The 256,130-nt window shown below is 47.5% G+C and overlaps 8 protein-coding genes, 2 long non-coding RNA genes and 1 other non-coding gene across 16 annotated transcripts; 7 read left to right on the top strand and 4 right to left on the bottom strand.

The window, feature by feature from the left end:
- The first annotated feature begins 78,321 nt into the window (after positions 1-78,321).
- CALHM3 (calcium homeostasis modulator 3) lies at positions 78,322-82,571 on the top strand. Its single transcript, XM_026110338.2, has 3 exons — positions 78,322-79,196; positions 80,209-80,464; positions 81,123-82,571. Exons 1-3 carry the CDS (start codon positions 78,910-78,912, stop codon positions 81,558-81,560), a joined length of 981 nt encoding a protein of 326 aa, XP_025966123.2. The 5' UTR covers positions 78,322-78,909; the 3' UTR covers positions 81,561-82,571.
- On the bottom strand, positions 79,542-91,775 carry LOC135328736 (uncharacterized). Its single transcript, XR_010389753.1, has 2 exons — positions 91,640-91,775; positions 79,542-80,388 (listed from the first exon to the last, which is right to left on the bottom strand). It is a non-coding gene; the product is annotated as an uncharacterized LOC135328736 (long non-coding RNA).
- Positions 87,989-90,060, top strand: CALHM1 (calcium homeostasis modulator 1). Its single transcript, XM_026110340.2, has 2 exons — positions 87,989-88,537; positions 89,617-90,060. Exons 1-2 carry the CDS (start codon positions 87,989-87,991, stop codon positions 90,058-90,060), a joined length of 993 nt encoding a protein of 330 aa, XP_025966125.2.
- A 234-nt stretch (positions 91,776-92,009) lies between the features above and the next one.
- Positions 92,010-97,134, top strand: CALHM2 (calcium homeostasis modulator family member 2). Of its 2 annotated transcripts, none has more exons than XM_026110342.2 (3): positions 92,010-92,148; positions 93,994-94,757; positions 95,178-97,134. In XM_026110342.2, the coding sequence occupies exons 2-3, from the start codon at positions 94,215-94,217 to the stop codon at positions 95,592-95,594; spliced, it is 960 nt and encodes a 319-aa protein (XP_025966127.1). In that variant the 5' UTR covers positions 92,010-92,148; positions 93,994-94,214; the 3' UTR covers positions 95,595-97,134. The 2 variants fall into 2 exon arrangements, with proteins under 2 accessions (XP_025966127.1, XP_025966126.1); XM_026110341.2 differs by having other exon boundaries at positions 92,013-92,148; positions 93,761-94,757.
- Positions 97,135-99,872: 2,738 nt separating this feature from the next.
- Positions 99,873-127,922, bottom strand: PDCD11 (programmed cell death 11). Of its 2 annotated transcripts, none has more exons than XM_026110337.2 (36): positions 127,735-127,922; positions 127,012-127,123; positions 126,180-126,314; positions 124,957-125,124; positions 123,891-124,052; positions 123,385-123,508; positions 122,831-123,012; positions 122,200-122,307; positions 121,487-121,693; positions 121,024-121,148; positions 120,357-120,417; positions 119,540-119,686; positions 119,158-119,409; positions 118,139-118,282; positions 117,243-117,443; positions 116,509-116,679; positions 115,896-116,115; positions 113,341-113,493; positions 112,502-112,617; positions 111,806-112,329; positions 111,229-111,291; positions 110,661-110,769; positions 110,059-110,148; positions 109,604-109,706; positions 108,899-109,076; positions 108,046-108,102; positions 107,071-107,193; positions 106,630-106,752; positions 106,242-106,440; positions 105,686-105,811; positions 105,164-105,310; positions 103,815-104,065; positions 103,021-103,189; positions 102,359-102,512; positions 101,633-101,798; positions 99,873-100,718 (listed from the first exon to the last, which is right to left on the bottom strand). In XM_026110337.2, exons 2-36 carry the CDS (start codon positions 127,111-127,113, stop codon positions 100,547-100,549), a joined length of 5,532 nt encoding a protein of 1,843 aa, XP_025966122.2. In that variant the 5' UTR covers positions 127,114-127,123; positions 127,735-127,922; the 3' UTR covers positions 99,873-100,546. The 2 variants fall into 2 exon arrangements, with proteins under 2 accessions (XP_025966122.2, XP_025966121.2); XM_026110336.2 differs by having other exon boundaries at positions 105,164-105,307.
- A 160-nt stretch (positions 127,923-128,082) lies between these two features.
- ATP5MK (ATP synthase membrane subunit k) lies at positions 128,083-129,361 on the top strand. Its single transcript, XR_010389754.1, has 2 exons — positions 128,083-128,138; positions 128,580-129,361. It is a non-coding gene; the product is annotated as an ATP synthase membrane subunit k (transcript).
- A 3,699-nt stretch (positions 129,362-133,060) lies between these two features.
- Positions 133,061-145,728, bottom strand: TAF5 (TATA-box binding protein associated factor 5). Its single transcript, XM_064514177.1, has 11 exons — positions 145,145-145,728; positions 144,024-144,264; positions 142,508-142,823; positions 141,654-141,817; positions 141,072-141,207; positions 139,871-139,991; positions 138,351-138,480; positions 137,216-137,380; positions 136,616-136,793; positions 136,300-136,477; positions 133,061-134,974 (listed from the first exon to the last, which is right to left on the bottom strand). The coding sequence occupies exons 1-11, from the start codon at positions 145,665-145,667 to the stop codon at positions 134,757-134,759; spliced, it is 2,370 nt and encodes a 789-aa protein (XP_064370247.1). The 5' UTR covers positions 145,668-145,728; the 3' UTR covers positions 133,061-134,756.
- Positions 145,729-146,726: 998 nt separating this feature from the next.
- On the top strand, positions 146,727-182,150 carry PCGF6 (polycomb group ring finger 6). 3 transcript variants are annotated; one of them, XM_026110343.2, is made up of 10 exons: positions 146,727-147,158; positions 148,460-148,559; positions 149,956-150,052; positions 150,744-150,799; positions 151,879-151,938; positions 152,536-152,644; positions 157,077-157,104; positions 160,396-160,494; positions 166,994-167,080; positions 181,857-182,150. In XM_026110343.2, the coding sequence occupies exons 1-10, from the start codon at positions 146,856-146,858 to the stop codon at positions 182,064-182,066; spliced, it is 1,149 nt and encodes a 382-aa protein (XP_025966128.2). In that variant the 5' UTR covers positions 146,727-146,855; the 3' UTR covers positions 182,067-182,150. The 3 variants fall into 3 exon arrangements, with proteins under 3 accessions (XP_025966128.2, XP_025966130.1, XP_025966129.1); XM_026110344.2 differs by lacking the exon at positions 181,857-182,150 and adding an exon at positions 174,758-176,457 and having other exon boundaries at positions 146,729-147,158; XM_026110345.2 differs by lacking the exons at positions 157,077-157,104; positions 181,857-182,150.
- Positions 182,151-183,730: 1,580 nt separating this feature from the next.
- On the bottom strand, positions 183,731-188,782 carry INA (internexin neuronal intermediate filament protein alpha). Its single transcript, XM_064514178.1, has 3 exons — positions 187,790-188,782; positions 185,497-185,621; positions 183,731-184,797 (listed from the first exon to the last, which is right to left on the bottom strand). The coding sequence occupies exons 1-3, from the start codon at positions 188,714-188,716 to the stop codon at positions 184,497-184,499; spliced, it is 1,353 nt and encodes a 450-aa protein (XP_064370248.1). The 5' UTR covers positions 188,717-188,782; the 3' UTR covers positions 183,731-184,496.
- Positions 185,612-190,217, top strand: LOC135328737 (uncharacterized). The gene is made up of 2 exons (XR_010389755.1): positions 185,612-185,749; positions 189,367-190,217. It is a non-coding gene; the product is annotated as an uncharacterized LOC135328737 (long non-coding RNA).
- A 401-nt stretch (positions 190,218-190,618) lies between these two features.
- NT5C2 (5'-nucleotidase, cytosolic II) lies at positions 190,619-255,680 on the top strand. Of its 2 annotated transcripts, XM_026110358.2 has the most exons (18): positions 190,619-190,748; positions 212,151-212,271; positions 223,635-223,708; positions 240,958-241,075; positions 242,535-242,630; positions 243,963-244,054; positions 244,257-244,314; positions 245,803-245,896; positions 246,919-246,972; positions 248,175-248,258; positions 248,995-249,036; positions 250,189-250,296; positions 250,667-250,733; positions 251,434-251,604; positions 252,491-252,542; positions 252,800-252,860; positions 253,437-253,613; positions 253,846-255,680. In XM_026110358.2, the coding sequence occupies exons 2-18, from the start codon at positions 212,171-212,173 to the stop codon at positions 254,110-254,112; spliced, it is 1,716 nt and encodes a 571-aa protein (XP_025966143.1). In that variant the 5' UTR covers positions 190,619-190,748; positions 212,151-212,170; the 3' UTR covers positions 254,113-255,680. The 2 variants fall into 2 exon arrangements, with proteins under 2 accessions (XP_025966143.1, XP_064370245.1); XM_064514175.1 differs by lacking the exons at positions 190,619-190,748; positions 212,151-212,271 and adding an exon at positions 222,107-222,135.
- Positions 255,681-256,130: the final 450 nt, after the last annotated feature.

Raw genomic sequence — 256,130 nt, 5'->3', positions numbered from 1 at the left:
GAGGTGGCAAGGTTCCCCTAGTCCTTACCCCAACAGCACCATGCTCATCCAGGGATTTTTGCTGTCATGACCATGACCCAAGACCTGAAGGAGTTCAAGAGGTACCTCATTAAAATAAATCAGGTATACTACATACTTACTTTTTTTTTTTTTTTTTTAAGAAGACTTGTAGGTTCTGGAGATCTCTCTTTCCTTTTTACCCCCTCACCTTCCTTTCCCGTCTCCTCCTATGAGCACACGGAGAGAGAGAAAGTTGTCAGGGGAATGGCAAACAAGGCCAGCAGGTTGCCACTGTCACTACAGTGACCAAGTTCAGAGCACACGAATCCGGGACTGGAAGGAACCTTTGGGGTCAGTGACTACCTCCCCTGCTACTGCAACAACCAGGTCACAGCGTGTCGTTCATTCAAACGCGCAGGCTTCACCTTGCATTTCAGGGAGTGCTGAGGGCTCAGAACAGTTTCAGTTCAACTGCATGGGGGCTGTAAAAGGCCTGATCCCTTCTTCCTATTGAATGAAATTCTTAACGTTCAGCTTCCTTCCAAAAGGTAATATTGTCCATCCATCCACTCACCTTCCACTCCCACCCCTTCCTCTTCCTGGTAAACTTAAGAAAATCCTTTCCTAGTCAGGTGGAACACATACATGAACATTTTCATCATGTTTTTGCCACACTTTTGCCAGCCAGAGGTCTAAAAGGCCCGCTGTTCCCTGAAACTGGTCAAGTAAATAACTCTTACAAGAGAAGGGGAAGCCCCCCTTCTGAGGTTAAATAATATGACTTAACAAAAAGTTTTCAAAACCTATGACCAAAATCTGATGCTGAAATCAAGATGAGTATTTTTCGGGCTCCATGAGATGCAGAAGGTTAGGCTGAGGAATCATAATGGTCCTACGCAGTCTTGGATATGGATGTGAACCAGCATGCATAAGAGGTGCAAGACGCTTGTGCATTCTTTCTCATTTTCTAACAAGCTAAAAGGGATGGCCAGGCAGGCCAGAGGGCTACCCCGACAGCTCAGGGCTTGAGTTCCTGCTCAGACACATGCATCTCGGTGTGGAGTGCTGCCTGTGTATCGGGTCCTGCTCTGGCCCCACGCTGAGTGAGCCAGCTGCCTCTGCAGGCAGAAAGCTCATGAGCAGAGGTGGGACAGAGACTAAGACTGAGTCACGTCTTTATTTATATCCTTTACAAACATTTTATTTCCAGCCAGCTCATTACAGTGAGCTCACAAAGAAACACAGGACTGGAATGGCCCTTGGGTGGCCTTCAGCTCCTGACTGCTGCAGACACCTCATCATACAATACTTTCCCTCCTGCTGAACCTAATTGTCAGCAACTAACAAGAAAATCCCCATTTTTTTCCCCTGTTTCCTTTTGTCTAATCTCTGTGTCTGTCCTTGAATTGTAAGAAGTCTTGAGTAAGGACTGACCCTTTTCGTATTTCTGGGAAGCTCTGCATTTATGTGGTGGGAGGGGGTGTTACTGTAAGGCAAATAGCAATGGAAAGATGCTCCTTTCCATTGGATAAATGAGGTCATGAAAAAGGAAAGGTACCATGGTTTTGGACTGGAGGCACGGGGAAAATCCATATAATAGCACACGGAACATTTCTGTGCAGTCATCCATTAAATGACAGGCACTCACGCATGCATTATGCACGCTGCTAACTGTGCTTTCTGCATGCTATCCCACTGCATGGTGGGCCCACTCCCAGAAGGTACTGAGGGCCTTCCACTTCAAATTCAATCCGAGTTTAAGACATCGGGCACCAAAAAGTTTAATCTTTGTACCAGCTGATAGTGTGCATATTAAATTATACCACACATGGCTGATAGATTATGTCCTCAGCCAGGTCCCTTTTTGCATTGGAGATCCAAGGTAAAGCACAGTTATATCAGTAAAAATAGGAAACTATATGGATCTGCCTTAGCAACATGTTCAGCTTCTGTGAGAGATGGGCTTCACTTTGCCCCACACTACTGTCAGCACTGTGGGGAGGAATGCAAAAAAGCACCAGGGTTTTGCTGTGATCGTATCTTGATTCACTTTATAAAAGTCTTTGAAATTGTTCATGACAGTGGTTAGATAAGGAACGAAGAGGAGGGTTTTTTTGCTGTTCTTGCCAACTTATGTCAGCTCTTTCCACAGAAAATGTTGAGCAAGGTGAGAAATATGCTCTGTGATCACAGAGACCCTTGATAGACCAAATAGGATCCTACTGATCCTCCTTTACTGCCTTTACTTGTGCTTGAGCAACAGGGAGTATTGAAACAGCTTGCCAAATCTGCAGGACTTTCATGCCAGTAATTCAGGAAATTAACTGTTTCTTAGTATAAGTGATACCATTTGAATTGGCTAATTAGGAACATGCAGTTTCTTGGTACCAGTCCTCTCAGGTGGTGGGCATCTGGGGGAGAGAGGCTGCTGCATGGTAGAGCAGGATATGCTTATCCTGAATTATAATTCCCCTCCACCTTCCATATTTGCAGCTGGACACCTTTTTGTAACTCATGCTGAAGAGTCAATCCAGACGACGCAATCGGTCCACTGCACTGTATTCAAAATAAGCATCAGCAGTAGGAAAGGTGCAAACATCCCCATTATCACTATGAACGAGCGCAAGGACAAAGTTGGTACGCAGTCACGCCTGGCTGGTGGAACAACATCTGGTGCCTTGAGCCACGAGGACATCCATGAACTCTGCCCAAAAGCTCGCTGTATGGATGGGCTCCAGTTTTTCAGCTCTGGCATGTGTCAAAGAGAAGAGAGACTGGGTATGGGGGAGGATTTCTGAGATGGCCTGAGGGTAACAGCTACTGTCACATGCAAGAAGATCTCACTAGAGAAGGATGACGAGACAGACTGCTGGATTAGGTACACTGAGGCATACTCTCAAACTATGAAGGGGGCCAGATCAGATGAGAGCATTTCTGTCTAAGGACTCTAGGTATTTTGCAGAGATCTCTAACTCCCAAGTGTTATGCAGCAATGAAGCAAGCGTAGTTTAAAATTCCCTTTGCAAAGCCTATGTTTGTGCCTTCTAGGTACATCATTCGTCAGAGGATTACACAAGAAACCAAGCAAGCACAAACAAGGTGTAATTACAAGGAATGATAAGAACATGAGTGCTCAGGAGGCCTGAACCATCATTGCCAGGCACTTGGGCAGACACATATCAGAGTTCATGCCCCAAGAGGATGCACAGGGTAGGAGACCTGACCAGAGGAATAAGCATCACAGAATAAAATTTAGGAGCAGTGAGTGGACTCTGCCCAGGTCCTGTTGGCTTAGAAGTGCATGGGATCCAGGAGCACAGACCACTCACTAGCACACATGTACCTACACAAGGGAAGTGCTAAAAAATTGGACCTATCATGGCCTGACCACCTTTCACACGCACTGGAAACATTGATTCCAACAACAATCCAAAGGAATGAATGTTTTCTTCATCTTGCAGATAGAGAAGCTGAGGCAACAAGCTATTCAACTGACTTGGCAGATGTGGCAATGGGGCCACAGCTGGAGATAAGCTATACCTCCCTTCACGACCAGGGCTTGTTCCACTGGGCCCTGCTGATTTCACACACCCCTTAATTAAATTCCTTCCCTTATACACGAGAGAAGAATCCACAGAAGAAATCAGCTACTGCTTAATTGGCCCTAATTAAATGCCTGGAATCAGAATTTCCACAGAAGTGGGAGAAAAAGCCACACATAGCCATGAAATGTACAGATCTGCACACCACAGGGAGAAAAAGATCATTTGGGAGATGTTCAGTGCACCTAATTCCTGAGCTAATCTCCACTTTTTTTCTTTTAAATTGCCTGAATGATAACTTGGGACTGACATGCTTGATGTGGTCCAGAATTCATACCATTGCTCCCTTTTTGTCTTTGCCCAAAAAGACAGTATCATGAATAATCAGGTTTGATACCTAGGTATACTTTGTTCATCTTTTGACAATGGTTGACTTCACTTGGAAAAAGAGCATTCCAGTAGTTTTCCTGGAGTTGTACAACTGTAGACACTGGGTAAGCCATTTATCATCTTGCTTCATGCAATAAACATACTTTGACACTATTCTTCCTGCATTTACTGCCCTAGGCTGCAAATCTCCCTGCAGTGAAACCAGGACTCTTTGCTCATTGCCAGATCAGGGCATGCATCACCCTAAAACAAAATGCACTGCAGCCTTTATGTCAAACAAGTTTCCTCCTGTTGCTGTCACCTCTGAAACTGGTGCAGGGTTGGATGTCAGAGTATGATGGGACAGAAGCAAATTCCAGCATTATGAATTAAGATAAGACAGAATGACAGGAGGCTACTCTCAGTCACAGGTGAATACCTCCTTGCCTACAGATTTTTCTGTCAGACAACAGATATCACATCAGCAGCCAGCACTTCTCAGAACTGAGTCTTAGAAGATATGTCTACAAATATCAGCTTAATATGAAGAGGAGGAACAGACTTGAAGATGCAAAGAAATCAACATTTCTAAAACACTCAGCTTCAGCCAGCAGTCAACAAAAGGTCATCATGACAGGCAATCTTCTAATTCAGTGTTCCTTCCCTGAAAAAGCTAAATCCTAGGTCAGTTCCGCTGTAAGAAATATAGATACTTGTTTTGTATGAGTGGGATAGCAAGAGCTTTCCGTATTTTATAAGTCACAGGTTTCACTGTGCACAAACTTGGAAAACATGCTTTGTACAGCCGGCTTGATGCTTTAGATCAATTCTGTTTATTTTCTGACCTTTACATTAGCAGTTCTCCCATTCATCACCACAAGACCTGCATGAGAGCAGAAGCTGCTGCCCGACCTTGAAGGCAGGATGCAGAACCACATGTACCACTTATATGACATTTTGTTGCCTCATATATACACAGACATTCATCCTGGAGGTGGCGAGAAAAATTGCTCACCTGGATTGATGCTTCAGCCATGTTTCCACTGCTTTGTGCAGCCCCTCAGGCTCCTTTTCCTGATGGCACCAAGACCTGCTTTTCAAGGCTTTTCAGAGTCCTAGCTCCATCCTCCAGAACCATGAGGTCGCCTCCTGCCTTTAGCTGTGGATGCCAGCATCCATCAACCTGCCACCGTGCCCCCTCCTCGTTTTCTGTAGAAGTTAGCCCAAATTTGTATGCATACTCCATCCAGCCCACTCCTATACCCTGAATCTTAGGCTGTTTCAGATTCTGCACCCCATACAATGCAATTCATATGGTTTCTTGCCCCACAAGCCCTGATAAAGCATGTCCTAGCCCTGCTTGGCTGTCATCCGCATCGGTTCGAAGTCAACAACGAAGTCTGCCAGAGTGGAAGAACTTGCAGAAGAGGGAGAGAGGCACAAAGAGGTGGAATAACGCTGTGCCTCCTTCTTTACCCTGGGGGATATCTTCTTAAAGCGGCTGCTTACTCATAGCTTTAAGATCTCAATTTAAATCTTATGCCATGGAGGTAAAACATTGTTTAAAAGGCAAGAGCCTAGCAAGTCCATGTTCTCACCCATTGCACCAGGGATCCTACACCTTGCCAAGGACAACGAATACTGAATTTTCATGAGATGGGCTGGTCGGTTTTCTGGAGTTTAGCAGCTGTGTTAGCCATATTTAGTAAACAGCTAGAGCAACCATACAAGAGACATCTCAGCTGATGCCTTCCTTTGGGCAAATGAAGTTCCATTTTGTGAACAATGTCAGTCTGTTGATGGGACAGAAGTAGCAGTAACGGTCTGACTGCTGTACTGACAAGCAGAGGCTGACAATCTTTTATGTTTTTTAACAATCATTTTTTTCAAAGCATTGTTTATAGCTTTGTTATGAACTGTGCCAAAAGTTAATAACAACAAGGAAGAATAAGTTTGATGGTTAGAAAATGTGAATTTCTCCCACACACGTGGGTTACATTTTTCAGGCTCTGGCATGCAAATCTGAGATATGCTCTTTGCAATATTTAGGTAAGGAGTGTTTAAGTCCTTTTTAATTCAGCAGGGCCTGCTGAGCTCCAAGCATATGTTAGAGCAACCCCAAGGCTGCTTTCTTGCACATCAGAAAGCTCCAAGAAGCAGTGAATGCTGGTATTGCAGCACACTTGTGCCATATCCCGAAGGCCCAGATCTTACCACGATGCTGGGGCTTACATGAAAAGCCAATATGAGCAGAGGATATTTCCAGGAGAATCAGCTCCTCCCTCTTTAAAAAGTCCTTTGATCTGCAAGAGAAATCTAACAGGATTTTAGCACAACTAATAATCAAGCTTTTGATCTTCCTTTGGGAGTTTCACTGCCTGTCAGCCAGACCGAACCCCTACTTCCAGCAATGCAAACCACAGATTCCTCCCTAGCACCATCTTTTTATCAATCAGCTCCGTAGATTTATGAGCCTCATGGGGTTTTTTTTGCTCCCATTCACTTTACTTTTGGTTAATTTCTCCATGGAAACATTTCCATGGACAGCGGAGCTTCCCTTCAGTGTCATTTTGACATCTGAGTCAAGATGGTGAATATTTCTACTGAAAAGGCAGACAGATCATTGTGGCAGAACATGACAGTTTGAGTGATATTTCCCTTTTAAAGGGGATCCTACATTCTTTATAAATCTAAATGGGCTTCTATTAAGACAGGAACAATGAATGAATCAAGATTTTGGTGGCAGATGCCAGTGCCAACCACATATCCCATTCCTATTTCTCCATCAAATATTTGCTTTTAATTAGAGTTGCTGCTGAAATTAACAGTGGAGGTGCCCAGATTTCTAATTGGGTCATCGCAAGCCAACTTTACATCATGCTGAGAAGTCAGCTTCCTCAGGGGATATTGCAAAAAGCAAATGTTTAATAAATGCGGTCAGTTGCAGAAGAGGAGGTGTGTTAAGGGCCACTAGTCTGTACCTCTAAATGTGCTTGACACCTTGTTTCTAAAACTGTGGCTTAGACTCTCAAAGAAAAGGCACCCAACAGCTTTGGCACACCCCTCAACAGTCAACTGTCACAGGGCAGTGATTTCAAGGTATTAAGCATGTCTTGATCCTACATGTTGTTTTGCCCACAATGGACTTCTTCTATGGTTGTGCTTCCCAAGCATATTGCACTTGAGGGCTAACAATGTTGCAGCAACTTTTTGTGTCCAGATCCTCCCCCAGCACATTCCTCGCTCGAGTGGCTGCTGACACCTCCTTGCCCGGCAGCTCCCATCCAAGCTGGCCACCCCTGTGCGTTCCTGGCACTAAGTGCCACCTCCAGAGGTCCTGGAGAGGGCCAACTGGGCTGCTCATTAATTCCCTCCTGGCCTCAGTGGCGATTCCCCGGCAGGTCGCGCTGGCCTGGGCTGGAGCAGAAAGGGGTAACCCAGATATAGCAGCAGTCACCTTCTTGTCCCAGTCCACAGCATCACATGGGTGGCATTGGACATGCAGCCTGCTCGGTGCCTCCAGTGTCATGGTTTCTCTTTCTTGTGCTTTGACTCAAATGGTGGTAGTGAGCCAGAAACACAGAAATGTCAAGTTTGGTCACACAAAACCCCTTTGATTCCCAAAGACAGTTTGGCATGCATTCATGATGGGAAGCACTTTTTACCAGGAGACTATCAGGCACTGCTGAAGTGAGCAAAGCAGGTGCAATCTTTCTTTTTGCAGGGGTACGATCCTGTCCCAGTGTTGAAGACCGGCCCCCACAGGCAAATGTCAGCCTTAATTCTGGTTCGATAGCCAAGGACAGCTAGTATGCATTTCAAAACTGTAATCTTGAAATGCACAACTAAACCAGGGAGGAACAGAGGAGAGCACAAGTCCCCAAAAGGGCTTATTTGAATAATCTTGCTGACAGATCTGTTCTTTTCTCAAAATTTCTCGTCTGCACAACAGATCACAATATGAAATCAGATACTGTCACTGGGTTGGTTCTGATAAATGTGAACATAAGGACTAAACATTCCCTTTCAGTATGAATAAATACTCAATTCTAACTGCACAATTCGTATTGTTCATGCTGTCGCTAAAATCCTGCAGGCAGCATTATAGCCTAGTAACTGAGCATCACCCATCATTACTCATTTCACGAATAAATTTAGATTTTCTGCTCTCATTTACTGATGAACATATTTCTGACATTATCATCTCTTCTATATGCCTCAGCATCAGTTGTATCTACTGAATTCAAAGGCAATTTTTTTTTCTGCCTAAGAATTATTGCTGAGATTTTCAATGTCTCTAAGACATTTAGAAAACAAATTCCCCTTTAATTTTAAGTCTGCAAGTAAAGGAGAAGCTACCACACTATTAAGTTAATTTTTGCAAATTTTAAATGACTCTCTGTTAAAAACTTGCAACTCACTTCCAGCCTGAATTTGCTGAGTTGCAAGTTCCAGGTCAGTGGAGCTCATTATATGTTTTTCTGTTCGAACCAGCACCCAAAATAGATATTTATAAATTGTGGTTCCATCGTTCGACCTTCTTTTCCACAGATTGAACAGGTTAAAGCCCTAGGCTCTTACTGCAAAGACAAGGGTCTTGTCTTTGTATATTTTTGGCAGTTCTTACCTTCACCTTCTCTATCTTTGCAGTAGTCAAAACCCTTTAGGGTGGAATCCAGCCTGAGTTTGGTAAGGAAATCAAGAGCAATAGCCGGGTTTGAAATGGTTCTCTCTGTCCAGAACATACTTGCAGCTAAAAGAGGACACAGGCAGTAAAACAACAGTTATGCCAGATGCAGAGATTGGGAGTTTGATAACCTGAAATAATCCAAAATAAAACCAATGTCTTGGACTTATATGGCTAATTGTTCTGCTCAGCTGTGCAGATCAGGAAACAGCAGCCAAAAGCCAGCAAACAGCGCAGCGGAGTCAGCTCAGGGCACTGCCTGTGACTAGCAGCAGGGAAGCCGGTTTGTGGTTGCTTTGTGGCCACTGCTTGCTGGCTTGGTTCCCCCCCACATCAACTTAAGTCGCACAGAGATGATTTACTCCTAATGAGCAAGGGTAGTTCTTGCCAGTGAATGCTGGAGACCAGCCGGAAAGAGCAAGCGAGGAAAGGGGAGGCAAACACCAGAGACCGTACCGCAGCACTGAGCAGCCTACGCTGAAGGTGCTGCTTCGGGGCTGTGAAATCAGCTGCAAGAAATTTGTCCAGCCATGAGCACCCCAGCTGGTACCAAAACCGCTGTCTTGACTTCCCAGTCGCTTCTGCTGATCACCCAATTATACCACTCCAGATACCGGCCACTCTTGGTAGTGCCACTGCTTGGTTGAATAAAGGGACAGAAGTATCTTTGCCTACTTTCAAAACCTGTCGGAGTCAGTTTCTGGTGGGAGAAGGCCGATCATGGGGCAGCCAGGCCCCCAAGATGGCTCAGCCTGCAGACGTACTCAGCCCTGGACACATATCTAACCTCCGAAACTCAGCCTGGGTGGGCAGGGAGGGATTCCTCACAGCCCCCCCACCACACCAGGCTACTCAGCTAAAGTTAGAATTTACCCCTTAGGCATCGAAACAGATTTTTTTGACTCGGACTTCAAGTATTTTCTGTAGTGCCCCTCACAGTTCCTGTGGCATGATATTTTGCAGAGGGGAACTGCTAAAGAAAAAGGCAAATTTAATGGGGTTTAAAGACAAGAAGTGGCTCAAAGCGACACATTCCCTCTAAAAAGAATGGGGAGGAAGGCCCTACCTGTGAAAGGTCTTGGTGAAGGGACAGGGAATAGCTTCCAATAGCACATTTAATGCCACATATGGTACCAAAGTCAAGACACCAAGTTCCCCAGGAGGTTTAACACAGACTGAACAATTCAGGTACATTCAGAGCTCTCAAAAGAGGCCCATACTCAGACCACTATTGTGGCAGATAAAACCTGAAGGAGCAGAGAGGTGGCTATTACAAAGCCACAGGATCCTCTTAGCCCACAGGAGGTGATTCTAGCTATTTGCTTAAAAGCAGGAGTGGCTTGTCAGAGACTGGGATGTTACCAAAGGCAGAGGTGATGAGATTATAACCCCCTGTGGGACACAGGACACAGCAGGTAATTACTGCCTCTGGGACCGCAAGGGTTTAGCTTGGAACAGAGAACATGGAAAATTGCAGTGTGCCCTAAAAGGCCTTTTCTCTGCTAAGTCCATGATCACTAGCATTCAGTAGCGTTACAAATTGTAGTCCATAATCTTGTCTTCCAAAGCTATTTTGTGGTCTGAGGACCAGGACCAGGAGGGCAGAGTATGCTTTGTGGAGAACCATCTGTCCCTGATGGTGGCGTGTTTTTGTCCTTGAAAGTCTGTGAGAGCTTGTTGAGGGGGTGGATTTGGTTGTTTGGTTTTACTATACAGTTTCCATTAGATTACCTGATGGTTTGGATGAAGTTTATTACTTTCTTGGGATTGCCTTTTCTAAAAACATGCATGAATTAGTCCTCCTAATTACATACCTGGGCACAGCATACAGGAATATGCCAGAGGCCAGCAATTCAGCAGTCTCACAGTCATCACTTTTTCCTCCTATCCTCCCTCTGATACGACTTCAGACCTCGGGCCCTGAAGCTTTTAAGTGCAGAGACAAGCTCCAAGGCTCCAGAAGTGTGTGAGAGAGAAGAAATAAGAGTTGGGCAGAGTGAGAGAAGCTGTGCCTTCAATTATGAACACCTTAAACTTTCTAGGACTCATTGGTTTCTCATTTACCATGGCCAAGCACAGATGAAATTTGCCAGAATGATCATTCACAAGTTACTTGTCATCACAGAGAATATCTGCTGCTTGTGAACGGAGGAGACTCCCTAGAGAAGGTTAAGACAGGCTGTTATTTTCCTGGGAGAAAGACAGAATTGCTATAATCAGATAACTGCATTTGTGTTCACAGCGTTCTGGAGACACCCAGCACTATATAAATACCATAAAAATATGCAGAGAAGAAGATTAACGATGTGAGAATGTGCATTATATACACAGATAAAATCAAGAACCATATGACAAGACAACCTGGTGAAACAGGACACTAATTTTGCCAGAAGATGAATTGCAGCTACTGTGAAGCAACAGTTCTGAGTGATTCAGAGCTATGAGGTTCAGCTTAGATGACCTTAGCTTCAGTAGATGAATGAAATGGTATTTATTTATTGGAACATGGATTTTACTGAAAAACAGAAGTCTTCTGCTAGTACTCTGCAGAGGAACTGATGACCAGACAGCACTTTGTGTGTGTGTGTGTGTGTGTGTGTGTGTGTGTGTGTGTACATACCCTGGGTATCAGATCTCACAAGTCCCATGACATTTAAGCTGTTACCTGAGCCCCAGATACTTGGAAAGGCTCCTTATTTTCAACAGGTGAGGAGAAGAGCTAGGAGAGAAAATTATATTTACTTAGATGACTAAGATGTTCCCTTCAGTTTCTAAACAACCCTGTTTTTTTCTACTTCTAAACAAAATGACAAAAAGATAGCTGTTCTTCCATAGAGCTAGTCCTAAACAAAGGCATCTATCTGTGAGACGAGACGAATTTTTATCTGGAAGAAAAGGCTTTTTAAAAAAGAAGTAGCAGTTAGGGGTAGAAAGGAGCCAGAGCTGCTTAGCCCTTCCCATGGTGCCCTCCCTCCAGGGACAACCACCACTGCTTCTCCGCAAGTGGAGGAGCTTCCTCCATGCGACAGCTCTGCCGGGGACTTGACGAAGGGTGTTGTCAAAGGCTGTGACCAAGGTTTCTGATAAGAAAGAGCCACTGCTCCTCTCCACCGAGAAATGCCCTAAATAACTGGGTTCCTCTCTCTGACGTGCTCCAAGACAAGGGTGTAGTCAGCGCTGGGGCCTGAAACCTGAGACATGCGGGGGATCCCAACCTCAGCCAGATTTACTGCTGCTTTATGTGGTGGTTTGCACCTTCGCAATGCACACATCAAACCTCATTGCATGCAAATCCTCCTCCCGCAAAGGCAGATTTATATAATCATCCCTCCACACAAGAATGAATAACTGCACAGCACGCTGGAGGAATAAATCTCCCACTACACAGGACTGAAGAACATGGAGGAAAGATGAATTTTAACTCCTCTGGAGAAGAATCAGGTTTTCTCATAACAAGAAAACATCTGTAGTGTTTCAGTCATGATGTCTTAATGCACACCTAGCCGTTCTTGGGAAACTCTGCTTCCAGCATCACAGTTCACAGAGGAGTGGAGAACACAACCCTCATAACCTGTTCCTTCCAGTGGTGTCGCTGCACTTTCAACTACCAGCACAACCACCACAGCTTGTTTGCGGTGCATAATAAATAGTCAGCATTGCCCTATCACACTCCTAGCCCAGAAAATGCCTGATGTCTTCTATAAGCTTAATAAATATTTGTACTTGAGATATATACACGAGACAAGCCCCAGGTTTACCAGGCTGCCCTCAAAGCTCAAGTGTCCTGAATGAGAACCATGCTTGTGCTTTAACCGCCAATATCTGCAACACCAAACTGCAGCAGTACACGGACAACACCTCCTGCCTGGCATCGCTTTGCAGAGGCACCGAATGCTGCTTGCCTCAAGGGATGCTTTGCACTGCTAAAAAATCCCCCTTTCGCCTCTGAGTACGGTCTGACAAGCGGACGGACAGACCTTGCAGCACGCAGTGGCTGCGATGGGAAGCGCAGGGCCTGCAGCACCGCTCCGTGGCGAAGGGCTCGCCTGCACGGCCAGCAGGATGACCCACAGCACTTTTCCCTCCCAAACGCGCTCTGTAAGGCCGGTGCTGCCTGCCTCCGTGTCCTTGCTCTGTAAGCGCCCGGATGGCACTCTGTGTCGCACCCAGGAAAGGTATTTGCACACTGTTCAGAGGCTTTGCGCTGCCCCCTCCCCTGCTCTAGTCCCTGCACATTTTCCTGTGCAAGTGGCCGGAGCTCCCCATTAACCCTGCTCCCATTTAAAGTCCCTGCTCTTCTGTGCCTGAGTGCACAGTGGTGACACCAGGGTGTATCTTCATAGTGCTATATCTGACTCAAAAACAAAGTAGGTTTTCCTAAAAGCTGCCAATAAAAAAAATTGTGAAAAAAAATCTGTGAAATTTCCTAACAATTTTTCCTTTTTATCCTTACAACCTCCTTCTGTTCCTGTCAGATAAATTATGGAAATCTAAGATTACTCCTTTCAAAAGATCTATGAGATTATTTGGTTTGTCTCTAGGGAACTCACACATTCTTGTTTGTGGGTCCCAGAAATAAAAAATTCAATCCTAATCCCTGTATAGGTAGATCCATGTTATAGCAACCTGTCTGTAGCCAAGGGAGAGTTTTAAGAAATCTGTGCTATGGATTATATGTGGAAAATTCAAGAGTCCTCATCTAGTAACCCAAATGTCTACTACCTGAATTGCTGGTGATATATGATAAAAAGCAGTAGCTCTTATATGACATGTTATTTTGATTGCCAATATGGAACATGATCAAGAGTTTATTTTGCAAAGCAGTATTCTCTATGGTTAAACAAAGCAAGCTTTTACTATCTGACGCTCATGTAAAGCTGCGCTTTTAACATAACTGCCCAGAGAAGAATGTCAGTAATCCAACACATGCATTGTATTTGAGCATTGGCAGCCAAAATCTGCCCATATAGAGATCTAGCACCTGCTAACCAAGAGTTGCTCTGGCTGGTAGAAGAGAATATAGGGGCAGAATCAGCTTTTAGCTGTGACTTACCTGAGGGTCTCTGGTGAAATAATTACACAGTACAGGCATAAATTCTGGCTTGAACAGCTCCAGCTACAGAAGGACTTCTCCTGCCTCTCGAAGCAGTGAAGCAGGACTAGGACACTCTGTGCCAGCCCCAAACCTGCCGTTGATGCTCAGGCCTGGAGTCACTGCACAGAGACATAATCCGTCACCAGAGGTCTATTTCTTTTTAAACACCCAGATAGTTTCTACGACATCTCAGCAAACCAAAGACCAACTGATCTTTCAAGAAAAGTTTGTTATCAGTGGTTTTCAGCCTGCGGACTCCCCAGAGATGAAGTCTGATTTTAAGAGAGTGGGAAAAATAACGAGAAAAGCTAGCTAAATGTCAGCAGCCTTAAATCTGCTATCCAGAGCCTGCACCTCCGCTGGAAGATGCATGACTATTAGCACATCAGAGAAGACTGAAAATCACTGAGCCAAGATATTAAGAGATCAGCCTGATTTCCTAATTCTCTGCCTTACTCCCTAATTCGCTCTCAAGATGAGAAGAGACCCCAGCTAGGACCATCTTGCTGCAGCATCAGTTTGAAGACATGCAGATAAATGGCCTTGCAGAAAACTCCCTCAGCCAGAAATCGCATGAATTAGGTCAAGGCTGGGATAATGCAGAGATCAGGAAAAAGGGCTTCCACATAGGACAGAAAAATAAGCTCTAACGGCCAGGAGAATAGTATATAATGAGCTCTTAAGAAGACCAAAATACAACGAAGTGAAGTATTTCCCAACTGGCAGTCAGCTCAATATTGGTGCTTTAATGAAGTTAAGAGGCAGCACACAGGACTACATCATGTCCTGGGAGCCCTATTAGTAAAGACAAACACCATTTGATGATGCTGCTATTATTCCTCCAGCATCTCATTAATCATTCAGTGGTCATTGCTGATTATTTGCTTAGCCTGAGCAGCGTGCTCAACTATGTAAAAACATGCAGATTGAGCTAGGAAAGGGCTAGGATTAATGCTGGGGCTCAAGCTGGGATTCGGATTAGGAGAGCGGGAAAGAAACCAAGAATGACCCCATGCCCACCTTTTCAGGAGGGCCACCAATGGGGCTGGTGGGCTCTGCTCCAGACTCCGGCCAACCTTAGGGCTAGGGCTAGGGTTAGAGTTAGGAGAGAGAGAAAGCGTAGAGCCCCATGTGGAGTGCAGCTGCCAAAGCAAATGGGGGGGGCGGAACCAAGACTGCTCCCAGGGCAACTTTTTCGTTAGGGCAAACAATGGGGCTGGTGGGCTCTGCTCCTGGCACCGGCTGATCTTAGGGATAGGGCTAGGGCTAGGGATAGGGTTAGGGCTAGGGTTAGGGTTAGGGCTAGGAGAGAGAGAAAGCACATAGCCCCATGTGGAGTGCGGCTGCAAAGCGCATGCCAAAGGAAATGTGGCGCTGCACCAAGATTGCACCCACGGAAACTTCTTTGTTACGGACACCAATGGGCCTGGGGGGCTCTGCTCCAGACTCCGGCCAAACTTAGAACTACGGCTAGGGTTAGGGTTAGGGTTAGGGCTAGGTTTAGGGTTAGGGTTAGGGGAGAGAGAGAGCGTAGAGCCCCAGGTGGAGTGCAGCTGCAAAGCGCATGCCAAAGGAAATGCGGGGCTGCACCAAGACTGCTCCCATGGCGACTCTTTTGGTGGAGGCAGAAAATGGACTGGTGGGCTCTGCTTCGATGCCTGGCTGACCTTAGGGCTAGGGCTAGGGTTAGGCTTAGGGCTAGGGTTAGGGTTAGGGTTAGGGTTAGGGGAGAGAGAAAGCGTAGAGCTCCATGTGGAATGCGGCTGCAAAGCGCATGCCAAAGCAAATGTGGGGGGGCGGAACCAAGACTGCTCCCAGGGCAACTTCTTTGTTAGGGTCAGCAATGGGGCTGGTGGGCTCTCCTCCAGGCTCCGGACAACCTTAGGGCTAGGGCTAGCGTTAGGGTTAGGAGAGAGAGAAAGCGTAGAGCCCCATGTGGAGTGCGGCTGCAAAGCGCATGCCAAAGGAAATGCGGGGGCTGCACCAAGATTGCTCCCACGGCAACTTTTTTGGTGGAGGCAGACACTGGACTGGTGGACTCTGCTACAGGCTCCAGCCAACCTTAGGACTAGGGCTAGGGCTAAGGTTAGGGCTACGGTTAGGGTTAGGGTTAGGAGAGAGAGAAAGCGTAGAGCCACATGTGGAGTGCGGCTGCAAAGGGAATGCCAAAGGAAATGCGGGGCTGCACCAAGACTGCTCTCAGGGCAACTTTTTCGTTAGGGCCAACAATGGGGCTGGTGAGATCTGCTCCTGGCACCGGCTGAACTTAGGCATAGGGCTAGGGATTGGGTTAGGGATAGGGCTAGGGTTAGGGTTAGGGCTAGGAGAGAGAGAAAGCACAGAGCCCCATGTGGAGTGGGGCTGCAAAGGGCATGCCAAAGGAAATGTGGCGCTGCACAAAGACTGCTCCCACGGCAACTTTTCGTTACAGCCACCAATGGGGCTGGTGGGCTATGCTATGGGCTCCCGCCAACCTTAGGACTAGGGCTAGGGTTAGGGTTAGGGCAAGGGTTAGGGTTAGGGGAGAGAGAAAGCGCAGAGCCCCATGTGGAGTGGGGCTGCAAAGGGCATGCCAAAGGAAATGCGGGGCTGCACCAAGACTGTTCTCAGGGGAACTTCTTTGTTAGGGCCACCAATGGGGCTGGTGGGCTATCCTCTGGGATCCAGATGAACTTAGGGCTAATGCAAGGGTTAGGGTTAGGAGAGAGCGAAAGCTTAAAGCCCCATGTGGAGTGGGGCTGCAAAGGGCATGCCAAAGGAAATGTGGCGCTGCACAAAGACTGCTCCCACGGCAACTTTTTCGTGAGAGCCACCAATAGGGCTGGTGGGCTCTGCTCCAGACTCCGGCCAACCTTAGGACTAGGGCTAGGGTTAGGGTTAGGGCTAGGCTTAGGGTTAGGAGAGAGAGAAAGCGTAGAGCCCCATGTGGAGTGCAGCTGCAAAGGGCATGCCAAAGGAAATGCGGGGCTGCACCAAGACTGCTCCCACGGCAACTTTTTCGTTACACCCACCAATGGGGCTGGTGGGCTCTGCTCAGGGCACTGGCAAACCTTAGGACTAGGGCTAGGGTTAGGCTTAGGGCTAGGCTTAGGGTTAGGGTTAGGGGAGAGACAAAGCGTAGAGCTCCATGTGCAGTGCGGCTGCAAAGGGCATGCCAAAGGAAATGTCAGGGCTGAACCAAGACTGCTCCCACGGCAACTTTTTTGGTCGAGGCAGCAACTGGACTGGTGGGCTCTGCTCCAGGCTCCAGACAACCTTAGGACCAGGGCTAGGGCTAGGGTTAGGGGAGAGACAAAGCGTAGAGCTCCATGTGGAGTGCGGCTGCAAAGGGAATGCCAAAGGAAATGCGGGGCTGCACCAAGACTGCTCCCACAGCAACTTCTTTGTTACGGCCACCAATGGGCCTGGGGCGCTCTGCTCTGGGCTCCGGATGAACTTAGGGCTAATGCTAGTGTTAGGGTTAGGAGAGAGAGAAAGCGTAGAGCCCCATGTGGAGTGGGGCTGCAAAGGGCATACCAAACGAAATGTCAGGGCTGAACCAAAACAGCTCCCACGGCGACTTTTTTGGTGGAGGCAGCAACTGGACTGGTGGGCTCTGCTGCAGGCTCCAGCCAACCTTAGGACTAGGGCTAGGGTTAGGGTTAGGGTTAGGGTTAGCGTTAGCGTTAGCATTAGGGTTAGGGTTAGGGTTAGGGTTAGGGGAGAGAGAGAGCGTAGAGCCACATGTGGAGTGCGGCTGCAAAGGGCATGCCAAAGGAAATGTGGTGCTGCACCAAGACTGCTCCCACGGCAACTTTTTCGTTACAGCCACCAATGGGGCTGGTGGGCTCTGCTCCAGACTCCGGCCAACCTTAGGACTAGGGCTAGGGTTAGGCTTAGGGCTAGGGTTACGGCTAGGGGAGAGAGAAAGCGTAGAGCCCCATGTGGAGTGCAGCTGCAAAGGGCATGCCAAAGGAAATGGGGGGCTGCACCAACATTGCTCCCACAGCAACTTTTTTGGTCGAGGCAGCAACTGGACTGGTGGGCTCTGCTACAGGCTCCAGACAACCTTAGGACCAGGGCTAGGGTTAGGGTTAGGGTTAGGGTTAGGGCTAGGGTTAGGGTTAGGGGAGAGACAAAGCGTAGAGCCCCATGTGGAGTGCGGCTGCAAAGGGAATGCCAAAGGAAATGAGGGGATGCACCAAGACTGCTCCCACAGCAACTTCTTTGTTACGGCCACCAGTGGGCCTGGGGCGCTCTGCTCTGGGCTCCGGATGAACTTAGGGCTAATGCTAGTGTTAGGGTTAGGGGAGAGACAAAGCGTAGAGCCCCATGTGGAGTGGGGCTGCAAAGGGCATGCCAAAGGAAATGCGGGGCTGCACCAAGACTGCTCCCACGGCAACTTTTTCGTTACAGCCACCAATGGGGCTGGTGGGCTCTGCTCCGGGCTCCGGCCAACCTTAGGACTAGGGCTAGGGTTAGGCTTAGGGCTAGGCTTACGGTTAGGGTTAGGAGAGAGAGAAAGCGTAGAGCTCCATGTGGAGTGGGGCTGCAAAGGGCATGCCAAAGGAAATGCGGGGCTGCACCAAGACTGCTCCCACGGCAACTTTTTTGGTCGAGGCAGCAACTGGACTGGTGGGCTCTGCTACAGGCTCCAGACAACCTTAGGACTAGGGCTAGGGTTAGGGTTAGGGTTAGGGCTAGGGTTAGGGTTAGGGGAGAGACAAAGAGTAGAGCCCCATGTGGAGTGGGGCTGCAAAGGGCATGCCAAACGAAATGTCAGGACTGAACCAAAACAGCTCCCATGGTGACTTTTCTGGTCGAGGCAGCAACTGGTCTGGTGGGCTCTGCTCCAGGCTGTAGACAACCTTAGGACTAGGGCTAGGATTAGGGTTAGGGCTAGGGTTAGGGTTCGGGGAGAGAGAAAGGGCAGAGCCCCATGTGCAGTGGGGCTGCAAAGGGCATGCCAAAGGAAATGTGGCGCTGCACCAAGACTGCTCCCACGGCAACTTCTTTGTTACGGACACCAATGGGCCTGGGGGGCTCTGCTCTGGGCTCCGGATGAACTTAGGGCTAATGCTAGTGTTAGGGTTAGGAGAGAGAGAAAGCGTAGAGCCCCATGTGGAGTGGGGCTGCAAAGGGCATGCCAAACGAAATGTCAGGGCTGAACCAAAACAGCTCCCACGGCGACTTTTTTGGTGGAGGCAGCAACTGGACTGGTGGGCTCTGCTCCAGGCTGAAGACAACCTTAGGACCAGGGCTAGGGTTAGGCTTAGGGCTACGGTTAGGGTTAGGGGAGAGAGAAAGGGCACAGCCCCATGTGGAGTGGGGCTGCAAAGGGCATGCCAAAGGAAATGTGGTGCTGCACCAACATTGCTCCCACGGCAACTTTTTCGTCAGAGCCACCAATGGGGCTGGTGGGCTCTGCTCCGGGCTCCGGCCAACCTTAGGACTAGGGCTAGGTCTAAGGTTAGGGCTACGGTTAGGGTGAGGGTTAGGAGAGAGAGAAAGCGTAGAGCCACATATGGAGTGCGGCTGCAAAGCGCAGGCCAAAGGAAATGCAGGGCTGCACCAAGACTGCTCCCACGGCAACTTTTTTGGTCGAGGCAGCAACTGGACTGGTGGGCTCTGCTGCAGGCTCCGGCCAACCTTAGGACTAGGGCTAGGGTTAGGGTTAGGGTTAGGGTTAGGGTTAGGGCTAGGGGAGAGACAAAGCGTAGAGCCCCATGTGGAGTGGGGCTGCAAAGGGAATGCCAAAGGAAATGCGGGGCTGCACCAACATTGCTCCCACAGCAACTTTTTTGCTCGAGGCAGCAACTGGACTGGTGGGCTCTGCTGCAGGCTCCGGCCAACCTTAGGACTAGGGCTAGGGTTAGGGTTAGGGCTAGAGATAGGGTTAGGGGAGAGACAAAGCGTAGAGCCCCATGTGGAGTGCAGCTGCAAAGGGCATGCCAAAGGAAATGCGGGGCTGCACCAAGATTGCTCCAACGGCAACTTTTTCAGTAGGGCCAGCAATGGGGCTGGTGGGCTCTGCTCAGGGCTCCGGCCAACCTTAGGACTAGGGCTAGGGTTAGGCTTAGGGCTAGGCTTAGGTTTAGGGTTAGGGGAGAGACAAAGCGTAGAGCTCCATGTGGAGTGCGGCTGCAAAGGGCATGCCAAAGCAAATGGGGGGCGTGGAACCAAGACTGCTCCCAGGGCAACTTCTTTGTTAGGGTCAGCAATGGGGCTGGTGGGCTCTGCACCAGGCTCCGGCCAACCTTAGGGCTAGGGCTAGCGTTAGGGTTAGGAGAGAGAGAAAGCGTAGAGCCCCATGTGCAGTGCGGCTGCAAAGGACATGCCAAAGGAAATCGGGGGCTGCACCAAGATTGCTCCCACAGCGACTTTTTTGGTGGAGGCAGACACTGGACTGGTGGGCTCTGCTACAGGCTCCAGACAACCTTAGGACTAGGGCTAGGGCTAAGGTTAGGGCTAGGCTTAGGTTTAGGGTTAGGGGAGAGACAAAGCGTAGAGCTCCGTGTGGAGTGCGGCTGCAAAGCGCATGCCAAAGCAAATGTGGGGGGGCGGAACCAAGACTGCTCCCAGGGCAACTTCTTTGTTAGGGTCAGCAATGGGGCTGGTGGGCTCTGCTGCAGGCTCCGGCCAACCTTAGGGCTAGGGCTAGCGTTAGGGTTAGGAGAGAGAGAAAGTGTAGAGCCCCATGTGGAGTGTGGCTGCAAAGGGCATGCCAAAGGAAATGCGGGGGCTGCACCAAGATTGCTCCCACGGCGACTTTTTTGGTGGAGGCAGACACTGGACTGGTGGGCTCTGCTACAGGCTCCAGCCAACCTTAGGACTAGGGCTAGGTCTAAGGTTAGGGCTACGGTTAGGGTTAGGGTTAGGAGAGAGAGAAAGCGTAGAGCCACATGTGGAGTGCGGCTGCAAAGCGCAGGCCAAAGGAAATGCGGGGCTGCACCAAGACTGCTCTCAGGGCAACTTTTTCGTTAGGGCCAACAATGGGGCTGGTGGGATCTGCTCCTGGCACCGGCTGAACTAAGGGATAGGGCTAGGGATTGGGTCAGGGTTAGGGCTAGGGTTAGGGTTAGGGCTAGGGGAGAGAGAAAGCACAGAGCCCCATGTGGAGTGGGGCTGCAAAGGGCATGCCAAAGGAAATGTGGCGCTGCACAAAGACTGCTCCCACGGCAACTTTTTCGTTACAGCCACCAATGGGGCTGGTGGGCTATGCTATGGGCTCCCGCCAACCTTAGGACTAGGGCTAGGGTTAGGGTTAGGGCTAGGGTTACGGCTAGGGGAGAGAGAAAGCGTAGAGCCCCATGTGGAGTGCAGCTGCAAAGGGCATGCCGAAGAAAATGGGGGGCTGCACCAACATTGCTCCCACAGCAACTTTTTTGGTCGAGGCAGCAACTGGACTGGTGGGCTCTGCTACAGGCTCCAGACAACCTTAGGACCAGGGCTAGGGTTAGGGTTAGGGTTAGGGTTAGGGCTAGGGTTAGGGTTAGGGGAGAGACAAAGCGTAGAGCCCCATGTGGAGTGCGGCTGCAAAGGGAATGCCAAAGGAAATGCGGGGATGCACCAAGACTGCTCCCACAGCAACTTCTTTGTTACGGCCACCAGTGGGCCTGGGGCGCTCTGCTCTGGGCTCCGGATGAACTTAGGGCTAATGCTAGTGTTAGGGTTAGGAGAGAGAGAAAGCGTAGAGCCCCATGTGGAGTGGCGCTGCAAAGGGCATGCCAAACGAAATGTCAGGGCTGAACCAAAACAGCTCCCACGGCGACTTTTTTGGTGGAGGCAGCCACTGGACTGGTGGGCTCTGCTCCAGGCTGAAGACAACCTTAGGACTAGGGCTAGAGTTAGGGTTAGGGCTAGAGTTAGGGCTAGGGGAGAGACAAAGCGTAGAGCCCCATGTGGAGTGGGGCTGCAAAGGGCATGCCAAAGGAAATGCGGGGCTGCACCAAGACTGCTCCCACGGCAACTTTTTCGTTACAGCCACCAATGGGGCTGGTGGGCTCTGCTCCGGGCTCCGGCCAACCTTAGGACTAGGGCTAGGGTTAGGGTTAGGGTTAGGGTTAGGGTTAGGGCTAGGGGAGAGACAAAGCGTAGAGCCCCATGTGGAGTGGGGCTGCAAAGGGAATGCCAAAGGAAATGCGGGGCTGCACCAACATTGCTCCCACAGCAACTTTTTTGCTCGAGGCAGCAACTGGACTGGTGGGCTCTGCTGCAGGCTCCGGCCAACCTTAGGACTAGGGCTAGGGTTAGGCTTAGGGCTAGAGTTAGGGTTAGGGGAGAGACAAAGCGTAGAGCCCCATGTGGAGTGCAGCTGCAAAGGGCATGCCAAAGGAAATGCGGGGCTGCACCAAGATTGCTCCAACGGCAACTTTTTCAGTAGGGCCAGCAATGGGGCTGGTGGGCTCTGCTCAGGGCTCCGGCCAACCTTAGGACTAGGGCTAGGGTTAGGCTTAGGGCTAGGCTTAGGTTTAGGGTTAGGGGAGAGACAAAGCGTAGAGCTCCATGTGGAGTGGGGCTGCAAAGGGCATGCCAAAGCAAATGGGGGGCGTGGAACCAAGACTGCTCCCAGGGCAACTTCTTTGTTAGGGTCAGCAATGGGGCTGGTGGGCTCTGCACCAGGCTCCGGCCAACCTTAGGGCTAGGGCTAGCGTTAGGGTTAGGAGAGAGAGAAAGCGTAGAGCCCCATGTGCAGTGCGGCTGCAAAGGACATGCCAAAGGAAATCGGGGGCTGCACCAAGATTGCTCCCACGGCGACTTTTTTGGTGGAGGCAGCAACTGGACTGGTGGGCTCTGCTGCAGGCTCCGGCCAACCTTAGGACTAGGGCTAGGGTTAGGGTTAGGGTTAGGGTTAGGGCTAGGGGAGAGACAAAGCGTAGAGCCCCATGTGGAGTGGGGCTGCAAAGGGCATGCCAAAGGAAATGCGGGGCTGCACCAACATTGCTCCCACAGCAACTTTTTTGCTCGAGGCAGCAACTGGACTGGTGGGCTCTGCTGCAGGCTCCGGCCAACCTTAGGACTAGGGCTAGGGTTAGGCTTAGGGCTAGGGCTAGGGGAGAGACAAAGCGTAGAGCTCCATGTGGCGTGCGGCTGCAAAGGGCATGCCAAACGAAATGTCAGGGCTGAACCAAGACTGCTCCCACGGCAACTTTTTTGGTCGAGGCAGCAACTGGACTGGTGGGCTCTGCTACAGGCTCCAGACAACCTTAGGACCAGGGCTAGGGTTAGGGTTAGGGTTAGGGCTAGGGTTAGGGTTAGGGGAGAGACAAAGCGTAGAGCCCCATGTGGAGTGGGGCTGCAAAGGGCATGCCAAACGAAATGTCAGGACTGAACCAAAACAGCTCCCATGGTGACTTTTCTGGTCGAGGCAGCAACTGGTCTGGTGGGCTCTGCTCCAGGCTGTAGACAACCTTAGGACTAGGGCTAGGGTTAGGGTTAGGGCTAGGGTTAGGGTTAGGGGAGAGAGAAAGGGCAGAGCCCCATGTGCAGTGGGGCTGCAAAGGGCATGCCAAAGGAAATGTGGCGCTGCACCAAGACTGCTCCCACGGCAACTTCTTTGTTACGGACACCAATGGGCCTGGGGGGCTCTGCTCTGGGCTCCGGATGAACTTAGGGCTAATGCTAGTGTTAGGGTTAGGAGAGAGAGAAAGCGTAGAGCCCCATGTGGAGTGGGGCTGCAAAGGGCATGCCAAACGAAATGTCAGGGCTGAACCAAAACAGCTCCCACGGCGACTTTTTTGGTGGAGGCAGCAACTGGACTGGTGGGCTCTGCTGCAGGCTCCGGCCAACCTTAGGACTAGGGCTAGGGTTAGGCTTAGGGCTAGGCTTAGGGTTAGGGGAGAGAGAAAGAGCACAGCCTCATGTGGAGTGGGGCTGCAAAGGGCATGCCAAAGGAAATGCGGGGCTGCACCAACATTGCTCCCACAGCAACTTTTTTGGTCGAGGCAGCAACTGGACTGGTGGGCTCTGCTGCAGGCTCCGGCCAACCTTAGGACTAGGGCTAGGGTTAGGCTTAGGGCTAGGGTTAGGGTTAGGGTTAGGCTTAGGGCTAGGGGAGAGACAAAGCGTAGAGCCCCATGTGGAGTGCAGCTGCAAAGGGCATGCCAAAGGAAATGCGGGGCTGCACCAACATTGCTCCCACAGCAACTTTTTTGGTCGAGGCAGCAACTGGACTGGTGGGGTCTGCTACAGGCTCCAGACAACCTTAGGACCAGGGCTAGGGTTAGGGTTAGGGTTAGGGTTAGGGCTAGGGTTAGGGTTAGGGGAGAGACAAAGCGTAGAGCCCCATGTGGAGTGCGGCTGCAAAGGGAATGCCAAAGGAAATGCGGGGCTGCACCAAGACTGCTCCCACAGCAACTTCTTTGTTACGGACACCAATGGGCCTGGGGGGCTCTGCTCTGGGCTCCAGATGAACTTAGGGCTAATGCTAGTGTTAGGGTTAGGAGAGAGAGAAATCGTAGAGCCCCATGTGGAGTGGCGCTGCAAAGGGCATACCAAACGAAATGTCAGGGCTGAAGCAAAACAGCTCCCACGGCGACTTTTTTGGTGGAGGCAGCAACTGGACTGGTGGGCTCTGCTCCAGGCTGAAGACAACCTTAGGACTAGGGCTAGGGTTAGGGTTAGGGCTAGGATTAGGGTTAGGAGAGAGAGAAAGCGTAGAGCCCCATGTGCAGTGTGGCTGCAAAGGGCATGCCAAAGGAAATCGGGGGCTGCACCAAGATTGATCCCACGGCGACTTTTTTGGTGGAGGCAGAAACTGGACTGGTGGGCTCTGCTACAGGCTCCAGCCAACCTTAGGACTAGGGCTAGGGCTAAGGTTAGGGCTAGGGTTAGGGTTAGGGTTAGGAGACAGAGAAAGCACAGAGCCCCATGTGGAGTGCAGCTGCAAAGGGCATGCCAAAGGAAATGTGGCGCTGCACAAAGACTGCTCCCACGGCAACTTTTTCGTTACAGCCACCAATGGGGCTGGTGGGCTATGCTATGGGCTCCCGCCAACCTTAGGACTAGGGCGAGGGTTAGGGTTAGGGTTAGGGTTAGGGGAGAGACAAAGCGTAGAGCCCCATGTAGAGTGGGACTGAAAAGGGAATGCCAAAGGAAATGCGGGGCTGCACCAAGACTGCTCCCACAGCAACTTCTTTGTTACGGACACCAATGGGCCTGGGGGGCTCTGCTCTGGGCTCCGGATGAACTTAGGGCTAATGCTAGTGTTAGGGTTAGGAGAGAGAGAAAGCGTAGAGCCCCATGTGGAGTGGTGCTGCAAAGGGCATACCAAATGAAATGTCAGGGCTGAAGCAAAACAGCTCCCACGGCGACTTTCTTGGTGGAGGCAGAAACTGGACTGGTGGGCTCTGCTCCAGGCTGAAGACAACCTTAGGACTAGGGCTAGGGTTAGGCTTACGGCTAGGCTTAGGGATAGGGGAGAGACAAAGCGTAGAGCCCCATGTAGAGTGGGACTGCAAAGGGCATGCCAAAGGAAATGCGGGGCTGCACCAAGACTGCTCCCACGGCAACTTTTTTGGTCGAGGCAGCAACTGGACTGGTGGGCTCTGCTACAGGCTCCAGACAACCTTAGGACTAGGGCTAGGGTTAGGCTTACGGTTAGGGTTAGGGCTAGGGTTAGGGTTAGGGGAGAGACAAAGCGTAGAGCCCCATGTGGAGTGGGACTGCAAAGGGAATGCCAAAGGAAATGCGGGGCTGCACCAAGACTGCTCCCACAGCAACTTCTTTGTTACGGCCACCAATGGGCCTGGGGGGCTCTGCTCTGGGCTCCAGATGAACTTAGGGCTAATGCTAGTGTTAGGGTTAGGAGAGAGAGAAAGCGTAGAGCCCCATGTGGAGTGGCGCTGCAAAGGGCATACCAAACGAAATGTCAGGGCTGAACCAAGACTGCTCCCATGGCGACTTTCTTGGTGGAGGCAGCAACTGGACTGGTGGGCTATGCTATGGGCTCCCGCCAACCTTAGGACTAGGGCGAGGGTTAGGGTTAGGGCTAGGGTTAGGGGAGAGACAAAGCGTAGAGCCCCATGTAGAGTGGGACTGAAAAGGGAATGCCAAAGGAAATGCGGGGCTGCACCAAGACTGCTCCCACAGCAACTTCTTTGTTACGGACACCAATGGGCCTGGGGGGCTCTGCTCCGGGCTCCGGATGAACTTAGGGCTAATGCTAGTGTTAGGGTTAGGAGAGAGAGAAAGCGTAGAGCCCCATGTGGAGTGGTGCTGCAAAGGGCATACCAAATGAAATGTCAGGGCTGAAGCAAAACAGCTCCCACGGCGACTTTCTTGGTGGAGGCAGAAACTGGACTGGTGGGCTCTGCTCCAGGCTGAAGACAACCTTAGGACTAGGGCTAGGGTTAGGCTTACGGCTAGGCTTAGGGATAGGGGAGAGACAAAGCGTAGAGCCCCATGTAGAGTGGGACTGCAAAGGGCATGCCAAAGGAAATGCGGGGCTGCACCAAGACTGCTCCCACGGCAACTTTTTTGGTCGAGGCAGCAACTGGACTGGTGGGCTCTGCTACAGGCTCCAGACAACCTTAGGACTAGGGCTAGGGTTAGGCTTACGGTTAGGGTTAGGGCTAGGGTTAGGGTTAGGGGAGAGACAAAGCGTAGAGCCCCATGTGGAGTGGGACTGCAAAGGGAATGCCAAAGGAAATGCGGGGCTGCACCAAGACTGCTCCCACAGCAACTTCTTTGTTACGGACACCAATGGGCCTGGGGGGCTCTGCTCTGGGCTCCAGATGAACTTAGGGCTAATGCTAGTGTTAGGGTTAGGAGAGAGAGAAAGCGTAGAGCCCCATGTGGAGTGGCGCTGCAAAGGGCATACCAAACGAAATGTCAGGGCTGAACCAAGACTGCTCCCATGGCGACTTTCTTGGTGGAGGCAGCAACTGGACTGGTGGGCTATGCTATGGGCTCCCGCCAACCTTAGGACTAGGGCGAGGGTTAGGGTTAGGGCTAGGGTTAGGGGAGAGACAAAGCGCAGAGCCCCATGTAGAGTGGGACTGAAAAGGGAATGCCAAAGGAAATGCGGGGCTGCACCAAGACTGCTCCCACAGCAACTTCTTTGTTACGGACACCAATGGGCCTGGGGGCCTCTGCTCCGGGCTCCGGATGAACTTAGGGCTAATGCTAGTGTTAGGGTTAGGAGAGAGAGAAAGCGTAGAGCCCCATGTGGAGTGGTGCTGCAAAGGGCATACCAAATGAAATGTCAGGGCTGAAGCAAAACAGCTCCCACGGCGACTTTCTTGGTGGAGGCAGAAACTGGACTGGTGGGCTCTGCTCCAGGCTGAAGACAACCTTAGGACTAGGGCTAGGGTTAGGCTTACGGCTAGGCTTAGGGATAGGGGAGAGACAAAGCGTAGAGCCCCATGTAGAGTGGGACTGCAAAGGGCATGCCAAAGGAAATGCGGGGCTGCACCAAGACTGCTCCCACGGCAACTTTTTGGTCGAGGCAGCAACTGGACTGGTGGGCTCTGCTACAGGCTCCAGACAACCTTAGGACTAGGGCTAGGGTTAGGCTTACGGTTAGGGTTAGGGCTAGGGTTAGGGTTAGGGGAGAGACAAAGCGTAGAGCCCCATGTGGAGTGGGACTGCAAAGGGAATGCCAAAGGAAATGCGGGGCTGCACCAAGACTGCTCCCACAGCAACTTCTTTGTTACGGACACCAATGGGCCTGGGGGGCTCTGCTCTGGGCTCCAGATGAACTTAGGGCTAATGCTAGTGTTAGGGTTAGGAGAGAGAGAAAGCGTAGAGCCCCATGTGGAGTGGCGCTGCAAAAGGCATACCAAACGAAATGTCAGGGCTGAACCAAGACTGCTCCCATGGCGACTTTCTTGGTGGAGGCAGCAACTGGACTGGTGGGCTATGCTATGGGCTCCCGCCAACCTTAGGACTAGGGCTAGGGTTAGGGTTAGGGGAGAGACAAAGCGTAGAGCCCCATGTGGAGTGCGGCTGCAAAGGGAATGCCAAAGGAAATGCGGGGCTGCACCAAGACTGCTCCCACAGCAACTTCTTTGTTACGGACACCAATGGGCCTGGGGGGCTCTGCTCTGGGCTCCAGATGAACTTAGGGCTAATGCTAGTGTTAGGGTTAGGAGAGAGAGAAATCGTAGAGTCCCATGTGGAGTGGGGCTGCAAAGGGCATACCAAATGAAATGTCAGGGCTGAACCAAAACAGCTCCCACGGCGACTTTTTTGGTGGAGGCAGCCACTGGACTGGTGGGCTCTGCTCCAGGCTGAAGACAACCTTAGGACTAGGGCTAGAGTTAGGGTTAGGGCTAGAGTTAGGGCTAGGGGAGAGACAAAGCGTAGAGCCCCATGTGGAGTGGGGCTGCAAAGGGCATGCCAAAGGAAATGCGGGGCTGCACCAAGACTGCTCCCACGGCAACTTTTTCGTTACAGCCACCAATGGGGCTGGTGGGCTCTGCTCCGGGCTCCGGCCAACCTTAGGACTAGGGCTAGGGTTAGGGTTAGGGTTAGGGTTAGGGTTAGGGCTAGGGGAGAGACAAAGCGTAGAGCCCCATGTGGAGTGGGGCTGCAAAGGGAATGCCAAAGGAAATGCGGGGCTGCACCAACATTGCTCCCACAGCAACTTTTTTGCTCGAGGCAGCAACTGGACTGGTGGGCTCTGCTGCAGGCTCCGGCCAACCTTAGGACTAGGGCTAGGGTTAGGCTTAGGGCTAGAGTTAGGGTTAGGGGAGAGACAAAGCGTAGAGCCCCATGTGGAGTGCAGCTGCAAAGGGCATGCCAAAGGAAATGCGGGGCTGCACCAAGATTGCTCCAACGGCAACTTTTTCAGTAGGGCCAGCAATGGGGCTGGTGGGCTCTGCTCAGGGCTCCGGCCAACCTTAGGACTAGGGCTAGGGTTAGGCTTAGGGCTAGGCTTAGGTTTAGGGTTAGGGGAGAGACAAAGCGTAGAGCTCCATGTGGAGTGGGGCTGCAAAGGGCATGCCAAAGCAAATGGGGGGCGTGGAACCAAGACTGCTCCCAGGGCAACTTCTTTGTTAGGGTCAGCAATGGGGCTGGTGGGCTCTGCACCAGGCTCCGGCCAACCTTAGGGCTAGGGCTAGCGTTAGGGTTAGGAGAGAGAGAAAGCGTAGAGCCCCATGTGCAGTGCGGCTGCAAAGGACATGCCAAAGGAAATCGGGGGCTGCACCAAGATTGCTCCCACGGCGACTTTTTTGGTGGAGGCAGCAACTGGACTGGTGGGCTCTGCTGCAGGCTCCGGCCAACCTTAGGACTAGGGCTAGGGTTAGGGTTAGGGTTAGGGTTAGGGCTAGGGGAGAGACAAAGCGTAGAGCCCCATGTGGAGTGGGGCTGCAAAGGGCATGCCAAAGGAAATGCGGGGCTGCACCAACATTGCTCCCACAGCAACTTTTTTGCTCGAGGCAGCAACTGGACTGGTGGGCTCTGCTGCAGGCTCCGGCCAACCTTAGGACTAGGGCTAGGGTTAGGCTTAGGGCTAGGGCTAGGGGAGAGACAAAGCGTAGAGCTCCATGTGGCGTGCGGCTGCAAAGGGCATGCCAAACGAAATGTCAGGGCTGAACCAAGACTGCTCCCACGGCAACTTTTTTGGTCGAGGCAGCAACTGGACTGGTGGGCTCTGCTACAGGCTCCAGACAACCTTAGGACCAGGGCTAGGGTTAGGGTTAGGGTTAGGGCTAGGGTTAGGGTTAGGGGAGAGACAAAGCGTAGAGCCCCATGTGGAGTGGGGCTGCAAAGGGCATGCCAAACGAAATGTCAGGACTGAACCAAAACAGCTCCCATGGTGACTTTTCTGGTCGAGGCAGCAACTGGTCTGGTGGGCTCTGCTCCAGGCTGTAGACAACCTTAGGACTAGGGCTAGGGTTAGGGTTAGGGCTAGGGTTAGGGTTAGGGGAGAGAGAAAGGGCAGAGCCCCATGTGCAGTGGGGCTGCAAAGGGCATGCCAAAGGAAATGTGGCGCTGCACCAAGACTGCTCCCACGGCAACTTCTTTGTTACGGACACCAATGGGCCTGGGGGGCTCTGCTCTGGGCTCCGGATGAACTTAGGGCTAATGCTAGTGTTAGGGTTAGGAGAGAGAGAAAGCGTAGAGCCCCATGTGGAGTGGGGCTGCAAAGGGCATGCCAAACGAAATGTCAGGGCTGAACCAAAACAGCTCCCACGGCGACTTTTTTGGTGGAGGCAGCAACTGGACTGGTGGGCTCTGCTGCAGGCTCCGGCCAACCTTAGGACTAGGGCTAGGGTTAGGCTTAGGGCTAGGCTTAGGGTTAGGGGAGAGAGAAAGAGCACAGCCTCATGTGGAGTGGGGCTGCAAAGGGCATGCCAAAGGAAATGCGGGGCTGCACCAACATTGCTCCCACAGCAACTTTTTTGGTCGAGGCAGCAACTGGACTGGTGGGCTCTGCTGCAGGCTCCGGCCAACCTTAGGACTAGGGCTAGGGTTAGGCTTAGGGCTAGGGTTAGGGTTAGGGTTAGGCTTAGGGCTAGGGGAGAGACAAAGCGTAGAGCCCCATGTGGAGTGCAGCTGCAAAGGGCATGCCAAAGGAAATGCGGGGCTGCACCAACATTGCTCCCACAGCAACTTTTTTGGTCGAGGCAGCAACTGGACTGGTGGGGTCTGCTACAGGCTCCAGACAACCTTAGGACCAGGGCTAGGGTTAGGGTTAGGGTTAGGGTTAGGGCTAGGGTTAGGGTTAGGGGAGAGACAAAGCGTAGAGCCCCATGTGGAGTGCGGCTGCAAAGGGAATGCCAAAGGAAATGCGGGGCTGCACCAAGACTGCTCCCACAGCAACTTCTTTGTTACGGACACCAATGGGCCTGGGGGGCTCTGCTCTGGGCTCCAGATGAACTTAGGGCTAATGCTAGTGTTAGGGTTAGGAGAGAGAGAAATCGTAGAGCCCCATGTGGAGTGGCGCTGCAAAGGGCATACCAAACGAAATGTCAGGGCTGAAGCAAAACAGCTCCCACGGCGACTTTTTTGGTGGAGGCAGCAACTGGACTGGTGGGCTCTGCTCCAGGCTGAAGACAACCTTAGGACTAGGGCTAGGGTTAGGGTTAGGGCTAGGATTAGGGTTAGGAGAGAGAGAAAGCGTAGAGCCCCATGTGCAGTGTGGCTGCAAAGGGCATGCCAAAGGAAATCGGGGGCTGCACCAAGATTGATCCCACGGCGACTTTTTTGGTGGAGGCAGAAACTGGACTGGTGGGCTCTGCTACAGGCTCCAGCCAACCTTAGGACTAGGGCTAGGGCTAAGGTTAGGGCTAGGGTTAGGGTTAGGGTTAGGAGACAGAGAAAGCACAGAGCCCCATGTGGAGTGCAGCTGCAAAGGGCATGCCAAAGGAAATGTCAGGGCTGAACCAAAACAGCTCCCACAGCAACTTTTTTGGTCGAGGCAGCAACTGGACTGGTGGGCTCTGCTACAGGCTCCAGACAACCTTAGGACTAGGGCTAGGGTTAGGGCTAGAGTTAGGGCTAGGGGAGAGACAAAGCGTAGAGCCCCATGTAGAGTGGGACTGAAAAGGGAATGCCAAAGGAAATGCGGGGCTGCACCAAGACTGCTCCCACAGCAACTTCTTTGTTACGGACACCAATGGGCCTGGGGGGCTCTGCTCTGGGCTCCGGATGAACTTAGGGCTAATGCTAGTGTTAGGGTTAGGAGAGAGAGAAAGCGTAGAGCCCCATGTGGAGTGGCGCTGCAAAGGGCATACCAAACGAAATGTCAGGGCTGAAGCAAAACAGCTCCCACGGCGACTTTTTTGGTGGAGGCAGCAACTGGACTGGTGGGCTCTGCTCCAGGCTGAAGACAACCTTAGGACTAGGGCTAGGGTTAGGGTTAGGGCTAGGATTAGGGTTAGGAGAGAGAGAAAGCGTAGAGCCCCATGTGCAGTGTGGCTGCAAAGGGCATGCCAAAGGAAATCGGGGGCTGCACCAAGATTGATCCCACGGCGACTTTTTTGGTGGAGGCAGAAACTGGACTGGTGGGCTCTGCTACAGGCTCCAGCCAACCTTAGGACTAGGGCTAGGGCTAAGGTTAGGGCTAGGGTTAGGGTTAGGGTTAGGAGACAGAGAAAGCACAGAGCCCCATGTGGAGTGCAGCTGCAAAGGGCATGCCAAAGGAAATGTGGCGCTGCACAAAGACTGCTCCCACGGCAACTTTTTCGTTACAGCCACCAATGGGGCTGGTGGGCTATGCTATGGGCTCCCGCCAACCTTAGGACTAGGGCGAGGGTTAGGGTTAGGGTTAGGGTTAGGGGAGAGACAAAGCGTAGAGCCCCATGTAGAGTGGGACTGAAAAGGGAATGCCAAAGGAAATGCGGGGCTGCACCAAGACTGCTCCCACAGCAACTTCTTTGTTACGGACACCAATGGGCCTGGGGGGCTCTGCTCTGGGCTCCGGATGAACTTAGGGCTAATGCTAGTGTTAGGGTTAGGAGAGAGAGAAAGCGTAGAGCCCCATGTGGAGTGGTGCTGCAAAGGGCATACCAAATGAAATGTCAGGGCTGAAGCAAAACAGCTCCCACGGCGACTTTCTTGGTGGAGGCAGAAACTGGACTGGTGGGCTCTGCTCCAGGCTGAAGACAACCTTAGGACTAGGGCTAGGGTTAGGCTTACGGCTAGGCTTAGGGATAGGGGAGAGACAAAGCGTAGAGCCCCATGTAGAGTGGGACTGCAAAGGGCATGCCAAAGGAAATGCGGGGCTGCACCAAGACTGCTCCCACGGCAACTTTTTTGGTCGAGGCAGCAACTGGACTGGTGGGCTCTGCTACAGGCTCCAGACAACCTTAGGACTAGGGCTAGGGTTAGGCTTACGGTTAGGGTTAGGGCTAGGGTTAGGGTTAGGGGAGAGACAAAGCGTAGAGCCCCATGTGGAGTGGGACTGCAAAGGGAATGCCAAAGGAAATGCGGGGCTGCACCAAGACTGCTCCCACAGCAACTTCTTTGTTACGGCCACCAATGGGCCTGGGGGGCTCTGCTCTGGGCTCCAGATGAACTTAGGGCTAATACTAGTGTTAGGGTTAGGAGAGAGAGAAAGCGTAGAGCCCCATGTGGAGTGGCGCTGCAAAGGGCATACCAAACGAAATGTCAGGGCTGAACCAAGACTGCTCCCATGGCGACTTTCTTGGTGGAGGCAGCAACTGGACTGGTGGGCTATGCTATGGGCTCCCGCCAACCTTAGGACTAGGGCGAGGGTTAGGGTTAGGGCTAGGGTTAGGGGAGAGACAAAGCGTAGAGCCCCATGTAGAGTGGGACTGAAAAGGGAATGCCAAAGGAAATGCGGGGCTGCACCAAGACTGCTCCCACAGCAACTTCTTTGTTACGGACACCAATGGGCCTGGGGGGCTCTGCTCCGGGCTCCGGATGAACTTAGGGCTAATGCTAGTGTTAGGGTTAGGAGAGAGAGAAAGCGTAGAGCCCCATGTGGAGTGGCGCTGCAAAGGGCATACCAAATGAAATGTCAGGGCTGAAGCAAAACAGCTCCCACGGCGACTTTCTTGGTGGAGGCAGAAACTGGACTGGTGGGCTCTGCTCCAGGCTGAAGACAACCTTAGGACTAGGGCTAGGGTTAGGCTTACGGCTAGGCTTAGGGATAGGGGAGAGACAAAGCGTAGAGCCCCATGTAGAGTGGGACTGCAAAGGGCATGCCAAAGGAAATGCGGGGCTGCACCAAGACTGCTCCCACGGCAACTTTTTTGGTCGAGGCAGCAACTGGACTGGTGGGCTCTGCTACAGGCTCCAGACAACCTTAGGACTAGGGCTAGGGTTAGGCTTACGGTTAGGGTTAGGGCTAGGGTTAGGGTTAGGGGAGAGACAAAGCGTAGAGCCCCATGTGGAGTGGGACTGCAAAGGGAATGCCAAAGGAAATGCGGGGCTGCACCAAGACTGCTCCCACAGCAACTTCTTTGTTACGGACACCAATGGGCCTGGGGGGCTCTGCTCTGGGCTCCAGATGAACTTAGGGCTAATGCTAGTGTTAGGGTTAGGAGAGAGAGAAAGCGTAGAGCCCCATGTGGAGTGGCGCTGCAAAGGGCATACCAAACGAAATGTCAGGGCTGAACCAAGACTGCTCCCATGGCGACTTTCTTGGTGGAGGCAGCAACTGGACTGGTGGGCTATGCTATGGGCTCCCGCCAACCTTAGGACTAGGGCGAGGGTTAGGGTTAGGGCTAGGGTTAGGGGAGAGACAAAGCGTAGAGCCCCATGTAGAGTGGGACTGAAAAGGGAATGCCAAAGGAAATGCGGGGCTGCACCAAGACTGCTCCCACAGCAACTTCTTTGTTACGGACACCAATGGGCCTGGGGGCCTCTGCTCCGGGCTCCGGATGAACTTAGGGCTAATGCTAGTGTTAGGGTTAGGAGAGAGAGAAAGCGTAGAGCCCCATGTGGAGTGGTGCTGCAAAGGGCATACCAAATGAAATGTCAGGGCTGAAGCAAAACAGCTCCCACGGCGACTTTCTTGGTGGAGGCAGAAACTGGACTGGTGGGCTCTGCTCCAGGCTGAAGACAACCTTAGGACTAGGGCTAGGGTTAGGCTTACGGCTAGGCTTAGGGATAGGGGAGAGACAAAGCGTAGAGCCCCATGTAGAGTGGGACTGCAAAGGGCATGCCAAAGGAAATGCGGGGCTGCACCAAGACTGCTCCCACGGCAACTTTTTGGTCGAGGCAGCAACTGGACTGGTGGGCTCTGCTACAGGCTCCAGACAACCTTAGGACTAGGGCTAGGGTTAGGCTTACGGTTAGGGTTAGGGCTAGGGTTAGGGTTAGGGGAGAGACAAAGCGTAGAGCCCCATGTGGAGTGGGACTGCAAAGGGAATGCCAAAGGAAATGCGGGGCTGCACCAAGACTGCTCCCACAGCAACTTCTTTGTTACGGACACCAATGGGCCTGGGGGGCTCTGCTCTGGGCTCCAGATGAACTTAGGGCTAATGCTAGTGTTAGGGTTAGGAGAGAGAGAAAGCGTAGAGCCCCATGTGGAGTGGCGCTGCAAAAGGCATACCAAACGAAATGTCAGGGCTGAACCAAGACTGCTCCCATGGCGACTTTCTTGGTGGAGGCAGCAACTGGACTGGTGGGCTATGCTATGGGCTCCCGCCAACCTTAGGACTAGGGCTAGGGTTAGGGTTAGGGGAGAGACAAAGCGTAGAGCCCCATGTGGAGTGCGGCTGCAAAGGGAATGCCAAAGGAAATGCGGGGCTGCACCAAGACTGCTCCCACAGCAACTTCTTTGTTACGGACACCAATGGGCCTGGGGGGCTCTGCTCTGGGCTCCAGATGAACTTAGGGCTAATGCTAGTGTTAGGGTTAGGAGAGAGAGAAATCGTAGAGTCCCATGTGGAGTGGGGCTGCAAAGGGCATGCCAAACGAAATGTCAGGGCTGAACCAAAACAGCTCCCACAGCAACTTTTTTGGTCGAGGCAGCAACTGGACTGGTGGGCTCTGCTACAGGCTCCAGACAACCTTAGGACTAGGGCTAGGGTTAGGGCTAGAGTTAGGGCTAGGGGAGAGACAAAGCGTAGAGCCCCATGTAGAGTGGGACTGAAAAGGGAATGCCAAAGGAAATGCGGGGCTGCACCAAGACTGCTCCCACAGCAACTTCTTTGTTACGGACACCAATGGGCCTGGGGGGCTCTGCTCTGGGCTCCGGATGAACTTAGGGCTAATGCTAGTGTTAGGGTTAGGAGAGAGAGAAAGCGTAGAGCCCCATGTGGAGTGGCGCTGCAAAGGGCATACCAAACGAAATGTCAGGGCTGAAGCAAAACAGCTCCCACGGCGACTTTTTTGGTGGAGGCAGCAACTGGACTGGTGGGCTCTGCTCCAGGCTGAAGACAACCTTAGGACTAGGGCTAGGGTTAGGGTTAGGGCTAGGATTAGGGTTAGGAGAGAGAGAAAGCGTAGAGCCCCATGTGCAGTGTGGCTGCAAAGGGCATGCCAAAGGAAATCGGGGGCTGCACCAAGATTGATCCCACGGCGACTTTTTTGGTGGAGGCAGAAACTGGACTGGTGGGCTCTGCTACAGGCTCCAGCCAACCTTAGGACTAGGGCTAGGGCTAAGGTTAGGGCTAGGGTTAGGGTTAGGGTTAGGAGACAGAGAAAGCACAGAGCCCCATGTGGAGTGCAGCTGCAAAGGGCATGCCAAAGGAAATGTGGCGCTGCACAAAGACTGCTCCCATGGCAACTTTTTCGTTACAGCCACCAATGGGGCTGGTGGGCTATGCTATGGGCTCCCGCCAACCTTAGGACTAGGGCGAGGGTTAGGGTTAGGGTTAGGGTTAGGGGAGAGACAAAGCGTAGAGCCCCATGTAGAGTGGGACTGAAAAGGGAATGCCAAAGGAAATGCGGGGCTGCACCAAGACTGCTCCCACAGCAACTTCTTTGTTACGGACACCAATGGGCCTGGGGGGCTCTGCTCTGGGCTCCGGATGAACTTAGGGCTAATGCTAGTGTTAGGGTTAGGAGAGAGAGAAAGCGTAGAGCCCCATGTGGAGTGGTGCTGCAAAGGGCATACCAAATGAAATGTCAGGGCTGAAGCAAAACAGCTCCCACGGCGACTTTCTTGGTGGAGGCAGAAACTGGACTGGTGGGCTCTGCTCCAGGCTGAAGACAACCTTAGGACTAGGGCTAGGGTTAGGCTTACGGCTAGGCTTAGGGATAGGGGAGAGACAAAGCGTAGAGCCCCATGTGGAGTGGGACTGCAAAGGGCATGCCAAAGGAAATGCGGGGCTGCACCAAGACTGCTCCCACGGCAACTTTTTTGGTCGAGGCAGCAACTGGACTGGTGGGCTCTGCTACAGGCTCCAGACAACCTTAGGACTAGGGCTAGGGTTAGGCTTACGGTTAGGGTTAGGGCTAGGGTTAGGGTTAGGGGAGAGACAAAGCGTAGAGCCCCATGTGGAGTGGGACTGCAAAGGGAATGCCAAAGGAAATGCGGGGCTGCACCAAGACTGCTCCCACAGCAACTTCTTTGTTACGGCCACCAATGGGCCTGGGGGGCTCTGCTCTGGGCTCCAGATGAACTTAGGGCTAATGCTAGTGTTAGGGTTAGGAGAGAGAGAAAGCGTAGAGCCCCATGTGGAGTGGCGCTGCAAAGGGCATACCAAACGAAATGTCAGGGCTGAACCAAGACTGCTCCCATGGCGACTTTCTTGGTGGAGGCAGCAACTGGACTGGTGGGCTATGCTATGGGCTCCAGACAACCTTAGGACCAGGGCTAGGGTTAGGGTTAGGGCTAGGGTTAGGGGAGAGACAAAGCGTAGAGCCCCATGTAGAGTGGGACTGAAAAGGGAATGCCAAAGGAAATGCGGGGCTGCACCAAGACTGCTCCCACAGCAACTTCTTTGTTACGGACACCAATGGGCCTGGGGGGCTCTGCTCCGGGCTCCGGATGAACTTAGGGCTAATGCTAGTGTTAGGGTTAGGAGAGAGAGAAAGCGTAGAGCCCCATGTGGAGTGGTGCTGCAAAGGGCATACCAAATGAAATGTCAGGGCTGAAGCAAAACAGCTCCCACGGCGACTTTCTTGGTGGAGGCAGAAACTGGACTGGTGGGCTCTGCTCCAGGCTGAAGACAACCTTAGGACTAGGGCTAGGGTTAGGCTTACGGCTAGGCTTAGGGATAGGGGAGAGACAAAGCGTAGAGCCCCATGTAGAGTGGGACTGCAAAGGGCATGCCAAAGGAAATGCGGGGCTGCACCAAGACTGCTCCCACGGCAACTTTTTTGGTCGAGGCAGCAACTGGACTGGTGGGCTCTGCTACAGGCTCCAGACAACCTTAGGACTAGGGCTAGGGTTAGGCTTACGGTTAGGGTTAGGGCTAGGGTTAGGGTTAGGGGAGAGACAAAGCGTAGAGCCCCATGTGGAGTGGGACTGCAAAGGGAATGCCAAAGGAAATGCGGGGCTGCACCAAGACTGCTCCCACAGCAACTTCTTTGTTACGGACACCAATGGGCCTGGGGGGCTCTGCTCTGGGCTCCAGATGAACTTAGGGCTAATGCTAGTGTTAGGGTTAGGAGAGAGAGAAAGCGTAGAGCCCCATGTGGAGTGGCGCTGCAAAGGGCATACCAAACGAAATGTCAGGGCTGAACCAAGACTGCTCCCATGGCGACTTTCTTGGTGGAGGCAGCAACTGGACTGGTGGGCTATGCTATGGGCTCCCGCCAACCTTAGGACTAGGGCGAGGGTTAGGGTTAGGGCTAGGGTTAGGGGAGAGACAAAGCGTAGAGCCCCATGTAGAGTGGGACTGAAAAGGGAATGCCAAAGGAAATGCGGGGCTGCACCAAGACTGCTCCCACAGCAACTTCTTTGTTACGGACACCAATGGGCCTGGGGGGCTCTGCTCCGGGCTCCGGATGAACTTAGGGCTAATGCTAGTGTTAGGGTTAGGAGAGAGAGAAAGCGTAGAGCCCCATGTGGAGTGGTGCTGCAAAGGGCATACCAAATGAAATGTCAGGGCTGAAGCAAAACAGCTCCCACGGCGACTTTCTTGGTGGAGGCAGAAACTGGACTGGTGGGCTCTGCTCCAGGCTGAAGACAACCTTAGGACTAGGGCTAGGGTTAGGCTTACGGCTAGGCTTAGGGATAGGGGAGAGACAAAGCGTAGAGCCCCATGTAGAGTGGGACTGCAAAGGGCATGCCAAAGGAAATGCGGGGCTGCACCAAGACTGCTCCCACGGCAACTTTTTGGTCGAGGCAGCAACTGGACTGGTGGGCTCTGCTACAGGCTCCAGACAACCTTAGGACTAGGGCTAGGGTTAGGCTTACGGTTAGGGTTAGGGCTAGGGTTAGGGTTAGGGGAGAGACAAAGCGTAGAGCCCCATGTGGAGTGGGACTGCAAAGGGAATGCCAAAGGAAATGCGGGGCTGCACCAAGACTGCTCCCACAGCAACTTCTTTGTTACGGCCACCAATGGGCCTGGGGGGCTCTGCTCTGGGCTCCAGATGAACTTAGGGCTAATGCTAGTGTTAGGGTTAGGAGAGAGAGAAAGCGTAGAGCCCCATGTGGAGTGGCGCTGCAAAAGGCATACCAAACGAAATGTCAGGGCTGAACCAAGACTGCTCCCATGGCGACTTTCTTGGTGGAGGCAGCAACTGGACTGGTGGGCTATGCTATGGGCTCCCGCCAACCTTAGGACTAGGGCTAGGGTTAGGGTTAGGGGAGAGACAAAGCGTAGAGCCCCATGTGGAGTGCAGCTGCAAAGGGCATGCCAAAGGAAATGTGGCGCTGCACAAAGACTGCTCCCACGGCAACTTTTTCGTTACAGCCACCAATGGGGCTGGTGGGCTATGCTATGGGCTCCCACCAACCTTAGGACTAGGGCGAGGGTTAGGGTTAGGGCTAGGGTTAGGGGAGAGACAAAGCGTAGAGCCCCATGTAGAGTGGGACTGAAAAGGGAATGCCAAAGGAAATGCGGGGCTGCACCAAGACTGCTCCCACAGCAACTTCTTTGTTACGGACACCAATGGGCCTGGGGGGCTCTGCTCTGGGCTCCGGATGAACTTAGGGCTAATGCTAGTGTTAGGGTTAGGAGAGAGAGAAAGCGTAGAGCCCCATGTGGAGTGGTGCTGCAAAGGGCATACCAAACGAAATGTCAGGGCTGAAGCAAAACAGCTCCCACGGCGACTTTTTTGGTGGAAGCAGAAACTGGACTGGTGGGCTCTGCTCCAGGCTGAAGACAACCTTAGGACCAGGGCTAGGGTTAGGCTTAGGGCTAGGGTTAGGCTTAGGGGAGAGAGAAAGCGCAGAGCCCCATGTGGAGTGCAGCTGCAAAGGGCATGCCAAAGGAAATGCGGGGCTGCACCAAGACTGTTCTCAGGGGAACTTCTTTGTTAGGGCCACCAATGGGGCTGGTGGGCTATCCTCTGGGATCCGGATGAACTTAGGGCTAATGCTAGGGTTAGGGTTAGGAGAGAGCGAAAGCTTAAAGCCCCATGTGGAGTGGGGCTGCAAAGGGCATCCCAAAGGAAATGTGGCGCTGCACCAAGACTGCTCCCACGGCAACTTTTTCGTTACAGCCACCAATAGGGCTGGTGGGCTCTGCTCCAGACTCTGGCCAACCTTAGGACTAGGGCTAGGGCTAAGGTTAGGGCTAGGGTTAGGGGTAGGGTTAGGAGAGAGACAAAGCGTAGAGCCACATGTGGAGTGCGGCTGCAAAGGGAATGCCAAAGGAAATGCGGGGCTGCACCAAGACTGCTCCCACAGTAACTTCTTTGTTACGGACACCAATGGGCCTGGGGGGCTCTGCTCCTGGCACCGGCTGAACTAAGGGATAGGGCTAGGGTTAGGGTTAGGGCTAGGGTTAGGGTTAGGGGAGAGAGAAAGCGTAGAGCCCCATGTGGAGTGGGGCTGCAAAGGGCATGCCTAAGAAAATGGGGGGCTGCACCAACATTGCTCCCACAGCAACTTTTTTGGTCGAGGCAGCACCTGGACTGGTGGGCTCTGCTCCAGGCTGAAGACAACCTTAGGACTAGGGCTAGGGTTAGGCTTAGGGCTAGGGCTAGGGGAGAGACAAAGCGTAGAGCCCCATGTGGAGTGGGGCTGCAAAGGGCATGCCAAACGAAATGTCAGGGCTGCACCAAGACTGCTCCCACGGCGACTTTTCTGGTCGAGGCAGCAACTGGACTGGTGGGCTCTGCTACAGGCTCCAGACAACCTTAGGACCAGGGCTAGGGTTAGGGTTAGGGTTAGGGTTAGGGCCAGGGTTAGGGTTAGGGGAGAGACAAAGCGCAGAGCCCCATGTGGAGTGGGGCTGCAAAGGGCATGCCAAAGGAAATGCGGGGCTGCACCAAGACTGCTCCCACAGCAACTTCTTTGTTACGGACACCAATGGGCCTGGGGGGCTCTGCTCTGGGCTCCAGATGAACTTAGGGCTAATGCTAGTGTTAGGGTTAGGAGAGAGAGAAAGCACAGAGCCCCATGTGGAGTGCAGCTGCAAAGGGCATGCCAAACGAAATGTCAGGGCTGAACCAAAACAGCTCTCACAGCGACTTTTCTGGTCGAGGCAGCAACTGGACTGGTGGGCTCTGCTACAGGCTCCAGACAACCTGAGGACCAGGGCTAGGGGTAGGGTTAGGGTTAGGGTTAGGGCTAGGGTTAGGGTTAGGGGAGAGAGAGAGTGTAGAGACCCATGTGGAGTGGGGCTGCAAAGGGCATACCAAACGAAATGTCAGGGCTGAACCAAAACAGCTCCCACGGTGACTTTTCTGGTCGAGGCAGCAACTGGACTGGTGGGCTCTGCTCCAGGCTGTAGACAACCTTAGGACTAGGGCTAGGGTTAGAGTTAGGGCTAGGGTTAGGGTTCGGGGAAAGAGAAAGGGCAGAGCCCCATGTGCAGTGGGGCTGCAAAGGGCATGCCAAAGGAAATGTGGCGCTGCAGCAAGACTGCTCCCACGGCAACTTTTTCGTTACAGCCACCAATGGGGCTGGTGGGCTCTGCTCCAGACTCCGGCCAACCTTAGGACTAGGGCTGGGGTTAGGCTTAGGGCTAGGCTTAGGGTTAGGGGAGAGAGAAAGCGTAGAGCCCCATGTGGAGTGCAGCTGCAAAGGGCATGCCAAAGAAAATGGGGGGCTGCACCAATATTGCTCCCACAGCAACTTCTTTGGTCGAGGCAGCAACTGGACTGGTGGGCTCTGCTACAGGCTCCGGCCAACCTTAGGACTAGGGCTAGGGTTAGGGTTAGGGCTAGGGTTAGGGTTAGGGGAGAGACAAAGCGTAGAGCCCCATGTAGAGTGGGACTGCAAAGGGCATGCCAAAGGAAATGCGGGGCTGCACCAAGACTGCTCCCACGGCAACTTTTTTGGTCGAGGCAGCAACTGGACTGGTGGGCTCTGCTACAGGCTCCAGACAACCTTAGGACTAGGGCTAGGGTTAGGCTTACGGTTAGGGTTAGGGCTAGGGTTAGGGTTAGGGGAGAGACAAAGCGTAGAGCCCCATGTGGAGTGGGACTGCAAAGGGAATGCCAAAGGAAATGCGGGGCTGCACCAAGACTGCTCCCACAGCAACTTCTTTGTTACGGACACCAATGGGCCTGGGGGGCTCTGCTCTGGGCTCCAGATGAACTTAGGGCTAATGCTAGTGTTAGGGTTAGGAGAGAGAGAAAGCGTAGAGCCCCATGTGGAGTGGCGCTGCAAAAGGCATACCAAACGAAATGTCAGGGCTGAACCAAGACTGCTCCCATGGCGACTTTCTTGGTGGAGGCAGCAACTGGACTGGTGGGCTCTGCTCCAGGCTGAAGACAACCTTAGGACTAGGGCTAGGGTTAGGCTTAGGGCTAGGGTTAGGGTTAGGGCTAGGGGTAGGGTTAGGGGAGAGAGAAAGGGCAGAGCCCCATGTGGAGTGGGGCTGCAAAGGGCATGCCAAAGGAAATGTGGTGCTGCACACAGACTGCTCCCACAGCAACTTTTTTGTTACAGCCACAAATGGGGCTGCTGGGCTCTGCTCCAGACTCCAGCCAACCTTAGGACTAGGGCTAGGGTTAGGCTTAGGGTTAGGGTTAGGGTTAGGGGAGAGAGAAAGCGTAGAGCCCCATGTGGAGTGCAGCTGCAAAGGGCTTGCCAAAGGAAATGCGGGGCTGCACCAACATTGCTCCCACGGCAACTTTTTCGGTAGGACCAGCAATGGGGCTGATGGGCTCTGCTCAGGGCTCCGGCCAACCTTAGGACTAGGGCTAGGGTTAGGCTTAGGGCTAGGCTTAGGGTTAGGGTTAGGGGAGAGACAAAGAGTAGAGCTCCATGTGGAATGAAGCTGCAAAGCGCATGCCAAAGCAAACGGCGGGGGCGGAACCAAGACTGCTCCCAGGGCAACTTCTTTGTTAGGGTCAGCAATGGGGCTGGTGGGCTCTGCACCAGGCTCCAGCCAACCTTAGGGCTAGGGCTAGGGTTAGGGTTAGGAGAGAGAGAAAGCGTAGAGCCCCATGTGGAGTGCGGCTGCAAAGGGCATGCCAAAGGAAATCGGGGGCTGCACCAAGATTGCTCCCACGGCGACTTTTTTGGTGCAGGCAGAAACTGGACTGGTGGGCTCTGCTACAGGCTCCAGCCAACCTTAGGACTAGAGCTAGGTCTAAGGTTAGGGCTAGGGTTAGGGCTAGGGCTAGGAGAGAGAGAAAGCGTAGAGCCCCATGTGGAGTGGGACTGCAAAGGGCATGCCAAAGGAAATGTGGGGCTGCACCAAGACTGCTCCCACGGCAACTTTTTCGGTAGGGCCAGCAATGTGGCTGGTGGGCTCTGCCCCGGGCACCAGCCAACCTTAGGACTAGGGCTAGGGTTAGGCTTAGGGCTAGGCTTAGGGTTAGGGTTAGGGGAGAGAGAAAGCGTAGAGCCACATGTGGAGTGGGGCTGCAAAGGGCATACCAAAGGAAATGTCAGGGCTGAACCAAAACAGCTCCCACGGCGACTTTTCTGGTCGAGGCAGCAACTGGACTGGTGGGCTCTGCTACAGGCTCCAGACAACCTTAGGACCAGGGCTAGGGTTAGGGTTAGGGTTAGGGTTAGGGCTAGGGTTAGGGTTAGGGGAGAGAGAAAGCGTAGAGCCCCATGTGGAGTGCGGCTGCAAAGGGCATGCCAAAGGAAATGTGGCGCTGCACCAAGACTGCTCCCACGGCAACTTTTTCGTTACAGCCACCAATGGGGCTGGTGGGCTCTGCTCCAGGCTCCAGCCAACCTTAGGACTAGGGCTAGGGTTAGGCTTCGGGCTAGGGTTAGGGTTAGGGGAGAGAGAAAGCGTAGAGCCCCATGTGGAGTGCAGCTGCAAAGGGCATGCCAAAGAAAATGCGGGGCTGCACCAACATTGCTCCCACAGCAACTTTTTTGGTCGAGGCAGCAACTGGACTGGTGGGCTCTGCTACAGGCTCCAGCCAACCTTAGGACTAGGGCTAGGGCTAAGGTTAGGGCTACGGTTAGGGTTAGGGTTAGGAGAGAGAGAAAGCGTAGAGCCACATGTGGAGTGCGGCTGCAAAGCGCAGGCCAAAGGAAATGCGGGGCTGCACCAAGACTGCTCTCAGGGCAACTTTTTCGGTAGGGCCAACAATGGGGCTGGTGGGATCTGCTCCTGGCACTGGCTGAACTAAGGGATAGGGCTAGGGATTGGGTCAGGGTTAGGGCTAGGGTTAGGGTTAGGGCTAGGAGAGAGAGAAAGCACAGAGCCCCATGTGGAGTGCAGCTGCAAAGGGCATGCCAAAGGAAATGTGGCGCTGCACCAAGACTGCTCCCACGGCAACTTTTTCGTTAGGGCCAACAATGGGGCTGGTGGGATCTGCTCCTGGCACTGGCTGAACTAAGGGATAGGGCTAGGGTTAGGGTTAGGGCTAGGGTTAGGGTTAGGGGAGAGAGAAAGCGTAGAGCCCCATGTGGAGTGCAGCTGCAAAGGGCATGCCAAAGAAAATGGGGGGCTGCACCAACATTGCTCCCACAGCAACTTTTTTCGTCGAGGCAGCAACTGGACTGGTGGGCTCTGCTCCAGGCTCCGGCCAACCTTAGGACTAGGGCTAGGGTTAGGCTTAGGGCTAGAGCTAGGGGAGAGACAAAGCGTAGAGCCCCATGTGGAGTGGGGCTGCAAAGGGCATCCCAAAGGAAATGTGGCGCTGCACCAAGACTGCTCCCACGGCAACTTTTTCGGTAGGGCCAGCAATGGGGCTGGTGGGCTCTGCTCCGGGCTCCAGACAACCTTAGGACCAGGGCTAGGGTTAGGCTTAGGGTTAGGGTTAGGGCTAGGGTTAGGGTTAGGGGAGAGACAAAGCGTAGAGCCCCATGTGGAGTGCAGCTGCAAAGGGCATGCCAAAGGAAATGGGGCGCTGCACCAACATTGCTCCCACAGCAACTTTTTTGGTCGAGGCAGCAACTGGACTGGTGGGCTCTGCTGCAGGCTCCGGCCAACCTTAGGACTAAGGCTAGGGTTAGGCTTAGGGCTAGGGCTAGGGGAGAGACAAAGCGTAGAGCCCCATGTGGAGTGGGGCTGCAAAGGGCATGCCAAAGGAAATGCGGGGCTGCACCAAGACTGTTCTCAGGGGAACTTCTTTGTTAGGGCCACCAGTGGGGCTGGTGGGCTATCCTCTGGGATCCAGATGAACTTAGGGCTAATGCTAGGGTTAGGGTTAGGAGAGAGCGAAAGCTTAAAGCCCCATGTGGAGTGGGGCTGCAAAGGGCATGCCAAAGGAAATGTGGCGCTGCACCAAGACTGCTCCCACGGCAACTTTTTCGTTACAGCCACCAATAGGGCTGGTGGGCTCTGCTCCAGACTCCGGCCAACCTTAGGACTAGGGCTAGGGTTAGGCTTAGGGCTAGGCTTAGGGTTAGGGGAGAGAGAAAGCGTAGAGCCCCATTCTGGAGTGGGGCTGCAAAGGGCATGCCAAAGGAAATGGGGCGCTGCACCAACATTGCTCCCACAGCAACTTTTTTGGTCGAGGCAGCAACTGGACTGGTGGGCTCTGCTGCAGGCTCCGGCCAACCTTAGGACTAGTGCTAGGGTTAGGGTTAGGGCTAGGGCTAGGGGAGAGACTAAGCGTACAGTCCCATGTAGAGTGGGGCTGCAAAGGGCATGCCAAAGGAAATGCGGGTCTGCACCAAGACTGCTCCCACGGCAACTTTTTCGTTACAGCCACCAATGGGGCTGATGGGCTATGCTATGGGCTCCCGCCAACCTTAGGACTAGGGCGAGGGTTAGGGTTAGGGCTAGGGTGAGGCTTAGGGGAGAGAGAAAGCGCAGAGCCCCATGTGGAGTGGGACTGCAAAGGGCATGCCAAAGGAAATGCGGGGCTACACCAAGACTGTTCTCAGGGAAACTTCTTTGTTAGGGCCACCAGTGGGGCTGGTGGGCTATCCTCTGGGATCCAGATGAACTTAGGGCTAATGCTAGGGTTAGGGTTAGGAGAGAGCAAAAGCTTAAAGCCCCATGTGGAGTGGGGCTGCAAAGGGCATGCCAAAGGAAATGTGGCGCTGCACAAAGACTGCTCCCACGGCAACTTTTTCGGTAGGGCCAGCAATGGGGCTGGTGGGCTCTGCTACAGGCTCCAGACAACCTGAGGACCAGGGCTAGGGTTAGGGTTAGGGTTAGGGTTAGGGCTAGGGTTAGGGTTAGGGGAGAGAGAGAGCGTAGAGCCCCATGTGGAGTGGGGCTGCAAAGGGCATCCCAAAGGAAATGTGGCGCTGCACCAAGACTGCTCCCACGGCAACTTTTTCGTTACAGCCACCAATGGGGCTGGTGGGCTCTGCTCCAGACTCCGGCCAACCTTAGGACTAGGGCTGGGGTTAGGCTTAGGGCTAGGCTTAGGGTTAGGGGAGAGAGAAAGCGTAGAGCCCCATGTGGAGTGCAGCTGCAAAGGGCATGCCAAAGAAAATGGGGGGCTGCACCAACATTGCTCCCACAGCAACTTTTTTGGTCGAGGCAGCAACTGGACTGGTGGGCTCTGCTGCAGGCTCCGGCCAACCTTAGGACTAGGGCTAGGGTTAGGCTTACGGCTAGGCTTAGGGATAGGGGAGAGACAAAGCGTAGAGCCCCATGTAGAGTGGGACTGCAAAGGGCATGCCAAAGGAAATGCGGGGCTGCACCAAGACTGCTCCCACGGCAACTTTTTTGGTCGAGGCAGCAACTGGACTGGTGGGCTCTGCTACAGGCTCCAGACAACCTTAGGACCAGGGCTAGGGTTAGGGTTAGGGTTAGGGCTAGGGTTAGGGTTAGGGGAGAGACAAAGCGTAGAGCCCCATGTGGAGTGCAGCTGCAAAGGGAATGCCAAAGGAAATGCGGGGCTGCACCAAGACTGCTCCCACAGCAACTTCTTTGTTACGGACACCAATGGGCCTGGGGGGCTCTGCTCTGGGCTCCAGATGAACTTAGGGCTAATGCTAGTGTTAGGGTTAGGAGAGAGAGAAAGCGTAGAGCCCCATGTGGAGTGGCGCTGCAAAGGGCATACCAAACGAAATGTCAGGGCTGAACCAAAACAGCTCCCACGGCGACTTTTCTGGTCGAGGCAGCAACTGGTCTGGTGGGCTCTGCTCCAGGCTGAAGACAACCTTAGGACTAGGGCTAGGGTTAGGCTTAGGGCTAGGGTTAGGGTTAGGGGAGAGAGAAAGGGCACAGCCCCATGTGCAGTGGGGCTGCAAAGGGCATGCCAAAGGAAATGTGGTGCTGCACACAGACTGCTCCCACGGCAACTTTTTCCTTACAGCCGCAAATGGGGCTGCTGGGCTCTGCTCCAGACTCCGGCCAACCTTAGGACTAGGGCTAGGGTTAGGCTTAGGCTTAGGGTTAGGGTTAGGGGAGAGAGAAAGCGTAGAGCCCCATGTGGAGTGCAGCTGCAAAGGGCTTGCCAAAGGAAATCGGGGGCTGCACCAACATTGCTCCCACGGCAACTTTTTCGGTAGGACCAGCAATGGGGCTGATGGGCTCTGCTCAGGGCTCCGGCCAACCTTAGGACTAGGGCTAGGGTTAGGCTTAGGGCTAGGCTTAGTGTTAGGGTTAGGGAAGAGACAAAGAGTAGACCTCCATGTGGAATGAAGCTGCAAAGCGCATGCCAAAGCAAATGGTGGGGGGCGGAACCAAGACTGCTCCCAGGGCAACTTCTTTGTTACGGACACCAATGGGGCTGGTGGGCTCTGCACCAGGCTCCAGCCAACCTTAGGGCTAGGGCAAGGGTTAGGGTTAGGAGAGAGAGAAAGCGTAGAGCCCCATGTGGAGTGGGACTGCAAAGGGCATGCCAAAGGAAATCGGGGGCTGCACCAAGATTGCTCCCACAGCAACTTTTTTGGTCGAGGCAGCAACTGGACTGGTGGGCTCTGCTACAGGCTCCAGACAACCTTAGGACCAGGGCTAGGGTTAGGGTTAGGGTTAGGGTTAGGGCTAGGGTTAGGGGAGAGACAAAGCGTAGAGCCCCATGTGGAGTGGGGCTGCAAAGGGCATGCCAAAGGAAATGCGGGGCTGCACCAAGACTGCTCCCACAGCAACTTCTTTGTTACGGACACCAAGGGGCCTGGGGGGCTCTGCTCTGGGCTCCAGATGAACTCAGGGCTAATGCTAGTGTTAGGGTTAGGGGAGAGACAAAGCGTAGAGCCCCATGTGGAGTGGCGCTGCAAAGGGCATACCAAACAAAATGTCAGGGCTGAACCAAAACAGCTCCCACGGCGACTTTTCTGGTGGAGGCAGCAACTGGACTGGTGGGCTCTGCTCCAGGCTGAAGACAACCTTAGGACTAGGGCTAGGGTTAGGCTTAGGGCTAGGGTTAGGGTTAGGGGAGAGAGAAAGGGCACAGCCCCATGTGGAGTGGGGCTGCAAAGGGCATGCCAAAGGAAATGTGGTGCTGCACACAGACTGTTCCCACGGCAACTTTTTCGTTACAGCCACCAATGGGGCTGCTGGGCTCTGCTCCAGACTCCGGCCAACCTTAGGACTAGGGCTAGGGTTAGGCTTAGGGTTAGGGTTAGGGTTAGGGGAGAGAGAAAGCGTAGAGCCCCATGTGGAGTGCAGCTGCAAAGGACTTGCCAAAGGAAATCGGGGGCTGCACCAACATTGCTCCCACGGCAACTTTTTCGGTAGGACCAGCAATGGGGCTGATGGGCTCTTCTCAGGGCTCCGGCCAACCTTAGGACTAGGGCTAGGGTTAGGCTTAGGGCTAGGCTTAGGGTTAGGGTTAGGGGAGAGACAAAGAGTAGAGCTCCATGTGGAATGAAGCTGCAAAGCGCATGCCAAAGCAAATGGGGGGGGGGGCGGAACCAAGACTGCTCCCAGGGCAACTTCTTTGTTAGGGTCAGCAATGGGGCTGGTGGGCTCTGCACCAGGCTCCAGCCAACCTTAGGACTAGGGCTAGGGTTAGGGTTAGGAGAGAGAGAAAGCGTAGAGCCCCATGTGGAGTGCGGCTGCAAAGCGCATGCCAAAGGAAATGCGGGGGCTGCACCAAGATTGCTCCCACGGCGACTTTTTTGGTGCAGGCAGAAACTGGACTGGTGGGCTCTGCTACAGGCTCCAGCCAACCTTAGGACTAGGGCTAGGTCTAAGGTTAGGGCTAGGGTTAGGGCTAGGGCTAGGAGAGAGAGAAAGCGTAGAGCCCCATGTGGAGTGGGACTGCAAAGGGCATGCCAAAGGAAATGCGGGGCTGCACCAAGACTGCTCCCACGGCAACTTTTTCGGTAGGGCCAGCAATGGGGCTGGTGGGCTCTGCTCCGGGCACCGGCCAACCTTAGGACTAGGGCTAGGGTTAGGCTTAGGGCTAGGCTTAGGGTTAGGGTTAGGGGAGAGAGAAAGCGCAGAGCCCCATGTGGAGTGGGGCTGCAAAGGGCATACCAAACGAAATGTCAGGGCTGAACCAAAACAGCTCCCACGGTGACTTTTGTGGTCGAGGCAGCAACTGGACTGGTGGGCTCTGCTCCAGGCTGTAGACAACCTTAGGACTAGGGCTAGGGTTAGAGTTAGGGCTAGGGTTAGGGTTCGGGGAGAGAGAAAGGGCAGAGCCCCATGTGCAGTGGGGCTGCAAAGGGCATCCCAAAGGAAATGTGGCGCTGCACCAAGACTGCTCCCACGGCAACTTTTTCGTTACAGCCACCAATGGGGCTGGTGGGCTCTGCTCCAGACTCCGGCCAACCTTAGGACTAGGGCTGGGGTTAGACTTAGGGCTAGGCTTAGGGTTAGGGGAGAGAGAAAGCGTAGAGCCCCATGTGGAGTGGGGCTGCAAAGGGCATGCCAAAGGAAATGGGGGGCTGCACCAAGACTGCTCCCACGGCAACTTTTTCGGTAGGGCCAGCAATGGGGCTGGTGGGCTCTGCTCCGTGCACCGGCCAACCTTAGGACTAGGGCTAGGGTTAGGGTTAGGAGAGAGAGAAAGCGTAGAGCCCCATGTGCAGTGCGGCTGCAAAGGGCATGCCAAAGGAAATCGGGGGCTGCACCAAGATTGCTCCCACGGCAACTTTTTTGGTGCAGGCAGAAACTGGACTGGTGGGCTCTGCTACAGGCTCCAGACAACCTTAGGACTAGGGCTAGGGCTAAGGTTAGGGCTACGGTTAGGGTTAGGGTTAGGAGAGAGACAAAGCGTAGAGCCACATGTGGAGTGCGGCTGCAAAGTGCAGGCCAAAGGAAATGCGGGGCTGCACCAAGACTGCTCTCAGGGCAACTTTTTCGTTAGGGCCAACAATGGGGCTGGTGGGATCTGCTCCTGGCACCGGCTGAACTAAGGGATAGGGCTAGGGTTTGGGTCAGGGTTAGGGCTAGGGTTACGGATAGGGCTAGGAGAGAGAGAAAGCACAGAGCCCCATGTGGAGTGCAGTTGCAAAGGGCATGCCAAAGGAAATGTGGCGCTGCACACAGACTGCTCCCACGGCAACTTTTTCGTTACAGCCACCAATGGGGCTGGTGGGCTATGCTATGGGCTCCCGCCAACCTTAGGACTAGGGCTAGGGTTAGGCTTAGGGCTAGGGTTAGGGTTAGGGAAGAGAGAAAGCGCAGAGCCCCATGTGGAGTGGGGCTGCAAAGGGCATGCCAAAGGAAATGCGGGGCTGCACCAAGACTGCTCCCACGGCAACTTTTTCGTGAGAGCCACCAATAGGGCTGGTGGGCTCTGCTCCAGACTCCGGCCAACCTTAGGACTAGGGCTAGGGTTAGGCTTCGGGCTAGGGTTACGGCTAGGGGAGAGAGAAAGGGCAGAGCCCCATGTGGAGTGCAGCTGCAAAGGGCATGCCAAACGAAATGTCAGGGCTGAACCAAGACTACTCCCACGGCAACTTTTTTGGTCGAGGCAGCAACTGGACTGGTGGGCTCTGCTACAGGCTCCAGACAACCTTAGGACCAGGGCTAGGGTTAGGGTTAGGGTTAGGGTTAGGGCTAGGGTTAGGGTTAGGGGAGAGACAAAGCATAGAGCCCCATGTGGAGTGCGGCTGCAAAGGGCATGCCAAAGGAAATGCGGGGATGCAGCAAGACTGCTCCCACAGCAACTTCTTTGTTACGGACACCAATGGGCCTGGGGGGCTCTGCTCTGGGCTCCGGATGAACTTAGGGCTAATGCTAGTGTTAGGGTTAGGAGAGAGAGAAAGCGTAGAGCCCCATGTGGAGTGGCGCTGCAAAGGGCATGCCAAACGAAATGTCAGGGCTGAACCAAAACAGCTCCCACGGCGACTTTTCTGGTCGAGGCAGTAACTGGACTGGTGGGCTCTGCTACAGGCTCCAGACAACCTTAGGACCAGGGCAAGGGTTAGGGTTACGGTTAGGGTTAGGGCTAGGGTTAGGGTTAGGGGAGAGAGAAAGCGTAGAGCCCCATGTGGAGTGCGGCTGCAAAGGGCATGCCAAAGGAAATGGGGCGCTGCACCAACATTGCTCCCACAGCAACTTTTTTGGTCGAGGCAGCAACTGGACTGGTGGGCTCTGCTGCAGGCTCCGGCCAACCTTAGGACTAGAGCTAGGGTTAGGCGTAGGGCTAGGGCTAGGGGAGAGACAAAGCGTAGAGCCCCATGTAGAGTGGGACTGCAAAGGGCATGCCAAAGGAAATGCGGGGCTGCACCAAGACTGCTCCCACGGCAACTTTTTTGGTCGAGGCAGCAACTGGACTGGTGGGCTCTGCTACAGGCTCCAGACAACCTTAGGACCAGGGCTAGGGTTAGGGTTAGGGTTAGGGTTAGGGTTAGGAGAGAGAGAAAGCGTAGAGCCCCATGTGCAGTGCGGCTGCAAAGGGCATGCCAAAGGAAATCGGGGGCTGCACCAAGATTGCTCCCACGTCGACTTTTTTGGTGCAGGCAGAAACTGGACTGGTGGGCTCTGCTACAGGCTCCAGCCAACCTTAGGACTAGGGCTAGGTCTAAGGTTAGGGCTACGGTTAGGGTTAGGGTTAGGAGAGAGAGAAAGCGTAGAGCCACATGTGGAGTGCGGCTGCAAAGTGCAGGCCAAAGGAAATGCGGGGCTGCACCAAGACTGCTCTCAGGGCAACTTTTTCGTTAGGGCCAACAATGGGGCTGGTGGGATCTGCTCCTGGCACCGGCTGAACTAAGGCATAGGGCTAGGGATTGGGTCAGGGTTAGGGCTAGGGTTAGGGTTAGGGCTAGGAGAGAGAGAAAGCACAGAGCCCCATGTGGAGTGCAGCTGCAAAGGGCATGCCAAAGGAAATGTGGCGCTGCACCAAGACTGCTCCCACGGCAACTTTTTCGTTACAGCCACCAATGGGGCTGGTGGGCTATGCTATGGGGTCCCGCCAACCTTAGGACTAGGGCTAGGGTTAGGCTTAGGGCTAGGGTTAGGCTTAGGGGAGAGAGAAAGGGCACAGCCCCATGTGGAGTGGGGCTGCAAAGGGCATGCCAAAGGATATGCGGGGCTGCACCAAGACTGTTCTCAGGGGAACTTCTTTGTTAGGGCCACCAGTGGGGCTGGTGGGCTATCCTCTGGGATCCAGATGAACTTAGGGCTAATGCTAGGGTTAGGGTTAGGACAGAGAGAAAGCTTAAAGCCCCATGTGGAGTGCGGCTGCAAAGGGCATGCCAAAGGAAATGTGGCGCTGCACCAAGACTGCTCCCACGGCAACTTTTTCGTTACAGCCACCAATAGGGCTGGTGCGCTCTGCTCCAGACTCCGGCCAACCTTAGGACTAGGGCTAGGGTTAGGCTTAGGGCTAGACTTAGGATTAAGGTTAGGGGAGAGACAAGGCGTAGAGCTCCAGGTGGAATGCGGCTGCAAAGCGCATGCCAAAGCAAATGGGGGGAGGGGGCGGAACCAAGACTGCTCCCAGGGCAACTTCTTTGTTAGGGTCAGCAATGGGGCTGGTGGGCTCTGCACCAGGCTCCGGCCAACCTTAGGACTAGGGCTAGGGTTAGGGTTAGGAGAGAGAGAAAGCGTAGAGCCCCATGTGCAGTGCGGCTGCAAAGGGCATGCCAAAGGAAATCGGGGGCTGCACCAAGATTGCTCCCACGGCAACTTTTTTGGTGCAGGCAGAAACTGGACTGGTGGGCTCTGCTACAGGCTCCAGACAACCTTAGGACTAGGGCTAGGGCTAAGGTTAGGGCTAGGGTTAGGGGTAGGGTTAGGAGAGAGACAAAGCGTAGAGCCACATGTGGAGTGCGGCTGCAAAGTGCAGGCCAAAGGAAATGCGGGGCTGCACCAAGACTGCTCTCAGGGCAACTTTTTCGTTAGGGCCAACAATGGGGCTGGTGGGATCTGCTCCTGGCACCGGCTGAACTAAGGGATAGGGCTAGGGTTTGGGTCAGGGTTAGGGCTAGGGTTACGGATAGGGCTAGGAGAGAGAGAAAGCACAGAGCCCCATGTGGAGTGCAGCTGCAAAGGGCATGCCAAAGGAAATGTGGCGCTGCACACAGACTGCTCCCATGGCAACTTTTTCGTTACAGCCACCAATGGGTCTGGTGGGCTATGCTATGGGCTCCCGCCAACCTTAGGACTAGGGCTAGGGTTAGGGTTAGGGCTAGGGTTAGGGTTAGGGAAGAGAGAAAGCGCAGAGCCCCATGTGGAGTGGGGCTGCAAAGGGCATGCCAAAGGAAATGCGGGGCTGCACCAAGACTGCTCCCACGGCAACTTTTTCGTGAGAGCCACCAATAGGGCTGGTGGGCTCTGCTCCAGACTCCGGCCAACCTTAGGACTAGGGCTAGGGTTAGGCTTCGGGCTAGGGTTACGGCTAGGGGAGAGAGAAAGGGCAGAGCCCCATGTGGAGTGCAGCTGCAAAGGGCATGCCAAACGAAATGTCAGGGCTGAACCAAGACTACTCCCACGGCAACTTTTTTGGTCGAGGCAGCAACTGGACTGGTGGGCTCTGCTACAGGCTCCAGACAACCTTAGGACCAGGGCTAGGGTTAGGGTTAGGGTTAGGGTTAGGGCTAGGGTTAGGGTTAGGGGAGAGACAAAGCATAGAGCCCCATGTGGAGTGCGGCTGCAAAGGGCATGCCAAAGGAAATGCGGGGATGCAGCAAGACTGCTCCCACAGCAACTTCTTTGTTACGGACACCAATGGGCCTGGGGGGCTCTGCTCTGGGCTCCGGATGAACTTAGGGCTAATGCTAGTGTTAGGGTTAGGAGAGAGAGAAAGCGTAGAGCCCCATGTGGAGTGGCGCTGCAAAGGGCATGCCAAACGAAATGTCAGGGCTGAACCAAAACAGCTCCCATGGCGACTTTTTTGGTAGAGGCAGCAACTGGACTGGTGGGCTCTGCTACAGGCTCCAGACAACCTTAGGACCAGGGCAAGGGTTAGGGTTACGGTTAGGGTTAGGGCTAGGGTTAGGGTTAGGGGAGAGAGAAAGCGTAGAGCCCCATGTGGAGTGCGGCTGCAAAGGGCATGCCAAAGGAAATGGGGCGCTGCACCAACATTGCTCCCACAGCAACTTTTTTGGTCGAGGCAGCAACTGGACTGGTGGGCTCTGCTGCAGGCTCCGGCCAACCTTAGGACTAGAGCTAGGGTTAGGCGTAGGGCTAGGGCTAGGGGAGAGACAAAGCGTAGAGCCCCATGTAGAGTGGGACTGCAAAGGGCATGCCAAAGGAAATGCGGGGCTGCACCAAGACTGCTCCCACGGCAACTTTTTTGGTCGAGGCAGCAACTGGACTGGTGGGCTCTGCTACAGGCTCCAGACAACCTTAGGACCAGGGCTAGGGTTAGGGTTAGGGTTAGGGTTAGGGTTAGGAGAGAGACAAAGCGTAGAGCCCCATGTGGAGTGGCGCTGCAAAGGGCATGCCAAACGAAATGTCAGGGCTGAACCAAAACAGCTCCCATGGCGACTTTTTTGGTGGAGGCAGCAACTGGACTGGTGGGCTCTGCTGCAGGCTCCGGCCAACCTTAGGACTAGGGCTAGGTTTAGGGTTAGGGCTAGGGTTAGGGTTCGGGGAGAGAGAAAGCGCAGAGCCCCATGTGGAGTGGGGCTGCAAAGGGCATGCCAAAGGAAATGTGGCGCTGCACCAAGACTGCTCCCACGGCAACTTTTTCGTGAGAGCCACCAATAGGGCTGGTGGGCTCTGCTACAGGCTCCAGGCAACCTTAGGACTAGGGTTAGGGTTAGGGTTAGGGTTAGGGTTAGGGGAGAGAGAAAGCGTAGAGCCCCATTCTGGAGTGCAGCTGCAAAGGGCATGCCAAAGAAAATGGGGGGCTGCACCAACATTGCTCCCACAGCAACTTTTTTGGTCGAGGCAGCAACTGGACTGGTGGGCTCTGCTGCAGGCTCCGGCCAACCTTAGGACTAGGGCTAGGGTTAGGGTTAGGGCAAGGGCTAGGGGAGAGACAAAGCGTAGAGCCCCATGTAGAGTGGGACTGCAAAGAGCATGCCAAAGGAAATGCGGGGCTGCACCAAGACTGCTCCCACGGCAACTTTTTCGTTACAGCCACCAATAGGGCTGGTGGGCTCTGCTCCAGGCTCCGGCCAACCTTAGGACTAGGGCTAGGGCTAGGGTTAGGGCTAGACTTAGGGTTAGGGGAGAGAGAAAGCGTAGAGCCCCATGTGGAGTGGGGCTGCAAAGGGCATGCCAAACGAAATGTCAGGGCTGCACCAACATTGCTCCCACGGCGACTTTTTTGGTCGAGGCAGCAACTGGCCTGGTGGGCTCTGCTGCAGGCTCCGGCCAACCTTAGGACTAGGGCTAGGGTTAGGGTTAGGGCCAGGGCTAGGGGAGAGACAAAGCGTAGAGCCCCATGTGGAGTGGGACTGCAAAGGGCATGCCAAAGGAAATGCGGGGCTGCACCAAGACTGCTCCCACGGCAACTTTTTCGTTACACCCACCAATGGGGCTGGTGGGCTCTGTTCAGGGCTGCAGACAACCTTAGGACTAGGGCTAGGGTTAGGCTTAGGGCTAGGCTTAGGGTTAGGGTTAGGGGAGAGAGAAAGCGTAGAGCTCCATGTGGAGTGGGGCTGCAAAGGGCATGCCAAACGAAATGTCAGGGCTGAACCAGGACTGCTCCCACGGCAACTTTTTTGGTCGAGGCAGCAACTGGACTGGTGGGCTCTGCTACAGGCTCCAGACAACCTTAGGACCAGGGCGAGGGTAAGGGTTAGGGTTAGGGTTAGGGCTAGGGTTAGGGTTAGGGGAGAGACAAACCGCAGAGCCCCATGTGGAGTGGGTCTGCAAAGGGAATGCCAAAGGTAATCGGGGGCTGCACACAGACTGCTCCCACGGCAACTTTTTTGTGAGAGCCACCAATGGGGCTGGTGGGCTCTGCTCCAGACTCCGGCCAACCTTAGGACTAGGGCTAGGGTTAGGCTTAGGGCTAGGCTTAGGGTTAGGGGAGAGAGAGAGCGTAGAGCCCCATATGGAGTGGCGCTGCAAAGTGCATGCCAAAGGAAATGGGGGGCTGCACCAACATTGCTCCCACAGCAACTTTTTTGGTCGAGGCAGCAACTGGACTGGTGGGCTCTGCTACCGGCTCCGGCCAACCTTAGGACTAGGGCTAGGGTTAGGCTTAGGGCTAGGGTTAGGGTTAGGGGAGAGACAAAGCGTAGAGCCCCATGTGGAGTGGGACTGCAAAGGGCATGCCAAAGGAAATGCGGGTCTGCACCAAGACTGCTCCCACAGCAACGTCTTTGTTACGCACACCAATGGGCCTGGGGGGCTCTGCTCTGGGCTCCGGATGAACTTAGGGCTAATGCTAGTGTTAGGGTTAGGAGAGAGAGAAAGCGTAGAGCCCCATGTGGAGTGGGGCTGCAAAGGGCATGCCAAAGGAAATGTCAGGGCTGAACCAAAACAGCTCCCACGGCAACTTTTTCGGTAGGGCCAGCAATGGGGCTGGTGGGATCTGCTCCGGGCTCCGGCCAACCTTAGGACTAGGGTTAGGGTTAGGCTTAGGGCTAGGCTTAGGGTTAGGGTTAGGGGAGAGACAAAGCGTAGAGCTCCATGTGGAGTGCGGCTGCAAAGCGCAGGCCAAAGGAAATGCGGGGCTGCACCAAGACTGCTCTCAGGGCAACTTTTTCGTTAGGGCCAACAATGGGGCTGGTGGGATCTGCTCCTGGCACCGGCTGATCTTAGGGATAGGGCTAGGGATTGGGTTAGGGTTAGGGCTAGGGTTAGGGTTAGGGCTAGGAGAGAGAGAAAGCACAGAGCCCCATGTGGAGTGCAGCTGCAAAGGGTATGACAAAGGAAATACGGCGCTGCACAAAGACTGCTCCCACGGCAACTTTTTCGTTACAGCCACCAATGGGGCTGGTGGGCTATGCTATGGGCTCCCGCCAACCTTAGGACTAGGGCTAGGGTTAGGCTTAGGGTTAGGGTTAGGGCTAGGGTTAGGGTTAGGGGAGAGAGAAAGCGCAGAGCCCAATGTGGAGTTCGGCTGCAAAGCGCATGCCAAAGCAAATGCGGGGGGCGGAACCAAGACTGCTCCCAGGGCAACTTCTTTGTTAGGGTCAGCAATGGGGCTGGTGGGCTCTGCTCCACGCTCCGGCCAACCTTAGGGCTAGGGCTAGGGTTAGGGTTAGGAGAGAGAGAAAGCGTAGAGCCCCATGTGGAGTGCGGCTGCAAAGGGCATGCCAAAGGAAATCGGGGGCTGCACCAAGATTGCTCCCACGGCGACTTTTTTGGTGGAGGCAGAAACTGGACTGGTGGGCTCTGCTACAGGCTTCAGACAACCTTGGGACTAGGGTTAGGGTTAAGGTTAGGGCTAGGGTTAGGGTTAGGGTTAGGAGAGAGAGAAAGCGTAGAGCCCCATGTGGAGTGCGGCTGCAAAGGGCATGCCAAAGCAAATCGGGGGCTGCACCAAGATTGCTCCCACGGCAACTTTTTTGGTGGAGGCAGAACCTGGACTGGTGGGCTCTGCTACAGGCTCCCGCCAACCTTTGGACTAGGGCTAGGGCTAAGGTTAGGGCTAGGGTTAGGGTTAGGGGAGAGAGAAAGCGTAGAGCCCCATGTGGAGTGCAGCTGCAAAGGGCATGCCAAAGGAAATGGGGGGCTGCACCAACATTGCTCCCACAGCAACTTTTTTGGTCGAGGCAGCAACTGGACTGGTGGGCTCTGCTACAGGCTCCGGCCAACCTTAGGACTAGGGCTAGGGTTAGGCTTAGGGCTAGGGTTAGGGTTAGGGGAGAGACAAAGCGTAGAGCCCCATGTGGAGTGCAGCTGCAAAGGGCATGCCAAAGGAAATGGGGCGCTGCACCAACATTGCTCCCACAGCAACTTTTTTGGTCGAGGCAGCAACTGGACTGGTGGGCTCTGCTGCAGGCTCCGGCCAACCTTAGGACTAAGGCTAGGGTTAGGCTTAGGGCTAGGGCTAGGGGAGAGACAAAGCGTAGAGCCCCATGTGGAGTGGGGCTGCAAAGGGCATGCCAAAGGAAATGCGGGGCTGCACCAAGACTGTTCTCAGGGGAACTTCTTTGTTAGGGCCACCAGTGGGGCTGGTGGGCTATCCTCTGGGATCCAGATGAACTTAGGGCTAATGCTAGGGTTAGGGTTAGGAGAGAGCGAAAGCTTAAAGCCCCATGTGGAGTGGGGCTGCAAAGGGCATGCCAAAGGAAATGTGGCGCTGCACCAAGACTGCTCCCACGGCAACTTTTTCGTTACAGCCACCAATAGGGCTGGTGGGCTCTGCTCCAGACTCCGGCCAACCTTAGGACTAGGGCTAGGGTTAGGCTTAGGGCTAGGCTTAGGGTTAGGGGAGAGAGAAAGCGTAGAGCCCCATTCTGGAGTGGGGCTGCAAAGGGCATGCCAAAGGAAATGGGGCGCTGCACCAACATTGCTCCCACAGCAACTTTTTTGGTCGAGGCAGCAACTGGACTGGTGGGCTCTGCTGCAGGCTCCGGCCAACCTTAGGACTAGTGCTAGGGTTAGGGTTAGGGCTAGGGCTAGGGGAGAGACTAAGCGTACAGTCCCATGTAGAGTGGGGCTGCAAAGGGCATGCCAAAGGAAATGCGGGTCTGCACCAAGACTGCTCCCACGGCAACTTTTTCGTTACAGCCACCAATGGGGCTGATGGGCTATGCTATGGGCTCCCGCCAACCTTAGGACTAGGGCGAGGGTTAGGGTTAGGGCTAGGGTGAGGCTTAGGGGAGAGAGAAAGCGCAGAGCCCCATGTGGAGTGGGACTGCAAAGGGCATGCCAAAGGAAATGCGGGGCTACACCAAGACTGTTCTCAGGGAAACTTCTTTGTTAGGGCCACCAGTGGGGCTGGTGGGCTATCCTCTGGGATCCAGATGAACTTAGGGCTAATGCTAGGGTTAGGGTTAGGAGAGAGCAAAAGCTTAAAGCCCCATGTGGAGTGGGGCTGCAAAGGGCATGCCAAAGGAAATGTGGCGCTGCACAAAGACTGCTCCCACGGCAACTTTTTCGGTAGGGCCAGCAATGGGGCTGGTGGGCTCTGCTACAGGCTCCAGACAACCTGAGGACCAGGGCTAGGGTTAGGGTTAGGGTTAGGGTTAGGGCTAGGGTTAGGGTTAGGGGAGAGAGAGAGCGTAGAGCCCCATGTGGAGTGGGGCTGCAAAGGGCATACCAAACGAAATGTCAGGGCTGAACCAAAACAGCTCCCATGGTGACTTTTCTGGTCGAGGCAGCAACTGGTCTGGTTGGCTCTGCTTCAGGCTGTAGACAACCTTAGGACTAGGGCTAGGATTAGGCTTAGGGCTAGGGTTAGGGTTCGGGGAGAGAGAAAGGGCAGAGCCCCATGTGCAGTGGGGCTGCAAAGGGCATGCCAAAGGAAATGTGGCGCTGCACCAAGACTGCTCCCACGGCAACTTTTTCGTTACAGCCACCAATGGGGCTGGTGGGCTCTGCTCCAGACTCCGGCCAACCTTAGGACTAGGGCTGGGGTTAGGCTTAGGGCTAGGCTTAGGGTTAGGGGAGAGAGAAAGCGTAGAGCCCCATGTGGAGTGCAGCTGCAAAGGGCATGCCAAAGAAAATGGGGGGCTGCACCAACATTGCTCCCACAGCAACTTTTTTGGTCGAGGCAGCAACTGGACTGGTGGGCTCTGCTGCAGGCTCCGGCCAACCTTAGGACTAGGGCTAGGGTTAGGCTTACGGCTAGGCTTAGGGATAGGGGAGAGACAAAGCGTAGAGCCCCATGTAGAGTGGGACTGCAAAGGGCATGCCAAAGGAAATGCGGGGCTGCACCAAGACTGCTCCCACGGCAACTTTTTTGGTCGAGGCAGCAACTGGACTGGTGGGCTCTGCTACAGGCTCCAGACAACCTTAGGACCAGGGCTAGGGTTAGGGTTAGGGTTAGGGCTAGGGTTAGGGTTAGGGGAGAGACAAAGCGTAGAGCCCCATGTGGAGTGGGACTGCAAAGGGAATGCCAAAGGAAATGCGGGGCTGCACCAAGACTGCTCCCACAGCAACTTCTTTGTTACGGACACCAATGGGCCTGGGGGGCTCTGCTCTGGGCTCCAGATGAACTTAGGGCTAATGCTAGTGTTAGGGTTAGGAGAGAGAGAAAGCGTAGAGCCCCATGTGGAGTGGCGCTGCAAAGGGCATACCAAACGAAATGTCAGGGCTGAACCAAAACAGCTCCCACGGCGACTTTTCTGGTCGAGGCAGCAACTGGTCTGGTGGGCTCTGCTCCAGGCTGAAGACAACCTTAGGACTAGGGCTAGGGTTAGGCTTAGGGCTAGGGTTAGGGTTAGGGGAGAGAGAAAGGGCACAGCCCCATGTGCAGTGGGGCTGCAAAGGGCATGCCAAAGGAAATGTGGTGCTGCACACAGACTGCTCCCACGGCAACTTTTTCGTTACAGCCGCAAATGGGGCTGCTGGGCTCTGCTCCAGACTCCGGCCAACCTTAGGACTAGGGCTAGGGTTAGGCTTAGGCTTAGGGTTAGGGTTAGGGGAGAGAGAAAGCGTAGAGCCCCATGTGGAGTGCAGCTGCAAAGGGCTTGCCAAAGGAAATCGGGGGCTGCACCAACATTGCTCCCACGGCAACTTTTTCGGTAGGACCAGCAATGGGGCTGATGGGCTCTGCTCAGGGCTCCGGCCAACCTTAGGACTAGGGCTAGGGTTAGGCTTAGGGCTAGGCTTAGTGTTAGGGTTAGGGAAGAGACAAAGAGTAGACCTCCATGTGGAATGAAGCTGCAAAGCGCATGCCAAAGCAAATGGTGGGGGGCGGAACCAAGACTGCTCCCAGGGCAACTTCTTTGTTACGGACACCAATGGGGCTGGTGGGCTCTGCACCAGGCTCCAGCCAACCTTAGGGCTAGGGCAAGGGTTAGGGTTAGGAGAGAGAGAAAGCGTAGAGCCCCATGTGGAGTGGGACTGCAAAGGGCATGCCAAAGGAAATCGGGGGCTGCACCAAGATTGCTCCCACAGCAACTTTTTTGGTCGAGGCAGCAACTGGACTGGTGGGCTCTGCTACAGGCTCCAGACAACCTTAGGACCAGGGCTAGGGTTAGGGTTAGGGTTAGGGTTAGGGCTAGGGTTAGGGGAGAGACAAAGCGTAGAGCCCCATGTGGAGTGGGGCTGCAAAGGGCATGCCAAAGGAAATGCGGGGCTGCACCAAGACTGCTCCCACAGCAACTTCTTTGTTACGGACACCAAGGGGCCTGGGGGGCTCTGCTCTGGGCTCCAGATGAACTCAGGGCTAATGCTAGTGTTAGGGTTAGGGGAGAGACAAAGCGTAGAGCCCCATGTGGAGTGGCGCTGCAAAGGGCATACCAAACAAAATGTCAGGGCTGAACCAAAACAGCTCCCACGGCGACTTTTCTGGTGGAGGCAGCAACTGGACTGGTGGGCTCTGCTCCAGGCTGAAGACAACCTTAGGACTAGGGCTAGGGTTAGGCTTAGGGCTAGGGTTAGGGTTAGGGGAGAGACAAACCGCAGAGCCCCATGTGGAGTGGGGCTGCAAAGGGCATGCCAAAGGAAATGTGGTGCTGCACACAGACTGTTCCCACGGCAACTTTTTCGTTACAGCCACCAATGGGGCTGCTGGGCTCTGCTCCAGACTCCGGCCAACCTTAGGACTAGGGCTAGGGTTAGGCTTAGGGTTAGGGTTAGGGTTAGGGGAGAGAGAAAGCGTAGAGCCCCATGTGGAGTGCAGCTGCAAAGGACTTGCCAAAGGAAATCGGGGGCTGCACCAACATTGCTCCCACGGCAACTTTTTCGGTAGGACCAGCAATGGGGCTGATGGGCTCTTCTCAGGGCTCCGGCCAACCTTAGGACTAGGGCTAGGGTTAGGCTTAGGGCTAGGCTTAGGGTTAGGGTTAGGGGAGAGACAAAGAGTAGAGCTCCATGTGGAATGAAGCTGCAAAGCGCATGCCAAAGCAAATGGGGGGGGGGGCGGAACCAAGACTGCTCCCAGGGCAACTTCTTTGTTAGGGTCAGCAATGGGGCTGGTGGGCTCTGCACCAGGCTCCAGCCAACCTTAGGACTAGGGCTAGGGTTAGGGTTAGGAGAGAGAGAAAGCGTAGAGCCCCATGTGGAGTGCGGCTGCAAAGCGCATGCCAAAGGAAATGCGGGGGCTGCACCAAGATTGCTCCCACGGCGACTTTTTTGGTGCAGGCAGAAACTGGACTGGTGGGCTCTGCTACAGGCTCCAGCCAACCTTAGGACTAGGGCTAGGTCTAAGGTTAGGGCTAGGGTTAGGGCTAGGGCTAGGAGAGAGAGAAAGCGTAGAGCCCCATGTGGAGTGGGACTGCAAAGGGCATGCCAAAGGAAATGCGGGGCTGCACCAAGACTGCTCCCACGGCAACTTTTTCGGTAGGGCCAGCAATGGGGCTGGTGGGCTCTGCTCCGGGCACCGGCCAACCTTAGGACTAGGGCTAGGGTTAGGCTTAGGGCTAGGCTTAGGGTTAGGGTTAGGGGAGAGAGAAAGCGCAGAGCCCCATGTGGAGTGGGGCTGCAAAGGGCATACCAAACGAAATGTCAGGGCTGAACCAAAACAGCTCCCACGGTGACTTTTGTGGTCGAGGCAGCAACTGGACTGGTGGGCTCTGCTCCAGGCTGTAGACAACCTTAGGACTAGGGCTAGGGTTAGAGTTAGGGCTAGGGTTAGGGTTCGGGGAGAGAGAAAGGGCAGAGCCCCATGTGCAGTGGGGCTGCAAAGGGCATCCCAAAGGAAATGTGGCGCTGCACCAAGACTGCTCCCACGGCAACTTTTTCGTTACAGCCACCAATGGGGCTGGTGGGCTCTGCTCCAGACTCCGGCCAACCTTAGGACTAGGGCTGGGGTTAGACTTAGGGCTAGGCTTAGGGTTAGGGGAGAGAGAAAGCGTAGAGCCCCATGTGGAGTGGGGCTGCAAAGGGCATGCCAAAGGAAATGGGGGGCTGCACCAAGACTGCTCCCACGGCAACTTTTTCGGTAGGGCCAGCAATGGGGCTGGTGGGCTCTGCTCCGTGCACCGGCCAACCTTAGGACTAGGGCTAGGGTTAGGGTTAGGAGAGAGAGAAAGCGTAGAGCCCCATGTGCAGTGCGGCTGCAAAGGGCATGCCAAAGGAAATCGGGGGCTGCACCAAGATTGCTCCCACGGCAACTTTTTTGGTGCAGGCAGAAACTGGACTGGTGGGCTCTGCTACAGGCTCCAGACAACCTTAGGACTAGGGCTAGGGCTAAGGTTAGGGCTACGGTTAGGGTTAGGGTTAGGAGAGAGACAAAGCGTAGAGCCACATGTGGAGTGCGGCTGCAAAGTGCAGGCCAAAGGAAATGCGGGGCTGCACCAAGACTGCTCTCAGGGCAACTTTTTCGTTAGGGCCAACAATGGGGCTGGTGGGATCTGCTCCTGGCACCGGCTGAACTAAGGGATAGGGCTAGGGTTTGGGTCAGGGTTAGGGCTAGGGTTACGGATAGGGCTAGGAGAGAGAGAAAGCACAGAGCCCCATGTGGAGTGCAGTTGCAAAGGGCATGCCAAAGGAAATGTGGCGCTGCACACAGACTGCTCCCACGGCAACTTTTTCGTTACAGCCACCAATGGGGCTGGTGGGCTATGCTATGGGCTCCCGCCAACCTTAGGACTAGGGCTAGGGTTAGGCTTAGGGCTAGGGTTAGGGTTAGGGAAGAGAGAAAGCGCAGAGCCCCATGTGGAGTGGGGCTGCAAAGGGCATGCCAAAGGAAATGCGGGGCTGCACCAAGACTGCTCCCACGGCAACTTTTTCGTGAGAGCCACCAATAGGGCTGGTGGGCTCTGCTCCAGACTCCGGCCAACCTTAGGACTAGGGCTAGGGTTAGGCTTCGGGCTAGGGTTACGGCTAGGGGAGAGAGAAAGGGCAGAGCCCCATGTGGAGTGCAGCTGCAAAGGGCATGCCAAACGAAATGTCAGGGCTGAACCAAGACTACTCCCACGGCAACTTTTTTGGTCGAGGCAGCAACTGGACTGGTGGGCTCTGCTACAGGCTCCAGACAACCTTAGGACCAGGGCTAGGGTTAGGGTTAGGGTTAGGGTTAGGGCTAGGGTTAGGGTTAGGGGAGAGACAAAGCATAGAGCCCCATGTGGAGTGCGGCTGCAAAGGGCATGCCAAAGGAAATGCGGGGATGCAGCAAGACTGCTCCCACAGCAACTTCTTTGTTACGGACACCAATGGGCCTGGGGGGCTCTGCTCTGGGCTCCGGATGAACTTAGGGCTAATGCTAGTGTTAGGGTTAGGAGAGAGAGAAAGCGTAGAGCCCCATGTGGAGTGGCGCTGCAAAGGGCATGCCAAACGAAATGTCAGGGCTGAACCAAAACAGCTCCCACGGCGACTTTTCTGGTCGAGGCAGTAACTGGACTGGTGGGCTCTGCTACAGGCTCCAGACAACCTTAGGACCAGGGCAAGGGTTAGGGTTACGGTTAGGGTTAGGGCTAGGGTTAGGGTTAGGGGAGAGAGAAAGCGTAGAGCCCCATGTGGAGTGCGGCTGCAAAGGGCATGCCAAAGGAAATGGGGCGCTGCACCAACATTGCTCCCACAGCAACTTTTTTGGTCGAGGCAGCAACTGGACTGGTGGGCTCTGCTGCAGGCTCCGGCCAACCTTAGGACTAGAGCTAGGGTTAGGCGTAGGGCTAGGGCTAGGGGAGAGACAAAGCGTAGAGCCCCATGTAGAGTGGGACTGCAAAGGGCATGCCAAAGGAAATGCGGGGCTGCACCAAGACTGCTCCCACGGCAACTTTTTTGGTCGAGGCAGCAACTGGACTGGTGGGCTCTGCTACAGGCTCCAGACAACCTTAGGACCAGGGCTAGGGTTAGGGTTAGGGTTAGGGTTAGGGTTAGGAGAGAGAGAAAGCGTAGAGCCCCATGTGCAGTGCGGCTGCAAAGGGCATGCCAAAGGAAATCGGGGGCTGCACCAAGATTGCTCCCACGTCGACTTTTTTGGTGCAGGCAGAAACTGGACTGGTGGGCTCTGCTACAGGCTCCAGCCAACCTTAGGACTAGGGCTAGGTCTAAGGTTAGGGCTACGGTTAGGGTTAGGGTTAGGAGAGAGAGAAAGCGTAGAGCCACATGTGGAGTGCGGCTGCAAAGTGCAGGCCAAAGGAAATGCGGGGCTGCACCAAGACTGCTCTCAGGGCAACTTTTTCGTTAGGGCCAACAATGGGGCTGGTGGGATCTGCTCCTGGCACCGGCTGAACTAAGGCATAGGGCTAGGGATTGGGTCAGGGTTAGGGCTAGGGTTAGGGTTAGGGCTAGGAGAGAGAGAAAGCACAGAGCCCCATGTGGAGTGCAGCTGCAAAGGGCATGCCAAAGGAAATGTGGCGCTGCACCAAGACTGCTCCCACGGCAACTTTTTCGTTACAGCCACCAATGGGGCTGGTGGGCTATGCTATGGGCTCCCGCCAACCTTAGGACTAGGGCTAGGGTTAGGCTTAGGGCTAGGGTTAGGCTTAGGGGAGAGAGAAAGGGCACAGCCCCATGTGGAGTGGGGCTGCAAAGGGCATGCCAAAGGATATGCGGGGCTGCACCAAGACTGTTCTCAGGGGAACTTCTTTGTTAGGGCCACCAGTGGGGCTGGTGGGCTATCCTCTGGGATCCAGATGAACTTAGGGCTAATGCTAGGGTTAGGGTTAGGACAGAGAGAAAGCTTAAAGCCCCATGTGGAGTGCGGCTGCAAAGGGCATGCCAAAGGAAATGTGGCGCTGCACCAAGACTGCTCCCACGGCAACTTTTTCGTTACAGCCACCAATAGGGCTGGTGCGCTCTGCTCCAGACTCCGGCCAACCTTAGGACTAGGGCTAGGGTTAGGCTTAGGGCTAGACTTAGGATTAAGGTTAGGGGAGAGACAAGGCGTAGAGCTCCAGGTGGAATGCGGCTGCAAAGCGCATGCCAAAGCAAATGGGGGGAGGGGGCGGAACCAAGACTGCTCCCAGGGCAACTTCTTTGTTAGGGTCAGCAATGGGGCTGGTGGGCTCTGCACCAGGCTCCGGCCAACCTTAGGACTAGGGCTAGGGTTAGGGTTAGGAGAGAGAGAAAGCGTAGAGCCCCATGTGCAGTGCGGCTGCAAAGGGCATGCCAAAGGAAATCGGGGGCTGCACCAAGATTGCTCCCACGGCAACTTTTTTGGTGCAGGCAGAAACTGGACTGGTGGGCTCTGCTACAGGCTCCAGACAACCTTAGGACTAGGGCTAGGGCTAAGGTTAGGGCTAGGGTTAGGGGTAGGGTTAGGAGAGAGACAAAGCGTAGAGCCACATGTGGAGTGCGGCTGCAAAGTGCAGGCCAAAGGAAATGCGGGGCTGCACCAAGACTGCTCTCAGGGCAACTTTTTCGTTAGGGCCAACAATGGGGCTGGTGGGATCTGCTCCTGGCACCGGCTGAACTAAGGGATAGGGCTAGGGTTTGGGTCAGGGTTAGGGCTAGGGTTACGGATAGGGCTAGGAGAGAGAGAAAGCACAGAGCCCCATGTGGAGTGCAGCTGCAAAGGGCATGCCAAAGGAAATGTGGCGCTGCACACAGACTGCTCCCATGGCAACTTTTTCGTTACAGCCACCAATGGGTCTGGTGGGCTATGCTATGGGCTCCCGCCAACCTTAGGACTAGGGCTAGGGTTAGGGTTAGGGCTAGGGTTAGGGTTAGGGAAGAGAGAAAGCGCAGAGCCCCATGTGGAGTGGGGCTGCAAAGGGCATGCCAAAGGAAATGCGGGGCTGCACCAAGACTGCTCCCACGGCAACTTTTTCGTGAGAGCCACCAATAGGGCTGGTGGGCTCTGCTCCAGACTCCGGCCAACCTTAGGACTAGGGCTAGGGTTAGGCTTCGGGCTAGGGTTACGGCTAGGGGAGAGAGAAAGGGCAGAGCCCCATGTGGAGTGCAGCTGCAAAGGGCATGCCAAACGAAATGTCAGGGCTGAACCAAGACTACTCCCACGGCAACTTTTTTGGTCGAGGCAGCAACTGGACTGGTGGGCTCTGCTACAGGCTCCAGACAACCTTAGGACCAGGGCTAGGGTTAGGGTTAGGGTTAGGGTTAGGGCTAGGGTTAGGGTTAGGGGAGAGACAAAGCATAGAGCCCCATGTGGAGTGCGGCTGCAAAGGGCATGCCAAAGGAAATGCGGGGATGCAGCAAGACTGCTCCCACAGCAACTTCTTTGTTACGGACACCAATGGGCCTGGGGGGCTCTGCTCTGGGCTCCGGATGAACTTAGGGCTAATGCTAGTGTTAGGGTTAGGAGAGAGAGAAAGCGTAGAGCCCCATGTGGAGTGGCGCTGCAAAGGGCATGCCAAACGAAATGTCAGGGCTGAACCAAAACAGCTCCCATGGCGACTTTTTTGGTAGAGGCAGCAACTGGACTGGTGGGCTCTGCTACAGGCTCCAGACAACCTTAGGACCAGGGCAAGGGTTAGGGTTACGGTTAGGGTTAGGGCTAGGGTTAGGGTTAGGGGAGAGAGAAAGCGTAGAGCCCCATGTGGAGTGCGGCTGCAAAGGGCATGCCAAAGGAAATGGGGCGCTGCACCAACATTGCTCCCACAGCAACTTTTTTGGTCGAGGCAGCAACTGGACTGGTGGGCTCTGCTGCAGGCTCCGGCCAACCTTAGGACTAGAGCTAGGGTTAGGCGTAGGGCTAGGGCTAGGGGAGAGACAAAGCGTAGAGCCCCATGTAGAGTGGGACTGCAAAGGGCATGCCAAAGGAAATGCGGGGCTGCACCAAGACTGCTCCCACGGCAACTTTTTTGGTCGAGGCAGCAACTGGACTGGTGGGCTCTGCTACAGGCTCCAGACAACCTTAGGACCAGGGCTAGGGTTAGGGTTAGGGTTAGGGTTAGGGTTAGGAGAGAGACAAAGCGTAGAGCCCCATGTGGAGTGGCGCTGCAAAGGGCATGCCAAACGAAATGTCAGGGCTGAACCAAAACAGCTCCCATGGCGACTTTTTTGGTGGAGGCAGCAACTGGACTGGTGGGCTCTGCTGCAGGCTCCGGCCAACCTTAGGACTAGGGCTAGGTTTAGGGTTAGGGCTAGGGTTAGGGTTCGGGGAGAGAGAAAGCGCAGAGCCCCATGTGGAGTGGGGCTGCAAAGGGCATGCCAAAGGAAATGTGGCGCTGCACCAAGACTGCTCCCACGGCAACTTTTTCGTGAGAGCCACCAATAGGGCTGGTGGGCTCTGCTACAGGCTCCAGGCAACCTTAGGACTAGGGTTAGGGTTAGGGTTAGGGTTAGGGTTAGGGGAGAGAGAAAGCGTAGAGCCCCATTCTGGAGTGCAGCTGCAAAGGGCATGCCAAAGAAAATGGGGGGCTGCACCAACATTGCTCCCACAGCAACTTTTTTGGTCGAGGCAGCAACTGGACTGGTGGGCTCTGCTGCAGGCTCCGGCCAACCTTAGGACTAGGGCTAGGGTTAGGGTTAGGGCAAGGGCTAGGGGAGAGACAAAGCGTAGAGCCCCATGTAGAGTGGGACTGCAAAGAGCATGCCAAAGGAAATGCGGGGCTGCACCAAGACTGCTCCCACGGCAACTTTTTCGTTACAGCCACCAATAGGGCTGGTGGGCTCTGCTCCAGGCTCCGGCCAACCTTAGGACTAGGGCTAGGGCTAGGGTTAGGGCTAGACTTAGGGTTAGGGGAGAGAGAAAGCGTAGAGCCCCATGTGGAGTGGGGCTGCAAAGGGCATGCCAAACGAAATGTCAGGGCTGCACCAACATTGCTCCCACGGCGACTTTTTTGGTCGAGGCAGCAACTGGACTGGTGGGCTCTGCTGCAGGCTCCGGCCAACCTTAGGACTAGGGCTAGGGTTAGGGTTAGGGCCAGGGCTAGGGGAGAGACAAAGCGTAGAGCCCCATGTGGAGTGGGACTGCAAAGGGCATGCCAAAGGAAATGCGGGGCTGCACCAAGACTGCTCCCACGGCAACTTTTTCGTTACACCCACCAATGGGGCTGGTGGGCTCTGTTCAGGGCTGCAGACAACCTTAGGACTAGGGCTAGGGTTAGGCTTAGGGCTAGGCTTAGGGTTAGGGTTAGGGGAGAGAGAAAGCGTAGAGCTCCATGTGGAGTGGGGCTGCAAAGGGCATGCCAAACGAAATGTCAGGGCTGAACCAGGACTGCTCCCACGGCAACTTTTTTGGTCGAGGCAGCAACTGGACTGGTGGGCTCTGCTACAGGCTCCAGACAACCTTAGGACCAGGGCGAGGGTAAGGGTTAGGGTTAGGGTTAGGGCTAGGGTTAGGGTTAGGGGAGAGACAAACCGCAGAGCCCCATGTGGAGTGGGTCTGCAAAGGGAATGCCAAAGGTAATCGGGGGCTGCACACAGACTGCTCCCACGGCAACTTTTTTGTGAGAGCCACCAATGGGGCTGGTGGGCTCTGCTCCAGACTCCGGCCAACCTTAGGACTAGGGCTAGGGTTAGGCTTAGGGCTAGGCTTAGGGTTAGGGGAGAGAGAGAGCGTAGAGCCCCATATGGAGTGGCGCTGCAAAGTGCATGCCAAAGGAAATGGGGGGCTGCACCAACATTGCTCCCACAGCAACTTTTTTGGTCGAGGCAGCAACTGGACTGGTGGGCTCTGCTACCGGCTCCGGCCAACCTTAGGACTAGGGCTAGGGTTAGGCTTAGGGCTAGGGTTAGGGTTAGGGGAGAGACAAAGCGTAGAGCCCCATGTGGAGTGGGACTGCAAAGGGCATGCCAAAGGAAATGCGGGTCTGCACCAAGACTGCTCCCACAGCAACGTCTTTGTTACGCACACCAATGGGCCTGGGGGGCTCTGCTCTGGGCTCCGGATGAACTTAGGGCTAATGCTAGTGTTAGGGTTAGGAGAGAGAGAAAGCGTAGAGCCCCATGTGGAGTGGGGCTGCAAAGGGCATGCCAAAGGAAATGTCAGGGCTGAACCAAAACAGCTCCCACGGCAACTTTTTCGGTAGGGCCAGCAATGGGGCTGGTGGGATCTGCTCCGGGCTCCGGCCAACCTTAGGACTAGGGTTAGGGTTAGGCTTAGGGCTAGGCTTAGGGTTAGGGTTAGGGGAGAGACAAAGCGTAGAGCTCCATGTGGAGTGCGGCTGCAAAGCGCAGGCCAAAGGAAATGCGGGGCTGCACCAAGACTGCTCTCAGGGCAACTTTTTCGTTAGGGCCAACAATGGGGCTGGTGGGATCTGCTCCTGGCACCGGCTGAACTAAGGCATAGGGCTAGGGATTGGGTTAGGGTTAGGGCTAGGGTTAGGGTTAGGGCTAGGAGAGAGAGAAAGCACAGAGCCCCATGTGGAGTGCAGCTGCAAAGGGTATGACAAAGGAAATACGGCGCTGCACAAAGACTGCTCCCACGGCAACTTTTTCGTTACAGCCACCAATGGGGCTGGTGGGCTATGCTATGGGCTCCCGCCAACCTTAGGACTAGGGCTAGGGTTAGGCTTAGGGTTAGGGTTAGGGCTAGGGTTAGGGTTAGGGGAGAGAGAAAGCGCAGAGCCCAATGTGGAGTTCGGCTGCAAAGCGCATGCCAAAGCAAATGCGGGGGGCGGAACCAAGACTGCTCCCAGGGCAACTTCTTTGTTAGGGTCAGCAATGGGGCTGGTGGGCTCTGCTCCACGCTCCGGCCAACCTTAGGGCTAGGGCTAGGGTTAGGGTTAGGAGAGAGAGAAAGCGTAGAGCCCCATGTGGAGTGCGGCTGCAAAGGGCATGCCAAAGGAAATCGGGGGCTGCACCAAGATTGCTCCCACGGCGACTTTTTTGGTGGAGGCAGAAACTGGACTGGTGGGCTCTGCTACAGGCTTCAGACAACCTTGGGACTAGGGTTAGGGTTAAGGTTAGGGCTAGGGTTAGGGTTAGGGTTAGGAGAGAGAGAAAGCGTAGAGCCCCATGTGGAGTGCGGCTGCAAAGGGCATGCCAAAGCAAATCGGGGGCTGCACCAAGATTGCTCCCACGGCAACTTTTTTGGTGGAGGCAGAACCTGGACTGGTGGGCTCTGCTACAGGCTCCCGCCAACCTTTGGACTAGGGCTAGGGCTAAGGTTAGGGCTAGGGTTAGGGTTAGGGTTAGGAGAGAGAGAAAGCGTAGAGCCCCATGTGCAGTGCGGCAGCAAAGCGCATGCCAAAGGAAATCGGGGGCTGCACCAAGATTGCTCCCACGGCGACTTTTTTGGTGGAGGCAGAAACTGGACTGGTGGGCTCTGCTACAGGCTCCAGACAACCTTAGGACTAGGGCTAGGGCTAAGGTTAGGGCTACGGTTAGGGTTAGGGTTAGGAGAGAGACAAAGCGTAGAGCCACATGTGAAGTGCGGCTGCAAAGCGCAGGCCAAAGGAAATGCGGGGCTGCACCAAGACTGCTCTCAGGGCAATTTTTTCGTTAGGGCCAACAATGGGGCTGGTGGGATCTGCTCCTGGCACCGGCTGAACTTGGGATAGGGCTAGGGATTGGGTTAGGGTTAGGGCTAGGGTTAGGGTTAGGGCTAGGAGAGAGAGAAAGCACAGAGCCCCATGTGGAGTGCAGCTGCAAAGGGCATGCCAAAGGAAATGTGGCACTGCACAAAGACTGCTCCCACGGCAACTTCTTTGTTAGGGCCACCAATGGGGCTGGTGGGCTATGCTATGGGCTCCCGCCAACCTTAGGACTAGGGCTAGGGCTAGGGTTAGGGTTAGGGCTGGGGTTAGGGTTAGGGGAGAGAGAAAGCGTAGAGCCCCATGTGGAGTGAGACTGCAAAGGGCATGCCAAAGGAAATGCGGGGTTGCACCAAGACTGCTCCCACGGCAACTTTTTCGTTTCAGCCACCAATGGGGCTGGTGGGCTCTGCTGCAGGCTCCGGCCAACCTTAAGACTAGGGCTAGGGTTAGGCTTAGGGCTAGGGTTAGGGCTAGGTTTAGGGGAGAGACAAAGCGTAGAGCCCCATGTGGAGTGGGGCTGCAAAGGGCATGCCAAAGCAAATGTCAGGGCTGCACCAAGACTGCTCCCACAGCAACTTCTTTGTTACGGACACCAATGGGCCTGGGGGGCTCTGCTCTGGGCTCCAGATGAACTTAGGGCTAATGCTAGTGTTAGGGTTAGGAGAGAGGGAAAGCGTAGAGCCCCATGTGGAGGGGGACTGCAAAGGGCATACCAAACGAAATGTCAGGGCTGAACCAAGACTGCTCCCATGGCGACTTTCTTGGTGGAGGCAGCAACTGGACTGGTGGGCTCTGCTACAGGCTCCAGACAACCTTAGGACTAGGGCTAGGGTTAGAGTTAGGGCTAGGATTAGGGTTCGGGGAGAGAGAAAGGGCAGAGCCCCATGTGGAGTGCGGCTGCAAAGGGCATGCCAAAGGAAATGTGGCGCTGCATCAAGACTGCTCCCACGGCAACTTTTTCGTGAGAGCCACCAAGGGGGCTGGTGGGCTCTGCTCCAGACTCCAGCCAACCTTAGGACTACGGCTATGGTTAGGGTTAGGGTTAGGGTTAGGGTTAGGGTTAGGAGAGAGAGAAAGCACAGAGCCCCATGTGGAGTGCAGCTGCAAAGAGCATGCCAAAGGAAATGTGGCGCTGCACCAAGACTGCTCCCACAGCAACTTTTTCGGTAGGGCCAGCAATGGGGCTGGTGGGCTCTGCTCCGGGCTCCAGCTGACCTCAGGGCTAGGGCTAGGCTTAGGACTAGGGCTAGGGTTAGGGTTAGGAGAGAGAGAAAGCATAGAGCCCCATGTGGAGTGCGGCTGCAAAGGGCATGCCAACGGAAATGGGAGGCTGCACCAAGACTGCTCCCACGGCAACTTTTTCGGTAGGGCAACCAATGGGGCTCGTGGGCTCTGCTATAGGCTCCAGCTGACCTTAGGGCTAGGGCTAGGGTTAGGGTTAGGAGAGAGAGAAAGCGTAGAGCCCCAAGCGGAGTGGGGCTGCAAAGGGCATGCCAAAGGAAATGGGGGGCTGCACCAAGACCGCTCACAGGTTTTTACAACCCAGGGTCGTGGAGATCGAGCTTCCATTTTTTCTTAGGCTATAGTAAGGTCAAATGACACCAACAGATTTGTTACCTGCTTTGATCATTACCATGAATTTATAAACAGCATTAGCTTGGAGGGAGCCTGAACCCATAAAGCATAAGTGGTCGGCAATGGTTTATGCAGAAATTTTTAGAAGAAACAGAGAAAAGTAGTCAAAGATAGAAAAAGAGGTACTCACCACTCTTGGTCCCACAGTGCCAGTCACACATGTCACTGTCCCCCCGTTGGTGAGCACACACGTGCTTTACAGCTTCTGCCATTTTTATAGGCTCCTGCCCCACCCCTGGGAGGGTGCTGCCTCGCTTTTCATGCAAATTATCTCCCACGAGCAGCCCCCGCTCCCTCCTCCTGGAACCTTCCAGAAACTATCTAGGGGCTTCTCCAGGTCTCTGGTGGTCTCTGCCCCTGCCGTTGCCATGTCAGGGCCAATCAGAAAGCAGGACGGTGCATTCTCAGGGGCAACTCCCCCCCCCACTCCGTCCTGCGTTGCTCAGCTGCGCTGGGCTGCCAGGGTCCAGAAGCTTCTCCTTGGCGGATGCAGCGCTGTGCCATGCTTTCTTTCTTTCTTTTTTTTTTTTTTTAACATGCCTCCTTCATGGCCTGCCATGGCCATGCAGAACTTGCTTACAAAAACTTGTCTTGCAACAATTTTTGAGGCATTAATGACTGACACGTCCCTAATAGTCTCTTACACCAGGGCGACTTTTTTGTTAGGGCCAGCAATGGGGTTGGTGGGATCTGCTCCGGGCTCCAGCTGACCTTAGGGCTAGGGCTAGGGCTAGGGTTAGGAGAGAGAGAAAGCGCAGAGCCCCATGTGGAGTGGGGCTGCAAAGGGCATGCCAAAGGAAATGGGGGGCTGCACCAAGACTGCTCCCACGTGTTACAGCCCAGGGTTGTGGAGATCCAGGTTCCGTGATTCTCTTGGGCTAAATTAAGGTGAAATGACACCAAAGGATCTGTTACCTGCTTTCACCATTACCATGAACTTAGAAACAACATTAACTTGGAGGCAACCTGAACCCGTAAAGCGTAAATGGTCCATGATGGGTTCTATGGAAATTTTTAGAAGAAGAAACAGAGAATAGAAGTGAAAAATAAAGAGATACTCACTACCCTTGGATCCCACGGTGCCAATCGCAGGTGTGGCAATCCTCATGTGGCGGCACACAGGTGCTTCATGGAGTCTGAGGTTTTTATATGCTCTCGCCGCATCCCAGGAGGGCGCTGCCTTGCTTCCCATGCAAGTTAGCTCTGACGCACCCCCCCCAGAACCTTCCAGAAACCCCCTAGGGCCTTCTCAGGGTGTCTGGCGGTCTCCGCCCCCGCCGTTGCCATGTCAGGGCCAATCAGAAAGCGGGGCTGCGCGCCCCCTGGCGCACTACCCCCCCCCCCCCCGGCGTTGCCCAGCTGCGCTGCCGGGTTCCAGAAGCTTCTCCCGGGCAGGCGCAGCGCTGTGCCATGCTTTTTCTTTCTTTCTTTCTTTTTTTTACATGCCTCCTTCATGGCCTGCCATGGCCATGCAGAACCTGCTTACAAAAACTTCTCTTGTGACAATTTTTGAGGCATTAATGACTGGCATGTCCCTAATAGTCTCTTACACCAGGGTGACTTTTTTGTTAGGGCCAGCAGTGGGGCTGGTGGGCTCTGGTTCGGGCTCTGGCTGACATTAGGAGTAGGGTTAGGGTTAGCCCCAAGGAGCTAACAGGGCTCCAGTTTGTCTCTGCTGCCAGTGACCATTCGGGGTCTGCACAGTATCAAGGGAGGAACTACTGCCCATGTCTTCCTTCGTGGGCAGTGGGAATGGAAGGTGATTTCCACTGCAATGTATCTAAGATGCTGAAGGTTTCCAGTCACTGAGGGGTAAAATCCTCTGCCAGCTTTGCAGCTGTTTTCTTCCACCAGAGGAAGGCAAAGATGCCTGCTCCATTTTCCTCAGACACCGCTGGGATGTCGCTCCCCAAGCGGTCTGGAGTAATGGTAATAAAATCAATGCTCAGGCTGTCCAGGGTGTTTACCTGTGCGCTTCAGGGGTGAGCAGGAGTCCCCTCCGAATTACAGAGAAACAAAGAGACACTGGTCTGCAGGCATTTCTGCTAGTAAAGGTGATTTACGCTTTCAACGCCCTTCACTTAAATAGAAGGTGACAGATTTTCTTTAAGCCTTGCAGGAACATTCACCCTCGCCAGGAGGAGACAGAGCAGCCCCTACCCCAGGGACACGCAGCACTTACAAGCGAATTAGTTAATCCTCCCAGTGTCCCAACGTGGCGGATAAGTGTGGATACACACGTCCCCCATATCGTGGAGGGAAACTGAGGCAAGGAATGCAAGTCGCAGGTGGCCCAATGTTCGTCTTTAAACCCTTAGCCCAGACCCTGCAGCTGCTTCTGGACTGAAACCCTCCCGCCTGGGCAGGCTCCTGCGCTGCAGCACACTCAGCTCCCCGCTCTTGTACGGCACACATTTTAACCCAGCGCCATACGGAGCTGCCATTCCCGTTGGGGCTGGTAATGAGCCAAGACATTGGGAAGGAAGAGACATTCAAAGCTGCGTTAATTTAATAGCCCTCTTTGCAATCAGAAAATGTGCTGAGCCTGGTTGTGAATTCCTGAGCTCTCCTGGGTGACTGCTGGCCAGCAGCAGTATCGCAAGGGGGAGCGAGGCGAGAAGTCACTGCCGGCCACGCTGGTGGGAAGGGGCCTCCCAAGGTCTCCGCTCTGGCCACCCACTGAAACAGGAGGGTCACTAGCTGCAGACAGGGCCAGCTGTGGCTTTGGGTGGTCGAGCTTTGGGTTATTAAAAGGATATTGCCAGTGGCGTGTTTTCATTTGTTGGCTCCCGGTGCCAACATAGTTCCCCTATTCCACTTGTAGTCTCTTCCAGAGCTGACTGTCTCCTAAATTAAATTGCCAGAGCTGATTAAAACTCCTGCTGCTGCTCTTGCCAGACATGTGGCACAGTAAGAGATGCACAGACTTTGCCAAGACTGGTGCAGAAGCTCCCCATGCTGCTGTCTACCTTGAGGTGGTTCTGGTCATTCATGTATTTAGTTATTTAGCTTTGTCTGAAAGGAAGGCAATAATCCGGGAGAAAAATCTCGCACAAGACATGGGGAAATATTTGAGCTGTAATGGGAGAAATCTGTCTTACCAGAACTCTACACAGATCATGCAAGCAAATTCCTCATTTCAGTACCTTTCTCCAGGACAGGAAAGCCACAAGCTGACACAACCCCCCATTTTTAACAGGGGAAGAGAAGTCCCTTTTTTGCCCTTACATCGTTCTCAGGAGCAGCTGAGCAATCTGTGTAGCAGTTTCCTAAAAATATTTAGCCAGAGGCAGATGTTGAGGACAGCAAATTCCAGCCTGGATAATTAAATAATGTGTCAAAGTTATAAACAACTGCAAACAGGCTCCTAATGAGGTAACTCAGCATGCCCCATACCATAGCCCAGGAGGTTTCAGCTGGTGGGCCACCGCGTGCTGCTCGCGGTCCTGGCGGCGGCCTGCTCTCGTGGGTGCAAGCTCTGGACAGGGTAAATCGCCGGTTCCCAGCGCGTGCAGCACACACGGAATCAGTGTGACAGACCCCGGCGTCCTCAGCCTTGCTACAGGCACAGGCTGCAAGCAAAGCTTGCAGACAGTGCTGGGCAGATGTGCTTGCACCCTCCTTCCTGTCAAGACACGGGCAGCATCACTGCAGGTCTGGGTGGCAAGGATGCTGCTGGCGATGCAGCACCAGTTCGCCTTGCTGGAAGAGAGGGGATGGATAATTTCAGTCATGTTTTTTTCCCTTTTGCTTTCACTCTAAAGAAGAACAAGCTGCATAAAAAAAATGTGCTTATCTTTGCAGCTCATTTTGAACATTTGCTGGTGTCTAACAATTTGCATACCTCAGGGGCCCTTCCTCTCTCACCCCACTGAGCTCCCTATGGCTTTTGCCACAAATTAAGGAACATTTTCTTCTTTCTGTAACTCACTAGCTCCACAGCTCAGCTCTGAGTTACAGTAAGACCTCAGCTCATGACGGCTGGCAATAATTACCACAAAGCAACCTTTAAAGATCCCAAATGTCCAGTCCAGGCGGCTGTGTTTTGGAGAACCGAAATCCCCTTGTAGCTTGTACTGTACAGAGGGTACTTCCCACTTTTTTTACACCTTATTTTGCTGAGTTGTGAGGAACTATTTAGCCTTTACTATGTTTTTCCCAGGAGAGCTGGAAGGCAAATGATTTGTCTGGAGTAACTGCTCCACTGAGAGCTCACAAAACTTTCTGAACCCAAGTCAGCATAGAAATTCAAGAACTTAAATGAGAAACCCAACTGGCGTTATAGCAGTTTGGGAACTGGCAGGCCTGCAGAGTTCAGCGAGGCGTCCTGACACCACCACGTAACAGCAAAGTGGAGAGGGTGGCTGATTAGCTGCGGGCTTTTACTGCTGATGGGTGCACTTTTAACAGTCATTTCCATTCACCAGCAAAAAACAATACAAACCTCATGGCTGGTGCAATTGCATTTCATTAAAGCAATTGTGCGTGTTGCTGTATAGATTGGAGGAGACGACTTTGTCAGCGCGGGTCACATACCCAGTGCATGTATATGTATGTACATGTGCCTGCGAGCAGCGATACAGACCCTCCCCCGCCCCCATCCATATGATCCTGGCAAACCAGTCAGGCCAGTAAAAGGAGCACGCGCCTGCCTGTAGCAGGCAGTGTATGTCTGCTGCGGTGGGCTGAGAAACCTTAGCACTGAAAGCAAGTGGACTTTGGTGGAGGTGGTTCCTCTCTTTTTTTTAACAAAACAAGTAAATGAAACACTTTTTTTTTCCTGAACACACATGGAAATCTGAGTTGTGAAGAAGTGTGCAAATGCTTTCAAATGAAAGTAGGGAATGGGAATGGATGATGGGAATGGTGAGAATGAATGATTCAACAGGGATGTTGAATACGTCGGAAAAAAATCTGAGATCTCCTGTGTGTCAATGAGCTGTATTTATCCATAAAATAAGCTTTTGAGAGGAAAGGTGAGATTGCTTTTGGGATATTTAAAATGACAACAATGACCAGAGATTATAATGCAGTCCCACAGGAGAGAAACTCGCTCACTTGGAGCTTTCTAAGTGTTTTTTCTGTGCAAGTGACTGTGATTGCACTGTGGTCTCTGATGGGGAGCAAGAAGGAGCCTTCCCGTGCACAGCCTGCCACGTGCAGCTCTGACGGGTCGCGGCAGCACGCACCGAGCCACAATATGTGCCCAGTATTAGAAGCAAGCACACATGAATTTTCCCGCTATAACATCCTCTGCTACACCAAATGGCAGCTTTTAACATTCACCAGCCTCATGAAAGGCATCACGTGCGGATAATATGAGCTGCCCCTGTGCAAAGGTCTCGGGCGCAGGCGCAGGTGGGTTGCAGACGCCTGCCGTGGGGGTCGTGGCACACGCAGGCTCTGTATCGACAGCGACATTTGCTGCGAAGCCGCACCGCAGGCTTTCACAGCTACTAATTCTCCCAGCCAGAGGGCTGGGTCTTTCGGCCCACTTTTATAGGGAAATCTGAGCTAGAGGTGACCTGATATGCCAAAGCCGTGTGCGTGTGCTCCTCCTGGCCCTGCCCGCTCCAGCTGGGGACCGGCGACGCCGGAGCCAGGAGCCAGGAGCCAGGAGCCAGCCCTCGGCTGGGAAGGAGCCGGGAGGCAGCAGGGATGCAAATGAGCTCATTTGCCTGGCCCGGCTTCTCGCAGCCGCTCGGCAGCCTGTGCTCGCGGAGGGGGAGGCAGCTCCCGCAGCGGCCATGCAGCGGCCCCTGGGAAAGGGGGCAGCCGGTCACTGGCACCTGGCACCCAAATCCATCCGCTTGCCTGGAAAAGCCACCGAGCGCTGAGTCCTCGTCCTGAAAGAGAGGCGTCTGGCTGGAGACGGAGCTGCAGAAACGGCGCACTCCGGGGCTGGGCTGGTGGGAAGCTCGAGGAGGCGGAGGAGCTGCTTTGCTTCCAAGCCGGTGGCCGCAGGAAGGTTTGCACGCGGCCGCCGCAGCCCTGCTTCCCTCTGCTCCTGCGCCAGGCTGAACTGCTGCACCGCCCACCCTGAGGCTGCGGCAAGGGCTGCGAAGCTCGGCTGCTTCCCAGGAACAGCAGCCCTCACCCAAAACACACCATGGACCGTTTCCGGATGATCTTCCAGTACTTCCAGTCCAACTCAGAGTCTGTGACGAACGGCGTCTGCGGGCTGCTCGCCCTGGCTAGCGTGAAGATGTACGCTTGCTTTGACTTCAGCTGTCCCTGCCTGCCGCGGTACAATGAGGCGTACGGCTTGGGGGTCCTGCTCATCCCCCCCATCGCCCTCCTGCTCTGCAGCTTGCTGCTCACCCGGCAGCCCGTGGCGGTGCTGGAGGAGTGGAGGAGGCCACGGGGGCGCAGGAGGAAGGACCCAGCTGTTATCAGGTGGGGATCACCTTGCGCTCTCCGTCACTTCATTTTCGTCTAAACTCATCTCTAGAGATCTGGCCCTTGCAAGCAGCTGGTCCCCGTCCCTGGCGAGGCGGGCGGGAGCGTGTATGTGTGCTGCACTGCCGGGAAGCCACGCCACTGCCCTGTAGCACACACAGAGGTTTTGCCCAGTCGCTTAAATGCACGAAAAGATGCAGCGAGGGGCATTTTTGTCCCTGTTGTTCCTTATCGGCAGCACCGTGACTCCTCTTCCTTCGGCGGAGTTACAACCCCTTTACACTGGTCAAAGAGAGGAGACTCAGATCCACTGTATTACATACAAACTCCTACTGCACGCACAGGACAGAAGCCGTTCAAAGTCAGCTCAGACACACAGAGCAGCGCTCACCTGCCTGGCCCAGGTTTGGGCTCGGCAGGGTCTGCAAGTCTTTGGGGATTTCCAGCAGCCAGAGGCTGTCTCTGGGAAATCAGTTCCCGGAAAGGCATCTTGCCTTCCCTGCTTCCCAGGAGGATGCTCACAATACACCACGCTGCCAGGGGGGAACAGCAGCAGTCTGATGTGGCTTCAATGCAGCCCTGTAAAGACACGCGGTACTTTCATGTCCTACAAAGTACATGGATCGTGCATGGGAGAGCTTTTTATTTTGAGGGCCTGAGAGAGCAATCTCTCAGAGACCAGCCCAGTCCTGCCAGCAATTAATTTTCTTTTTCAGATATAAGCAGGATTAAGCAGATTAAGCATGTTTTCTTTTCCAGCTGAAATGACAGGACCATGCACTGCACTAGGTTTAGACAGTATGCAAAGTGCTACCGTGCACTGGTAGCACCAGCAAAGAGACCTAGAGCAGAGAAGACATTAGCTGGAGCAAGGCTGGGGAAAGTCCTGTGAATCAGTTAGCTCAGGGAGGGGCTGTTGAGCGCCAGGGCAGTCCATGTCCATCCAGCCCCACAGACAGGGAGAAAGCTTGCAGCGCATACCTGTTCACAGGTCTCTCTTCTGCCCCAGGTACATGTGTTCCTCCGTCCTGCAGCGAGCCATGATTGCCCCTGTCGTCTGGATCATAGTCACCCTCCTGGATGGGAAATGCTTTATCTGTGCTTTCAGCGGCTCTGTGGATCCCGAGAAGTTTGCGGGCTTTGCCAATGCCACCCCGGCGCAAGTGCAGCAGCTTCTCGCCAAAGTGCCCTGCAAAGATGACGAGTTCATGAGGAACAACACGTCCCGAAAGGCAGTGTCGAGGTACCTGCGGTGTTGGTCCCAGGTGAGTTCCTGCCGCGGCTCCCTGGTGCCACTGGAGACACTCAGGGGAGTCTCAGCTGCTCCTACTCATCCTTGAGTCAGCAAGAGCTTTGCCAGGGCCAGACAGGGAGAAAGACTGCTCTTTGCTTCTTTGTGCCCCTAAGGGTGACCCCCTCAGTGATAATCTCCAGGGGAGTCACTCAGGTAGGAAAAGGGAAGGAAATAAAACATAGTTTAATTAACAGAACTTTGTTTCTAGAAAAAAAGCAGTAACTTCTAAACCCAGAGTAAAAACTAAGTTGTGAGGAATATCTGGGTGTCCTAAGGCCCTTTCCATTCAGAATGAGAAGACTTTTCCATCTGCAGACCTCCCAGCTCTCCTAGGAGGTAGGGCCTGCTGCTTTAACGACAGTGAAAGCTGAGAGACCAGAAGCAGCTTGCGCAAGACTGACATGGGAGCAGGACATGGCTGGCAGCGAAATGCTGGCCCACCATTCCCTGCTCCCATTCCAGGATCATGCCAGGTCAGGGATCAGGCTGGTGGGAGGGCACTGAAAATAGGTGCTACTTCCTACTAAAGGGAGTTGTGTATAGTCTAGACAGCCTTCACCTCACTGCTGAAGCCCATGTAGGTGGCAGAGGAACGTTTCTGGTGTAACTGTTTATTTCTTATCACCCAGGCACTTGGCTGGAGCATTTTGTTGATCCTGATCATAGCAGCTTTCCTTGCCCGTTGGCTGAGACCTTGCTTCAGCCCGGCCGCCCTCCTGCAGACACGTTACTGGAGCAACTACATTGACATTGAGCAGAAGATTTTTGAGGAAACCTGCTGCGAGCACAGCCAGCACTTTGCTCACCAGTGCATCCTCCACTTCTTTGAAAGCATGCGGAAAGAGATCAAATTGCATAGCTTCAACCTGCACAGGGAGGAGGAGGCTGAAGGAGAGGAAGACCTTCTCCGGGGCATCACAGACCAGGATCAGGTGAACGAGCTTCTGCAAACATGGTACTACGAGAAACCGCCCTTGGATGTGAGCCAGGTGACCCAACGGCATCCTCTGGAGGGAGAGCGATCGCCGGCACCCTGGCCCCAACCCCCCCAGCACACTGATGTCTAGAGGGGGCTCTGCACCCAAGGGGCACCGTCGTGCCCAGCCTTGCCAGCAAAATCTCCAGCCTGAACTAGTGAGGTCCTTACGATCCAAGGGACACAGCTGCCATTAATGACATTTCTTGTCCGAGGGCTCTGCATAGCTTCTTTGTCATAATAAAGAGTTGGCAGCTTTTAAAGCTGTGCTAAAACCCTTCTGGCTCCAGGAGGAATTTAACCTACGCAGCAACATCTGGCTGTGTGTGCAAACACATTGAAACAGCAGCTTAAAGGAGGTGTGAGTAGCTCCTGCCCATTTCAGTGAAATCTGATTAGGACAGTTAGCATTGCTGACACTGAAATGATTTAATTGGCAACTCTTTTAATACCGCGCCAACATGTTTACTCAAAACGCAAACGCACCTCCTACATCTTCCCATCTGCTGAGAGCTCTGGCTGCCCCCAGCCCAGCTGCCAAACTATTCAGCCTCTCTCTAAGAACCCATCAATACATCTATGCATTTTCAAAACAAAATATGGCAACACACTGGAATTTATAGAGGGGCGTAAAATTAATTGAAGGTACTCTCAGGTCAGCACCAGGTGACCCTGGTTTGGGTTGGGTTTGCAGAATGACAAGGATATGGAGGCTTTTCTTAACGTACCCAAAGCCATGGGACTGTGCTCAGGTTCAGCTGGCTGCTGTAAGAGTGGGCATTTGGCCACGGAAAGGACAGCAGACACATGGACTCTACCAGAAAAGTCTGAATCCAGATTTTAAACAATACCCTGCAAGATTTTAGTTCAAAACCCTCTGTCTGGAGGATCATCCTTGGATCACTTAGTTGGGCATTTCCATCCTTAGTTTCAATATTGTTTAAATATAACCTTATCTCTGGGCTTGTAACACTAGTTATTTTCTTACTTGCCTTTTTCCAGCCCCCGTTGTAGATATTTAGTCTCAGCCATCCTGCCAGTTTGACTAATGTTTATGTTGGCAATTGCTACTTGGATATATTAAACTTTTTTTACCCCAAGTAATCCAGTGCAGGCTAATGTATCCCTCCAGGCTGAGGCTCACATGGACACTCGGCTGGTCCCTGGAAGCGAGGGCCACAAGAAGGGTGGACGGGTGGCAAAGAAGAAAAGTCTCCTCAGCTCTGCAAAGTTGGATGAGGGCAAGCCGGGCCTCCAGGAGGAAACTGGAGGGTGGGAGAAGGGACAAAGAAACCTGCCACCACCTTGTGACTAAATACAAAACAAGGGGTCGAACTGAAAACAGACATTACGGCCCTGAATTAGCTCCTAGGGCTGCTAAAAGGGGGCGGTGGGCCACCTCCTCCCTCAGGAAGGATGTTTCTGAGGGTGGGGAACGGGGAGACGCTTGGCAAAACACAGGGAAGCCCAATAACTGCCACCTACCCATGAGCGAATGCACTTCCACGGCACCCTCCCCGCTCACCCCGCAGCCCTGAGGAGCCTGGCTGGGCCAGCGTCACCCCTCGTGCCCTGGCCCCCGTCCTCCCCGTGCGGGGGCCAGAGGCAGTGCGAGGCCAGCCGTGGAGAAGGAGCCAGGGCTTGGCGGGGAGGACACATTGCACATGTCCAAGCTTCTGCTCTGCAGAGAAGGCAGCTAGAAATCAATGTTGGAAATGAGTAGATGAATGAAATTGCTGACTGCTTTTCTGACCCACATCTGGGGCTTTAACCATGGCCTGCTTTGTGGGCAGTCCTCTCCTTTCTGCACCCATCCCAGTTTGCAGGCTGGTCCTGCAGTGCTCGCCGTGCACCCAAACAGGAGCTTGCACACGGGCTGAGGCTGAGGTCCCTCAGGGCTCGCGCCCCAAGGAGGTGCCGAATGCAACAGCCACTCTCCATCCCACCATGCACAACGTGGTTGCTCTTGCCTGGCCCTGCTCCATTCCTCATCAGTCCACCCCATTTTGAGCTTTTCTTATTTTCATAGCAAAACCACCCAACTGCAGTGACCTGGCTGAATCCCTGAGCTCCCCTAGATGTGCTCAGAGAGAGCACAGAGCTCTCATCACAAAATCTGTCATCATTCCCTTTCATCGCTGCCTATTCCAGGTCCCCCAAAATGCACTTTTTTGCATTCGCTCCCTCACATCAGCTTGTCACAAGCCCATTTTTCCTGGACCACCCTAGAGATGCACTGAGTTGTGTACAGAGGTCTGCACCTGACAGCTCACACTCCTGGTATCAGTTCTGACCCACGCTGGTTGGGAAAAATACTGCAGTCTTCACACTCTCTTTAGCCCAAGGGAACATTTTCTGTGCTCTCTTCTGAAATAGACATTTCACTTTGAATTTCAACTTGAAACAGGATCCAAAGTTTCCTGGCCTGCTTTCCTGAAAAAATGAGGTAGATGACTTTGCCTGGGCTGTCTGTCCTTGCTCCTAATCGTGTTGAATTCACTGGCTGGTTTCAACCAAATTTAGGTAAAAAATTCCAAGGTAATTATGTTTCAACACATTCTGTGCAAGTGGCTTAAGAAGAGGAGCAGAAATCTGCGCCTACGCGGGGAGCGATAGGTGCTGGTTGGCAGCAGCCTGCTGGCTAGTGAGCACTCGCCCTCCTAGTGCCTCCTCAAAGCGTGCACAGGATGAACATGCTGCAGGGAGCAGGGGACTGTCCTGGTTTGCTTTTATCAGACGTGACACTGCAAATCTCAGACTGAGACTCTGCTCAGCTTCACCACTCTGCGCTAGTCAAATCAGTTATTTTCCTAACCCAGCTCAGAGCAGAAGTCCACAGCTCCCTTTTGCATACTGCTTTTCATGTTCTCAGGTTTTAAGTCTTTCCAGTGACCACAAAATACAATATGCAAAAAGGGGGAGAGGAGCTTGGTCATTTGTCTCGGAAGGGAGAAAAACAGAGGCTTTAAGGGTGCTGCCATAGGCCTTTCTGCAGACTCGCAAAGGCTCGCTGGTGGGAGAGTCACATCACGGAGCCTTAGGATTATCGGGTAATTCTGGTTGCAAGGGACCTCAGGAGGTTGCCTAGCCCAGCCCCATGTCGTGAACCCTTTTGATGCCAGGCCTTCCCCCATGCGTCTGCAGCACAACACTGTGCCATGCTGCGGCCAGCAGCTCCGGGGAAGTTATGATGGTGCTGTGGAGGCTGTGCCCAGAGCCATGTCCAGGCCTGGGCCTCACACAACAAGAAGGATCCTGGGCAACCTGCTCCAGCTGACCCTGCTTTGAGCAGCGGGGTTGGACTAGAGCCTTCCAGAGGCGCCTTCCCACCAGCTCCAATGGGAGTCTGTGTTCTCCTATAGAAGTGGGAAGGGAGGGGGGGGTGTTCATAAACTTTTTTTCATCTCACAGGGCTGTTCTGATGCTTAATTTACGGATGTGTTTGAAGTGCTCAGGGATCCTCATCTGCCAAGAGCAAGTGAAACGGCAGGGCTGACTGCAAAGGCAATGTTCCCAGTCTTCAGCTGTCCTGGTTATATTGGAACCATGACATGCTGGGATGGACTCGAGCACATGCCATGTGTCCCAGGGCCTGTTTCCAAAGTGTGAGCAGATGGGATCCTGGGGAGAAGTACTGGCTCTGCCTTCCCTTGCAAACTGTTTGGAGTTGGCTTTCTGTGGGCAGGATCACCAAGACAAGGTCTTAGCTAACAGAACAGCAAGGGAAGAAAAGACCAAGACATTGGCTTTGATGGGCTCTGTTTTGAATCCCACTGACATTGCTGACTTCAATGAGAGCTGCCAGCGCTGTACATCATACAGACTCAGGCTCCAAATTCATGTTTAATGAAAGGCAGAGTTTTCCTGGAGATCAAAAAACCTCTTTGTTTTTCAGGGGTTGATTCATTCAGGCTTTGATGTGAACTGCCCTTCAAAAAGTCACTTGTCAGGTGAATGGGGAAGCCAGTTTGAGCTCTTAGCTGGCAATACAATAAGCCTCATCTATATTCATGCAGTCAAATCTCCTCCCGTTTGATGAGACCATGCAATTAACCTCTTCACAGCAGGCAGCGCTAAGTCTGCCCAGGTAATACCAATGTGCTTTGGAGTCAGCGTTCACTGAAAAGCCCCACAGAGGTGACATCTCAGGGAGGACGTTGCATTATCCACAGTGCCTTGCTGGGGGGGTTGACTAGTGGTCAAAAGGCCTGGCTTAGCTTCCTACCTCTGTTACTGGCCCACTGCAAAACCTTGGGGAAAACCTGTATCTTCTCCCCGCTGCCCACGTGCTCAGGGCTCACATGAGGAAGGTGCCTCATGCTTCACCGGAAGCCCAGATGGATCTCGGTGCCACATCAGCAACGCAGGGGGTGCCGGGGTTGGAGTGACTGAACGCCTTGCCGGGGTTCACACCGAGAGTGCACTGACACGGTCTTTTTTACCGCCACTTGTAGCCCAAATATCCCCCCATCTTCTGGGCAGCTTGAGGGAGCATCCTAGTGCTTCGAAGCTGCTTTGTAAGCTGGCAATATAGATGCAGGACAAAACCAGCAACAACAAATCCCCTTCTTTTTGATTTGTGCTATGGAAGCTAAATTTGGCCCAACCACAACTATCACATATCATTAATGTTTTTATCTCATTTCTGGGCAGCTTGGGAGGGATCTGTCTAGTTGGCTCTGTGCTAACAAATGCATACAAGATCTCTTCATTTGCTCTGCACTGGAAAGCCCCCAGGTCTGAAAAGCTGGCAGTGATGAGACAAACTGAGCCATGCCTGTACGAAAGGAGAGAGGGATGAAAGTGACGGGGAAGCTTTGCACCCCAGAGCTGACACCAAAGGGACATGGGACGTGTCCACTGGCAACTGGAGCTGGCTCTGCCCGTGCTGCTCCTGGTACACGGAGAGCAGGGAGAGCAACGCAGGCGTTCAGGTCTGCCGGGTCTGCATTACTCAGCATTGCTACTGAATTAATAAGCCCTGTTAAAATGGCATGGCTGGATTGCCAGTAAATCCGTGCCGTAGGGACCTACCAACCTGGAGCCCAGCTAGCTCAGGGTCCCCTGCAACGCACTCTGTTTGCGTGGGAAATGTGGCCTCAGCCAAGGCATATGGCCAAATCCCAGCCCCAGCCCCTCCCGTTCAATCAAGCACATTGCTGCCTCCGGTGGTCCTTGCTCTGCACTTCATCACTGGACCTGAGCGATTTTTAAAAGAGCAGCAGCTCCACTGCACCCTCAGACACCCAGGCCAGGGTGCATCGGATGCCTGACAGGCAGGCAGGGGGGTAAAGAGTCTGTGCCTGCGGGTGGCCTGGTATCACGGTGCAGCACGGGCCCTCGGGGCACAGCAGCTGCCTGTCAGGCCAGGGAGGCCACTGACAGCATTTACCCGTCCTGTCATATTCAAAATCCCCAAACATCCCAAATTTATGGGGGGACCAAGATTACGCCCATAAGAGGCAGCTGCAAGAAAATCATTCAACCTCCATTGCTCAGGAGCATCTTGCTCAGAGCAAATTGTACTCAGACACTTCAGAAATGCTTATTGAAAGCAGGTGAAAGGAACAAATCTCAGGGGAAAAAAATGAATCTCAAAGCTCTGCGGAGCAGGGAGCACCCCCTGAGATAGCGGAGGTGCCCGGGGAGCCAATGCTTTCGGGAGACCAGTCTGCGGACTGGGGCACGCTGGGGCTGGAGCGTGGAGCGCTCAGCGCCTCTGCACTATTTCCTTTCTCCACCTGCTTTTCTCCAGCCCTAAAACCAGGAAAAGCATGGCGTTTGCCGTTGCATTTGTGGCTGTTGCAAGACTGTGTGATCCAGGGTTTGAAAGGTACTTTAGCAAGCCCTGAGGGCACAGGGCTGTGAAAACCAAGGTGCTGCAAGTGTGTCGTGTTGCAAGTCTGGCTGAAATGTGCATCTTTGGCCAGACGGAGGGGAGGCGATAAGAAACCTTGGCTGCACCGACACAAATACCCCCGAGCACCGGGAACGGATTTTCCCCTTCTCCCTGTGCTGAATAAAACTAGAAAAAAAGCCGTTTCCCAGCAAGGCAGAAGCAGCAGGTCAGGGGGCTGGGAGGCCTCTGAGGGTGCTCGGAGCAGCCGGTCCCCGGGACAGGGGAGGCTCCGGCCCCGCGCCGCAGGGCGGCCCTTGCTGCCCGGGGAGGAGCCCCCAGCGCCAGCACCCGCTGCCCCAACGCATTTGCAAACAGGCTCACAGTGGCCGAGCAGCCGGCTCCTGCTGGTGGCACCCAGCGCGCCGCGGGAAGCACTGCCGCGGGGACACCTGTGCTCGCCGGCCGGCGCTGAACTTCTGCAAGTGGCAGGATGAGCTCAAAAAAAATAGCTCAGTCCCCTGCTTTAAATACTGGGGTGTGAGACTGCACAAGTGAAGCAGTCACCTGCAGAGAGACCTGCTGGTGTCCGTCTTTGCAGAGGGAGCCTGAACTAATGAAGTAAACCGAGGTCTCGGTGTGGATCGCGGCAAGGGTGGGGGGCGTGAGGGGCCGAGGTGAAGATGGACAAATTCCGGATGATCTTCCAGTTCCTCCAGTCCAACCAGGAGTCGTTCATGAACGGCATCTGCGGGATCATGGCCCTCGCCAGTGCCCAGATGTACTCAGCCTTTGACTTCAGCTGCCCCTGCCTGCCATGGTACAACCTGGCCTACGGGCTGGGCGTCCTGCTGGTGCCCCCCCTCATCCTCTTCCTGCTGGGCTTCGTGATGAACAACAACGTGTCCGTGCTGGCGGAGGAGTGGACGCGGCCGCGGGGCCGAAGGGGGAAGGACCCGGCTGTCCTGCGCTACATGCTCTGCTCCATGGCGCAGCGGGCCCTCGTCGCCCCGGCGGTCTGGGTCTCGGTGACGCTGCTGGACGGCAAGTGCGTGCTGTGCGCCTTCTGCACCATGCTGCCCGTGGAAGCGCTGGGCAATAGCAGCCGCTCCGGCCTCTCCGACAAGGAGATCAGGCGCATGCTGGCCCGGATCCCCTGCCGGGAGCTCTACGACGGGCAGGAGCTCATCACCGGCGAAGTGGCGGTCAGGTACCTGCGCTGCATCTCGCAGGTAAGAGGCAAGCGGCCCCTGCGGCCGCGGTGAGAGGCCGGACACTGCCAGCTGCATCTCTTCCCTTGGGGGGAAATCCACTCTCCTAACTCGTCGGTCACTGGTGGTTGCTCCAGCTGCTTGCTACACCGCGCACAAGCGATGTGCTGGTGACCCTCTCTACCGCCAGCACTTGTCTATTACCCCTAGCAGTTACTTAGCCACAGATGAAGCAGGGTCACCAGCTGCCTGGCCCATGCTGAGTCCTTCTCGTGCTTTCCGCATTTGGTCACCGTTGGTGACAGGATGGTCTGACCCAAGGCACTCGCTCATATACAATTACTATTTAAATGCCCAGCCTAGGTATTAAATATCTTCACATGGAGATGGGATATTCAGCACTTCATCCTCACCCCCTCCCTGTGCTCTTTAGGGCAGATAGGAGTTATTATCCCCAATTTAAAAAGAGAAACTGAGGCACGGTGACTCCCCCATGGATACCCAGCAGATCCTCCCATGCAGACAGAGCCGGGAAGAGCTCGCGGGGAGCCGCGGTGCCACAGTGCAGCCTCCACCCAGGCGCTCCATAGGGCCACATTTGCACCGCCGCCTCCTCGCGCGAGCTCTGCCGCACGACCCGGGCTCTGCCGGCGGCTCAGGTCCCAGTTGGGGCCACGGCTCTCTCCTCCTGTCAGATTTCATTAATGTGGGGGGAGCCTGCTGCTGCCGCTCACCGAAGATGCATGTTACCGAGGCCAACATCTTGGCAAAAGATGTTAGACAGCTGCCTGCATGAGGAGCGTATCCGCAGTGATGTTTGCTAGGGAGTCGAAGGCACGCTGCCTCCTGGCTCCCTAGGGAAACGTGTCTGGACTCAGGGCCCCACGAGGCAGGGCCGCGGGCCGGGTGCCCCACGGGGGCTGATGCAATGCACGGCCCGAAAGCAGAGGGGTGCTGCAACCGGGTGCGCATCCAACAAAATTTCAGTGCCCGCACTCACACAGGGCACCTGCGTTTGCAATGTAAACATAGCCAAATGTGCCAAGCGGAGTCACGCGCTCCTGCCGCCCTGACGCCCCGGTCCCCCCTCGCCCCTGCAGGCGCTGGGCTGGTGCTTCGTGCTGCTGGTGACCCTGCTGGCTTTCCTGGTCAGATCGCTGCGGCCCTGCTTCACCCAGGCGGCCTTCCTGAAGAGCAAGTACTGGTCCCACTACGGCGACATCGAGCGCCGGCTCTTCGACGAGACCTGCCGGGAGCACGCCCGGACCTTCGCCCGCGTCTGCATCCAGCAGTTCTTCGCGGGCGTCAGCGAGGAGCTGGTGGCTGGGGGCTGCTCGCCACCCGCCGTGAAAGCCCCCGCCAGCACCGCCGAGGCAGCTGAGAAGCTCTTCGGCATCACCGACCGGGGTGCTGTGGACACAGCCCTGCGGAGCTGGCACGAGCGCAAGCCGCCGCTGTGCCTGCACCTGGACGCCGAGCCGCGTGCCGACGGCCTGGCCAGGGCGCCCCGGAGGGAGACGGCCGCCTACTGCAGCCACGTGTGACGCCTGCCCGAAGGGCGCCCGCCGGGCTCGTCCCACACCAAAGCCCATCCGCTCCCAAAAGGCGCCCGGTCTCCCCAGTACCCTCTCCACGCAACATCCCCCCATGCACATGCAGTTTCCAGGCCATAAGAAGCTTTAAAATCAGCCCAGCCCCAGCAGCAGGGTGGCTGGGGGGTCCCAGCCGTGCTACGGGCGACAGGAACGGCGGCAGGGGGTGTTGCAGGCAGCGTTTCGCCAGGTGCCCCAGGAGGCAGGGCCCGGACGTGGCGCTGCACTGCATCTGCTGCGGGACGCCCCACTCAGCCCGGCTTCCTCCCCGGCATGCGGCCCATCTTACAAAACCGCCCGGCTGTTTGTTTAAGGAGCCGGATAAATAATTCAGGCTTGCCGTTCCAGCACCGCACTTAGGCACACGAGTTCACAAAAGCTGTCTATAAAAAGCCTCTGGGGTTTCTTTACCGAATACAGCGGCAGGAGCGGCGGGGGCTTAGCAGCTCTTCCCGGTGTGAGCCGGGCGCTCTGCTCGCGTGAGGTGGCCGGGGTCAGCTGGCCTCGCAGCATGCTTTTCCAAACCAACCGAGTAACCATGAAGCCCTGCGAGCTGTGCGGAGCAGACCCGGGCGAGCGCCTCGGCAAGGGCAGGGTGAATGCGGCTGACTCCCGGGAGACAGGAGCATGACGTGGACGGAGCATCAATCTTCACACCCCAAACTTTAATTAAGGCACCTGCCCAGAAATTAATAGGCACAAAACTTGATTTACAAAGCAAAGGAGATTAAAAGATAGAGGCGGTTTCCACTCCTATTATTTTGGGCTCCGCAGTGTCAGTGGTTCGCTGAGAAAGGCACATGCTCAGCCCCGCCGCCGTGACTATCCACACGCCGGGCTGGCCGGCTCCGGAGCAGAGCCCTTGAGATCCCAAGAAGCCAGCACGCCTTTGCAAAGAGGCGCTTTGCCACATCTTAATTTAGATTTTTAGGCTCAGAGGTTCCCCCCTGCCCATGCAGCGATGTTGGCAGAAGCGAGGAGGCCGGGCAGAGCTCCCTGCCTTCGCAAGCAGCAGCCCCCGACTCGCTCCTCCCAGCTGAGCTGCAGACAGCACACTTCGCTTAATCTTGCCCCAAGCAAAAGGCAACATGGGTGTCGCCGAAAATTTGCCTCCTGCGAAGATGCCCTCCAGGGAGGGCTGAGTTTGACCCCAGGGCCACAGCAGGGAGGGAGCCAGGGAGGAGGACCAGCTCCCACCTGGCAGCCGGCTGAGCAGGCGCTGCGAGCCCACTGCGGCTGTGGGACAGGAGAGACGCAGGCAGCGAGGGAGGCCACTGCCACCACTGCCTCGCAGGCATGCGTCTGCAGAGGAAGCGGAGAAGCTGAGTCGGGCAGGAAGGTGCTCTTGCCAAAGCGCTGGCTGCACCTCGCTCCCCCGGGCCCTGGGCACTGCAGGCACAGGCTCCCGTCCCGTCCAGCCTACCCATCGCCACGGCCCGTCGCAGGGAGGCACGAAACCCAGCCTAATCGACTCCAAAAGCCCCCCAGAGCCTCGTCCCTCCCCCCTGGAGCCGGCGTCGGCAGCTCTCACCACCTCGTCCGGGACAGCGGGTTTTTCCTGTGCCGCCTCCTCCCGCATTTTGCAGCCCGGGAGCTGCAGCTGCAGGCCGCGCTGGCCCCCTCGGCTGGCCTCCGCACAGCTGCGTCGCAGATTGGAGAAGGGACCATGTGGCTTTTCCACTGACTCACTCTCAGCCTTCCTTTTTTCTTTTTTTTTTTTGGTTAAAGGCGCAGCCGTGGACTGGCGCCCAGCAAAGCGGGGTGCCTGCTCTCCGCCCCACGCAGGCACGGCCCAGAGCAATCCCCTCCCTCCGCCAAAAAGCTGGCAGCCGAGGACGCGCCACAAGCTGAAAAAGGAAGCTGCCAAACCCTACCGCTGCTTTTATCAGCTTTCGCTTCGCCCAGCAGCCGGGTCTCGGGGGGGGCCCCCACATCTGAGCCGCCCGTTTGCTCTAGGGAAACCCGCCGCCCCTGGAGCCCCCCCGGAAACCACATGAGACGCTGAGAAGGCTCCAGCGCTGGTTTAAAGCAACCTTTCAAGTAAGTGACTTCATTTTTTATTGCTTTTAGGTTTGTTTCAGGGAAGGCGTTTAGCAGAGGCTGCTAAAAGTTGACTGTTGCAAACATCCTTTCGCCAGCCCTCTGAACCCCCCAAACAGGCCACATAGCCCACAAGCGGAGGAAGAGTAAAACTCCCCAAAATGGCATGCTGCTGTTTTCCGGCCCCTCTGATTTTTGATTGCTCTGTGGCCAGCTCTTGTAGGGCTGTGTTTTAGCAGTAGCATTTGCTGCTCCCTCTAATAACAGGGTTTTGAACCGCACGCGCTGGAGCAAGCTTGCAGGTTTAGTGTCTGCTGCGAGCAGCGGCGGCCCAGGCTCTAGGCCTGACTCGCCGTCGTGTGGCTCCAGTTTGAGGCTGATCTGTCTCCTTTGCCAAGTGAATTTTGCATACGGAAAACTGGGGAGATGCAGGAAGACATTACAGGCCTCGGCTGCTTGCGTCTGAAACTCGGTGCTATGACTCACTATTAACTGTAATTCAAGGACCCTGGCTTGGGAATGCAGGGAACAGTCTCTGCCCCCCAACCATCCCGCAGAGCAGCAGAGTACAGGAGAGTTCAGGGGGGCAGAGGATGAGCCAAAGCGCAACAGTGATTTAAAGCAGGAAGGTCAGGCCACTTTCACAAGGTCCTTCCTGTATCCTGCAAACCAAGGAAACAGCAGTTCCCCTGAGGCCAGCGGGTTTCGACACACGAGCGAGGTTTCTGCCCTTCAAAAAAAATGAGCGGATATACTTTCCCATGCCTGATCCTGCGTGCCTACCGTCAGCAGACACTTTTGCGTTAGGTGCGTTATCGCCAGGGCACAGCACGATGCTCTGCACAGTGCTAGCAAAAACTCTGATGTAATTGCTGGCCCAGCTCTGTCGGCACAATCATCATTTTTGGTGTTCATATCTTGTGTCATCAAGGGAGACAGCTTCATTTTTCCAGAAAATAATTTCTCTTGCTGGTATCAACAGCTCCACGGGTATCCCCTTGCCTTCTGTTGCAACTTGCATCGTAAGGAGATGGGCACAGGCGCCAATGGGATCTGAGGCTGCACTAGCACAGGGTCCCTGGTAGGTGACTCGTGCTGGCTGGCTGCAGGACAGAGGAACACACACACACACACACACACACACACACACACACACACACACACACACACAAACACACAGTCCAGCTCTGCCCCATCCCATGGCAAGAGTGACCCCTTGGCCAGCCTGGCCTCAGCTTCTCATGACTCGATGCACTGGAAATGTGGCCAGCCAGCACCAGCCTCATGCTCAGCGAGTGCAGCTTGGCTGAACAAAATGCGTCCCACCAGCTGGGAAACATTCCTGCACCCAAACCTCCTGGGCAAACTCAAGCCACGCAGTAGGCCCACTCTCTTGCTATTTCCTCCACATACCTGTACCTATTACTAAATATTAACTCATCAGGTCTAAAGAGGGAGGTAAATCCCACAGCGCCTGTAAGCTGGTCACCAGCGAGCAAGTGCCATTTGCGTCAGGGCTGGAGAGTGAGTCAGTGGCAGAGTTAGGGACACATCTCAAACCCCAGTGCTCTGGCCCAGGTGTTCAATAACACGGCGTCGTTCTTTGTTGCAGGTTTGGGAGATGGCAATGCTCATGGTAATTGCCTGTGTGGTAGGTGACTAAAGACAAAGAGAAGGAAAGAAGAGCATGCAGATGACAGGGGCAGAAACAACTCCTTCAACTGTCCTGTTAGTGACCTCTGCTGCAGATACTCTTCTGGAGAGTTTAGTGGGAAACTGAAAAGACTGAGCTTTTCCTTGTCACTTAGGCTGAATCCCTCTTTGGTCTCTCTTCAAATATCCCAGGCATTAGCAATCAGCACTGTTCGCCCTCCAAAGGGGCACATGGGACGCAAGGCAGGAGGAGGTGGCAGAAGAGGTGTTGCACTCCCAGAGCGGATCCTTGGACACTAGCAGACCCGAGGATATTTCATCCCCGGCAGCGTTACCCTAGGTGCTACGAGGTGGGCCAGCACGGCCTCTGACCGCAGCACGCACCTTCTCTCCCCTGCCGCCCCAGGGACGAGATGGCTGCCTTCGTTACTGAAAACTTCCGTTTCCTTTCCCTATTCTTCAAGAGTAAAGATGTGATGATTTTTAACGGCCTGGTGGCCCTGGGCACAGTGGGCAGCGAGGAACTTTTCTCAGTTGTGGCCTTCCACTGCCCCTGCTCCCCAGCCCGCAATTACATCTACGGCCTAGCTGCCATCGGTGTCCCAGCCCTGGCGCTCTTCCTCATCGGCGTCATCTGGAACAACCACACCTGGAACGTGGTGGCCGAGTGCCACAAGCGAGGCACTAAGAACTTCTCTGCTGCGGCCACCTTCCTCCTCTTCGGCTCCATCATGGGCCGGGCTGCCGTGGCGCCCGTCACCTGGTCGGTCATCTCGCTGCTCCGCGGGGAGGCCTACATCTGCGCCCTCAGCGAGTTCGTCAAGCCCGCCTCCCTGGATAAGTTTCCAGCTGAGTATGGGGCCGAGGCCCTGGCCAGGTTCCCCTGTAAAGACATCCCAGCAAACCTGACCAGGTTTAGGGATGAAGTGACCAGGAGGCTGAGATACGAGTCCCAGGTAAGTACGCTGGGGCAAAGGCTATAGGCAGCACTGACGACCAGTGGAGGCTCGTTAGCAGCCATTGAGGTCCTGTCCCTGGCTGAAGGGGGTGGGTTCGCAGCTGGGGGCAAAAGCACAGAGAGGAGAGAGAGGACCAGCAGCCACAAGGCTCTTGCTGCTCCGGAGATGAGGCTGCGTTACAGCCTCTCACGTCCCCCCCTAGCAGGGCTGATGGATGGGGGAGGACACCTAGGGTTTACCCCACCGCCTTGCTGTGTCCTGGGCAGCCCCAGTGGCCAATCACCCTCCTCTCTCCAAAGCAGCTAGTGATTCCCACTGCCGGTGAAGGCACAACACCCATGGGGTCACCCAAGCTAGGAAGGTGTGGGGAAGGGGAAGGCCATCTCACCATGTTGTAACGCAGCCTCTCTCTCTCAGCTCTTCGGCTGGCTGCTCATCGGGATAGTTGCAGTCCTGATTTTCCTCACCAAGTGCCTGAAGCATTGCTGCTCCCCGCTGAGCTACCGGCAGGAGGCCTACTGGGACCAGTACCGCTCCAACGAGGACAAGCTCTTCCGCCGCACAGCAGAGGTCCACTCCAGGGTCCTGGCGGCCGAGAACGTGAAGCACTTCTTTGGCTTCGTGGCGCTGGACAAGGAAGAGAAGGAGCTGGTGCAGGAGTTTCCCGTGGAGGGCGTCCAGCCAAGCCCCCAGTGGAACGCCATCACTGGAGTCTACATCTATAGGGAAAACAAGGGCTTCCCTCTCTACAGCCGGCTCCATAAATGGGCCAAAGGGGTGGAAGGCAATGGGCCAGCCCCCGAAGGCCACGAAATGCTCTTTTTGGCTTCCTAAGACAGGCAGGCGCTGGGACCAGTTCCCTAAACCACCTGATTAGCCTATCAGTATCGGTGTGTGGCTGACTGTTTCATTAGGAATATTCTTCCCAGCAGGATTATTTCCATCTGCGGCTGAAAAGCGATTAACAGCCTCAAGGTGGAGAGTGATAAGCAATTCACTAAGCTGGGGAACCCCTCCCTTGGAGACAACCATCTTGCTGCTTCTCTCGGAGAGATGATTGGAGCAAAGAGCAGACGTGCACCTTACCTTCGGGCTGCCGGTGCGCCCTGCTGTCTACTGCACCAGCAGAAACCTCAGGGGAGTGAAAGGTGGGCACAATTCATTTTTAACTATGACTGCTGCAAGTCCCACTTGTCTCCTCCAAAGCAGAGTTAGCATCAGCTCATCCCACACACCTGCTTGTTTTTCTGACACCAGTATCTTATTACATGGTTTTGCAGTGCCTGTTATGCAGAGCACTTTGTACAGACTGCACAGTGCAGGGAGAGAGGGAAGCAGTAGATAAATTCCTGTGGCAACTGGGATGCAATTGCATCTGGGAAGGAATGGGTCAGTAACACACCAACACACCGAATATCTGAGAGACTAAGGCAGGAGGAACCACTGAAATTCCCAGTATTTAGAGAGACACTCTGTAATTGCCAAGCTGGAATTTGGGTAGGACACCAAACTCCCTTTGTTCTTACTGGAAGTGCCTTAGAATTTTAAAAGAGTCCAAACGGTGACAACTATGAGTTTACAAACCTGGAAGTCAGCACCATCAGCAGAACAGCTCTCAGCCGAGCTAGCTGGTGGAGGCTCAGAGGGAACAGCACTTGGAGTGAACCACACCGTTGTCTGTAGCTCACTGAATTTCTCATCCAACCACTGACGAGGTCCCAGTTGGGTTGCGAGTTGTAGCAAGATCCCAACTGGATTCAGTTATATACATGTAACTATACCATATAAGCATGGTTCTTTGGCCATAAGAATGAAGCATCTTTCTCCCAAGGAACGAGATCAGAAACTTGCTAGCCAAAAGACGACATTACGTGCACCTCTCTGCTATGCAGACACTGCAACCCTGCAGTGACAAGGATCAGTGGGAATGGGATGGGGGGAGCAGCCCTCTCCCTAGCCCTCCACCACTGAACTTCCTTAAACTCCTTCCATTGCCTTAAGTGGTCCCTGCAGCAGACAGTCTGTTTTAGGGACTCAGCTGTACTCTGAAAGTGAGGCTAGAGAGGTATAAAACTACGGCTCTCACTGTGCCGTTGTGCTGACTGAGACTTCAAGGCTGTTCCTGTGGCACTGCAGTCTCCTGCCCCTAAAGGTCAACCTTGTTTTACCAATACCCTTTTTCAGAGCTGGCAGAACAATGCAGTTTGGTTTTCCTCTTCGTACTGTTTCTTTATAGATAAAGCTTCCTTTAGTTTTATACTGTGCCTTCTGCTGAAAAGCCTTAAATTGTTCAAAAAGCATGACTCAACCCCACTGAACTCAGATGGGCTTAAACACGGGGAGATTTGAAATAAATTCTTAAATGAGAATCCTTTTTCATTGCCTTTCAGGTTTTTTTTTGGGGGGGGGGGCACAGAAGGCATATATTAATGAACACAAGGATAGGAACTTACTTTTTCTTTCTATTAAACATTCAGATCCTCTCTTATTCAGATGACTTCAGGACCTGAAATTTGAAAGCATTACCAGATATTACAAGTTAGTAACACTGTTTTTTAGTCATTCTTGCAATAAGGAGTGTAGAGTCAAGGTACGTGTTTGCAGCAAAGGAAGGAAAATGTATTTATAAACCTATTAACAAATATGTCCCTTTGCAAGAAAGAGTTGGAGGGCACTCCATCTCTGTAAACAGGTGCGTACGCTACTTAATGGGCAAGAAATCCCAGGATCCCTGTTAGGCTTCTTCACAGATTTGCCTGGCATTTGTGGGGAAGCCTGGCTCCCATCAACACCATCAACTAATCTGCAGAAATCATCAGATGTGAGTTAGAGTTGCATTAACTTGAGATGAGAGAGAGTTAATTTGCATTTCTTCTACCTGGCCCTCAGGTACAAACATGCATACCACCCCCGCATGCAGGTCAGCAGATGCAAAGTAACTTGCTGACACACAGTAGCATGAAGATATGCCTGTGCCTCTTATTTCCTTTATTTCTCCTGTCTCCCTCCTCGATACTCCTAGTTGTTCCTTTGAACCACTTCCATAGCCAGTTCCTTCTCTCCTCTTCCCTCCTTTGAAGGAAAGGGGCATGACACGTAATGCTTGGGAAAGACTTTATCTTAAGAATAAACCATGAGGATAACCCAGCCTTTGCTCTGTTTAGCTTTCTTGCGTGCAGACACCACCCGAACTAAGGAGGCAGACTAGTGCTTTTATGAACTTGTCCTTAGTGTCAGGGTCACTTACTCTCTCATTTCTCTGCTGCACTCTGCTCTCACCCCGGTTGTTCATTTCTCTCTTCTGCATTAACTCCAGCAGCTTTCTCTTTGCTGAGGTGGGCCAGAGATTTGTCCTGTTTGTCCATTTTCCCTCCTCATTTGTGAGGCACGTTTCAGTGGACAGCTGACAGGAGTGGAGCAAACTACTGCAGTCAGAAATGTTTGCAACTGTTGGGAATTTTTTCTCCCCTCCTCTGCAGCCCTGGGCTTCCGACTCCCCTAGCCCATCAACACGCTCCCAAATACCCCTGCTGACACAGTCACTCATCCTTCCCCAGCAATGGCAGCACAAGGGAGAAAGTATTGAGACAGGAAAGGAGTCAGAGCAAGGGCTACAGAGGTGTGGGAAAGGCTGGAGGCAAAGAGGAAAACAAGGGAGGGAGGGAAGGAGTCAAGATTTGATTAACTTCTGCAAAAATACTGAAAGTAGGATGTTAAGCCACATGGCTTTTTACCCCAGTGTAAGCAAATGGACTAGATCTCCCGCTGAAGCGCCAAGAGGGAAGTTCAGCTGTTCATTAGGGCACTCTTCCCAGCAGCAAGATGGATTTAAACCAGGCTCCTCCAGCAGAGAGAATTACACACAGCTCTTTCATTTGCCTTGCTGACTATTGTAGAGGCTAAAATAACGCCAGTAGCTGTAAAAAAAATAATACCTCAAAGGGATTTCGGTTTCTATTGCAATGCTTATGTATTACATTCTGCAACAAATTCATCTAAAAAAAACAACAAAAACCAAAAAAAATCTCTCCAGCTACGTTTTAAAAGAAAGCAGCAGCTGCTACTGGGTGTCGCAAGCAACCTCCTCCCGTAGGAGAGCATTAGGCAAACTCTGCGAATATGCACAGTACCCAGCTGTCCCCCGGGGTAAGCAGTGAAATGACTTGTTTCTAAATCCCAACGGATGTGGGAGTGAATTAAATGCTGAATCATTCAGCCGTACGAACACTGGGTATCCACAGAGGCAGAGCAGTTGGGTCCTTAGGAGCTCTGGTTTTGAGGTCAGAGGCCCTACAGTGAGACTTTAAGTTTGATATTTTGAAGCGAGGCACAACCTAGATTCCTCACTGGATAACCACATGGGTTTGCTTACTCAGCTTTTTCCCTCTCCTTCAGTTCCTCATCTGTAAAACGGATGATCACATCCGCATCATAGCAGAAAGTTACAAGAATAAGGATCATAAGGCACTGACACCAGTGATAAAGCCTACATAAATGCGCAAGATGCTTAGCTATTTCCAAGTGGAAGGTTAGATCGGAATCAGTTTATTTTTCAGCACAGGAAAAAGCTTTCTTGTCTGACTTTATTGATCTCTCTCAAGAGACAATCGCTACTGAAAAAAATCACTATTTTTTGTCAGCCATCACTGGCAATTTGTTATCGGAGATGTCTGACCTCATGAGACCCATCATAATTGGATGCTGTGGGCTTTAAAGATATGTGCCCTTGTGGCTAAAAAGGCCAACAGCCCCTCCGAGCTGCATTAGGAAGAACATTGCCAGCAAGTTAAGGAAGGTGATCCTTCCCCTCTAACTCAGCACAGCTGAGGCCACACCTGGTCTGCTGGTTCCAGTGCTGGGGTCCCCAGTACAAGACAGACATGGACATACTGGGGTAGGTCCAGCAAAGGGCCACACAGATGACTGAATGATTGGAATATCTGACATACACAGAGAGGGACTGTTTAGGCTCAAGAAGAGAAGGCTCAGGGGGATCCTATCAACATGTATAAATACCAGATGGGAGGGTGTAAAGATGACAGAGCCAGGCTCTTTTCAGTGGTGTCCAGTCAAAGGACAAGAAGCAACGGGCACAAACTGAAACACAGGAAGTTCTGTTTAAGCATAAGAAAAAGCTTTACTGTAAGGGTGACTGAACACTGGAGCAGGTTGCCCAAAGAGGCTGTGGCATCTCCATCCTTAGAGATACTCAAAACTCAACAGGACATGGTGTTGGGCAACCCGCTGTAGTTGACCCTGCTTTGAGCAGGGGGGTGAGACTAGATCTCCAGAGGTACCTTCCAACCTCAACCATTCTGTGATTCCATGTTCTTCTGCCAACTGCTGGCAGCACAAAGGCACTTCAGACAAACCTTTTGAAACATCAATTTCATGCAAAAGGCAAGAATCTTCTCTGCCATTTGACAGAGAGAGAAATTAATTTATAGGATACCATTGTACTTAAAAATAAGGGGCCATAACTGCACCATTTCCACAGGAAAGCAGAACAGGCAGGGCTGATGCTCAAACTGATTATAAAATAGTCTATATTTAAATAACTGGCTTCAAAGTCATCAACAGACTAGGCTAACTTGTAACAGCTGGAGAAAGCTGCAAGCATTTTTCGGATCTCTCCTTTAGATGATTCCTTTTTCCAGTTTGGTTTGGTCCTACACCGATACTCTCAGGAAACTTGCTGTCCATAGACACCCACAGTTGAACTCCACACCTCTTGATTCCCACACCGCATGGAGAACTGAGTCTCTCTGGTTTTACTTGCTCAGTATTTAGCTCTCAGCAAGGGAACTCTTCGCCTCCACATACTCTAGTGCTGCTGTTTTCACAGCCAGGACGGTTTCTGTTGTACCATATTTCTTCTCATAATCCAGGTAGCGTTTAAAGAAGAATTTCATCCTCTTGGGTGCCAAGCTCAGGTGTATGACCCTCTCAAAGATGTCCCTGCAAGAAACCAAAGGCCATTCAGATCACTGTGTTGGCGACAGCACTCAACACAAGCTCTATATCCTGCCTCTGAATAAAGAGCAAATTCAGGAGAGACATTTGACCTGCTGCAAAGTGCTGGTGCTTGAAGCAAGAGATTCCTAAGAACTGGCCAATACCTCAAAGCAGAGGGCTTCTATCTGCCTGCAGAGCTCAAAGGTTGCTGGTCAACTTGTGTGAAGATCCAGCCACTTCATTTGACACTCTGTTCATGAAGAGCCAAAGCTAGATCCACAGTGTGGGAAGCTAGACTTCCTTTTGTCAGCTCTCAGCGAAAAGAGAGTGATTGATCTCTCCATTTTTATATTACAAGATATGCCAGAAAGCAATGCTTAATTTCACTCCTAAGATACAACAGGGGAATGTTGTGTCTCTGTGGGGACAGTTCAGCCTGGGAGATCAGTATGCTCACAGACTATCTGTGCAGAGTTAGTAACAGCAGAATTAAACAAACAGCATGACAAGCAGCTATGACAGCACTGCAGTTGCCAAGGTACCTGAACTTCAGAGCAGCTTGGCAGAACCACATCACAGATCCTGACAAACCAAGGAGAGACCACCACCAACCTAGCAGTCCCACTAAGTGCAGTACTGGCCTCACTGATGCCCTCAATGCAAGTCACCTTGTTTTCGTCATGCAGGTCACCCCTTACGAATCAGCCCCCCTCTGCCCTGTGGAGCTCCTTGGAGTCTCCTCTGTCCTGGCAGGGATAAGCCCTTCCACACACCCTGGCTTTCCTTCTCCAGGTGATACAAGTTCTCCTTTGCTCTAGAAGGCCCTCGACAACCACATGCTGCAGGGTGTCTGCTCTTTGCAAGTGTTACTCCAAGCACTGGACTTGCTGCTCCCCACCTGCTCCGGCAGGACTCACCGTACTTCCTTCTGGCTGCCATGTTTGATCATGATGTCCATGTAGATGGACCAGATGTCTGTACGCTTGGGGTAGCTGCTGAGGGTGCTCTCAAAAAGGGCCTTAGCATGTTCCGGGTCCCCGAAGCGGAACTCGAGCTGTGCAAACTTTGAAATGACATCCACATCTGGAACAAGTAACGACACACTAAGGTATCATAGCAGCGCTCTCCCCTATGAACAAATACAGGTGAGCAGCAATTACACAGAACAGAGGCAGGGACAGGGAGAGCACCATCCCTACCCAGAGACAAAAGACCCTGCTGTTAAGAGGTTTGGGACCAAAGTGGGGGAGGGAAGGTGTCATGGTTCACTTTCCATCTCAGCTCTCTGCAGGAGAGGGGTTCGTTCTCACACTCAAACGGCACCACACATGGGCCAGGCCCAGCCCCACAAACCTGGAACCAAAACAACTGAGCTTTTACAGAGAGCTTGAAGACCCAAAGTCATCTTCGCTTCAGGTGCTTTGCTTTTGCCCATCACAGCAAATTTTATTGCAAGAGGGTTTAAAATTGATACCAGGCTGAAATTTCCCCTTCCCTTATAGACAAGTGCAGTAGGCTCAGCTGATTGCATTTTGCATCTCCTACAAACGCTGTCACAGGAAGATAGAGATATCAGAGAGCAGCTAATCTACCAGACCTGTCAACAGACAGACTGCATCACAGGTGGGGAGGAGAGCACTTACGTTCTTTGGTGGGCAAAGCCTTGAGAGCACGCTCCAAAAGTCTGTGTGTAGCCTCAGTTTGGCCTTGTTTCAGGAGGAAGGAGGCATACTTCAGCCACACAGATTTCTCCTGACGGAAACGCTTCAACATGGTGTGGTACAGTTCTTCTGCTTGCTGGAAAGGCAGAGGGAGACTGGATTAGATCACACGGATTCATGAGAAAGCCTTGTAACTCTAAGAAACTCTTTGTCTTGCCCAGGTATCTTCAAACATTTGTGAGAGAAGAAAGTATCAACAGTGCCTTGCCTGCTGCCCATCATAACTGTTAGTCCCAGTTAGGGATAGGATAGATATAATGTCTGACAAATGGAAGCTTACAAAGCCAGGAGTGGTGGTTTACTGGCAGGACTGGATAGGATACTTGCCTGGGACCTGCCTGCACTACCTGTAATCAGTGCTCCTCATTCCAAATCTTTTCAAGAGCAAACATACAGAAGGAATCATACCCATTACAGAGATTCTCCAAGGACACAACTAGCGTAGCAAGCCATGGCATGGGGGAACACAAATAGACCCAGGCAGAAAATGAGTTCTCTTCCTCCCCTTTCCCCAAGGTCTTTCAGGCCTATCCTGGAGCACTCAAGCCCCTGCTGCTTGAAACACAAAACCGGGGATACCTCACCTTGTACTTCTCAGAATTGGCATAGATGTCACACAGATGCTGGAAGACTTTCAGAGGCTCATTGTATTGAACAGCTCTCTCAAAAACCTTCATCAGTGTCTCCTCAGTGCCATACATGTTCTCCAGGTTCAGCAGAGCTACCCAGACATTTAGTTTCTCCTGCTCTTCCCTTAAAGCAGATGCAAACAAGAACGTTTAGCTTTTTACCAGCCGTCATCAGGTTTTTGCAAAGCACCCTACAAAGATTCACTGATGCATAGCATGTCTCTGAGACATAGGAAGGGGGCATACCCCACCACTGAAACACCACTCCTGGGATAGAGCACAATAGCTGTTTCACACTGCAAGTTTTAACCACTGTTTGTAATTTAAAAACACAGGGATGATTCAAGAAAACGTAACACATTTAATCATGCTGTGGAGATGTTTCAGTACCCAAGGCCCTGTAGAAACGGCGACAGGAGTTTCAGTTTGTTTTGATCTAAGGAGGACATCACTGACAGTGCTATGCCCTCCAAACCCTTCTGACTGCTCAGAGGTATGACTGCATGCTCAGTGGTACCTTGGGGAGTCAGTGTGCTCACAGGCTGCAGCAGGCCAAGCGTGGTGACTCAGGTTAGACCTTCACAAGGCCAGCTGGCAACTGCAGCCACGTAGTCCCTTTGCGCTCACTGAAACAGCCCTTCCCAGCCTACACACGAGCACTGATGGCGCTCCCAATGCTCCTTTTCCATCACCACCCCCCAGCATCACTTACTATTTGGGATAAAGAAAAGGCAAAACCCTGCAATCACCTGAAAGAGATGGTTTTAAGCGCTCTCTCTGCTACAGCTCTGGCCTTCTCTATCTCGGTGGCCTGGAGGTGGAAGGCCATGTACTGCAGCCAGAGGATGGAGCTGTTGGGACTGCTCAGCACAAGGCGGTCAAAATCATCTGCTGTCTGGGGCTGTCGACTGGGGTCCATCAGGGCAGCCTCTAATTTGCAGAGCTCCTTCTCCATCTTCTCCTTCTCCAGCTCCTTCTCCTTCTTTGTTTGTTTCTTCGGCTGAAAGAGCAAAGAGGAGGATTGGTGAAAAGCAGGCGCTTAACGTGTGAACAGACAGGCGCAGTTATAGCAGAGCCAGACCCCAGTATGTTCAAAGCGGGGCAGCTTCCATAAGACAAAATGGTGCCAATTATTTTAGAGAGGAGGAAAACAAACCCCTTGCCCCTCCCCTCCGCCACACACACAAAGATAGTTCAGACCTCTGAGAAAAGCAGTTGAAAGAAATCTGGTTTCCTTTAATGAAATACTTTGATGGACTAAAAGTACTTTGCTAGTCCTGCACACCAATGGCATATTCACGCTTCCCTCCTCTCTCTCATTCCTTCCTCTCTACCTTCCAGGCCAGTGCTCACCACTACCACCCAACTCCATAAAAAAAATTCAGGCTGTATGGGGAGAAATGCTGTAAGGCTGGGCATGTCGCTGGATCACTAGGGTGACTCAGGACTAAATGGGGAATACAGGGCAGTACAGTTCTCTGCACCAAGGAGCCGTGCAATGGCATCCAGACGACCTAAGGCCCCCTTTACAGAGGTAAGTTATGGGGGCAGGGAAAAACCCAATGAGCATATATCAGTGTTTCATGAGCTTGTTTCTGATTTTGCTGGATTGCTCACATTGGGAAACCTCTCCAAAAATCTCAGAATAAAAGAATTATTTTATTTTGGTATTTTTCTAAATAAAACTGCTTTTATGTGAAAAGGCTTTTCATCTCCAGGATTTCCTTTACATTTACAAAAACACTCAGCAGCCAAAACAGGGCTGAAATCAAATAGAAAATTTTAGTTTCATTTAAAAAAGTTTCACCCTAAATAACCTGGGGTTTTTTTTGGATGCCAATATGAGAAGCCCCCATTCTTCATGCGTCCACGCTAGAATGGAGGCCTTCTCTCCCCTGTTTCAGAGATACCTGCTGATAATCCTAATACTCAAAGTAGTTAAAGAAAGTTCCATATTAGCTGGCAAAGATGGTCCCTTGGGTTAAAAGGCTTTGATATGTGGCAAATGTTGCCACACAGACATATGTGCAAGTATCAAGACAACACATTAGAGCCCCCATGTGGTGTCTCCTATGCAGGCAGCGCTAGTACACAGTACCTTAGACCGCAGATCCTCCTCCTCCTCTTCGCTCTCTGAACTCTCCTTCTGACTCAGCACCGGCACATCCACTGTGTTCATGTCCTCATCCCAGGTGAAACCAGTGGAAACCTGCAGCCTGGGAGCCTCACTGCGTTTCTTTACCTGCTTGGAGAAAGACAGGGAATGCCACAGGTTTTAATCTGAAAGTTTTTCACTGAGACTGGACACAGCTGCTGCCTGCTTGTGGCTTCTCTCTGGCCAGTACTATCGACTTCTCATGCTCACAAACAGCCCACCAGCCAAAATATCTAACTTGGGTCACCATTACTGCAATTTAAAGCCAATGTCTCTCATATCATTCATAACAGACATGAAGACCAATCTGTGTTGCTGCAATCTTGTCATCCAAGTCAAAATTGATGTATCTCAATAGGGCTGGAAAGTCATTTCTCATACCCTGATAAGCAACCTTGGTAACCCTTGACTAAATATGAGTATATTCTCCATCCCCATGCTCAGGTTCTCCATCAAACTTCTCACCTTAGATTTCTTTTTAGCTGCCTCCTCTTCTTCCTGGTCATCCTCCTCCTCCTCCCGGCAATATACCTCAATTCCACTGTCATTTTCATCTGCTGGACGGATCTTCCTTTTTTTTGGCTTTACCTCCTGCAACAAAGGGGAAAAAATGTGCATGTTAGAAGGGAATCACTGGGATGAATCTTACCAGCAATTCTGACAGCAAAGAAATGATCCTGAGTGCAGAGAGAGGGAAGTGCCCCAGCACAGCATCCCCCACTCTTCTCCCACATAATGGAAACAACAGATAATAAGCCTTGCTTACCAACACACTGTCAAGACCAGCAGGATGGGCCACTCAGGCAACACAATCAGGCTGTTAATTCAGTTAACTTTTACTCAAATGGAGCAGAGTTTCTGATCTTTGCTTGTCTCCAACATGGTTTAGTTCCCCTCTTCCCTTCCCACGTGGTATAATTTCTCACTTCTTTCCCAGCCTGATGCCAGTGGATCTTCCTAGTCCCTTGTGGCATCTGGGCCAGCCATCCCCTGAGCAAGTCCTGTACAATCACATCCATACCTGCTCACTTGCAGAGTTCCCTCTTGTCCGTTTTGTCTTCAGCTTCTTTATCTCTTCTCTCTTCTCACTCTCTTCTCCCTCTTTTCTCTCTTCCTCTGCATCATAGCGTGGTAGGCCTAGGGACTCAGGCAAGATGCTTGGCATCCCAGTGTCCTCAGGCAGGAGAGAAAGTTCAACATGGTTTTCTTCTCTATTTACACTGTAGTGCATTGCCAGGAGCAGGGAAGGGACAATAGGAGAGAAAAATAAAAATAGAAAACATTTACAATGCCTGCAAGGACCGGAACTTGTTCCAAAATCTTCCTACCTTTTACTCTCCCTCTTTCCACCCCTTTTCTTATCTCCTTTCTGCTAATTCATGGTCCCTTTTCAAGAACTTGGAACCTACCCAAGGACCTTGGCAGTAAGAAGCTTTCCTTCAGGTAGGTATCTCTCATATAAGGAGTGTTTCTGTACAAAGTAAGGGGAAACGTTCTGGAACAGGATTCGACCCAGAAGAGAAGTGGACAGGCTGAGGAGAGGAGAAAAAAAGAAAAGTTAACAATCCATGGCAAAACAAAACAAAACACAATCAGAAAAACTGCTCTGCATTTCTCTGTGGCACAGCAAGTCCTATATAGTGTCACATAAACATTCTTTACTTCAATTTCATGAGCTCAAGAAAACTAGCAATGAAATTTTGACTTCCAGGAGGAAATTCATTCTGCAGCATCGTATTACACCAACAGAGACTCCACCAAACAGAATTCCAGATTCACAAATCCAAAAGACGACAGTTCACCAAGACCCATCACATCCCAATGCAGTCTTCTCATCTTATGCTACTCACCCAAAGAATACACCTGATGGAGTGACTGATTTGATGTAGCCCCTCACTAGTTGGCCTTTTTTAACATCCTTAATGCATGTTATTTCAGCATCTTCCACTTTGTTGCTGCTCTTTGGATTTAGCCTAAAAGAAAAGAGGAAGAAGGTAAAAAAAAAAAAATCATTCATCTGAATAATCCATATTCTGCTCTGGATACCAAAAAAGAGATTAGCTAGCACTTTCTGGAAAACATCCTGTATCTGAGACACTCTTCACTTTATTCAACTGTACTAATGGACTATCTGCATCTTTGCCCAGCCATACATATGTACACAGCTTTAGAGGACACACATGTTGCCACAAAGCCAAACAAAACAGATTGGTCTGGTTTCCTCTGACACTAAGAAAATGAGAGCTAAATGAAATGATGTCTGAAATTGAGAAACATTGGCCTGTTTTTTTCCGCTTGTTTCTAAGATACCTCATTCCACAGAATTTATATACATTTGTTACACAACAAAGACAAAGCAAGAGGCTTGGTTTTAACACACATTTAAGACTAGGTCTGCTCTTTACTCCAAGGAGTTGAAAATACAGCCTGAAAATTAAAAGCAACTTGCTTATACTGCAAATGCAACAGAGGAACCTTTCTTTATTCCCAAATTAAAAAGTTAAGTCAGGTCTAGAATGATGATAAAAGTGTTGAAATCTGCACCCATTTGTTCAGCTCTACACTAAATGCCAGACATCCCATGTTTGCTGATACACAACAAAACCTTCATGCAGTAGGAACAAATTTCATGCCTTAAAAAAAAAAAAAAAACAAAAAAAACACATCATCATCAACAACAAAAACACCTAGTCTTTGTCCTTTGAATGCTTTGCATTGATATATCCAAACCAACAGGTTTCAGGGCAGACTAGTTGTTAGCTACTGGATTTTCACAAATTTTTATCACTGGCAGGAGATCCACGGTCCGGAAGGAAGATGCCTACCTGGACTGCCGGAGAGATAACTGGATTTTGCCATTCTCATTGGAAAGGATGTAACACCTGCATGGCAGAGTAAGGGGAGAGAACAGAAAGCTTTACCCGATTTAAAAAAAATTAAGAAAAAAGCTATAGGCAGAAAATAGATAATATTTACACTAACAGAATGAAGCTCTGAAGAGACAAACTGCTGTCGCTTGGAACACTTACAGTCTAACACAAATCAGCATGACAGAAGGATTCATGAAACCAGCTGAAGGTTGGCTTTTTGAAACAAAGCTACTTGCTTTACCCAGTCTCTATTACTGGTACAAAGAACTTGAAGATCATTACATCTGAATCACTTGGCTTGTTGCAACCTCCAGCATTCCCAACAAGCCTGTGTAGCAGGGAAATGAAATCACTCGTATGTTACAGATATGGTGTAAAGACACCTGACTTGCCGAACAGCCCTCAAAACCATGGCAAAGCTGGGATAACTGAGCTCCCTCAGTCCTGTTCAGTACCTTAGCTATGAGAGTATCTTCTCCCAAAACAGAGTCCAAAAACGCAGCTAAAGAGAGGCACCTTGATACATTGAAAGTACAATACCATTTCAGGCACACACGTATATAAGGTTATAATCTTCTCTTCTACACAGGCCTAGCAACCATATAAATTAGTGTTCATAAGCCCCAGTGTCTTCTAAAGTGCTGTTAAAAAAGCTGAGATGGAAATACGCCTGACGCAAGAAGTCAGCATCACTTCTTATTTGAAGACTGAACCCTATGTGTCTGTTGCCATCTTACAGCAGAGAAAAGCCTGTCACCAAAGGGGGATATTTCTAAACCTATTTGAAGGAACAAAAAGAATTACTGACCTGACAATCTTGCCAATTCTGAAGTCACCCAGAGGCTTCTCTGTGTACGTATCACTCAGGTGAAAGATACTGACTTTGCCAGTCTTCCCTCCAGGCAGTGTAATGGTCAAGCCGACATGTGGAGTCACCTTTGCTACCGTGCCTACAGTGATGATGCCCTGCTCCAGAGACTGGATTCCTGGGAAGAGCAAAGGAAGGAGGGGGTTTCATAATACTCCAAATGTGCACAACCAAAATAATAGGACTAACGAGTTAGCGAGGCTGATATCAGTTTCCTAGTCACATATCAAACCTATCAACTTTTGGCAAGGTGCAGTCTGTACACTCTGTCAGTTCACAGCAACGTGTTTGCCTTGATACCCCAGACATGGTCCCCTAATCGCATAATTCCAGGGCCCAGAAAAACTGAGAAATGGTTTCTCTGCCATCTCATGTCTGAGATCTGAAGGAAACATTTTCACAAGAGGTCAGAGAAAGGCTTCAGAGACGCATCTGAGAGCAATTCTTTAGACTAAAGGTCTGATCCCTTCTCACCTTGCATGCTGCTACAACAACTGGGTCAGGGACCCAGGTATTAATTCTTCCCTACAGGGAGGTACAGTTTGGCTTGGGAGCATAACATCTTCACCTGGGGGGTCAGTGCAAGCCCACCTCTGAGAAGAGCATCATAGGCAGTGGGGTCCTGCTGCTAAGACTCCACTATACCTGTAAGCGACAAGCAGAGGTTGGTTTCGGTGACATCTGTTCCAGTCACTGTAGCAGATAATGCCTGGCCATTCTTGAAGTTCTTTTCTGGATGCTTTAAAACCTGAAAGAAAAAACAGACTTCTACTTATTACCAGACAAGGACCTTTGCAACTCCAGCTCTGACTGCTGTATTCTCCTATGGAGCTTTATACTTTCAAAACGCACCTTTGACACATACAGTTGACAAAGAGCTCAGTGTTGCTTCAAGGTAAGTTAAGCTCCAAGCTGTTACCTTGGGCTAAACTAACAACAGACATAGTACTTGCTTGTCATTGAGAGGCAGCAACATGTAATGGGCAGACCACCGGACATCCACGTGAGTTCACACGGATGACTGAAAAGTGTCTGTGGCTGTTACTTGCAGCCACGAGCACAGAAAATTTTTGCTTAGCTTATCTGTAATAGTCTCTTACCTTGGTGTTGAGAGATAGCAGCAGATGAGGAACTCTTCCTCGAATGTCAGGTGTGACTTCTACCTCCAGCCAATTTTTGAGGGTGTTATACTGAGAAGACACCAAACAGCAGGAGAAGAGAGCATGAGACCTTGAAAAAAACCCTTTGCCAGTGGATTCCTTGATTTTTAAGGCCAGAAAGGACCACTCTGGCCTGGGCTCTTGCATCACACAAAAACAGTAATTTAACTTCTACTCATATTACAGGCATAACGCTGCTGTGATTCACATATAAGCGTACAGAGGCATTCGGCATTGTGTGTATTTTGTGCAGGTGGCATAGGCAGTTTCTCAAAAGGTCTTCTTGCTAGAGTACAGGGTGGAAAACATGAGCTGGCAACAGACAGACCTGTCAGTGAGGATCAGTTAGCTCTACTCTTGCAGGTATAGAAAATGCTGTTTCTTTCTCCTACTGGCACCACAAGATACTGCACTTTACATGGGCCACCTTCACGACTAATGAAGAACATAGTAGTGTCAGTCTACAGGTTTGAGCCGAGACCCCTGAGGTCACCTTACTTGCTGCTTGCCCAGTACATCTCTCAGAAAGCCTCTGACCTTACCTTCTTAACAAAGCAGGTCACTGTCTGCCCAACTTTGTAGAGTCCGAGTTTCTTGAGGGCACTGTCCCCTTTAAGGTTCAGCATTGTTGCGACTTGCCCTTCTATTTCACTGTTTGAGCACAAACAAAAAGGACGTCAGTTACAGAGTTTTGAATCCTGGTGATGAAGATCAGACTTAGAAACCCGAGAGATTATGTTGAGCCAGTACTACTGTAACATTCACGCCCATCCTCTCCCTTACTGCATCCTTCTGCAGGCAATTAGTACTTCCCAGCGCTTGAGAGGGTATCCTTCCAACATGCAGGAATCTTAGAGTCCAAGCTGGCAACACCTGATGCCAAAGGACACTCCAAGGAAACTGTGCGCTAGAAGAGCGCCAGGAGCTTTAACAAAGCTCCCAGATCTGAGATGGGGTGAAAGTGGGAGTAATAGGCCTTGCCACACCGCATTCACATAGAACTCCTTGTTCATGTCCAGACCCTGCACAAGTGGGAGGAACAAGAGAGGGAAGCCATACAGATACAAGGCTTGTGAATTATCCGCAGAGAGCACAAAAAACAATACTTACCTTGGTCGAATGCTGAGCTCCGGGACAGACTGTGTGAAGTGTGGATGGGTGATGGGTAGGTACCTGAAGAACAGGAAAAGGATCAAACAATTTCTCGCCACCTCCCCAGGCTCCAGTCACCTGTATTCCCTCTGCATTGACAAAAGAAACAGGTGTTAAGCCCTCTTCTAAAACTACCAAAGCCTTCCAGTTCCAGCTCTTCCCAGGACTATTTCAGTGGCAACTTAGGTACCCAAAAGTACTTTCACAAATCTAGCCCCTGGAGACAAACCTGTTTGCAGATTTGCAGAGACATTGCATTTAAGGCTTCTGCTGGACCTTAACAAGAGTTTAGACATCTTTTTTCTTGCAATCTATACCCAAGATAGATCTGGTAACACAGGTAAAAAGAACTAATTCATTGAAACCTTGATCCAGGATGGAACATGGTAACAGATTCCCTCAGCACCTCAACAACTCCAGCAAGGGTAGCTGTAAGTGTCTGGTGACAGAGGGAAGAGCCTAGATCATCTGAATTAAGTAAATGTCCCATCCCTAGCGCTCCCCAAGAAGTAGTATTAGGTGCACGTTTTCCTACCTGTGAGTATTCACATCTCTGCCTCCAATGACTCGGGCAGTCACCTTCTGTCCAGCTTTCAGAGTATATGTTGGAAAAGAGTCTATAGGCACTTCATCCAAGATCCGGGACGCGTGGATTGAACCCGTCAGCTTGTCATCAATAGCGACTGTGACGTGGGTAGGTTTGACGGACTTAACAGTACCAGTAACAATATCCCCCAGGGAAAGCGAGTGTTTCACAGCAGTAAGCGTCTCTTCTAATGCAGACTCAGACTCTTTCCGGATCCTTACAAAGACAACATTCTTCTTCGCTGGGTCTTGTACTGCTAACAAGACTCCATGGTCATTCCCCTTCACTGTTTTTAAGGTCACAGAGACTGTCTGTCCTACCTTCAGTTTTTCTGAGTCAAAACGGAAGGTATCATTGAAGTGAGAGGCTATGGGGATAGCAGCCAGCTGGCCGGTTTCCAACAAAGAGACAACAGCAAACTCTTCTGCTATGTGCTGCACGATGGCAGAGTGCTGGGAGTTCTCTGTGAGCCGCTAGACAAAAATAGAGATAATGACTTTCCCTACCGGGATTTTGATTCCCTTCACTCTACTCCCCACAGCTCTGAAGGATTAAACAGCCCCTCACCCCCAAGCCCCAATTAATTAACCAGCTAGACTTTGGTAGAAAGACAGAAACACAGAAGCCTAAAAATTGAACACATACTTGCTTGGCTCTTTGTTTTAACAGTTCTTCTCGAAGGGAAACATACACCACGGATGTGAGGGCATCCACATGAAGAACCAATCCTTTTGCTTTCTCACCAGGAACAATACTTTTGTCTACAAATGAGAACAGAGAGATTATCTCTTGACAGAATGAAGAATTTCGACCAACTGTGTCAGTGGCCCATGACAGATTGGAAAAGCTGCCTGTGGTTCAGTTGAATTCCTAAAGGCTGTAATGCTAAGAAGACTGCTCTAGCGATTAAATAAAGCTGCTGGCTTGGGGAAATTCATAATGATAATACAGTTAGAGCTAGTACCAGATGTACAACATGTCTCTGACAGGACAGATTCCTCTAACGTTAATGGCAAGGAAAAAAAATGGGCTTCCTTTATCTGAAAAAAGAATCTGATACTTTCATGGAAGAACTAAATTGATTTTATTAGACAGTGCAGACAAGACTAAACACAGATTTAAGGTAATGTAGATTTTGAATAAGATCATGCTAACTTAGTACAGAAAGGTCATCAGTCTATCTATTGCTGATTCATCTGAGGACCTCAAAGCACTAACTAAACCTCACAAGATGGCTAAGAGATGAGGCAGAATTAGATCTGTTTTACAGATGGGATAACAGAGGCACAGGTAGGCTTAAGTGATATGTTCTGAATCATGCAAACAGATCAGCAACACATCAGCAAATTAAACTACTCTCCAAGCCCATCCCTGCTCTGATCAGACTCATCCCACTTTGGTTCCTCAGCAATAGAATTCATTTAAATATAGAGGTTTGAAAGTATCAGAGTGAAAATGAAAGCAGTCCAAGAAAAGACCCTCACCTCCCAAATGGTAGCGAGTGGCTGTTACAGTCAAGCCTGTGGCACCGCTGCTGCTGAACAGCGCTGAGCCATCCTCCTTCACATCCTGCACAACCAGCTGCAGCTCCTTCCCAGGCACCAATTCACATAGGCTTCGGGCAACGCTGGACTCCCCTAAATAAAGGGAGAAGAAAGTGGGGAGTTAATTTTACCTATGCTGTATCTTTGCAAAAGGAAGACAGTTTTCACATTTCCTCAAGAGAGCATGAACAAGCATTTATGGCCACCTTTATAAAGAAAAACAATCAGCTGTTTAGGCTCCTGACTCTCTAAAAATGCAGAAGTAAATTCTAAGATTAATCAAAGTAGAAACTTCTGTAATGTTACAGATCTGACCATTGCTTATTTGCAGAGAACATTCTCCAGTTCCATAGAAACACTGGCACATGGCACTGCATGTAGGAAAAAGTAAAGGGACTAATGGAGTTGCACAACTACAGGAAACAAAACATTACAAATTACTGAATATAAAAAGAACCAAAAAAGGTAGAGCTAGAATTTGATAAAAATAAACTGCAAGACCTCCAATATTCCTAATATTAGTAAAACAACATGTGTGAACTACTTTGCTGCAGGATTCCTTCAAGGAACACGTCATACTAGGAGGCAAATAACTTGCACAAACTCATCCACATATGAGTACTAGGTCTGGGTCCTCACAAGCACTTGAGTGCCAGCCTAATGATCCTTGCACTGAAGCTAGGAGAGGCACTGATATAGATTCTACTAGAGCAGATCCTGGCCAAGGCAGAGCAGTTGAAAAATCCCTCTGTGAAAAATGAGGCATCCCATAACAAACAAACTGATGATTATAGCATGCACAAATGTGGATTTCTATACCATAAGAATAGTAGAAGCAGTTAAGAACATCTAATAAAAAACCTTGCTAGGGCTCTTCACTGTAAAGCCCAGTTAAAAAGCACTGTTAGATGAAGGTAGATATGATATCTTCAGATTAGTTATAAGTTACCAGCAAATAAAGTATGTGTAGGAATAATATATTGTTATTGTTGTCAACGATTCCTTCATATTTTGAGGGACAAAGCTAGCTCTATTTGCTTAAATGCAATAAAGGACACTACAGGCAGCAGGTAGAGGCAATAAAGGAAACTATTCTCAAACTGAAGTCTTGCCCTTTACTGTTCTAACTCTCCAAAAGCATCGTTCATTTTAAACAGATACACAGTTTGTCACTGGAAAAGAATCAGGGCTTTACCACCACAGGTGGTTAACTTGCCCAGCCTTTCTAGAGGCACAGCACACGATATCAACGCACTCAGGCTACCTCCAGTTACCTCCTGCCCTTGCACCACTTGTGATTACAGGGCAGAACTCACATGATGTCTACTCTGATTTTTAAGTGCCTATCACCCTCGTATCCAGACATCAGTGCTGCTTTTCCTAAATCAAGGAATTAGCAGTGCCTGTTTCTAATGCTCGAGTCTGCATGCAGCACGAGCCTGACTTACTGCTGTTCAGTTCTCGGGCATTTGAGGAATTCGGGTCTGGGCAGCAGGCAGCCTGTTCTGCTCCACTGGTGCTCTGTGGCAATTCACTCAGGCACACAGAAATAAACTTCTTCCAGGCTTCCAAGAATGACTTTTCCATTGAAAATGAACAACCCAGGTAATCATACCTCTATTTGCACATTGGATAGGCCAAGCTGCAAAACCTCATATTCCTTACACACTTAAGCTCTATGGAACTTAACATCTGTTTACTGAACAGAGAAATCAGGCCTGCAGACTACGGTTCTTATAATGCTAGAACCATGGAGTATTAAACAAAAAGTTATCCAGTGCCAGACTGAAAATTAAACAAACAGGCAATTCTTCATGGGGCACATAATTAACCTGTGAAACTACCATCACAACATGTCTTGGTTGCCTAAATTTCACAGTGGTTCAAAAAGCATGCAGACAAATTCAGACAAAAAAAGAAAAAACACCCCACTGAAGGTTTTTAAATACAAAACCTGCCACCTTCGGCTCAGCAGGTCCCTGAGCCAGAAGTTGCTGGAGGCCAAGCAGGTATAAAAGGGAAGTATCATTAAATGTCTGGCCAATGCTGGAGACAGGCATTGATTCGAAGAGCATCCAATCTCATGCTGGCCTCTCTCATTTCCACCATTACAGATACTTCAAGAAATCTAGTTTTTCTGTCCCATTCTATCTCCCTTCCTCTTTTGATATGATGACTTCACGGCTCATTTCTCTTTATCTTCTTACTCTTAATCCCTAAGTTTCAACCAGTTCTCACTGAAATCAGTGCCAGAAGCCTAGCAGACCTCAGTGAGAACAGCAGAATCTTTGGCTTGTTCCAGCAGAAATTCCAAAAAGCTCTCTTGTCAGTGCTAGACACTACGCATCTTTCTTCTAAAATGCTTCCCCTAGAAGCCATGTCTTTACCTGAACTGAGCTTTCTTTTGTTTAAAATAAAGTGGTTTTGCTTTACTATTCCTCTAGAGCCACTTTTTGTGACCTGATCCCCTTTAGGAGAACATGTACAATCTTTACCTCTTCTTCTCAACAAGTTCCTGATTTCTTTCACCTCCTTGAAGTATTGGCTCAGCAGAGCAAAGCTCTCCACAGCAGAATTGCCTGAGCTGCACTCTGACACCTTCAGATTGAGGAGCACACGCTGCTTCTCCTCATCGATGCTCATCACCTTCGCGATCACAGTCTGTCCCACCACAAAGTGGTCCTTGGTGTCCGTCACAAACTTGTCACTCATGCTCTGTGCAGAGAAAGCAAAGGAGCAAGGGTTACTGAGCGCAACTGCTAAACTGCAGGCACCTGCAATGCTGTTCAGGAGAAGGGTTTTAGAGTTAGACTTCATGAAAAATGACAAAAAAGGCTAGCCAAGACCAAGGAAAAGCTGTCAATTTAAATGGGTAAATGAAATCACATTAAATCCCCACTTGACCCTTAAGCTCATCTGAATGGAGTCCTTTTCCTCATTTTGGAAGGGAATTAAAACACAAACCTAACAGCAGCTTTTAACCTATTGGGGGAGACAGCGTGAACGCAGGACCTACAGCCCTACTGTTCCCTCCAGCTCTGCTCAAAGCCATGTTTCAAGCTTGCCTGCTGATTACACGCACACTGTTTTTGAAGTCAAGTGACTCACCATTTTGGGGGCCAATCCTGTCAGGCCAAAAGGGAACTCCACAAACACTCCAAAAGGCATCACATTCCTCACATAACCAGTCAAAAGCATCCCAGGTTGGATTTCAGAGAAGCTTCTCACCACTTGCTCCTCCTGTACAGCAGAAATCACTGCAGACTTTCTGCTCAAGATCTGAAAAACCAGTTAGGGAAAATGGGAAAAGAGGAATGAAAGGAGCCAAGCAAATCGCCTGGTGTTACTAACCACTGGGCTGTAACAGTCTTTGCTGGCAAAGCAGTAAAAGAGCCCAAAAATCACAGTTTTACTGTCTTGATTTCTCTACACTAAATTTTAACAATCAATGTCTCAAAAGCTGCTCAGCATTAAAGATGCATACTTTACATTAGCTGAAATGTAAACTTCCTAACATTACCAAAAAGACAGAACTGGAAAAAAAATGCAGAATTTTTGCTAAAGTTGTGATCTTATTAACACTGATGCCCAGAAGCTGGTTGGAAAAGTTAGTCAATTCACAACCAAGTCCTGGTTCTGATGGGATTCTAGCAGCAGCTGAGCCTTACTTCTAGAATAAGCAAATTATAACAGCTCTTTGAAGCATCACTAGCTTGACAGGCAATTCCACTTCAACAAACTAGCTAGCTTATCTTCTGTTTCTTGCAGATATCCTGGATACATCCTTACAGATGTGTCCATGTTTTTTTCTTCATTCAACTGGCTGAGATGTCAAAGGATACAATATGCTCTCCCTTGTCATTTAGGCACATAACTCTGGGCAGGACATCTCCCTCTTGAAGGCAATGCCACAGGAGTTTGCAGTTAACAACAAAGTCGGAGAGGTACACCGTGGGAAGCGAGGCAATCACTTTGCCTTCGTCTTCCAAGATGGAAACCTCTAGCCCATTCTCTTTCTTCTTCAAGACTTTCACATCAACCATCTACAGAAAGAACAAATACAGTGATAAGTGCCTTTGAAGTCATCTCTTTTGATGCACAGGGTACCAAATGCTGTGCTGGAGGGGCTCTGACATGACTTCCCAGCTATACATGAGAAACAGTCACACCAACAGAGCTGAGCTCCAAAAGCATGTCAACATTAATAATAAATCTCAGCTCCCAGAGAAATCAAGGGCCAGAAACATCGTCTTAGTTTTGACTTTCTATTTGAAAGATGGCAGGAACCATATAAAGAAAATTAGAACCGCCCCTTGCCTGCACCAGTAACATCTGCGGAGTGTTGGAAGTATTTTTCAATCCAAAGACAACAGTGAAGCATTTCAAACCAGTTCATTGAAGTCAGTTTTTTTCCCCCCCGAGAGAGAAAAAGCAGCTGCTTCTGGAGTGAGAACATCAGCAGCATCCAGGAGAGGACTTCAGGAGTAGGAGCACTAACTTTTGCACCTCCTGGAAGAGTGCCCCGGGAATTCTTTATCCTGTCCTCCAATATCAGATCAAATCCTTCTTGCCTTTGACCAGTAGGCAAACCACACAATAAGAGATACACATTTAATGCTATTTCTTGACCTCTAACAGCTTTTCTTGAAGCAAAGTTGTTTAAGTGATATCAAGTTGTTTCCCTGCAATAACGGGTTGGGAAGACAGCAAAAAAGGGAGCAGTCATTGAATTCAATACCTCTCCTATTCCATATTTCACTTGCTGGTTCTTCTTTGGAGTATGTTCCCTTTTACCCTCAGGGACAGGCTTGGTTGTTAACTTGAAGGACAGCAGCAGTCTTTCCTGCTGGGGTTCACATTTTAAGACCATTACTTTGACAACCTGTGGTAAAAAAAGATAAAACAAGATTTAACTGGGTTAATCTTCCTCCTCAGTGTACTACCACCTATATATGAGACAGGGAAATAAATACACAATAATTTTTTCTGCCATACCTAAGTTAAAACCAGTGGCCTGCTAGCCATAAGATCCACCAGAGACAAACATTCTCCTGATCTCACAGATGGAAAATATATTAAATGACTTTCATTCAGTCATGAAATGACTCTGACAGGTCTGTAGCAGAGCTGAGAATAAAATTCAGATCTCCACACCTGCAGTTATAAATCCTGACCAGAAAATTATTGCTCTCCTTAGCCAACCAACAAACAGCAGGATTAAAGACAAGAAAGAGCACCAGAAAAACAGCAAAAAAGGTTGAGCCTGCCCACAACACCATTTCCAGAGCACCTGGTTGGGGATGCACAAGACTTGAAACAAACAAGAAAACAAGAACAATACAGGGGCAGGAAACGTCTTTCTCTTGATTCTTTAAGAGCTTTAATTTCCTTAAAAGAAGCTGCAGCCCAGAACCCCAGACTGCTGCTAAGATCTCCACGGTCCCTATATCACACAGCATGGTGCCTGCTGCACTCCAGAAGAGAGTCTAGAAACAAATTTAAAAAAAAAACAAACAAAAAACCCCCACAAAAACACAGCTCTGAAGTACTCAAGAAGGAGCTGTCTCCCATACAACCTAATCTGTTTAAATGGACCACCGCTATTAAATGGACCACTGCTATTACCTAATGTGAAAGGACATGAACATCTCTTGGTGTAGTTGCTTCCTCCGGGGAAACCTCATGCCAGAGCCAACTACACTGCAGCATTCTCTTCAGCATTCATTCACAAGGCATAGGGTTAGGTGCGTGAATTACCTGGCCTTCATGAAAGACTTCCTCTGGACAAGATATGGGCTCTGAGCTCAGCTCATTCTTGGGTACCAGACCTTTGACATCATTGTAGAACTTCACAATGCAGCCGAACTCCCTTGCGCACACCACAAAGCCGTGTGTGATCAGACCTGGTTTTGCCTCTTCATAATTAGAAAGGACTGGAAGCTTTGACTGGACAAGAGTTTTCTTCAGAGTAAGGATTAGCTTCCTTTCTGCAGGTCTGCACTCTAGCACCTAGAAAAGCGGAGCAGGAAAAGATTCAAAAAGCATGTCTGCCATTGTCTGATCAATCCAGCTGCTCAAAGTACTCAAAGTGAAAGAGTCCAGTTTAAAGCAGCTGAAGAATCTGTCTGGCAGCTCTCACCCGACACCTGACTTCATCTCCCATGTTGTACTTCTTCTCAGCCTGCTTCAGGATCATGTCAGCAAGATGCATGGAGGGCACAAGCCCTTTAATCCCGTCAGTCACTTTCACCTGCATCCCAATGGGTTTCAGAGCTAATACTTTACCCTAGAGCCCAAAAGAGGGAGAAGGATCTGTAAATTCAGCATGGTTAGCAGAGTGTGCACAGATAGGAAACAGCTGACACATCACACTACCTATAGCTACCAAATCTAACCACCCTCCAAAAAAGTACACTCCACTCCACTCACCCAATCTGACCCATTAGCTTTTATGTTAAACAAGGCTGTTTTACTACCTCATTTTTGAGCATAGGCTACTTCTGCAAAAGTACTGACTCTGTCAGACTGCAAATGTTTCCAGAGACATATCCAACAGTCACACATGGGTCAGACACATAACTGAGTAACTGTTTCTGTCCATCAGTTGATTGTGATGGTCCACATGCGCACTTCTAGTTCACCAAGTACACAATGAGTTTTAGAAAGGCTAAGTGAAAGAAGCTAAGAATTCGGGGCCTTAAACACAGGACTGGATGTGGCTGAAACGTGACTGTCTTAGAGGCATCATGAAAAAAACCTGAACAATATTTTGGGAAAGAAAAGTATCAGATTCCATTAAGCAAGTCCTGCAAGGAGAGATTTTTTCTTCCCTTTTGTCTCACTAGTCTGGATCAGAAGTTGAAAACAAGCATTAGGCAAAAGAAATGCAAATTAGCTAGATCACTTTAACAAGTACAACTGTTCCACAGTACTATGTCAACCCTTCAGGATCTCACCTTCACCACATCCCCAGTGTGCACATCTTGATATTGCAGAAACTGAGCTTCGATAATTTGACTAGGAAAGAGACACAGCAAGAGATGACCAATCAGTCAACTTGAGGAAATCCAGGATAAGAGAAACAATCCCCTCTTTGTCTTGTCCTAAAATCTTCCAAAATCCCCGCCCCCCTTCCCCTGTGCTGCACAACTCTGGGGTTGTATTTTACTCCAGCTGACCCACCTCCCACCACTCTCTGGACATCAAGTTCAGACAGGTTCACCAGGCTCCATTCCAGGTGACAGCTACAAAGTGATGGCCACCAGCCAGGGCCCCACAAAAGGGGAAACCACAACCTGCACTGCTTAAAGCCACACAGACAGAAATATAAGGAGGGAGGAGGAAAATGGCCTGGGACTTGGAAGACCAAGATCCAACTCCCTGTTCAACCACAGGCTTCCAACATGATTTTGGCAAAAGATATTTAGCCTCCCTGTGACCCACCTCCCCATAGTTTTGGGAAGAAACATGAGATGCTCAGACACCCTGATTTGAGACAAGACAGATACAAGCCAGAAACTCCTAACAGCAGGTTCCAGTTCAACAAAGCAATGTAGTATCTTCCATGCTCAACCAAACCCTTCTAACCCTTCAACCAATTTTCTGGAAGTCTGTGAAACTTACTACTTTAGAGATAAAATACACATCTCATCCATCAGGCTGTAGTCAATTATCCGGCATTTGTGTTTGCATCCTGTCTTAAATGCTGCAGGTTTAAAGGACTTTCTGGTTTTTGAAAGGTGTTTCAGCTAGAAAAAATAAAGGATGATTTAGTGTTTGGAAAGAGGAAGCACCGACTTGAAGCTTAGGCTGAAGTGGCAGCATCTCACAAAACCCTTCCTTTAATATACTCCCTTTGTGCCGCAGGTTGCACCAGTTCTTTCAGTGTAACTCTCCTACATTCCAAACCTGGACAGTGGGGAACGTGATTTAGCAAACATCTTCCACTTTGTCCTAATTTTGTTGCATTTTTCTCACAAAGAACATAAAAAACAGAAAACAAAACTTCCTCCTAAAGTTATTCCTCAAGAAGCTAAGAGAGCTACGGAGGAGTTCTCTCATTGCTCATTCAGTCCCTGGTACTGACCCGTGCAAACGCAAGGCTGCCATCATCAAGCTCAAAGATGGCACCAAACTGCTTGAAGAAAGCCTTCACCGTCGACTCCTCCACCACTGCCCCCATGCGATCACCGGAAAGCTGGTTTGGGGATCCTCCAGCGTGGAGGAAGGCCTGCCGTAGAGTAAGCCGCACCACCTTGGAGGTGGGGTGAACGGAGAGGATGCAAGCTTTCACCTGGAATGGGGAGAAGACAAAAATGCTTGTTAAACACGAACTCATAAACAGAAGCAGAGAAAGCAGTCTCACTCATTATTTTAGATGTTATCTTTGGTACCTGAACTCTTTGCCCATGTACAAGCACTTTCCAGTATTGCCACTAAGACATCGTTTCAGTTCTAACAGCTTCACAGATCTGAGATTTTTGCTTTTATCCATTGTTCAAGTTGCACGGGCTAATCTGGTACCACTGTGGTGAGAGGAACATGACTGCTAAAGTCATTTCCCACCCTTTACAAGTCTCTTGGACCTCCCACCCAAGTCTTCCATTACCCCAAGAACAGCTTTGCTCTTTACAGCTCTAAAGCAGCCACGATCAGAATTCAAATACGAGAGGCCATCGTCAGTAAGATTTCACAGATGATTCCGTTGAAAAAAAATTCTTCACCAAAATGCTGCTGGTGAAGATAAGAGATGCTCTAAGTAACATTACCAACTCCAGCTGTGCTTCACCCTCTCCTTACCACTTGATTTGGAGAATAGTTCATGGATTTCTTTGGGTCCATGTGCATGAAATCCACAATGCCAGTGAAGGAAGACAAAAAACTCAGAGTGATCCCCAATGGGGCCACCTAGAAAGGGAAAGGAAATTACGCAAGATACCAAATAAAATTTGTGCTTAGTTTCTCAGTTTCAGAGAACAAGGGACACATTTCACAAAAAGTCACTCCTGGTACTAAACAACAAGGACCTCAAAAGAGACAGGCAAACTGCTAACAATTCCGCTTTTTACATCTTCTTACATTGCTTTGTAAAAATGGTCTTTCAGGTTTTTTTCTAACACTGTGTTTACTTTGAAGTCTACTGCTAAACTGTTGAATACTTTTCCTAGGCAATGGCCAGAGAAGTATAAACTGGATTCTGTTCTGTTTCAAGGTTCATCACCATCTCCAGGCCAAAACCTTTATACTCGCAACATCACAATCAGGGCAGAGATTGGACCTTAGGTGAATGTGATGGGAGTACCTAACTGAAAGTTGCATTTATTCTTCTAAAGTAATTGAGCACAAACACAAAATTTTCCAGGGCATAAATTTCCATCTCCATTTCACCTGCACCCCCACTTTCAGGGACACTCAAAAAAACAGTGCTAACCTTCTGCACTCGAGCTTTTACCACCAGCCCCGGCAGTAAGTTAGAAAGCGTCCAGTTCTGTCGTTCTGTTGCAAGGGATGCAGCTACTTCTGACCGATCAATGGACAAACGGACAATTCTTCCCTCATTCTTTACTTCCTCAATGAGACAGTTCAGATTCTGGCCTACCTTCAAATCAGGCCCTACAAAGGCAAGACACACAGCATAAAATCCCCATCAGGAACACTCAGGGGTTCCCTTCAGCCTGTAGCACTATCCCAAGCCTTTTCAGAGTTCCCTCTCCAAGTGTGAACTTCTTCCCATCAAACTGAAGTCTACTGCAAGCATGGATGGAAGGTCTTGGAAGGAGAACATGGTCTGTCAGAAAACAGGCTGAAACCTAGCAGCCTGTTTCACGCCAGTCACAGAGCCACTGCTTTCAGCAGCTCACAAGGACTCCACTTTGACTCAATCTCACTGAGGTGTACTAGTACCACAGATAGAAAACGCTCTAATCATTGCCATTTTCCACCTCCATTTCAACCCCAGTGGTTTTCTCTCTGATTACTTCTTACCTTTCTTGACTGATTTGATGTAACTTTGGGCTTTCTGACGAGGCAGGAATGCGTTAGTCCCACTGACTCCAATATCAATGAGGTAGCCATGGTCTTCCACACTAGATACTAAGCCAGAGAGCAGCTGTTGGGAGAAAAACACTGCAATTCAGTAATGTGAAGAAATGGCTGAGTCTGCAGAGAGAGCAAGAGTCTGCTGTTTCATGAGAACACAGTACTGAGTTTTTCAGAGCAGCAGAAATAACACTATGTTCGTTCCTAATACAGAGCTCATCTGGCAGTGGGGTCTCAACTCTCCCCTTGTCCAGCCATGTATGTACGGAGTCCACAAATCAGTAGGGGAAAAAAATTGGGATGCTCAGAAATAGCAGATGCTCTAATTGCACATGCCTGCAACCATAAAGCTGGAAACACAAAAACTAAACAAATAAGCACCTCTGCAAGGCAGGCTGTGCAAGGGGCACCTCCAAAGCCCAGGGAGGCTGCGGCAGACCCAGAATACATACCATGCCTGATGCTAGTGCTGAAGTGTTCAGACCCTTATTGACCTTTTTGGGGTTGATCGACAATTTGACACTCTGACGTCCATCAGCACTTTTCTCAACACTGATCACGATGCATCTGACCAATGTCCCTGGAGAATACATGTTCGACAGAGAGTTCAAGTCCTGCCCAACAAGATGATCGGGAGAGTAAGGAAACAACATTAAATAATTCAAGAGGATCAGAGTTTGTTACTGAAGCAGCTTTTGAAACCAAAGCCCCCTAAGAAAGCTCTGTTTCTCTGTCAACAGCACAACAAAAGGCAAGAAATACCGCAAACATCAGTATAGAGGCAAGGATGAAATTACATCATGTCAGCAAGTCTGGCAGGTTTTGCTCAAAAAGGAACACTGTGGGGACTGGCGTCAGGAGCTCGTCGCTGAGGATCAAAGCACAACTACAGAGCCAAGAGTGACTCTGATCTCAGCTCCCTCTTCAGCAGAGGGAAGCACCATCAACAAAAGATTAGTACCTTGCACAGATCACACATCCAACATCACCTTTTTTGGCAAAATTTATGGATTGCTGACACTGGAGAGATGGGCTAACATATTACTCCCTCCTCTTTTTTCCAGCAATCAACATTGTCATGAAATTATAAAGGCTGCTTGGAAAAGCATGGTCCAAACCAAGGTCAGTCTACAACAGCACTACCTAACAGCACGTTGCACAGAACATCGTACAATGAAATTTCAAGGACTGTACTACTCCCTAAGCCCCACTGAGAGACCTTTGCATCCTCACATCTTCTTCCACACACTTCCTTCACTTCCTTCCTTCATTGCACACAGCCAGGGATCAGTATTTAGCTACAGCAGCGAACAGAGAGCAGAAATTTCCCCATGTTCAACAGGCGGTCTATGAAGTTCATGGACCATTTAGCTAAGGTGAGCCACTGCAGGCAAACTGAAATCTGCTGTGAGACACCAGAAACCAGTTTCTTCAGCAAGACCTTTGGGTTCATTCCGAGATCTTATTAATACTCCCCAGCTCCCTGGCACAAATCACAGCCCAGATCCAAGGTCTCACCTCCACGAGTTCTCCTTCGGCCACCTGTTCACTCAGCATCTTGCTGTAGGCATCGCTGATTTGCGTCACTGGGACAAACCCAGAAAGTCCATTGGGCAAGCTGATGACTAATTCAAAGTCACTGACCTCTTTTATACAACCAAGAAGCAGCATCCCTTCACAGAGTGCCTGGGAAAGCAAAAAAGAGCAGCATTTGGTGGATATTTTGGCAAGTCAGTGATAACAGTGTGATAGATAAACTCTCCTCTTGAATCACTGCTCTATTTACAGGTTTAATGAGAAAGAACATGCAATATCTACCAAGCCCAAAAAAGAAAATGGCTGAAATAATACTTGTACCTGGTATTTTATAATGCATTCTGTACAGATCAGAACTATTCCTCCCCATTTTGCTAGGGGAAAACAGATAAAGTAACCTATCCAGCAGGTGAATGACAGGGCTGGGAACAGACTCATGTCTCCAAAGTTCCAGTCCCATGCTCCATTTTTGATGTCATACCAAAAGCAAAAAGGAGATCATCAGCATTTACCACTTTAACCCACACCATAATCAAAATGGATCCACCAATTACATAAGTACTTAACAATCAGAAGTGACAGGAGTCAACAGAAAAGGCCTTATTCCAGAACCTCTATAAATACTGAGAAGAAAGCCACAAAACAGCCTTGAAGACATCTTGGACATCTTGTTAGTACATGGGAAGAGATAGAAAAAGATCTCTATCTTGTCATGGGGACAGGAATGACTGGTGGGCTCACTATGCTCAAGAGAAACAGCTACAGGTGTAGAAACCATGCAACAGTCCTCAGTCCACAGCACCTGACTCAGAGAATTCATGGAGCACTTCTGAAATAAGATTTTCTTTTCAAACCAGACACAGAGTTCTCACACCAGCACATATGCCAGGTCCTTCCACGCCAGAATCCCACCTGGGATTGACCAGAAGTTTTTGTTCCTTTGAAAGATTTAAGAATCACCAGAAACTCCAACTGATGCATTACAACACATCCATCACATATATCTCACTCTGGGCTCTAGCACACACTTACCTAGATCCTGAAAACACAAAGACTAGTACCTCTTCCAAGCTATCATTAATTAACTACCAAGGTTGCTATTACAAAAAAATATCTACTCTTTTTTTTAAGCCTCATGTAGATTCTGGCTCACCATCTTCTCACAAATGACAGATGCACACAAAAGCAAATGTTTATCCACAAACCTCAACTGTGAGTGGTTCAAAATTCGTAACATTGTCTTTAGAAGTGGCTGTTTTGTCCGGCTTGAACTTCTTCTTCTGCTTTCCTTGATCTCCTCGACTCCTTTTTCTTTTCTGTGTTTGTTCTTCATGATGGACCTAAAGCAGATTAAAATCAGTCAGGAAAATAATAAAAATAAGTGAAGAGATGACCACTGTGCTAAGGAAGAACTCTACTACTAGGAATAAAATTAGAAGAAAAGAATAGGATTGTAGAGAAAAGGGAATGCCCTTGCTAATCACTGTGTGTCTACATGCAAGTCTTTCAAGATATCTCCTTCTGGGCCGAGGCTGATCATTTGTAAAACTGTAAAACTTGGAGCGGGGAAAAAAAAACACGATTCCTGTTCAAAAGTATTTGGCAAAAGTGATTTGCAACATCTACTACTAAATAGAAAGACTAAGAAACTTGGTCTATGTCCACTGGCTCTAGTATCACTAGATATATTATCTATATATCTGTATATATAGCATAACTATACTGTATTGGTCCAATCCTGCTACATAGAAGCAAGTAACTCAGGATCTGATGCTTGTGGAATGTTAAAATGTTGAAGCCTCATCAGCAATTTTGACTGAACTTTTTGTCATCACATTCATCATGTATCAGATATCCAAAACCTTTAAAAGGTCACAAGACAGGTGGATGTCAGCAGACATCTCTTTCCCGAAGTCTCGATAATGCAACCTATATCAGACAAATCCAGAGAACTCAGAGATAGGAAGGCTTTCAGGCCATATCCTGACAGTGAAAGAGCTCTGAGAAGAGTTAATTAAGAACATGTAACCAACATACATCAAACAAGTTGTCTTGCTCTATCTTTGGCTTGGCCTTTTTTCCCTCCGTGGGTTTTTTCTGGGTGCCACCTCGAGGAAAGTTTTCTTCCATGGATGCCATGTTTGCACTTCTATGAGGCAAACAACAAAACAGATTAAATATACAGTTATTACGACTGTTCCTCATGAACACTGAAAAAAGTCCAACGAGTGAACTAACCAAAAACTAAAGAAGAATTCAGATCGCTACTTCAGATGCTACTTTACACACTTACTTTTATTATTTTCCTACATTTTCCTTACATGGAAAATTAGCATTAATGTGCTAGTTTGAGAGCTTTTAAAGTGGTTTATTAGTCATTTAAAACAGGATTTTAAATAGGAGAGCACATAATAAAATTAAAGTTCATCAAAACATGCTTAATCAAAGACCCATTCAAAAGTAAGACATTTTCCCCGGCTGGTAACCGAACCGGCTGCATCGGACTATCCAGACCGAGGTTTCAGGAGTGAGGCCGGGTCCCACCTTGTTGCACCTCTCTTCTCAGAGCGGGGAGGGACAGAAGCTGCTCCCTGCTCCCAAGAAAGCCTCGAATTTGGATTAAACACCCTTAAAAAAATTAAATTATCAGCAAGAAGAGATTCCCCGCGCTCTCTGACTACAGCGCGATAACCCGGGGCCGCCCGGGCCCTCCCGCAGCGACCCGCTGCCGCGCAACCCGCTGCCCCGGGTGCTCCTCACCTCCCGGGGCTCCCGCCGCTCCGAGGCCGCTTGCTTGCTTCCCTCCCTCCCTCGCTCGCTGCTGCCGGGCCGGGAGCGGAGCTGGGGCCGACCGCGCCGCCCTCCCTCGGCTGCACGTGCGGCCGCTGCGCCGCCCGGAAGCAGCGCGCGCGGGGCAAAGGGCAAGAGGAAGTAGCGGGCGTGCCCGGCGGCCAACCAGAGGGGAAGGGGGCGAGGAGGACCGCCCCCTGGGCGGCGCAGCCAATCCGCGCCTCCCGCGGCAGGGGCGTACGGCGCGCAGGGCCCAGTGGATGCCGGCGGGCGGGGCGCTGGCGGCCGCCATTTTGTGGGAGGGCGCTGGCAAAGGGCAGAGCGCAGCAGCGGCAGTTGGAGAGCGGCTGAGGCCTTGGTACCTGGGGGTGTCGGTAGGGCGGAGGCTGCCCTGTCCCGAGGGAGCGCTGGGGCTGCGGCCTCCTGTGCTGGGGGCCGGGGGCCGGGCCCGGCCCTCAGTGCTGGGCTGGGCTGGGCTGGGCTGGGGCGGCGGGCGGGTGTTGGCGGCGCGGTCAAGGGCACGGCCTGAGGCGATGCCCCTGCCTTCCCGCGTCGCTTGCTGCCGATATCTAGGCGGTTATTTGCCTGATGCGGGGGGCTGGCGCGATGGCGCGATGGGGCTACGCGATGGGGTCAGGCTGCCCTAGCGGCTGCCTCGGTGGGGGAGGAACCTGCTGAGCAGTCTGGCAGCCCTCTTCCCTGAGCGTGCTGACCTCTGCCCGGTTCTGGTCCGGGGGGTAGCCCTGCAGCACCCGTGCCGCTTCTGTGCCGGGTTACCAAATAACCAATATTTATCCTAAATATATACCTTGGAGGTAGTCAAAACTGCTCTGGCACAGTCCTGGGAATCCTGCTGTAGGTGACCCTGCTGCGAGCAGGTTGGACTCGACAATTTCCAGAGGTGCCTTCCAGCCTCAGCTGTTGTGTGGTTCTAAGTGTACATTAGTGCCGTGCCAGTCTGCATGCTTTCATGTTAACTAACTTCTTACAATATATCCAAAACTTTGGTCTAGACACAGATAGAACTTAAAAGTGCATTACTGTGTACTTGGTGTTTTTGTTGTACCTGTGAAAGCATGTCACAGTGCTGTATAATGCTGCAAGGCTGGGTAGCCAGCTTAGTCAACTCACTGATCTAGCTGAAAACTAACTAGGAGAAAAAATATATATGTATTTTTAGCCAGGTCTGTGAGTTCATACAGTGGGCACATAAGATGCCGTGGATGTGGAATCACAAAATATAGCAGTGGTCTAGTCCCAAGCCTGCCAACCAGTTTTTGATATGGGATTGAGAAAATGTCATAGCTGAACTAGTGAAGTTTTATCTTGACTAGGTATTGCAAATTCTTGAACAACTGGTAGAAGGTTGCCTCTTTTGAATGGTTGTAGGCAGGACTGGTAGTTTTCTTTTGTAAGTATTTTAAAGAATTTTCCCTTGCATCTTCATCATACTGATTTTTTTTTTCATGTTTAAACTCAGTCAAATGAATTCTGAAAATCATGAATGTTCTTCCTGTCCAGAACCCCTAATTTCCTTATCTCCATTCATGTCACTTGTGTGGCATCATATTTTAAGATAAAGTGCTCTGAATATGCCTATCCCTCATGTATATTCAGTGTCTATTGAATGTCCCGAGGCAGACTTAATATTTAACAATGGAAGCATTAAGTTCAGTGTAGAGTTTAATATGATTATGTATTCATCCTGTCCCAACTTACTGTAAAACTCATTAACTTTATTGCTTGTTAGGACAAGTGACCATGGCAGGCCATGACTCAGGATCTCAACACCAATTCACTGGATTTCAGAAATACTTCAATTCCTATACCATCACAGGCAGGAGGAATGTATGTATTATGTAAATTAACGTTTGTGATGTAGCATAATGGTGTTTTTTGGGTTTTAGACTGAAACTAAACTTTTATATTTTTCAGTATGTAATAGCGACGTATACAAGCATTGCAATGCTCATCTTGTACTTCAAGCTTAGGCCTAAAAAGAAAACTCCTGCCGTGGCAGAGAAGTAAATGGTAAGTGGCTGGTGTTCTTCCAGGACCAAAATGATTCGATGCTAGTCCAAGAAGAAAGAGTGATGAAGGATAAGTTGCTAACAAAATATGATTAGAGATAGAAGCGTAGGCACATGAACTTCATAGTTCAGTTGAGGTTTAAAATGGTAAGTACAAAGTCCATTTGCTTTGGGGTATTTTGAAAGAAATAGGTTGCTAATGGGGGATGTAGTAACAATCCTGGTAACCCATAATTTCTCTTCTGGAATGGTGGAGAGGGCTGGAGACCTTATAGAGGGGAGGAAGAGCAAGCAAGAAAGGGGGAATTAAAGGGTGTTGCAGCTAGGTGTGTCAAGTTTTGCCTAAAATTGTTTGGTACCTCTAGCCTGATGTTTTGCTGTAAAATGTGGCTAACCTGTCACTTCATAGGGTATAGAAGTAATAAAGTAACATTTCAAGACCCATTTATTAGTAGTATTAGAGAATTCCAAGAAGAAATTAATGCATCCTCTTCAAACCTTGCTTTAAACAGTCTTTGTATGGTGCTCCTTTACTCTATCTACTCTGCACACCTGATTATGGAAGGGTCCTATAGAAGAGTGCTTAGACTAATATAGTGAATCCCTGCAAGGGTGAACTAAGCCTGTATGGGTGGCTATCTTTTTTTATTTTGTAGCATAAGCATTTGACATGTGAATTAGAGCATGTTAAAAAGAAGGTCCATGTGGCCAAATCTGATAAAGCTTAGTAGACTTTTATATTCTGGTATAGCAACAAACAAGTACTGGAGTCTGCTTTCAAATACAAAATTCCCACTGAAATGGCATTTGAAGAAAAAAAAACCTGTGGGCTGTCCTTATCTGCAGTAATTGGAGAACAATAAGCTTAGCATGTTAAAAGAATATCTGTCACTTTTTGTCTTGGGTATGGTCAAGTTTGCTTGCTCTTAACTAAAATTGTTTGGGCTAAAGGGAGAGGGATGCTTGGTTACTAGTATCACTGTGCAAGACTTGCTATGGTTGATCTCTCTTCTGTTGGCAGGTTGCTGGCATGACTGAACTTCCCATCTGTGTCACTGTAACAGAAGTTGATGTTGTGTTATGGCTGGAGTAATAAAACATATACAATGACTTGTTTTATCTAAAATATGAAATGGTTCAACAGAGCAGAATTGTGACACTTAAGTATTTTTGATAGAAGGGAAAGAAGTTATCTGTAGTGCAGTAGCTGATTCTTGTCATAACTAGCCTAACTTAACTCTTTTGCTGTTATGACATATCATCCTAAAATGTCTTGAGCACCAGTACCAACTTGGCTGTAGAAGACCTCAGCAGCATGAATGTCCTACCAAGCACAGAGCTTACAGCTGATCGAAGCATCTCCATGCTTCCAAATGACTTACTGGATGACAATAAGCTTACATGGTTTGAAGTTAACTGATTGTCCTGGTTGCTCTTGTTTTTTGGATTCTTAATATTTTAAAAGCTTAAATGGAAACTATGGCTCTTTCACTCATAGCAATTTGAGGCAGATTAATAGGATTTGCTTCTGCCTCAGTTGTCTGCATTGTGCAACTTATCATTACAAAAGCTGTTTGCTTTGGATGGAGAACTTCCCAACATAGACTGATCAGATCTTTTCCCATGGAGGGAATGCCCTCTTTTCCCAAGGAGGACAAAAGATTGATTATATGGAGATGCTTGTTTTCTTTTCTTATCATTTGGATAGCTTCCTCATCTCAGTGTTATCTAGTGCAGTGTCTCCTGAGCATTCAGCTGAGAGTCTCTTGCCTTGTGCTACTTTAGTCACCTAATTTGAGAGATTGGGGATGGGGGAGTTAGTTAGAGGGCCAAAACAATGAACTCCAGAGCTTGGTGCTGGTGCCCAACTATTAAAGAGGGTATTTAAGGTTTTTTTTTTTTTTTTTTTTTTTTTTTCCCCTGTTACAAGCCTCTCTTGCAGAGGTAACTGTCAAAGAAAATGGCTTACTTCTTGCTGATATTAAACCTTTGTAATGGATTGTGTTACCTGTTCAGTCTGGAACATCCTGTGCTGCATCAGGGCTAAGTGTTTTGCACCTTTCTGGAGACTCTGAAAGATAAATACTATTGAAGTTGGATGACTCTCACAAGAATAAGGTGGGGGGAAGCTTCCTGGCTGAGATCAAAACAAGTACCAAACAGCCAACTTGTAGCCAACAGGAGCAAAGTTGAGTCTTTCCCTTCAGTGCAAACACCGGCAAATGGGTATGAGTGTTCCACTTAGTGTTTAAAGGCCCTTGTTCCTATTCAGCCCTGACTATCTTACGGGGTGAAGGGATATGGCTGAATTCATTAAAAGATTCATATGTTGTACATAGCAGTCAGAAGCTGTGGAATCACTAGAGATGGGAAAAAAAGTAGGCTACTATCACCTTAGAGATTTAATGGAGGCTTAAGTTGCTGTAACAAGACTCAGAGTCCTGAGCACTAACCAGTTTTCTGCAGGACCTAGCTGTTATTGCCCGCTTAAAACGATGCAGAAAGTCACTGTGCATTGGACTTGTTACATCTCTAGAACTTGCTAGAAAATAGTACAGGGAGAGATCTGTGGCTAGTTACCTGGCCCTCACCCTGTGAATACACACAGACTTTAGTAGACCAGTGATTTTTTTTTTCCTCAACCCAGCCGCTTGCTAGATGAGGTATTCTTACCACCATTAGATGCAGATAACTGCTCCCTGCCCACCACTGAAGTAAAACTTGTAGTTTGTCTCCCATGTTTTCCACCCACTGCCTTTCTACTTCTCAATTACAATCTACTATTTTCCTTAGATTGCATGTTAGAGCTGACATGTCAATGTGATTAAACAACACTATGTTTCTTGGAAGGCTGCCAGCAACAGGGTTGAACCTGGGACTTTTGATGCTGAAGCATACAAACATACTTCCCGAGCTGAGGGCAGCAGCAGGTGCACAGAAACTGTTACAGGTTACTGGAAAAAGAGTGCAGTTCAAAGAAATTCCTCCCCTCCTATCAGTTTGTTTGCAGAGCAGGTCTCCACTGTATACAGTCTTTCAGATGAATGGTTGCTCTAACAATGTAATGCGCCTAATTAACTAGAACCCATCACCCACTGTTAGAACTAAATCGCATTAAATAGTTAAATATAAGTTACCAATTACCCTTTTCTACATTATTGTTTCCCTTAGCAGAGTGCTCACACTTACCAGCAGGGTCTTGCTTCCATTGCAACTATCAAGGGAAGAAAATGTCTTCCTGTAACGCATAGTCTGTAGACACAAACTAAGTGGTTTTAGTATTTATTATAATATCAAAAGTATAAAACTGTACAAAATACAAAGGCAGAATGTGGCAGTGTTTTTTTTTTTTCTTTAGCTGTCAAAACTGTACATGTTTTGTTTTAGGTAACTTGTTTGATTCACCATAACTGTACTAAAATGCAACTGCTCATATTGAGTGCTAGGAAGTTTTGTTGAGGTACCAGTACTAACAACTCAGCCATAACACACAAAAAAACCCCTCCATAATAATTTAACCTTTTTTTTCCTTAAAGAGAGGATTTCAAGGTGAGCTTCCTAATAGATTTTCCACCCTTTATTTTGACATGTAATGCACCTTTACTCCAAGGGTTAGAGGCAGAGAAAGGGTGAGATGGGAGGTAGTTCTCTGTTCACTTTACCTTAGAAATGTCAAGTCTCACTTATTTTCTCTAGAGAGCCAACAGATTGTACAGGTGTCCAAGCTCTTACTGGAAGTAGTGAGGAATGCAAAACGTTTCCCCCTGTATAGCTTGTAAAAGATTTGAAAGAAATGGGGCCTGTCCTTTGGTGCTGTTGCTTCTATTAAGAGACACAGAAAGAAGTTAAACCTCCCAGTGTTTTGCAAGTTTTGCTTTTTCTTGGAAGTCGAGTTCTGAGCTTTACTGATTTTCCAGGAAGACTTACTGGGGAACTGGGATAGCATGTTTTGGTGGGTGGAAATTGTCACCTCAGCAGACAAGCTGACCTTTGAAAAGCTTCAAAAGCAAACTGATTCTACACTTGGGACTGATTAATCTTTTTGCTCTACAGTGTTTCATTTTCTTGGCTCTTCACTATATGTTTACAGTTTGATATATTAAATCTTCTACAGAAAGGAAGCAGATTTTTAAAGCTCTTTAGATCTAATATACTGCAAAAGGGTTCAAGTCCACTGTTTTTAAGAGTGGGTAAAGTATTTCACTTGTGCCCCCATCCCTTCTTTTCATACAACAAAGTGTTCAGGTTTCACTTCTGGCTGCATATCACACTTAAAACATTTAGGCTACCTCCGAAAACAGAATGACAAGATCTGCATTTCTAATATCTCAAATGAGCACAGGAGCTTGAAATCTTTTCAAGACTTAGTACTTGGACACATAAAAGCTATACCTGTAACTTCCTTGTAGTTCCCCACAAGCCTTTGCCTGTTGAGCCTACTTTTTCAATGCCCTAATTGTTGCAGTGTTACTCCCACCATACCTGTTGCTCAGCCCAGGCTATGATGAATTCCACTACGTTCTTCTTTTCTGAATGTATCTGAACACTTTTTGCCTATGTTTAAGATTGAGTAAACATTTGCCAACTGTAAATTAAGTGCTTTAAAAAATTGTTTGAGAACACATATTGAGGCTGTTAACTTTCCAAAAGTTTCAGCAGAGCTCAAAACCATCTCTGAGAGGAGACAGCCATTTTCATATACATATATATATATTTATCAAAAGCACCATGAAACAATTCCTTCCTTTAAAGCCACGATGTCTTGTCAATCTCCAGTATTTTCAAATTGTGGATAAATATGAAATGCAGAACTGAGAAGATGCTGCTTGCATTAGTTTACATTGTTTTGTTTTTCTTGCAACAAACTAGTGGGATCCACCTGTACAAGACATTCCTCCTTGTCTCAAATCCTGAGGTCATTACTGCAATGACTTAGCACAGTCAGTCTTATAGCTTCATAATTTACTGTGAACTATAGGCTCCTGCAGCTAGCAGCAAGTTTCTGCGTGTAAAATGGAGGTGTACAACCGGGGTTGATTTGGTCATGTATGTACCTAGTAACAAGTCCTGTGAGTTTTCAGGCAAATTTATATGTCCAGTGGCGGTAGTAAAATCATCAGTTTCTAAATCTTCAAATGCTTTCACAGCATCCCACAGCCGAACTGTGTTATCCATTGAACCTAAGAAGAAAATGGAGAATAACAGTTTAAGGTCTTACACGTTACAAAAAGTTACTGGGGAGCAAGTTAACACAGCAAAAAGCAAAGCTCACAGAAGTAGGTTTGCTCGTAACAGTGAATACTTACGCCTTCCTCCTGCAAGCAAACAGATTTTAACAAGCCTCTAACATAACTGAACATACACACTAAAGTTCTCAGGATTGCAGCCCTCATGTAATCTAAAATGAAAGCCCTGTGGATAAAGCACAAGGAACTTCCTTCTCCAGGCATACAGGTTTGGATTACATTGATCAGCACTGAGAAGGCAGGACTGTGCTGGGCGCTAGATGCTGATTTCAGGGCGTGTTTATGATCCCATCACAAATGACAGTTTCTTTGTTCCATACAGGGAACAGAGCAGCATATTACAGGCCCAGTGACCTGTTTTCACTAGAGCATTAACAGATAAATCAAACCTGTGCCCTGTCTATTAGCTTTCACTCCTGTGGTAGTGGCTCACTGAGGATTCTCACTGCACTCCAATTAGGAAAATACTACAAAACCAATCTAAAATATTTTTAGCCCTTCCTAAGGAAGTTATCCTGATGTGATTGCAGTGTCCATGCATTGTTTTTTCTATCAGTATCTTGAATGTGTTGGCTAATTTGACTAGTTTACAGAACAGAGTAGCAGTTTAAAATTAATAAATTCCTACAGATTTTATGAAAACAGTTAACTAAAGTTGGAGAGACTAAATTTAGTGCTTCCACTAAGGGAAAATGGAGAAGGAGCTCTATTAGACACTAGAGAACACATGTGGACAAGCTGGAAAAACAAGCAGACCTCAGAAGTGCCACTGCTTATAGAGCTGACGATTGCGGGGGGTGAGGTCGTGCGTGCACATGCATAATACTACATGCATATTTCTACATCAAAAATCTAGCACAAAGAAATACTAAGGTAGTGGATAACTCATCCCTCCCTCTCTCCTCTTACCTGTCCTGCTGCTTGTCCCCCTACCATTCCAACATCCTGCCCCTCTCTTACTACAGCCACTTCTCTTCTGCCTGAGAGTAATTTCTAATTTCTGCTTCTGCCTCTGCCACTACTGTACGCAGATCCTGAACTTCACTGCATTTTTAACAGTGTAATACTTTTTCTTCAGTTCCCAGGGTAGTGAGGGCTCACAATTAGCAGTCCTGTAAGTATTCAACTTCTACCAGTTTAATCTGCTACTTTTGCTAGGCAAGTGATTCTAATTTGCCTTACTCAATTTAAAGAATCAATTATATTGTTCTGCTTCAGACTGATGGAGCACAATAGAAACTGTTTCCAGTGAGTTTTACCTGATGCTAAAATCTCCCCATCTCTACTGAATCTGAGTGCGTAGATAGTGTCAGTGTGCCCTTTCAATTCTCCCACCATCAAGCCGTGTCCAATGTCCCAGAGCAGAACTCTTCCATCTGTTGCTCCAGTAGCCAGAAATCGTCCATTGGGAGAAAACGCCAACGAATGAATTGGTCCCTGAAACACACATTTGGGCAGAATTAGTTAATGAGGTCTACTCACCTTCAGTCAAGCTGTATTTGTTCTGAAGACTGCTCTTCAACATCTCACCCCAGAATTAAGGTCACTTTCATACTGTGAGTGATAGGCCTTTACCTTATGTCCAGTGAATATTCTTACACAGTTCCCGTTCAAAACATCCCAGAGCCGCACAGTCCTGTCTGCTGAGCCCGTAGCAATATAGTTGGAGTTGGGATGAAATCGGGTACACGTCACATCAGCAAGATGGCCAGCAAATATCCGTAAAGGCTGGTAGTGATCTGTTGCCCACAGACTTAAAAGAAAAATTTTATTAATAAAGAAAACCCTAATGAGGTTCAAGATCTATTGCACACTCAGGAATACAGGAAGTAATTAAGCAGTGGTTTCTTACTGGTCAGTTTACTAAATTAGCATGGACTTATTTGGAAAAGGATGTATTTCAGAAGATGGAAAGAAAGAATATCCTGTCATGGCCATTAAACAATAGAAAGAAAATACTTATGAGTAGATGGACACGTAAGAGTGCACCATCTCATTTGTTTTCAGATAATTTAATGTGTTGAAATGCAAACAAAACACCAAAATATATATTTTTTAATTCATGTGAAATAAAATTCATTCTTAGTAGGAGAGTGGGCTAGAAAATACCAGCTAATCACTTTCAACGTGCATCCAGCACAAAGTTACAAGTAAAAAAGTCATCCAGTTTCTTACCGAGCCACTCTATCATGTCCCCCTGACACAAAGTAATATCCATAAGGAGAGAACTGCGTATCCCATACTGGATAGTTGTGTCCTTTATATCCCACCAAACATGTGAATGTTTGGAGACTCCATAACCTGACAGTGCCATCCTCAGAACAGGACAACAGATAGTTCCTGTCACAGGAGAAAGTAGAGCATGTTATATGTGGAACTTACACGTAGACTGTATATCCACTACACAAATACTGTAAGAATTCTATGATGAGAGAAACTGTCCATTGCCCAGCAGTTCTTTAGCTTGTCACATATAAGTGAACACTTTTGGCAAGGTAAATAACAGCAGCCAATTCAAGAGGAATCATATTTAGGTCCTTATGCAAAAAAAGGGACAGTCTGGGATGCTGATGACACTAATTCTGATGACACAGCAATACTAGGGGGAAAAAAGCAGCTCGTCTTTAATCAGGAATTCCAGTTATATGAAAAGAATGACCACTGAATTGTTACACTATTACTTAAAACAAGAAGAACATGCTAAACAAAATGTCAAGATTCCATACAAAGTTTACTTCCCAGCTGTGTTTCTGCTATGGTGGTTTCTTGTGTAGCCATGTGCATGTAAGCAATACTGTAGCTGTTTAAATGTACCTTCTACTGTCCAGACTCTCATAATTACATAATGTTTTTAAATCTCTTATTTTAAGGATACCATGCTATACATTTTGAAAATAAAGGCTTCTAGGACATAAGGGAAACTCGAATAAGCGCAGAGAAAAGCTATGTTCCATCCATTTTTATGTTTTGCATTATCACAAGTGAAATCAATGCTGCAGTAGTTCCCCTCAAAACCCAGCTTAAACTAGAGTTTGCCATTAAAATGGTCTATTTTGCCATTTAAGTCCTGAATCTCAAAAAAAAAAGTGCTGGGCATCCTCAGCTGCTCATTGATTTCAGTAAAAGCTGACAATGCCCAACACCCTGGGCTTAATGAGCACTTATACTCACACACAGCAGTTCCTTATTACCTGCATACGCAAGAATCACTTTAACCTTCTGGAAAAAGCTGCATTAACATGTTCATATCCAGTAGCATATGATCAAGACTCGAGACAAGCTATCTAGGGAACTCATAAAGTTATTTTACCTATCAGGACTGAAGCTGGTGCCATAGACAGGTCCACTGTGACCATATAAAATCTTCAACTCACTTGCTGTTTTCTCATCCATGATCCTCTCCAAGACATCGTCTGATTCTTTGTCGATGAGACTGAGGTCTGCAACATTTCAAAGTTCATGCATAACTGTCAGAAGTTCAACAAAGACAAGTGCCGTGAACAACAAAACAGATAGTATTCTTTTTAGGAGGCAAGTATGAAGCGAACAAGACATAGCACCTGGGAATTGGTAATTCTGAAATTCAAAATGGCATTTAGAAGTGTTTTTACCACTATAAGAGGTGAAAACAATGCTTTACATAAATAACCACTTTTTCTCTAGTCTTCACTAAGCTAAAATAAATTAATCCTGGTATGTTATTTTTCATAGACATACCATCCAGTCTCTAAACAAACTAAAAGCTTCTTGATAGAGATGTCAAAAACTTTCACAGGCCGTAAACACACTCTTCAGGCATCAAAGTGTTTTGACAGCTACACACTACACACAACTTAAAATAGCTTTTAGTCTGTAGGCTACTGTTTGCTGAATACCACAACCACATCCCAGTTAAATATAAAGATTAAGAAACGTTCGTTTGGTATTTAGCTTCAAACATAACACGCTGTTTCATAAACAGCAAAATTAAAGAAGCCTGGTTTCCATGAATTCGTGTAGGTGTTGAGATACTTGACATTTTCTTCCATCTTCCTCCTCAAAGTTTCCCCTTTTGATTTCCCACAAGATACCTCTAGTCTCTCCCCTAAATCCCCTGTACCCAGCTGTCTCCTACACCCTATAGCTACCATCCATCCAAGCAGCAAGACACACTATGGCTAATTCCAAGCTCTGCGTGCTGACTACCTAGCAGCAGACATACACAACAGGTAACTACTGAGCTCTCTGAAGCTTTTCCAGCGCTGCTTCTGGCTAAAGAGAAGAGAACTACTGTTACTGAATTATTGTTTTCAGGAAAGCTGTAGGAATACAGTCATCTCAGACTTCTGCTTGTCAAATTTGCCTGAAAATGGTGAACGGGCTCCATAGCTAATCAGGGGAGGAACAGGCTGATAGAACCAGTTGCCTAAGACTTATCTCATTAGGAAGCCAGGCTAAACATACCATCATACATCATACCATCATATAGCCCAGTCTTCTGGGCAATCCATACTCTGATTTTCCATAATAGCAAGTCTAAATATAACCTGTTAGTCGACAAAAGATATACATGCCTATGGATTATGCCCAACTGGGGACTAGAGCAAAGCTACAACGCTTCTTTTCAGTGACAAAGAAAGGATTTCCCCTCTATCTGGCACTGAAAATTCCTTCTAAAACTGTTTCTAACTATAATATACAATATGCAATCACACATCTGTGCCCATGTTGCTTCCTCCAAAATTAACAAAGTGACAACACCCAGCCCTGATGCAGATCTTTCTCTGTTCACACAAAGCATAGTTGTCATATGACCATAATATTTAAGATGAGCATGCATTATTTAATTACCTGCTGCTGTTTTCACACTGCGTAGCTTTTTTGGAGTCACAGACCACACTCTGACAGTAGAGTCAGCAAAGCCTCCTACAATCATGCTAGAGTCATCTGTAATATCCACTGCAGTTAGACCCTAAATGCGAAATGCCATTTATATTAAGTCTGTATCTTTTACGATGCATTCTGAATACTAGAAAATCCTAAATACTAGTAAGAAAATTAACCAGAATGATTTACCAAAAATAAATAAATAAATAAATAATAAATAAATAAAATAGACAGGACAAAAGCATACAGGTACTTGAAATGAACATGCACACATCCTCATGCCATGAAGAATAAATATGCATGAATGAAGCCTGGTTAATAACAATACGACAGTACTGTTTTCCAGTATTTCAGGGCAAACTATCTACTGTATTCAAGTGTATTCTACAAAATATGCTTATGGCCCCACATGAAAAGTGAAAGAAAGAATTACAGAAAAACCAGAGCAAAACCACAGGAATTAAATAGTTTAAGGAAGTCTTTAAACATTATTTTAAAGAGTTAGGATGCTCATTCCAAGTACTCCAGTAAGCCCTGCAGAAGGGAAAAAGGAAAAAGGGAAAGAAGGAAAGTAGCAAGCTAAATGGCACAAGATTTCTCAAAACAGTGGATGAACATCAGATTTTGCTATCCTGAGTATTAGGGGCCAGAGTCTGGCTCCTCCTGGCACAGGAAGCAGAGGAGCTGTTAACTCCAGCTTGCTGATGATGATGGGAGAATCGCCAGGGCGTGGGAAACAAGTGTTTCTGCTCAGAGGGCCTCCTCCCAGCAGTGGTAGCTGCTCTTTCCTGCAGTGGCAAGAAGAGCTGCCAGCTTGGCTTTCCAGTGTTTAACTCTGTAAGGTAAAGGCACTGGGGCCATGCATATTTTGCCCCTCCAAGCACTCTGCCAATTTAAGTAACTGCCATGCTTGCTTATGCCCAGAGCCAGTTTCATTTCATATACCAGGTTTATCCCAGGATTTAAGTGCTTACAAACTTATGACCTCAATATTCACCAAGAAAATCTTAGACAGAGCAGAATCACTATTTAACAGCCAATACAGCTATCTCGGTCTACAAACCTAAATAGAATCACACATCAGAGCTTCCTTTTTCTCTGTTAAGAGTAGTGTTTGTCACTTTGATTCCTTCTTCCATATTACCCAAGTCCTTCTTTTACTAACCTGATAAGCATTAAGGAACGTGTAGAAACAGATGGAGGGCAAGCAGTCTGGGCCAAGACGCACACGCCTTGCAGCTTCCTTCATATTCATTATTTTATCCAACTTGTCAGAGTCTTTCAGTTCAGGCAGAGGAATTCTACAAGCAGTACATATTTTATGAACTAAAAGCACTTTCCATATTGTCAGTTTAAACACAGATACCTCAACATCTCAATATTCAAATACAAAACAAGAATTGAAAGAATAAAAGACTATGTAAAAGATTAACTGACCAAAAGAAACCCAGAGGGGAAAAAAGGAAAAAGGAGAGCCAACAGCTCTTCCAGACATTTCATTCCAGACAGGCAGTGGTAGAAGACAATAATCAAGTCTGAAAAGATTAGAGGGTAACTGAATAAAATTTTAATATGGGAAGTATACACCAAGCTTTCCATTACTTCCCTTGAAAGCCTTATGGCTACAGCTGGAACAGCCAAAGAGCCCCCCCCCCCCCCCCCCCCAAAATCATGTGAGCCATGATGAAGATTTGCTATGACTAGACTGGATTTAGTAAGCCCTCCCCACGCATGACTTCCTTGTTACCTGTTTTGGGGAGGAGCATTAGGATCTTGTTTTTTACTTTTTGACCCTACGCTATCTTTTTTAGGTTTTTTCTTCTTTGGTTTTCCCTCTTCGTTTTCCCCTTCTTCATCTTCATCATCCAAAGGCACATCAAACTCTGGTTCTTTAAGTAAACCAAAGAAAACCTGCAAGCCAATAAGACAGGCATGAGACAAAACAGTATTTGCTGTTCCTACGGAAAAGTGTTTTTTGAAATGGAAACTCTTCAATGTAATAGTCCAAGATTGTAAAATAACAGAGCTGCCTATTTAAGGTTGTTATGTTTAATATTGCTGCATACATTACTGGTTAACCTATAACGACGTATATGTTCTGCTGTTTCATCTAACAACCAATCTGGACAACTGCAAATTCTCCCACTATCTCTTAGCACATTTTTAAAGCAGAATCCCTACAGCTTACATACCTTGTCTATGTAGTACTGTGAGTGTATCAAGATCCACACAAACAATTCTCGCAATAGCGACTGGCAATAAGTAAGGATTACTTCTGTTGTACAAGAGAGGAAGCCAAAGAGTCAGGTGTTTTAAAACCACTTTTAAAACCATTTTAAAACCACTGAATAATTCAGGAGTCAGCCTTGTGTTCAGTCCGCCAAACTGAACTGTCTCTTGCAGGGATTCAACAGGTTCTTCAGGGACCAGCTAGTGGTACCTCTCTCTACTCCTGCCAGTACCTAATTACACCCCTCTCTTTGTTCATGCTGTCTCTTAAGATCTCCAGTAGCAATGGTCAGTCTATACTAAAGTGAAAAATGTCTCCCCGAGATTCTAGAATTGCTCAATAATAAAAGTGCAACAATCATTGCCTCCTACCTTTGCTTTATTAGCCTCTCGTTTTGCCTCCCCAGCCAGGCTTCCAACCATAGCATCTATCTGTTGCTTACTGCGAGGCATTCCATCAAAGATATCAATGTAGAGATGTTCCTGAACAATGTTCCAGATCTGATTGTTCTGCTTCTCCTGAAGATGTCTCTTCAAGAGTTGATAAGAGTCACGGGAAATACGCAGCACAAACTTGCTTGTTCGGAAATCCAGCATGGTCTCATTACCTTTCATATGTTCTTTTTTGGTTAGGCTAGATAATACACGCAGGTCATCCTGGTAATAACACTCCTGATCCCCATGAAATCTATTGAAACAATTTAAGTTTTCACAATAAACATTTTATTCTATCTATCCCCTAAGCAAACACATTAATTAAACATGAAACATGTAAAGAGCTTTTGGGAGCTACTAACTATATATGGAGTTATTTTTAGTGCAGAAATAAGATTCATCCTGGAGAGGGACACAGCAGTGATTTACAGTACAAAGTAAAAATATCCAACAGCTAAAAAACAAGATGAGGAGAACAAACAAATGGAAGCTCACAGAATTTCATATGAGCAAAGGGTTACTGCCTATAGCGAACAGTAACACTAACATGCTTATTTACAGAAACCCTAATTTGCAGTACCATAAAGTACAGAGCATTTTCAAGTATGTAAGACTGTATCTATAGCTGATTCATTACATGAATATGCACGTTCCACACTGAACATATATGTTTCCCACTCTCCATTTGCAATATCTAAAAGTTGACATGAGTCTAAAGAAAATAAGTTTTCCATTTTTACTCAAACCATGTTATAAAATACTGGTGGGAGGGATCATTTTAACTGCATTTACAGAACTATTTTTTCTGACCATATTTAAAGGAGAAAAAGTTATCCTTTTGGGTTGAAGTATTTCATGATTAGTCTGAACCCAAAAAACAAACAAATGAAATTTGAATTTCTCCTCAAAGGATTAAGCAAGACATAGTGGGAGCACAGAAAATTGAAGGTTAGCCATAAGTGAGTTACTTCAATCTTATTTGAAGAATTTCTATACACACACCATGACATTAGCCATGACATTAGTAGGTATTTATAAAGAGTACTCTGTCATTTCGGTGTAATTTTCTAGCGTTAAAAAACGACCCAGCAATCTTTCCCTAACAAAGCAGCATCTCTTCATTAATGACTTGCATCAGCCAATTCAAATTCACACCAGCCCATCATAAAGAAGGTTCAAAGTCTGCACATGTACAGTTCAAAAGCATGCAGTTTGCATGTCTTTGTAACACATAAGATTGGAACAGGATTTAAGAACTGTTACAGTAATCCATGATACTGTTAGTTCAGATTCCAAATCCCTTCACTATTAGAGAAGAAAAACAACACATTCGTATTATATTTTTATATATATATATACACACACACACAAAAACCTATGCTACTATAGCTCACAGATTTAATCAAAGTAGCAAACCAAAACTGATGCAAATACACAAATGAAAATAAATTACCTTTCGAAGAAAGACTTAGCTTCACTCTCATGTTGATTGTAAACCAATTCCAAATACATGTGCACAAAGAGAGGATAAAACAGCTGGGATAATTCAGCTCGATGACAGTCCAGGGAACATTCAATGAAGTGTTTCAATCCACTGTAGTATTCCTCGTACAGTGTCGGGTCCCCTTGCTGATTGTAGGCAGATAATACTGCACTCACATCTGGCTGGTCTTCCACAACAACACCTCCTCCAACTGCAAAAGTATTATCATATGACAAGAGCTTGTAAGCTAGACTGAGAGAACTAGCAAATACACAATAGCTAACACATCCTCTGCTAAGGTGAAGTGCTCAGAGCAAAACATAAACACCAAGTCTTGTGCTTGTTCAACACTTCTTAAACATTAAGAGTGGGGGGGGCAGTAGCGTATTAACTACAGCCCACCAGCCAATTCTTCTTCCATCCTCAGCTATTTTTTGTACTTTCTTGCCAATAGTTGCCCATAAGTTAGTTAACATACAAATGTATGGCCTAATTCTGCCAAGATTTTACATGGACAGGTAGAAAGAACTAACAGCACCAGAACAAGTTCTCTTTACTGCTGAGGCTAGAAACAGTCAGATGAGAAACAGAATTTTTCTGAGCCTCTAAAATACACCCACTGTAATTATTTTGCTTCCACTAACCAAATAAATTAGCTTCAAGTGAACAATTCATTGCGACCGCAACACAACCACTGCAGGGCAGTGACTTCTTGTCACTGGCTAACAACTCTTGGAGCTCTGTTCTCTGTAGCAATCAATACATATTTTCATCACTTCATCTTCTAAGTAAAAACAGCCATATTAGGTGATACCGGGAACAAGCTAACTTTATACTGTAAGTTTACTGAATCTCTGACATATCAGTTCCAAAAATTTCACGATACTTTCAATGTTCTGTAAAGCTGCTCCATGGAACCTACTGCTTAAAAGCACCCTAACAAAAGTTATCCCAAGGACACATCAAGCACCTGACAACCCAGACTAGATACAGAAAGAGCCTCCTTTACGAGCATCCTATGGCTCCTTCTTCAAAACACAGCCTGTCCAGCAGGCATCCGCCCCGCTCCCCGGCCCCGCGGCGGGCCCCACCTTTCCCCGGCGGCACGGCGGCCACCGCCGCCACCCCGGGGCTGGAGGAGGCGACGGTGGCAACGCTGCCCCCGACGGCGATGGCGGCGGCGGCGGTAACCCGGCCGAGCAGCGCCTCGCCGCCCCCGGCGGCGTCCGCGTCGCCGCCCGCGGCTACCAGGAGCCCGGCGCCGGCGGGGCTGAGGGCAGCGGCGCCCAGGTCGTCGCCGAGCAGGCGGGCTTCGCGGCGCAGGATCTCCTCGGACTCGCGGAGGTTGCTGCGCCGCAGGAACTGCAGCACGGCCACCAGCGTCTGCCGGTCCAGCGCCGCCGGCGAGGCGGCCGGGCCCGGTGCTGCCGGCTTCGGCGGCGGCGGCGCCGCCTCCCCCCCGCTCCCCGCCGCCTCCCCCTCCGCCGCCGCCGGGGGAGCGGCGGGAGCCGTGGAAGCGGCCGGCGGCGCCGCAGGGGGCTGCGGCGGCGTCCCCGCCTCGGGGTCCGGCTTCACCGCCGCCACCTCCGCCGGCTCCTCAGGTAGAGCCGCCATCTTGCGCCGCCGGTGGCGGGCAGCGCCGGCAGGCGCGGGCGCTCTTGCGACAGTCTGGGCGAAGAGCTGCCGCCTTCCTGTGCGCTCGCGGCCTCGTTTTGCGACGCTTCCGGGAACGGCTTACGGCAGCGCGGGCGGCGAGGGCCTGGGCGGGCGCTTGGGGCCCACGCGGGATGCGGAGCACAGACGCGACATACGCGCGGTTTTGGGGGGTTTCTGCGTGGCTGCGAGTCACGGAGCTCCCCGGCGCTGACAGAGCGCCTGAGCAAGGACTCTTGTTTGGAAATGGATCGCTTTTGCCCGGCAAGCCACCACCGCGTCGTCAGGGCGCTCCACGGAGCAGGGGTGAGGTGGCGCTGGGGTCTGCGCGAGCGGCCTGTGACAGCGGTTAAACACCTGAACCGTCTCAGTTAAGAGACGCGTCCTGCAGCTGATTCCGTAGCAGGAGGTGCGGACCTCACTGGTGGTAAAAACCTGTCCTATAAACTAAGGGGATGCGTCAGCAGAGAGCATTAACAGTACGTGAATCACAACATTCCTCCTTCCGTTGTAAACCTGGGGGCTCTCGCTGTATAAAGTCCAAAACTATTCACACGTTATACTAGTTTTTCTAATAAGGTATGTTACAGCTTCCTTCAAAGCATGCATTGTTTTCACAACACTGTAAGTGCCTGTGAAAGCGCTATTAAAGGCATTTTAGAACACCTGAAAGCTTTACAAGGAAGAGTAATCATTACATTGCAGCCTAGTCACTTGTGTTTCTAGTTATTTCTAGTATCTCTTTTATTCGTATTTGGTAACTGTAGATTCTTTGGTATTACAAAATAAAAGCTTTTCTTTGAATTAAACGAGTGTCTTGTGATCGACGCGTTTTCGTGATAAATTAAACATTTACCTGCGTTTCTTTAGCCAGTCACTTAATTCTTAGCTGGAGAAGAGTAAAAAGACGACGACAACAACAAAAAAGCTGTAGGCTATAATAATCACAGGCCGCTGTGCGGAGGGCGCATGCGCAGTGGCCTTGTTACTTGTCCGCTTGAACTACAGTTCCCATCGTGCCCCTGGGCGGCCGCCGCGCATGCGCTGCAGGGGAGCTGCTGCCGCGGCGGACTACAGCTCCCATCGCTCGCCGCGGGCGGGCAGTAGCCGGTGCCGCGTTTGCCCCGGTTCCCGCCCCCACCCCAAGCCATGGACACGGAGGTGGACGTCGGCTCTGTGGTCTCAGGGCTGTTGGGCGGCGACGGGGTCGGCGGCGACGGGGTCGGCGCTGGCCCGGCCGATGAGGATCAGGAGATGGAGGGGGCCCCCAGCTGCTCGGGGTCGCGCTCCCTCCCCTTCGAGTTCGAGCGGAGCCGCTCGGACTCCAGCGGCGACGAGGACGACGACGAAGACGACGAGGAAGAGGAGCTGGAGGAAGAGGAGCTGGAGGGCGGGGCCGGGCCTCCCTTCGGGACGGACGACGGGGAGCTCGACTCGGACGACGACCGGGAGGTAGCGGGGGGGGAGGGGACGCCTGAGGCGAGGGCGCGCGCCGGCCGCCGCAGGCTCAACGGCCGTGGTGCCAGCTCAACGGCTGCGCCGCACGCCAGGCCCCGCTCCCGGCGTGCCCCGCGCCGCCGGGGGCGCGTGCGGCTCGAGGCGGGGGCGCGCGCTCCCTGCCGCCGCCATGGCGGGGGCGCTGCCCGGCGGCGCCGCCGCGCTGGGGCTGTGGCGGCCCCCGGGGGCCGAGGTACGGCCGCCGCCGGGGAGGCGACGTGGTGGCGGCAGGGCGGGCAGCTTGCGCTGTCTCGGGGAAGTTGCCCGGCTTGAAACGCATGGGCTTAAAACCACCCCTGACGGCTTCAGAAGTCCTCGGCTTGCAGGCTGGTCCTGCAGAGCAGTGGCTTTCAGCTTTACATGCTTTTAGGTACTCCAAAAAACTTTCCAGTGCAAATGTAGACCCCTGCTTAGACAGCTTAAGCCTTCTCGTAATAGGCTTTTCATCACTGTTGCCTAAGTTCATTGCATCGGTCTAATTTATAATGAAGTCTGCACAAGCCATTGGCGTAGCTGGGAAGGTGGTAAGCAGTGGCATGTGGTCGATATGAATGGTGTGATGAAGGGAAAGCAAGCCCCTCAGTCTGGCTTTGAGACTAGAGGAACAAAAGTTTACTGTGTTACGTTTCTCAGGCAGCAGGTATCCGCAAACCTCAGAGTGACAGCCATTGCTGTAGAATAAATTTGTTCTTATTCAAAGTAATAGACTTCTGAAAAAATTTTGTGAAACTGCCTGTATGCTTTCCCGGTAAATGTACTTAATCAGAATTCAAAGCAGTGAAATTTCAGTCCTTGTTTCAGCATGTATTTCTGTGAACGCTAACCGTGTATTGAAACAAGAAACAGCCTTAGTTCTGCTTTTTGATTGAGGGCCCCTACATATTTGCTGAGCATTCTTCAAATAATGATTTTATTTGCTGCTGGTAGCCACTTCAAGCTTGCTGATTGTTTGATATTTGATAGATCTGTTCCCAAGAGAGCTGTTTGTGGTTTGCTTTTCAGATATGATTCATAAATAAATTAGATCACCATTCACAAAAAGGTCAACCCAGAAGAGTAGATGAAAGTCTTTAGAAAATAACTTTTATCTGAGGAATGATTAATCTCTTATGAAAACCCATTTCTGCAGCATGTTGACTCAGATTTTTTTTCATCTTTAATATGGCCCGAGGTTGTGATATTTCGGAGGCAAGAATCAGGAAACTTCTTGACTTATTCTGTGTATTCAAACTCGTACCAACTGTTTTGGTTTGTAGCGCATGATAAACCTCTCCGAGTTGACCCCTTACATCCTGTGTTCCATCTGCAAAGGTTACTTTATTGATGCTACAACCATTACAGAGTGTCTGCATACCTGTAAGTACCAGTATTTTCATTCTAAGAATTCAGATACATATTTAAATCAAAAACAGCTGTTCATTTGTTCTGGATGAGACCTTTGTGTCTTTGCAAAGGTAACCACCTCTTTAAAGTGAGCATACATTGTGGTTATATCATTCCTTGAGAGAATATAGTCATGGATATCTTAAGCATCAGAAAATGTGAAGTAATAACCTTGTCAGCTCAGTTTCTCCAGTTAAGAGGGGAAGAAAGAAAGAATGTGTAGAGAAAGATGTATCCCAAGTAAAACAAAAACAGAGCTATTACATATATTCTTAAGGTAGGCTCTAAGAATTCGTAATGAGTGTGTAGCTAAGAAACGAAAGCTGAGTGGCACTGCTCATAAAGGACTGGAGAGTTTCCTAAACTGTTGCTGATATGAACCGATAAGTTCACAAAGCTGAAGACATAGCTACATGGAAATAGCAGTTTCAGATATGGGAACAATTATATGGATCCACAGAAGAGTTAATCTGTAACCTGATCTATAGATGGATAATCAAAAATTGATTTCCGTGTTTTTATTTTGTTATTTTCCTCTCAGCCCTTGTGTTGTAATAACATTTTTTTTCCATTACTAGCAGAACTGCTGTTTTCTCTCAAAGCTATTAAATTCTTTTCTGTGAAACTGACTCTTTAAACCACGTTTTCACCTGAGGTGGAGAATTTCTGCTTCTTGGTACTTCCAGTCACTAACAGTTCACAAACTCTGATTTTTCAGCCTGATTTTTTTTTTTAACGAGTTGATATATACCACATAATCTTCAGTGCAGTTTGTAATTTAGGAAAATGAACAGTTATTAGTCAGGACAGCATTTTTTTTTTTTCTGTACACCTGTTTGCTATCTTTGAAGTTTTCTAGTAGGTGGTCTGGGAGAGTTTAAAGTGTTCAAGCTAATATGGAGCTGATGTGATAGTAAGTTATTTATTTCAGATATCCCTACTCATTACCTTTCTTTTCTGATTGTTAAAATAGGCATAAAATACAATGGAAAAGGCAAAATTATAATTTCTTACCTTAGTTCTTCTACTGACACTGTTTGTGGTGTTTTTCAGCAAACTTTTTGTCTGCAGCAGACAGTATTCTGTTCACTTAGCTCTACTTTTGTTCTGGATAGTACAGTTATAATCTTTTAACGTCTTCTTTTGCATCAATTAGTAGGATATTATGACCTATAAATACTGAAGAGTGCTGTATCCTGTACAGTTAAGGCTGTGGTTTGCTTGGGTTTTATAGCCTTGTTGAAGGATTGGCTTCATTTTATCTCAAGCAACCTTTATATGACAAATCTATGTGTAATTTCTCCTCTTGTATAAAGAGATGCTATTATATAAAGGACATGTGACTTTTATGAGTGTTTTTTCTTTACAGTCTGTAAAAGCTGCATAGTGAGACACTTCTACTATAGCAACAGATGTCCAAAATGCAATATTGTTGTACATCAGACACAGCCCCTTTATAATATCAGGTAATAAGTTTGTGCCATTTTATAGGTGTAATTTTTGTCATGAAGTTCTGCTCTTTACTTTAAATGTGTTCCTTCAGGGTTTTTTGGTTTTGTTTTACAGACTTGTAATGCTTTCCTATTTCAAGTGAAGGATCAATTACAAGAAACACATCATGTTCTTTGTCTATATAAGCTTCATACAGTTTCCCCACTGAGAATATAATTACTCAATTTCTTCTTTTCTCTAGTTTCTGATGCTTTCTAGGGTTTGTTTCCTGTGCACCTCATTGGCATTGGCATTTTGCCCAGTATTACAGGTGAAACTAAATCTCAGCTGTTTGTTTTAATTGCCTTTTAGACAAAACTTTGTTTGCATAGTATACTTGTTACTAACTCTGAAAATATTAGTTTCTTGAACCATTTGCAAAGTGGTTTTTTTCTGGGTTTTTTTCTCCATCTATATGACCTTTTTTAATGGAGCTCTGTCGTCAAGACCTGAATTTAGGAACACAGTTCAGCAACTCCATCTGTCACTTGTTTCAGCAGTGTATTTGGGAGCTTTGTTACGATTTAATGTAAAAGATTCTGTATTGCACCAAAAATGTCTGTGTTGCAGCATGTTTCCTGAATTACCCAGCTTTTTAGTGACTTAAGTACCTCAGACTTCCAACATTGAAGGGCACTCACTTCCATGTTTTTTCCCCTTTTATAGGCTGGACCGGCAATTGCAAGACATAGTATATAAATTAGTTGTCAATTTGGAGGAAAGTAAGTCCCTTTCTTTATCTTATTACCATCTAGATATTGGAAAGACTGAAGAGAAGAGAGAATAACAAAGACCCATTTCTACACTGGGCTCCTTAAAATAGTTTTGTAACGTTTTCTTCTTAAAACTAGGAGATATAGTGGAACTTGACTGTGAATCCTAAAGAGTTAGCTGTACCAACTAGTATCTTTCTGACTGCTAAGATGGTTATATGTACACTAGACATGTAAATGTGTGTATAATGTACAATGGTGATCTAGGGGTTTCTTTTTTTATCATTACAATGAAATAATAGTGATACTGAAGTTAAATTTACGGTGATGTTTTTAAATGTCCTGTTCCAGATCTGCTATTGGACAAAGCAGTCATTGTGTTGGAGGTGTTTTGTTTTACTCTCTTATCTCATGAAATAAACACTTCACTGTTTCCAGAAAAACATCCAGATAATATTCCAGTATCATGTCTTGTGTTTTTGTATGTGTACAGTAAATGTCAATCTGTCTAGTCCTCATAGGTTTATTTGTGTCCAATGCAAAAAGTTGCTAGGACTGCTCAATTCTCTCATGCTTTTATTTTTCTCTCACTGGCAAGTTTCTTTTTCTGATTTACTAGGTGTATTCACTGTCACATGCCAATTACCTTGAACTTCAGGAGGCAATGAATCTGGTAGTACTACACAGTCCTCTAGGGTGGACTGAGTGAAAAGACTGATGCTTAGTGGACTGTATTTAGATCAATATATATGTGTGTGTGTATATATATACATATATATATAGAGAGAGAAATGGAATCTTGACAGTCAGAAGGATAGAAGAATTCTAGTTTTATAACTTGCTCATTATGCTTTATGGCTGGCTTGTCTGATTTTTTTTTTTTTTTTTTTCCAGTTTTTATTAATGAAATCTTAGTTTAGGTATCTTAAGCAGCCCGACGTCAGGGGGAATACTAGTGACAGTGAAGGTCTGTCAATACTTGCAGTGCCTTTACTAATGTTAGGCAGAATTGTTCTGACTATGAGAAACCATATGGCTATTTTCAGCTTCTGTAATATTCCAATTTCTTCTGTGTTGTGTTTTTCCAGGAGAGAAAAAACAAATGCATGACTTCTATAAAGAAAGAGGATTAGAAGTTCCCAAACCAGGTGAGCTGTAATCACTTTAGAGGACACTGGTAAGGAGATATTTGCTATACCATTAATTCTTAATGGCTTCCCTTGAAATACTAGCTCACAACTGAAGAAATTGGATTATTGGTTGTTGATTACTGTGATTTGTCACCATCCTCAAATTACAGGATAACACTGACAGCACTTAAAACCAGATTGTGTTTGGATTTTGTTATTTTTAGTTACAGATCTTATTCTGCCTAGAATGAGGAAAATGTTTATAAGATGAGCATTATTTTTATTTTCTTGCCTTAATAAATAATAGAAGCCATAAGGGAATAAGAATAAGAACTTTAAAGCCCATTGACAAACGAGGGTTTGTCTTAACTGTTTTTTGTTTTACTGTCAAACAAACAGCTATTTGAAGAGATGCCATGCTGATTGCTAAGAAAATGCTAGTGGTTCAGATGCACAGAATGCAATGAATAAAGAGCTGATTTGGTGAAACAATTAGGATGAATTGCATGGGCACTTTTCCCATATAAGCTCATCTGTTTTGCTTGGGGTATGTTAGCATCTTATACTGTTTTTATTTCAAGTTGTGTTTGCATTTCGACTATTTGGATATTTTAGCTATCCCCCAGCCAGTTCCAGTGAGCAGAGGAAGACCTCGAAAAGTTCTGGGCTCCGTGTTCCGGATCCCACCAGAACTTGATATCTCGATACTTCTGGAGTTCATTGGGTGAGTTGTGGGCAAATGTAGGGGCAGATGCCTGATGTGAGGATGCTGCTTGTGTGTTGGATCATTACTGACTTTCAGGTTTTGTTGAACGTGTGTTTCCTCCATCCTGAATAGGAGGTAGGGGAGCAGTGTGAACTTGCTGCTGCAATAGCAACAGTCAGCAATGCATGGCTAGATGTACAGTTAAACATTTAAGGTATCTTCCTATGAAAATAGCTTCCTAAAGAGTTTAGAATTTTAAAACTTATCTGTATTTTGTTTATTTTTGACAAAGCAGTGTAGTTTCAGTAAACTGAGTGACAGTGGGATCTGCCTCTCCTACGCTCTGTTAATCCCTGTAGGTGCCAGTACCGCTAATGCTGACTCTGCCAGGACTGGCTCAGGTGACTAGGGGACCGTGACTGTACATCATTACATGCTTTTATTAGCCAGAAAATACTACATTCTAAAGATAACTCACCAGGAAGGTAAGCTGTAGCACTTCAGAATTGGGAGAAGGAAAGCAAGGAAATGGCACTGAATTCACTGTGATTGGAGCATTAATGTTTTGGGCAGTGCAGTTTCTTCAGGATACAGCACATGAGTACTGTATTCCAATCAACATCTTCAAAATTACAACATATAGTGTCACTCTGATACTGTATGCCTGGGAGAGTCTTACAATTAATCCTGCTTTGCTGAGCAGTATAGAGCATTTATAGTAGGTATCGCCAGTTCCATGCTTAGAAACACCATGCGTGCAGCCTTGGTGCTACTTCAGCAGGAGAAATACCTTCTTATTACGCTGGCTCCCAATGTTTGGGTCTTAAGAGCTTCTTTGACAATGCATTAGGAACTTGATACATAGAAGGAATTTTGCAAACACAATCGGTGGCAATTTGATAATTTATAGGAAGCAAGGTTTATTCTGAATTTTTCTGACCAAAGCAAGCTAGAAGACCTGGGCAGCACGAACTGCATTCCTCTAAATATTATAGATGGGGCTAATAATACAGTCTGCTATTAAATTTGTCTGATGGATTCCCTGACTTTAATAAAGCAGGCTGAAGCTTTTGTGTCAGGTTTCACCCTTAGATATAAATTGTGAGAGGGAGACCCTGTGCCCAAATACTTGAGCTATTTTCAGGAACACAGGAAGGAGAAATTGCATTGCTTTGTCTCAGTGCAGATTTATAGGAGAGTGATTGAGAAAGGGAGGGCATGGGATAAGAGCTATAACCACTCTGATAGCCACACACAGTGGAGCACCTCACTTTGTGGGGGAGAGAGCAGCTTGACTGTTGGGCAACTCTTAGCCTTCTACCCGGGTTGTGCCTGCTTTTGGCCTGATTTTGTCCGAACAAATTGTTCGGAGAACTTGAGTATATAATCATAGCGAACTATTACACAAATGATGTGAAGTCAAGCACTCAAATATTGGGAAATTCTAGCAGCAAAGCATGCCATCTTGATTGAACCTCACTCTTTGTAGGCATCCTGACCCAGTCTTTTTGTATGTTATGTCCAATATTTCCACTGTGCCCCGCTTTACTCAAAATACAGAACAGATTTTCTCTGCGGATAAATTTTGGTCATGTAGTTTTTTCTTTATTTCCTTAACTGGATGAGATGTAGGATTAAAGGAAGAGAAGAGAAGGTCTTGTAGCTAAATCAGTAGAGAACTAGATCTGACCCTGCCTGTGCTATAGAGTCTCCATGCAAATCTATACACCTGACTTAATTTCAGTGTTCTTCATTTTCTCTGTGCCTGACATGCAGAAATGCTAAATGCTCACAAGTGCACCTGAAAGCAATGGGACTCATTTTAGATGCTTTAAATTGGGCACATACAGCTCTTGGTAACATTCTGCCACAATCTCTGTCTTGGGCTCCTCTTTCTAAACAAGGTACAATATTGCCATTCTGCTGAATAGGGAGGAATGCAAATACATTCATTTGTACAAAAAGTGAGGCCACTGAGGAAGTTAATGCTTTTGCCATTAGAACAAGGTTGTCATAAATAAAGCCAATAGTCAAGTACTGAACAAGGAGACAAAAGCAAGACATTATATAGCGGTTCAGTGAGTGACCATTGTCTATTCTGTTTAGTGAACACTTTAATATAATTTTTAATTTGTAGACATGTTTTTCTCCCTTCATGAGTGCAGTATAAAATTCATGATGTAATTAATGCAGAATCCCCATGACCTGGTGCTCAGGCATGATTATTACTCAATTGGGTATGATGTGAGTAAGTGGATGTAAACAGACATAAGGTAAAGTGCTTTGACTGAAACCTCATTGTACATGCAGTTATCTTACTGCCTCAGCTGTGGTGGTATCTCATTAAGTCAGGGTCCAGATGCAGTTTAAGATATGCTGTTTTTTGAGACCTGCGATGGGTGCCAAACAGTGGTGTGCTGGACCCGTAGATGGCCGAAAGAGCCCAGGGAGCGAAAGGGCATTGGAACATGCTTATACCAAGAGCCCGCTGTGTTTGTCAGTGATACGTTGCCAGTTACATTGCAAAAACACTTTAAAATCTGAAATTTTATCTTTGTTCCAAGTGTGTCCATTTCAGGTTAAAACATTGTTTCTTAGCGACTCTATAAAATTTGTGAGACTATGTTGACTGAAGGAATAGATACAGTTTGAATTCCGTGTAGTGAATGTACTTTGTTTATGATTTCCCCTGCTAAAGGGTCCTGGTTGCTTTTTCCCCTCTGTGATTCTCAGCAGGTACATTTTTCTTTTATCAGAGCAAGAGGAAGATGTCAGGAAATTTAGACCTCAAAAGTAATATACATGTACGTGTCCATGTATGAAATTAGTTTACTTTTAAATGTGTTTAGATTTGTCTTTCCGATAGTTTGATTTGAAGCTTCTATTCCAGTGTTTGGTAGCAAAGCAAGTAATATTGTGCAAATACCACATATGCTATGTAAAACCGTCCTGTATGTTTTCATTACTTAGATGGAGGGAAGCACAGAAAGTTTCTAATGAGAAAGGGTGATGACTTAACAACAAACTCCCAAACTTCCAGTTATGTGTTTTGAATTCATTTTTATTTTTTATTTTGTATCTTGAAATTTATTTCAGTGACTCTCTAAATCTTTTCTTATGCCTTATATGTTTAAGCATTAATCTATTTTCCTCTTTGCATGTCAAAATCAAAGAACTTATCTTGGCAATAAGAGATTAAGAAAGCTCTGTGAATAAAGAAAAGTAAGAACAGATTGGACCATTCAGCAGAAATTTTTGCTCTGAAAGTTTGTTTTAAATTGTCTGTATCGTGTCTCTACAGTATGTTAAATAGTTAAATCTTTCCTATGGCAATGGAATTATATCAAAGAAAATGACTGCTGAAGTGGAAAAGCTTTTTTTTTTTTGGCCTCTGTTTCTTGATAGCTTTAAATTTCATTTCAGCAGCGGAACTTGATGATAGTTTTACTTAACTCTGTCTCATAGCAGGTACATTTTTTAGAGATGGAGATACCTAAATTTCGTTACCTGAAGTGTCACACTAATGTGTGGTCTGCACAAGGTTTAGGGTTTTTTGTTTTGTTTTTTGTTCTATACCAAATGGTCAGTAGAATATAGTCTATTTATAGAGTGATACTTGATTTTTTTTTTTTTTTTACCTTCTTCAGTACAGTGAGTTACTGCATTTCTTTTCTTTCATACGTACACACTCACTAATGCAATGCAAGAGTAGTGAGATGTTGTGAATTGGGCATAACTCCTTGAAGTTTTTATATACTCAGTGTTCCCAATCTTGCATTGCAGTGTATAATCACTAGTTCACATGCACAGACTGCAGAAATCAATGAACTAAAGCCTCCATCAAAGCCAGCTGGGAATCTGATCTTTTGTCACCTTTGTGTATGTTTCACCTTCCAGAGAAGCATCTGCTACCTTCCTAAGTTCCTAGAGAGCATTAGCATTAATACTGTGATATAAATAGTCTAGAAGGTTAACATTTGGGCCAGGAAGTCTCTGTGGTGATTGGGCGTGTTCTGTCAGCAACTTCTAGAAACTGTCTGTTAAGGTTTCAAATATCAAGGAGAGTGAACTATGGATGTCTAAACAGAATTAAAGCACAATCTATCCCTATGAAAATGAATGTTATAGTGTACATAAAATGTGGTGTTAGGCTGTGTTTTGCTTTTTTTTTTCCATTGCATAAAGGCAGACTTTAAAGTCATAAGTAGCTGAGTTCACAAGAGTGAAAGGGGGTTCCAAATAAAGGGTAGGAGAAAAAGATATGTAAATTCAGTATACTATTATTTCATTTCTCAGATTTTAATGAAATGAAGAGCCTGGTTTTATAAACAAGTTTGATATGCCAGACTCTTTATTATAATAGTGACTTACTGATTTAAGAGCTTGAAGGGTATTAATAACTGTTTACCTTAGCAATATTGATTGTGTTTACTCTTCTCTTGTTTTTCAGAGCTAACGAAGGCACAGGGAATTTTAAGGTGCAGATGTGATTTGAATTTTTTTTCTTACATGATTTACTTCAGAAATATGTATAACTTGAATGTATTTAATTTAGTTTATCTTTGTTTTTCTTGCACTGAGTGCAGCCTGAGCTTTCACTAGCATAGTAGTAACCAATCCTGGATTACAGTATGTTTTTAAATCTATCACTATGTAACATTACGGAGTAGGAAGAAACTTTCCTAGAAGCTAGGGAATTAAATTTTTCATGGGAGAATAGGAACGATGCTAATAAAATTTCATCTGGGTACTTCTAGCTTGTTATTCCTGCCTCTCCCTCCAGGAGAGGCATTACTGTGGCTTTTCTTGGAATCCTACACAAGGGTATAGCCATTATCTAAAAAACTGGTTTTGAAGAAGATTCTCTAATTGTAGTGAAACGCTTATGTGTGTTATACTGAGGAAGTGTAGCCTGAGGTATAACAATGGCATAATAAAATTGTGTGTTTAAAAATAAAACAAAAATAATTATACATATTTTTGCTAACCCTCACATTAGTCTTCCTTATCCAGCACTAAATTTATTCTTCTCTTGATCTCTTTGCTAACAGCATTCATTGCCTGAATGGTGGCTATTCAGCTGGAAAAAAAATAGCATTCCTCATCCTTGCTAAAGAGTATGGCTGTTCTTCCATTATAGATCTTCTTACTGAGCTGAATCAGTACAAATTCATAGGGAAACTGCACATTGTTTGCTGCCTTCATTATTTCATAGTCTGTAATTAGACATGTTCAGAGGATGTCATTTCACTGTTTGGCTAAACATTTAGAAAACGGGCTCTATTCAGGGACAAGGAGATACAATTTAAAATTACACAGTATATATTGCACTTAATCTTTCATTGTATTGGAATTGTAGGAATAAAAAGACTCAGAAAGGCACAGAATAATGGAGTGTAAGAGACACTTAAATTGCTTCAGTTAGCAGAGAAACTCCAATTTTACTATTTAAGAACTTGAGCAAAAAACATTTTACTGACTTAAGCGTTGGTTGTCTTAATTGTTCCATTTTATTATTTCTGATCAATATATTTTCAGGCACAAATCTGAGCAGTTCAGTATGATTGCAATTACTTATGCTATTTATAACAGTAATCATGTTTGTTATGGCAGAACATAGCATGCAATTTCAAACAAAACTCAAATACAAGAGTAAGGCTTCATTTTCCCAAAGAACTGAATTATGAATACGGTTTTAGAAATTAACCTGGAGAAAGGAACCAATGTTCCTGAAAACATACCCATTCCATTGTCATCTTCATTTGTTATTTTTCTCCTCTGGTATTTTTCTCTTCTATTTCCCCTTATCTTTCACACTTTTTTATTTGGCTTCTTCCCTTTATATTGCCTCTCATCCTTTTTGTCTCACACTTACCTTCTTTACAGTATGTTTTTCATCCTATTTATCCTGGGCCCAACAAGAATGACTTTAGGGCCTTCTTTACAGTATGTTTTTCATCCTATTTATCCTGGGCCCAACAAGAATGACTTTAGGGCAGTTCAACCATTGTATTAACTTTTGTTTTCTAATATTAAAGATGTTTGTGCCAGACATTTATTTCCTAAATTTTTAAGGTGTATGCTATTCCAGAGAGAATCACTTTGCCTTAAAAAAAAAACAAAACAAAACAAAAAAAACCATAGCTCTGACATCATTAAGGAGTGTTTATGAATTAAGAAAGGGATTTTTTTTGAACATGTATCCCTTTTAAGTCACAAGTAGTGTCCTGCTTACTTTAACTCTAGTGTTCTGAGAATGCCGAAGGTGAAAGGCTGCCTGCCTTTACTCACAGTGTATAGCTCTTTATTGCAAATAGCCTTCCTAGTATGGAAGGTTTATCCATGGACTAAAGTGCCATTCAGCATATGTGTGTATTTAGATTTGGGAGATTTTTAAGAAATACTACAACTTTTTAAATCCTAACTGATATTTTTCTACACCATTTCAGTATTCTTTTCTGTATCTTAACTCTCTACTTCAGTCTACTGTCACTTCTTCCTTCTTCCTATCCTTATGTTCTTCTTCACTGTCTTTCTCTTTCATTAATCTTTGTGCTTTCTCTATGTCCAAGAAGTTTACTCATCAGACTTCCAAATCCCTCTTTTAATATCCATTTCTCACAAAACTACCCTGATCTCTTCTTAGCATTGTTCTTTCCTCATTTGTTTGTTTATCTTATTTGTCCGAACTAGACATTGAACTTGATATATAAGAGGGTTTTCAGCTTTTATGGCAGGGGGTGAGGGTGGGTGGGGTTGTAAGGCATGCAGCAAGCATACATATAGCATCACCAAACTTGTAGTAGCATGGGTCCCCAGATCAGGGCTGGCTGGTATTTCTAGCTCTTAAATGTATAAATCAAATTATTCTTCCCAAACCACAGTTATCACAAGTACATGTGTGCATTCATGATTTAGTTGAAAGGTAGACTCTGACCCTATTTCAAATGGAAAAAATATGGTGAAACTGGATAGCAAATCACAGCTATTCAGCATTTGTTAACATGGATTGCAATCATCTGCTCTGCCTTTATGCTTCTTCACTTAGTCACCCATATTACCAGTCAGCTGTTTAAAATTTTATCCATGGAAGAGAAAGCCATTAAAATCTTTGAGACCAGTGTAATAAATGCTTTGTTATTGCGGTCCTCACTATGAAAATAATTAGAAACGATATGAGAAGATTTCAGACCAGTCTTGCCCTAGTGTTCTACATAGCATATTTTAAATGATTCTGGAATTTCATGGATTAAGTTGATTCCAGCCCAAGCCATGATACTTTTGGAATACTAAAGAACTTCAAAGCTCCATGCATTACAGAGTGATATGGTTTATTTTTTGAATTCGTGTTTGACACACAAGCCTGATTTGGGGAAAAGAAGCAGATTTTAGAAAATATCTCTAATGTGCCTCTGATGAGTAAATGGTTTTATTTTGTGCAATAAAAATTCTTAAAATTGTGTGATACTGATTTCTGTGCTGATTTAATAGCAAATCTCACTCTCCAGTACTTCAATAATGAAAAAAGACTGAAGTCAACAGCAGGTTATTTTTAAGTGTTGTTTTAAACAGCAGGAAGTTTGAACACAGAGTCTGATTAATTCATATTTAGTCCCTTTCCTATGGGGTCATTGGGAAGTAGTTAAGAAAAGAGTCAAAAATTAAGTTGTCTTCACCTGTTTGGTTGGGCCTTGAAGTGTTTTGGAGTTTGTGGGGGATGATGGCTGGAAATGCACAGTATCTTAAAATCTCATGTTTATTCTTTGCAGCCTTTGGAAAAGAAGTTTGTGCGTGTTTCAGGGGAGGCAACCATTGGACATGTGGAGAAATTTCTCAGAAGAAAAATGGATCTGGATCCTGCTTGTCAGGTATGCCATAAAGCTGATAAGCTTCTCATAGAGTGAAAGCTTTTCTTCTAACATGTTAACTGAATGATGTATTTAGCTCTTACGAGTTCACTGTGATCAATGTAATACATATGTTTCAGACAGAACACTTCTGTTGTCCATCAGAAGCTAGAAGTAATATAGTTTAATGCTGTGGGTTCTTAAATGTTGTCATTCACAAGGAATAACTCTCCCAAGTCACTTGCAATATGTTTAATTTCTCTATACGAGTAAAGAAGAATTATAAAGAATTTCTGAAGTACCGTGTAAGATTTCAGCAGGTGAAATCCAAATGCAAAAGATATTGTTGTCTCAAAGATGAAACTAAGCCTATAGACAGGAAAGTGTGGAAGCACAGGAGTATGTGAAGGCAGAGACTGAGATAGGAGCTGAATAACAGTAAAATTGAATTGAATGTTGAAGGAAGCAAACAATGAGGAGAAGGATAAGAAAGGATGATGATGTTTTAGGTCGACATGTTGAAACGAAAGCTCTGAATGCAAAATGTAGGCACGTGCTTCCAAGTTAGAATTCGGTGGAACAGAATATGAAATGAAAGAATTTAACTTTCCATTTCTCAGCCAAGTTGATAGGAATTGCACGTCAAAATCTTTTCAACTCTTAAATAAGTTCCAGCAAACGTTCAGTTGCAAAGGCTGAAGGAATTTCATAAGGTATAAATGATTCTTGTAACTACTGGTAATTGGAAAATCCAACTGCTATTAATGAGAATAGGTAAATGGTAGAAGTTAAGGCCTTTGGAGTTAAGGCCGCTTCATCCAGCGATAATTTTCTGAGGCAATACTGTGTGCTGCCGTAATGAGTCTTCATTTGTGCTAGTTACCTTTTCTGTGTTGGCAGAACAAATTGGATATAAATTATTCATCATCCTGAAGAAGTAACGTATTTTCATTTACTGGTTTCCTTTTAGTAAGAGTCTCTGCAGCTTCTTTGTCACATGGTAGTGACTTGATATCATGAACAAATAAAAACTTCCTCAAAATGAGGCTAGAGAAACCTCTTGTATTAATGGAGTTGTGGCTTATTTGAGGTGAAGGGATTTTCTTGTTTGTCTAGGTTTTCTTAAGCATTATATCATAATCTCAATTTTCAGAAACACTGAGCATCCATAATGAAAACCGCAGGTACTAACCTCTCAAAATCAAGCTAGGACTGTGTTTTTGAATCTTTCAGATTTGCAATCTTGAGACTGTCTAATAGAGTTTACTTGAGGAATTGTTTTCCCCTCTGTTGCTTTCCGCTTGGACTTCAGCAGACAAGAAGTGATCCATTGTTGATGGAGAAATGTTAGTGTGTTTAAGAATGCTGATGACTTTATAGACTTCCTTTCTCAAGATGATATTGCTGGATGCTGACCAAATCACTTATCTCTACTAGTATCCAATATGCTATTCTGGAGTAAGGTAATAAGGCACAATGCTTGGCTAATTCTAATCTCTGGCAGAGTTTACATAGAAAAGGCCAATCTGGAAGAAGTGTTAAGTCTGCTCTAATTCTTCCACAATCAGATCCTTTATCCACCTTTTTTCTTAACTGATCCTTTTTTCTGCTTGTTTTTCCCTTGGTCACTAGAAACATGTAGTAGTTTTCCAGGCCACAAACTGAATGATTTCTAGAGTATATTCAGGCCTATTTTTGAAAGATTAGGGAATTACAAAAATGAAGCAGGAAGTATTTTTCCTATACTGATTCATCATTTCTTTGCCACGTGGGGACTTAAGAATAAGGGAGTACATGTACCAAACTGTCATCTTCTCACTGTAGTATGCAGAAATGAAGCTCATGGTTTGTTGGTAAAGATGTAGGGAGAGAAAGAGATGTCAGATGTGTCACTGAAGATTAAAAAGACTGATGAATCATGTCTTACTCCAGCTTCCAGGGATGGCTAATAAAATGCAGACAGTAAAACTAAATTAAGGAAAAAAATGAATATAAATCAGCACAGACAAGCATTTAGGAAATACATTGTCAATCATATATGCAAAGAATACAAAGAATGTAAATGTGAAGGGTACATGGCTGCTTTTTTTTTTTTTTTTTTCTTTTTTTTTTTTCCCCTCTCCATTTTGCTGCAAAAATTTGGAAGATTGTTGAGGAATTGTAATGGTTTGCTTCCTGTAGGCTTCCCCAAGTATGTTAAAGAAGCAATAGATACTAACTTAGGACAACATGCTTTTTTAATACTGTTTTTGTCTTGATTTCTGACTGTGTAGTTCTTCATCATGCTTACCTTAAAATAATCAATCTCTGCATAAAAATGTCATGAGCTTGATTAGTCCGACTTCAGCCTAGAATCCAAGAACCAGATCCCCCTGGAAAGCTAGGAAATTCCTTTTACTGCAGCACCAATTTCAGGCACCCTTCTGCTAACACGCACTACATTTGCAGGATTTTTTTTCCCCCTGTTTTTATCTACAGAAAACTGTTACTGGCACAGAATTAAATCATGCTTTACCTGGGACTTGAAAGGATTTGACTGTGAGGAAGAAGGACTGTGTCTTTCTTCCTTTCTCTCCTCAGTATATTGATGACATCCTTGGTTTGCTGGTGCTTTCAATAAGGACAACAGTTTTGGTGATTCTATGAATGAAATCAGTTCCTACTGAGAATGCTTTTGCAGACTATCAAAATAAGCTAATTTGGAGAGTGTTTTAGTTCTTCCTTGTTACAGCTGATTCGATGACTGAATGACAAAAAAGTATGTTACCCGTTCTTCCAAACTGCTGATTGTCCTTAGACTTTTTTTACTTGGTTTGTTTCTGTGGAATATTAGCTAATATTTGTACTTATTCATCAACCTGCACAAGTGGGGTGGATTGTGGTTAATGAAAATGTGAAATGATGAACCATCTCTGACTTGTGTGACAGTATATATGAATCTAAAGGCAGTTTTGAAGCTACTGTGTTTTTTCTAGTCTGGAGTCTGCAAGCCTCAAATTATTTGCTGACTTTTGCATTTGAGTTTGCAAATGGATTATGCTTCAAATTTGCTAGTTTATCTGAAAGGTTAAGGCTTTGTTTATTTTTATCTATCACTTTGGCTGATAGACTGTGGTCTACTCTTACTTATGCTTTGTTTTGATCTCTGTGCTTTGGGCAAGAATTAACTTTCTGAGTGTGTGTATATATATATTTCTAATGGCAAAGTCTTGAATATTCTAGTTGGAATTTGGGTTTTTTGAGGAAATGTTGAGATTTTTGAGAGACTTTTTGGGATTGCTAGTCATAGCTAAGTAGGTAACATTCAATTTGAACTAAATACAGGTGACAGTGTATGGAACCTATAAGACACTTAGCTTTGACATCTGATGTACATCTGTACGGTTTGTGTTTTGCCTAAGAATGGAGAGAAAATGGGAAATTAATGGGATATATCACTTCATTTGAGCCATCCTGCAGCAGCATTATCCTTTCTTGCCAAAGGTAGCAGAACAATCCCTTGATCACAAAGTGGAGACTTGTAGTTCATCTAATCTGAATGCATTGGTGTGGTTTATGGGATAGAAACGTTCCCTAATCAAATGTGCATTCCTGCAAGTACGTATGGAAACTAGAGCCTATGGGGAAAAGACTGGAAGCAAGTCTGTGCTCATACCGTGTAGCTGCTGGTGCAGTCAGTCTCTTTATGCCAGTCTTAGACTCCAAACTAGGTGCATCTGGTAAGATGGAAGAGTAAATAGCAGCTAAAGGAAGTAAAAGGTTTTGCCAGCTTTTGGATAATTAGCCCAAGTACTCAGACCGACCTCTAAAACTTTGTTTTGTTTGCCCTTCCCTGGATAATATGAGTTGGCATAGAAACTATGGATGGAGGAATAATGCTTTCTGGGCCAAGTTTACCCTTGGGATGAGCCGTATATGGGATGTCCTGTATATGAGTTTCCCATTTTATCTTCATTTTACTTGATGAGTATTAACTTGTAATTGTCTTTTATCATGGCTTTTAGAGAAATAGTTCTTGTGTGCAGCAAACGTGCCACCTAATGAAAATATATGGCATAATGGAAAGGCTATTTTATTTTACTAAGAATTTTGTCAGGTATGACTGAGTTATTTGGTAGCTGCACCTTTGTATTTTCTTTCAGCAAAAGGTCAAACTGTATTTACTGCTGTCTCACTAGCTCTCAGTACTAGTTGGCTTCAATTTCACTGGTTAGTTGAGACTATAATAAATTTGTAACACTTGTGTTGATGGTGCCTCTTTTGTACATAGAATGTATTCATTTCTGTATGGCACAAGGATATCTCTGAGACAGATACTTTGCAACTGATTTCCATACTTCAGCTGGCATTTTTTTCATTGTATATTTTATTCTCTTGTCCTTACAGAATGAATCCTATCATAACAATTAGCAAGGAGAAATTCAGGCTCTGGTGCTAGAATGAGGAGATGAGGCATTTGGTATTCAGAGCACTCTAAGGAGGTGGATGTGCAAAACCGTTCATAATTTATTTGAAGACACTGAATCTTTAATAACTATCGTTTGAAACTGGAACAGTGGGGTTAACAATGGGCTATTTCCAAACAAGCATTCTGATTCTGTATTGCAAGATTGTCAGCAGTTGCCACTATGTCTTTATATCCTATGGCAGGCAAATAGCTTCTTTTTTACTTCTATTTCTGTATAGAGTACATGTGTGTGCATGCACACATGTGCATGCCCACACACAAAAGTGGGAGCAGTTTCAGTTTTCAGTACCTTATAATATAAATAATTATGAGCTTATAACCCAGAAGTAATTCATCTCATATGTCACCAGAAAGTGTAGGAGGCATGTCTCTCTTCCTAGGGTAATAATTATACAGGCTAGAGTGCAAGGGAACTAGAGGAGAAATAACTGTAGCCAGCTTTCAAAAAGAAAAAATACCTGTTTCCTTCAGGTGCTGTATTTTAAATATCTCAAATACTGGTGTTACAAAAAAAAAATCATTTTTAGGATCAATAATTCATCAATACTTAATGTTATGTCCAAATGAATTTTTACGTGCTGGCTTCTTCATAAAGCTAAAAGCAGAAGTAACACTAAGCAGTTTATATCTTCTGCCCGTTTTAGAACCGTAATTTAAAATTAAATCTAAAGGGGATGGAGTATTCCACGTACTTCTCATACCACAAATGAAGTGAAATAACTTAACCATTTTGAGCCTCTAAAGAGTAGAATTCCTTCTCAGAACAACATGTAGTCAACCAGCATGAGGCATAATTCTGAATCTTTTCATGAAGAACAGGAGAAGAATAGTGGGTGAGTATGCAGAAGAGCAGAAATTCAGACAAACTGAGTAGCTGAAACAGAGAAGACAGTGTATCCTGTAGTGCAGTGTGGCTATATAACCATATAAGAGAACGTGTAATGATATTGCAGTATGCTTCCTGGCTACTGCAGTGGCAAAGCTCAGACTTGTTTCTTGCAGAAAGTTGTAGGACAGCTCATTGTCAATGCTCTTAACTTTAATTTCAAGTTTGGTCATTGTAGTTAATTCACAGATGGGAGCCCTCTCATTTCCCTACTTAGGAATTGCTTATAAGAAAAATATAGCCAAGCTGCAGTTATGGAAGAATGTAACTGTGCTGTGTTTGCTGCTCTAATTTGGGGTGTTAGAGACTGGATTTACACTATGCACAGTTTCTTGGTGATACTTAGTAAATTCGTGGTAATTTTCTAAAGAAATATATAGTCCACAATAATCAAGGCAAGGATTTCAGAACTTCTGGTTCTGAATTAGCTATCGTTTCCCCAAATAACTGTTTCTGTGGACAGTTGCTTAATGTAAGTGCCTCCTCCAGAATTGCAGGCATCCTTGACATAGTTTTGCCGCAGTGGAGGACATTACTTAGAATTGCTGAGTATGCCCTTCACTTGTATCACGGAAGTACTGATTGCATTTTGAAGAAGGGCTGTGTGAGGCACTTGCTAACAGTGGCATGCAGTGAGCTGTTCTTTTCTGTTCAACCGCTTCTCCCCAACCAGTCTTAGTAAGCAGACATATTTGTTTTCTCATTCAGGATAAGGATGACAGTAGCACTGTTTAATCTCCTGCTAGTAGCACAGACTGTTTTTCTGTTTACTGTTTTTCGGAGCTGACAAACAACACTGGATGTTTGTGAGACAATTTTAATGCGTGTGATCTAAGTTACCATTGAATCCATCACAGCTATTGCTAAACAGCTTTTTTTCCAGCAAAAAGACCAAACTGTGAGTGAAACAAACTGTCCTCTCTGTTCCAGAAGTGAGCCTCAGTTTAACTTGGGAAGGTGTAGGCAGAGGAGGGCATTAGTGCTGGGCCTGCTAAATACATTTGGAGAACAAAGATAAAGATTTTAGTGTCCAAGATGCTAGAATAGTGCTTGTCTGACCAGCACTGGATCTGCTTTATGAAATACCAAATGTAAAGTGCTTAGAAACTGTTTTGCTCGTCCAAGGATAGGTTGAACTTTTTGACGATACTTGTGTTCTTTCACAGGTAGACATCATTTGTGGTGACCATTTGTTAGAACACTACCAGACACTGAGGGAAATTCGTCGAGCCATAGGAGAGAGTGCGATACAGGTAGGTGCAGTAGCTGGGGCTTTGTTCTCGGTTTTGTATTTTAAAATAGAACACTTCTTTGTTAAGTTGTCGGGTAGCACCAACTTGTCTGAAGTCACGTACAAAATCTTTCCAGCTTTGCACAGAATGTTCCTTATATTATAATTGGAGTTGAGATGTATACCACGTGCTAAGAGTGTTCTTGACAGTTTGATGATATTCTGGATATGAGCTTTTTCTATTCTGAAACAAGTTGCTCTCATGCCAGAAATAAATTATACCAGCCTTTCTTTCCATTAACATTTCTTGTCATCCTCCCTGGTGATAGTATCACTGCAGGAAATCAAAGGACTGAAACATCCCAAATAAGACTAGCCTTGCGACTGGGTCAGAAAATCAAACTTGCTCGTAAAAGCATAAACCAAAGATGCAGAATAATGAACTCAATCAGTATGCTTGATGTGCTTTATACAGCTCCTGCGAGCAGCCTGACTGTATAGCCAACTATCTCTTGTTGATAACTTAATGACTGCTGCTGACTCTGCAAATAAGAAAACATTATTTAAGTCCTTGGGAATTTTTGCAAGCATTTTTATAGTGGGGAGGTCACACTGTTCTAGGAGTGCAGCAGCAACAACATAGTAATCTGTCCAGTGCAGAGTAGGAGACAGATGTAAACCATGATGTATGGTAACCTTTGTATTAATCAAAATCTGGAAGTCTGAAATAATGGCTAATGTAATACTGACCTAAATCTTATTAGAAAAGTGTATTCTTACTGTATCATATTTGAAGAGCAACGTAAAGACTTGGCATAAAGGCTAAAGTAGTTGCAAACTCATTTCACTTGAGTTGCTTGCACACACACAGGCAAAATACTGTATATTTAAACTTCCCATTAAAAGCTTTAATGCTACAAGAGAGATTCTTGGTCAGGGGCAAAAAGCGAGTGCCTGTTTCAAGGTGTCCTGGACAGTATACATCCTATATCTGACCTGAGGAACCAGGAGGGATCCCATGGTTGGGACAGAAACAGGATTTGTACATGGCTGATGCTGCAGTGCTGACAGACCTTAAAAATCTTTGAGGCTTGTGAACTTTATTATCTTTCATCGCAGAAACTGAAGTGAATGTCAAGCTTGCTGTCTTGGCTGCTTACAGAATAGTATGAAGAAAAACTGAAAATGCAGTCTACAGGGGGAGGGAGCAGAAAATGGGAGGAGGAAGCCACTGGCAACATAAACTCACTTCTGACTTAATGAATTGATTATAAATAAAGGCAGCAATGAACACAGTGATGAAATACCCTCTACTGAAAACTTCAGTAAACATCAGGGGGATGATTCATGGCCAAATTTAAGTGCTTTTAAACTTCCTCCTCACACAAAAGCTTTTCATGTGTGAAAAATGTTCTTCGGAAAGGGCTTTAAGGAAAACTGCATTGGCTTAAATTCTTCTCAGAAATGGTTTTGTGTGACTGATGTTTAGTGACTAAGTACCAGTCAGCAGCTCCAGGAAGAGAGCAGTCATCTTGGGATACATTCTCCAGGGATGTATCAAATTTTGTTACTACAAAATCAGCACGTTAGTGATGAATTCTAGCACGCCTGCTATACTGGGCAAACAGAGAAAGGTCTTTGCTTTTCTGAAGTCCTGTGTTTTCGTAGTCACTTTTGCCAGTAAATTTGGAAGATGAGATTCAGCCTTAATTGTTCTTTGTTTTGTTGCTGTTAGGATGCCAGAGAGTTACAGTAGGTATGCTACAAATAAATAGTAGTTCCTTCTTTAGTGATGTTGAAATAATTGTGACACGTCTTCATGTGTTATGTTCTCACTTTACATTATTTTTCAGAAATAAAAGGATGCATTTCTAATGCAAATATCTTGCAAACTGTTTTTAGACGTGGAAGACCAAGTCCACAAATGATAAGAGTTGATTGTCCTCCTCTCCATTCCCCAGACCTGAAATTCAACAAGGGGAATGGTTGTCCTGGCCCAGTGATACAACAGCTACACAGGGACATTTGATGGATTTTGTAGTAAGCTCCTAGGACATCTTGTGCCATTGTATCCTTCCAGCCTCAACAAACCAGTGTTGGTGCTTGGAATGCCCCTAATAGCATTCATTAGGATGCAGAATCACTTCTCAAAGCTATCATTATCATTTACTGCTTTGAGGTTTATTGTAGACATTTTGTGCTAAGACAATAGTTTCAGTAGCTATTCATGCGATACAAAGGCATTTAAAGAAATAAACACTGTTTTTGATTTACGTGAGTACTATCATTGATGTCATCTAAGAGAAGGAAAATAACTGCACTTCTGAATCACAGTTTTCACTTGCAAGTTCATTCATGTCAGCAGTTAATCTTTCTGCTGTCTGAGAAAACTGATTTCAAAACTGCAAATAAGTTTGTTTGTCAAAGGCTTTACTTTTAACATGCGTTCTTTGCAACACTTTCACTGGAAGGATTTCTTTAAATTTGCTAATCCTAGCAGTGCAACATAAGATATAATTTGTTAATGACTTGATTTTTCTAGGCCATTATCGTTTTAATTCTTTAGGGGCTTTCCATCCTTCTAAATGATTCTTCTAAATTTTCGGGGTGGTGTTTCGTGAAGATTTTGGCCTTTTCTACTTAGTAACAATGTGTAGTTAGACCTCAGATCTTCAGTAAGTTAAAGCCTCCTACAGGTGCAAGCTAGCAGGTTTTTAGCTGTTTGGAGTAACTGCTGCCTTTCCAACAGTATTGGAAGATCAAGTGTGATCTGATGGGAAAATAAATTTACCAGCTATGTAAGAACATGTTTTGGCTGTTTTAATCAGATAATATATATATCAGATATAATTAATTAATATAAAATGAAGTGACTTTGCTTAATTTTTAAAACAATGTGTGTAACTTGTGGAATTTACTGCAAGGAAAGATCAAAGACTGTGATAGAAATTTTCTTAAAGGCTCAATAATTTTGCTACCAAGCGTTTAGATCTGTGTAAATATGAATTTGATCAAGTAGCTGAGGAAGGAAGCCTCTTATTAACTGTCTGGGAATATCATTTCTTTCCTGCATTACAATCCTCCCCTCTGCTGAACAAATGCAGTATGATCCAGGCTGCTAGTTATTTTCACCTGTCTGAAGTTGGCCTTCTCACAGAGAGCTCTGCATCACTGACAAATATAATGAGTGCAGACGTGGGAAAGGCTAAAAGGGGTAGTTTCCTTGTCCCTGGCCCTTGGCAGAGGTCTTGCAGATTTTACTGCTCTCTTTGTAACTCTCATCTTTTTGTAAACCAGTGCCACTGTGTGTGTTTGGGTTTTTGTTGTTGTTGTTGTTGTTGTTGTTGTTGTGTTGTTTTGTTTTGTTTTTTAGCATCTCCTGAGCTAGACAGGAAGATCTATGATCTAATGTAATTACTCTGACCATCTAGCACACATCTGTTATGGAAGTGTTATACTCTGCTCTGTGAGGTTATTGAATTTGGGGAGCGAGGTGCTTTTTGTTGCTGCTGCTCTTGCCACATCAAAGGACACATACACTATGATGTTTCTGTTTGCCTGCTGCACTCTGAAGTTTATAGTTGGGTGTAGCAGGTGGGATCCTTTACAGTTTGTTAGGTCAGGTTCACAAATGTCTAGCAAAGAACACTTGAGGGTTTTGCTGTATGAAAAGATCATATTTCATTTTGCTTTTCTTTTGGGCACATCTGAGTTATCCTGATTTGAGATCTGTAATAAACAGTAAGAGATCATTCTGTTTGGATTTCCCCTTAGAATAGTATCCAGAGAAGGCAGCTGAACATGAATACAAATGTGTAATTATTCACTTTTTAAATATTATAGAGTAAGCAGTGCCAATACTGGATTAACTCACAGCTTCTCTTAGTACAGAAGTAATTGCAGTGGGTTTGGCTTTTGGTTTAAAAGTGATATTTCCTGTGTAGATAGATCATTTCTTTAAGTGTACTATTGAAAAATATTCGATTTGAAAACTCATTCATCAAAGGGTATCTTGTAGCATTTTTTTTCTTGCAAATATATTTTCCTTTAAGAAACTCTGCCATAGAGGAAAAACTCTATTATTGACCACAGTTCTCCAAAAAAGGAAGCTTGAATATGTTTTAGTCTCTCAACGGAAATAGCCAACAAGTACAAGGAGCAAGTACACCTCTGTGAAGGTAAAACAGGATATTACATGCCAAGAGGTTGGTAAGAATGTTAGAAGTATCTGTTCTACTTAGTGAGAAGTGAGGATGAGCAGGATCCTATCTTCACATTGCAATATAGTCAGCCTGCTTTGTATTAGGCACTGAGTAAATGGGTAAATAAAGGCTCCTGCCTCTTCGTAGTATCCTTTTAGGAGTAGCGATGGGTTCCCAGTAATTAACAGGATGAGAAGAGAAAGAAAAGTTAGTGAGCTGGCACTAATAAAACAGCAATAAAATAACTTTTTGCATTCTTGTCCATTGAAGTTAAGATTGGTTGGCACCTGCCCTGCACTAAGCCCTCGTTTGTCATTGTAAGCATCCTTTAAGGGAAAGTGAAATGGTTGCATGAGACTCGTGGGGCACGTTTACTGTTACTCTGAAGTGGCTGTATCACCCGTAGCTGTAGAGTTAGAGAAAATATATACATATATATATATACACACACATACATATAAATATATATATTGCGGCCTGTACTTAGTCTCCTTCTGTGAACATAGTGATGTGCTGCCCATTTTTCAACGTGACCTTCTGGTTGTTTTTCAAGGTTTCTATAAACAAATACTTTGACCCATTTTTCTCAGTGCACTTTAATCCCTTGTTCTGATCATCAGTCTTGAACATGTGACTGACATCAATTAGGAAAGCATTTGGATTTGATTTGTAGATGCCAAAAGTTTGTGGATTGAAAAGTGATTAAACAAGTTTGTGGAAGAAAAGTCACCAGAAGACACTGAATGCAAAGCAGCAGCCTCTTACTCGAGATGTTTCAGAAACCTAAGGCTTTGGAAGCTGGAACAGTTTTCTGGGGAGGCAGCACTACATATTTGCCCTTTCCATATATTTTTATGTAGGCTTTCACCATTGGGCTAGGTATCCTTTTGGTCTGCCCTGGTATGGCCATTCTTTGGGCTTAAATTTAAATTTTATTTATTATGATTATTGTTTTTGTTGGCTCCTTCTTTGGCGCTCTCTTTTCCCAACTTAGACTATTGATCTCTTCTTTAAGTAAATGACAATATCAATAGCCAGAAGTTAGACTCAAAACTCAACTAAATGACTGGCTAAATTGATCAAAGTTATTGCTGTTGGAAATCTGATCTCCTTTGTTATGAATCTGTTCATCACATTTGAGAACTCCCGTAGCTGTTCCACTTTGTTTTTCTTCTTGGATAACATGCTGCAACATTTTTCTTTCCAAAACAGCAGCTTTGTTTCCCAGAGACACCACTAAGCTGCCAAAGAGACCTAAGAAACTGGATGCTAGAAGGGAGGGTTTAGTAGTTATATCCAGCAGCAGTTAGGGTTTTGTTTTTTTTTTTTTTTTTTTTTCTCTTGCTGAAAGAGCGTTGTGGCACTGCAGGCAAGACAAAGCTGTTTTTCTAGTAAGAGGTCATCTTTCAGACAGATAATGAAGATGTTGATAGGCACTGTCTGAAAAGAATTGCCAAGGGAAGAAATAGAGCATGTAATGGAAGCATGAAAAAGCAACTTCTGTTCTCTTGATTCTTTTTGAGATCAATTCCTTAATTTTAGGTTTCCTCCAATGCAAAATCATTCAGAGATTTCTGTAAGTAGTTGATGCAACAATGAAGTAACATTTTTTACATAGAGAACAAACTATTGTTTAAAAAAAAAAAAAAGGCATTCTTTCAAAATACATTGAGACTAATGTAGAACTTTCTACCATGGCTTTATTATACTACAGCGCTGGCAAATTAAAGATTTTTTTTCTAATGTGCTGCTGTATTCCATCACACAGACCAGTGTAGCTTATCTGCAACATATGTTATCTTAGCTCCTATATGCAAATAGATCAAAATATCAAAACCGAAATACGGCAGAAATTCTAACTGTTATTAAAGCCCGTCCGTATAAACAGGTCTAAGGCAACAAGTCAGATACCCCATGGATCAGCAGAGGGAGCAGATTTCAGAGGTGGAAGCAGGCTGAGTGCTAGACCTTTTACCAGCTGTATGTGAATCAAATGATACAAGTAAAACAGATTATAATGATACAGGAAACATCCAGTCTTGCAGATGAAGGTTTTCTATTAACTTAAGTGGAGCAGTCTCACAAGAAGAGAGGCTATGACTTTTAAAAAAAAAAAAAAAAAAAAAAATTTTTTTTGTCTTGCTTGTATTCATTGCTTAATAAATGTGTAGTACTATTCTGGGCTTTTCAGTATAGTGACATTATTTTAAGAAAAGAAGTGGGCAGGGAGAACATTCTGTCTCAGGAAAGCAAAAAGCATCCCAGAATCCTCAGTAGAAAAAGGGAGGGTAAACTCATGAAAGAAGTATGCCTGTGATTTCCTACTCAAGTATGCAACAGTCCTTCAGGTTTATGTAAAAGACAGTGAAATGTGTTTTATCATTACTGGGGAATGGAGGAAGTGGTTCCTACCCAGGATCAATATAACTAAATTCCTGAACTTGCTTTCAGAGCAGAAACAAAGGCAATGGCAGGAAAAGAGGGTGTGAAGCAGTTGGAGGAAACATTGCACTTTTCCTCCTTCTCAATCATTACAGGCACAAATCTTGAATCAGCAGCCTCTGAACTTATACTGCTGGAATGAAATGATATAAGGCACATAGTCAGGGGTATGCCATGAAAGCAGGGAGTATCATTTGCTATGCGTCGATTGATTTCGTTAATATAACAAGGATTAAAAAAGAAGTTTGGTTATGCATCCAGAATTAGGAAGAAATGGTAAGCTGCTGGCATGAGTTTCTCTAACTTGTTCTATGTAAGGAAATAATCAGCAACACTACTGTAAGAGAATTATGTTAATTATATATTACTGAGGTATCCAGGACTCTGGTTAACTTGTAGGCATGTAATTATGTAATGATTGCATATTTTAAACAGTTTTGCTTTTTACATGATCTTTTATGTTGCCTTTCTATCTTTGTTACCCCAGTTGTAAGAAGCAAAAGTGATTTGGTAGAGCCATCAGTGAACACAGTGAAATGAAGATTAGTAGTTGGGATCCAAATTCTGTGCCCAGGCAACAATGTCTTTCCTCCTCCTTTTCCTGCACTACATTTCTGTGTCTTCTTTACTTTTAGTGACTAGAGTTAAAGACCAGATTTTTGATAGCTCCTTCTAAAACTATTCAGTCAGAATTTTTTTTTCTGCCTTTCAGTATCTTGCAAAAAGCAGCATGAGTTGTAAATGGAGCCTATTATACATATAGAAGACAACTCCCTTATGTCTTTAAAATAAAAGCAAAGTACCAATTTTTACTTTTTTTTTTTTTTTTTTTGAAAAAAACCTTCTCTATCTCAAAGAGGAGAGGGGAATGTATTTCTTTGCCTTGATATTTCAAAATTTATATTTGCCATATGGAAGAGGAACAGTATAAAATGCTGAATGAGGTTGAAGCTGAGGTTCTGCCACAGAATGATCATCTTCCCTATCAGGTATTTCCTTCATTGTCTGGTATGACAAAGTGGTATGGTGATACGATTTCTCTCTCTTCTCTCTAGGATGGTTTACTTGTACTGCACTATGGCCTTGTGGTAGCTCCGCTACCAGTAACTTAAAGATTGCTAGAATATCAGATGGTGAAACAATCCAAAGTCATCAAGCTTCATCAGTGCTGTCTCTCACCAAAGAAGGCCATCTTATTTCCGGTAACAGGAAGCAAGTAAAACAAACCACCGCCAACTGCTGTATACTTGCAATTTAACACCTGACTTTACCACTGTAAAAATTACAGCTTCTGTAAGTACAGCTATAGATGTTGCTACGCTTAGTGTTACAAATGACTGTCTCCAAATTTCACTCAGCTCAGGGAACTTAAATGCTCAGACTTGCTGTATTTTTTTTTTTAATACTCTGTAAAGCCCCAAGATCTCACAGCGTTAATTGCCTTTTTCCTCTAAGCTATGAGATATTGCATACTTTTGAAGTGTCTAGCTGGAACGGTGCTCTCAGGGATGATCCTCAGTCAGCAGTATAGTGTATTCTGGGGAAGAGACAGTCATTTCCCTAAAAAGAGTGTTCTGTGATTGTCTGTCTTCAGAAGTGATTTGGGGAAAAGAGGGGAATTTTCCAAATTCAGACCAAAATAGGTAGAAAATGACGAATCACAAGCATTGTTTTTTCAGAAGTAGCATTAAATTTAATTGTTTTTCTTCAAGAAAGACAATTGTGTTTGCACTGGAAATATATTTGGTGGTAGTTTGACTTATACCAAATGGTGGATCATGCATCTGTAGTCTTAATGGAGATGAGCCAGCTGGTTAAACTATGCATGTTTTTTTAAAAAAAAAAAAAAAAAAGAAAAAAGTAGTGCTTCTTTGTACCTGCTTGCTCTACGTAAAATCGCTATCAGCCTGATTCTGCTGTCATGTAAAATCCATCAACTGATTTGACAGGCAAGAGAACAGATCCTCTTTCATTTCAGCACGTCTTTCTAGCAGCAGTGAAAATGGTAGCTCTTGCAGTCTTTCTAAAGTGTATTAGTGCATTGTAGTAGAGACCATGGTTGAGGATGTTGAGCAACATAATGTGCACCTATTACTCTCAGATTCACAAGAAGATATTAGGTAACTTTAGTTTTAACATATTAAAATACTAAATTTTATGACAGCTGTAATATTTCAAAATTCTGCTCTGTCCAAGACTCTCATAGTTTCTTGCACAGGATTAAGAACCAGAGCTTTGTATGTTGTGGTCTTCATGCACACCAGGTCATAAATGTGGGGATTCATGAAAGCTGCCTTAAGGCATGGGAGACGAGGCTCCCTCTGTAGTTGGCGAAGGGGAAGGTTCCTCCGTAAGGCATTTCAGAGCACCTAATTTAACTCGCATGCACTTGCTCACTGTCATATTCGCTGCTATGCAGTCAGTCTAGGGGGAGACCAGAATCCTCTGTCAAAAGAAAGTTTTAGTGAATCCTTCCTCAGGTCTTTGCAATAAATATTTGGTTTTGCCTGCAAAGATGACACCATAAGAAAAAAGAGGTGTTTATTTGAAGTAATTTTTGTGATGCTTCTAAAAAAGAAAACAAAACAAAAACATTTGTAACCACAATATACTATTTTACTTTCAAAGTTTGTATAAAAGTAGTGTTTAAAATGCAGCAGAAAATGAGATTATTTTGTAAACACTTTGTGAGTTGTGTTGATAAGAGAATATATATTGTAACAGTAAAATAAAGTTTATTTTAGCTGATTTCAAATTCAGTTATCTCTCATTTATTTCCATACCACTTTCTGTATGTCAGCATCAAAATTGTAGCAGTTCAGGTTGAAACTGCTGGTTGTGCTCTGAGGTTATTGGAAATATAAATTCCAATGAAGAAATGAGAAAGTTGGGAGGTGGAGGATAGTTTAATACCAGAATCTCTACTGGAGCTTATTGCAGTAACATTAATTGGAATTACATGGAGGCTCTGGGACTATCATGTTAATGAGAATTTCAATGAGAAATGGCATGTGTCAAGACTATTTGTCAACACAGATACAAGACAAAGAATGCTATGTAGTTATAAGACCCCTTTTTCTCAATGTGTATATCTTTTTGCTGCTTCTAGATCCTTTTCATCCATGTTCATGGAAGTTAAGTCCCTTGTGAACCATGTCTCTCTCTGCAGCTCCAATCTTCCTAGCTTTATACACATCATCTAGCTTGATAATACTTCCATCCCCTGTTTCATTATTACTTTTGTTATTTTTTAATTTTGTAGCAGTACACTTAAAAATATATATATATATAAAATAATATATATATATTAGCACTATGGTCATGTTTTACATTGCAAATTCTCCTCTAATCCTGTCTTGAACTTCATGCCTACAGAAGAGATTATTTGCTAAGATTAATGGCCATATAAAAACTGACAGTTAATTCAAGTTAACATCCTTCCAGGATGTCAGTCTTTATAATAGACCATTTGTGTCTCTACAGCCATTTTCTGTGTAGCCTCAAGATTACTATGCTGCCACTGGCTCTGACGTGAAAGTCAGTCTCTGTTTATTAAAAAAAAAAAAAAAAAAAAAGTCACTGATCACAGTCTAGCTACTCTGTCTGGAGCAGTCACTGCATCAGAGGATGCATCACTGATTTCTGCAGTATCTTTAAAGGGTTTGTCTGTAGGGTAAACCGCATGGCAGCTAAAATACAGAAGGTCACGACTTCCTTTTTCATTCTTTCTATGGCTTAATGAAGAGGAGTGATGCTTTGATGTATTTTTGTTGCTAGTGATGTTTTGGTACGAATGCCTGGTGGCCTCTTTGATTTCCCATTTACCTAGTTCTTTCCTTCCCCACTCCCCTCCCCAATTGCTTCCAAAAAGCATGTTCTTAGCTTAATTTTCCTGCCTAAACATGTTACTTTCTTCCATCTGGAGCATACTGTCACTGCACTGATGCTTACTTGCGATCTGGCTCCTACAGCCCCTCGCGGGGCTCTGCTGGCACATCCCCGGGCAGCGGGGGCCACCTCTGACTATTGCCAGGCTGCAGCCTGTGGGCCCTGCAGTTTCCTGCTTAAAGATAACGAGTCTGCTTGCTTTAAAATGTGCCAGTCGTCTTTCAGCTCTCCTGCTGCTGCTTTAGTTTTGTTGGTCTCCTTTTAACCTTGGTTTTCTTCCAGTCCCTTTTGGTCCTGATGATAGACGGCCTGTTGTCACAGCTCCCCTATGGGATGGCATGTCTGCCCTCGTGGGAGATAAGCCAGCTTCGTGCTCTGGACGTGAGAGGAAGGCATGCTTGAACTCGATCGCTATTTCACATACACTATATTGTTTCCTCACTGGATGAAATAATTCTGGTTTTATTTTCTGCTTACCTGCTTAGCAATTATATGGCTAAGACAGATCCTAATTAAATATCATTTTGTGCTGTAGCATATTCTGAGTTGCTTTGCAGACCCACTAATTCCTAGCAAGAGGAGACTGTGAGCCTTAATGTCACGAGTTTTTATAAATACAGAATCAAGCTACAAAAGAGTTATGAGCCTTGAGTCATGCTGGTGGTGTCCTGACTGTTTTACTTGGTTTAATACAGATTTAGTATAATAAGAAAAGAAAGTTCAGAGATGAGTAAAATATGCAGCTGAGCTCTCTTTAAATGGAGAAGGTGTTCTCATGGCAATGTTTGTATTTCACCGATTCTCTGGACACCACTGTTGCACCCAGCCTTGATCTGCACCTCCACCAGGCTCTGCCACACCTGAGCCAGGAGAACCTTTAACATTTATTTCCATAGATATGAAACAGTCAATGAATTTTATTAAAAAATTAATCAGGCTTTCTAATACTGGTGTTACATCATCATGCTTTTCTGTGTAATGATTTATGCTGATGTATGTTAACAATTGCTAGCAAATTAAAATTACATCCCTGGCATTTCTGTTTTTACCTTTCTCCAGTGTGGAGTAAATAGCAAAAAGACCAGTTTTCCCCGTGTCATCTTTGAGAGACCTTTGCTGAATGAGCTAACAGATACTTTGATTTGCTGAGGGTTCAGCAAGTTGCTATGGTTACAAGTTTAATCACTGAACAGGTCAAGTTTTATTGATTTTCAGAGATGAATGGTAATCCATTCTGAGGTGAAACGCAATATTGATCGGCTGCCTTGCAGCTGCAAAATGATTGCTGAAGCTGGATAGAACAATATCATCATCTTTACTGGGTTTTGATTTAGTTTATCATGATATTTATTTTGTAGAATACTGCTGCTTTGACACAAATTATTTTGAGAAGTGGAAAAAAGCTTTTTTTTTCCTCATTGCTTGATTAAACGAGTTATTTGGAAATGAAATCTTAAAATGCCTGTTTTCCTCTGAGGGAAACATTAACAGTAGAAAAGTAGGTGGGGATTTGGCAGAGATTACGAAGAAAACGGCGTGTTCCTGGAGAACCCTTTCCACCTGGTGCCGGGAGGCAAACAGTCCTTCCAAGATACCGCAGCATGCTCAGAGCACGCTGCTGGCGGCATGCTTTTATGTAGGCTGTGCTGAGATAAGATGCTATTTCAAGTGGCGGCCCAGTATGTCCTTCCAGAAACAATACCACATTCTTGCATATACCGGGGACTGAACGGTAAGAACTGCCTGGGGTGAGAAGCCTAATGCCATTCGCAAGAACCTGCAATCTCCTTTTTTTTTTCTCGTGGGACATGAGGAAATATTTTACCTACGAATGGCAATAAAATAACAGGTTGTTTAAATGCCACAGCATAGAGAACAAGGCTGGGGTGGTTTTCGCTATGTAAGGAAGTCCGTGCGAGTGGGTAAGCTGAATGCAAGGACACCTGCATTCCCTTTTCAGCACTGTCATTGACTTGTGCTGTGACCTTGAACTGAGTTCCTCGCCTCTCAGTTTTGTCCATCCACTGCAACACTAACGTGTGTAAAGTGTGCTGAGTGCTGTGAATGAAACGCTCCAAACTGCTGCTGGGTATGTAAGGGCAGGCAATCAGCAGAAAAACACTAAGATCTTTTTCATAGCTGAACGAAGGCATAACAGATGGGAGCAGTAACAATACCTATTACCAAAGCAACCAAATGTTTTTCTTTTGAAGACTGTACTTTAACGTGTTTAAAATTCTGCTGAGTGATAAACAACAGGGCTGAACTTGCAGGTTGCTGTTGCAGGTTGTTGCAGCTGCACGTGATTGATTTGTTTGCCTGCGGAGAATTTCAGTCCAAGGGAATCAGCTGTTTTTAAGAAACAAATAGTCCAGTGAACAGTAAAAAATAGTAAAGCCTCTTTCATTCTGGCTTTCTTTGCTTTCATAGTTTTGCCTTTTGTCTGCAAATGAGTTTGTGAGAAAGCTCACATCAGTGTTGAGGTGTTCATAATTTCTGCCTTTTGGGTGGGTTTCCTGGTGACTAATAAGAGGATTCAGATTTGTTATCAATGAGCATGTTTTGCCTGTGCGGCAGCTTGCATGAAACTTGGAGGAGTCTGGTATCTTTGAGACCTTTAGTCCTCTGTCGAATGTGGCTGAAGTTAAGCTGCTGAGCAGAAAAAATGCCTGGGGAAGGGAGGGCGTTCAGTCACAGTGTGCTCACGTAATCCTCGGTTCCTTAAGGATCCAGCCTAAGACTATTTCAGCTTGCCAAAACATTTTGGCCTGCTTCAAACACTGCTGGATGTTTTTAGTCATGCAGCTCCAGGGCCTCTTTGCTAGACTAGGGATTTGCTAATGACGTGTTTTTGTTTTGTAAATGTTTCTATTGAAAATCTGCTTAAATTTGATGATGTTCTAAGCCTCAGTGCAAACTGTATTTTTAGAGTCTGACCTCAACTTTTACAAGTGGCATCTCCAAACAGCTTGTTCTTGCAGGCCGTGCTCAGGTCTGTGCACATCTGCCACCCCAGAAAATGACCGCGAAGGCTGCCCTGGGCCTAGGAGAGCCAGGAGCTCGTGTCTCCTGCGTCTTCCACAATGTCCCCCTCTTGCAGGCAGCCAGCAGAACGTAAAGCATGCAATTTTGTTATTTCAGGACCTCAAGCCAGTTTTGTGACTTAAGTAAGGACAGGAAGGGGAGACAGGCCCCGATTTCTGAAAGCCTGGACCCGACAATTTGCGGTACTGAGACTGCAATGCCAGATATCAGTCCGCTTCCTTATGCCAGGTGTCACGTGTCTGCGGGCTCTGCAATCATGCTCTGGAATTTTCTGGGCAGTTCCCTTCCAATTAAATGGATGAGGCTGGTTTTAGCATGTACACTGCTCCTTCTTTGTGTTACCGGCAACACAACCGAGCTCCAGCAGAACTGTCAGCTCTAGGCACCAGAGCCTCGCTTTCTGGTAAATGCTGCTTTAACGAGGATACAATCATTTATCATGGAGTTACAGGCTCCTCGCCTTTCTAGCTGGGTGAATCGCAGGTTTTGGATAAAGACCTTGGCAGAGGCTGCCCTGCCCCGCTGCAGGAGTGCATTGCTCCCTCCCCGTGACTGCAGACTGTGCATCTGCAGCTCTTTTTGTCCAGCTGGAGTCACCTGGGATGGAATAGGGGCTGCACTGAAGCGCCCTTACTGACAGCCCCTTCCCTTCTCACTACTAACACGTTCCTGAAGTGCAGCCTGTTGCAGCACGCTGGGGATCACGACTGACGGCTCTTCTGCTCTGGCGTGAGGGATTTCCCACCTTTTTTCCCTCCTATCCTGGTCCCCTAACTCCACCCAAGCAGTGCCCTGCTTGCACGTCCTGCTACGTTTGCCAAGCGATCTTATTCCCATATGCCTGCGAAGACTTGCCCAGATGAGCTCATATCACTGGTGTTATTTCAGTAACTTTAAAGTGTCAAACCCTACTGCTGTGGATATCTGGTCATTCAGATACACATTTGGCAGCTCCAGGAGGAAGCTCTTCTCCCTGCAGAGGTGTCTGTGCTCAGGTGCTGGAGGAGGCTTTGCTCTGAATTGCCTGTAGGTTCCTTCTTGCTGAACAATGGGGCTCTTCCCTGGTCTGGAAATGGAGATGTTTGCAGTCCTGCCAAAGAAAAATGTATTTGGGGGGGATTCTTTGAATGAATTTTCTTTGGCTCAATTCAGTGGCTTGCTCTGTCGTGAATTCCAGCATCCCGACAAGTTTCACTAGCTAGATTTTTCCTCTGCATGCAGGGACTCTCGCTGCCTTTCAGGAACTGCAGGTTTCAGCGCAGGCGGTTACTGCAAGGCTCCCCAGAGGAGCCCAAGGTCTCCTGGTTCCAGGATCACGATGGAAAAAAGCATCTTCCATCGCTGCAGCAGCAGAAGGTGACCCAGGCCTGCCTCAGCCGGCGTCCCAGCCTGGACGGGCTGCCCCATCCCCCCGACGGGGAAATGAAATGAGCATAGCCGAGCCGCCACGAAGCCCAGCTGCACACGCAGGCCAGCATCTCCAGCCAGCCGGCTATGGGGTGGGGGCTTGCCGCCCTTCACGGAGGCTGGAGCCCTTCGTGGTGGAGGGACGAGGGCAAGGTAACACCGTGGAGAAATGGCTGCTCTTTGCTTCTTCCCGGTGTGACGGTGCAGCCAGTGTCTGCAGCTGCCTTTTATCTGCAGGGCCGAGGTTCTGCAGAGGCATAAATCTTGAAGCATCTGCAGTGTGCTTCAGTCCTTTCCCCTGGCAGCCTTGGTGATTAAAACAGCAAAAAAGATGGGGCCACAAAGGAGGATTTATTGCCCTGCTTGAGCTCAGCACTCTGCTGGAGAAGCCTTCAGGCGTGCACGAGCTGGCTGGAGGAAGGAGCGACGGTGAAGAAGGCGGCAGTAGAGGAGGCTTGGATGGAGGCAGCTGGAGGGTCAACGCTGGTGACATGCTGAGCAGGTCAGTCCCTGCTTTGTGTTGTCTTCAATCATCTCCTAAAGATGAGGAGAGCAAGGGCAAGGAGCCTCCCGTGGGGTAGGAGGTGAGAGCAGGTCCCCCGCAGCTGCCTCAACTTGGCCATGGCCCTGGGAAGGCAGAAAAGGCTTCCCAAAACCCCAGAGCCCCTCCTGGCTTTCTCTGCATCCCTTACACCACCCAGGAATGGCACAGTGCCCACGCAAGGAGGTGGGTAACCAGACTCGGTGACCTCCGCAGTCCTGCAAAGCCCGGTGTCGCCCTGGGCCTGGGAATCGGTGCCGTGGCGGCGTTTGGAAGAGACCCGGCACCGCTCCGGACCAGGGCGAGAGGCTCCCCGCTGCCCCGGGCCATTGCTGCGGCCTTTGCAAATGCATCTGCCTGGCCGGAGCTGTCCGAGCTGCCTGTCGTCTGCAGGAAAGCGGCCACACGCTGGGTGTCCCCTGGGCTGAGACCAGCTGGTGTCTGCAAACCAGACTGCTCGACACTATGCCGATACCTGCCAGTGCCCGGGCTCCCCGCTGCCCTCGGCTGCCCCCCGCCAGCGCTGCTCCCTTGCCCTTCTCTGGCCCCATTCGCCTCAGCGCTGCCCGACCGCTCGCGGGAGGAAAGGAAAGCTCTGGCTTTGCTAGCTAGCATCCAGCGAGCTGAGCTGAGCCGAGCCGAGGGCGGCGCAGTCCGTTTAGACACAAGGGGCGGAAGCAAAGCAGCGCCGGAGGGGAGCTGCAGTTCAGCACACCCTGTGTCAGCAGCGCGGTCGCCTCTGCCTTTCCTTCCCCACGCGCTCAGCACAGAGAAACGCCCCATGTTTGCATTTCGTCACGGACAGCCAGGCCAGGAGGTGGGTGCTGGTCCATCTGTGTCCCTTCTCCCACTGCCAGGGCACGAAAGCTGCGCGAAACGAGGGCTGCATCTGCGGAAAGCAGAGATGAGCCAGGAAAAAGGGAGAGGGGGGAGTCAGGCTCTGACAGTGGCAAAGGGGAAGCGGTGCTGGGAGACCAGGGCGGCGAGAGGCAGTGGCGGTGCCTGGGGCTCTGCTAGTCCCCAGGGACGGCCCTTGGTCCCTGTTTCTAGAAAACAGGAATTAAAAAAAAAAAAATAGAGAAACAGCGAGATGTGGAGATGCTGTGGAACACCTTGTATGCAAAGACGACAGGATGGCTCAGTCAGATTCACGTAACTACTTCTTCCTTTTTAATTATTAACCCGTGCCTTACAACCGCAGAGGGAAGAGCCCTGATGCGCCGTGCGCCCGCGGCCTGCAGCTCTCGCACACGCGACCGCCGGCAGCTCGAAGGCATTGCAGACAAACCGCCGCTGCAAACCTGAGGTCGAAGCCAGCACGGGTGCGTTTAGGATGGTTCAATGGGTGCTAAGAAAGTGTGGTGAGAAGGGCCGGTGGGCAGCACTGCCTTGCCAGAGCCCTCCGCTCGGGCAGCATGGCTATTTCTGTGCTCCTGGGATTCAAGTGGATGGCTGCAGCGCGAGGGGGGGGGATACGTGAGATACACACGGGTTTAGACACTAGACGAAGGCCCGTAGCCTGGAAACTAGCTGTAGCAAATGTGTTGGTTCCCATTTCCTCCGCCAGCCCCCCCCCCCCCCCCCCCCCCAAAAGCTGGTGGTGCGGCAGCCCCAGCCGGATGGCTCATCCCCCCGGCCGGCCACCGTGCGGCAGGAAGCAGCGTGGGCGCTATGAGCCACGGTGCAACCACAGAGACGACCAACATGCATCTAGCCCGCACCTCCGCCTCATTTGAGAGGGAGCAATGTGCCCAGCTCGGCCGGCTCCCATCGGGACCCGGCTCCCGGCTGCCCCAGAGGCTCCCGCCCCGGGGGCAGCTGCCCACAAGCCCGGCGCTGCCACGGTCCTGCAGGGGCAGTTCGAAGGCCAAGGGCAGACTGTTCCCCCTCAAATGCAAGAGGGACTCCGCAGGTTACATTTTTGCAGCCGCAATACTTCCTTCGCGCAGGTTTGTTCTCTCCATCTTCCTGGTGGAGGTTATGGCCTCCTCCATCCCGTCAGCCCGACTGGATGATATCTTAGAGGCCACTTTAATAACTTCTTCTTGCTCCTCTTTCCTGATGGACAGAGGAGGAGATGCTTTTGCACCAGTGGCCATGGAGGAGCTGAAGACCCTTGGCTGGAAAGAGTAAGCGGCGTTAGGGAAGGGATTCAGTGCTGCAGGGCTGATGCTCCCAGCGCTGAAGTACGTCTCCTCTCCCTCCAGCAGCTTCCTGCAAGCACAGTGCAAGGGGAGAGGTTAGTCCGGGACCTCCGCGAGACGCCTCCACGGCGACAGCCGGTCTGGGCAAAACCAGACCCCCGGGGGCAGCCGGGAGCCTGATTTTCGGCGTGTGCCAGGTTCGAGTAAGCAGGGCACGGCTGGCTGGACGTGAGGTTCAGATCTGAAATGTCTGCAAATTTTGAGGGTTGTGTGGCCGGGACCGGCTGTGATTTGCGGGTAAATCAGAGTGCTCTGCACCATCACCCAAATCTAGGGTGAAAACTGTCTCAAACAACACTGCAGATTCCCCCTTCGTTGCCTTCCTTCTCTCCCCATTTCTGCAGCACTAGTGAGGGTCTCTCCTCAGGCCCTTTCTCCCAGGATTTATCCTTCGATGGGGTACAGTATAGAGCTGAGCAGCATGAAACTGGTTTAAAATAATACACCTTTCTCAGTAATTTGGGAAGCACTTGCAATATGCGGTACATAAGACCCGCTCCATCCTCCCCCTCCAGAAACCCCAGCAGAAAACGGCAGAGGGAATCAGCTTGTCCATCTATGGAGGAGATGCTCGAGACGCCCTGACCCGACACGCTTTGACTTTGCCAAGGAGGCAAATTCCCAATCCAAAATATCCCTACTACTATCCCAGCCTGGTGGGGCTGGGGGATCGTGCTTGGGGGGCGGCCGGGGGGGTCGGCGGCCCTACCTGTAGGCAGCTATCTCGATGTCGAGGGCCATCTTCACGTTAAGCAGGTCCTGGTACTCCCTCAAGTGCCGGGCCATCTCGTTCTTGGTGTTTCGCAGGTCGTCCTCCAGCTGCCCGATGGTGTCCTGCAGGGAGGCGAAGGCAGCGGTGGTCACGGCCGTGGGCCGGGGCAGGGGTCTCTCCCGTGGGTCTTCTGCTCCGGCCGCCACGAAGAAGGGGAGGGCGCGAGGGGCAGTTTGCACCGGCTCTGGAGGTGCGTTCGACCCTCTTCCAGCATGTCCCAGCTGCTCGCCCCCTGCTCAGCGGCGCTTCTGCCTCCCCCCTTGTAGCTTTGCCCTCCTGCAGCTGCAAAATCCAGTTTTGCCTGCGATGCGGAGGAGTTTGCGGGCAGCTCTGCTGCTTGCTGACAACGGGGACTGACCTCTTATTGTAATCTTTTGCTGGAAAACATAGCCCCGTCTTTCCCCCGCGTGCACCCAAGGGGGTATGTAAGCAGGATCAGCACTGCGCACACGCATGTGGTTTGACTCGAGGAGGGGGGAGGCCGGTGTGACGGTCGGGCAAGCTGCGGGGGGGCCTGGGGCAAAGAATAAGCAGCCTGCATGGAAGGCACGGCACAGCCTGCAAAGCCCGCGGCAGCTGCTGGAAACACCCCTGCGACCCTCCCGCGGCCAGGCCTTGGCGGCTGCGCGGCCCCGGGGGGCAACGCGGCGCTGCAGGAAGCGTGGCGGCACACACTGCCGCAAGCCTGCTCCCAGCGAAAACCGCGGGTGCGTTGCTTCGGAGCTGGCAGCGCAGCCTAAGCATACAAAGAAACCTGTCCCTGCTTTCGTAGTCTATAGGAAAATTTTAAAAGCTTGAAAAATAGGAATAGTCTCTTTTAATGCAGACTTTACCCTTTCCCACCAGTTCCATTCAGGGATATTATTTAGCTCCTAAATACGCACATTGTTCGAAAGAGAAGTATTACCACACTTCAGGCAGAACCTCGGGGTCACACAGAAGCAAAGCCGATGTGCCGTAGCCAGATTATTTTCAATTATGGTGATGTTTAATCCAGCTGCGTTATTTTTTTCCAATATATATGTCCTTCCTGGAATCCCTCTTTTCGCATGGCAGCAAGACTGTTTAAGAAGATTACTTACGCATACTCCTTTCACGCACTGCAGGAAATATTGTGCGCTGCCTGACCATTGCCACAATATTTGCTGAAGGAGGAGGCCCCAGCTGCTCAGCAGGACTGCAGGCAGCTCGGAGCTGTGGCCGTGGCTTTCGGCAAAATCTGGCCTTGGAAAGGACAAGGCTTTGCTTGGGTGCTATATCAGAGCGTCCTTCAGGGGTGACCCGAGGCAGTTTTTCCCCCAGTTTTTAGAAGGAAATGGCTTGATTTAGAATCCACAGATGATTTAATAGCCATTTAATGGCATAATCTCAGGGACTTACTGTATTTTAAATGATGAACCTTTCCTTGAAGTCAGAAAAAGTGGTAACACTACGGTAAGTGATATGACACCACATATTGCTACGTGAGAGAGAGGGAGCGCTCAGCATCCGCCCCACGCACGTTTCCAGGGACATAAGGTCCAGGCTGCAAATTCAGCCTTGCTGCTTGCCGAGCGCTGGTGCCTGCAGCGCCCGTGCCCGGGGTGAGGGGCTGCGCTCAGGGGGCCGCTCGAAACCCCCGCAAGGTCGCAGCGTGTGGGTGCCGCCCCGCAGCCCACCCCGGCAGCCCGCCATGCGCACGGGGACTGCGAAGGCGACGCCAGAGGTGCTGGGTGCCGCTGCCCAGGGGGGGCCCGCAGGAGGGCTCGGGGGCTGCATTGCGTCGAGGTGCTCGGCGCTGCACGGTGCTTGGGGCGCTGCACTGGGCAAAGATGTCCAGCCCCACGCAGGATGCACAGGGCAGTGGGGCGGGGGTGCTCGGTGCTGCACAGTGCCGGGGGCGCTGCATCGCGCCAGGATGTCTGGCCCCACGCAGGGTGCATGGAGGAACAGGGCGCGGGTGCTCAGCGCTGCACCGGGTGGGCATGTCCAGCCCCACGCAGGGTGCATGGAGGAACAGGGCGGGGGTGCTCGGCGCTGCACAGTGCCGGGGGCGCTGCATCGGGCAGGGATGTCCAGCCCCGCGCAGGGTACATGAGGGAAGCAGGGTGCAGGTGCTCGGCGCTGCACAGTGCCGGGGGCGCTGCATTGGGCCGGGATGTCCGGCCCCGCGCAGGGTGCACGGGGCAGCGGGGGGCGGGTGCTCGGCGCTGCACCGCGCGGGGATGCCGGCGCGGGGCGCGGCGCTCACCTGCAGGCCGGCGGCCTCGGCGCTGTGCCGCTCCGCCGCGTCGTGCAGCCGCCGCTCGAGGCACTCGTGGGCGCCGCGCAGACCCTCCATCTCGGCGGCGCGGGCGCGCAGCTGGCGGCGGCACTCGCCGGCTTCGCGGCGGCTGGCGCGGGCCGCCTCCTGGCTGCGCGCCGCCCGCTCGTGCAGGCCGGCGCAGCGGGCGCGGTACCAGCCCTCGGCTGCCTGCAGGTTGCGCGCCGCCAGCGCCTCGTACTGCGCGCGCAGCTCGCGCAGCGCCGCCGCCAGGTCGGGGCGGGCGGGCGGCGGCTCGGCGGGCTGCGCGGGGCGCAGCGCGGCGCCCAGCGCCGCCAGCTGCTCCTGGTGCGCGCGGCGCAGCGCCGCCAGCTCCTCGCGCAGCGCCGCCGCGCGCAGCTCCAGGTCGCGGCGGGCGCGGGCCGCCCCGTCGGCCGCCCGCTGCCGGGCGCGCATCGCCCGCTCCGCCTCGGCGCGGCCCCGCGCCTCCTCCTCGCAGCGCGCCCGCAGCCGCTGCGTCTCCTCGGCCAGGCGCGCCCGCTCCAGCGCCGCCTGCGCCCGCTCGCCGTGCGCCTCCTCCAGGCGGGCGCGCAGGGCGCGCAGCTCCGCGCCCAGCAGCTCGCCCAGGCGGCGCGGCGCCGGCGGCCGCCTCCGCAGCTCCGCCAGCTCGGCCGCCAGCGCCCCGTGCCGCCGCTCCAGCGCCCGCACGCGCTCGGCGTAGCCGGCCAGGCGGTCGTTGAGGCCCTGCAGCTGCTGCTTCTCGCTGGCCCGCGCCGGGCGCGGGTCCCGCTCCCGCGCTGCCTCCGCGCCCGGGCGCGCCCGCCGCGCCGCCCCCTCGGGGCGCCTCCGCGGGGTCTCGGCGGAGAGGCGGCGGTAGGAGGCGGCCGGCGCCGCCGGCTCCGCGCGGTGGCTCATGGCGGCGGCGGCGCGGGGGCCGCCGGCGGCGGCGGCGCTTAAGTGCGGCGGGGCGGAGCGCGGCGCGGCGCGGAGCGGCGCAGGGCGGGGCGGAGCGGGGCGGAGCGGGGTGCGCGGGGCGGTGCGCGGTGCCGTGCGCGGGGTGCAGAGCGGTGCTCGCTGCCCGGTGCAGTGCGCGGTGCGGTGCTCGGTGCGCGGTGCCATGCGCGGGGCGATGCGCGCAGCGGTGCGCGCAGCGGCGCCCCGCGCCGCGGCGGCTGGAGGAGTCGGGAGCTGTCCGCGCCCGCGGTGCTGAAGGGCTGCGGCGGCGGGAGGGCGCGGGGCGGGTGACGCGCGCGGGGGTGCGGCTCGGTGAATGGGCGGGCGCGCGCACACACACGGGCACGCGCACACACGCGCACACACGTGTCCGCGGTGAAGGTGTCCGGGTGCCGGTCCCAGCCCTCCCCTCCTGCGGGACCTGGGGGCCCGCCGGCAGCACGGGGCCTCCGTGGGAGACCCAGCTGGGGGCCGGGGGGGACAGGCCTGGAGCGGGGCGGTGACTCCCCCGGTCCAGCCACCCCTGCGCATCTGCGTGCCGCCTTGCCTGGGGGGAAGGGCACCCGGGGGACCTGTGCTGATGCCTCTTCCCCCCCTCCACTTGCCCCCAGTTCTCCTCGCAGGTGACCAGGGGACAACATGAGAGACCCAGCAGGTGAGCGGGGAGCACGGGGAAGCCAGGGCTGGCACCGAGAGCCGTGACTTTCCAAAGAGCTGCCCCCGATTCACAGGGACCGGCCAAACGGGGCCGTGTGGTGCTGGGATTCCCATCTACCGGGGAGCAGCAGATTTCATGTTGCTGTTAATCGCCACAGCAGCTCTGGAGAAGGTCCTGCAAGCAGGGCAATGACCACAGCCGGAGAGCACAGGACCCAGCGTCCCTGCAGGCTGCCACGTATACGTCCCACCTCGGTCCTCTACATCTATCCCATGGGCAATAGGGGGAATAAGTTTGTTTAAGCGGAGACGAAGGAAAGAGGCAGATCACCAGCTATGTACACGTTTTGGCAAGAGACCTGGGTTGTGCCTTGTTTTTCCAGGACTCCAAGCTGCTCATGGACCAAGTTGCTTTCCTGGAAAGACTCCGTTTTCCTGAAGCACATTTAGGCCAGCGATTGCAAGGCTGTGGCGCCTGCATCATCTAGCTAGCTTATGTTTCCAGTAGCAGAGCAAGCTGGGTAAAGAGCCTCCGCCGCGAGCCCGTGCTGCGGGTCTGCCAGCCTTGGTGGCCTTGGGAGCCTGGTGCCTGGCCCAGGCCGCCCGGCTCGCGCTGCTGGTGCCTGAAATCCTCACTTTGGTCTGGGTTTTTTTCGGGTCTCTCACATACTGCTCGCACACAGGTCACACACCCTTTCGTTTTACCCCTCCCTCAACTTCTGTTGCTTGGCATTACAAACCCGATTTATCCACGAGAGCTGTAAGCTGGTTTCTGCTGCTGCAAATAAAGGAAAAATCAACTGAGGAGCTACCAGCTCTGCTTCGTTACTGTGTGGCACCATTTTGGTGCCTTGCTTTGGTGATTACTACTGATGACCTTGGCTGTTTTGGTCCCCTTTCGTCTTGGAAAAGTCGGGTGCAACCTCTCCTGGCTCCCCGTCGAGCTGATCTAGCTCTGCCATACGTGTGTAGTCGTGGGGGGAGTCGGGAGTGTCACAGCCTGCCCCAGCACACGGGACGCGGGGATGTCCCCAGGCGCTGCCGCCACCGGTGGGTTTGGGCGGAGAAACGCCGGGCGCCGAGGGGGCGGGTCTGTGCGCCTCCCCCGAGGGGCAGCACTTTGCCCCCGCTCCCTGGCCGCGGCCCCTCTGCGGCTGCGCGCCGGGTTCGCACACTCTCCCTGGTCCCTGCCGCCGCCGGGGCGGAGCGGGTGGGGGGGGTGAGAGCGCGCGCGTGTGTGTGTGGAAAGGGGCGGGGCGCGGGGCGCGCCTGCGCAGTGTGGCCGCCTCGGCGCTGCGGCAGTTGTGCGGGGTACTTCTTCCGAGCGCGGCAGGAGGTGAGAGCGGCCCGGGCGCGCGGGGGCAGTGCGCGCGTGCGTGCGGCTGCGCGTGCGCCGGGCGCGCGAAGGGGACCGTTGGGGGGCGACCATTGGAGCGGGGAGGGGTGGGGCGCGCGCGGAGGGGACCGTTGGAGCGGGGGGGGGTGGGGGGAGCGCGCGCGCGGAGGGGACCGTTGGAGCGGGGGGGAGCCCCTTCCCCGCTGCCCTCGGACACGCACCCCGCGCGGGGGAGCGCAGCCGGGTCTCCGCGCCGCCGCCGCCGGGCTGGGCGCCGCGGGAGCCGCCGTGGGTGAGGGAAGCCGGGGTTCCCCGGGCACTTCCCCTTCTGCCGGCGAGGGGAGCTCCTGGGACGCCGCGCCCGCCCGGTCCGCTGCCGGCGAGGGGCCCCCTCCCCGGCCCCTCCCGCCTCACGCAGGGCGACCCCCAGCGCGGGCGGGCCGTGCCCCGGCTCCCTCTGCCCGTCCCGTCCCAGGCGGGATCCGCCCCCAGCCCGTCCTCGCCCCTCTGCGGTGCCCAGCAGGGCCCCCGGGCTGCCCCCATCCCATCCGCAGGCAGAGAGCCGCCTTCCCCCGTCCTAGGGCAGGTGGGTTGCGCCGCGGATCTCCCCTCCTCCCCCCCCCCGCCCCGGTGCGGAGTGGCTGCTCATCTGCTGCCCCAGCGGCTGCTCTCCCCCCTCCGCTTTTTGAGCTGCAACGCGAGGAGAGGAATGAGCACTCGGGAAAGTGTTGGTGAGGTTTGGGGCAAGCACCCAGTGTGTTCATTTCCTGTCTTCCGTCCCACGTGGACTGGAAGGGTCCCAGCGAACAGCTTCAAGCTCTTAGCTTCCCCCTGCGGTAGCTGTAAACCCTGCTGGAGGTGCAGAGGGGCGATCCTCTTCGCTGAATAAAGTATTATCCTGGCTGCGTGCAAAACTCTTCCCGGATAGCCTTGCATCAGGGCTAGGGTTCATTGTCTCTGCTCTGTTTCATTTGAGTTGCTCTTGGCAGTGGTCTGTATCAGGCTTGATAACCTAAAGGCAGGAGGTGGTCAGCAAATTTAAAAAAAAGCCACAAAACTGCTTTGCTCTCATTTTGCTCAAGTCTTTTTTTTTTTTTCTCTCTCTCTCCTTTGTGCCAAAAATAATGTTGCAAAATGTACAGCGGAAGCTGTCGTACACTGGTTTCTGATAGACTAGATGACTTAACCCAGCAGTACTGTTTCTTGTAGTGCAGGCTGTTTTAAAAATTCCTGGAACCACTGAGATTGTGAAACCCTCAAGTTTATTCCAGTGCTAGTGTTTCTCAGGGCTGCCAAATTGGATACTAAGGATCCTCTTTGACCTGTTCATTCTGGTTTTCAAAACCTTCTTCCCAAAGCATAATTATTTATTTTAAAAAAAATTTTTATTTAGCTTTGGAAGATTTACCATTTGGATCTCATAGGTTGCGGTGTGCTATTCTAAGTTACTTACATAAAAATGTCTCCTCCTTACCTATCCAAATAGTCCTCTGTGTCAGCTCAAAACAGTATCTTGTCACCAACTAAAATATATTTTACCTATCCATACACCTATTAGCTTTGGGAACTAGTGCATAAATAGTGATTAGTGACTAAATCAAAAGTATGAAAATTTGCAGGTCCAGATTTACATTAGGCTTTTCAGGTGCTATGTAGTTTTATTGAAAAACAGAAGCAAAACTCGAAACTACATTTTGCTCTTCAGGTCAGGTGCTGAATTAGTAGTTCTAGTAACAAGGAAAAAGTATAATGTTTTACTTGCAAACTAATGAACTTAGCTTTGGAAGTCTGTCACAATCCTTGTGAGCCTATGTCAACTTTATAATCATATTTTAGGGTAGGACTGCTGTTTAAAATAAGCCATTGTCATTAGTCCTGAGACCAAAAGATCGTTCACGAACTTGCTAGTTTGATGAACAGCAGTTGCAGTTTGTTCAAGCATAGACATAGTTTCATTATATAGTGCAATACAGCCTTCACTCTCTATAGCATCATTCAGACAAATTGTATTGCAAAATGCACCACTGAATTAAGTTTTAAGTGCTCCATAGAATTAAATACAATTGCAGAGATAAATGGGGAGAAAAACTGTAAGAGTGGGAGAAATGTTTTCAGCTGAGGTTTGAAATTGCCTGTTGGTATGTTTGCTTGGTAGCGTTACTGCTATACACTGTTTCTGGGATATATATGGTAGCAAAAAACAGATGCAAGCTGAAATCCCAGGCTGAATTTCCAGCCTATGAGCAATTTTTAGTAATTAAAAAAAACCAAAAACCTTTAAACATTACACTTTTTCATGTTTGATATAGCTAATATAGCTTTAAATGAAAGTTAATAAACCCATCATAAAACCACTAGAAGTATTTATCCTAGCCTTTTTTTAACTTCAAGGGGAACATTTGTTTTTAAGCAAACAGAAACCTTAGTTTCGTGTTTACTGTTAAACACTGCAGTATTTTACTCTTTGGGAAAACACTGAAAGGAATGTTATATTTCCTTTCAAAATTTACAAGTATATTATTTTTGAGACTATCTCAAGGAAAAGGAACGGGCTCTTAAAATATGAGGTTTAGCTGATGCTTATTGAAAAAGCAGATAGGTTTATATGCTCACATCATACCCATTATTTGCAGTTCAGCCTCTTAACAAAATAATGCTTCTGTTAAAAGCGGATATATGGGTTGTTAGTTTGTCGTATGAACTGTTATATGGGGATGGGATGGCTCAGGGGTGGTTGCAGAGTAGGCTTGCAGTGCTCTAGCTGATCTGCAACCTTTGAATCCTACGTAAATTGCAGATACCAGATCACAAGGAGGTGCAGGAAGAAGGGCAGCCTGTTTGCAGCTCTGCCCTGAAAATCCTTGTGCAAGAGACAGAGGTGGGGTCACGCAGTCATGCTCAGCGAACCCATTGGCTTGTTCACATTTGGAATTAGGGAGTGCTCTGGGACCTGGGTAACCGAGCACGATGCAACTTGCCATTGCCAAAATCCTACTGAGTTTCGTAATAACCCAAAGTAATGTCACCATGTAGAAGCTGCTTGGCCTGTGGGTGGATTAATCATCTCTGTCCAGGTTGCTGTGGAAACTTTGTGACAGGAACAGGTTCCCTGTTTGGCAAGTTTATGCCTTGTCTTCACTCCTTTAAAAAAACACCATGGGTAACTGATTGCCTCAGGATAAGAAATACTCATAAGCCATCCAGCATAAGCCCACGAAGATGGCAAGGCTCTTTGGCTTTACCCCAAGGGAAACTGAGGTCAGCCCTATGCTTCACCAGAGAACAGCCTTAGTGATGTACCTTGGGATAAGCGTACAGTGCCTGCTGTACGCTGTGTCCCTTCCTTGGAGTGGCTCACAAACATTGGGTGTCCTGACAGAAAACAGCTGTGACTTTTTTAGCAGTGAGAATAATAGGAGAGAAAACTGAACAGAATGTGTCCAGGAATGGAAGCCTTGTCTCACTCTTTGGGATATGTTGGAGATGAGATATGTTACTAAGTCAGCACAGGGGAATTTCTTCACTTCTTGTCTGTACTGCATCTACTTTTAAAATTTTATTTGTAGTGTCAGCAGCACAAGCATCATTTGAAATGATATTTCAAGGGGCCGTGGTCTAGTCTTTAAAAGTTGGCAGTTCTGTGCTTGAGCTTATCTTATTCTTCAAATATCTCCAAAATGCACATTCATATAAATATTTATTACTGTCAAATGTCTGTTTTATGCTACTAAAGAAATTATTATTATGTATCATGGTTACGATGTGTGTAGCAATGATTTTTATTTTGCTTTTTCATCATGATGACTCTTTAACTGGAATGATTCCTAAAACCTTGGACTGTGTACTCTACGAAGAGAGCATGTATAACATGAGTCTGCTTTCCTAACACAACCACAGAGAGAACCCAGCATGTACAATAAATAGAACTCAATGTACAGTAAATAGACCTTAAGCAACATCTGGAAAAAATTGCATAGGTATTTAAGGTAGCCACTGTAAGCAATTGATAATCTAAACCTGGCTACTTAAGGGTAGTCTTTAAGTCCCATGCATGTATTTGAAGGGCTTGAAAAGGTGCTTGGGAGACCTAGTCCAATGAAGCTAATTCAGGAAAAACACGTTTTTTAATATAGTGTTAGGAGGTCAAGAAGGGAGCCTGAGTAATTCGGCCTAAAAAAGCACAATGGTCTGTTTCAAATCTTGCTACTACCTCAGTGTGTAATAGAACACGTACCTTACTATAAGGTCAAAAGCAGATTTGCTCTTACTTCCCTGACAGTCAGGTCCCCATATATAGGAGTAGTGAATGGCTGGCTGCGGGCCAACCCACTCAGTCCTATCATTTTTTCAAGTGTGGTACAGAATGGTGGAGGCTAAACTTGTTACTTGCTGGTGACCTTAACTTATTATCCTCTAGGCATGAATACCTGCTGCAGGATTTACCAGCACAGCCAGCCCTTTTTGGGTAGTTTTGTTGAGATCAAGGTCTGAGTAGGCAGGGGAGGTTGAAAGCCCCTCTGTGATTATTTGTATGCTACCTTCTATTTACATGTAGGCAGAGAAAACTAGTGGATTCTTAGCCTGTGCAGCTTATCAGCTAAAACTGCTTTAAATTCTGCAAAGGTGTAAATCATTAAATGTGGAGAGCAAGAGCTGCAGTAATGAAATACCTGTAGGACTGATGCTGGGATGTGGGCAACTTGTTGGTTTCTCTTTCAAAATTAAAGGATGTGTGGGCACAAATTCTGTAGGGGGATGAAGGGGAGGCCCGAGGAGATGTGATTCTTTTGAGTTTTGAACGTTGGAACCAAAGTGAAATAAGTTAGTAGGAGCAGAGGCATGGAAACAGCATACATTAATACTGCCTGTGTTTTTTACTCGTCCTGTAAATAAGAAAACAGTTTCAGTTTCCTGAAGTATCATTCTAGCTCTTTTCACCACTGTGGATTTATTTATTTTTTTTTAAATGTTCCTTAAAGTCATTGTGCAGTCCATAAAGTCATTGTGCAGTCCAAACTTAGCTAAGTTAATTAAAGAGTATTCACAGCTCCCAGTTGTGTTCCATGTATTTTCAAACAAAAACTTACTATTCTGCACATATGCTTACTACAAGATTATCATTTAACCTTGCTTGGCACAATCGGTTCAGAGGAAAGGAGAGAGCAGAGGCTTCCTGTAGGGGGTTCTGGAGGAGGCCCTGAAGTAGAGTGGGTTTTCACTGTTTACTTAGGAACAGGCCTTTGGATTAACTGGCTTTGACCCAGGCCTTGTAGTTCTCCATGTTAACATCTGTATAATGCATAAAATGCTTAAGATGCATTATTTCTAGATTTTCAGGAAGCAAATTCTAGCTGTACTCTCCATGAGGGTACGCTTCCAAAAAATACTTTCCAACCAGGGTGGTCCAGCTTTTGCAGTTGCAGTGGCCCCATCTGGGTTGTGGGACAGTCCTTCTGGGTGGGTTGTCCCTTTCTTGTGTGTGCTGCTGCCTTTCCCCTGGCAGCAGCTGCCGCGTGCACTGCTGTAGTGGCAACAGCTGCATCCCAGCTGTGTATATCAGGTTTGGGAGGAAGCATTTGTCTAGTCAGGCAGTGTTTGCTGCTCGATTTGTATTCATTATCACCTTTGGGGAAAGGCTGATGTGGGTGGGAATCAACGCATAGGTTACTACTTGGACCGCACTCCTCCTGGCATTCGTTTCAAAGGTACTGCATCTGACTGTAGCTCATTACAAGAGAGACTTTCTAATCAGCTCCTAAAATACCTGGAATGTAAGGTAAATACAAAACAGGCTAAGCTTCTGGTATGGCATAAAGCATATCCAAATCTACAACAGCTGAATTCAGCTGGTGTTTGGGTTGGTTCATCTGGTGATGAGTTGCACATAGGCGTGCACAGCAAATAATAAGGGACAGGGGGTCAGAGAGGAGCATGTGAATGTTATGCCCTCATAAGCTCTGAGAAGTGCTGAGTGAGATTTATGCCAGTGTTTTGTAATCATAACACAGCAATTAGCAATAATAACATCTAAGGGTTAGTGCTAGTAAACTGCAGGCTTCTTAGGTAATTTTGGAAGTCAGCAAATGGAACCAATTTGTTTTTCCTAATTTATGATGTTACAGTTAAAAATAAATAACTAATCTTTTAACAGGTCAATTTCCTTTGCTTTTCCTGTCTCCCTCTGAGAGGAGCTTTTATTTATTTATTTATTTTTAAGGAAGAGCTGTACCTATTGGCAAAGGTATTTCAAATGTTGCTTTCTAATTTTTCCAACTCATCTTTTTTGATATTACAAAGCAATTTGGTTTCAAGACTATGCAAAGATGTGCATGTCCTTTGAAGTCACAGGAGAGGGCTGCAAGATTTGATTTTAAATGTTCTAAGTCATGTCCTTTCTGTCATGCTATGCGATATTCACTGAGAACTTTTAAGAACAGATGTGCTTGATAGTTGCAGAGTTGTTTCTTTTTCATTGCTTGTTCAGATCTCCTTTTTTATGTTATTCTCTGTGTATACTTTTAGGTCAGGGTGAGTTTATTCCCTAAAGAAAACTGAGAAGTTGAACGTAAAAAATTTCAGGTACGCTGAGCACCGGTTAGCCTGAAGCTGACACTGGAAACTGGTCTTCTAGTTCAGTTCCTTTAGCTTTGCCATCATTGTAATACCGGTGGCTGAGTGAAGTTGGAAAGAGGAATTTAACATAGAAGCAAGCCAAACTGGTAAATCATCTGTTAGTTCTGCTGTCTGGAAACTGAGGCAGGAGTCAGATTTCATTTTCCGCTTCATGCTGCAAGCATCAGTCAGTTTGAGCACCGGTGATGTTTAAGGGCAGGTCACCAAGGCATTGCCTGTTTTGAGTCTTCAGATATTTTGGGATGATGAATACTGGATTTCCACATTGCTTTCCTGTGTTAAAGAAAAAAGAAAATGAAAAAAGAAAACATTGCCAAAAGGGAAGTACAAGCATATGAACAGGCTCTTTCTGGAGGGAGAAGCAGTCGGCAGACCTTTTCCACCTGTAATCAAAACCAAGGCGGCAACTGACAGGGCTGCATAGGACTCTGCTAAGGAAAAAATGACAAAAATGAGCATTTGCTAACTAAATCTGTAAGTGGATCAAGTAAGTAGACATAAAAACTCTTTGCTGTATTCTTCAAAATATTTGCTCTACCTGAAAGTGTCACTGCTAGGCAGTGACTAGGATACCAGAAGATCTTTTGCTAACTCTTTTTAGTCAATAATATGAATTTAGCCTTTAGAAGGCATTTGTTTGCCTGTCCTATTAACCACCTGGTGTCTGCAAACATCCTGGTCAGAATGTCTGACCATGTGACTTGCACATGCTCTGGTGTGTCTTAGTATCCTCCTTACAGGGCTGTTGAAATGTGATGATTTTAAAGAGAATAAATATGTTAAAAGAAATTGCCAGTGCTGGAGTCATTAGCAGCTGATGTGTGCTGCTTTAAAATGACAAATGAACAAATTCAATGCAAATTGGAAAGAGCTTTACTTGCTGTGGTCTGAGCTGAAATATCCTTCTATAACTTTTAAGAATTTGAGGACTTTCGTCAGTTCTGATCCAGGAAAACGGCAATATGGCCTTTCTAAGAGTTTGTTTAAAACACATTTGTAATCTAACCTTATCCTGTTTTTTTTCACCTGGAGAATAGGTTAGGTGGGTTCTTAACCTCTTCTTTTGCATGTATTGTAACTTCTCTTGCAATATTGCACTGGCAGTTCTATGGTTCAATGCCAAGAAAAATCTGCTTGCTACACTTGAGCAATCATGAGGGAAAGGATGATGAAAAACTAACAATGTTTTACTCATCTACCACCCATTTTTCTTCACAGACGTGGTGAGTAGATATTAACAAAGACAGCAATTAAAAGCAATTTCAGTGTTCATTAATTCATGTGTGCTGGTGGGGTCAACAACAAATATCAGAAAGGTTAGAACATGTAGAGAAGTGTTTTCCAGAAGACCTGCCTTGTGATTTTTAGAGCCAAGCTGGGATTATTTCAATTGCTGTTTAAAAAGCAATTAGAAGGAGGCATTTCTGCGGCTGCATGGGAAACTTTGTGCTGTCTGGGAGCACGGTCAGCTTGGACCCTTTTTTTTAGCAGTCACAGTAGGTCAGGTAACATATTTAAAAAGAAGTTAACAGAACGGTGTTCTCAGTTAGTGAATCAGGGCTCTCACGCTACTCGGCTCGTGACAAATATTTTTAAACGCCTCTCGGATCTCAGGGAGTTCGAGCTCTTTGCTTATCTACCACATGAGCACAAGAAAGTGCTGTTGAGTTGAATCTTCAAGTCTACACTGGTGAGATACTTCAGATTTCCTGAAGAGAGAAGCCTGGGCCAAAGCAAAGGTTTCTGTGTCGGGAACTCTCAGCTCTGATTTTGGGATAGCAAGGACCTGCCGACGATATCTTCCTGGTTATTTTTTAATATCCTCTCATTCTTTAAGCTGAGTGGTTTCTCCCAGGTAACAGCTGTAGGAGTAGGTCTGTCATTTGATCTGTGGTCTCCCTGAGCACAAACAATATATGCTGAGAAAGGTGTAGAAGAGAGCATTATATGTGCCTTCCTCTATTCATACCAGGGAACAGTCTTCCATGCCAGCAGGATTACTTTAAGGTATTAAAAAACTGAACGGAAGGGACTGTGGAAAGATGACTTTGTTTTCCTGAAATGAACTTGGTGTTTTGTGTTTTACTTGGACGGGGTAGTAAAAGTTTCCAAAGAAAAGAGGTTGATATAGTTGGAAAACAGTATTTTGTGTAGGCCTTTGGTATCAGTTGATAAAGCTGAGACGGTTAGGTTATCAAAGAAAAGCCAGAGACTTAGCAATAGCTCAAAGTCATCAGAGGTGTTCAGTTATTGTACTGATGGATTAAATTACATAGGTTGCATTAAAAATGCATGTGAACTAACTGTCTATTAGAGGAGCATGGGAATATTGCAGAGAAAGTATTCATAAAATTAATTTACTTGTAGAGTTTCCTGCAATGGTGCCTCAGTACTACACATCTGTCAAGATTAAATGAGGTTTGGGGGCTGATAACACCTAGGTAGGGACACAATTGTGCCCTAAGGACAGATTTGTAATTTCGTTTATAATCAGGCAGGCTATAATTACCATGTTTGCCTCTGACTAAAAAACAGGTCGTAAAAGGAATGAATTGTGCTGCCTGTGTGCAGGGGTTCTTTACGCTGTAAGAACACCTTGAAGCACCTACAGACTTCACGCTACCATTTTGTTCCTCTTGGTGCTTGCTCAGTTGGTAAGTCCATGTAGCTGTCTTATCACAGGCAAAGAGTTGCAGGGTCACCGTGTGGGACTGATGGCTAGGAACACAGTGCAGGAAAGGTTTTGGGTAAACTCCTTTCTGGTCTCCACGATGAGTGATGAATACATACATGTCTTACCTCCAGGTTGGGGAGAAGGAGGATTTCTCCGTGGGCCAGGTGAGGAATACCAGTGGCTACTCAGCTAGGAGGAATGTAGAGAAGAAAGTTGTCTTCTGGTCCGTGTGATTATTTCAGGAGAATGTTAGAGCCAGCGCAGGAGTGATTTTGATGAGCTCAGCCCGGATGCAGAAAGTTCCTGCCTTTCTCACCTGAAAAACTAGATCAGCCTCAGGGAAGGCTTCTTGAAAGAGTGATGGGTAACTGTAAATATTAAGGGCAAAGCAGGAACCTCATGAAATGTGTGGTAGGCTGATATGCTTCAGGAACCATGTATGTTAGGACAACTGAGACACAAGATCATCTCTAAATGATGCCTATATTTTCCTTCACAGCACCCAAGCCAAGGATTATCATTATTTTGCATTGTTTGTGTTTTATGGACAAAGAGCAGGTTGAAAAACTGGCACAGTTTTGCATATGAAGTCTGTGGCCGTGCTAGGAATTAAGGCTTTCTCTCCTGTGTCCCATTCAGTTCCATAGTTCCCAACTCATCCTTCTTCCTTTGCAAAAATGGGTTTATTTGTCAATGATCCAGAATTGGTCCATCTTTTGTTGGTAGGTGAGATCTCAAAATATGCACCTCTGCTGAGATTCCCCTGGCAAAAGGAAGAGAGACCAAATTAGTGTATGGGTATCTGGTAAGTCTCCTTCTTAAAGAAGGTAGAGGAGGAAGGGAATGGCACAGGAAAAGAAAACTCGTAGCAGGAAAAAAAAAAGGTCTGTTTTGACAGAGCAGCTCTCAGGATTACCAGATCATCTTCAGCTGTTGAGCTCAGTGTTTATTTTCAGCAACTTTCGGTATAAAGGAGGAGCCAGTGTTCCCCAGTTAAACTATGCCAGCTTCTTTACTGGGCAGCACGTCCTCTGGCTAGTGCTGTGTCCAGATGCCCATAGGACTTGCACTGATTAGCCAGCTGGCTATCTGTACCTGAGCTGAGCCGGGACAACTTTCTGCCAAGGCTGGAGGGAGATGTAAACTCATGTTTCTAGGCTGCCGAGTTAATTCAGCTGCTGATTCTGCTGTCACTTCTGTTTATATAGCCCTTAAACATGTAGAGAGGGCTCATAAAGCATGGAAGAGGGTTCAAGTGTCTTAAAAATCATCTTTATTTTTTCCTTTTGCTTTTGAAGATTAGAAAACAGCTAGAATGAACTCTTATTATCTTTGCTTTTTATATAAAATCTTAACGAAGCAGGAACCATGATCTTTAGAGATAAGACTTTTTTTTTCCAGCAAGCACTATCATTAAAAAAAAGCCAATAAAAATGTTGTCCTCCCTTACCTTCAGCATCTGGAAGATAAAGAGGGCTTTTGGCTGTTTGTATTATCCAAGTTGACCCAGTTGTGTGCTTTCAGAATGACTCTGCTACAGATCTGAGTTGTGCATCTCAAATACTTTGTCGGTTACCACCCTGCTTCTGGAAAGGCCCGTTAAGTCTTTATTTGCTTCCTGAAACACAGTCGAATCTAATGAAAAGAGTCGTTGTTTGGAAATACCATGATCTGATGCCAAAAGAACTAGTGTTGTGTAATCCTTAATAGCAGGTTAGAGAGGCAGTTGTTCCCTGGTTGAAATTGGTTTGTGCAATGGTGACTTTCCAACTTTCTTTCTCCCTGGGGTTGGCACATCTCATCTTGTTCCCTCTCTTTTGGAACTGTAACTCTCATAGAGGTGTTTAGCCTTAATGAGCTGGTAACAGATCTTTGCACAGATTTGAATACCAAGATTGTACTTAAGGGTTACAAGCTTAAGGGGACAGAAGAAACCAGCGGTGTCCTTTGAGAAGGGCGAGCACTGACTCCTGAGTAGCCTAGGGTAATTTTGTCTAGTCTTGTTGGCAATGTTTATTTGTCATTCCCCCCCCCCCCAAAAAAAAATGCCATAAACAAAGACAAAAGAATCAATACGTAAAGATGCTTCAGGACAGATTTGACATGAAAAAAATGTGGTGAAGTAGAAAAGTTTGAATTTTGCAAGTCAGAAAAGAAAGGATAATGTGTTTTCTTCCATGCTGACATTTCTGCTTTTTGTGCTATTTATGTTAATCTGCCACTCCGTTAGCACTCTGTTGTGCTACATCTTTGCAGCAGTAATATTAGTGTCTGCAGGTTCCAGTCAAACATTTAAGTCCCAGTATGGTGGACTTTTGCATCAAAGGCTACTTCCCGGTTTTCAGCTAAATCAAATACATGGGAATTCTTACATATTTGCTTTAGGGTGGACTATATCGTAGCAGAGAGATCAGATTCATCTCTAGTCACCTCTAGTCTGATCTTCATCTCTAATCATCTAACATTCCTGTGCAGTTAGAGCAATTGCTTACAGGAAGAATAGTATGAGTAAAATGAATTATGTTACGGGTTTCTTACTGGAATTTAACAGCTGGAAACAAAAAGCAGTGAGAACATTATCTTATCCAGGTCCATACTTGCCGTTGGCAGGCACTCAATTGGACTGCATTTTGGGAATGTCTGCAGCAGAGGCTGCTGCAGACTGCTGTGCTCTTTTCCCATGGAAGACCTTTTTCTAACGAAGGAAGTTTCCTGGGGCCATCAGAGCACACAGTTTGCACTGGGGCTCCCTCAGAAGAGCCTCTGTCCATTCACCTTCTATTGATATCTTTGGAGCTTTCTCTCCAATGTTGCTTGTGCTTCAGGTTATTATTCACAAATACGTTGATTTATAAGGTGAAGAGGAACCAGGATGATACTCAGCTTGACTTATCCTCTGTTTAGCTCAGGCTGTTTGACTTTTCTGTGTAAATTCTTGTCTTTGTGAGAAAATGCTAATTTAAATACCCCTCCCCCCTTCATTTAGAGGCCTTGGGTGATGGAGAAACTACTTTATCTCTTGGCAAGTTGTTTCATAATTATCCTTGCTGTTAATATTTTTTGTCTCTGTTTAATTTCCAGTCAGGGGCGCTTGTTCTGTCATTGCTAGACTGAAGAGCCCTCTACTGTCATGCTTCTTCCCTGTGTGTAAATGCTTCCAGATCACCTGCAGAGCGTCTGTCTGTAAACTGGCAATCTTCCACTCTAGTCTTACTCCTTGTCATAGCTTTATTCCTTCCTCAATATAATCAGTGCTGTTCTCGAATGGGGACAGCTGGCTGGAGACACTATTCCAGCAGAATTTATAGCAGTGACAGATAGGCACAGAGAGTCCTACTTGATAGCCTTGTATATCCAAGGATCATATCTGACCTGCAGTCACAGCATTTCTTTGAGAGCTCGTGTTAGCTAATTGTTCTCTGTGGCAGAGCTCTTGCTCTTCTGGATCAAGTCTCCCATCCCTTAAGTGTGGTCTGCCTTCTTCATTTCTAGCAGTGTGACAATACTGGGCACGCAACGTTGAAAGAAGTGGAGAACCAGCATTGCCTCTAGTGAGCCGTTTGTATGAGAAGCAGTATGTTGGAAAGGACTTAACAAAAACAATGGTTCCGCAGGAGATCTTGCAAAGCACAAGCTGTATAGAAGCTAGAAAATAAGTTAATTAACCTTTTGGAGAACTTGTGGTTCCGATTTCAAGGTAGCAAAGACAATTACAAATAAATAAGCAGAATGCAATATGTCATGGTACTCAAAGGATCAAATCTGGGGTTTGCTCCATGCTGAGTTGCAGTGTGGCTTTCATAGTTTTTTCCAAACTCAATTTTATCCATCCGTAAAGTAGGTGATAATTAAATCATTATATTTAAAATAATTAAAATATTTTAAATAACTAGCGCCCCTTGGAGTTCCTGAATAAACAGCATTCCTTGGACAGAAATAGGTAGTTGCCATAAAGAACTCCTAATTTATCTGTTCTGCCTTTTTTAGCACATCTAATGCATTTGGGTCCCAGGCTATTGCTAGAGCTGTAGGCATGGTGGAATGTAAGCAGCCACTCTGTGGATATTATTTTCGGTAGAAATAGTCTGAGAAGAATATCCATGTATAATAAACAGGGTTTTGTTAAACTTATTTTATAATGTATCTGTTATACAGCCATTACTTTAGCATCTGGCTGCATGGCAGAAATAAAATTCATTCTGAAATTAAATCAAACCCTATAATAAGCTTCATGAGTGGCATTCTCCCACCTTGTGCCTTACCCTTCCAGAAATAACTCATGAAATACTGTTATCAGTCAGAATATAGTCAAGTAAATGTGTGACCGGAAATGCTTTTATCTGTTCCACTAAAAGCATGCTCTTGGGAAAAGCAGCTTTGTTAATGTCAGCAACTGTACATGAGGAAAACAGATACCCCCTTCCTGAGACAGGACTCAAACCACAGACTCTGAAGTAAAGCCAGTGTCGGAAATGGCAAGCCAGTGGGTGGGAGGCTCAGTACTATCCATAGAGCAAGTACAGTGTTATGAATCTAATCTAGTGTCTTAGTAAAAACTGTGGAGGTGTATATTGGGTTTTCAATACATGTATCTCTAGTTAATGTTAACAGGTTCCTAACAGCAGATCTCTACCTATACTGTGTAGCGCTTATATAGAACTGTCATGCTTAAAGCCAACTACAGTTAATCATCATGAGCTGAGAGTATTCTTTCAACTGTCTCTTGGAAGTAATTTAGTATTCTGATAGGAAGAGCTTATTTTGTGCTTGCTGCCATCACGAAGCTGGAGCCATGTAGTCAAAGATGCAGCCACCCGGAAGGGGAATGATTTCAAATAAAGAACTTAATTTTAGGCACAAAGAGAAAAAAATGTCACTTTTCTGGTTTAGATCATTTACAAACTTCATTGCTGATATTTGGAAACTGTGGGCTTTCCAGTGCTGCCAGAGGACTGGATATATCCACGTCAAGTCCTGGACGTAATTTTCCAGAAGCATCAGTAATTGAAAACACCTTTTGGAAACAATTTGCCATTGGCTACTGAACAATAATGTTGGCAGTAAAGCACAAAATGGTTTGAATTGTCACCCCAGAGTTGTGGCAGAAAGGGAAGGAACCATGTGAAGTAACAGTTGCGTAAAGATGCAATTTAGAATAAGACTGGAAAGTCATTCTTCATCCAAGCAATCTGTACAGCTTGGAACAAGTCAGAAGTTAACTGCTTTAGAGCCTTTGTCATGTGTAGGTGCACATAATTTTCAGTCTTCAATATTTTGCAGACATGGACTGGTCACACAGAATGTTCCTGATAGAGTGACCAAGATTTATTATATTTCTGTCTTCTAATTTTTCATTAATTAAATCCAGTGTCATCTTTTCCAGTACATTGTATTAGTTTTGCCATCAGGTAAGCTTGATGTAGCCTGAAATCTATTCAGCTGATTATTTTAGGATTCCTGGGGAGACATTATCAGACTGGCTGCTTAAAAATGTTCGTCTCTGATGTGTATTGTTTAACCTTCTCGTTGGTTGCAAATTGAATGGGAAGTACTCCGTTATCATCAGGTGATTGACCTGTTATCATCCTCATTTTCAAATACAACTAGAAATATTTCTTGACGAATTCCACCCCTGGTGCATTATATTCTCCCTCTGTTCAGTAGTGTTTCTGCTCCTCTGCTATAATTTCTCTTGTTCTATCGTACTTCAAAAATCTCTGTTTATTGTCGTTAGCTCTCCAAAAGTGGGACTGCCACCCAATTTCGCAAGCTGGTTTGTCACAACACTTTTTTTTTTCTTTCTCACATTGTTCAAGTAGGAGCTGAAGGAGTGGTTTATCCTGTTCTCTGGTTTGTTTTGATGATACTCTTGGATGCTGCGATCATGCTGACTTATGCGCATCTAGGACCTGGCAGTTCTGAGTTATCCAGAACTCTAAAATACTGGAGAGTTCCCCACCCGTCTTCTCCGCATTGTTCTTCCTAAGCAGGGTGTGAGTAAAGATTCCAGTATTCAGCTCACATGAATAGTTCCCCTGGGTTTCAGTAATGCCACTTACCATTTTTTTTCTTCTTAGTTGGTAGTTGGTATTTTTAGTTCTAGAAATTCCTTGTTACCTTACCTTCTAGCAGCCCCAAAATGTCTTGTCTTTGTAGTTTGCCACATCCCTTTAGTGTGTTTGTGACATGTGAGTTTGAATTTGAGGGGCGTTTGAGGGTTATTCTCTGCCGAACACTGCTAGTTGGGCCTCCATCTGCTCAGCTAACTGAGATTAGTCACCCTTTGAATGAAATGTGAGTTTGCACAAAAAAGGACTTGCTCCAAGGAGCTAACAATCAAAAGTCAGGCAAATTCGGGGAAGGGGAATAGCAATTGGTGTTTGTACTGGACAGATTCATTGCAACTAGAACAGCAGAGGCCTCTGAAGAGAGCTTCCGCATGGGCAGAGCGAGTGAGCTCAAGCACAGTGCTTGTGTGGCGGTGTCGGAGAGGAGACTGAAATGATTGCACAGCAAACAAGTGGATAGGCCGGGGACGTGAGTGAAACATAGGAGAGTAAAGGGTCAGTGCAAAGTTTGAAAATGGAGCAAAAGTTGGGCATTTCTAAAGATGTGTAGAGATTCGAGCTTGCTAAAGATGTATCAGTCTAAATATTCCTTCTGCGCAATTTTAAGCAGGGCATATGTATCAAGACATGCTTATATTTATGCAGCTAATACTGTTAAGCATAACATATTTAATATACTTTTAGCTGACCTCTGTCTGGCAGTCAATGCTCAGTATTGAAATCTGAATACATGTTAAAATACTGTGTAAGGAGTATGTGAAGTATCTCTGCTTTGGGTGTGATCACACTGCTGGTGATAGGAACTCAGACTAGTTGTTAGTGCAGGGCTTGGGGAATTAGGACCTCTGCATTTGGTTCCCACTTGATCTGCGTCATTACCTTCTTTGTGCCCTGCTATTGTCAGCTGATTAAATGAAGACAGCACCTCTTGCTGCCACAAATGTATTATGGGAATGAGAATTTGTGAAGTGCTTTGGGATCGCAGACGTAAGGCCTGTCCTACTGGATGAGGCCAGTGGTCTGCCAAGCCCTGTGGTCTGTCTCCCACGCTGGCAGTAGGAGATGCTATTTAGGGGGAGTACACAATCCTGGCCACTTTCTGCAGTCTGTCCCAAGATGTCAGATGCTCCATAAGACTGGAGGATATGATGCTAACCTGAGCAGGGTTCACCTCCTCTGATGTCAGCTGTCTATAAGTGTCTAGCCTAAACTTGTCCTAGATGCAGGCTCCTTCTATGCTTAGTGGAGTGAGAGAGACGCTCCTACAAAGTGAGTCACTCACTTTTCTTAGCCACAGTTACATGGACAGGCCTCTCAGCAGCAGCAAGAACTGTTTTTCCTTCCCCCTGCCCTGCCCATTGGAAGTGTTTGTGAGGCCATGCCATGACCTGGACCAGGAAAACGATCCCAGTTTGAACAAGCCAACCCCAGTCCTGCTCCCCCTTTTTTTCCCTTTCTTGGGGTTGTTTTAACTTGGGTCAGTCCTCAGTCACTGAGACCCCACAAAGCCGCTTGAGAAGGAGCAGCTTTGCAGTGAGGAGCCAGGGACTGCTCTTGGCTTGGCAAGGGCACCAGGAGACATGTCTGTACCTCCACAGCCTCAGACTAGATGTAAAGATTTTAAATGGCTAATGTTAGGCGTGATGATTCCTGGCTGGATCTGCTTTGCCAGTGTGCATGTATGTGTGTGGGTCGTACCAAAAAGATATTAAGGATTTCTGAAACAGAATGTGTGAGAAACAGGCAGATGTAGTGCATGGCAAATCAGTGTATGTTACAACCTTGGGATTGGTTAGCGATGCTTTTGTTTTCTGCTATATAAGCTCTCAGAGAATATCCTGGAAAAAGTGGGTTTGTCATTGCTATGTTGTTTATCTACATTTTAGTGTGCGAGTCTCTGATTTGGCATTGCATCATCAAAGCGTTAAAAACAAACTCAGAAGAAAGTGCAGACAGTGCATTTAAACTGAACACAGGAGTATTATCAAGTGCAGAAATTTCTAACTATCTGTTGGCAAAAGGAGATAAGAAAAATAATTAGTAAAACTCCATGAAGAGGTATGCTTTGGGGGGGGTGTTATTTTATACATATGTATGAGTATATATAAAAAAAAGTGTACTATGGGTAATACTTGAAATCAGCCAGAATCTGACAAAAGGAGCAAATGGGTTTATTTCAAAATATGTGTTAAAAATCTCATGTTCTTTTGGAGAAAAGATTGTGTGCTGGACAGTAGCTCTGGATCAAAGCTTCGCAGATGAGCTTCAAAATACTTTTTCAAAATGAACCCTGTGCCATGAGTGCTATCAGATGCTTAATTAAGATTGCCTTAGCAAGGAGCATGTTTGCAATAAATTACAGGGAGATGTTCTGGCATGCTTTATCTATGTAAAGGTTTCTATTTTTATGTGAAGCTATTTACAGATTATTGATTTCAAAAATAGATTTGTAACTAAAGAAAAAGGTGCATCGTATTTCAGTTGCTCGGAGTTGAGAATCTCGAGTGGCTGGCTGCCGGCTCTGTTAGATGTTTAATCCAGTGGCTTACAAATGTTTGGAGTGATTTACCCCATCTTAGTTTGCTCTCTGTCTTTGGCACCACTATGAAGTGGAACAATTGTATTCAGCGATCAGGTCCCGTGTCTCTTAGTCATGCGAGTAGGCTGAATTTTACACCTTTGAAGCATCAGAACAATTTCATCAAAGTCGGTGAGACTTCTTGTGTGAGCAAGGCTTTTGGGTGGGCAACATGCATCACTATCTTTTGCAAGTTGTTACTGTTTTATTTCAGAACAGTGAGCTACTGTCAGAGTGCCAGTAGAGCCTGCTACACTGAAGGAGTGCCTTTGAGTTCACGGAGTACAAAACTTCATCATTAGAATTTTTTATTTTATGCTATATAAACACTAGGACAAAAAAATTGTAATAAACAAACAAGTGCACAGCTTGTAGGTAGAGGTAATATCTTTTATTAGAGCAACTGATAGAGTTTGAAAACTTAGACAAGCTTGTGTGCCCAAGAGCTTGTCTGTTTTTTTCCAGCCATACCAGTTGGTCTAATAAAAGATATTGCCTCTGTCTACAAACCTTGTCCTGCTTGTGAACTCTGTTCATCACAGCTACAGCAAAATACTGCTGGAAGATTAAAATAATTCCAGCTTTTCTTGTTTAATTATGAAAACTCAGACTTCTGTGATTTCCTCAAATCTCAGCTTTTCAAATCCCAGCACACACAGGATGATGCTGTGTAGCTTCTCTTACAGTAGAGAAGAGCTTCATCACACAGGAGCTCAGCTGCTTCACTCATTCCTCATTTTAGAAAGGATATTATTAAAGGTAACCCACTAAAGTTCTTCTGCTGTCTGTATTTTAGGAATCTTCGTAGGAAATGTTTGCTGAAATATCAGATGCTTTTTGTGGATGGCCAGTGGGACTAGTCCTGCCCTAATACCTGTGTCAGCATGGTATAACCAGAGCATGTCTGTTGAATGTGGCATGGAGGTGACACGAACAAGATAAAGTGTGAAGAGGCGGCTAGCATAATGAAAAATCTCTGGCTTTGGCTGGGGATGTAGATCTTAAAATCTTAAAATGTGTCTGGCTAGATAAACAGAACAGTGTAGCCCTTCAAAATGGTGGCTACATTGGATTCAGACTGCTTTCAGCTGGAAGATCCAGATCCAGACCTCTGTGAGTTGGCTTTCATAGTTTCCTCTGCAAGAGTCATAGTACCAGCCATTCAACAGTTTTTTTCAGTGCTAATTTATTTGCCATTTAGGGGCCTTGAATGCGTCATGTCTTTTGGGTCTGAATCCACAGATCAAAGTTAGTAGCTTTAAAACAGCTCCACGTAAGACCGAGGCAGTCATGATCTGCACTGTCTTGAAAACGTCACGGGCTAGACAGGTTTCCACCCTTTGGGGACACAAGCCCTTTCTGTATTTTGCAGTGTTGGGGTTGTACTAGACCCCACACCGTGCTGCGTGTCTCAGACTGCTTTCTCTCATCCACTGACCTGCAATCTGTCACTCTTCTTTCGCATGGGCGTTCCAGCTCTCCCGATGTCCTTCTCTTCCACCCAGGCCCGCTGCATGTAGCTAACTGTGCCACAGGCAGAGTGCCCTGCCTTTGAAGTGGAACAGGTTGATGCTTGCAGGCCATTTAGTTCTGCGCCCTGTGCTGTCATCCACTTGCCTTTGGGCATGGTTTAAATAGCTGGTAATTACTTATAAACCCTTAGTGGCCTGGGCCGGGCTATTTTAGAAGCTGCTTCTCCCTGCATGCCCTGTTGTGGAAGTTGCGGTTGGCTGGCATGCCCCATCTCCCTGTTCCTGCCGGTGACCTGCGGGTGTGTTGGAGGGAATTCGTGGTAGAGAGCTCTCAGCTCTGGAATGTGTTCCCTTAGGCTGCCTGCCAAAGCCTAAATTTGGTGACCTTTAGGATGTGGCATAAGATGCATTTGTAAACCTTGCTTATAGTAACTGGGAGACGAGCGGAGAATGCTGGGGGAGGGAGGAACATATTTCTTACAGCCAATCTATTTGCCTTCTGTTTGATTTTTATGACAGGCAAATAGTAGGTAAATACACTAACAAATGCTGTGACAGTCGCAACTGTTGCTCTTTAATCAAGATTAAAATTAAAAAATAATACAGATTTCCTCTAGGAGAGTGAGCACACGCATGACACCCAAAAGTGCAGTGATTTCTAACACCAGTTTGAGCATTCAGTCTACTTTTTACTTTGCTGAAGTCATCTGGTTTCCCTTCTGTAAAATGAGAGCAGTCATATTTTAAAGGTGCCTGAAAGTGATTACTGTATTCATGTAGTTTGTGGGTTTTTTTGTCTTCTTTTAAGGAACAGCAAACAAGGCAAGTCCTGTGGTCCGGCAGTTGTATTGGTTACACAGGAGTGTGGTTTCATGTTATACCTAATTTGGTATAACTGTGGGATGCACTTTCCACCCCATTCCTCACACTGGCTCTAATGGTAGAGTTATGGCAGGTTGGACTGGGTTCAGCCTGCTGACCAGTGGAGAACTATCACGATTCTGTTTGGTTTCGGTGGGTTTGTTTTGATGGGTTAGAGCTTGGATTGATGAGCTGAACTGACTCACTGTGGGGCTACTTAATCATTAGATGCCAATCATCTGATGCCAGAGATGCAGCAGGACATGTGTCTGGAAGGACGACGGGGGGAGCAGGACTGCTTGAGTGTGCTGATAAAGCAGTTGGAAATGTACCCCTGTTGCCTCACTGCAGGGCCTTTCTGAAGATAAAGACTATCCGCTGGCTTATTTTGGAGAACTAGTACTTGCGAAGGGGTGCAGATTATCTGTGGAGGAAGTTATATGTGTGAAGATCTGGTGGTGGATGTTTGCATTCCTGGTATTATGGTTTTGCAGTGTGTTCTTTGCTCTGCCTGAATGTGGCTGACCTGCAGAGGACACAAGATATTAGGATAATCTTTCTACTTTTCTTCCAATTGTTTCTGCTTATTTAGCATCCGTCTCTTCTGTAGTTTTGTCTTTGCTGCTTAGAGAACAAACAAAAAGCAACGTCAGAGACAAGACTCTCTATTTTTACCTTGTGGTGGATGTGGCAAGGTCGGTCCCGCTTTGGGTTGTAGAGTTGCCGTGTCAGTTTATCTCATGTTTAAAGCGTAGTTTTTCTGTCAGATATAGCTAAGGCATACTAGTAACTCTAAGGTCAAAAATGTGCCTTTTCAGCAATTAAAACAAGGTTTCTGTCTCTAAATAAATTTTCAGCATGAAGGATAGGAATGTCTTTGCAGTTCCAGCAATGTGGAATAGCTTTCCCATCTGTCTATTTTATTGACTCTCTATCTCACCTAACATCTCAGAGGAAAGCATCTTGCTTGACCTGCAAACACAGATCATTCCTCTGGGCACTTTGCAAAACTTCCTGAGTAGCATTGCATCTTCTAGTAACCAGGAAACAGTTAGACAACTTCAGGGTGAAACAGACCTTGAACTTAAGCAAACTTTTCTTTTCTGCCTTTTCTAGAATTAAATAAGCATTTAAAGATGACAACCTCATGGAGCGACCGACTCCAGAATGCAGCAGATCTCCCTGCAAACATGGATGGGCATGCTCTGAAAAAGTACCGCCGGGAAGCCTATCACCGGTAAGTTGTTCGTGTAACTCTGCAAATAAATTGCTGAGAGGGAGGATATTAAACTAAACATAAACCCCACATTTCTTGCAGGTTCTTGCTTGCTGGTAGTAACAGAAAGGTCGTTCCAACCTTCCTTGTAGAAGACAATTTTGAAGACAGCACAGTATTTGCCTGCGGGAATTTACAAACAGTAGAGTTGAGATACTTGTAATAGAGTGAGCGAGGGTATGGTTATGAAGGTTAATGCAGTAGAAAGATTAATCCCAAGTTAGATTTTGATGCACGCTGGGAGAGTTTAGGCTTAGACACTGGAATGCGCAAATGAAAAAATTTGGAGGAAATCGAATGGGAGCAGAAATTAAGTGTTTGAGCATTATATCTAATATGATTGATTGTATACGCTACAGTAGCATGTAGAAGCACTAGATGAGATCTTACTCCCCTTTCCTCAGGCTGGTGTGCCTAAAACCATCTTTGCTGTGAAGAGATTGCAGTCTAAGTAAGCAAGATGTCAAGGTGCGGAATAAAAGAAATATCACACTCGTGTTTTGGGAATTGAAGTACAGAGACTAGATTGTTTTCCCCAGATCACACTGACTGTTTGGTTGAGCCAAGAATTTAGCCCACATCTCCCAAGGTTCCAGGCCTAGAGCATGAGATGGGTACAGTCTGCGTCCTCATCAGATGTCTGGAATATTATGGAGTTAAAAACAAGATATCTAGTGATTGTCAGTATTCTGTTTGTGGGAGGTGTATTTTCAAAGTTTAGCTTGTTTAATTTGAGAAGTCATGCAGTATGATAATCAGAGTATATTCGTATCTTCTATACAGCAGGAGCTGGAGAGACGCAAGTTGGATATAGAAAGAGAAAAAGAAGTCAAGTTTCCCAACCTCGTGCTTAAATGCCACGTTGCATTTGTGATTCATACACAGTGGTATTTCTGAGCAAGTGTTTTGGAAGTGTTGGAGATCTTTGATTCTCTAAATGGAATCTAATTAGAGAAAAACGCCTTAGCATCATATGAGAGGCCAGGTTGTGCAAGTTGCAATGTCTAAGGCTAAATAATGGATCCTATGATGCATTTCTGAAGCTTTCCAATTTCCAGTAAATATGTTTGGGTACCTCTTCAGTGTTAGCATTATTTGAGTCTCCCTGTGTCAGCTGGTTAATCAAGATAAGAAAACTTCTAATGAATGTAACTATATATAATGTGTAAATAGAGATGGATTTTATAGCATTGACCTCCCTGACAAAAATCTTCACCTCACTGAAGTCATTGACAGTTTTGCCTTTGGGTCATGATTTTACTTATGACTTTAGTTGGGTTACTCCTGATTTAGACTGATGTAACTGTAATCAGAGTAAGGCTGGTTTATTTTTTCATGCATATTTGCTCTATATTTATTATGGTTAGGTGCTGACAATCTGCTAAGAGTTGTACAAAGTCCAAACGAAGCAGTACTTGTCCTTAAGAGCTGACACAGTTGAGCCCTGATCATGTTAACCCTCACTCATGTAAGAAATCTTTACATTCACAAAGAATTCTCTCACGGAAGATGATAATACTTTTATATAAATGAGGGTTTCCCTCTAGGAGCTGGGACCTGATAGTCTGAAATCAGTCTGTTTTACAGTTTAAATATGCCTTTATAGAATCCAGAAGTGTCTCATCCAAAACATATTAAGCAGAAATATTGCTAGCACTTCAGATTTTCATGGAACACAAAACACTTGAAATATATTAAGGGGAGGCACGCTTTCATTTTGAAATTAGTATCCTGTTTAAAGAAAAAAAGACAGTGAGGAAGAATGAGAGAGAGAGACAGCGAGAGAATGAGAGAACCTGATGCCAAGACCGTAGTATAAATCTGTGCTATTAATGGCTTTGGTGTACCAGTTTCATGGGAGTTATTTTGATAATCCAGTGTTGTAAGAATCTGAAACAACCTCATTCCAGAGGCAGTGTTGTCAGACTTCTATTTCTGGTATTTTTTGTGATCTTAGTGTTCACAGGTGTGATGTTACTTAAGAGAGAAATGCAGACTTAATATGATAAAAAAGAACTGAAATTATTTACCCTTGTTTTTCAGTATTATATCTTTTAGTATTTTAATAATTGGTCAGATACAGAAAATGTATGCTTGTCACAGCCATAACTTCTAGGATGCAAAATCATTTCAGTCAGATACCAGTTTGCTCTGAATCTTGGATATTGTTGAGGTACTGGAAATTTTATGAAAGAGACAGATACAAAATACAAGGTATTGATTGTCAAGATTGACAATCCTGTCTTTAATGTACCACTGATAAATCTTGCAGTTGTGTTGTCAGACCTACGTTATTTTTTGAATGTTGTAAAATGCCAACTGCTGGAATCGTGAATGTTTGAATATTTCTTTTCTCTCTTTCTTTTTTTCTCTCTCTCACCCTTGTGGTTAAAGAAAAAAGCTTGAAAACGTGAATCCAAAATGACTGAGAAAAACAAACAATATAAAAAGAACATGGAATTTAAAACTGCCTTTAAAATCTTGATCTTTAAGCTGGTCCCAGTGATTTTATAGGTCCAATCTGGAAGACTATGAGAGCTTGGCAGCTGTGCCACATTTACAGAGTAGTCGTAACTGGGGTTAACTTTTGATAGCAGTTTTGGAGGACCAGTTGGGCTCAAAGTCATTCGTTGGGGTTTTCTAATTCCTACTAGTAATATTTGATTTTCTGAAATATGAAATTTAAAAAAAAAAGTTTCACCATTTGTGTACTTCATGTTTACCAGTGGAGATACTTAGAACACTGATTTAACTGTCTGTTCTCAGGAACTAGGACAGATTTGATATACTTGAATTGCAAATGTTGCAGCATCATAGAATAAGGGGGGAAGGACTCCATTCCAGGCAAAATTATTTACTGTAAAAAATAATAACAATGTTTTCATGGATATTAAACTTTTAAAAAATTTTTAAAAATTAGCTCTGAAAATGCCCCTACGGAAGTTGTATTTTACCATGGTTGTTGATACTGGGAATCTGGGTTTTCAGGTGTTGCACTTCTTATTATATCATAGTTGATGGATGGACGGATGCTCAATGTAGTATTGTTGGCAGAGATCTCAGCTGAGACTGGTTTAACTGGTGTAGTGCATACTGACTCAAAGCAGACTAGATCCTAATCATGTCTGAATGCCATAGGCAAGAATATTCACAATCAAATATTTACAGCTGTTTTCCTCCCCAGAGTTTTGCTTAGTGTTTTGATCAGTTTATACAGCTGCTTAAGAAATTACAGTGTTGAGGTTATTGATGAAGTAAGCAAAGCTTGAAAACATTAACATGTACGCTGATCAATAATAGGAGAAATCCATAAAAGAGGGGAAATGGTGGGTTTTTTTTAATCTTCAGACTATTTCTAATCACTTTAACTAGGACTTTAAGTTAGCTAGTGTTGGTATCGGCCACAAACCTAGTTATACAACATTGTTGGCACCTGTTGGTGGTGAGGTCTAAAGATGAATTAATATACAAGCTAGATGTTATTCATTCTCTAGCAGAGGTCACTGGTAAGAGGATACTGCATTACTGTGCTATTGGCAGCATACATTTTAATTCGGAAATAAAATTGATGCGTAGCTGTTAGGTGGCTTTTCCTTAGTGTGTGTGGTTGTGAGGCCACCTCCCTCATGCAGTGCTTGTTGACTTTTCCGGGTAGAGGATAATCACTAGGTCATTTGTTCTGGAGGAGTACTGTCATTTAACGTGATTGTAATTAGGCAAGAACTAGGTTGACTCTGAGCCACCAAATTGCCCTAGTGTCTATTTTTTAACTTGGAGTGAGCACTTCTAGGCACCCTCTGGATTATCTCACATAGCTCTTTAGGGTTTAAATAGCAACCACATCTAGTTAAAGCAAATAATGGAAAAAGTTGGTGTTCCATCCACTCTTGTTACTGACAGTTACCAAGAACCAGGAAACAGGTATTTGCATTTACTTTTATTCTGTGGTTTTGGCTTAACAGGGCAGTGAGGCTGAGATGGCCTTTTTGTTAAACATATAGACTGGGATGTTTTTGCCATTTTGCATCAGAATAATTTGAGACTTGTCATCCCGAACATGAAGTTTCTGGAGTTGTTTTAGTTTTGTTTTCTTGCACGGTTGTTTACTGGCTAGCACAGGGAATGTGGCATCATGACTTCTAATCCTAACTCTCCTGCTGACCGCTCATAGACTCTTGAATAAGTTGCTTCATAGTTGTTATGCTTCAGTTTGCTTTTAAAGCATCTTATGGTGGTGATATGAGCTAAGTGATTTCAGCTGGTAAAGTACTTCGAGATCCTTAGGTTAAAAAAAAAGATATATACTATAATAGTGACAAAGCAAAAGGTTTAAGAATTGGTTCTTTTGATTTCTAGGTTTAAAGATGATTTTAGGATATATTTGAGTTTGTCTGAATTTGTAAACTCTGGGTTATTCAGTTTTAATGTTGTTTGTTTACTTTATTGATACTGGATCATCAGTTATTGCAAACAGCTGGAAATGTTATATAGCCTAGACTATGAGACTTCAAACTGTGTGTCTATTTGGGTAGCTATATATAAAGGCTCTTTATAATTATCGGTTTGTTCAGGTGGCAAATCAGAAAAAAGTACTGTTAGCAGTCTGAAAATACTGTTCTCATCAGACATCTTCAGATCGCCTTTGTATGGTATTTTCATGTAACTTTAAATGACATAGCTCTGTAGGTGCTGCCGGCTCTGTTCCTTCCTCTTGTGTCTTTGTACAGCCTCCTTGGACTCAGGGGGTGGCATGTATATAGCTGAGGGCAGCATGTGGCCCAGTGTATTTATTTTGCTTTAGGGCTTTGGACATTGGAGAGAGCAGGGAGAGGGAGTGATAAGGCGGCAGAATGGGCGAGCTTATGAGAAAGCAGAACACTTGCCAAATTAATAATAAAGAAATTGCGTTGAAAATGTCCCATGATCCCCAGCTTTAATAGTTCCACGGAGCAGGCGGGTGTTATTTTGGGATGGAATCCATATGTGAGCTTCTTGGCACTGCTGTTGCCTGGGAAGAAAACCCAAACAATGGAAATAGAAATGGCCAAGGCTATCTTCTTCTCTCTGATTCCTGCTGAATTTCAGTGGGAAGTGCTCGTAGTTGTGTTTCTGGATATGGCTTCATCAGACTTTGAAGTTCCAGTCATAACCTGATTTTCCAGTTTTACATCACTATAATTGTGCAAGGGCAGTCAATCTTGTGAAATTGCAGAAGGCTGTGTTGGAAATATTACTGGAAGTGGACGTGTGATTTTGATGCACTTTTTCTCTGTCCCATATCTGACACTGTGTCGTCTTCCTAAATTCATCTCAGGCCCAAACCCTGTCTCTTTTAAGACAAGTTCTTTAGAACATGATTACAAACATAGTGGCCTGTCAGAATGTCCTTCTTGGGTTGAAGAACGAATAAAGTGCAACTCTGAAAATCTAACGATTAAAAAAGAAGTATGATAAATAATAATGTGCAGAATGGTCAGTACCTGCCTAAAGAGGCCAGGCTTGGCAAAAGAATGATTCCATTGTTTTTAGCACTTTAAAGCACTTCATTTCTTATCCCCACTACGACAGGTACCAAAGCATCCAGCATCTGAAGACAAGACGTTTGGGTATCTCTTAGTATCCTTTTCAAGGTCGCTCACATAATTTGTGCAGGATATGTAAGGTCGGCGAGGGATTCATCCAAGTTCACTGCTGTAGGCAGAAGTCACCTTTAATCTGAACTCTAATGTCATACAGGAGGACATCTCCTCCAAGCACACATCTGGGGCTAGCTAACAATACTGAGAACATCTGGTTGTCCTAACAGTAGTGTAACTTCTTTTTTTATTATTAGCCTTTTTAAAGAAGCTGTGGGGAACTCAGATATGAGAGGCTATTAAAAGCTAATCCATTTAGTTCCCTCTTGTTTCTTTTTAACTCTTCTTGCTTATTAAAATATGGAAGTTGTCCATGATACGAAGATTAACCAAAGTGCCTAAACTTAGAGGAAGCAGGAATCTGAGCCTTCTGGCTAGCGCCTATTTCATGGCTGGCTTGAGCCCAACTGTCCACCACAATCTTTTTTTTTAAACATGCATGTAAATCAAGCCAGCCAGCCCCCTTTGTATTTGCTATTCCACTGAGCACTGCTGCAAATTTCTTTATGTTTATTTAATTTGCAGTGAAATATACTCTCCTTACAAAGAATGGTTTTGCTGCAAGGTATTTCTGGACACATTCTGAAAATCATTATACAAGAGCTCCATTCCAGAAACCGCGCCTCACATTGTTAATTTTCATTTTCTTGCTCGGAGGAGTTGTGAGCCATGTGCCAAGTCCTTTGTTAGTTGTATAATTCTGGTGTGCTTTGTTTATTTTATTGGTCAGATTACAAAAATATTATACATGCATATTTCATTCAGGGCGCAGAGAGCTTTTGAGATTTTGCATAAACAAAATAAAAATGTTTCTCCCCCTCTGTGTGTGCTCCTCTCCTGTGTTACTTGAGAAGAGTTGGGATTTAGGTTCCTGCCTCAGAATTGATTGACAAGAACAGTAACAAAACCAAGATCAGTTCACTTGTAAAAGTAAAAGGACAGTGAATTGCAGCGTTGATGAAATCAGGGCTTTGTGACTCCCTTTATGCATGTTCAGCAGTTCCTTCTTCCTTGCTATACAATCCATTTTTCTCTTATCCAGCACAATTCTTAGAGCTTAAAAAGAAAACAAATAATGTCACCACTGGGAGTCTTCTGCTGTGACCAAGTCGCAGAGTTTAATCTTTGAGGAAGAACTCACTGGGGAAGAAATTTGCCTGATGATTTCCTTTAAACAGCTCCCAGAATCCATTTCTCAGAAGGTCTGGTTCTGTGCTAGCCTAAGCCAGCCAAGTGCGGGCTGCTGCCTTCCCACTCCCAGCTTTGTCATGTACTGATTCAGGGAGTTGATCGGGCTGGATACGGTCCCCAAAATGGCTTGCGGCAGAAGTACCAGCGCCTCAAACCCCTCCAGCCGCACTGCGTAGAGAATGCAAAACTGCAGGAAATTTCTGATGTTTCTCACTTTCCTCAAAACAGAAATATAAAGCTTGCTTTTCCATAGGGCAGGGAAAGATGAAGGCAAGAGAAAAGCAATGTCCTCTTTAAGGAGATGTTCCAGTTGCAGGCAGATAGGAGTCAGGGAACTGGTCATAATACCAACCTCTGCCTCTCAACACAAGGAATTTAGTACTTTGTTACTTTGGTACAGAAGATGTTTTCATACTATGCCTGCAGTTTGATTCATGTTATTGCCTGGTGCTGTTAAATTTTTAGATTATTTTTAACTCTAGTACTCCTAGTAAAAATGATCATTTTCCTGAAGGGAAAAGACCAGAATCAGGGGAAGTGAAAGTATGATTACTTCTGATTCCAGCAAGATATTTCTAGGTTAAAACCTTCTTGCCTAAAAGTGTTTGGTGATTTTAGTTTTCCTCTTAGTCTGACTTTATGCCTAGACCTTTTATTAACATGCAGGCTTTGTCTCTCTGTATTCTGGGAGCTTCTTTGATTTTTGTTAATCTTTTAAGGTACTTAGGGTTGAAAGTGTAGTCTTTGCTGTACGACTTTTAAAAAAAGGAGGCTTTTGTCATTTCTCTCTATACCATATCTTTTGAGGAGACTTTGCATTTTTTTAATCGATAACCACATTTGACCAGTATTCTTGAAATCAGGTGGAGCATGCTTGAACTATGCCACCTCCAGTTCGGATCTAAGCACAGCTCTGAAACGCAGAGGGGTTGGGCCAAGTCTGCAGCCTCTGAGAAGCACCTGGCTGTTCCCAGAAACTGTAGTGGTGATTTAATTTCAGCTTTTATCTTTAGTTTCTAGGATACTGCAGATATTTCCTACTTTGAGTAAACCCATGAGTTAAGTTAAGCTGGGAGTTAAGTTAAGCTTCTGGGAGTAAATATTTGTAGTACTGGATCACAAGGATCTACTAAGCCCCTTGTGTTTAGAGGGGCACCACGTATGAGAGAGATCTTTCTTTATCAGGTTTTAAAATTGAGGTCCTGAGCACCTACGAAGTAAGCTAATATCTGGCTGGGCTTTCTCAAGATAAGTGAAATTAGTTCCGGTTTCTTTGCCGCTGTTTAGTCTGCTGTTTAATCTGTCTTTCCGTATGCTAGTTTAAAGTGTTCCTTGCTTCCTGTGCTGAACATGTTGTGTAAGAGCCTTAGGTAGTTTTTTAAACATTTGCCCTGTTTCACTCCAGGACTCTTGGATGAAGTAATTACCATATCAGATCAGTTGGTAGGATGCCTTGTGGACTGTTGGGGCATGATTAGACGTTGCCACATACAGTTGCTAGGTCATAGGCAATATTTATGAGTTGGTGGAGAAAGAGGGATCTTCACCAGCTGTTCCTGGGACAGGGCTGGTATAGTAATTGCCGTGCTTTAGTCATAAGACCAATTTTGGAATAGAAAAATATGCTAGTAGATGTTGTTCATTTCATTGCCTTTAGAAAACTTTTCCATATCTTCAGTATCAACATGTGCTGGGTTTTTTTTAGTCCCAGTATTCAGTTTGTTAATACCCTGAAAGAAAGCAATGAAAAAATGTCAGAGGCTTAGAGATCTTTCCATGGTTTTTGGTCAGTTTGGTGTCGTCATCATCTAAACATAGGCACACTGGACTGGAAGGGATCTCTTGGGTCACAGCTCCCTTGTTTTCGCCTTTCTCAGGCACTGTCGTATTACCCCTTTTATAAGCGCATTCAGCTCCCTCTTAAAAGTGCTTGTTTTTTTGTCCTCATTTGGGAGACTTTTCCCAAATGTTGCAATTCTGAAATGCTCCTCAGCTTTCTAAGTGTCTTAAAATTTCCCTTCCGATTCGTGTCCTGTTCAGAAGGACAGTCATTCTGCATGTTTTTCTCTGACAAAAAACTGTGCTCCAGGGGATAAAGCTAAAGGAGAGAACAAATCAGACTCTGCAGGTTGGACAAAAAATGCTGCGAGCGTCTCCCTGAGGTCTATTATTCTTTCTTAATTTTCTCCACTTCTAGAAACAAACTACACAAACATTAGATCAGAAGTCATCTGCATGCCAGTGTGCTTGAATTAGATAATAAATAGTGCTTCCTGTCATCAGCAGCAAGAGAATGTAGTTGTCCTCATTATGCAAAATATGAAACAATATTTAGTACCAAATAGCATTTTGCATTGCCTTCTTCTAAATCAGAGCTATCTCAATGTTAAAAGACAAACAAACACCGATTTGAACTGCAGATTCAGATAATTTGCTCCACCTACTCAAAACCAGCTATTTCAGGAGTGAAGTTTTAGTGATTTATGTTCCCATCTCATATTTCCAAGAGTCATTTCTTTACTAGTTTATGGGGGGGGGGGGGGGGCGTTCCTCATAATTTTGTCTTGTTTAGGTAATACGTAAATCTACCAGAAAAGATAGTCATCTATAACCTCTCAAGCCCCTTAGTGACAAGCCCCATTGTCAAAGGCAGGCAATTTGCCAGGAAACTGTGACTCCCAGAGAGAGTGTGCAAGGTTAGGGGTAAAGTATACGATTGCCAGAGAAACTGTATTCCAAGTGGATTTGTGTGGAACAACAACGATATCCAGTGACTAGTTAAATTAGCCACAGATGTGTTTTCAATAACACCATCCAAGAAGATATACAGTACTTTAAGGCTCGGTTCAGACATAATGATCTTCTGAAGTCAAATCAGATCCAAGCAAAATTGCATCTGTACTAGGAAAGCTTTTAAGGAATTGTGTAATATGATTCAGACAAGTAGATGAATCAGACTGCTGCAAACTAAACAAGAAGCACATCGGTAAGAGATGAGGTAAGACTACTTGCATAGAAGTGTGATAGTCTGATGTTAGCAGTTTGCTGTTAAAATTCGAGCTTCAGTAGATTGACACATGCAGTTAAACCGGCACGTTTTGCCGGCCACTTGCCCAGAACGTGCATTGGGAGGAGAATCTCAGAGTTTTCTCCGAGCTTTTCAGAATATGAGTGCTTGTTTTTGCACTTACCGTCTCCATTACTTATATCGCTCTCCCTATGCCACTCCTCCTGCGAGGAAGCCTTGCTGAGTTCAGTTTCTAAGAGGATAATTATTCTGCTGCGGGCAATAAGGTTATTATATTGATGCAGAATTTTCACGTGCCAAGGTGAGAGTACAGGTGAAGGCTCTGGGATTGTTGGCTTTTCTCACACATTTCTCAGCATTTTTTTGTCTCAGCGTGACAGCTCGAGCAGTGCTTAGGATTTCTGTCCGGGACCAGTATTGTTGAGAAGCTCAGCTTCTGTCCCGCAGCTGAATTCTCGGCTTCGCCACTTGTAACTCTCATTCTTGGAGTTCAGATAAGACAAACGGTGGGGTCTGTTGAAAGTCCTGTTGAATTACAGATCTGCTGTGTGGTTTAAAGTTCTGGGGAAACATAAGCAGATTAGTTACTGTAATGGTTGGCTGAGGAAGCAATAAAAGCTTGTATTCTCTGACCTATTTCTTTACCGTGTTATTTACTTGAACTAAATTGAATGTAGGGTATTAAAATGTTGTTATCAAAAAAGGCCTGAAGTATTCAGCTTAGATTCTCATTGGAATAGGCATTAATATGAAAACTGAATAAAAAAATAACATTATTGTGGAGGAGTTACAGGGGAGATAAAATTGAAAATAACATTTTTCACAATAGAAATACCATGTTCTTGTGGCTGAAAATTTATCTCACTTTCTGTTTCTAGAGCTGTATAAAATGTTTATTAATGATAGTGATGTAAATTTGATAACTTGTCTTTTTAGATATGCTTTGAGTTTCCAGATATAATTCCAAACAGGGTTAAAAGGCTGTTTATTAAAATGTTAAAATTAAATGTTAATGAAGAGTAAATGTTTAAAAAGTTTATTCACAGAAATGTCATTTTCTTGTCCTTTCCCCATTACTTCTTTGTAATATTTTGTTTTAATCAAGCAAATTTTATTGCTTTGCATCCTGTGCTTCCAGATTCCTCTCACTTGAGCTCTGAATTCTGCTTCAGGAGATTTTGTACTTTTATTCTTAGGAATTTTTACAGGTCACATGCAAAGCCATGTGTTTGTGTGCATGCATGCATGTGTTTCTTTAGACAGCATACTAATAATTAGAATAATACCAGAAAGTCATGGCTCTGTTACAGGAGAACTCATGGAAAAAACCGAAATATGCATCTTTCAGGTACCATTTGATTTTGGCTTAAGATAGCTGCACATCCTGACAGCAAGCAGAATACATTTATTCAAAAACATGATTATTTTGGAAATGCTCATACCTGTGGCTATTTCTTTTCTCTTTACAGGGTCTTTGTAAACAGAAGTTTAGCCATGGAAAAGATAAAGTGCTTTGGTTTTGATATGGATTATACACTTGCTGGTGAGTATCTTCATTATTTTTTTGTCATTGACTTAGTTCAGTATATTGCCTCTTGCTGAGAGAAAACCAGTAATTGGTTGGGCTACTTCAGCTAGCAGGTGCTTCCTCTGTTAGCAAATATACCACCTATTCATTGCACTTTCATTTTAGATGTTTCTTTTACATTTGTTATGTGGAAGCTGTATTTGGTCACAAACCACAGTGCTCTAACGTAGTTTCAAATGATAATGGGTATCAAGGGGACCAAAGCCTAGTAGGTATAACTGCTTCCTTAGGTTCCACTATACTTTGAAATTGCCCCTGATGCAAGCGTGGCTTTGAAAAACAAGGTGATTTCCTTTTATCTTTGGTGCATATGGTAGACTAGACTTCTACCCAGCAGGTAAAACCCCTTGTGTTCTGGGAGGGTCCACTATTTTTTTAACAGATTTTTCTTTTTCCCACTTCTCAGTTGACCACATCACTGACTCATTAGTGAAAAGAGGCAAGGCAGAGGGAGTGTCTTGTGTCAGCTGAACAAGTTAATTTAGAAAGCTTTGCCAAATCTTTATGGCAGATAGAATTTAGGAGGTTGTGTAAGACCTTTCAGGTTCATAAAATTTTTTGCATGACTTCTCCATCTTTCAAATACTAGACAAGCAAATTCTTTAGGACTTTTCGTGAAGGAGGGGTAAAGTTACAGGTTTTGGTATAATGAAACTTAGGTGATCTGTATTTTAAAGAAGGAAAAGATAAAAAGCCCACTTCCACTTTCCTAGGTTATGTTATCAGAGAACGTACAGGCTGTAACTGAGGGTGTCATGTACGTTTCTGCCTTCTTTCTCACTACCACTTCCAAGGCCCTGGATAAAAAGTTTCTATTAGCCTTAATATTTCAATTTAGAATTGCAAATATAAACTGAGAAATGTGAGGTAGAATATCAGGGTCACCTAATAATAGGTTAATGTAGTGTGTCGGATATGGTCATCTTAGTTACTGTGTCTACTAAAAAGAAATGGGAGATGAGTAACATGGCTAAGGACAGTGTGAGGGGTCACAGAAGCAGGGGTCAGTGGTTAAGCAAAGGTCAGAAAAGTTTCCATGTGCTTATGGTTCAACAAGCAGTTTTGGAGGCAGCGGCAGGGTAGTTTTAGTTTATATTTACATCACTTGCTTTTGTTCCTTTGAGCAGTTATCAATGAGGCAGTAGTTACATATAAATGTTTTGGTTATTCACCATCTTGTTTGTTTATCTGTTTAGAGTTCCCACCACTTTTTAAATCATAAATTGTATTATTGTTAATCTGTGCTTGGTCTGACTGCAGGCACGTGTTTTAGGTGTTTGTGTTTCCCAGCTGTGACAGCCTTGTGACAATGCTTTTAAAGAGTGCAAAACAGTCGTTCAGGAACAAATGCTTTAAAAAAAAAAAAAGTTGTGGGTTTCACTTCTGTAACAGAAAAACAACTTACGTGACTTTTGCAAACTGGCGGCATTTCCAGGGGCTCAGATGATCCCAGTGGGGCTGGCGTGGAACATGAAGCATGTTGCTAACGTTCGCCCTGACAGAAGGCGACTTTCAGCGCTATCCTCACTCCTCCGACTGTTCATTTTACTGAAGTGTTACTTGTTCCTGTAAACACAGAGCAAATGTGTTGTTATCCACAAAATGATGCTTGGTTTGATGAAAGGAAAAAATGTAAATGTTTCAAGCATCCTGAAAAAGTTCTCTGGGACGTGGAAACCTGGAGCTACTGAGGCTAGAAAATCACAGTAATTCAGTAAAACAGGCAAAATCAGTGCATTCAGGGGGGTTGAGTGACAGGGTGTGGTGCAGCAAAAAAAAAGAGACATGGTCTGAACAGGAGGCTGGGAACCTTGTCCACCTTTGGGCAGGCTGCTGTCCTGTGACTTCTGCAATGGTACAACAGAGATAATACTGACAGATCATTTTTCAGGGAGATATGAGGATGTAAATAGGGTGTAAAGCCTTTATCCAATTAAAAACATTCTGCTTGGAAAATAGTATTTTCCTTTTTTTGACTCAGCTAGAAAACTAACATACAATCAGCTTTTATCTTGTTATGTTTCAGGGTCATCCTTTCTTCCCCATGTGGATGTTTTTTATTTGATTCTTACTTGCTATATGAAATGAAATCCATAATCTTAACTGTGACACACAAATAAAATTACTTATTTACTGCAATGACTTTAAAGAGTGCAATGGTAAGATGTGATTACATTTAACCAATTGGAAATGATAATGGAGAAGTGGGCAAGTGAAGTATTATGTTAATAATGTCATAGTACATTCATTAGACGCTGACATGTTTTTTGTCCGGGCAAATTATTCTTTACACACTCCTTCACATGGACCTGCTTACTGTCTAGATAAAAAGAAACAATGTAAAAAGCTAGTTTAGCTGTAATTTAACATCTGGAAAGGGCATCTGCATGCCAGATGAGGTATGGTGAACAGATTCCTTCTGGAGGCTCTTCAAGACTTGTGTAAGGAAGTAAGTAGACCAAGGAAGAAGAACGGAAGCATATCTAGTGTCGTCAATTTGTCATCTAGTTTTCTGCATTTGTATTTTCAGCTTTTGCGAAGTTACTTTTATATAATTTAAAGTTGTTTAAAAATATCCTAAGCACCATCTTCATATTATATGAAATGAAGGCAGTCAGAGCCATTAGCCTTGCCTAAAACTATACACAGACTCCTTTCCCCACTCTCTGTCATGAACTTTCACATCAGAAATAAACCGCTGACATTCATCCAATGGCTGGCAGTCATATACTTTGACAGCTCAGGGGCAGAATGACTATTTTGGAACACCCTGAATTACCCATCTTGCAAAGAGGAGGTAGCGATGTCAGTAAAAGTGTTGTCATTGCTCTCTTTCTTCTTCCCAGATCGGTGGCCACTGGTAGCACCGATAATCTTACTTAGGAGGTGATTCAGTACCAGAGAAGCCAGAATCAGTTGACTGACTTTGAACTTTAGAAACCTGAGGCAGTTTTGGTGTTGTACTTTATGAGTTCAAGGACATAAAGCTGCTCAGTATAACACTGTTTTCTTTCTAGAATAAACTAATTTTGGTAGGTAGGGATGTGGCATTTCCTTTTCAAAGTATATTGTAGCAGCTACTACACCCTTGCTGCAGCGGTCATATGTTCTACCACTAGCATGATTGCATGACTGAGAATGTCAGCTTGCCAGCTGACAGCAGTTATGGTATCATCATGTTACATCGTACATAAAATATGATTCTACCCATTTGTTTTATAGGGTAGTATTTCTTAATGTTATTAAATTAAAAGAACACTTAACTCAAGACTAAAAAGTTCAGGGCCATCTGATATAGCGTTGTCACAATGGTTTTGTTTGCTCTCAAGTCAATATTGGCTTAAACTTTGAATTCTTGTTAATAACGTTCATGTCCTCTCATTGTTTGTCTCTGCTCGCATAGAGTTGAGAAACAGTGGTACAGGGGTTGGTTGGGAAAAGAAAGCCTTTTTTATCCTTAAAGAAAAGAGCATGAAGGTTTTAGCCTTTGCTTCCAAGGAATTATGGACAATAAGCCATGTGAAACTGTATATTTGTTGTCCTCATTCTTCCCGTGAATTTGTAGCTACTGTGGTTACAGCTAGAATTAAATTGGCTGCTAGGAGCTCAAAATAAAATGAAAACTGATTAAAATAACTCTTGCAGGTTTTACATTCCTCTCTTTCCCATCAAGGCTTACTTTTGCATCCTCATGGGGTCAATGAGGGCTCCTACATATATGGAAACTCCCAAGTCTCCCTGGGTTTATATGCTGGATAAACTAACAGTGGGAGCTAGGAGATCTGTGTTGGATATCAAGCTGTCAGCCCCCTTTTCAATCTGTTTGGTTTTCTTTCTGTTGATGAATCACACGTATATAAAAGGATGTAGGTAGATATTATTGGGAAGAAAGTCGATGGTGCAGGAACAGCAGGGTTTTACTGTGGCTTGTATGCACAGCGGTAGATAAGTAGCTGCTGCTTAAAGTCTTGGAGGGCTTGATGCAAGCATCATCAGCTATTTCAGCCTTTGCTATTAGCAGAGGTTAAGACATGTTTCTGTGATGTTACGCAGTCGTCGGCCCAGCAGTCGTTCGTTCTCTGCTCCTGACCTTTCTGCCTTAGCATGGGAGCAAGGGCCGTGAGTCTGAGCTGCAGGGTTCCCTTTCTCCTTGGAAAGGAGGCAGTGTCATACCAGCATCAGGATCTGCAAATAGCTGTGAAGGGCTGCCGTTCGGCGTCAGGTGCACAGCTAAGGATTTTGGAAAATTTGTTGTTTAAGTCCTTAAATAAGAGAGATTTGAGGGTCCTTTCGTAGTGCATTCTTGTCTGGTAAATTGTAGTTTCTTTTATTATCTGAATGATTCATCTCTGCTTATTTATCCTGACTGATTAGAAGACCAGTACTCAGTAGTAATTCTGGCCTGCCTTCCTATTTTAATAGTACTGTCAAAACTACCCATACTTTGTTAAAGGAAGGTGTTGTTGATAATCTCAAAGATTCACAGCCTTTTCTTTGTTGAGTTTACTATAATCAAAGGAACAGATAAAAGTACATCAGTAGAGAGACCTTATTGCAACACTTACCTGTGTCTAGGAGCTGGTCAGGCTCTTTGGAAGTGCAGCTGAGAGAGATCGGTTTCAGACAGGGTTTTATTTGGCTGCTTCTTTCTCAGGGCGAGCTAAACTTCTGATAAGCAGTATTAATTATTAGGTCTGGGTCCAAGTAATGAAGAAGGCCTTGGCATCTCTAGGTCTTAAATGGGATGGGTTGCACAACAAGGTTATGGATATATGTCCCTTGACAGGAACAGGGCTAAAGCAGTGAGGTTTTTAAACTGGCTGTAATTTCACACCAGGCTGTTGGCAGATGGAGAGGGAATTAGTAAGAATAACAAACTCAATTGTGCTTAAAAAGATTCCTCAGTGACTACCCTCCTTCTCCAAAAGTTATAGTCTTGTTGAAAGTTTTATCTTCTCACTCTGAGGTAGATGAGACATAATATCAATAGGCAGGATGCTTTCATTTGGAAGGTAGTCCCTGAACTTAAATCACTGTTGTCTCTATGTCATCCAGAAAGCAAAAATAAAGCCATCATTAGCTGCTGATAACTGTTTCATTATAAAATTGGAAATGGGATTTTAAAATTGCTATTTTTATTATGTGCAAAAATGATTAATACAGAATAATCTGATTGGAATGTAGCCTGTGTCCTGAAAACACTGCAGATTTAATGCTGAGATTTGGTGCAATGCAAAGATTTTATTGCAAAATTGCTTATGCTGTCAGCTTCCGTGCTTTCCTTCTCATCACATGGGAAAAGACACAGGAAGACTACTTTAGTCATTGTTCGTGGCTGCCTTTCCCAACTGACTCCAAAGTGCACCATGCATAAACAGGTTTTGCCCCTTCCTCAAGTAGGTATCAGTGTCTGAGCCATTCAGGCAGTTTGGGGGAGAGGGAAATTTTACACACCCGCATCTTATTTTTGAAACATTTTTCTTTGTGTGTTGACTGTGGAAAAATCCACTCAAACGAAAGGTGGAATTGTCTTTTTGCTGCATGTGATCGAGGAGAAAAGGTGGCAGTTGAACTCAGAACTGGTTCTTCAGTTGATCTAGTAGTTTTATTTTCATCAAGTTTTATCAGTTTTCCGTGCTTCAATTTCCACAACTGAGAAATGGGACTAATGAATTTGTACCTTGCTTAAAATTTTCTGGAATATTCAGGAAAAAAAAATTTATATGTATAGACCTGGGAGTTTAATATAGGGAAAATTGAACTGAATACTTAAAAGCTACTGTGCTTGTAATGTGAGCCACTACAAAACAATATTGTGCTTTTATTTTAAGTACAGTTATTGTATATTTTTTGGTAATGGACCCAAATACAAATATTCTAAGAAGGCTCTTCTGTTTAGGTTGAGGGTTTGTCTTTGGTTTCATCGTGATGTAAGGACTACAGACTTTGAAGCTCTTTTGAGGTGACAGTAAGCAGTCCTATTTCTTTTACAGTTCTCTGGAAAATATAATTCTGTGTGTCATATAGAAACAGTATGGATAGAGGAAGAATAGAGAGAGGAATTGGTGGATTTGACAGTGGTAGCCTTCAAAATGTCCTAGCAAAAAGTCAGAGAAGCTTTGTGTGTTGCACATCAGCTGTCTGCATTGTCACATTTTTACATTTCAAGTTCAACAGGTGCAGATTTTGCAGATTTCTAAGCCTGTTTAACCATTGGTGCTTTAAAACTAAAGGCAGATGGGTAAGCTAAGCTGTTCCTAGTATGCTTTGAGCTAGATGTTTTTTCAAATACCAATGCAGTGCTACGATAGCTATTGTCCCTGCTGTCTTTGTGCTGCTGCTCTGAGGAGTTTGACCATTTAAAGCTGTGTAATGCAGCAAGCCGAGGCCTGGAGTTGTGGGTTCTCACGTGCTGGCATTGAGAATGAGGAGTGGAAAAAGCATGTGTTGCTTGCTCTGTCCCAGTAAATCACCAACTGACAAACTGCTAATCTGCCATCTGCAGATTCTTGCAGAATTGGAGCGTTAGAAGCTGCTGAAAGAACAAGTCTTCACAGAGTCTAAAGAAGGTTTGGGAAGCTGCAATACTCTGCTCTCTTGCTCTCGATAAAGTGAAGATAACACCTAGCTGGGTCAGCAGGCTGTTAATATACTAACAGCCAGTTCCTGTATTTGCCAGACTGATAGAAATATGAAGGTATTTTTCACTCTAGTAGACCCCCTTATCTAGTAATCTTAATACCACAATCCATGTACTGTTAAGTTACAAATACCCCAGTGATGGAGGAGGTACATTACTCTGTAGGAGGAACCAAAGCTGGGCATTCAGAAGGCTTTAACTCTTAGATCATGTGTGTGCTACTGCTTTGGGAATGCCTTATTTTAGCACACGACCTAATAACTTACGTATGGTTCTTATTAACAGCATGGGTATTTGTGCTACACATACGCCCAAGCACACGCTGTTAAACAAAGGAAACTTGCTTTTGAGGATCAGTGTCTGTCTATCAGTGAATTGCTTATGGTCAGGCAATGAATGTGGCTGAGCCAGGAGGAGAATGGAGAACTTCTGACTGGGTGCCTTCTGTGCTAACTGCTGCACATTTTTTTTCCCCTCCTGCTTAAAAGGTCATGTGTCCAAAGGGAAAGTGAACAATGTCGTCAACAGAGAAATAGAAACAATATAAAGAGAAATAACAAACCAGATCTGTTTGGATGCTAATATACCTGAATAATGTCTTAAGATGCAGGGTATGAATGGCAGCTATATCTTAAAGGCATTTTCTTTATTATTTCTAGATACTACCAAATTATGTTTGAACACGAAGCCCTGTGAAACTGTTTCTTCCCTGTACTAAACTCTTTATTGAAGAACTAAGCCCATATTTTGGCACAGTAATTTGTTTCCATGGAAATACAGGGATATTTCCACTATGAGATTATGATTCCCAGTGGGCTGTATCTGAGAGGTGAATTGTGAAGGCCACTTGCAAAGCACACAAAAAAAATTCTCATGTCAGGGAAATCATAAAAAATGCTCATAAAAGAACAGGTGACAGTCATCTTCTTTAAAATATTATTCCAGTGCAAAGGAATGTTATGCCAACTATTAAAATAGACAAACCAAAGTTTCCTTAAAATGCAGAGTCCATCTGAATCGCTTCTTTCAACATGCAAAATCTGACCTCAGTGCTGTTGTTGTTACCTCAAGCCATGCATTTTTATGCAGTAGGAGAAATCTTTCCAATGTTAAGGACTGTTTTGCCAGCCACTGACTCTGCGGCATATCCAAACAGCCCAAATCTTTGTTACATTGAAGGCAAACAAAATGCAGCAGCAGAAAGCTAAAAATATCTAGAATTTACCAGTGAGAGCACTAATAAGCCTGTTTTGGGAAGAGTTAAAGCTGATGATACTTGACAACGCTTTTTTTTTTTCAGTGTTAAACAAGTAGAAACGCAGTGCTAAAAACAACCTAGAGTGTAGACATCCAGCAATGCAGAGCCAAACTGAACGTACAATACTGTGTCAGTCCTTGAAGCAACAACAAATCCTGCCTTTACAGATCCTTTCAGCATGCTGAGCAGGAGAATTAGAGTTGATGTGGTTCCAGGTTAGAGGCTTTAGAGCTGAAAGCTGTGCTGTGCACTTGGGGATGTTAGCAGGAGCATTAGAGGCAAGGAATTTTCCATCACTCTTAGGCTGCAGAGTGGGTGCATAGCCACTGTGTGGGCACTGCTGCAGTTGGGCACTGCAGAGGCTTTGTCCTTCTGTGTAGGTATGTGTTGGTCACCACGAGGAAACCTGCTCTTTCCCAGTATGAAGCACTGGCAGAAAAGGGTGCCAAGGAGACCCTGAAGCTCAGATATACAGAGTCCAAAAGATTCAACCCCCTGATAATTATTCAGTCTTGCCTGCCTTCCTGCTATCAGAGTTACTGTCAAAAATGTGTAGCTGCAAGAGGCTTAGTGCAAGATCTGGCTGTTCAGGCACCGCAGAGCAGCTTGTGTGTTCAGCATATGAAAATGTCCTGGGACACACCCGAAGGTTTTGTCAAGGTCCTGTTCGCTGATGACTGCAAACATCTAACTTCTAATGAAATAGGAAGGGTGCAATTAAGCATTGAAGTGTGTTTGAAGCTGAACTTTCCCTTACTTTGTGTTTGAAAAGGTTTCATTGGATAAAAGGAAAAAAAACCTACGATCAATACCACAGCAGTTTCTTCTCATTTCAGAATGAAAAAGTGAGTGAACTCAATGGGACAAAACATGCTGTTGTTACCTGTTTTGTTTGTTCAGTGTTTTAAAATCTCTGTTTAAATACAGGCTGAAATATTACAACTCTGCTTTGCATAACACAATACAGTTTTATTTATGGTCCAGTGGTTAAAATCGAAAAGCAGGAGTCAAGAGGACTAGGTTCTATTCCTGGCTGTTTTTCAACTTGTTTTGACCTGAGACAAATCCTTTATGGTCACAGTTCAGCAAAGTCCATAAACAATTGGCAATTCAGTGATTCACCACACTCCTAATTTTAAACATATGAGTTGTCCCTTGGGTTTCATTTGGGCTGTACTTGTGGTTACAACTAGGCACATTTACCACTTAGTTAAATTGAAGCCCTACATCCAGCTTCTCAGAACAAGAGCCTGAGTTTGTTCTTAGGCACTGAGGCCCCAAGTCAGTACAGCACAAATACGTATGACCCCATTGCCTTGAACCCAGTGAGACGCAGAGGTAGGCACATACTTACAGGCCGGGCTGGGTAAAGATTATTGAAACCAGTGCCGTACACAACCAGGGCTTTAAAAAGAAAGGTCCTGATTTCCAAAGGTTTGGAACGTCATCTAGCTTCTGTAGGACCCGTGGATGCTTGGCGCTTCTTAAAATCCGGCCTCTGTGGGATCCTAAGTGAGAATTGATGTGAACCTCGTTTTTTGCTCTTCTATGCCTGAGAACTGTGGCTGGCCGGTTCCTCTAGGTGTCCGTGTTTCCCTTCTGTACAGTGAGGATGCTGCAAGGTGCGATGGGCAGGGGTCAGGGTAACACTGTGGGCTCCCGGCTTGATGAGTTTTTGGCAAGACAAATGCATAGGAGGGGGAGCTGGAGGTTTGTGCTTTTCCCCAGTCCTGGGACTGTCCAACCACCTGATTTGCTGAGCGTGTTTGTACGGAAGCTGCCTCGATACAGGTATCTCCGTGGGGTTTCAAATTCTCATGGAAAAGAATAAAACTATCTCTTCTGTCATGTTTCCCCTGCAAACACGGCTGCATCCTGCCAGGCTGCACAACCTGCAGGTGAATCCAGGCTCCTGTTAGAGCTGACTGAAAACAAAGGTGGAGGAGAGTAGTCTGGCTCTGCTGTCAAAACTGAAGGGGTGGTAACACCTAAGCAGTGAAAATTAAATGTGACATTTCAGATTGCTTCCCATATGAACAGTGAGTTATTTTAACATAGAGAGGAATGTAGCTTGAAATGTTACAATTTCCCTTTCATTACGTTTCTCTAACAGTGCCTGACAGCATCTGCCCTGTTTAGAAAAGACCCCATAACACAGAAACTGAAGTCATTAGCATCCTAGAGCATAAATTCTAGTTTTATCTAATTATATATGAAAACTGGCATTGCTCATTGAGAGGGGATATGATATATAAAGGTAACACAGCGTTCTTTGTTATCTGGTTACTTCTGAGGAGTCTCAGACCTCTGGGCTCATGGCTGAGCAATCGCTTTGAAAAGCTTTCTTCAAACTATGGCAGTATGTGAAATGCCTGCCCAGTGCTTATTAGTATGTTTAATTGGTAGTGTTGCTGCAGTGGGATTTATTTTTTAAGTAAGTAAGTCCAGTGTCCCAGATTCCTCTGGGGCTGGTCGCTCTCTGGTTTCCTCTGGATCCTCATCTGGAGTTGCAAGTCGGGGTGATTGGAAGTGCCAGGGAACGGACGTTTGGTGCTTCCGTGAAATAATCAGAGGTCTGGCTGCTGGCGGGGAGGTGACTGTGTCACAGACGCCACAGCGGTAGTTGGCACTAACTGCCAAGCTTCAGGACTGCTTGCAGAGAAGATGTTGACAGAATGGAGAACTGGGGATAGATTTTACCCTCATCTGCGACACTCCTCCAAGATCTCATTCGATAGACATTGGTGGGACAGGGTATGTAAATATTTGTACTATCACAGGAGTTAGGATTGTAGAAAGGGATCTTGATACTCAAGGCTTTAACTAAGCATTTTTCATCAGCACAACATTGATATCAAGGTGTTTCTGCACTGTAAATGTGCTTGCATTATTTATTTGTGGTGCAATTCAGAGTATGGATCATAATTTAAAATCGGCACTTTGGGTCTTGCTCGTTAAGTGAGGTGTGTGTAATTGCAGAAATGTATTTGTAAAGCTTAATTATGCATGTTGTGCCTGATAAGTATATAAATCTGACTGCTAGGTACCCACCTGCCCATATATGTCCCTAGCTGCCTGATTTGCATGCCTAAATCGCTGGGGACTAAGCAGCAACTGAAATAACCTGTTTCTAGTTATATCACTTTCAGTTCTTCACGACTTAACACAAGGCAATTGGGCTGCATTGCCTGAGTTTCGGAGAAATGACTAAACCCCTTATATTATCAGTCTACCTTTTGGCTCATCTGTCTTCATGTAATCTCTGGAGAACCCAGATGGCAGGTAAAATTTCTGAAGACTGAGTGTTTCTTAAGCTTTTTGTAAGCTTTCTGAGGAGCATCACCTCTGGTTTGAGACGTGTGATCTTGACTGAGCACCTGTAAGTCAAAAGACAAAGTGTCTTCTGCCAGCCAAAACAATTTGGGTAGACTGAAGCATTTCAATTCCCAAGAGCCTCTCACATGCCAGGGCCAAGGATGGGGAAGGGCACAGTGCTGACAGCACTCTCAGCACCTGCAAGGACAAGGAACCAAGCCGGCATAAGCCCAAGTGACGTGAGCAGGCAGACTGTGCCCCATCTGCAGGAGGCACCTGCTCCCACAAAGTCCCTTGCCTGTGCGAGGGGGTTTCTGAGAGCGCTGTGAGCACCTTTTGCTGGGGCTGCTCTCACTTCCCTTCCCGGGAGCTCTGGAGCAGCCGAAGGGAAGGAAGGTGAGGGACTGGCTGACGGAAGGGGTTAAATGAAGAGCTCCTTCAGGAGGTGTTGGGGTATCCCAGGAAAGCAAGCTGGAGAAAGAGGGTGACAGGTGGAGACAAACTGGAGGTAGGGATAAATGAGAGTTCAGGTCATCATTTAGTAGTCCTCACCCTGCCTCTTTCCCTGCAGGAGCCGCTCACTCACCAGGCCTCTGCTGCTGTTATTGCAGCAGTCCCCCAGTTCACCTTTCGCTTCCTAACCCACGGATGCTGGCAATGAGGATCTGCTCCCTTAGAGCTGTCCCAGTGGTGTGGGAAATCAGTGTGTTGTCACTGCTCTCAGTTCAGTGCTTTCACCAGCACTAAATCCATAGTGGTTGGAAATAAAACGGCTAGACAAAACTGATTTGCAGGTGTGCTGTTTGGGACAGTGCGTGCTTCTCATGGAGTGGCACAGCTGAAGCAGTGTAAAAGTAGATGGCTATTGTATCTTCAGCTCCTGCTTTTCTCCTATGATCTATGACCAGCTTGTAAGAAGTATCAACAAGCCCTGGAAGAAACCATGTTACGTCTTCAATGAGAAGCTGCCCTACCTGCATTTGAATTCTTTTTGTGTGTGGAAGGGGAACAAGGAAAGAAATGTGCAGCCCTTGAAGGGCTTTCGTTTTCCCACTGCTTAGAGCAATAAAATACACTGCAGCCTTCCCCAGCCATTAATTTGGCAACAAAACAAGGCTGTAAACAGTTATTTTCTGAGAAGCCTCCCAGATATCTTCACGCTTTTTCTGTGAGTCCTTTTTCTAACGTCATTCTAACTTATTCAGCTTGGTATTTAGTGCAAATTTGATCTCAAAGTTGTATCTGATTACTCTGTGCATGCCTGTGAGATGCAGGATAGGTCTTTTCCTCTTACCTTGTGTTCTTGCAGACCAGTGCAGTACAATATGATGTACCACTACTATGCAGGATTGGTACTGGTTTATCCTGGAATGGTTTTGCGCATAAAATGTAAGTGTTAAAGTGTATGATTGCTGACTCCGTGTTTCAGGCTCCTGTGGGGAGCGTGTCCCAGATGTAGGGCAAAATCCAATTCTCAGATTCCCGGAGTAGCTCCTGACTCAGTCTCTTGAGTCTCTGTGCTGACACGTGCAGATGTTTCATGGTGTGAAGGAAACTGAATGCCTTGAAAGGAGCAATCTGTCACCAACTGAGGAATGGACACTAATGGCAAAACCTCAAACAGAGCAGGAGAATCTTTCTTGAAACAGTTGTCCCGTGTCTGATGAAAACTTGAAGGGTTTGTATCACTTTGGCAATGTACTTCTAGCCTCTTCCTCCTAATTATCACTGAACTCATCTAAGATTGCTTTGTGAATATGAGGACAGAATTTTGCCTGCAGGATGCACGATAACCAACTGTGCCTCCTCTATAAATGAGCTGTAAGTATATTTGGAATAGCTGCCAGGCCGGCTTCTGAGCTTACCAGAGGACAGAGCTCCAGCAGATACACAGTCCCACATTGCACAGAGCTGTTGCAGTTTTAAAATCAGTCTGATTTTTTTCTTTAACAGGGGAGCCCAGTGTAACTCCGTCAAGACTGGAGTGACACTCTGAATCTGCATCTGCCTCATGTGAGTTAAAATCCTGGCAGCAGCATTTTGCATAAGCTGGAGCCTCTGTAGAGATCTTTTTTTTTTTTTTTTTTTTCCTTTTCAGGAAGGCTATAAAGTTGTTACTGTATGTGTCTTGGCAGCAAAGGTAAAAACAACCACAAAAATGCATGAGAACTGCATACCTTACTGCACAATCCCTGCTCATTCCTGATCGGCTTCCCTCCTAACACATACCGTGTAGGGGAAGCCCACACTCATCACAGACCTAAAGGCTTGCAACGTTCACTCCTGTGGTACTGCTTTTTAACTTTCTATAGTATGATTTCATGGCAAGTAATGATGTTAAGGGGAGGCTGAAATGCTGTCAACTGGCTTCTGTTTTTTAAAGCTTTGGTTGTTCTCTTTCTCTTTCAATCCATGGTTACATAATCCATGAACACTGTGTACTGATTGCCTTGAGCCACTGAAGCATTTGTCTGTTTTGGAACACAGATTATTAAAATAACTTGTTCCTTTGGAGCTGGGGACGGTGGCAGAGACATGGCCATCAATTAATAGGAAAGTGAAAAGAAATCAGAATAAGTGGTAACATGTGCTTCTATTTCACTGTCATCGTGTGTGTTGGGCTGAGAGAACATGCAAGGACGTGCTGAAAATGGATCAGTTGTGGTTTTGTGGCTGTGCATATTTCACCTGTCACATTGTCGTGGGTGCTTGGAGAGAGGGTCCTTCTCAGCTGGGCGAACGAGCTGAGCACAAGAGATGCTGCATGGCAAACATCTACATTCACGGCATCATTGTGGCCTACAAATTATCTCCAGTTGTGGTCTCAGGAACTAGGGTTTGGGAGGGGGTCTTTCCAGGAAAGTGATTATTTTTTTCATCATCCAGCTGAGCTGCAGATAAAAAGTATTGATCTGTCCTCTCTGCTCTTTTTCTCCATGGATGCCTGAGCTAAGCAAGATAAGAGAGAGAGAGACCAGCCCTGAGTACAATATTGAGATATTTTTTTTCATCTGGGAGAAATTATCTAGTCCTACATATAGCAGGGGCATCTTGCCTGTTCGTGCTGTTGTACTTACTTGCAGCAGCATTAGCCTGTTCACACTTGGTCTCAAGGAGGTGGATCGTTTGCCTGGAGGCTCATGTTCCTGAAACAGGCTTTTGCATAGCTTACAAGAATTGTCAGTGGGTTGTGGCTTGTACTGATTGATACAGTGCGTGCTGTGGTGTGGAGCGCTGTCAAGATGCGCTCACTGAGCTCTGAGTCTCTTCCCAGTTGTGTGGCCAATTAAAAGAATGTTTATCTTGGACAGTAACTATCACAGTAAACTGGAGAACAAAGTTTATTGTCCCTTTCCAGCTTCCAGGAGTCCCGTTTCCAGTGCCTCTGTTCAAGTCATGTGTTAATGGGAAGGTTCTTAATTTCTGGGTATTGTGGAGGGATAGAAAAACAGGGAAGAAACCATAAGTATGAATGAATTTGTAGCTTAATTTTATTCAAAAAGCTGTCAGGGAAGCAAAATCCAGAGGTTGAGAGGTAAAGGGGAAAAATTACTCTACGAAAGGAAAGTTTAGATTAACTATGGGGCAGTATCTTCTCAACAGAGACTTGTGATGATGAAGGCCGAGACTGACCTCTGTTCTTCAGCCTTTCTCTTACTGGCCTTTCAGCTTGTTTCCTTAGGCTCACAGAGTTAAAAGGAGATCTGTAATGATGAATCTTAGATGGGGAGTGAAGTGCAGCAGGGCAGATGTTGAGTAAGAGCATTTTGTGAGCAGTTGGGCACACATCCCACCACAGCATTTCTCTGATGGAGCATTAACAAGATGTGCAGGTTATTTGACAGAAAGCCCTATAATTTCCCTGGAAATGTTTCTGCTGGGGGTGTTCATGAACCACTTCGGTTTGTCTAGAGGAGATACCAAGATGTTCCTTAAGATTTTGCATACCTGGGCAGGACCACCATGGTGGCTGAGTTTAGAAAGAGCAGGGATTTCCAGAAGAAATATTCTGTTGGGGAGTGATGTGTTGTGGATGAATTGGCAACCTGGTCATATTCCCCAGAAAACTAACAAGAAGTAATGCAGCAGCTTTGTGGACAGAGTTGGTAACTGGAGGCTGATTCAGATGAGGGGGAGCTTTGCACCTCTCTTGCCATCTAAGAGTACATGCAGGTGTATTTGTTGCTCTTTTCCCTGGGAAGTGCCTTTACTCTCCTGCATCAAAAGAATTTTTTTTTCCAGATGATGGTCTGGTGTCACTCTCACAATGTTGTTCATCACCTAACTGCCTTTTGCTCCCTCAAACTCTAGCTCACTCCCCAGGATTGCCTTGTCAGTCACTGCTTTCTCTATTAGCTGTACTTTTTGGTCACTTATTCCTACCTACAGCTCAGTCAACCCTTCCTCTACTAAAGGATGGAAAAGGTTATGTGCATCGAATATCATATGATGTTGTCGATATTTGCCACTGTATCATAATGCTCAAAGATTTTGATAACAGCTTTATTGATTTTAGTTATCTATTCAAGAATATTTTGGGTTTGCTCATTACGCTTTTAATGGTGTTAGCCCTTTGGGGAGAAAAATTAACTCTTAGAATTCTAGTGCTTTTTAGCTTGCAGAGGCCACTTAGCTGCCTGGGAAAAGTGAGCCCTCTGTCATGGTTACTATGATCTGAGTCCTTTGACAATCTCATTTCTTCCAAAGCCCTTACCATTTTAATATTTTTGCAGTATTTTGATATATTTGTTTTCTCCTCTTAGATTGAGCTTCTGTATTCCACAGTATATATATAATGGTAATTACCTAGTTATTATAGAAAATGTGTATTAATCTGTATTGTGAGTCCCACAGATGTGCTAGATATCTCTCAGGAAAAGTAATCTGTCTTTTAAAGAGCTTCCTGTATAAATTGCACGTTTATGTATTTTACTCAGCTAAGTTTGAAATTTTCAAGTGTTTGAGACCAGTGGGCCCACTGAAGTAACTCTCTTTAGAGTCAAGAGTTACATTTGATCTTGTTACCTCTTGGGACCAAATTTAAGACAGCAACATGCAGCAAATGTAAGCACGCTCTCACAGAAGCACAGTGATTTCCATCTGTCATAGAAGCACAGTGATTTCCTTTTAAATGTTTATTATGTTCAAATGATCTCATTAAATAGTTACATTTCCAGTGCATGGGAAGGTCATTTGCAGGAAGAAGACAGGCCTGATGATGGAAATGACTCTGTTGAACAAATCCATTTCTTTTGCATTGAGCTAAGGTATATTTCACAGATAAGCTGCTGCTCTGAACAGTGAGAACAGGCAGCTTGCTGAAAAGAGTAGCATTTTGATGCACAAGGGTAATAGCTAACAGATTACAGTACCATATGCTATTATTAACAAACAAATCATATGTTAACTTGACAGCTCTACCTTCAAGCTAACATAGTCTGCAGCAGACATAAATTTCCCTTAGATGAAACCTGGAGACAACACTAAGCTTTGGGATTGAATCCAGAGCAGTAACAGTAGCACAGCAGTGATGAATTTGAGGCTTTCTAACCATGAATATGTTTGCTCCCAAAGTTTATTGGTTTCTTTACCAGCTTTGAGAAAACACCGCAAAACAAAAAACAATATGAGCAGGTGGAGCATGGAGCATTTCTGCATCTGCGTAGCAGGACGGCAGGGAGAGGAGCTGCAGTTTGAAATACGTTTTCCCTGATGCAGGGAGCTGTGATAGACTAACGAATATTTCATGCGGTGCTCTCTGCCGCTGATGTCTGAACAGCGGCTCTGCTCACCTGTGGTCCTGGAGCACGAGCTAATTCCACCGGGGCTCCGGGGCTGGGGAACCCAAGGCAGAGAAGGGCAGGAACGACAGAGGGAGTGTGTGATGTGGAGGAGGGAGGAGGGCAAATGGGAGCATTACTTTTAACTGCCTTCTTGTTTAACCCCCTAGTTGTTTTCAAACTTTCTAACTGAAATCTCATCTTGGTACAGTGTATAAATCCCCTGAATACGAATCTCTTGGATTTGACCTGACCGTAGAAAGATTAGTTTCCATTGGATACCCTCATGAGCTGCTCAATTTTGTGTATGATCCTGCATTCCCTACCAGGTAAATGACTAACAGATACCAACCCAGCCTGCTCGAGGCCTTGAATATTTGTTCTGTAAAGTTTATAGGCAACACATGAGGCCAGGTTTTCAGAATTGTGCCTTTGAAGCCTGTGGTTGTCCACAGATCCTGGGGAAGGGAGCAGACTGCTCCAGTATGTGGAGGGCCTTTGTGCACACAAGGCCATGCCAGCAAAGAGGGGGAGTGTGAGAAAAGAGGCCTGCTGAAAACATGGTCCAAAAATAATCTTTCAAAGCAGAGACAGCAGAGACACAATCGGATTGGGATCAGTCAAGGGTCAAAATCAAGGCTTGGGGATAAGAAGCTGCTACTGTCCATGAGGCTGCTAGAATGTCTCTGAACATTATTCTGTAATGTTTTTAAATAAAATGTTTTCCTCTCATACTGGCAAACCAAACACACCAGGGTCTCCAATACATAAGAGATATCCTGAAAATTAAGCTGACTGTAAATAACAATAAAAGTGGGACCAGTCCCGTTTGCTTGTCCAGATGAAGGAAATGCCAAAAGCAAAGTTAATGGTGCAAAGTTACTGAATTCTTACACTTTGTCTTTTGGTAGCAGAGGTAAAAAGCAGCATATTGTTTTCTAAACAAGGCTTTTAATCTAACTCTGTTCCTTTAAGTTGTTTCCGCTTGTGCCTTTGCTGGATTTAGCTTTCTTGGCTTCTTTGAAGCTTCTTTACGAAAGACTGGACTGGAGGGTCTGTTGGCTTGGTGCTCCAGTTTTCAGTCTGGCAGCCTCCTTCCTTCCCTCCTCTCAGTGTGATTTACGCCAAGACTGTTGCCATGTGTTTCTACACACATAACAAGAAGGTAGCCCTTCATGAACCTGTGATGAAGACTCCATCGAATCCACTGCCCTCATCCCAGGGAGGGGAGGGAAGGGAAGGGCTGTTTCTGTGGGAAGGCTGCTTTCTCCAGGTGCAAACTACTAGATAAGTGAGACAGAGTTTTGCCTGAGTTGGAACTGGGACTGTCCAAATTTTAGGCAGTAGTTACATGCCCTATCTGGTTCTGTATGTGGCAGAGAAAGATGGAAAGGAAGGGAGAAATTCCCTTATCCCAACTCACTCTTCCTTACAGCCCAGCAAAGCTGTTAGTGAACCACAAACACAGGTGTCAAATTCTTGACCCTGTTTAAGAGGTCCATGTCCGCCCTGGTAAATGCATAGCTAAGCTTCTGCTGAGTTAAATGGTTCCATTTTCAAGTCTATGGAGAGCAGATCAGTTGTACCTCTTAACCTGGCAATACAGGTCTTTTTCTCTTTACCTGCGGCCAGGTAGAAGGTACAAGAAGGACCCTATCAGCATAATAACAGCAGCTCTGTTCTGACATCCCAGTGCGAGTAAGCAAGTTGATTTGGAAAGATCTGCTGTTAAAATGGTCACTACTTAATAGGCTCACTTCTTCATATCCTGAATCACTTTTTTAACAGAGGTCTGGTGTTTGATACCCACTATGGAAACCTGTTGAAAGTTGATGCCTATGGGAACCTCCTAGTGTGTGCACATGGCTTTAATTTCCTCAGAGGGTAAGTGATGACTCTTGGCTGTTCTTTTTGACTTCATATGCTTTTTTGTGTCACCGATCCTCAGGGGTCATTTTATGAGTAGTCATGGAGACTCCACTAACAACAGATGCTGTATTGGTGTTCCTACAGATCTAGGATTCACTGGGGATGCAGTGAGTGTCCCAAACGCAGAAGTAGCTGAGAGTATTTGTAGAGGAAAAGGTCCGTACCAGCAGAGGCACATCTGTAGAGTGCTAAGAATAAAAGAAAGTGTGGTGTGGGGACAGATTGATGGGATAATATGGGGACTTTTTACCTGAGGTGGCATAGTTTAACATCAGCAGCTCGTCAGTTAAAACAGCACCATTGTGTGAGGGCTCCTTGGAGCAGAGAGGAGTCTCCACACATGAGCCCATTCAGCTCTATCGTCATTGCTAAGAAAGGTCAGGGGCTTGAGCTTGCTTAGGCAAGGAACAAGCTTGCTCTGCCTCTTTGTATTTCTGACCTTAGAGGTTGTCAGAAATGAGGCATGGTGTGCCATTTCCTGCAGCCTTTCTTGATTCTGCATTCCTCCTGCCCCAGAGAAAGGGCTTTAGGAAGCATACCGTAGTGCTACGTGCGGGATGTGTCCCAGAAAACCCTGTGTATCCCTACTGTGAGGGCACGCAGATGGAAGGGAAGCATAGGCTAGCTCAGAGGCCCCAAGGTGACATGCTTATTGCAGGCCTGTCAGTCCTTGCAGCAGAAAGCCAAAATTTAGAAAAAGTCCTTATATATATGCACTGAGGCTCCTGCCTGAGTAATAGGTGATCTTCAGAAGCTGCAGAAATGAAGGCAACTAGAATAACTGAGTGACTTCAGTCACCACCACCCTGCTGATTAATTGCAGAGAGCCCCAGACAAGCCTTTCGCAGCACAGCCATGCACCCACCTGCTGAAAGCAGCTCGGGGGGGAGTGTAAAACAACACATGGAAAGTGGGGGAAAGTTTAAGATAAGCAAACAATGAAAGTGCAGATGATTTAAGGCATACCCTTAGTCAGCAGCACAGGGCTTAAGGTCGAGTCGTGGACTCTCAACTGCTCTGTTTCCCTGCATTGGCTCTGCTCATTTTGCTGACTCCGCTATGAGGACTTTGTGCCTGGCTCTGCCGGAGCCAGCGCAGTTAGGGGAACACATGGAGGGTTCAGTTTTGCTGTTGCACCAGTAGCACATCTTGTAAAGCTGGGTGTTGTTGAAAGCCCAACAATCTCCTTAGTTAATGGACCCCACTACAACTATATTCTGCAGCTCAGCACATTGTATACTTATTATTTTATGTGCATTCATTCTTCTCTACCTTATCTGTTTTCAGGCCAGAAACACGGGATCAATACCCAAATAAATTTATCCAGAGGGATGACACAGACAGATTTTACATTCTGAACACATTGTTCAATTTACCGGGTGAGTCCCATGTAAGCCAACACAGGCCTGTTTCTGCATCTGGCATCTTTGTAGCCAGTAAAGTTTTGCTAATGTCTTACTGGACTTACCTCTCTGATTTATTTTTGTTTGTATGAACGTTCTTCTTCCAGGCCCAGAGCCCAAAGTTAGCTGGCCATATGATGTTACTGTTGTTTTACAATTCTGCTTTGTTTCTTTGCAGAGACCTACCTGTTGGCTTGCCTAGTAGATTTCTTTACTAACTGTGACAGGTACACTAGGTACGTATTCTCTCCAGTTTGATGTAGCTGATAATACAGTGAGATCATTATTAGAATTCAGAATATAGTGTAGATGCAGCTGCTGTTAATATCAGTGGAGGCCTCTCAAAGTGATTTCAGTGGGGAGAAGGTCAGGCCTCTTCTTTTGATATTAAGTGAATTTAGTCCTGATGAGATGATCTATGGGTACAGCAGAGACTGGTTATGAGGTTCTCCGTTATAGCTTGTGCCAGTGTTACTGCACTGACTGCCACTGGTATTTGGGGCTAACTTCTAAGACCACGCACTTACTACAGGATTGTAACAGCCACCAGACAGCGCATTTTCAAGTCATGTCCATTGGAACCATATTTGAACTGGTAACTGAAAGGCTGTATTTCCTCAGTGAGTTACTGCGAGCCCCTCATTTCATGACTTAGAACTACGTTCAATCAGAAGTGAAATAGTCAGATATGGATTGATTCAAAAGGCTGTGTGTGCAGCATGAGTTATTTACCTAGCTTTCAAATACATGCAAGCTTAAGAGCAAGTTACATTTCGAGCTGGTAAATCTGAATGCTGCTGCACAACTGAGATACATGATGGGTCATCTTCCCATCTTACGTGATTGAAAGGGAAAGGTTTAATGGGGTTTTACCTGGGACAGAGGAACTGCAATTTAGTTTATACGGATAGTCCTTGAGGTCAAGCATCCTTTCTCTAGTAACAGCCAGTAATTGTACTGGGCAATTATGGGATCAGTTGTCTGTTGGAGACATTTCTTCCTTACTCCCTTAGTGGTTAGGGCATAAACCAGTCATGAAGTGTGATGATTGCAGTCATGATAAATACAGCTCTATTTAACCCTCCATGATTCCTTCTAATGCACACTCTCTGTGGTATCTTGTGGGGGTAATTGCTCAGGTTAACTCTTACTGTTTAACACACAAGCAGTTCCCCCTCTCAATAGTATCATATTTAGTTGATTTCCATGGCACCTGCTTTTTAGTGTTGGAAAGAGGGATAAATGGCAGCACTCTGCTTACTTTCTCCATAGAAAAGTATCTCCATTATCTTTCATCTTTTGTAAAACACTGTAAACTGCATGGTCCCAGTATTTCAGTCTCTCTTAAAATGGAAGTGGTTCATGCGCTTAATTTTCTTTCTTGCTCTTGTAATACTGTGAGGGAGAAGTAAGAGTTGCAGTCACAGAAAGCTGTAGTACTGCTACAGGGCCACAGGCCAGTAGTTATGAACTCACATCCTAAAATTCTAAATGAAGAGCGTTTACCTGGGTAACACACAGACCGTGTTAAGCTCTGGTTGTAGCCTTGTTTCAAGCCTGAGCGGCAATAAAGGAGTCAATAAGACACTGTTATTGTAAGATGAAAATACAAGCTCCAAACATCATTTTGAATCATCTTTCTCCTTGGCATTACTCCCACAGCACTTGTTTCTTACCTGCTGCAGTTGGCTGCCACAAATAATCCCTTTTCTTTCTCCCTACAGCTGTGAAACAGGGTTCAAAGATGGAGACCTCTTCATGTCCTTCAGGAGTATGTTCCAGGATGTCAGAGATGCTGTTGACTGGGTTCATTACAAGGTGATTACAAAAACTCCTCGGGACTCTTGTACTCATTGTTCAGTTAGAGGGACTGGCTTGTAAATCTTGAATTAAGATGTGTCATTCCACTTTTGGGCAAGAGCCCTGCTTTGCCGCCTAGTGAGCAAATAATAAATTGCAGTTGTATGTGAGTGAGTCAAGACCTCGACTGCTCTCCTGGTACTGGAGGATATAGATCTTGACTTCCTATTCCTTTTTATGGTATCTAGATTACATTTCCTTACCTTAATTCATGGGTTTAAGAGGATGATCCCATAAGGATATTTGCACTTACAGTCCACAATTGTATGCTGTCCTAATTTTTAAAACAGTGATTTTACTGTAAATAGATTACACTTGTAATACCTTATATTGTCTAAAAGGTACTCGTTTTAAACAGAGAATTTTGTCAGCTCTTCTCTATTTAGAGAGGAGAGGAAGTTCATCTTTCTTGCACACTTGCATGCAAACGCAGAGTTTAGATTTTGTGAACATTAACATCTGGTTAAAGGCCTGATTTTCATGTCCTTCCTCATTCAAGAGGCCCATCAGGGGTGGGATGGAGAACCATCACAGGAGAACTCTGCTCACAGTTATACTTGCAGTGATCCCTTTAGCCATGCAGAAGCCAGGAATCTTTTTTTCTTTCCTTATTCAGTGTTGTGTGATACATGTCGGACTTTGGCCTTTGAGTAAAGCATTATGGTCAGTGTTGGAGACAGGTCGTTGACTGTCTTGTTTGGTTTGGCAAATCTATTTTTTGTTTGTTTCTATTGTATTCCCTTCTGAAAGGGTTAAAATGCTGTTGAAGTGGATTATTTACCATGGTGAGGGAATCGATGGATCACAGAGTTTGTGATGGTCCCTGCTACTCAAAGCCTCTCATCTCTAGAGTCACTGGTTCAGATTCGCCCTGGTTTGTACTTTCACAGCATTTTGAAGTGTGAAAGTTGGCATTACTTTGATGTCTCTTACATCATAAGTTTCCATCACCTCACTAGGTTCTGTTGTTTCTATTTCAGGGATCGCTCAAGGAAAAGACCCTTGAGAATCTGGAAAAGTATGTGGTGAAAGATGTAAGTGTGAGGTTACTTTACTTGTGCTACGTGACATTCTGTACTGAATAAGCTGGCAAGAAATAAACATGCTGATTTGCTTTCCTAAATCACAAAACAGATAACGCTGTGATTTCTATTGTAATAACTGAAGACAAAGTGGAAAGTTCAGACACAGCCTTTATTCTGAGCCAGTGATCCACATGATTTCGTGTTCACGCGCACATTTTTTACGTAAAATATAAAAGCCAGAGGAGATGTTAGCGTGGGATACAGGTGAATGTGTTGCAAGGCTCATGTTGTTTTGTTTGGTGGTGAAAGCAATTGTGATCCCTGTCCACGTTTTCTCTGCCCAAGCAATCCCTCTACCACAGATCTCTCCTTTAAAAGCAACAAATGAGCGTCTTAGATTTAGTGTTCTTTAGCCATCTGGCAAAAGTGCTTCACACATTTAACCATAACGAGTTGAGGGAGAGATCCCAAATGACCAGCCAATATCCAAGTCTCTTGATAGCCCCAAAGTGTGTCTTTGGCACATCCAACTGGGTAAGCTCCCCACCATTCCCTTACTTTTGCCTTTCTCTGCAACGTGCAGGGCCCCTCTGGACCACAGTTACTTATAATTATTCTTCAGTTTAAATGAATGCTGCGGATGCCTCCTCTGCTAGTAGAGTATCTCTTTAAAGCAGTTAACCTCGTTTCTAGGTACATGCCTGCAAAATTCTTAAGAAACTGTGCTGTGGGGCAGTCAGTTCCTCTTGCAATGAACTAAGAAAGATTTATGATTCAATAAAAATAGCTCCAGGAGTAAATTCTCCCTAATTTGAGGTTGGAATTATAATACACTCCAACTTGTAGCTTATGTGAGCTCAAATTTCACCTGCTTCTGGGCCCATTTCAGGAATGGACTTGGAGCTGGAGGGGCTGCACCAGTCTGCCTGGTGCAGAGCAGAGCAGACGGGTAGGAGGCAGCACAGGGCGCCTGGTGTGGCAGTTGGCAAAGGCACCGCAGTGCTGCTGAGCTGTTCCCACTTGCCTTCCTCCCTGGGCCGTGCTTTGGAGGGGTCTTAGGCGGATCAGCAGCTTTCCTGTCTCTCTGGCCAGTGCAAAATGTGCGGGTTTGTTTGCATATTGGTTTGTTTTGTGGTTTCTTTTAGTGGGATCATAGCGGAGTAGCGTTTTCCCTGTGATGAATCTCTGTAACTTTTGTATGTGACTTTCAGGGGAAGCTGCCTCTGCTGCTCAGCCGCATGAATGAAGTTGGCAAGGTGTTCCTCGTCACAAACAGTGACTACAAATACACAGATGTAAGTGCTGCCTAAATTGGTATATAATGGAATAAACCAAGCCAGCTGTTGATCTCTGCAGGTTTTGGTAGGACATCTTCTGATGTGGTGTTAGGTGCTTTCTGAGCTAAGTGTAGGATGATTTAATGGTGAACGCAGATTAGGTGTTCAAACTCCTGTTTTACAGTCCTGGTTCTGCTGCTGGCCCAGCATCAGCCCGGCTTAAGTCCCTCTGTACCTCAGTTCCTCAGCAGTTAAAAGGCTGAAAGAGAAAATGTTACTTATTTTAAATTTCAGCATTCTTTAAAATGCAAAACTTCCCTATCAAATGAGGTTGTTCCGAGTAGAGACAGGTGACCAAACCTATGATCCCAGAGGTGTTTAAGAGCTAGAAGGGGCTGTCTGGGGTGCTGCTGGCATGAGGGCAGTTCCTTAGAGTCCTGATGAATGGCAAGATACTGCTACACGGCTAAGCCGAAAATTTATATGCTATTTTAAAGCATTGCAAAATATATCTGGAGCAGCCTGCAGATTACTGAAATAAATGTGTTCTTGATTATAAAATTACTGTTTTAACTTCTGTCACTGTAAGTTCTATATATTCATTTTGTCCCCAAATGTTATGATGAGTTTCTTGTAAATCTTATAAATAATGTTCTGTAACCTGAAAAGAAAAAGACAGAAAGGTATGCTCTTATAAATGTCACAAATGTATGTTTAAAAACAAATCTTTGAAAACTTTCTTTGTGTCTTTCAGAAAATTATGACTTACTTGTTTGACTTTCCACATGGACCAAAGGTATGTTATTTCTAGACTGCAGTTCTAGTAGGAATTAATGTGCCTAATTATCTGTGTAGCTGGAAAGCATTTTAATCCTGGTTCATCGGCTGTATGGGATTAGTTGCTTTAATCTGGTTAAAATACACTTGCTGTTTAGTGTTCTGTTTGAATAGGATCAGAGCGAATACAATGCAACAAAGAGAAGAGAGGCATCATCTGTTTGAAACAATAATATCTGTGTTAATTATAGCATTATTTTAGTGATAACACATTTTAATTCTGGCATTTTGCAGCACTAATCTTGCACAGTGTTTTAGATGTTATTAAAAAAAAAGTCTTAAGGGGATTGAAAGAGTTTCATAAACTGGCATAAATATTTAAGGCCTGATTGTGCTTTGACTCTGGTAGCTCCAAGAGTTTCAGTCATGCTTTTCCTGGTTCTCTGAGGTCAAAACTTGGCCCTGAAACTTTTGGAGACAGACATATGAACTGAATTTATACCAGCCTTCCCCAGGCTCCCACTGGCAGATCATCTTGCACTCAAAAGATATATTTTCACAGTGTGTTCTTAAGGTATAAGAAGGCCAGGGGAGCAATTTTCAGAATAAAGAAAACCACAGCAACTGATAATTGGAAAAACTCCTTGCTGTGGCCTCAATCTCACAAAGATGGGAAGCATGGAGAAAGAAAGGCTCGCGAGAACCCAATGTGAATGAGGCAGGGCTGTGGTATGGAGCCGTGCTCTATGGCAGAGTCCAGGCATTTTCCTACTCTTGGCAAATGTGCCTACATGGTCTTGTAAGGCTGAAGCTGTGAAGTTGCATGTGTCTGGATCAGTGTAGGATGTCATCTTCAGAAGCAGTGGCAGCGTTGTCATTGACAGCATTTCTTTGTGCAGCAGCTGTACTTGACACAGGTGTGCAGCGCAGTTCTCGTAGCTCACACCACATCCTCAATTTTTGCAGCTAGGCTGGGTTGGGATGGACCTGCCTGCAAAAGACGAACGCTTTTGGAGATGGCACTGGCAGCCCGGCACCTCCCCCTTGTGCTAGCTGGGGAAACTGGTCCATTTGATGGACCAGCAAAGTCACAAGATTGTGGCTATGGCCAGTTAAATTCCGTGTGGTTGTTTATGTTGTGCCTAACTTGGGTTTGTTTCTTCCTTTGCAGCCTGGGAGCGCCCATCGACCATGGCAGTCCTATTTCGACCTGATCCTGGTGGATGCACGAAAACCCCTCTTCTTTGGGGAAGGCACCGTGTTGCGGCAAGTGGACACGGTGAGTAGCAGTTGGAGGGAGCCATTATGGCTGGTAGAGCTCATGCACCACTAGGAAGAAAACCTCCTGTGTTGTGTCCCTTAGGGGGAACAGGCAATGCAGTGTTTAGCCTGGACCTGCCCTAGAGAAGCAGGGCTGGCTTCTCCTCTTAGTGATTCCCAAGCAACCATATCACCTGGGACACAGGAGGGCTTGAGGCTTTGCTGGTTCGTCTACTGTACTGCAGGTGCCAATAGGAAATGAGTGTGGAGAGCCACATCCAGGTTGCCTAGGGAAGGGGGGAGAGAGAGACAAAGAGTAAGGAAATAATTGGACATAAAGCATTCAGAGCATCAGCTGTCCTTCACCAATGCAATATCCCTTTCCCCAGGTGACCGGCAAGCTGAAGATTGGTACCTACACTGGCCCGCTGCAGCATGGCATCGTGTACTCTGGAGGTAAGGCGAGAACAGCTCCTATTGTCCTGTGTAGTGACTCCAATGTGCCCTGGTGGCCTTCGTCGCGTTGGCTGTGGGGGGACTTGTGCTAGGTGGCTGCATGTTGTGCCAGGCACTGGGCAAGGGCATTTGCCAAAGCTCATTGTGCTGTGCCATCTGCACACTGCACCAGATGCTTTTTACCTCCCTTGCTGCTCAGAACAAAGAAGAAATGGACCTGTCCCTCCTGGAAAGCTCTTTTCTTCCTTGCCAGGGAGTGTTTGGGAAATGCCAGGGCTGGGCTTGGAATGGGGAGAGCTGTGGCAGGCCCAGTGCAACATTTCCCTGCTGTCCTCACTGCGCCGCCAGCAGCATGACCACACTCAGACATCTCCATGAGCCAGGGAGATGCTGTCCAGATGCTTGTGGCTCCATCACTACTACATGAGGTGGGAGGCAGTGTCGCCCCTCTGCCACTACTGTTTATACCAAGATGTGTGTAGTACAAATAGCTGCAAGGGCAAAGCTGCTCCTAGGTGAACTCCCGGGTGGGTAGGTGGAGCCCCCGCATTGCTGTGGCCAAGCAGAGGTGATTCATTTAGTGGCAAAGGTTTCCTCAAAGAAAATGCAACTTCTGTGTCCCTAACCCTGGTACTCTGAAATAAGCCAAACGTTTCCCTTTGAGTCCTCTTTCTGAGCCACCCTGTTCCTCTTCTCTCAGGCTCCTCGGACACAGTCTGTGACCTGCTGGGGGCCAAAGGCAAAGACATTCTCTACATTGGAGACCACATCTTTGGAGATATCCTCAAATCCAAGAAGCGCCAGGGCTGGAGGACCTTTCTGGTGATCCCCGAGCTGGCCCAGGAGCTGCACGTCTGGACTGACAAAAGCGGTCAGCAGCCAGGCCAACACCATGGCAGGCTTTGCTCTCGCTTGCCTGGTGCTGCTTCAGCTCCCTGAGATCCCTGGGGCAGTGGGTTTTGGGGAGAGATTGCCCTGGCTTGTCACCTGTCTCCCACACCTGCCTCTCCCTTTGGTCCTTCTCCCCTGGGGTTGCATGTTGGCAGCAGGAGCTGGGGCAGCTCCTCGTGGTCTGGTGTCAGGGTCCCAGGCCTTGCCTTTGCTCTTCCCTGGGCCACGTGCTGGTGATCAGCTGAGAGCTGGCCAGGGGAAAATTTGCAGCTGGTGTGGGTGATTGAACTGTTCATCATCCAGTAATCCTGCCCCAAAAGCAGTGTCCTTCTAATCTTACAGAGCTGTGGCTTCTCTGGTAAAAAATATCTGACTTGGCACCCAGGTTATTGTCCCTGCAATGCCTGAGCCATGACTGCTCTCCCGTCTGCAGGGAGTCCCTGCTCACCAGCCGTTTCCTCCACCTTTCTCCCGCTCCCTCTGACGCTCTGCTGCCAAAGTGCTGCGTGTTTCCCATCCTTCAGCGCTACTGCTTTTCTCCCAGGTTTGCCCTTTGGTGTGTAAATACGGGGAGTTATGCAGGTTGCCCCATGCTGGTTAAAAGGTTTTGGTGAAGGCTATGAAGGTTCAGCCTCTGAAACAAAAGGGGCAACCAGAAACCAAGTCTAGAGCTCTGCCTGTGGCATGGAGCATGACTGAACCCTCTTGCTGCATGGTGACTGTGGCATGCCACGTTCCTCAGTGCAGTGCCCCAGCACAGCCACGCAAGGGGTGGGGGCAGGATGGTGGATTTGCTTTCATCCTTTCTCAGTTCAACAGTTTAAACTTACCTCCCCCCCCCCCGCTTTCTTTCCTGTGTTATCCAGCCCTTTTTGAAGAGCTGCAGAGTCTGGACATTTTCTTGGCTGAGCTATACAAGTGAGTGTTCAAACGCTGACACCTTTCCTGCTGCCTTTCCCAGCCTAGTGACAGCTAACGAGCAGCTCTCACTAACTCTTGGGAGTGGGTTGGCAGCACTGCTGCCGGACCCAGGAGCTTTGACTCAGGACTGGGCTCTGCCCACGAGACCAACCTTCCCCTCCAGACCAGCCTCCCTCCCCCACGCCCCTGCCCCACAACATCTGTTTCTGAAAGGCTTTTCACACAATTTTATTTACCTTCTCGCCTGTAACTAGGCATCTGGACAGTAGCAGCAATGAACGCCCCGACATCAGCTCCATCCAGAGACGCATTAAGGTACCAATCATAAAATCCGTTTTCATCCTATTGGCTCCCAAAGAGCTTGACAGCCTGACCCACTGCTTAGCCCTAAAATGCTTTGCTCTGCCTTTGGGTGGGCACAGCAGGCTTGGTGAAGCCCATCTGTCCATGGATGCTAATGGAGGCGCTTCCCAGCTCACTGGTGCCACTGGGCACTCCTGAAAGGCAGCCTGGTCTGGAATATGGTCTCCTTTGTTGTGTAAATAGCAGTGCCATCTGAAGGTGCCCATGGGTGCAGAACTGGGCAGCGACCCACACGAGCTTGGAGGGGCTGTAGCCTCTGGTTCAGTCAGCCCTGCATACTGAGGTCCCCGCCTGGGGCAGGTTCTGGCCCCAACCCTGCTGCCACCTTCTGCTCTGTTGGTGTGGACTGGTCTGTACTCTGACGCTTTGGGATAAGAGCACAGAAAACCCGTGGCAAGCCTTGCTGGAGATCTTGCAGGTCCCGTGCAGCCAAGCCCTCAAGGCGCTCCACTTGCGGTGCTGCTGTGGCTAGGTCTGCTCTGTAATGCTGTGTGCTGGCCCAGGCATCCAACCTGCCCTTTCTTGCAGAAAGTGACCCACGACATGGACATGTGCTATGGGATGATGGGGAGCCTCTTCCGCAGTGGCTCGCGACAGACCCTGTTTGCCAGCCAGGTGATGCGCTATGCCGATCTCTATGCAGCCTCTTTCATCAACCTCCTCTACTACCCCTTCAGCTACCTCTTCAGAGCCGCCCACGTCCTGGTGAGTTACAGACCCTGGGGGACAGACAGGTCCTCCAAAGGTGCCTCTGCTTGCGTGCGTTAGCACTTCCACCAGCGCGAGGCAGCAGGGATGGCACCGTGGAGGGTTAGGCAGCAGCTCGGCGTGTTTGATGCACTGCAGGCCAGAGTCATGCTCTGGGGTTCGCTCTCTGGCTCTCTCGGGGAGATGCCCTGGGACAGACACCCCCTTCCATCTCCTCTCTCTTTCGTAGATGCCACATGAGTCCACGGTAGAGCACACACACGTTGACATCAACGAGAAGGAGTCGCCAATGGCCACGCGCAATCGCACCTCCGTGGATTTTAAAGATTCTGACTACAAACGGCATCAACTGACCCGCTCCATCAGCGAGATCAAACCGCCCAACCTCTTCCCCCAGGCACCTCAGGAAATCACGCATTGCCATGATGAAGATGACGATGAGGAAGAGGAGGAAGAGGAGGAGGAGGAGGAGGAGGAGGAGGAGGAGGAAGAATAAGAAGGAAAAAGCAAAACATCTCTGAAGACAAACCATGACTCTAGCTGCGATCAGGAGTGGATTCCTTTGTTGGGGCCCTTGGGGTGATGGGTTGGGGGGGTGTGATTCTTGCAAAGGCACATTTTGAAAGTGTCCAGAAACTTTTAACAAATTAACACTAATCAGGAGGAGACCCTTGTTTTCAGTTTTGCAGACGGTTCAGAAAGCCAATGGGTTCTGCCCAGGTGGTGCATTCAGCTATGGATTGCATACCTGTGCTGTAATGCTGCTCCCGTTACATTTGGGGATGCTGCATGTTTTTCCTTTCCCATGATGTGTTTCATTTGGTTTTCATTTGAACAGTGTCCTGTGAACGGTTTTTGCCCTTTGTTACATTCACTGTGAAGGAGGAAGGGATGTGCTAGGCCCCGCGGGAGACAAAACGATCCAAATCCTCCTCCTGCCAGTTGGGTTGCTGCCCTTAACCTTCTGTTTCTGGAATACAAATGCTTCCCATGTTAGCCAGGGAGTTGCTGTGGCTTCTAGCACTGAGTTTACCCCCTGCTTGGCATGAGTTTCTCCTTGTAAGTGGTTCGATTCCTCTGGCCAACTCAGACGGCGGTGGGAGTCTAGCTCTTACTTGCATATTTGCAGTTGTACATGTTTCAGCTTGTAGACGCTTGTTGTCCTTTTCCAGTGTGTCAAAGCTTTCTTTCATCACTGGCATGCGATGCATGATTTCCAGAACATTTCTCAAACAGCTGATGCGCCTACTGTGTTCTCAACTCCTTCTGTAGTTTCAACAGTAAATATTAACGCAGGAGCTTGAAGCCACTGCTTTAGTGTTATGTTAGTTGGTTGGTTTTCCTCGCTGCCTGTTACTGACCTTTCTGTCTGCTCAGCTTTAAGAAAGTGAAGACAACACCAGCCAGCCCCTGGAACGAGAGGGCCTGTTTTCCACGGTGCTCTGGGCCACACCTGTAGGCCTCAAACTGGGAAACAGCCGGTGCCACAGGGCCAGCCCCACCGTGCTACCTGCGAAATGCTGGCCCAGCTGGCAGCTGCCCTCCTCTTCCACCTGGCGCCGGGGCTGGCAGAGGCTCATGGGGTGAGGCTGCGTCTCCTGGCTGAGGAGGGTGATGTCCGCAGGCTGCTGTGCCGGGACCGGCGGCAGCCGAGGCTGTCCCTCCGCGTCAGCAGGGCTGGCCTGCCTCCACTGTCCTGCCTGCAGTGCCGGTGCCTGCCTGCAGGTCTCCCTGCGGTGCCAGCCTGGAAGTGCTCTTGAGTGTTGCCAGCCGGGAAAGATGCAGCTGTGGCAACAGCGCTGGGCGGTTTTCCTCCCTGTCGTGAGTGCAGTGTCCCTTGCTCCAACTTGTGCCGTTCGCAGGTGAAGGGGGGGGGCCGCCTTGTCGCAAATTCGACTGTAGTTTCAGTTCCATAAATGCATTTAATTTTTTTCCCATTTTTAAAGTTCCTTAGAAGAAGAAGAAAAAAAAAAAAAAAAAAAAAACCAACCACCAACATCTGAGCAGGAAACTGCTGCCAAAGTGGCAGTTGTACAAGTCAATAAATCATGATGTTTCTAATAAGTGCCTGGTGCTTTGTGGTGCATCGCTGAGACCATGAGGGTTGTACTGGAGGCGGTGGGGGGGCGCCGGGGCCAGGCTCCCCACCTGCCCCGGAGGGGCCTGGCCAGTGGGCCAGGGAAGAGGGAAAGTAGCTCCCAGAAGTGGTTATTTAGCATTGCTGAGAAGTGGAAGCGAATTTGGGTCAGGCCCGGTGACAACAACGAGGGCTGCGGCAAGGCCCAGCTCCCTGTGGAGTCGGCACCCACCACCCCCAGGCCCAATCCCCCCCAGCTGCTTCCCCCGCCTGAGCGGCAGCAGCCCAGCGCTGCACCTGCGCGCTGCTGTACAGGGAGGAATCGGCTGCCCGCACTCAGCTCTCACGTGAGCATCTCGCATAAACCAAAAACCAGGCTGGAAGAGCCTGGGCACTGGTGACATCAGTGCCACGACAGAAGGAAATTTGGTACCAAG

Source organism: Dromaius novaehollandiae, chromosome 6, assembly GCF_036370855.1.
Source record: "Dromaius novaehollandiae isolate bDroNov1 chromosome 6, bDroNov1.hap1, whole genome shotgun sequence".
Taxonomy (NCBI): domain Eukaryota; kingdom Metazoa; phylum Chordata; class Aves; order Casuariiformes; family Dromaiidae; genus Dromaius; species Dromaius novaehollandiae.
Note: the sequence above shows the minus strand (reverse complement) of the source record. Positions and strands in the feature narration are given on the sequence as shown.

Bases quoted from the DNA above. Each gene is read 5' to 3' on its own strand.
- CALHM3 (XM_026110338.2), top strand. From the start codon at position 78,910: ATGGACCGTTTCCGGATGATCTTCCAGTACTTCCAGTCCAACTCAGAG. The intron at 79,197-80,208 runs GTGGGGATCACC...CTTCTGCCCCAG, and splicing joins AAGGACCCAGCTGTTATCAG to GTACATGTGTTCCTCCGTCC. The intron at 80,465-81,122 runs GTGAGTTCCTGC...CTTATCACCCAG, and splicing joins ACCTGCGGTGTTGGTCCCAG to GCACTTGGCTGGAGCATTTT.
- CALHM1 (XM_026110340.2), top strand. From the start codon at position 87,989: ATGGACAAATTCCGGATGATCTTCCAGTTCCTCCAGTCCAACCAGGAG. The intron at 88,538-89,616 runs GTAAGAGGCAAG...TCGCCCCTGCAG, and splicing joins ACCTGCGCTGCATCTCGCAG to GCGCTGGGCTGGTGCTTCGT.
- CALHM2 (XM_026110342.2), top strand. From the start codon at position 94,215: ATGGCTGCCTTCGTTACTGAAAACTTCCGTTTCCTTTCCCTATTCTTC. The intron at 94,758-95,177 runs GTAAGTACGCTG...TCTCTCTCTCAG, and splicing joins GGCTGAGATACGAGTCCCAG to CTCTTCGGCTGGCTGCTCAT.
- PDCD11 (XM_026110337.2), bottom strand. From the start codon at position 127,113: ATGGCATCCATGGAAGAAAACTTTCCTCGAGGTGGCACCCAGAAAAAA. The intron at 113,494-115,895 runs GTAAAGATTGTA...CCCTTTATTTAG, and splicing joins GAACTTGTTGAGAAGAAGAG to GGGAGTCCAGCGTTGCCCGA. The intron at 106,753-107,070 runs GTGAGTAGCATA...TCCTCTCCTCAG, and splicing joins CCATCAGGTGTATTCTTTGG to CCTGTCCACTTCTCTTCTGG.
- TAF5 (XM_064514177.1), bottom strand. From the start codon at position 145,667: ATGGCGGCTCTACCTGAGGAGCCGGCGGAGGTGGCGGCGGTGAAGCCG. The intron at 144,265-145,144 runs GTGGGGCCCGCC...ATACTTTTGCAG, and splicing joins CGCCGTGCCGCCGGGGAAAG to TTGGAGGAGGTGTTGTTGTG. The intron at 136,478-136,615 runs GTAAAGGCCTAT...TGTGTGTTTCAG, and splicing joins GAATATTCACTGGACATAAG to GGACCAATTCATTCGTTGGC.
- PCGF6 (XM_026110343.2), top strand. From the start codon at position 146,856: ATGGACACGGAGGTGGACGTCGGCTCTGTGGTCTCAGGGCTGTTGGGC. The intron at 150,053-150,743 runs GTAATAAGTTTG...CCCCTTTTATAG, and splicing joins CAGCCCCTTTATAATATCAG to GCTGGACCGGCAATTGCAAG. The intron at 152,645-157,076 runs GTGAGTTGTGGG...CTTGTTTTTCAG, and splicing joins ATACTTCTGGAGTTCATTGG to AGCTAACGAAGGCACAGGGA.
- INA (XM_064514178.1), bottom strand. From the start codon at position 188,716: ATGAGCCACCGCGCGGAGCCGGCGGCGCCGGCCGCCTCCTACCGCCGC. The intron at 185,622-187,789 runs GTGAGCGCCGCG...GCCTCCCTGCAG, and splicing joins CCGAGGCCGCCGGCCTGCAG to GACACCATCGGGCAGCTGGA. The intron at 184,798-185,496 runs GTAGGGCCGCCG...CTGTGCTTGCAG, and splicing joins ATCGAGATAGCTGCCTACAG to GAAGCTGCTGGAGGGAGAGG.
- NT5C2 (XM_026110358.2), top strand. From the start codon at position 212,171: ATGACAACCTCATGGAGCGACCGACTCCAGAATGCAGCAGATCTCCCT. The intron at 250,297-250,666 runs GTGAGTAGCAGT...CCCTTTCCCCAG, and splicing joins TGTTGCGGCAAGTGGACACG to GTGACCGGCAAGCTGAAGAT. The intron at 252,861-253,436 runs GTACCAATCATA...CCTTTCTTGCAG, and splicing joins CCATCCAGAGACGCATTAAG to AAAGTGACCCACGACATGGA.